This window comes from Lissotriton vulgaris, chromosome 11 (genome assembly GCF_964263255.1).
Source record: "Lissotriton vulgaris chromosome 11, aLisVul1.2, whole genome shotgun sequence".
NCBI lineage: Eukaryota > Metazoa > Chordata > Amphibia > Caudata > Salamandridae > Lissotriton > Lissotriton vulgaris.
Genome location: NC_141699.1, coordinates 1,088,776,023 through 1,089,064,380, shown reverse-complemented (window position 1 = coordinate 1,089,064,380; position 288,358 = coordinate 1,088,776,023). Strand labels below are relative to the sequence as shown.

At 43.5% G+C, this 288,358-nt stretch overlaps 1 protein-coding gene across 1 annotated transcript; it reads right to left on the bottom strand.

Annotated features, from left to right (window-relative positions):
• Positions 1-80,873: 80,873 nt before the first annotated feature.
• LOC147684197 (uncharacterized) lies at positions 80,874-246,860 on the bottom strand. Its single transcript, XM_086942609.1, has 15 exons — positions 246,830-246,860; positions 240,707-240,961; positions 226,431-226,685; positions 223,548-223,802; positions 220,661-220,915; positions 181,061-181,171; positions 152,657-152,830; positions 152,459-152,535; positions 132,629-132,699; positions 121,409-121,587; positions 107,618-107,774; positions 96,414-96,605; positions 86,018-86,055; positions 82,907-83,010; positions 80,874-80,936 (listed from the first exon to the last, which is right to left on the bottom strand). The coding sequence occupies exons 1-15, from the start codon at positions 246,858-246,860 to the stop codon at positions 80,874-80,876; spliced, it is 2,217 nt and encodes a 738-aa protein (XP_086798735.1).
• Between the last annotated feature and the right edge of the window lie 41,498 nt (positions 246,861-288,358).

Here is a 288,358-nt window from a genome sequence, read left to right as displayed (position 1 = left end):
CTGAAACCACTTCCTTCTGTGGGCTCTGGTGAAGTCAAATAATGGGTTGCAGTTGTTTCAGTGAGTCTTGTTGTTTTAAACCCTGATGAAAAAGTATAGCATTGAAAATGCCTTAGAATTAACCATTTTTGATAGACACTTTGAGGTTTCAATCAAGCTTTTTATATACATATTAGGAATGTCTAATATATCAAGAATCACTTGGAAGTTTAACACATTTTCACATTTAAAAACAAACACTTTTGCCCCTTTTAAGGCTGCACAGTAAAACTAAGTAATTTCTGTGTTTTTTAAAGTAACCAGTGGGTACCTGTTGTGGTTGTTGGAGCAGTTGTTGTAAAGTCAGTTTCACCTGAGCCACTTCCACTAAAGCCACTTCCTTCTGTGGGTTCCGGTGAAGTATAATAATGGGTTGCAGTTGTGTCAGTGAGTCTTGTTGTTTTAAACCCTGATGAAAAAGTATAGCATTGAAAATGCCTCAGAATTAACAATTTTTGATAGACACTTTAAAGGTTTCAATCAAGCTTTTTATATACATAATAGGAATGTCTAATATGTCAAGAATCACTTGGAAGGTTAACACATTTTCACATTTAAAAACAAAAATTTTTGAACCTTCTAAGGATGCACAGTAAAACTAAGTATTTTCTGAGTTTTTTAAATTAACCACTGGGTACCTGTTGTGGTTGTTGGAGTAGTTGTTGTAAAGTCAGTTTCACCTGAGCCACTTCCACTGAAGCCACTTCCTTCTGTGGGCTCTGGTGAAGTCAAATAATGGGTTGCAGTTGTTTCAGTGAGTCTTGTCGTTTTAAACCCTGATGGAAAGGTATAGCATAGAAAATGCCTTAGAATTAGCCAATTTTGAAAGACACCTTAAAGGTTTAATTCAAGCTTTCTATATACATAATAGGTACCTCAGATATATCAAGAATTGCTTTCAACTTAACACATTTTAAAATTTACAAACAAACACTTTTGCGCCTTTTAAGAAAGCACGTACAACTAAGTATTTTTTGAGTTTTTTAAATTAGGCACTGGATACCTCTTGTAGTTGTTGGAGTTGTTGTAAAGTCAGTTTCGCCTGAGCCACTTCCACTAAAGCCACTTCCTTCTGTGGGTTCCGGTGAAGTCAAATAATGGGTTTCAGTTGTGTTAGTGAGTCTTGTTGTTTCAAACCCTGATGGAAAGGTATAGCATCGAAAATGCCTTAGAATTTGCCATTTTTGAAAGTCAAATTAAAGGTTTCACTCAAGCTTTTTATGACATATGTCTGATATCTTCTGATATCTCAGGAATCGCTTGGCATCTTAACACATTTTCAAATTTAAAAACAAACACTTTTGCACCTTTTAAGAAGGGCACAGTAAAACTAAGTAATTTTTGAGTTCTTTTAATTAATCACTAAATACCTGTTGTGGTTGTTGAAGCAGTTGTTGTAAAGTCAGTTTCACCTGAGCCACTTCCACTAAAACCACTTCCTTCTGTGGGCTCTGGTGAAGTCAAATAATGGGTTGCAGTTGTTTCAGTGAGTCTTGTCGTTGTAAACCCTGATGGAAAGGTATAGCATAGAAAATGCCTTAGAATTTGCCATTTTTGAAAGTCAAAATAAAGGTTTCACTCAAGTTTTTATGACATATGTCTGATATATCAAGTAATACGTGGCAGCTTATCACATTTTCAAATTTAAAAACAAACAATTTTGTGCCTTTTAAGGAAGCACAGTAAAACTAAGTAATTTTTGAGTTTTTTTAATTAAGCACTAAATACCTGTTGTGGTTGTTGGAGCAGTTGTTGTAAAGTCAGTTTCTCCTGAGCCACTTCCACTGAAACCACTTCCTTCAGTGGGCTCTGGTGAAGTCAAATAATGGGTTGCAGTTATTTCAGTGAGTCTTGTTGTTTTAAACCCTGATGAAAAAGTATAGCATTGAAAATGCCTTAGAATTAACCATTTTTGATAGACACTTTAAGGTTTCAATCAAGCTTTTTATATACATATTAGGAATGTCTAATATATCAAGAATCACTTGGAAGTTTAACACATTTTCACATTTAAAAACAAACACTTTTGCACGTTTTAAGGATGCACAGTAAAACTAAGTAATTTCTGAGTTTTTTAAAGTAACCAGGGGGTACCTGTTGTGGTTGTTGGAGCAGTTGTTGTAAAGTCAGTTTCACCTGAGCCACTTCTACTAAAGCCACTTCCTTCTGTGGGTTCCGGTGAAGTATAATAATGGGTTGCAGTTGTGTCAGTGAGTCTTGTTGTTTTAAACCCTGATGGAAAGATATAGCATCGAAAATGCCTTACAATTTGACATTTTTGAAAATCACATTAAAGGATTCAATCAAGATTTTCATAATACATGTTAGGAACATCTGAAATATCAAGAATCACTTTGAAGCATAACACATTTTCACACTTAAAAACAAACACTTTTGCACCTTCTAAGGAAGCACATGAAAAACTATTTGCTGAAATTTTTAAATTAACCACTGGATACCTGTTGTGGTTGTTGGAGTAGGTGTTGTAAAGTCAGTTTCGCCCAAGCCACTTCCACTGAAGCCACTTCCTTCTGTGGGTTCTGGTGAAGTCACATAATGGGTTGCAGTTGTTTCAGTGAATCTTGTTGTTTTAAACCCTGATGGAAAGTTATAGCATAGAAAATGCCTTAGAGATAGCCATTTTTTAAAGTCACATTAAAGGTTTCAATCAAGCTTTTTATGACATACTAGCAGCCCGTCCCGACGTTGTCCGGGGATGAAAAGTAAAGTGTGTAATGATGTTACAGATGAAGTATTTCATTATTGTAAGATTTTGCGGTAAACTACATTTTCTGTTTCATTTGAATGAGGATGTAGAATAAATTGATTTTGCACATTCCCGGTGCGAGAGAGGGCAACATATAACTGGCCATGAGTGAAGCACTCTTCTCGTAAGTCGATGCCTATAACTTTATATGTTTGACCTTGCGATTTGTTAATGGTACAAGCAAAGGCAATGTTAATGGGGAATTGCAAACGTTTAAATTGAAATGGTAGATCTGTAGGTATCATGGGTATGCGTGGAATGTGAGCTAACTGGCCAGCAGCAGGGCCAGATAGAATAGTTGCTTTAATGACAAAAGGTAAAGGACTTTTAACTGGTAGTCGGGTTTCATTGCATAGATTTGGCGGATGTAGGTTTCGCAATAAGATGATTGGAATGCCAACTTTTATTTCGAGTACATGAGGTGGAAGTCCTGAAGGGTTAAGTGAGTTTAGGAATTCTTGAGGATAATGTACTGCGTCTTCAGTATGTAATACTGTGTCAATGGATTTATATACTTTTGTTTCCCCTGGGATTTGAAATAGTATGTCTTCATTGATGTGGTTGACACTTGTGTTTCTGGGTGCAACTATAGCTCTTTGACAAATCCATTGGTAGTCTTTGTTAAATATATTGTGAACGTCTGGGTATACATGTTGTATGAGTTCCTGTAAGTTTGAGACAGCCGTCCCTAAATTTTCAATATTAATTGTATTATTTGTGTTGTGTAAATCTCCATTACCAACTTGTAGTAGAAGATCAGCAAAGAGATTATCTCCACCTCCTAAATGTGTTCTCATGTTAGTGCGTAAGGTAAGAGTTTGTACGGAGTCCCATAGGTGTGATGCTTTTAAGCATGCTTTTAGTATATCAGCACGTGTTCCTCTTGGGACAACAGGAAGAGTCTGACGGAAGTCACCTGCAAAGACAAAAGTGACCCCACCCATGATTGTAGGACAATTTCTAATGTCTTGTAGAGTTCTGTGTACGGCGTCTATATGTGCGCGGTGTGTCATAGTACATTCGTCCCACATGATAAGAGACACTTTTTGAAGCAGGGTGCCTAAGGGTCCGTTTTTGCTACTGAGCAAGTGGATTCATTTTAAATGGAAACAGTTAAAGGTAGTTTAAACTTGGAGTGTGCTGTTTTACCTCCAGTTAGCAAAGTGGCAGCTATTCCAGAAGATGCAACTGCCAGAGCCAATAGTCCTAATGAGCGTATTTTTGCAAGTATTAGGTTGATTAAGTACGTTTTCCCAGTCCCTCCTGGTGCGTCTAAGAAGAATATTTTTCAATCTTTTATTTCCACACTTTCAACAATGGTGTTGTATGCTATTGTTTGATCAGGCACTAAGTTTGGCAAATTTTGTGCAACATATTGCAGTAGGTTCTCTGTAGAGTTGTCAAAATCAGTATGGTTGTACGCTGTATGTATCGTTCTATTTGTTTGTGGCAGTTTGAAATCTTTTAAAGTTTTTCACTTAGTACATACAGCGAGTCTTCAATTAATATGAGACCCTGGTTAAATATGTCATTACTCATTGGTATTGATTCATCATTTGTTTCTTGACGCCTATTGTGTAGTATATCTTCACACAAATCTTCTTTGTATTGGTCCCATAAAGTAAGAGGATCAGATGGGTTACAAAACAGCAGAATAGTAACAAATAATTCACGTAACTTAGATGGGGAATGTGAAAGTGCAGCATCACCTAAGGTATGTTTCCAATGTTGGTCGTCTTCAATGAGTCCAAGTTCTTTACACGCTGTTTGATAGGTAGGCATTAGTTGTCCGTTAACCGTTAAAAGAGTTTCAAAGCCTGTAGGTCCGCGAACATGTTGTAAAAGAATGCGTAAGTGGAAACACTCCGATTGGTTTGGGTGAATAGTGTACATTCTACCAAGAGCTGAGTCTTTTTTTACACCACGGTGTCCTAATACTTGCTGTCCACGTTTTCGCCGTTTAAAACTTGAATTTGACCATGTATAGTATTGTGGTACTTCTTGGTATAGCAATGTTTTTGCAAAATTGTCTGTGGCACACAATTGGAAGAAGGCAGTAAGCGTTGTGTGCGTTGGGTTCTGTGCTACATGTAGAATGTTCTTGTCATTGAAATAGACTCTTTGACCATTTTCAAGATGCACAGCTAGATGTGTGACAGTGGGATGGCGTTCATGAATGTGAAACTCTAGAATGCGCCACACTGCTTAGGAAGTGCTAATATACCGTCCATTTAGATATGTGTCTATTTCATTGTGTTTGTTTTCAATAGCAGCAGTTGCTTGATCCGAGCCTTTGTTAATATATTTGCAAATATATTTGATAGCTTTAACAGATTGGCAGTATTCAATATTAATGTGAGCATTGAAAGTGCGACAGAGTATTGGGGAATATGGAACAACCCACTGATTATTGACAGTGACTTCCTGTCCTCTGACTGTCATTGTGAGAGTATGTCCACCATGTTCAGTGTTCCTTCTACGATAAATGGGGTAGCCGTTAACCCCAGTTTCGGTCTCATTAATGAGAGGGCATGGGTATTTTTTGGTGCAAATCCCATTTTTCATACATGGTGAAAGAATGTTGTGTTCACCACAAGGACCGTGTATCATGTTTTTTTTGACAATAAGAAATAGTTTTGGATCGTTAATAGGATCAGGCAGCTCTGCGGAGATAATGAGATCAACGTCATCTGCATTAATTTTTGGTTCAAGCCATAATAGTATGTGTACATGAGGTAGTCCTCTCTTTTGCCATTCAATAGTAAATACGTAAGCTTTAGCAGATCCAAAGATACTCTGTTGTGTTAATAGTTTCATTAGTGCTTTAACTTTTAAATTGAATACCCGTGCAACTATGTCATGTCTATCGCATGGTTTTTGTTTTGGGAAGAGTTGATCTTTAATTTCTTGCCAGTCTGGATTGCATGTGAAAGTAATGAATAAGTCTGGTCTGCCGTAGTGCCTGACGTATGTCATAGCATCTTGTGTTTTTTCGTGCATGTACCTTGGTGATCCAGTGAAGGTAGCTGGTAAAATAACGTGCTGTCCAATGTCTTGAGCTTGTACGTTGTGATCTTGATTCACAGCATCTTTTAAATTGATGTAGTTGTCTGCACGTAGTTGTTTTTGATTGTGCCTGATAAAGTGTAGTCTTTCTGTGATCATTTTGGCCATCATATCTACAATGTATTGATTGAAGAGATTGCGGAACCAATGCAAGGTATTGAAAGTTGTATTTCTAACCATAAGAGTATAGGCATAATACTGCATGCATGTAACAGTTTTGTTTGTTGCAGAGTTTCTTTGTGGTATATTTAGACAATAACCATCTTCACCTTTAGGGAATAGGATGGGGTATTGTAAAGGATTATAGGATCTGTGTAATTCAGATACTTTGCGTAATACTCCCTCTCGGGTATGTAATACAATGTTGCGTGGTCCCTTGTCCTCGTTGACTAAAAGAACTGCAACTTCATCGGTAGTTGGTGCATTATATCTTCCTGCATGTGTATTTGTTGGCCGTTTATCAGCGTGTATAATAATGCACAAATCTTCCTCTTGTGAATTCATTTCATAGTTGTACTTTAGTGAACGAATGTATGTGTTATGATGGTGCAATGTGTCTTGTAGTACTTGTATAAGGTCTGTGTTCAAATTTGGCACCATGTGTGAGCGTGTGTCTATTTGCAGCATACTTCCAATCAAGTGGTATAACTGGCCCTGTATTTTAAATGTCGGCATGAAATTTCCTTCCCGAACTTCATTTGCACCAAAGGATGTCATTTGGAATAGAGTATTATAATGGCGTGTGTTTGTTAAGAAATGATTAGAAAGTGTGTGAGTGCCATCCAGTAGTTGTCTAATGAGTGGTGGTGGATCTTCAATGTTGTTTAGAATTACTTTTCCTGATGAGCAGCAAAGGCCTTTAGGCTCTGCCTTCCATTTAAGTGCGTTGCAGTGAGTACAGATAATGTTCATGAGTCCAATTTGTACATGTGGATTGTTGCTGTAGTCATGAAGTGGGTTGTAGTTGAATGCAGATCTGAGAGTGTGTGGGTGTTGTACTGTATGTTCTTCTTGCTGTGATTGCATAGTTTGAGTTGTGAAACTTTGTTGTTTTTGTATGTTGTGTGTCTGCAGTGTTTGATTGGGAATGAAAGTGTCAGTGTTGTCTTTCTCGGTGTTGTTATTGTTGTTAGTGTGTGTGGTCTTAGAGGTCGTTGGCTGTGGAGTACTGTTATGATGCTGTTGTGAATGTGTTGTATTTGTTGTTAGTGAAAGATATGAGGTTGATGGTGCATCAATCTTTTGTAATGTTTCCTCATTATTTGTTTGTGTAAGTCGTATGCGCTTGTTTGTGTTTGCACGTTTTTTGTATGTAGTCCGTGAAAGATGTGTTTTCCTCTTCACCATATTGAAATGTATGTGTTTTAAATTTTTGCAAAAGAGAGAGTAATGTAGTTACGTTGATGTTCACTGTTGCTTTCCCTAAATGTTTTCGCGTAGTAATGTCACAATTGTCACTTTTCCCTCATGTATGTTAACGTCTGCTTTAGTAATCTGTTCACGTGTAATGTGCTCCTTATGTTTATTGAAACCTGCACACTTGTTACGGTTTACTCCTGGCAATTTTTGCTACCTAATGTTTTTTTTCTGGTCACAATTGTCACTTTTCCCTCATGTATCGTAAGGTGTGGTTTTGTAATATGTTCACGTGTAATGTGCTCCTTATGTTTATTGTAACTTGCACACTTTTCACAGTTTACTCCTGGCAGTTTTTGCTACCTAATGTTTTTTTTCTGGTCACAATTGTCACTTTTCCCTCATGTATGGTACGGTGTGCTTTTGTAATCTGTTGACGTGTAATGTGCTCCTTATGTTTATTGTAACCTGCACACTTGTCACGGTTTACTCCTGGCACTTTTTGCTACCTCATGTATTTTTTTTGGTCACAATTGTCAGTTTTCCCTCATGTATGTTAACGTCTGCTTTTGTAATCTATTCACGTGTAATGTGGTCCTTATGTTTTTTGTAACCTGCACAATTGTCACGGTTTACTCCTGGCAGTTTTTGCTACCTTATGTATTTTTTGTGGTCACAATTGTCACTTTTCCCTCACGTATGTTAACATCTGCTTTTGTAATGTGTTCACGTGTAATGTGCTCCTTATGCTTATTGTAACCTGCACACTTGTCACGGTTTACTCCTGACAGTTTTTGCTACCTCATGTATATTTTTTGTTCACAATTGCCACTTTTCCCTCATGTATCTTAACGTCTGCTTTTGTAATCTGTTCACGTGTAATGTGCTCCTTGAGTTTATTGTAACTTCCACACTTTTCACAGTTTACTCCTGGCAGTTTTTGCTACCTAATATATTTTTTGGGGTCACAATTGTCACTTTTCCCTCATGTATCGTAAGGTGTGGTTTTGTAATCTGTTCATGTGTAATGTGCTCCTTATGTGTATTGTAACCTACACACTTGTCACGGTTTACTCCTGGCAGTTTTTGCTACCTAATGTATTTTTTGTGGTCACAATTGTCAGTTTTGCCTCATGTATGTTAACGTCTGCCTTTGTAATCTGTTCACGTGTAATGGGTTCCTTATGTTTCTTGTAACCTGCACACTTGTCACGGTTTACTCCTGGCACTTTTTGCTACCTAATGTATTTTTTGTGGTCACAATTGTCACTTTTCCCTCATGTATGTTAACGTCTGCTTTTGTAATCTGTTCACGTGTAATGTGCTCCTTATGTTTATTGTAACCTGCACACTTGTCACGGTTTACTCCTGGCAGCTTTTGCTACCTCATGTATATTTTTTGATCACAATTGTCACTTTTCCCTTATGTATTTTAACGTCTGCTTTTGTAATCTGTTCACGTGTAATGTGCTCCTTATGTTTATTGTAACCTGCACACTTGTCACGGTTTACTCCTGGCAATTTTTGCTACCTAATGTATTTTTTCTGGTCACAATTGTCACTTTTCCCTCATGTATCGTAAGGTGTGGTTTTGTAATGTGTTCACGTGTAATGTGCTCCGTATGTTTATTGTAACTTGCACACTTTTCACAGTTTACTCCTGGCAGTTTTTGCTACCTAATGTATTTTTTTGGGTCACAATTGTCACTTTTCCCTCATGTATCGTAAGGTGTGGTTTTGTAATCTGTTCACGTGTAATGTGCTCCTTATGTGTATTGTAACCTGCACACTTGTCACGGTTTACTCATGGCACGTTTTGGTACCTTGTGTATTTTTTTTGGTCACAATTGTCAGTTTTCCCTCATGTATCGTACGGTGTGCTTTTGTAATGTGTTCACATGTAATGTGCCTGCTATGTTAGAATTATCCTTGTACTTGTGTTTAGTACATGTTTGTAAATTGCACACACCACTTTCCCCTTGTAACACAGTATGCTACCACTCACATTTTTTTTGCTGTGTGCTATATTGCAGTATTGTACCTCTAATTGTACCTTAATGTGTGCTTTTGACGTGTAATGTGCTCCTTATGTTACTTGCACATACCACTTTTCCCTTGTAACACAGTATGCTACCACTCAATTTTTTTTGCTGTGTGCTATATTGCTGTATTGTACCTCTAATTGTACCTTAATGTGTGCTTTTGACGTGTAATGTGCTCCTTATGTTACTTGCACATACCACTTTTCCCTTGTAACACAGTATGCTACCACTCAATTTTTTTTGCTGTGTGCTATATTGCTGTATTGTACCTCTAATTGTACCTTAATGTGTGCTTTTGACGTGTAATGTGCTCCTTATGTTACTTGCACATACCACTTTTCCCTTGTAACACAATGCTACCACTCACATTTTGTTTTCTGTGTGCTATATTGCAGTATTGTACCTCTAATTGTACCTTACTGTGTGCCTTTGACGTGTAATGTGCTCCTTATGTTATTTGCACATACCACTTTTCTCTTGTAACACAATGCTACCACTCACATTTTGTTTTCTGTGTGCTATATTGCAGTATTGTACCTCTAAATGTACTTTGTTTGTTGTGCACACTTACTCTGACGCCTTTGTTTACGGCCGTCGCTATGTAAAGATGCCTTTGGCTAATTTGTTTGCTGTGAAACGGGTCCGTGCTACCTAACCTGCACACTTGCTCTGACGAGGCCTGCACTATGTAAATCCGCCTTCGGCTAACTTCTGCGCTACTTAGGAAGCGCTCTGCGCTATGTAAAGACGCGTTCGTGAGATTTGGGCGCTCTTTCCAATTTCAAAATGATTTCAAAATGATGCACTGATCGCGCTGTGAAACGGGTCCGTGCTACCTAACCTGCACACTTGCTCTGACGAGGCCTGCACTATCTAAATCCGACTTCGGCTAACTTCTGTGCTACTTAGGAAGGGCTCCGCGCTACGTAAAGACGCGTTCGTCAAATTTCCACGCTCTTTCCAATTTCAAAATGATGCACTGATCGCGTTAGTATTTCCGAAGAAATGCCGCCTTGTTTATTTCCTGTTTGGCCCCTTTAAAACATCATTGGCCAATGGTTACCGTATTGTGTTTTTTTGTACGTGGAAGTTGTGTGTGTGAAACAGTATATGCGTCGTGATTGGTTAGCAATGTTATTCAGCCTGCCCCCCTGTGTGACGTCATGTTCGTGTTTTCCTGTACGGAAGGCATGTCCGCTTTTGATTCGAATGGGACTAAGGCATCAAGGGTAACACAAGGAATGTGTTTGTATCACAATATTTGTTATAGCGTGCTCATCCTGCGCTGTATAGAAAGATTTTCCTGTTTATGGTTTTGTCTTAATTTAACATCGTGTGAAAAGCGCATTTCGGTCTGGGTGTGTATATAATAGCTGGGTCTGCATAATGCGTTGTAAATTTAGTGAAAGTGCATAATTTGTGCATTTGTGGTGTATGTGTGTAATGTAAGCTGTTATTGGGTTTTAAAAATCAGTGAAAGCACATAATTCTGCATGTGTGCTGTATGTGTGCAATGTAAGGTGTTGTTAGCAGTTGGCATGTCCCTGTAAACGGCCACACACAACCACGCCCCCAAGGGACTACTTTTACATTTTTTGCGTTTTTCTTTCTTAATGTATATGGTGTACATATGTATAGCCTATGTCCTTCTGCTATATCTCCCCTTTCATATGGTGTATTGTGTGTAGTGATTGGTGCATTACTTTTCTAGTTTACCTGGCTCAAATGTTTGTGTTCTCTCTTTATAATAGTAGTATAGATAAGTAGCTCTCAATACAGAAAAGGTTGGAGACTCCTGCTCTACTCCTTATCCCACCGAAAGCTCGCAGACAAAAATCTGCATCTCGATCCTTCGCAGGAAATGCGCAGAAAATATGGAACGCCCTTCCAGTCCATATCAGGATTAACCCCTCCTACTTAAAATTCAAAAAGCAGCTCAAGGACCTCCTCCTCACTCGATCTCGCCCAAATGGATAGATACAAACCATAGAAGCATATGGACACTCTGTCATCAATGAACTCTACCTCACCCCCACCTCACCGGTCGAACCCCTCCAGGAGTCACTAAATCCTAAACGACCACTGAAGCGAGGTGGCATTTGTTCCCAGTACATTCTTCTGTGATAATGGTCATATACTCCTGTACATTGTACTGGAATAACTTACTTTACGTGTAACATTTTGCACTCCACGTCGATTTTTGTGATGCTTCTTGGAACTTTGTATATACCAATTGGCTTAATGTATGTTACGAGTGAATCATGCTGTAAAGCGCACCGATACCTTCGGGTCTGGCTAGCGCTATATAAAACTCATAAATAAATAATAATTGCTGTAACCATCACTTCTCATGAGCATATGTAGCCTGAAAAATTAGCTCCTGCACTTCTAAATTTCCATTTAAAACACTGACTATATTTCAAAAGAAGGGCTATCTTATGTTTTTGCTTTTATTTGACCCTTTAGTTTGGCCTAGACTGCTATTTAGGTTCTGAGACTAGTGCAAATAATATCCCATTAAGAAGCATATAGGCAGCAGTTCACAAGTAGATCCACCAGGGGGCGATATGTCCACACATATCCTGTTGTGTAGGCAATGCGCATCAATGTTATTTCATCATAAGAAGGTCTGTCATAGTATCATCACACCCTCTTTTAGGTGAGGTACAAACCTAGGAATGTGCTGTACAAATACATGTAATTATATGATTTACACACCACACTTGCATATGTAAGCGAAATGCTCAAAGAGGTTTATGATCCTGTTTTATTTTTATTGAGCCACAGAAGAGGCCCCTTGACTATTAAAGCACTATGAACAATAAAGTGGATATTAATGATCCCAAATGGAAAGGTGAAAAGGGTATTTCTTATTTTACAAGCGTAAACACACCTGCATATTTCCACATATTGAGGAGCTGAAGTTATGAATCAATCAATGTGACATTTGAAGACACGTGTTACACTTGTTCAGAGCATTTAAAGAGGGCAGTTTCTTTTTAACAAGTAAAGAAACTGTTCTCTCCTTAATGTTCTGCTTCTCTGCTAAAGGTATGAGAACTGAGAGATGGCTTTGAAATGCAGCCTTACATGTATGTTTGTGAGACCTCACCTCTGTCTCCTTTAGAAATGCTATACTTAGTGCACACCTTGGGGCATTTACTGAAACCCCTAGCGCCATGGGAACAACACTTTTGTTGACGTTCCCGTGGCGATGGGGCCAGAGCCCTATTCTCAAGACAGTGTTAATGCATTTCACGTGGCTTAAAACCACGTTAAGTGGCTTAACACTGCCTTGAGAATAGGGCTCCTTTAACGCTAAACTTAGCGTGAAAGGGGCGTACAGTGGGTGTTGCGATGAGCGTACCACCGCAACACCCATTGTGTTTTACGCTACCACCTATTATCAAGGGCACCAATAATAGGTGGTATCACCAAACTTAAGACCTAGAAAAATCAGGTATGAATGTGGCTAAACTAGGAGAAAACCTTTATTTCTCCTCGTTTTTGCTTTTTCCGTGTGTTGCTGCATGTAGCAGCACCCACGGAAAAAAGCAAACTGGCATTTTCGGTTTGTTAGTGTATGTACAGGCAGGGACACCTGCCTATGCATTAACAAACCTCCCTGCTCGCAGACACCCTTGCGCTCTCGTGCAAGAATGCCTGCTCTGGCGTTAAGTTGTGAGATTTAGCGCCGTCGATGGGGGAAACGCCAGGCTGCACCACATTCTTGAGAATAGGTTGCAGCCTGGCATTTCCGAAGTGACAGTCAGAGGCGTTAGGCCAAGGAGGCTAATGCGTCTCACTGCCACTTCTTTGTGAATATCCCCCCTTGTCTTTCTGAAAAGATGGCACCCATGATTCACGAAACTCCTACATATTCATTCAGTAAACAATGTGAAAGATTCTGTTCCAACCCTTGGTAAATTAATATGAATTATTGCTGGGGCGAAACTCTAAAAGACCCTATAACCTGGGGCCTATCCTTCCAGCTCCCCAATTTTGGGGATACTGCAGCGCCTTCTCAACAGTGGCAATCATTTACCCCTGCCCTTGTCCGAAGTAAATCACCGACCAATTCAGGATAGAAAAGGAACATGGGGGCATATTATCAAGACATGCGATAAAATTATCGACGATTTAGCGGCAGGAAACTGCAGCTAAAGCGGCGATAATGGTCTTGATAATATGCCCTTGTGAATTCCCATAGCAGCCAAGGTTAACATCAGAACCTGGGCTTCTATGGGAATTCACAAGGACATATTATCAAGGCCATTATCGCCACTTTAGCAGCAGTTTGCTGCTGCTAAAGCAGCAATAATTTTATCGCCTATTTTGATAATATGCCCCATACTGCTTTTATGAGTTTCCACTAACTGCACAAACATTCCAAGGCATTCCCGCCTCTGAACACCCACTTCCTGCACCTCGAAGTGGAATTATTTGTAATATTACACCATCTTGGGCTAATATTTTATTAGAATAAATAGATTTATGGCTGCAAGGTCACATTTTTTGAATACTTTGTCAGACTCACATGTACAAATGTCTCTCTGAATCAGTCCCTCCCTGTCGCAGGCTCCGAGGTGAGGTACCATGGGCCTCATTTATGAGGCCGTGCGTCACTTTTGCCCCGCTGGTGCGTCCCTTTTTTAGTGCCGCACCAGCAAAGTAAAAAATGTGCCATGGGGTGTCATATTTACAAAGTGACGCATCTGGGTAGATGCGTCACTTTGTAAACCCCTGCGCTACATTATACCTACGCCAGGTATAATGTGTGCAAGGTGGGCATTTTGACGCAAGTAAGCCTCATAGAAATGACGCAGTGAAATCTATGAGATTCCACTGCGTCACTTTCAGGCTGCAAATGCGTCATTATCTTACGCCTGCCTCACAGCAGGCGTAAGACTGACGCAGTCACATTGAAATGGGACTTGCCCTTGTTAAATGGCCCATCGCTGAAGTTGCGTCACTTTTGTGACACGCTCCAGCAATGCGGCATTTTTGCGCCCACAGATACGTCAGAAATACTGACGTATCTGTAACTCCTTGCGACATGATGCGTCATAATGTAAATATGACGCATCCACCATGTCGCAAGGATGGCGCAATGAAAAGTGATGCATCGCTGTTTTCATGCAGCGATGCGTCACTTTTCATAAAGGAGGCCCTATGGATGGGTCTTTTACATTCATCTTTCCTGACGTTCCCTACACTTTTCTACATTTACTATGGTATCCAGTGGACTTTCTGCCTCTGAATCCTGTCTGGACTCAGTTCCCTGCCTGGTATCATAAACATTGCCCAAACAAACCTTTGTTATGATTGAAGAAATGTTCAGATTTCTGAGATAACCTCTTACCCAGTAACCCCAAGGCCTCACCTGTCCACCTGCGTTGTGACACTTCCAAGAAAGGGTGCACACACGCTTTGTCACCATTTCAGGAAACAGCTGACCCAGCACAACAGTATGTTGTTTTTTTTGCGTCAGCAGGTGACAACGAATGGTGGCGACATGTGCATACCTATCGTCCCCCGCAAGCCCTCTGGTCAGTGACGTGGCAGTGAGCTATGTGAAACAATTACAATTCTCCCATTAAAAACACATTCTGTGCCTCTGTTTGACCTGGGGTGTTTCTGTCACTATCTCGTCCTTGTTTAGATGATCATAACAACAGCAGTTTATTTACTCAGTTTACCTCAACAAAAACTAACACTTGCCACCCATCAGGGGTGGTTTCTGCCTTATGGCATTGGGGCATTGCCACACTCATAATGTAACTTCCCCCGGACCCCTTTTATATGTGAATACATTTTAACTCCTTAACCGCGGCGCAAATTCCGCTGCGGGAGTTCTATTGAGTGGGCGGGGCCGCATCGGCCAACGGATGTGTGCAGCACTAATGAGGTAGTGCCCGCGAAGGCCGTTGGCAGAAGCGCGCATGCAAGGGGTTAAAATAAAACTGCTTGATTTCAACTTTCAAAATATTGTAAATTTGCTCACACGCCAGCGGCAATCACATTTCAGCCGCATTCGGTTTCTCTCCTTGGCGGCTCTGAAAGGGGTGGGCTTCAAGTTGATTGACATGGTAGCACAAGCACACTGCACTTAGGTCCACAAAGTGGCAGCGCGCATGCCAGGCTGGACAGCTGCATTTCGCTGGCCAGTCGGACATGCCCACTGGAGTCTTAACTCCACCAGCACATTAGTGAGAGCTGGGGCTGATCAAAGGCTTTCATAGCTGCAGATCCGTCTTCTAATGAGAGGCGAGTTTGCCTGCGGAAGCCAATCATGGCACTGCTCTCAAGCTGAGAGAAGTGTCTGGATTGGCTGAGAGATATTACTAGGCAAGAACGCTCTTAGATTTTTGGAGCTTTTGCTGTTCAACGTTGAGTTGCGAGTCTTGGTCAGGGGCGGATTGGCAAGGCGGGCATTCGGGAATGGGCCGAAGGGCCGGTGCCTCCGTGCCCTCTGTGGGCCGTTTTTTTTCTCCCCTGTCCCAGTCCACAGAGAGTGGACTAGGAAAGGGGAGAAAAAAAAACGGCCCACAAGAGTGCACAGAGACAGAGACACAGAAAATGAAAGCAGCCTCGCTGTGCGGCCAGACAGCGATTGTCAGCTGTGGCCTCTCCTTCACCCCTGCCCTGCCAAGCAATCAAGCTGAGGCTAGGCTGGGGAGGGGTGATTGTTTGCAATAATCGGCCTCCCTGGGGGCCAGGTGTTTCTCAGGACTTTGAGCCATTTGCACCTCGGCCCCCCTGGGGCCCATGCAGCCCAGACACGGTGTTAGTCTTAACACCTCGCCCACAGCCCTTCACATTCAGGGCATAGTGGGTGAGGAAGAATGGGTCTTGCTGTGGGGGCCTGGTGATGTTTGGAATTTTTTTGTTTTATTTATTTCTTTATGCGATTTTATATAGCGCGGACTTTACCCGAAGGTGTCAGAGCGCTTCACACTAGGAACAGCAATAATACATGAGGAGAAAATTATAAGTGGACAAATTACAAAAGCAAACGTTAAGTTACATGAATCAAAAGTGACAATAGTGAGCAACCAAAATACAAGAGGAGCAAACGATACATTACAGGAGGAACAAGTGATATGTGTGCAGGTTACAAAAGCGTACAAAATACAAGTAGAGGTATAATACTGCAATTAATGGCAGACACTCCAGCACAAGAACAAACGTTACGTAGGCAATGGTGGCACTTGTGCAAGTATCTAAAGCAAACAAAAATGAGAGGTAGCAAACAGTGTGTTACAAGAGAAAAGTGATGTGTGCAAGTTACAAAAGGGTACCATACACAGGTACAAGGGTAATACTACAGTAAATGGTAAATACTCAAACTGCCAGAAAACACTGGGAAGGCACTTCCCATGCACCAGCTTAACCTCAGCCTCCCCCCTGGCTACCTGGCTACCTTGGATGATCCAGAAAGCTGTCTTTTGTGCTCCCCTGCCAGGATATTTTCCCAAGGCCTGGAGAGTTGATTAATTTATTAATTGCAGGGGCCTTACCTCTGTTCATGTGCTCCTGAGCTGAAGGTCTGGGGAGGGTTAAGTAGGTTAGTAATAGCAGGGGCTTTGCTGCTTTTCAGGTGCTCCTGTGCTGGAGGTCTGGGGAGGGCTAAGTAGGTTAGTAATAGCAGGGGCTTTGCTGCTTTTCAGGTGCTCCTGTGCTGGAGGTCTGGGGAGGGCTAAGTAGGTTAGTAATAGCAGGGGCTTTGCTGCTTTTCAGGTGCTCCTGTGCTGGAGGGCTGGAATAATTTTGTGACAAAAAGGGGCCTTGTTATTTTTTTTAGTTGTTCAGCATGTAGGCCATTGTCACCTTGGCCCTGTGTCCTGTGCAAGAACAGTATCCTCCCACTTTCATTCCTTGTCTGTGCAAATGGTGTTTCAAGAAAGGGCACGCCCCTTGAATGTGGGCCACGCCCCTTAAATATGGGCCACGCCTCTTGAATGTGGGCCACTTTTTTCGTCAGTGCCCGGGCCGAATTGTGATCCCAATCCGACCCTGGTCTTGGTACACCACATTCACATGCCTAGCTCCTGTGGGGAGACAAGCCTGTAGGGGCTTGTGCTATTTAGATCCAAACACCCTGGGACTTGTTTCCTCTTTAGGCATCAGATTTATTATCTGTTCAAATCCAGTGCTGGTGTTAGGGGCTGCCCGATCTGAGCTGCTGAGGTGACAGATGTGATAAGATGATTGCGAAATCTGTAAGCGACTGCGGAAGGAGGATGGCGGAGAGTGTGGCTGAGACCCCCAGTACCACCAGAGAGTTCGAAAGCAAATACTTTGTACAACGGGTAAGTCTGCCCCCCCTCCCCTTCAATACGGAGGATGATGGAGGAGATTGCCGATTTTACCTCACGGGAGAGCAATACCTGGATAGTAACATATCTCAACTTTATTGCTCTATAGACAGCCCATACACATTTTAAACAGTCACTGGCTATTTACCTTTTCATCAGCTTTTTTCTATCAAATACCATTTAGTACACAGCATATCTATGAAAATATTTTAAAAAGTTAAATACTATTCCAGGCAACTCTTCTCATTCACGCATATCTACTGTAAGTAAGTAAGTACATTTTTATTGTTTGGTCAATTAAAACCTTAACAATGTGCGACATTTAAAAATATATATATTTTTTTTAAAGTGCACTTTACATCAATAAGAAGCTCATAAAATATCATCCATGGTTAAAAATTATTATTCAAAGTCTTGTCCATTTGCACTGCCAGAGACCTGTTACCAAACTTTAATTTTTTTTCATTTTCTTTATTTTTTTCAAGCGTTACCACCTTCGGTGTTGCTTTTTTAAAAATCAATTTTAAAGGCCTGGTCAAAGACTTTAAGGAATGTAATCAATTTACAGTTCAGTTGTGGTTCCGATGGATTTAGGATCGCGATTATTGCGGCTCCACAGGACCTGATGCCTCTAGCGTTAAAAAAGTGTCTGAGTAAGGTGACTTGTGCATAGTAGAGTTTGTTGCATATACAGATTAGATGGAGGAAGTCGTCTTTGTGGTAAGAGTTGACATGATTTTGGCCCTATGAGCACCCAGGTAGGATGACCCGCTGTTTATGGTAATTTTCCGAACCGTATTGTCATTAATTGTCTTTTCATAAAAATAGAGAATGTCATATAGTAACATATCCTAAATCCGGTAATCCTGCAAGTGCCTCTAATTGGTCCTTTTGCAGATTAAACAATGCTATCTGGCTCCAATCTATCCTTTTAAGGAAGGATTTGAGACTAAGGGGCATATTTTCGAGAGAAGTGGCAGAGCGTGACGTAAGCCACCTTAGCTTAACGCCACTCTCCGCCACTTCTGAAATGCAGGACTGTACCATATTTACAAGAATACGGTGCAGCCCTGCCTTTCCCCCTCTGCTGGTGCTAATTTAGCTGTCTAGCGCCAACACAGGCACCCTTGCACCACAGTGCAAGTGTGTCTGTGTTGCAGGGAACTGATTGTTTATATGCAGGGAGGTATCACTTCCTGCACATAAACAATCTTTAAATGGCGTTATGTGCCTTTTATGTGTGCTGCATCATGCAGCACATATAGAAGTTTAAGAAGTTGCAAAGCGTAATTTTTTTAAATGAATGTTTATTTGCAGGAAGGGTCACCTTCCTGCACATAAACAATCAAATTGTAAAGAACAAGGGTCCTTAGAGCAAACAACAGATGAAAAGAAACAATAAATATATACCAAATGGAAATATATTGTTAGGGGAAATGTCCAGCCGGACAGTTTTATTTCCCTGATATAAAGGTAATTATAAACCAATAGAACACTGAGTGTGATAGAAGCGGGACACCGGCCGGTGTCTGGCTAACACACTATGAAGACATACAACATACAAATTAACAGGCAATAACAGGACATCTGAGTAGAATAAAACATAAACCAGACAATCTAAAATATACACATATGCAAGAGAAAAGTAACAATTTATGCATTTAGTGTAATTTTGTCGACGACGTTTCGAACCATACTTAATAAAGGTTCATCCTCAGGACAGAGGATCATTGCCTTGAAGTTACACATTCGCAAAAATATCACAATTGTGTAGCACTCAGTTGGGAAAGGTCTTTTGTATTAATAATTTAAATTTGCTTGGAAGCAAGAAACCATAATGAATCTTTAAGAGTGCCCTCAGTAGTAAGGTCCGAAGAACGATGCTATCGGTATCCTGGTCTGGTAATACAGTATGCAAGACCTCAATGGGGATTCTTGCTGCAAGAATCCCCATTGAGGTCTTGCATACTGTATTAGAGCAAGAATCCCCATTGAGGTCTTGCATACTGTATTACCAGACCAGGATACCGATAGCATCGTTCTTCGGACCTTACTACTGAGGGCACTCTTAAAGATTCATTATGGTTTCTTGCTTCCAAGCAAATTTAAATTATTAATACAAAAGACCTTTCCCAACTGAGTGCTACACAATTGTGATATCTTTGCGAATGTGTAACTTCAAGGCAATGATCCTCTGTCCTGAGGATGAACCTTTATTAAGTATGGTTCGAAACGTCGTCGACAAAATTACACTAAATGCATAAATTGTTACTTTTCTCTTGCATATGTGTATATTTTAGATTGTCTGGTTTATGTTTTATTCTACTCAGATGTCCTGTTATTGCCTGTTAATTTGTATGTTGTATGTCTTCATAGTGTGTTAGCCAGACACCGGCCGGTGTCCCGCTTCTATCACACTCAGTGTTCTATTGGTTTATAATTACCTTTATATCAGGGAAATAAAACTGTCCGGCTGGACATTTCCCCTAACAATATATTTCCATTTGGTATATATTTATTGTTTCTTTTCATCTGTTGTTTGCTCTAAGGACCCTTGTTCTTTACAATATAGTACCTACCCATGGTCCTTAGCTTATTGCGCCTTGGGTGCCCTTGTCCCTCCTAAATAATCATAAACAATCAAAGGCCTTTTTCTATTTGTATGTGTGCTGCACAACACAGTACACATCGAAACATCAAAAACCAGGAGAAATAAAGCATTTTTCCTCGTTTTGCCTGTTTAAGACCAGGTTTTCCCTTGTCTTAATTTCGGCGCTGCCTCCTATTTACGCCACCCTTGTAAAAAGGGGGTGGAGTCAAAATCAATGGATGTTGTGGTGAAACGCTCACTGCAACACCCATTGCCCTCCCCTTTCACGTTAAGTGTAACATGAAAGGGTGCCTTATTTACGAGGCAGCGTTAAGCCATGTTAAGTTGCTTAACGCTGCCTCGTAAATGAGGCAAAGCCCCGATCGCAAGCACATCGTCTGAAAAAGTGAGTTGCGGTGGCGATAGGAGATTGTATATATACCCTCAGGTATTTACAAACATGGGTTTCAAATAGTGAAAGGCTATCTTTTCTGGTTAATGTAGGCCCTGTGCCTTAACTTAGAGGTTACAGCAAGTGACTTTGCTTTCCTTGCTTTAAGCAGCAGTGACCAGCATTGCCAAATGTAACGCATCTCGGCCCTCGGGTTACACTAATGCTTTTCCAATAAAGATCTGCATCCCCGCAGGGTCTGATATTTATCACACCAATCAAATGGGCATCTCAGCTGGTTGATGGTTTTATCCTCACTCTCTGGCTGTCAGAGGAAAGGGAGGTTCCGTTAAGACTTGCGCCTTATTGAGCCTGCATTGACATGCATGGAAAGTAATGTGGGCCTCGTTTATGAGGTTTTACCAAAGGGCAGGTATGTACCGTATCCATCAGCTACAACGCATTCCTGTCCTTTTCCCCTGCAGTGGCGCACAATGGGCTGCTGTGCGGCAACGCAGGATCCTTTGTACTTTCGCGCAAGGGTGCCTGCATTGCAGGGATGATTATGTCTTGTTCCTGCCCATCAGATGAAGCTTTTTCCTCATTCTATGTGTACTGCAGAATGCAGCACACCGTAGAATAAGGAAAACGCAGTGAAATAAAGATATTTCTCCTCCATGTGCCTATACAATAAAGGTATGCTGTTCCTCAAAAGTTGATCCCTAGTGAACAAACAGACAGACGACCAACCACTACCATCAATAATGATAGGGAAGTCGGACACTGATGTGGTAGAAGGATAGGAGGGGATCCCGCTTTGTCGGCACTAGGGTCCTCACACACCCAGCAAGCTAGCAGTCATGCTTCATCATTTGTACCTGCTCCTCATTGGGTCGGCGCTGAAATACCCAACGGGCACCCATAAAGGGGCTCTTTATAGGAGATCTTTTGTTCCTTGCCATATGATGGAGTGGGGGTATGTGGCCTGTGAAGTGAAGATACAGTGAAGTGTGTGAGTAAAACAAGTAGGATAATCCAAATATAAATTTTAATCAGGCTGGTTATCCCCTTGACTAAAAACGTGAGGAGTGGAGTTCTTTCAGAATCAGATTCTAACTTTTAAGCCAGGAGGTTTGTGGTTTACTGCCCGTGGCGTACAATGCAGTCCTTGGAGCCAGAATGCAGAGTGACGCAGTGTATTGGGAATAGGCCACAACACGCATTGCTGGAGTTCCCTCGTGCTTGCGACACAACTCCAGCAATGCGTGACTATCCCATCAACAGATGTGTCAGACTTTCTGTCGCATCTGTTAATCCTTGCGCCATGGTGCGCTATATTGTAAACACGGCGCATCCACGGTGACGCAAGTGTTTTGCATGGTGACGCAGGGAAAGTGACGCATCCCTACAGATGCATCTCTTTCTTGTAAATCTGCCCCACTATATTCAGTGCTTTATATGGGAGGGACTGTTCGGTACTGAGTACCTGTACCTCTTTAATCTGAAAGAGAGAGTATGCAAACCTTTCTCATTCAAAAAAATAAAAACATTCATCCCTACGAGTGACCTCAAACCAGCTACACAATCCCTGCTACTGTCCAGACTGGACTACGGGATTGCAACCCTCACAGGAGCAGCAAAATCCCATCTTGTTCCACTCTCTTCAACTCTGAATGCAGCAGCCAGAATGGTCACCGGAGTAAAGAAATACGATCACATCTCGTCTGCACTAAGAGAGCTAAAATGGCTTCCTGTTGAAATGTGTGCCAATTTCATAACCGCCTGCCTTACGCACAAAGTGCTGCACACAGGTAAACCCACCTACCTAGCTGCGAAACTTCAGAAGGCTGGTCAGTCAAGGACCCTAAGGAGCTCAAACACTCTACTCCTTATCCCACCGAAATCTCGCAGACAAAAATCTGCATCTCGATCCTTCGCAGGAAATGCGCCGAAAATATGGAACTCCCTTCCAGTACATATCAGGATTACCCCTCCTACTTAAAATTTAAAATTGCAGCTCAAGGACCTCCTCCTCACCCGATCTCGCCCAAATGGATAGATACAAACCATAGAAGCACATGGACACTCTGTCATCAATGAACTCTACCTCACCCCCACCTCACCGGTCGAATCCCTCCAGGAGTCACTAAATCCTAAACGACCACTGAAGCGAGGTGGCATTTGTTCCCGGTACATTCTTCTGTGATAACGGTCATATACTCCCTGTACATTGTACTGGAATAACTTACTTGACGTGTAACATTTTGCACTCCACGTTGATTTTTGTGATGCTTCTTGGAACTTCGAATATACCAATTGGCTTAATGTATGTTACGAGTGAATCATGCCGTAAAGCGCTCCGATACCATCGGGTCTGGCTAGCGCTATATAAAAATCATAAATAAATAATAAATAATAATTAATAATTGCTGTAACCATCGCTTATCATGAGCATATGTAGTCTGAAAAATTAGCTCCTGCACTTCTAAATTTCCATTTAAAACACTGACTATATTTCTAAAGAAGGGCTATCTTATGTTTTTGCTTTTATTTGACTCTTTAGTTTTGCCTAGACTGCTATTTAAGTTCTGAGACTAGTGCAAATAATACCCCATTAGGAAGCATATAGACAGTAGTTCACAAGTAAATCCACCAGGGGGCGATATGTCCACACATATCCTGTTGTGTAGGCAATGCGCATCAATGTTATTTCATCTTAAGAAGGCCTGTCAGAGTATCATCACACCCTCTTTTAGGTGAGGTACAAACCTAGGAATGTGCTGTACAAATACATGTAATTATATGATTTACACACCACACTTGCATATGTAAGCGAAATGCTCAAAGAGGTTTATGATCCTGTTTTATTTTTATTGGTCCACAGAAGAGGCCACTTGACTATTAAAGCACTATGAACAATAAAGTGGATATTAATGATCCTAAATGAAAAGGTGAAAAGGGTATTTCTTATTTTACAAGCGTAAACACACCTGCATATTTCCCACATATTGAGGAGCTGAAGTTATGAATCAATCAATGTGACATTTGAAGACAAAGGTTACTTGTTTGGTGCATTTAAAGAGGGCAGTTTTTTAACAAGTAAAGAAACTGTTCCCTCCTAAATTGTATGCTTCTCTGCTAAAGGTATTAGAACTGAGAGATGGCTTTGAAATGCAGCCTTACATGTATGTATGTGAGACCTCACCTCTGTCTCCTTTAGAAATGCTACACTTAGTGCACACCTTGGGGCATATTCTGAAACCCCTAGCGCCATGGGAACGACACTTTTGTTGACGTTCCTGTGGCGATGGGGCCAGAGCCCTATTCTCAAGACATTGTTATTGCATTTCACGTGGCTTAAAACCACGTTAAGTGGCTTAACTTTTGCCTTGAGAATAGGGCTCCTTTAACGCTAAACTTAGCGTGAAAGGGGCGTGCAGTGGGTGTTGCGGTGAGCGTACCACCGCAACACCCATTGAGTTTTACGCTACCACCTATTATCAAGGGCACCAATAATAGGTGGTATCACCAAACTTAAGACCTAGAAAAATCAGGTATGAATGTGGCTAAACTAGGAGAAAACCTTTATTTCTCCTCGTTTTTGCTTTTTCCGTGTGTTGCTGCATGTAGCAGCACACACGGAAAAAGCAAGCTGGCATTTTCGGTTTGTTAGTGTATGTACAGGCAGGGACACCTGCCTATGCATTAACAAACCTCCCTGCTCGCAGACACCCTTGCGCTCTCGTGCAAGGATGCCTGCTCTGGCGTTAAGTTGTGAGATTTAGCGCCGTCGATGGGGGAAACGCCAGGCTGCACCACATTCTTGAGAATAGGTTGCAGCCTGGCATTTCCGAAGTGACGGTCAGAGGCATTACGCCAAGGAGGCTAATGCGTCTCACCGCCACTTCTTTGTGAATATCCCCCCTTGTCTTTCTGAAAAGATGGCGCCCATGAATGCACAATACTCATACATATTCATTCAGTAAAAAATATGAAAGATTCTGTTCCAACCCTTGGTAAATTAATATGAATTATTGCTGGGGCGAAACTCTAAAAGACCCTATAACCTGGCGCCTATCCTTCCAGCTCCCCAATTTTGGGGATACTGCAGCGCCTTCCCAATAGTGGAAATGATTTACCCCTGCCCTTGTCCGAAGTAAATCACCAACCATTTCAGGATAGAAAAGGAACATGGGGGCATATTATCAAGACAGGCGATAAAATTATCGACGCTTTAGCGGCAGGAAACTGCTGCTAAAGCGGCGATAATGGGCTTGATAATATGCCCTTGTGAATTCCCATAGCAGCCCAGGTTAACACCAGAATCTGTGCTTCTATGGGAATTCACAAGGACATATTATCAAGGCCATTATCTCCGCTTTAGCTGCAGTTTCCTGCCGCTAAAGCGGCAATAATTTTATCGCCTGTCTTCATAATATGCCCTATACTGCTTTTATGAATTTCCACTAACTGTACAAACATTCCAGGGCATTCCCGCCTCTGAACACCCACTTCCTGCACCTCGAAGTGGAATTATTTGTAATATTACACCATCTTGGGCTAATATTTAATCCGAATAAATGGATTTATGGCTGCCCGATCACATTTTGTGAATACTTTGTCAGACTCACATGCATGGATGGGTCTTTTACATTCATCTTTCCTGACATTTCCTACACTTTTCTAAATTTACTATGGTATCCAGTGGACTTTCTGCCTTTGAATCCTGTCTGGACTCAGTTCCCTGCCTGCTATCATAAACATTGCCAAAACAAACTTGTTTTGTGATGGAAGACATGTTCAGCTCTCTGAGATAACCTCTTCCCTGTAACCCCAAGGCCTCACCTGTCCATCTGCGTTGTGACACTTCTAAGAAAGGGTGCACACACGCTTCGTCACCATTTCAGGAAACAGCTGACCCAGCACACAGTATGTTGGTTTTTTTGCGTCACCAGGTGACAATGAGTGGAGGCGACATGTACATACCTATCGTCCCCCACACGCCTTCTGGCCTGTGACGTGGCACTGAGCCATGTGAAACAATTACAATTCTCCCATTAAAAACACATTCTGTGCCTCTGTTTGACCTGGGGTGTTTCTGTCGCTATCTCGTCCTTGTTTAGTGGTCTGTTTAGCTGCCTGGTACCTCTAACAGAAACACTGTTAAAAAAAAAGGGCAATATGTGTAGCTAAGAGGAAATCAGCTGGGGTGGATAACATAGCCAGCTCTTTTTGACTTATTTTGCCTTTCCTCCAAGGTAAAAGAGGTTTCAAAATTCAGGGGCAGATTTATGTTAACTAGCGCATCCCCAGGGATGCGCCAGTTAACGTGCGCCACAGTGCGCCACAGCTCCGCCACCCATGGTGCAAAAACGGCACAGATGCGTGACGATCTGTGCCAGAAATGTGGCGCATTGCTGGAGTTGCGTCGCAAGCGCGACGCAGCTCCAGCAAGGCTCGGGGGTGCCCCATCTACACAATGCTGCATCAAGACCTACGCCTGCTTCAAGCAGGCGCAAGGTTTTGACACAGCATTGGCCTGAAAGTGACTGAGTGAAATCGCATAGATTTCACTCAGCCACTTTCAGGAGGCGTTCCTGCGCAGGAACGCCCCCCCCCCTGCGCAGGAACGCCTCCTTATGGCGCAGGGCTTTACAACGTGACGCATCTCCTAGATGCGTCACGTTGTAAATAGGGCGCATTGTTTGCGCCGCAATTGTGTCAAATAAAGTGACGCAATTGCGGCGCAAGGGCATCATAAATCTGCCCCTTAATGTCTAAGTTCTGGAATAATTTACTGGTAGAACATAGAATGGAAGAAACTGATCAAAACTTAAGAACAAATAAAAAAAGACATCCATTCGTTAAGGAAAGACAAACTTGCATACTTTTGGTTCTAGGCACTTTATGAACCAGTGTGAAGTTCATTTGAAATGTTTCTATTTTTGAACTGAAAAATATTCCAAACACCAGAGATTTGAAAAAGAAACGCCACAGAAATTTGAAGGAAGATTTACATTTCCTGGCGCATCCCTGCAAATCAGCAGCGATGCGCCAGGAAAGAGGCGTGACGCAAGTTTACCCTTGCGCCGCCACAGATGCGCCGCATCTACAATGCAGCGCATCATGGCGCAAGGATACACAGATGCGTGACGCATCTATCGTCGTAAGGTTGGCGCAGTGCTGTAGTTGTGTCGCGTGTGCAACGCAACTCCAGCACTGTTCCAACCCTGCCTAGCCTTAACATGGTGCGTCACGCCTTACGCCTGCTTCCAGCAGACGCAAGGGTTTGACGCAGTGAGGTCGGAAAAGGGACTGAGTGAATTCTTGTAGATTTCACCCAGGCACTTTTCCAAGGCGTTCTTGCGCCGGAACGCCCACCCTGCGCCGGTACGCCCACATGAAACCTGACGCAGGATTCATGTGGCGCAGGGCTTTACAACGTGACGCACCTCCCTATCCCCCGCAATACGGCGCTAGCTTTACGTCGCTGCTGCTGCGTCACAGAAGTGGCGCACAAGGCTTGAAAATCTGCCTCTTTGTGTTTTTGCAGATTTATTTTAGCAATAAAATTGAAACACCTTTACCAGGTAATCCCACTTATTATGAGAGAGAGATCTCAGCAAACTGTCCCTGCACAAAATGTATGTTGAATTTTGCCAAAGGTATAACTACAAAAATGTATGTTTTAATACTTTATAAAGTGCAAAGTAATGAAGCCTGACTAGTTCAATTTAAAACATTGATTACTCCAAATATGAATTTAAGGCCTTAACTCTAAATATAGTCTTTTCTCTCTGTTGTTTGGGGGAATACTTCTACAAAATAGGGTCCCTCATAACTGTGCACTTGATGAGCAAATTCCTCCCTTAATTCCGCACATGTCTCACGGGGCCACTATCACACCCGCTATTTCATTGGCTTGAAAGGCACTAAACCAGCCTACTAGATCAAACTGGTCTCTGCACTCCCCTTAATGACTCCCTCGCCTCTCTGACTTACTCGTACCCGAACTTGTTCCCACTGTTCCTAACAATACACCTCTATTATCGCTTCTGCTACCCACGAACCTTGTATAAAAATGTTTTGTTTACTTTCTCTGCTATGTTTTTGCAAACATTTTTTACACTTACTTTGCTTTGTTTTGTAAAGCGCTCTGATACCCTATTATGGGTCTTGTACCAGCTATAGAAAACTCTAAAAATAAAAAAATAAAAACTAGTTGAATCCACTCCAACACTCACTCTCTTTGGACCACTGAGTCTTTCATTGTCTCTCCCTCTGCTCCTCCCCATGTCTCCATGTCTGTGCAGCGTGTCCAGTGCCCACCAGTCGAGCCTTGACCTTGAAAACTTGGTCTTAGAGGATAAGCTTTACGTCACATGAGCCTCCCTACCCCATGCGGGGTAGCCCCCCCCCCCAAATAACATAACATGTGTTTTTGTAAGGCGCTCGTTCACCTGTAGGTATCTTGGCACTGAATAACAGATGCTTATTGTTAGCCAACTCAAGGGGGCTCATTTTATTGACCTCAGATGGATGAAAGGCTGAGTGGACCTGCCATGGTTTGAACCTGTGAACATGAGGTCGAACACAGACCCCTGCATAGTCCACGGAGCCCCCAGACCCTGGCCCCTGTTATGTACCAGGCATCATGCAGAGCAGCCTGGGAATGCCTTTCCAGCAGGAGACCTCTCTCTGCCCGCGACATTCCAAGGGACGGCTTCCTTGACCAACCAGTGTGCCCGGCCCCAATAAAGGGGACTCCTGCCTAAAATAATAAGGAACAGAAACAGTTATTGGGTAAATCGAGGAAGGGCATGAATCACTGCTGGACGTTTACCAGCCCTGTCAGGTGCACCAGGCGTCTATGGAGACTTATTGCCTGGCGTCCCCACGTGCAACCAACCCTCTCTCATGCACATTAACTCATGAGTGGTTCTTTTTTTTGAGTTTCATATAGCGTGAACTAGACCCGCGACATCGGATATCAGATCGCTTTACATCAGCACCAGTTTCGTTACAGATGGACAGACACATTCATTTTTTTGTTTCTTTTTGTTAGGCACGGGGAGATTAAGTGATTTGCCCAGAATCACAGGATGTTGAGCGTCGTTGCCGATACTCAAACCCACGGTTCCCCAGTTTCGAGGTCGACCGCTCTAGCCATAAAGCTACATCCTCTCCCTATTATGCTTCACAGATGATGTGTCAAGAGCTTCAAAACATTAACAATAGTTGCATCTATGTTTTTAAAGCATATATTTTTTTATTTTTTAAGAGTATAAATTGTCAAATGAGACTTAAAAAATAGTGACGGTGCACGATTTATGATGCAAGGATACAAAAGCATAAAGTTAAAAATATTCCAGTGTTATCATGTTTGTGGCACAGCCTTAAAAGAATGAAATATAAGTCTTTATCTGTCATTGAAAAAAGGAATGTGCTTTTTTTCAATTTGATGTCCCCTCTATGCACACTGGGACTTGAGAGATTGCTTAGAATGGTTTCTGTTCTTCTGTTTAACTATTTTCAACATTTGGCAAAGCTTTTCCATGTCCCATACAACAGACATTATATTGTCTGGGCATCAAAGTAAGCACAGATGCCAAAAAAAACCTAACATTAGATTAAATTAGGTTATTTTATAAATGAGATTATTTTCATGGCCCATTTAATATCAGTTCCATTTGGTAGGAACTCATCACTAATTGAAATAGGTCAGTGGTAGAAATTGAGTCAACTAATGGAGCATTAAAGGGACAGAAGCAGATCTGAAGTTATTTTGATGCTCAAAATGATTTAGGGAATAGTTATGAATATGTTCTAATGTATTATCTACTCTCAACATTATAGTTATGATTATCAGGCAATCATAGTATTCAAGATTCAGATTTGTTTCTTTTTTCTAGATTTTTGTAGATTTGTATAGTGCAGTTTATCAACCGTGAGGGTATCCAGGTGCTGTTCATAGGAATGGGGAGATTAAGTGATTTGCCCAGAATCACAGAATGTTGCACTGATGCCCAGACTAGAACCCGGATACCCAGCTCTTGAGTCGACAGCCCTGGCCACTCTAAGCTCTTGCAAAATGAAAGAGAATCAGAAAACAAAATAAATAAAGCCCTGGACCAGTGACACTAAACTGGAGATTATGAACCTGCAGTAAATATAAAGTGATGTGAATTGCAGTGCTTAATTTGAGCCGGTGGTATCCGGTGCTGGGCACCGGAACTTAATATTCAGCACCAGCACTTCTGACAGTCTGCCACATGGTGGCGATGTCTGCATAAATTAGAGATGATCATAACAACAGCTTTTTATTAACTCAGTATACGTTAACAATAACTAATACCTGCCACCCAACAGGGGTGGTTTCTGCTTTAGGTCGTCGGGGCATTGCCCCAATCATAGTTTGACCCCCCGGCCCCCTTTTATATGTGAATACATTTTAAAATAAAACTGCTTGATTTCAACTTTCAAAATATTTTTTTCATTTTGCTCACGCGCCAGCAGCAGTCACATTTCAGCCGCTCACGGTTTCTCTTTTTGGCGGCTCTGAAGGGGATGGGCTTCAGGTTGATTGACATGGTAGCACAAGCACACTGCACCTAGGCCCACAAAGTGGTAGTGTGCATGTCAGGCTGGGCAGCTGCCTTTCACAGGCCAGCCTAACATGCCCACTAGAGGTTTCACTCCACCTGCATATTAGTGAGAGCGGGGGCTGATCAAAGGCTTTCATAGCTGCAACCCCGTCTTCTAATGAGAGGTGAGTTTGCCTGCTGAAGCCAATCATGGCACTGCTCTCAAGCTGAGAGCAGTGTCTGGATTGGCTGAGAGATGTTACTAGGCCAGTACGCTCTTAGATTTTTGGAGCTTTTGCTGTTGAACGTTGAGTTGCGAGTCTCGTTACACCGCATTCACATGCCTAGCTCCTGTGGCGAGACAAGCCGGTAGGGGCTTGTGCTATTTAGATCCAAACACCCTGGGACTTGTTTCGTCTTTAGGCATCGTGGGCCTCATTTATGAAAGCCTTGCGCCACCGGTGCGTCACTTTTTCCCATGTTAAAAGTGACGCACCGGCGGCGCAAGTCCTTCATAAATAAGGCCCCAGATTTATTATCTGTTCAAATCCAGTGCTGATGTTAGTGGCGGCCCAATCTGAGCTGCTGAGGGGACAGATGTGATTATATGATTGCAAAGTCTGTAAGCGACTGCGGAAGGAGGATGGCGGAGAGTGAGGCTGGGACCCCCAGTACCACCAGAGAGTTCGAAAGCAAATACTTTGTACAAAGGGTAGGTCTAGCCCCCCCCCCCACCTTCTATAGGGGGGATGATGGAGGAGATTGAAGATTTTACCTCGCGGGAAAGCAATACCTGGATAGCAATATATATCACCTTTCTTGCTCTATAGACAGTCCAAACACATTTTAAACAGTCACTGGCTATTTACATTTTCATCATCTTTTTTTCTATCAAATACCATTTAGTACACAGCATATCTAAGAAAATATTTTAAAAAGGTAAATACTATTCCAGGCAGCTCTTCTCATTCACAACTATATCTACTCTAAGTAAGTAAGTACATTTTTATTGTTTGGTCAATTAAAACCTTAACAATGTAAGACATTTAAAAAAATATTTTTTTTAAAAGTGCACTTTACATCGATAAGAAGCTCATAAAAAAGCTCATAAAATATCATGCATGGTTAAAAATTATTAATCAAAGTCTTGTGGAGTTCAAGCCCTGTTAACAAACTTGATTATTTTTTTCTTTTTCTTTATTTTTTTCAGGGAATTGATTGTTTATGTGCAGGGAGGTCTCTCTTCCTGCACATAAACCATCTTTAAATGGCATTATGTAACTTGTATGTGTGCTGCTTCATGCAGCACACAAAGAAGTTGAAAAAGTTGCAAAACGTCATTTTTTTAATGATTGTTTATTTGCAGGAAGGGTCACCTTCTTATTTATTTATTTATTATTTATTTATTAGAAAGTTTTGTATAGCGCGAACAAGACCCGTGGGTATCAGAGCGCTTAACATATAGGCGTATGCGACATACATTATATATCACTCAGTTAAATGGGCAACGAGACAAATTGCATATGAGGCGTGGACAAAGACATATATATCAAACAGTTCAACAGACAACAAATATGAGGTAGAAGATAGGAGGTAGGTAATAAATATAGAACAGTGTAGGTTATATTTCACTCACGAGAAGATGTGTAAGCAACTATGAGGTAGATGATAGGAGGTAGATGATAAATAAAGTCATAGGTGGATATATATATATCATAAGTAGAGTGTGTAAACGGGTATGATATTTAGTTCAATGTCATTTTGAGACTGTTTGGATCTAGATGGTGTATTTTTTCATCAGATAGCTCTTTAGCTCTCGCTTGAATGCTTCTACATTATGGATCTTCCTGATGGTAGGAGGAATAGAGTTCCATATTCTGGGGGCAGCTCCTGAGAACGCTCTGTCATAAGTTTTTTTTTTGTGGAAAAAGGCTGGCCGTAGTAGAAATTCTTCAGTACTCCTCGCTGGCCGATTCCCTCCCGACAGCTGTAGTTTCTTCGCTAGGTATCCCGGGGTGTTGTGGTGTAGTGCTTTATGAGTGATACAAGCTATCTTCATTTGGATTCTGGCTTCATAGGGTAGCCAGCTTAAAGCTTTCAGGTGTGGCGATATGTGGTCGTATTTCCTGGATCCGGTGATAATTCTTGCTGCAGCGTTTAGGCAAGCTTTCAATGGAGCTGTGGACATTTTTGGTAAGCCCGCTAAGGTGGAGCAGCCATATTCAATCCTAGAGATAACTAAGGATTGGATGGCCAGTTTGAGATCAGCCTCTGAGATGAAAGGTTTCAGTTTTTTTAAGTAGTTCAGGTGGAATCGAGCATTCTTGGCCATTGCGTTGATGTGGGCTTTCATGTCTAAGTTCTCATCCAGAGTGATTCCTAGAGATTTCGCTGACTTGATTAGTGTTGGGGTGCAGTTTAGCGCAGTCATCACTTTCGTCCATTCCTTTATTTTCGTACAGCTCCTTGCTGGTGAGATTAGTAGGAACTCCGTTTTGGTGGCGTTAAGCTTCAGTTGGTTGGTAATTAACCATTGCATAGCCATTTTTAAAGCCTTGTTTCCTCGTTCCAAGTCTTGTAGGGACGAGATCTTTAGATAAATTTGCGTGTCATCTGCATACATGTGATACGATATCCCTGCTTTTTGGAAAATTTCTGTAAGCGGCTCAACATAAAGGTTGAACAGATCTGGGGATAACGTAGACCCTTGAGGGACTCCGATTGAGATAGGACAGGGAGGTGAGATTGACTGGTTGACCAAGAATCGTTGTGATCTGTTATGTAGAAAAGAGATGAACCACTTCAGCACCATTCCTGATAGACCCATCCTATCCCGTAGCCTGGACAATAATGCTTCATGATTTACGGTGTCGAAGGCCGACGACAAATCGAGGAGAATCAATAGGCACGCTTTGTTTTGGTCGAGTGCCTGTAGCGCATCGTCAACAATATGGAGGATCGCAGTTTCAGTGCTATGGCCTGTTCTGAATCCTGATTGGCATTCATCAAGCAATGAAAACTTGGTGATGTGTCGGCTTAGTTGGATCTGTACGCATTTTTCAATTAGTTTGGCCAATAGTGGGATGTTGGTCACTGGGCGATAATTGTTTGGGTCTGATCTATCTGCTGTAGGTTTTTTGATTAGGGGGACAACTTGACCTGTTTTTAGGCAGTCAGGGAGGATCCCTTGTGAAAGTAAAGCATTTATAATTTCGGTCCATATCGGAATCAGGACGTGATTGATTTCTTTTACACATTTTGCAGGAAGGGGATCTTGATAGTGATTGTTTGGTTTCATTTTAGAAAGCGTTTTGGCGATACTGTGCTGATCATACAATTCGAACGTGTCCCAGCTTGCCTCATTTTTTGTTCTGGTAATCTCCATTGTTGCGGCGATATCCAACGTAAGCATTGGTTCAGTGGGATTGTTTGCCACAGCGTCTTTGAGCTCAACTTCAAGAGATTTCGCCTTCTCAGTGAAAAATGTAGCAAATTCTCCGCAATTTAGGGGTGTTTTTGAGTTCTCAAGGGCAGATTTGGCTAATTTGTTTGATTGTTGCTTTAGGATTTCAAAGAGTTTTCGTGGTCTGTTTTTAGCCCTCTCCAGTTCTGACCGTATGAATTCCTGTTTTGATTTGATGATCATTTTATTATAATGGCCTCTGACTTCTCTGAGTGCTTTCAGCTCTGAGGATGATGGGTGTTGTCTCCATTTTCTTTCGGCCATTCTCAATTTACGCCTTTCTTCATTTAGTGATTCATTAAACCATGGATTTTTAGTCTTTTCCGAGATGTTTTTCAGTTTTAATGGCATGGTGTTATTTACGATAGTTTCGACCGATGTTAAATAGTGTTCGGTCAATTCGTTTACGTTCTGCAAGTTGTTATGAGTTTTTAGGTCTCTTTCACACCTTTCCACTAAAAGCTCTACGTTTGCATCTCTTGTGTCTCTTGCCCATTTTTTGGTCCTGATGGGTTGTCTTGTTGTGCCTTTTTCCATTATAGGTAACGTGAATATAATGGCCTGATGATCCGACCAATCACATGGTGTTATAGATTGTATTGCTGCATCGTTATTTCGCGCAATAATCCAGTCTAGTGTCGCTCCTTTCGAGTGTGTGGGTTGTGTGCATAGTTGAGTAAGGTTTAGTTCGGCGAGGAAATCTTTCAGCGATTTGACCAGTTTGTCGTTGTGGTCCTCCCAATGTAGGTTGAAGTCGCCAAGAAATATATTCTTTGCGCCGTCATTAGAGTTAGTCGTTATGATCTCCATTAGCTCCTCTGTAAACTTTTCGCTGTCTCCTGGTGGATGATAAAACGAGTGGAGGTTGAAACTTTGTTTGGTAGCTGTTCTGAAGTTGAGACCTAGGTATTCACTTGATTCTAGGGGTTCGGCTTGGGTTTGTTTGACCTCGATCTCGGATCTGTGAATGCAGGCTATGCCTCCTCCTAACTTTATAGGTCTATCGAGTCTCAAAATGTTGTACTGGGGAGGTACTAGGAGATCCATGATAGGTGATGAGGATTCCGTCAGCCAAGTTTCAGTAAGAACTGCTACATCAATGTCCTTGTTGATGATGAGGTCAGCTATATCCGATGCATGTTTCGATGCCGACCGACAGTTGAGCAGAAGACATGTCAACGGTTTTTCTTTGTTGCTGAGGTTTACATTCATGTTCTCTGTGGCTGTTAGCTGTACATGTTGAAGATTGTAAGGATTAGCTGTTCTAACATTCTTTCTCGATGTTCTGTTTGAGTCGAGTGGTACTGTTTCGATTCTTTCTTCTCTCTCGTGTTCCAGAGTTTCATACGATCGAGTCAAGGCCAGAGTTTCCTCCTTTGATACAGGTTTTGCCCTATTCGGTCTGTTGTCATTATGATTCAAATGCCAGATCGTTTCGTTACTCTTTCTTTGTGAACGGTGTATCACGTTTTGGATGTGCGTGACCTTGGAGTGAATGCTCGTCATCATCTCCTCGATTTTGACTATTGCTAGTGAGGTATTTAAAGTGATTTGTGCCATCTTGGTTACAGATTTCTGGAGCATTTGAACATCTTTCCTGTTCTGATATGACTTCTTAGGGTGGGCAGCTCTATTGTTCCGGGGTTTATACTTTGCTCTTCTCTTTATTGGCTCGGTTCGTAGTTCTGTATCCCTTTCATTTGAAGCCCATGTTTGATCGTTCTTTCCGTTACTGCTGGGAGTGTCATCCTTGCTCGCTCCATTAAGTGTGGTCATGGGTGCGTTTGTGGGAGAACGTCTGCATGGTGTTGGTGTTATGCTCCCGGGAGGTGTGGGGGGGCTGATAGCTTCCACATCATCCACTTCTTGGTTGTCCTGGGACATTATTCTCGCGATCGATGTATGCTCTACCAGGGAGGCTTCTTGGTTCCTAGGCGAAGACGACACTTCTCTTTGGGGCCGGTTCTGTTCATTGTTCGTTTGAATGAGAAAGCTCTCCGTTCTTTCTGTTGTGATCTCTAACTTATGCCTTGCTATTTCAGGTCTATCATCTCGTACCGAGCTTTGGGCACGGTGTCCCCTATATGTAATGATTCCACTGTTGCTATCATTAGCGGCAGGAGTGTCTCCTGATGGGATCTGGTGTAAAGGAAGTCTTGGGTCTTCTAGAGAGTCTTTCATTGTTTGGAATATCTTGGCAAATTTCTCCAGTTCTCTGTTTGCTGCTTGAATCAGCACTATACCCGATTTATAGATGGTAATACTTAGTTCTGCTCTGCATCTATATGATGGTGATGTCATCATTTTTATGCCATGAGGGATGTTTGTGGTCGTTTTTATGGCAAGTGTCCTTGTGAAGATGTCTCGCCATTTTGTTGTTTTGTTCGTGTGGAATATGAGGTCATTCATTGAAGCGCCATTGGTTATATTGAAATATAGGTCTGTAAACAGTGTGTCTTGGTTTTTTCTTAGGGTGTCGTGTTTAAACTTTTTAGCTGCATTCTTGGATAGGTTAGGTGGGTATTTTATAGTCTGCGCTATCGAGCCTACCGTCTCTAGGTGTCGCCCGCTCATACTAGCACTGTGTAACACGTCTTCAGGTGACTCTTTCCTCAGATTACTCCAAGGTAAAAGGTAGCAAGTCTTCACGTGACTCTTACCTCTGCTTGTTTCATGTAATTGTGCTGCCGATGATGCTTTTGTACCCCTTCTGTGTTTACTTTCTGTATTCAGTTATCAGTTTCTATGTGTGCTGCACAACACAGTATACATGGAAACATCAGAAACCAGGAGATATAAAGCATTTTTCCTCGTTTCGCCTGTTTAAGAACAGCTTTTCCCTTGTCTTAATTTTGGCGCTGCCTCCTATCTATGCCACCCTTGTAAATAGTCAAAATCAATGGGTGTTGTGGTGAACACCCATTGCCCTCCCCTTTCACGTTAAGTGTAGCATGAAAGGGTGCCTTATTAACGAGGCAGTGCTAAGCCACGTGGCTTAACGCTGCCTCGTAAATGAGGCAAAGCCGCTATCGCCACCGCAACGTCTGAAAAAGTAAAGTTGCGGTGGCGATAGGGAATTGTATATATACCCCCAGGTATTTACAAAATTGGGTGTCAAATAGTGAAAGGCTTTCTTTTCTGGTTGTTGTAGGCCTTGCGCCTTAACGTAGAGGTTACAGCATTGCCAAATGAAACGCATCTTGGCCCTCGGGTTACACTAATGCTTTTCCGATAAAGATCTACATCCCCACATGCTGTGATATTTATCACACCAATCAAATGGGCATCTCAGCTGATAACATGTTCTGTCAGGTTAACACCTGGTTTTATCCGCACTCTCCGGCTGTTAGAGGGAAGGGAGGTTCCATTAAGACTTACGCCTTATTGAGCCTGCATTGACATGCATGGAAAGTACTGTGGGCCTCATTTATGAGGTTTTACCATAGGGCCTTCCTGCTGCTCTGCCCTACAGTAAAAGAAAAGGGCAGGAACGTACCGTATCTATCAGCTACAACGCATTCCTGTCCTTTTCCCCTGCAGTGGCGCACAATGGGCAGCTGTGCGGCATCGCAGGATCCTTTGTACTATCGCGCAAGGGTGCCTGCATTGCAGGGAGGATTATTTCTGTGGAGGAAGGGAAACCTTCCTGCCCATCAGATGAGGCTTTTCCCTCTTTCTATGTGTGCTGCAGAGTGTTACTGGAATCTCCTGCTTATTTGATTTCCAGACTTCAGAGCATCCAGGCGGCAGCAGCAAAAATGGCACTTTCCCGAGGACGAAGATCCTCCACCACGCTTGCACTGGCAGAACTACACTGGCTGCCCCTACATCAGAGGATCCTCTTCAAATCTCTATGCACTGTCTTCAAGGCAGTGCATGGGATGGGCCCCTTACCATTACAAAATAAATTTAAATGGTATGAACCCACTCGGACCCTTCGATCCTCCTCCACTAATCTCATCAGTATACCTAGGATCAGGAAAGCCATCCATGGTGGCAGAGCCTTTAGTATAGCGGCAGCCCATCTCTGGAATAGCCTCCCTATTGCTATTAGGAAAACAGGCGAACTGATGGCATTTCGAAAAAAGGTAAAGACATGGCTCTTCCCCAAAGTTTAATTACCCCAGAAGCAAACTGATCACCCATCCTACTCGTGATGCACATCTGTTTCAGTTATACTCTCACAGCGCCAGGATGCCCGTAGGGTTGCAGAGCGCTTTATAAATACCATAAATAAATAAAGAAATAAATGCAGCACACCGTAGAATAAGGAAAACGAGGCGAATCAAAGATATTTCTCTTCCATGTGCCTCCCTTACGCCTCCCCTGGGGAGAGGTACGTTTTTGGTGCAGTTGCAGATTTACGATTTCTTGTAAATCTGGGACATCGTCAATGAGCCATGGATGTTGCTGGGAACACCCCCAGCAACACCCATTGCATTCCCCTTTAACGCAGAAAACTTCATTAAACGAAACGATATTTACGAGGCAGCATTATGCCGAAAAAAAGTGGCTTAGTGCTATCTGGTAGATATGGAGCAGTGACGTTCCGGCGGCACAAAGGTTCTCATAAACGAAGCCCTGTCTCTTTAATCATTATCGGTGCATTATTGCAGGAGCGCAACTCTCTGGACATAACCCTTAAAAGACGTCAGAATATTTAATTACCGTTTTGCCACTTGGACTCCATTCTGTGCGTGCTGGAGCGGGACTGGTGTGTTAATGTCCACCAGTCTCCTGTATAAACACTTTCTGGTCAGTAGCAGCCGGTGGTGGGAGTGCTGCGGGGCTGGAACAGGGTGGGGTGTAGTAAACTATGGAATACTGCCCAATGGAGGTAAGTAAACAAATAAATAAATAAAATGAATTTCATTGCGTGCACTGCATCGCCAAATGCAATGTGGCCGCTACTACCTGGCATGCTCCAGGATTTGAAGACACCTCGGTTCTCTTCATACTTCACCCGAGACCAGGCTGCTACCATGGAATAAGCTCCCGCAGGCAGTGGGCCTGAATGTCTGCAAAGCAAATGTGTGGAGCTCCGCAGCCGAAGTTGTGAGAGTATGCCTGGTTCCCAGTAGCAGACTGCTATGTAGGAGCAGTGGCGGTCAGTGCAGGTAACAGTGGTGAGGCTGTGTAAGGGGGGATTCCGAGGGAGGATGCTGAGGGAAAATTAAATAAATAAATAATTACCTGCACCTGTTACCTGCACGGACCGCGGCTGTGTAGGAGTGTATACTGCTGAGAAGGGTCTTAAGCAGGTAGGAGAGAAAGATAGGGACCAACCCCCACAGTCGTCACATCCTCATAATAGAGGACAGCTTATGAGCCAGCTGATGCTCAGCTTCTGAGCTATTATTTTCACAAAAAATATCCTGGCCACAAACCAGATTGAAGGAACCCACCGGTTTCATGTGGGTGTTTTTCACATTGTGCTTTCTTAGCTGGCTCTAAAAGTCTGTCAAGTTGCGGATGTTTATAATTGACTCACAATAAGGTTCAGCCTGGCATGTCTGTCAAGCGGCCACAATATGTCAAGTTCCACTGCACTCTATAAGCACTTTTATGGCACTTTTGATGAATACAGCACTTATGCCAAGTTTCATCTTATAACCAACACAATGCAAGCTGCTCTAATGCACTACTGTGACACTACACTCAATCTAGGTTTTTCTTGGCTTTCTACGACTTGTCGATCTATTTATTCCAATATAAACCCAGGATTTTAAGGGCCAGAATGCAGAAAACAACTGTATTTGTAGACCTACTCACACTCATTACATCAAAAAATGTAAGTGCTGATCAGCTCAAAGTGTTTGCTTATTTCTATAAAGCGTTATGTTTTTTTCACTTACTCTATGCAAACAACATTCCTTCAATTAAGTGGTGGGGGCAGGGGGCGCTCAGTGAGCTGAATGTGTCTGCTGCTATATACAGTGATGGAAAGTTCACTCATTCAAATCCCAGCAAGGCCAACTCAACCTTATACCCTTCCAAGGTTGCTGCAATTACATTTTGTGATAGTAACATCTTTTATTTTCAGCACTTAGAAAGGCATGAGTATGGTATGATACACTATAAAACACACAATTACATTATTATTTTATTTCTAATACTACATGGCAAAATATATATATTTTTTTACAAAAGTAATTCCATTGTCCTCCCAAACGTTGCCTACTAAACTTCTCAACTGTTAAAAGGAATGCTATGCTCCTGTCCACTTTTCAGGGCAAAAATTCTGCAGTTAAAGTTGTTCTCACTGGCACATTACTTCCAAACCTTGTGTATTCGTGGCTCTAAATTAAACATTAATGCTCCCTTTAGAAGACTTGTAGATTGTTTATTCTGTGGCCAGAAACATTCTCAGAACAATCACAGCATTATTTGGGACAAGGTTGGTGATCTAGCATAAGCAGGTAAGGATGTTTGCAGCACGTGTAAGGCTGTCTTTACACTGCTACAGTAGCAAAATATAGAAATGAGCGTAAATTGTTTTACTACGCTTTTTTCTACAGATAAAATGTGTCACTCAAAGTGACACACATAAATAATTAAAATGTCACACATAAGCACACAACAATCATGGAAATGTCCACACAAGGAAACTTGGCAGCTATGAGGGTCGTTTTATGTCCAACACGCTGTGCTCTTGAGAAGTGTGGTGTGTCACTTGACCAAAGGTGTGTTTTTAAGGCCAACTCTTGCAGGCCACAGATTACTCCAAAAAAGTGATGTGTTGTCAATCGCTGTTGCAGGCTGAACATGTATATGAGATGTAAAATGCTTGCTTAATTCACATGATAAAAGATGAGCTGGTATAAAAACAAAGGGGCATATTATCAAGGAACGGCGTTAAAATTATTGCTGCTTTAGCAGCAGGAAACTGCCCCTAAAGCTGCCATAAGGGGCTTTATAATATGCCCTTGTGAATTCCCATAGAAGTCCAGGTTCTGGTGTGAATGACATCAAACGTGGGCTTCTATGGGAATTCACAATGGCATATTATCAAACCCCTTCGCTGCTTTACGGCAGTTTTCTGCCTTTAAAGCGGCGATAATGTTATCGCCGTTCTTGATAATATGGCCTAAAATGCGGATGCGCTGGCTACGCTAATGAGTGTGCTGACCTCACAATTCGCAAGAACCGGTTTGTCAAACACTTAGCATAACTCAAAAACAATGGGTGTCAATATGTGGGTGGTAATGACAAGACGACTCAGTAGACTTGCATTTCTTACCGCCCGGGGGTGTGTAATACCTTTTTATTTGACATGGAATTCTTTGTGCTGATGATATTAGTCTGTCTCTGTACAAATCCCCAGCTAAGGTTTTTCCACTGTGGGTGATCTGAATTCAGCAGCAAGTTGTTGGGTGCTTCTCAGCTTGTGTGTTAACAGTCTCATTGTCGGTTTGCATCTGAAGGTATTGTATGTGCTCTTAGCAGGACCATGGATGATCGATCCTTCCACAGCATGTGCTGCATAATTATGTCAGGGGCGGTGTATTTATTGGGATGTGTGTCTGAGAGCGTGTGTGTGACTTTGATTTCTGTGGGAGACTGTCCCTGCTGGGTGTTCTTTCTGCAGAGTCTGACTGGTCTAAGACTACAGGTCAACCTGGAAGTGCCGGATGAGCTGGTCCGACAGGTCAGTGTGTGAGGCCTTTTTGGGCTGCATGTTGGCCTGTATTGTATGTTGCTGCTGCCTGAATTCGTGTTTATTGTTGTTTCCCTGAAACTATTACCACAAACATTGACTACAGCAAAAACACAAAAGCATGCAATCTACCATACCGTGAGATAACTATACACCTAACCATGTCTTTACAAGTTCAAATTTGCATCGACTTGCAAATGCGGGCCAGTTTTTACCTATAGTGGGCCCCTTTTATTTTGTAGCCTGTGCTGGAGTTTATTTTGTGTTCCAGTCTGTGGTTATACTGTCTAAGCAGCTACCTATGTCATTATCATATGAAATCTCTTTATTGATGTCATAACTGCACTTTCACAATTGCTTTATTAACCATCTTGCTTTCTCAAATTTGCTTGAAATGCCCCATTTGCCCCCTCTTATAAAAAAATATACTTGTGGGGAGAATTCTGCCCCCCCCCCTCCAATGCCCCCTTCTTTTAATGACATTTGGACAAACAAGCAATGCTTGTTTGCCACAGGGCGATCATCCCAAACTTTTACGCCTTACCACTTTCAAATGTCACTAGCCGCCACTGCGGCACCCAAGCCATTCTTATAGTTTGGGGGCCTGGAATAGTATGAATTATCCCCTTGTAAGAGTGTGATAGTTAATAATTGTGTTGGTCTGTAACTGGCAGCGCTGGCACGGGCAACGCGTGGTCCACGCTGCAGTGACCTCCTGACGAAGGCCCAGATACTTCTTTTTTTTACAAATTAAGCACGGGATAATTGCCATCAATTGCCACCGTGTTTGCCCGATGACCCCTCATGATAGGTACTGGCCAGTGGTAGCCTTTGCCATATGTATTAGCAGGCATTAATGAAAGTTATGCGGTATATGCATCAAATCTGAGCATTTTCGCACATTTAGAAATGCGGTGGAATGGGAAAAAAATTGTCTGGTAAATGTTTACCATTATCTGTGGATTGTAAGTAGTTTTTTTTTTAAAGTAGATTGGCACTTTCCCCCCATAAAGTTTGAGTTTCAGATTTTAATTTTTGACTGAAAGGAAGTTTTTCTTAGGATCAAACTTAATAGAGCGCCCTGAACTGAAAGCTAGTCTCACTTTTGTATACATTTTTTTTTATTTTGTCGTGCAGAAATGGAACTTCAGGGTCAAAAAAGGTGAACCTTGCAAAGGCGCAAAATAACTACTCCATTACATTTATCTTTATTGTTTTCATAATGAGGAATTAAGAAAATAGGATATGCTTCCTTCTGTATTTCATAAATATTTTTTCACTGGGACAATAAAGCCGAAGCAGCTTCTGAGGCTCATGAAGGCATTTTGGATAGTATACTCTATACAGCACATGTTTTTCTTACTAGTGTATACATGTCAACCTAAGCATTTTTTTTAAACAAAGAAAGTGCACTATTCACAATAGTGCTTAAAAAGAAAGAAGCAAAAACAAAAAGTCATTTTGCACTGTTAATGTTGCCTGGTAACAAGACAGAGAGCAAACTGATTTTGCCCCAGACTGTCATGGTTCTCTTTACTTTCGCGTAAATACAGCTGAGAGAGGCCGCTCCCTGGTGCAATTCACAAACATCATTTAAAGCGCCTAGAACTTTCATGGCGCATAACGCTGCAGTCTTACCTTTGGGATAAGTTTGCTCCGCTGTCCCCAGTAAGAGAATCCAGATAAGCAGGCTATAGCGCTCCTTAGCCATCACTGCTCAAGCGCTACATGTGCAATCCAGCACACGGGGAGTCACAGCGCCTGCTCCTGTTACAGCAAGCCGTCTTCCCTTGGACTCTTGTTGTAGGACTGTCACCGAGCAACCATTGCTCAGCCATGATCGTTTTCGCTCCCTTGCCTACAACACGCCCACTTACCTGTCTTTTCCACTTACCTTGTCAATAAGTTGCAACTGTGTACCTCCCTCACACACATTTCCACTGAATTACACAATCATGACTGAAACAGCTGACCATTGCCCTGTGCGCTCTGCAGAGAGGCCAAGGATTGGATGACCATGTGGTCTGAACGCCTTTTTGTGGCCCACTGACAGGCATTGTGAGAAACGCCTAGAAGGGGCACAATTCAAGGTAGGCACTATACAAGAGTGATGTGCCTTGCGAAAAAATACAGTAACACAGCACAACACTCTAAAGGAATGCAAAAAACACGTGAAGTTTAAAACTGGAACTTGAATTTGAATTTGAATTTGAATTTGAATTTTTTTGAATTTGAATTTGAAGGGTTTTGTATAGCGCTCGTACACCTGGCGGTTTCTTGGCGCTCACTGGCAACAGCTACTCGGCGGGTCGGAGAAGGGGAGAGGAGAAGATTCAGGATGGGAAGGCTTGGGTAAAAAGGAAGGTCTTAAGGTCTCTGCGGAAGAGGGGGTATTGGGTGCAGGTTCTGAGGAGCAATGGGAGAGAATTCCAAAAAGCTGGGCCCGTGGTTGCAAATTTGGAGCCACCCCACTTCTTCCGTTTGAAGCGGGGAACCACGAGAAGGTGGTGGGAGGAGGATCGGAGGTCTCGTGAGGGAGTGTAGGTTTGAATAGCCGAGTTAATGAAGGCAGGGGCAGAACCTGTCCTGGCTTTAAAGATGGTGCAGCCGAGCTTGAATAAGACGCGCTGCCGGACAGGGAGCCAGTGGAGGGAAAAGAGGAGAGGAGTTACATGGTGTGATTTAGAAAGGTTAAAAACCAGCCGAGCGGCCTGATTTTGAACCAGCTGGAGGCGCCTCATAAGGTAATCGGGCATGCCATGATAAAGGACATTGCCATAATCTAGGCGAGATGTCACCATGGCCATAAGAATTAGTTTGAGCGCGTCTGGGGCGAAAAATCGTGAGACTCTGCGGATAGTCCTGAGTGAGAGAAAGGCTGAAGAAACCACAGCAGAGACTTGGGAGTGTAGGGAAAGTTGGTTATTTATTTTGAAACCAAGGGTTTTGACAGAGGTTACAGGAGTGGGTGGGGGACCTAATGAGGGGGGCCAGAAGGAGGAGGACCAGGGACTGGAGCAACCACCCGTCAACACCAACTCCGTTTTATCGGGGTTGAGTTTCAGGTGGTTGAAATTCATCCAGTCCTGGATGAAGGTCATGATGGACTGAACCTTTGATATAGACTCGGGGGCAGAGGAAAGGTGGAAAATAAGCTGGAGGTCGTCTGCATAGTTGTACACAGAGACCTCCAGCTGCTGTAAAGCAAAAATAAGGGGGGCGATGTAAAGATTAAATAAAAGGGGGGATAAAGAGGAACCCTGGGGGACACCGCACTGGATGGGTAAGGAATCTGCGGAAAACTCTCCCAGACGAACCGCCTGTGTCCGCCCACTCAAAAAGGAGGATAGCCATAGTAGGGCTGTTCCTCGGATTCCCGCCGCCTCGACACGTGAGAGTAAGATGGTATGGTCCACGGTGTCGAATGCGGCGGAAAGATCTAAGAGGATCAGGGCCTGTTGTTGATTGGTGTCCATTCCTTGACGGAGGTTGTCCAGGACCGATGTTATAACGGACTCAGTTGAGTGGGCAGGGCGGAAGCCGGCCTGTCTTGAGGCCAAAACACCGTGGCTTTCCACGAACTCGCTCAGAGTTTTTACCACATGTCGTTCCAATACCTTTGCCAGGAAAGGCAAGAGGGAGATTGGGCGGAAGTTGGCAGGGTCGGAAGGATGTGCTCCAGGTTTTTTTAGGATCGGTACGATCACTGCCGATTTGAGTGCAGGGGTAACGATGCCCTGAGCCAGTGAGTTGTTGAGGAGCATTAGGGGTGGTGCGGGACAGAAGGTGTAGATCTGCTTTAGGATATAGGCAGGGCAGGGGTCCAGCGGGGAGCCGGACTTGACCAGCGGAAGAATAGAGAGAAATGACTCGGTCGATAGGGGGGGAATTGAGTCCAAATGAGCAGTGGCTGGAGGACGTCGGTAGTCGGTGAAGGTCGGGGATGGAGGGGGAATTTTGATTTTAATTTTGGTGATTTTGTCTAGGAAGAAGCGATTGAGTGAGTCGCAGAGCGTTTGAGACGGTGATGGTTTGAGTGAAGCTCTATCGGAAAAGGCGAGGTCTTGGACGATAGAAAAGATTTCTCTTGGCCGGTTCTCCGCGAGTTGGATTTTGGAAGAGAAATAGTTTTTCTTTGAGTCTAATATAGCTTTCTTATACTGAGTGAGGAGTTCAGTATACCGGGTTTTGGCAATGGGGCAGTAGTTTCGTCTCCATTGTCGTTCGGCTTGACGGAGAGCGAGTTTTTGGATCTTTAGATCGTCTGAGAACCAGCGATTTGCATCTTTAGGACGTTTGGTTGCGGTGCGTTTTAAAGGGGCGACGGTATCGCACCCGGCTCGCAGCCAATTGGTAATAGCGTCTACCTGACCGGCGGAGGGTAGCGCGGTCAAATTGGGGCTGGAAGAAGAGAGGAGGGTCGATAGGGCTTCGATGTCGACACGATTCCATGAGCGCGCCCAGACATTCCTCACAGGAGTGGGCTTGGGTGGTGGAACAGGGGATAGGGAAAAAGTGATCTGTGAGTGATCCGACCATGGACATGGGGAGATGGAAAGAGAACTGACCGGGCAATCGCGTTGCCAGATTTGGTCCAGGATATGTCCCAACCTATGTGTGGGAGCATTGACGACTGATGTAAAGTTGAGCGACTGAAGAGATTCTGAGAATTCCTTGGATGTGGCGCATTCCGCCGGGTCGGAGGGCCAGAAATTAAAAACTCCCAGAACAATGATGGAAGAGTGGTTAACAACCAGAGTCGCCATTAGGTCTTGGAAGCAGGGAAGGAACGTTTGAGGGGAAGACGGGGGTCGGTACACGAGGACACAAGTCAGAGGGGGAGTAAAGGAGAGGGATCGAACCACTAAGCAGTCTGAGATTCCCATGGAGGGGGAAGCTAGAGGGTGAAAAGTAAGCTCCTTACGGGCGATCAGAGCTACCCCTCCACCAGGCCTGCCCGAGGAGCGGTCGGTTCGAATGGCATAGTAGGTCGGGGGGAGTATCGCCAGCAGGGAGGGAAGAGAACTGTCCGAGAACCAGGTCTCGGTGAGAAATAATAAGTCAGGTTTAAGGGATTCCAGTAGGGTGAAAAGATCGAGCTGGTGTTTTACAGCCGATCTTGTATTTAGATACACAGCATTAATTGCTGTGGGGGGGAGGACATCTTGGAGCGAATTAGAGGAACTGGTCTTAAGGGGCGAAGACAAGAAATTGGTGTGGACTGAATCATGTGAAGTTAGTAGTCCAAGATTAGAAATACGAACTAAGATGGCGGCAGGAAGAGTCCACTTGCCTTGATGAGCAGTGAGTTGCGAGTGGGAGTATTGAATGCGAGGAGCAGGGTGTATGGCCTCGGGCCTCGGTCGGTCGCGGACGGGCGCAGACGGGCTTTCCTTAGGCGCGCCTTCGGCGCGCAAACGTCGCGCCCGCTGCGCTCGTCCGCTGCGCTTCCTGGGGAGGCACATATTTATGGAATGGTAAATAGAGGGCGGTGGGCGTGGCCTCCGAAGGGGGCGTGGCCTATCAATCGGCCGTGGCGCTGGCAAGCGCTTTGCGCGCCGGTTACTGGTCTGCGGAGGGTCCGCTTTTGACTGCCAAAGGCTTGGGGTGATAGTAGTTTGCTTTGATTGGTAATAGCATTTTTTAACGTTCCTCGTGTAGAAATTGATCAGTTTATTTGCTAGAAGGAGAATCAATTTCAGTGTGCGTTTTTAATTACTACCGAGGCTGAACCCTGGACGGACCCGGCCCACCTAAACCCACTGGCCTGATAAGGTGACTGACTGCCCTACTGACCTTTCAGAAGCTGCAGCCTGACAGGTAACTGCCTGCTCCCCAGCCCTACTGGCACTTCATAGACACTGCCGGACAAATGCCTGACGCTGCACGTGCTCTCTGGGCTTCTCAGAGGCACCAACGTGGTGTGTGAGTGATTCTGCCTCAGGCCAACAGGACTATTGGAATCACAGACCTGACCAGGTGACTGACTCTGCCCCAGCACTTCCGGTATGAAACTGACATAGGCTCCTGGCGGTAAAACATTGCCCTCAGCACACCAGGCACTGGGCTGTTCGGTTGATGGCGGACTCGGCCAAACCCCCATGACATGAACGAACAAGCGGTTCATTAAAGGGACTGTCGCACAGGCAATGGTCAGTCTGAAACTCTAGAACGAATCCGTCCCTCCTGGGGCCGCGGTGGACACCCCTATAGGGCCTTCTGTCATGAAACCTGCTGTCAAGAGTCCCTGTACAGATCTGTAGTCGTTTGGAAGTGTGAAGCAATGGTGCTTTTGTTACTGGGGGCCGATATTACCCCCAGTAACAAACTACTTTTTGTGTCATACTAGGTGGCGCATTTTACTGCTCCATAATTACAAGGACAGGAAAAGACTCCCTGCTGGACTTTTCCTGTTCTTGTAAATACAGCCAGTTACACGTAGCACTTTGCGTGAAAGGGAAACAACCTTTACAACCCAGTCATCACATCGCACTACATTTACAACGCAGTCATTACATCGCAACATCCTTTACAACGCATGTCACTACAATGCAACCATTACATTGCATTTCACTACAACGCATGACACTACAATGCATGTCACTACAACGCAGGCATTACATTGCATGTCATTACAACGCATACCAATACAACGCATAGTACCCCTACACTATCCAACACTCACCCTATTGTTGGACCCCCTGGAGTTAGAATAGTAATTTTTACCCCTACACTACCCAACACTTACCTTAAATGCATTGTAATGGTATGCGTTGTAAGGTATAATGCGATGTGAATGGAATCCGTTGTAAATGTATTTTTTTTTAAATTTGTTGTAATGGCATGCGATGTAAATGTATGCGTTGTAACATCATACATTCGTCATGTTGCAAGGAATGATAGATACGTCAGTTTAACTGATGTATCTGTCGGTGCAAAAAGTGGGGCATTGCTGGAGTTGTGTTGGAAGCCTTACGCAACTCCAGCAATGTTCCTTTCACATGGGGCAAGCCCCGTGTGAAAGGGCCTGCGTCACCCTTACGCCTGCCATGTAAACACACAAAGGGGTGTTGCTGTGGGTGTTCCCACGCAGCACTCATGGAACCAGACACATTTTCATATTTACGAGGAATCGTAAATCTGGAGGTGCGTGTGAATGCTACGCCTCCCCAGGGGTAGCGTAGGGAGGCACAATGAGGAGAAATGTATTAGTTTCTCATCGTTTTCTTCTCCTCTTTCTATGCGTGCTGCATTCTACAGCCTCACAAGTTGTTGAGTTACCAGCTTGCCAGTTTTGGGCGACTAATGGCCCAGCAATCAATGAGCCACAAACCCACAAAGGGCCTGATTACGATCTTTGTGGATGGGTTACTCCGTCACAAAGGTGAGAAATATCCAGTCCGCCATATTTCAAGTTCCATAGGATATAATGGAATTGTAATACGGCGGACGGGATATCCGTCACGTTTGTGATGCAGTAACCCTGTCCGCCAAGATCGTAACCATGCTCTTAAGTGGAATGCAAGAATCTATTGTTTCTCTGGCTTTCCCTGGCAGCACAACATGGGCGTAGAGTAAGGAGCCGACCCAGGACCAGACATACACTTCCACAAACCTCAGCCTAGATATTAAGGGGCGTATTTATGAGCCACTGCGTCACATTTGCGCCACCGGTGCATCACTTTTTGTGACGCACTAGTTGTGTAAAAAATGTGCCATGTTCTGCCATATTTACGAAGAGACGCATCTGGGTAGATGCGTCACTTCGTCAACCTCTGCGCTACATTATACCTGCGCCAGGTATAATGAACGCAAGGTGGGCATTCCCTCGCAAGAAAGGGTCATAGGAGTGGCACAGCGAAATCTATGAGATTTTGTTGCACCACTTCTAGGACGCCAATGCGTCAAAACCTTACACCTGCCTCATGGCAGTCGTAAGGGTGACACAGGCCCTTTCACACGGGGCTTGCCCCATGTGAAAGGAACATTGCTGGAGTTGCGTAAGGCTTCCGACACAACTCCAGCAATGCCCCACTTTTTGCATCGACAGTTATACTGACGTATCTATCATTCCTTGCGACATGAAGCGTCATACTGTAAATATGACGCTTCATTGGTGTCGCAAGGAGGGCGCACTGAGAAGTGGCGCATCGCTGCTTTCACGCAGTGATGCACCACTTCTCGTAAACGAGGCCCTAAGTGCTGGGCATTACCACATCACATGATTCTAAGTACCTATATTATCCTCATATGTGTTCATGCATTGCTTATGACTTTTTTGTGAAAACGTTTTGAAATTCTATATAAACTATAGAGTTAAGAGCAATAAATAAATCAGCGATTCAAATTAACAGGAAGATGGTGCATTAGAAAATGCAAATTATCCCAATTTACTTCAGGCAATTGGATTGTCAACTCCTTTTGGCAAATACTTTTCACATCACAAAGATTGGACAGTATGTTTACTTAATAAAGTTGTAAACACCCCTGAAATTTAGAACCTAAGGGATGGCCACTGGCATATTGCCATAAGCAATTCTTATTTTACAAATTTCTTAGAAACTGAAAAATAACTGCAAAGGTGCAGATACTTAAGAAAACTAAACTGAAAGCCCAAACTCTTGGGGGCAGATTTACAAGCCCCTTGCACCACTTTTGCGTCACTTTTAGCATGGAAAAAGTGATGCAAAAGTTGCGCGAGGGGCTTGTAAATCTGCCCCTTGATGTTTGTCAGCAGTGTAAAGCCCTCTACATCAATCAGTTGACACATCCCCCAGCGCCACTTATTGCGCCGTCCAGTTTCTTCCAGAATAATTTCTTGTAGTAAAAGTAAACATGGGTTATTCAATGGGGCAAACAACCAACTTCTCCTGCACTTTAATGCACTACAGACACTTTAGTGATACTTAGAAAAAAAAAGAGTCAGTACTGTATTTTGGTTTTTATGATGAAATACAATCAGAAGCTCTTTCTGCTGATATATCTGTATACCCAATTCCGATTTGCACTTTAATGCATTATAGATACTTTAATCACTCTTAAAATGAGAATTGGTATTGTGTTCGGTCTCCTACGATCCTTAGTTCAAAGTTTCTCTGGCTTTTATTTGGATTAGTCATTCCTTTTTTTACTCTTGAACATGTTTGCTGTATTTATTGATCGGAAGTGCAATGGTCGGTATTGACACTATGATATATAGATGAATTTGAAAATTTCGATGGATCTCAAATAAAAAAACAAAAAAAAAATCTTCATCCACTGTTGGCAGCCAGTGAAGAGACCATGTAAAACTTTACATTTTACCGTGTTTTAAAAAAAAAATCTTTAATTGGAACTTTACCTATCAGTGCAAAAATAAAAGTAATCATCTATTGATTCATCAAATGTAAAAAAAATGCAAACAAAATATCTGGACACCACTTTCTCATGGTTCACAATAAACTGCACCCTCGCATTGATAGGAGCTGGAGGGTTGGTACCAACCTTTCCCAGAGTTTCAAGAATGTAATGCATGAACTCATTCTGAAATGCATAATGCCTCTCCCATTCCTTTACTCTCCATTGATGCACTGTGGGATTCCTTGCTGTTTTACATTTTTAGCAGAATTATTGACCTTGCTACTAGCATGATTATATAACAACATTTCTATGAGTATTAGTTGAACCTTCCCCCGGGCAAACTGCCCACCAAAATTAATTGTGGATCATCTGGAAACTCACGTTTATAATGGCCAAACCTTGCTCTTACCTTTCAAACATCCAATACAATACTTTATAGCATCATCTTTTTTGGGTGACTTACTCAGACGTAAAAAGTAAGGAATTGTGTATTTGTTAGGCATTGACTCCCCCCCCAAAACGATTCAAAAATGTATCTAACCTTCGATTACTACAAAATTAATAAAAAAGAATGGGTCAAACTTGCAAAGTAGCCCTCTATCACAATTGGAATTCCAAGCCCCCTTCAGTCAATGGTTTCTATGGCATGCACAAAACCAACCTGGGGGCTTTATTGAGTCCTTATTATCTAGATGGAACCATCTACCGCTGTCAGGACTGGGCATTATAGCACGAATACAGATGTCGATTTTAGCATTATTCAGTTTCTTGCACGCAGCATTGCATTGTTTCTTAAATATGACACTTTTTAAAGAGGTGGAAGGGTTATTCTCAGCATTTATCTGGACAAATAAATTTCACCTTCCTGAAGAAAAAGCAAACTAAACCATGATCCTGTGCCATTTTAATAAAATACCTGTAAATAGCAGGTTTCCTTTCTGGAAGATAAAAAAATCATGAGAAAGAAATAAAAGAGCCCAGATAATTCCATTTCTGGTAGAGTCTACCTACTATTCTCTAATGGGGCACAACATTTTTTCTAGCCACTTGTGGAGACTTTCCTCCACAAATAAAAGCAGAAATTAAACTATTAAACTATTACATTCCATGAGGAAAAGTAGTTTTAATGCGCGTGGGTGGCATTGAAATAGAAAAAAGCACTGTGACAGGGTAACCAACTCAATGAGATTCATGCAATCTACTTGTGAAAGATTGGCCTTCCACCATGCCTCAAGTTCCACTTGTATCTTCTTAAGCAACAAACTACAGTTTAGTTAGGGGTGTGGTCTTGCCAAGAAGCAAGATGGATGCTTGTTGAGAGGACTCTGCCGTGTTAATATCCAGCATTAATCCTGGTTGAAGGAGCAAAATAGGCGATAAAAGCCAATGACGGCACACATCTGACCGCAAGCGGAGCAGGCTGTAGGAATCCCAAAGTTCGAAACTTCTGGGGAACTTGGAAATGACCGGTCTGGTGGCTGGACACTGAGTGGGCTGATCTCGTAAGGAGAGAAGGCTGAGCACTAGCATGCACCTGGGGCCGCTCCCTCAGTCGCAGAGAACCTTGTTGGAGTGCCAGCGTGGATCTCGTTCCGTTTGCAGGAAGGTGCCAGCAACGAAGTCAGTCGCGTGCTGGGCACACTTGAGCTTGATGATTTGCATGGCCAACGCATCCCTGACCAGCTGCTCCCCAGATGGTTCCACCGTGAGGAATAGAGACCACTCGTACCGGCATTACGCCAATTACTAATAGAGAATCCCGATTTCCATGAACAAGGACAACCAGATACACCGCTTCATACTTAACTCACTATGCCCTGAGGAAGCCCCAGGCCGGATGGCCATGTAAAGGGGTGAAACACGTGTTGGCTGTTCTCCTATGTACTATAACAAATATTGTAACGCCTTCATTAAAACCATAAAAGGAACCATTGTGTGACTGGAATTTTTTCCATGATAAACTACAATAAACAAAGCTTGCCCTGACATACCTTTCTCAAACCTTTCTACAATAGGGGGTTAGGGGTTTCCTCTGTCAAGGGCTAGATTGATAAAAAGGAGAGACCATTGCTCAATAAATGGCGAGTAAGGGATTGGGACCTTCCCCCCTCATTTGCAGTAACGCTCCCCAGATATAAGTATGGAAATATGCCTCAACTAGACGATATGGGGAGGGTGAACGCCCAAGCAAAACCTTGGCAACTATTCTCAGACCACAGGGCACTGCATCCTATATCTCAGAGCTGCCAGAGGAGAACTTGACCCGCTGAGGGGCCCACATAAGATATTGGAACACCTGACACATTTTTATTCCATGCTATACTCCCCACTTCCCTCGACATTACTGAGGAACTAACTACCTACTTAGATTCCACTGAATTTTTGTGGTTGGTCAGAGCCCATCGCCCATACCTTGAGGAACCCTTTACCATAAACGACATACTACAGGTCATAACCGAACAACAAGGCCCCCGGGCTGGACGTTCTGACAACCTTATTCTCCAAGTGCTATGCATCAAATTCAATCCTAGCACCCCACCATGCGAGAATGGGTAATACTATCACTGCTTAAACCTGGGAAGGTCCTGAAACTCCAGGGGCCTTATTTATGAAGTACTTGCGCCACCGGTGCGTCACTTCTAACATGGGAAAAAGTGACGCATCGGCGGCGCAAGTCCTTCATAAATAAGGCCCCAGGATTCTTACCGCCCACTATCGTTTATAAATATTGACAACAAAATGTATGAAAAACTTCTTACAAAGAGGCTACAGACGCTTCTCCCCCTCATCGCCAGACCCGACCAATCAGGCTTTATACCTGGGCGATCTACTGTTCACAACCTGTGCGCACTATTTGCTGTTTTACACTTCCGGCCCCCAGACTGGCAGATGCCACTAAAGCGTTTGATTCCCTTGAATGGCCAAACCTCTCCACCATTCTGTCCAGACTGGGGTTTTATTACAATTTCTCACTTCAATTAGTTGTGACCTTTCTTTGTTTTTGAAGTTATTTATAAATATCATATATATTGACCGTCAACATTGATTTACTTTAGAAACATAAACACATATTCCTACACCAGGTACACCGAGGACATTGTACAACAAAATACAATAAGGTAAAATGACTGTGCCCAGCCTGTCTTTTTTATATAACTGGCAACATTCAAACTGTATTCCAAGTTGGCAGCAAAAGATGTGACTAACATATAGTGTGTACACAAAATGAAGTGCATTTTGTATGAAAAAAGCTTAAATAAATATGCATCAGGATTATGTCTCCCTCACGACTCCTTGCTTGTGGCAGCCTGCCTTGGTATGCTTCCTCTCAAAGCAGCAGTGTGACTCTGTACCCTTAGCTTCAGTGCATTACAATTCTATGAGCTGTGCAGTTGAGCTACTAAATAAATAAAAATATGAACTGGTATCTTTTGAGAAGGTGTGTAAAACATCATTCACTGAATCGATAAAAGCATCCATATAGTCAGGGCCATCTTAACAGCACTGTAGGACCCTGGGCAGGTAAGTACACTGGGCCCTGACTACTCAAACACTCACAGGAATACAAATGTTTAACAGAAAATGTGTGCTAAATTTCAGTCTACATGGGACCCCTATGCTTGCGGGGACCCCCGGCCACTGCCCAGCGTGCCCACGCGTTAAGACGGCACTGCATATAGTGCAAAGTTTTCAAAGTGATCTGCATCAGAGCTTCAAGTTTTGGAGACTATCAGCCATATTCATCAACATGAATTGCGCTCGCAAATGGCCAGATTCTGAGAATCTGACCGTTTGCGAGTGCGATTTTTGCATTTGGGATTCATCATCCCAAATGCAAAAATCGCTATTACCGAAATCGCATATTTGCGAGGAATTGGATTTAAGGAATCTCTAATAGAGATTCCTTAAATCCAATTCATCAACCAATTGGAAATTGCGAATTCGCAATATTTGGTCGCAATTTACCACGAAATCTGACTTCGTGGTAAATTGCGAAAAACGAGTAAAAAGCACTTTAGTGCATTTTTTTCTTTTGCCTGTTACACACACACGTCCTTTGGACATGTGTGTGCGCAACACCTGTTCAAATGTGCATTTGAGGGGTGCTACAGGGTGCCCTTCAAATCGCAATCTTATTTGCGATTAGCAAATTGCTAATCACAAATAAGGAATACTCCCCATTCATTCCTATGGGCCTTTTGGCCCATAGGAATGTTATGTTATGTTATAACAGATTTCTTAAGCGCTCTGTCACCAGAGGTTTCCTGGCGCTGATTGGATTGGGAAAGAAGGGGAGGAAGCAGGGGAACAAAGGAATTTAGTGGGGGAAGAGTGTTGTTTTTAGGGATTTCCTGAAGGAGAGGAGGGAACAAGATGACTTAAGTGCAAGAGGGAGGGAGTTCCACAGCCTAGGAGCTAAACAAGAAAAGCTGCGGCCACCTGATCTTGAGAGTTTGAAATGGGGGACAGCAAGGAGAGAGAGGTGAGTAGACCTCAGGGTGCGAGTGGGGCGATAAGGAGTGATAAGGGCCTTGAAGAAAGCAGGGGCGGGACCAGTGAGAGCTTTAAAGATCAGACAGTGAACCTTGAAAGTGATTCTTTCGTTCACTGGTAACCAATGAAGATGGCGTAGTAAAGGTTGGGCCGACTGCCATTTGGGGGTTTTAAAGACCAGCCGGGCGGCCTGGTTTTGGACGATCTGCAGCCTCGATAACAAAGATTTAGGGAGACCGTAGTAGATTGAGTTCGAGAAGTCCAGCCGGGACATCACCAGGGCTATTAGGACTTGCAACAAGGCTTCAGGTGAAAGGAGGTGAGCGACTTTCCGAATCCTGTAAAGTTGGAACATGCAGGAAGATGTTACTGCGCTCACCTGTGCCTTGAGGGTGAGCCCGGAGTCAATCAAGACTCCGAGGCTCTTGACACATCCAGCAGGAGAAGGTGGTGTTCCGAGCTCAATCGCCCAGTACTGAGGGCCCCAAAAATGGGCACTTCTCCCCGGAAGGAGGAGCTCAGTCTTGCCCGGATTGAGCTTGAGTTGGTTTTGGTTCATCCAAAGCTGGATATGTGTCATGGCAGTCTGGAAATTAGTGACAGCATCGGGGGAAGTGAGGGGAAAAATAATTTGTAAATCATCCGCGTAATTAAAATGAATGGGGAGTTTTTCCTTATTTGCGATTAGCAATTTGCTAATGGCAAATAAGGAATCAGTAGGAATTGCAATAAATTTTGCTAATCCTACATGAATCCCGTTTTGCGAGTCCTTAATAGCGAATCGCTATAATTCGCTATTAGGGCCTCGCAAAACGGGAGATTGATGAATCAGGCTGTTTGAACTCTGACTGGGGCAGTGACTGGTCTGTATAACATACAAGTAGTCTGCATCACGGACATGATGTCATCGACTTCCCTGGGATGCTGAAGCATTTGCATAGTGTGTATTTTGGTGAGTCGGTGACCCTTTCACAGCACATCTGCTGGCAGTGTCTTCCACCTGTGCGATGTGTGGCCCTGCATTCTGGCCTGCCTGTGGGTTTTTCCTGGTGAGTTGCCTTACATCCCAAGAGCAACGGGAGTTACTCACTCTAATACTGCTGGGCAGGAGGCCTGGACAGTGCACCCAATCAGAATGGTCCATAACAATAAATAAATAATAAAATAAAACCAGTACTTGTATAGCGCCTGAATCACCCCGAAGGGGTCTCTCAGCGCTGGGGGCCATAGGGTAGATTAAGCTAGCTATTGCCCAGAGACGCATGGCGCTGGAAGACCCCTGCCGCCGGAGCCAGTGATCGAACCGGGATCCCCAGCGTCCAGCGTCAGTCGCCCTGGCCGCGGCGCCACACCTCTTCCCTCATTCCATCATTTGTGCTCCCTCACCAGGCTATTGTGAGAGCAGTGGTTGATGGAGGCTAAATGGATGGTTATGGCCTCTGGCTTGCTTGTGTGCAATCTCCCATGCATGAGGGCATTCTGTCCCTCCGGAGTGTATTTTGGGCGACTGCTATGTATGTAGCATATGTTTTGGTATCTCCATGTGCTGCTACGATACTCCAGCTAGGAGACAGTCATTGCATTTCAAGCTGAAGAGTCTCCTTGCTGAGTTTGTTGGCATGATATCTTGCATGCAGGCTCCCCAATGAAGAGGGCTGGCTCTAGGGCGGTGCAACCGGTGCCGCCACACCGGGTGCTGTCTTCGCATGGGGCGCCTGTTTGCTAGTTTATATTGTGGTTAAAAGAAAACGCCAGTGATTAAATGTTCTTCCTGGCGAGGTCGGAGTTTTCTCTAGTAGAAGTTTTGACTCGTGGAAGTTTTGATTCATGTTAAGGTAGCACAGAGGGTTAATATGCCTGCTGCAAAGACCCTGTACCATGCAGATCATAAAGTGAGTAAACAGGTTAGTGGGATACTGCTTTTGTCAGAGACTTCCTTTTGTTAGCTGCAGTTTACAGTGAGCTAATAACTGTCATCAAAGAACTGTGTGCAGACTTCAAGGTATAGATGTATGACGTTTTTACCCAGATTTTCATTATTCTAATGTTGCAAAAGGGTTCATTTGGGTACAAATCAGTTCTTGTTATTAAAGAGAGCCCCCATCCTTTGTGTTAGATTTTAAATTCAGAGTGGTTGCTTCTCCAGACCAAGCACTCTTCAACTATCCTGCCTACCTGTATGGATGACATGTGAATCCACACCTTGTTGTCCTCTGTTTTATGTAACATTTCCTATACAGTGATTTACACACCTATGATCGATTGTCTCTGAGTAATGTGTGTGTCATGTAAATTGCTCTAACACCCTTCACTGTTATGAGAGACACTATAAACTTAATTAAATGCATGTGAGAGAGAGTGATTATGGAGACTGTTAATGGGTGGTAGAGAGGGAATCCATGGCAGAGGTGGTCATTGGGGGGTGCCAAAAAATATTGTCGCACTGGGCGCCACCAGTGCTAAAGCCGACCCTGCCAATGAAGCCCCAAAGCCCCCCTGGCAAAGTTTTCTGTAATTCCACACTCACATTGTGGCAGGCTAGAATCCTGCCCTAGAACAAATGGCTGTCAAACCTGGTTCAGCTGCCTGTGAATATTCTAAGTGACAGCTTACATCTGATCTGAGCATGTGACCTCTGCCAACCCTGATACTTGTCCCTGGTTCTATATCTGACCCTCCCCAGTGTCAGTACTCAGAACTGTCTAGAAATGGGAGAGATGAGACCCCGTTTATACCCAGGGGCCTAGCTATGAACTTGTTAGGCAGTGCTGCTCTGCATGACAGAGAAGCGGCAGAAGTGAGCCATATTTAAGGCAATACAGCGCGTCATTGGCTTTTCTTCTGCGCTGGCGACCTTTTGGCAGCCTAATTGCAATGTAGGCATCCTTGCAACACAGGGCCTGTGTTGCATGCAGGATTTTTTTTGTATAAGAAGGGACACTTTCCTGCACAAAAGCAATCCTGAGAGGCATATTCCTCTTTCTGGGTGTGCTGCAGGATGTAGCACAGACAGAAAGTGGAGGAAACGAGGAGAAACAAGGATATTTCTCCTCGTTTTGCCTCTTCTAGGAAGCCAAATATTTTTGGCACATCCCAGGTCTACCAGTTCTGGTAAATCTGTGAATGCGTCAAAACCATGAAAGTTGAGTGGGACCCCCCACTCAAAGCCCAGGGAACGCCCTCCCAGGGCAGGGTAAGGCAATGCAGTGATTTGCTCTGCGTTGCCTTACTCCGGATTGACGGAGCCTCTCAGTGCCATGCAAAGTCACGTTGCGTGGCATTACAAATCAAATGCATGGTTTGCTTCACACTTGCACCACGCTGCATGGTGCAAGAGTGATGTAAACTAGCTCGTAAATAGGACCCTCCGTCCAGTTGACTCTGTGGCAGCCAGCAGCAGTTGTGTAGGTGGGATGGGATTAATGCAAATTTTGGTAGGTAGATTAAAGAGTTCAAGATCTAAACAGCACAGGATCAGGATCACATAGCCATCCCAAAGGCTCCCATAGCTGAACTAGTAACTGCAGCACATGCCCAGTTGCATCATGGCACAAGAGATACATCCCAGCAGCCCTTACAATACTATTATCTGATGTCCTTCTAGAGTCCCCTGGCGTCCGAAGACAAGATACCACCCAACGTTGACCGCAATAGTTGAGGATTGCTGGACCTTGATATAAGGCCCGAAAGTTCTACTTAAATCAAGTGATCTCTAATAATTTCAAGAATCAATATTTAAATTGTGCACATCCTTTTTGAACTCAAAGTAGGGTGTTATTAATATCCAACTCAGCTTTGTGAATAAACCTAAAAAAAACTAAAGACAAAAGAATCAACAGCCCCTGGTGAAATTGGACTGGGGTCCTCATTATAAATGCTATCTTGTATGGTGGAATACCTTGTAAATGCCAATTCTGCAGTCTACGGTATACTAACAGCATTAGTGCCTCATCAAGTCAAGTCAAGTCAAGTCAAAAGATTTGTATAGCGCGCTACATACCCAGAGGGTCTCAAGGCGCTTGAAGAAGGGTGGGGAGTTACGTGTCGAATATCCATGTTTTGAGTTGCTTTCTGAATGCTAGGTGGTTCTGAGTAAGGCGAAGGTGAGTGGGAAGTGAGTTCCAAGTTTTAGCTGCTAGGTAGGAAAAGGATCTACCTCCCATGGTGGTTTTGTTTATGCGAGGTACAGTGGCAAGGGCTTGGTTGGAGGATCGAAGCTGGCGGGAGGGGGTGTAGAAGGATAGTCGTGTGTTGAGGCATTCGGGTCCGATTTCGTAGAGTGCTTTGTGTGCGTGGGTTAGGAGTCGGAAAGTGATTCTCTTATTGACGGGGAGCCAGTGGAGGTTTTTCAGGTGACCAGAGATGTGTTCTTTACGCGGGATGTCTAATATGAGCCTGGCTGAGTCGTTCTGGATGCGTTGTAGTTTTTTCTGGAGTTTTGCGGTGGTGCCGGCGTAGAGGGTTTTTCCGTAGTCCAGTCGGCTCGTGACCAGAGCGTGGGTGACTGTTTTTCTAGTTTCGGTAGGGATCCAGCGAAATGTTTTTTTGAGCATGCGAAGAATGTTAAAGCAAGATGAGGAGACGGCGTTGACTTGTCTGTTCATCGAGAGTGAGGAATCCAGGATGATGCCCAAGTTCCGTGCGTGGTCCGTCGGGATGGGTGCTTTTCCAAGGGCCTCTGGCCACCAAGAGGCGTCCCAGGCGGAGGGGGAGGTACCTAAGATGAGGACTTCTGTTTTGTCCGAGTTCAGTTTCAGACGGCTGTGCTTCATCCATTCGGCTACTTCTTTCATTCCTTCGTGTAGGTTGGTTTTGGCTGTGTTAGGGTCTCTGGTGAGTGATAGGATCAGTTGAGTGTCGTCGGCATAGGAGATGATGTTGAGGTTATGTTGACGTGCGATGGTCGCGAGGGGGCTCATGTAAACGTTGAAGAGGGTGGGACTGAGAGAGGACCCTTGGGGTACGCCGCAGATGACTTCAGTAGCCTCAGACTTGAATGGTGGAAGGCGGACTCTCTGGGTTCTTCCGGTGAGGAACGAGGTGATCCAATCCAGTGCTTTTCCTTGGATTCCGACATACACATCTTGGAATAGAGGCTAATGCAGCAAAACACTAGTTTACCTGAGATGTGAACCCGTAAATAGTGCACTTTCATCCCCACAAATTATGTTTTGTTGTATCTGGCATCCCTATCTGGGGACAAACCTCTGTTTGTGTCTAAATGAGTGTTCCTGCCAGCAACAGCATGTGACAATGTCTGTCCAAAGGTTCCAAATGGAGAGCTGCTTTGGGGACTCAAACCACTGAGCTTTCCTATCTGGATATGTAATGCAGGTCACTCTCCAACCATTCAATGTATTTCTCACCCCAAGTATAAGGGCTGGGCAGTAGTACTAGGACAGTGTTCAGAGTGGGTGTGATGTCACTTGCATGTCATCAAAAACAGGGGAGAATGAGTCACATCTCATGCCTCCCCAGGGTCTTCTGAACCTTGTCCTGGAGACCCTCATTCACAGTTAACTCAGGAAAAAATAAAATAAAATTGCCATTAGAAGGGGAGCAGCTTGGACCACAGTTTCTTTAAGGGAACACCACTATAGGAGTTATGGACAGTGCACCTACAATAGAGTTTTATAAGTTAGGATGTTGGGAGCTTTTATCTACAGGAACCTGTTTTTTTGTTTTGTATCAATTTAACATGTTGTAACATTTTTATCTGTAATGTTTGCAAGGGTTTTAACAAATCATGCAATAAAGTTTCTACAATCAAAGTGATCTGCGTTCCTCCATCTGGAGGGAGACTGACTGGTTTTAGACAGGTGTGAGCCAAAGATACCTCTGTTCCTTTGTCCAGGCTTTTATTTGACAGGGATGGGGCAATGTTAAAAATGGTGGGTGGTGCTTTGTCCAGAACAGCAAAACCACAAGATAAAAATGAAATTTAAATGCATCTTTACTGCACCTTCACCTTCTGAACTCGTCTGGACTGTAGAATGATTATTTGGCGTTGCTGCACCCTCCCCCTCACCCCTACTTCAAGTACTTATGGTTCTGAAACTGGTTAACACACAGTGGACATTAGTCAGAGAACTGAAAATTGCTAATAACAGAGCATAAGGACAATGGCAAACTATAATCTTAGTGACAAGAAAACATCCATTGTTCAGTTTGGAACGAGAAACATGAAAACACAGGTCTAAACATGTCATTTACTTTTTTGGCATGCTTTTGAATTTTTAGTGTCAGTAATTTTAAGCTTAACATAAACCTACCTTGAAGCAAGTGAGAGGGGGAAGTGAAACCCTCTAACCTATTCTGTAAAATTGTTTTCTAAAATACAAAACTTCCACATACTTATCGGGGAAGACTTACGAACAATTGTGCAATGCACTGCAGCACTCAACATTACATCTTGCTAGGGAAGAGACTTACTAAGTATGGCCTGCTGCTGCTTCTTTTTTCTGCACCACGTGGACACCCCTTTGTATGTACTGCAATGGTATGTGTGTGATATCAAGGGTAGATCTTGCACTGGAAAGATAGCTTTCCAGTACAAATCCTATGTCTAGACATCTTATAAAGAATTTCACCCCTTAGATGTGTGCTGGTCAGTGCGGTACACACACACAGTGTGAAATGTAAGCAGAGATAAAACATTTCTCCTACGCTGTGCCTGCTTCGTGGAGGATTTTTTGAGGAGTGGTTGCCCTGGAACGCCCCTTTGAGACAAAGTGGTGCAAAGCAGAGAGAGGTGACATTTGCTCTTCGAAAGCAGCACTTTTACAGTGCCAAAGCATTTCACACTGGAAACTAAATACAAGAATATACATCTATACTACTATTATAAAAAAAGAACTTTGAACCTTTGAGGCGGGTAAACTCGGGAACCACAGCGCCAATCCAAACACCCAATACATTGTTGAAATTGTCAGGGTGTGCAGATGGACATAGGCTATATAAATTAAGAAAAGATACGTTATTAAAAAAATTTACGAGAAAAAAAAAGTAGTTCCATGGAAGCAACGCCGGCCGCGACGTGCGTGCTGACATCAGTGCCACGACGTGCGTGCTGACATCAGTGCTGTGCCTCTGCGCCGTAATTATTAATGACGTGTTGTTGGTTCCTGCAGAGACCGGGAGCTCCGTTTGAATGTATGCAGTACTCATGGCGAAAGAAGAAATGTGTAGGACACGTTAATGATTTGTAGATCCAGTCATCTAACCACTCATTGCTCTTACCTGACCCAACACTACAAGAATGGGAGTAGAGCACATGAATTTTGCTTTTAGGAAAAGACGTGCTTTGCTGTTCTTTTTCCAAAACTTGGGTAAGGTTCGTAGCTAGGCCTCCCTCTGCACACCTCTTTTTGCGTTTTGGGGGGTCTGAGGAGAGTCTTCCTGTGCAAGTGCCTATAATCATGGTCACTGCACTCATGCTATTTTCATGTTGTTTGCCACATTTGCCACATTATCCATCAACTGCTGCATATTCTGAAGATTTTAACAAAAAGAATGTTTTGTTTGTTGCTCACACCGATCAACAGTGACTAAAAGTGTGGTTACAAGTTACAGTGCAATGGAAGGCCCCTCACAAACTTTGACTGGTCACCTTTCTCTTGAATATTGCTATATCAGGGTGTTAAACTTTTATTAATGAAGTAAAACTGACGCAAAGGCAGTGTTAAGAATTGTAATAACGAAGTAATACTATCACAAAATGCGATGCATTATTCTGCATAGTTTGCCTTTTCTTGCCATCAAATGAAGTCAACTCTGAGGCATGATCGTCCCCGCCACATAGTTCAATTAACCCAGATTATAAGTAACTGGTTCTGCCCTGGGCCTAATGAATTAGTACCCCCCAGGCAGCTGTGCGCATGTTTGAATGTATGAACATTTATGTCCCACTTGCTCCCCGGACATTTTGATTTCCAGCAGCAATCGGGGCGAAGAAAACATTTTCATGGTCGAAATTCACTGTCCAAGTGTACACTATAGCACTGTGTGATCTTCATAATGCCCGTCTGTAGCAGCAGAGGTGCTACCGCTCTTTCCTGTCACTTTTCTGTGTGTGGGGGTTATACGGCAAACCACAGTCTCTAACATGCAGTCACAGCTGTTGCTCGCCCCCTGCTGCAACTGAGCAGGAAGGACTAATCTCCTCAGACCACTGAGCAGTGATGGGAGATTAGCCCACAACACAATTACACTGAGAGGAAAGCCAGTGGCGTAGTGCAAAATGATTCCCCCCCTACAGAATGTGATATGGTACACCCGAGTCTCCCATATCGATATCGAGATGGTCATTAGTCTTTGGGCTGCATGGGGCCACCCATTGAATAATTTTGGGCACACTGGTAGTGACAGTCGCTCATTCCCAAAGCATTATTATATATGGCACTGAGTTGAGGGCCATTGGAGAATCTGCTCAAACCCTTACAGGAGATTGTGGGAGAGAAAATAATGCCAACTTATTTTTATTTAGCTATCCATACCACCATTTTGTCATTTTAAAGTGCTGTTTATAATGAGTTCTTCTTTTCACAGATTTGATGGTTCTCAGTTGACTGTCCTCGGAAGGATGGAAGGTTGTGTTGGCCTTGGTAGGATTCAAACTTATGGCCTGTAGTCTGGAACAGGCATTAGCAGTGATTATTTAACTAATAGAGACAAATTTCCTACTAAATGAGGTAGAAAACAGAGGAAGGGGAAGCAAGACTTCAAAGAATACTGGCGTGGAAATCTATACTACTATTATAAAGGAAGAACTTTGAACCTTTGAGGCGGGTAAACTCGGGAACCACAGCGCCAATCCACACACCCGATACATCATTGAAATTGTCAGGGTGTGCAGATGGACATCGGCTATATAAATTAAAAAAATATACGCTATTTAAAAAATGTACGAGAAAAAAAAAGTAGTCCCATGGAAGTAGCGCCGGCCGCGACGTGAGTGCTGACATCAGGAGCGCGGGAGGAGCGATGTCCAGGAGCGCGAGGAGGAGCAGCGGACATGAGCGCGGGGAGGAGCGGCGGACAGGCGGGGAGGAGCGGTGAGGAGCGGCGGACAGGCTGGGAGGAGCGGCGGACAGGTGGGGAGGAGAGGGGAGGAGCGACGAGGAGCGGCGGACCGGTGAACTCAGGAGCGCGGGGAGGTGCGGCGGATGAGGTAAGGCTCCGGGGGACCCACGGGTAATGTCGGGGCAGGCGGGAGCCCTGAGGCCAAGGTCCGGATGGGCTGCTACTCCGGGGGACCCATGGACAATGTCGGGGCGGGTGGGGGCCGGGGCGGGCTCGGGCCCTGAAGCCTGATTGCTCCCAGAAAAGGTCGGACGGGCTGCTAGTATGTTGATATTTGTAAAAGTCATGGGGGAGATTCTCCACATTAATCACAGGATGAGTTGTGGTAGGTGAAGAAAGGGAGAGTTTTTGCTTCCTTTTTGTGACTGTTGAGATTGCCCTGTGGGACAGAATAAAACCAACATTAAAAGAATAATAGCTCGCGTAGTATTCTCATACAGTACACTGAAGAATAAAATAGTTTATTCTTATTTGTCCTTATGGATGACATTGTCCTGAGAAGCAACTATGGGCCAGATGTACTTAGGATTTTAGGGTCAAACACTTTCCAATTTGGCGTTTGTGACCATTCAAATACTTTTTCTTATGGACTAATACCTTTTTAAGAATTGGAAAAGTTTTTCTGACTTCTAAAATGGAATTGCAAATGGATACTGATTTGTTATGTTGAAGGGAGTTGTAGGCGTTTCTTCCAAATACTGAATCAGTATTTAATATATCAATGTTTTGGGAGCCAAATCTGTTTGCAAAATATTGATATTTAGTCCAAGGTGGTAATTAGGGCTGGGCGTATTTCACGAAGTAGCGCTACGTGTAGCTACGCAAAGTGCACTTCGCACTACGCGAGCTACGCGTAGCACTACTCTAACTGCGTAGCAGCATGTTCGCACTGTGCAAGATGCGTTTTCAATGATTGCACAGTGGTGACAAGCATGCGGCACTGTGCAATCATTGAAAACGGCATCTTGCACAGTGCGAGGTGTAGTTTTCTGCTGATCGAGTAGATTATTACTCGAGCAGCAGCTTTCTCAATGTGGACTGCTAGTTTCTCATCGCAAGCGGCCCGAGCATACGCGACCACTCGCAATGAGAAACCTGACCTCCCCGCGTGAGAATCTCGCTGGGCAGTTTATTTACCATGCTCGCGATCTGCAACTTAATGTTGCTGATCGCAAATGAGGAAAAAGTCTTGCCAGGATGTTATTTTACTTGCTTGCGGTCGCCAACTTGACGTTGAGGACCGCGAGTAAGCAAAAAATGACCGCTGCACTACGCTACCCTAAGCTACACGTGTTTGCACTGTGCTACGTGCAGTTCACGTAGTGCAAAGTTGCGCAAACTTTGCAAACTACGCGAGCGTAGTGTAGTGCTTTGCCCAGGATTAGTAGTAATGTGTTCAAAAAAAGAATGGTGTTCTCTTCATCTCTGTTCCCTTTGTGAAGTTTAAAAAAAATGTTTGTTGAAGAGTATACAGAGATCCGCTGAACTACTGCCAACTCTGAAATAAGTGAAGTTTTCTTATGAAACAGATTCCAGTTCCTTTAAGCAAAGTGGGCTGCATTTTTTAAAAAGTTTAAAGGGCAATCACATACATGGTGGTGTGCTCGTCCCAGCAGTCCACCAACCCAGTGATGGCATGCACGCATAGTGAGACACAATTTACTGCCTACCTAATTAATTAATATGCATTAGGTAGGTTGAATTGTGACCCCCCATGCTTCACATTTTTAATACTCAAACCTGTCAGAACATAGGTCAACTATAAAATATCTTTACTACTCGGAAAAATACAGGTAGTAATTTGAGACCAGAATTGTGCAAGCAGATATTTGTACAATGGGCCATATTTCTTAAGTTTAATCAAGTAGATTTAAACTCTCACTACTGTCTGCCTGACTTCGCAATCATAAATTAAAATTTAAATTATAGAATCAGTACGAAAGTTAGTTTACATGATTAAAATGCAGAACTCAACCAGTGATACCTGATGTGTGCACTCATAATGCAGCACAGAAACCAACCTTAGTGTTTCCACCTGAAACAAATGGTAAAGCTACTGTAGCGCGTGATCATGCTTATAAAACGTGTATTCCACTGCCCTCCGGTGGTATGTTTGAGTAATGCATGGAGCAACCACCAGGTTTAGTTCTATCTAACACTACAGGTGCAGACTCGCTCTGGACAGCTGGTGGCCGCCCAAATCTGACCTGGATTTATAGCGCCCATATGTAATTAATGGTCAAGTGATGTGCCAGTGGAAACTGACAGAGGCATTTTCGAGCGCCATCCTCCCACTGGCGTAAGTAAACTTGAGGGCCCCCACAGCAAGGGATGTGATGGGGCCCCTCCGGACCCAATCACGAGCTCTCGGCCAGAGTACGGTGCTGTGGGGGAGGGGGGGGGCACTGGAGCTTGCCCCCCCCCCCCCCCCCCCGCACTGCGAGGGCCTGTATCACACCACTGCATGCTCCTTAACTTTTACCTGCAAAATATTATTTTGTCGCTTTACTGTCTGGCTAAACTTACCTGGAGGCTTTTAATATGGGATGGCATCCAGGGTTGTAATATAAAAGCTACAGTGCACGCCACCGATATATAAGAGACAGAGGGTGGATTTACGAAATTGTCACGCAGTGAATTGCAGCAAGCCACTTTGCTGAGCTGCACTACGTGATAGGAAATGGGCAAGAATGTTCCGTATTTACACTGGCTGTGCCATTTCTCTTTTGGGTTTCTGGTCTGTTGGAGGTCAAATCGGCGTTATGCGGTTACCAGTTAGAAACTAGAGCATTCATGCTGCGTCTTTTAAGTGCCCACAAAGAGAAGAGAGGAACCAGATTTTAAAGTGAAAGAGACAGTCAATCGCAAGATGAAAATATGGTTCTGCGATTCCATCACATGCCGCAGTAAAGAGAAACTGTATGAACATATATATATTTGCCATCTGTGTCCACTGGGGGACTCGGAGCGGAGGAGGTCCATGCAGTAAGTCGTGAGGGGTTGACACCATGAGTTACCCGCACCGGGTGACACCAACCGTATTGACGCCTCTGCGTTGATACAGCAGATTTCTGCCTTTTCTACTGCGCTGCCTAGAATCAATGCAGCAGGCGCGCAACACCCATTGGCCTCAAAGGGCTTCAGCACCCCCCCCCGTTGTGTGTGGCAGCCCGGGATGAGACACTTCCCGGGCCCGCTCACAGCCACACCCGAGCATTTCACAAAAGACCTTGTGCATGTTAATGAAGCTTTGTTGGTGTTTCACCCCTTTTAACCCCTTCGCTGCAGCGGCTATTCCGCCGCAGCGCTAAGGGGGCAGGGGGCGCACGGCGCGCCCATGCTGGTGACTGAACCGCTCCGTCGCCAGCCGCGGTCGCGCTGTGCTCATGACGCTTAATGGAACGCTCCATCACCAGCACCGCGGGACCGTGGCTGGTGACGGAGCGGTTCTGTCCCCCACAGGGGAGGGGTTAAGAGCCCCTGCAGCTCTACTCTGCCGATTGCCTAAAGATTCAGCCCTCCCCCGAAGTGTTTTTCTTGTCCCCACCCCCCGAAATTTGACTCAAGTTGCGCTTCTGCAATGCAGGCACCTTTGCACCATGATGCAAGGGTGCCTCCACAGCATGCTGGATTGCTTCTATGCAGGGGCACCTTCCTGCACAAAAAATTCCCCTGAAGCATATTCCACGTTTTATGTGTGGTGCAGAATGCGGCACACAGAAAGAGGAAGTAACAAGGAGAATTAAAGATATCTGTATAAAACTCTTAAATATTTCTTCTGTTACGCCTCTTCTGTGAAAGGCATATCTTTTTGGCACATTTTCAGGTTTACCACTTCTGGTAAACGGGGAATGCGTCAAACGTCATGTAAGTTGTCTGTGAACTCCTTCCCAGGGCAGAGTAAGGCTATGCAGCGATTTGCGCTGCGTGGCTTTTTGCCGCTTGTTGAAGTCACTCAGGGCCATGCAAAGTAAATCTCACTTCAGGTTTGCATCATGCATGTGCAACGTTGTGTGGTGCAAACACAATACAAACTGGGTCATAAACATACCCCAAAGTGTATTTATTTTACATGATATTTTGTATAGCAAGCACCAGTCCCAGTATGGCAGCTGAGCATGTTACAGAGGCACAGGAAGACAGCAGGGACACCAAAATATACATAAAAGGTAGAGCAGTGGTTCTCCACCTTTTGACTTCTATGGACGGCCACTTATTCATTACCGTAACTCAGGGACCCCCACTGAATCATTATTCGAAGCCAGCGGCCCCCAATGGGTCATTGCTTGAATCCAAGGGCCTCATTTATGAAAAGTGACGCATCGCTGCGTGAAAACAGCGATGCGTCACTTTTCACTGCGCCCTCCTTGGGACATTCCTGATGCCTCATATTTAATGTATGACACATCATGTTGCAAGGAGTTACAGATACGTCAGTATTTCTGACGTATCTGTAAGCGCAAAAGTGACGCATTGCTGGAGTGTGTCACAAAAGTGACGCAACTCCAGCAATGCGTCCTTTCACATGGGGAAAGCCCCATGTGAAAGGGCTTGCGTCAGTCTTACGCCTGCTGTGAGGCTGGCACAAGATTTTGACGCAACAGCATCCTAAAAGTGACGCAGTGAAATCTCATAGATTTTACTGCGTCACTATTACGAGGCTTTTTGCGGGGGAACGGCCCCTCTGCATACATTATACCTGACGCAGGTATAATGTGGCGCAGGGGTTTAAAAAGTGACGTATCTACCTAGATGCGTCACTTTTTAAATATGGCGCAACAAGGCGCATTTTTTACACCGCTTGTGCGTCACAAAAAGTGACGCACCGGCGGCGCAAAACTGATGCAAGGCCTTCATAAATAAGGCACCAGGAACTGGGGCTAAACACTTTCAATGTTTTGAACCACAAAACAAGACACACAAAAATACAGGAATAAACATTCACTAAACAAATGCATACATGAATAAATGTTTTCTGTACTTCACACATATAAAAAAAAACATACAATTTTAATTTTAATGGAAAGGTCAAAGCTTATCTAAATTCAATTGAGGCTACTCAGCGTCCATCCTATATTCTGTCTGAACACCTGCACAGCTTCCATAAATCAATCTAAGGATACAAACAAAGGGGCCGATCTACCAGGACGTTCCACAGCGGGGCAACGCAAGGTCTTTGGCTGCGCCTCGCAGTGGCACTACCAAAGCACAGGAATGTGACATATTTACAATATTATGTTGCATTCCTGTGCTCTCCCCAGCACTGGGGCACAAACCACTGCCATGCGCCGGCGCAGGCACACTTGCACTTTGGTGCAAGGATGCCTGCGTCATCGGGAAATTGTTTTTGTGCCGGAAGGGGCACCTCCCTGTACAAAACCAATCACTACAGGCATTTTCCTCTTTTAATGTGTGCTGTAGAATGCAGCATGCTTTGAAAGAGGAAAAACGAGGAAAATAAAAACATTTCTACTTGTTGCGCCTCGCTAAGTCTCCCCAGGGGAGGCGTAGAATTGACACGTATTCCCAGATTTATGGATCCCAGTAACTCTGGAAATGTGTCTCGTTCCATGGGTGTTGCGTGTAAACACGAACAGCAACGCCATGGAACACCCCTTCCACGCAAAGTGTTGCGTGTGAAGGGGCCATATTTACAAGGAGAGGAAAAGTCATGCAGGTTGGCTTTTCCTTTCCTTGTAAATATGTAGAAGTGAAATGTGCCTGCAGTACGTCAGAAAAGGTGACGCACTGGTGGCGCAGGGGGCTTGTAATTCTGCCCCTTTATATGTAGCCACCTATTAAAATTTCCTTCACACAACAGTTTAAAAATTACATTTTTCAACTTTGCTTTTTTATTTATATTCACTTCATTATTCTGCTAATAATATGTATTTTCCTAAGCAGACACTCTGAGTAGGCTTTAAGAATAACTCAGATAGAGTATTACAGTTATTATAGGGGTACGTAAAATGTATGGAATGACAATATACAGAAGAAATAGACCTCATTCAAATCCATTGAGCGTTGTATATGTTACGGGGAGACATAGAATTTACAAAGGACATACAAGGTCCAAGTTGCAATGTTCAGGGAAAGTACATGGGGGTTAGAATTGTACATACAAGGAACGACCATGGGATATGCACCTGGATACAGTTTCCAAATATGCTCTTGCTATTTAAGGACAATCACTGAGTTAGACTTGTGATAAGTCACATGTAGAAGTGGCCTGGAAAAGTAGGTGTGATTTAGAGTTCGGTGGACAGGTTACTCACTCACAAACATTAGTCATATCCTGTCTGCCTTGTTACAAGGGCCAGAGGATATAATACTCTGGTAATAAGGCAGAAGGGATAGCCATCAAGTTTGTGATGGAGTAACTATCAACTAAACTCTAAATGAGGCCCTAATCTTTTTTGTATGAAAAATAAGAAGGATTTTTCCTATTTAGTGGATGGATGGAGTTCCAGACTTTGGGTGTGCTCTTTAAAAAAGTTAGTTTAAAATGTCTTAATGTGATCGGTTGCCAGACGCAGATTGATTCATGCATTTGTATGTTCTTATATATTATTAGGCCAGCTGAAGTAAGCTTCTTGCCTCATTAGAAAGTTAATGAGAGTTATCAGGGTGGGGGAGATGTGCTCTGATCTTAAGCAGCAAGATACTAGCCAACACTGCCATGAAGTGCTGCTTTTAATGGGCAATATCTCTAGGGGGTGCCAAGAAATACTCAGGGGCATGTTACAAGAAAAGATTATCGCCGAGCTGCGGCGATTTGTATCGCAGATAAACCTTGGTATTACCAAGGTTGATCGCAAATGCGATAAAAATCGGCAATAATGCATGAATATCGCTGAAAAATCAGCGATATTCAGGCATTACCGAGCTAATGCTTTTAGCCATGTTATCCACCTCCCATTGGAGATATTCGCGCTTAGCGCAAATATCTCCAAAAGTTGGTAATAGGAGATAGCGATGTTAGCGACTGTTTCCAGTCGCTGACATCTTGGCACGCCCACTTTGCATGTCATTAGTGATACATTTTTCTGACATGCAAAGCGGGGTCCAAGATGGTCGCTATCTCCTACTAGCTATCGCTAACTGGTGTTAACGACAGCTAGGTAATAGGGAGATAATTTTATCTCCGCTTTCTTGGCTGTTAAAGCCAAAAAAGCAGAGATAAATCCCTTGATAATATGCCCCACAGTTTTCTTAAGCAAGTGCTGAAAGGAAAGTGATTGAAGACCCGTTTTGGCACCTTCTGCTAGGATAGGTGCATTTATTTCACATTGGAGTTTGATGTCAGATCTTATAAGCATTAGGTGAGTGCATGGATTGAGGTATTTGTCAAGAAAGAAGCCTGGACTCTTTGATGTTTTTCCAATGGTTATTTTGCAGCCAGGTCTGAAATGCTATGCATCAATGTATGACTGTGGGTGGGCCAACAGAAGGGCCATAGCTGCTGTGTACTCAATTTGAAATTATTATAGAATATTTGTAAAGCGCACAGCTATCTATGTACAGGCTTCCCGGTGCTAGCAGCAAACAAGTGATAGGCTGTGTAGGATTCCCTCTGCTTAAGTGAAAAGTTGTGTTTTCAACGGTTTCCCAAAGTTGAGTAAATTTGGGCTTGACATTAATTGAATAGGGGCTCAATGTCCCCGGACTCGATAATTCTCGCCTCAGCGCCTACTCTAATCATGGGTCCCATGCTGCAACTCTGGGCAATAGCTTGCTTAATCTCCACAATGGCCCCAACAACACAGGGATGCCTGGCTTCACCTTGGGGGTGCCCAGGAAGGGGCATCTCACAGGGAGAGCCAGGAAGGGTTCCACAGCATTATACAGCGCCGGGACGCCCCATTGCTGGGGCAGCTGCGCGCTTTACATGTATACTACATTTACATTTATTCCAGAGATTTGAGACGAGGTAGCCGAAGGACAGGCCCACTCCCCTAGCTTGCCTAACTCTGGGCACGGTTAGCAGAGAAAGAATATTTGATCTCAGCTATCTGGAAATAATGTAGGGTGTGACAAGATATTTGAGGTGCTCCATATATGGGGTCCTGTTTAAATGACTCCATAAAAGGCCTCTTTTCTTTAAAACAATGCAGCAAGGCAAGGCTGCATTGTGTGCATGTGAGAGAACAGGAATGTGCCATATCTACAAAGGTGTGGTATACTTCTGCTTTCTCCCTGTGTTGGTGGGCTGCCTAGCAGCAATGCAGGGATCCTTGCACCATGGGGAAAGAGTGCCTGCATAACAGGCATGATTGTTTTTGTCCTGGAAGTAATACCTTCCTGCACCATATCAATCCTTAGAGGCATACTCTGCTACCCATGTGTGCTGCAGCACACATTCAACCCATGATCCACCCATGTAATGCCTACCTGGCACAAAATAATTAAAGTCAGTCCTATGCACTAAGTTGTGTTACCTTGTATTTATGAAACCAGGCAAATCAATTTTGCATGGCTTAGTAAATGACCAAAATAAATTTGCACCGTAGCTTGCAGACAAAAGTGACACAGCCCCAAGCAAAATCTTATTAAACTTCGACCGCAGTGCACATACGCTTGCTCCCATGCGAGTTCCTAACTAGTGCAGAAGTAGGCATGTTCATTCTAGGACCCTAAGGATGCACTTCCCTTTATAAATGGGACATGCCGATGTGCCCACTACACCCGTTGCCAGACTATCACAGAGTTTGTGTGGATTCAATGAAAGTTGCACATGCACAGATCAAAATGCAACATATGCAATCTGCAAACTTTGTTAAGTACAAATTCCACCTCTACCTCATATATTTAACTTGAGCACACCTTTTACACAATATAGCCATCGTTTTCTACGTTTGGCTATTTCTATTCATCAGACTACATTGTCCTGCCCTAGCAGACAGGTAGCTCGAAATCTCTGCAGGTTTGAAATTGAATATGTGACATTTAACAATTGAAATGTTTTATATATTGACACCATTTTTCTCAATGCTACTTCCGGTCATTTCTCATTTCACGTCTCATCAATGAAGTGTATACATATAGCAGTATAATTCATATAATGGTAGATTCCTTCAATTCAGTGGCTCTGCAAAAGGTTATTCTCCAATAACCTGCAATGGCCATCATTTCAATATTAACCTCCCATTTTAACCCACCCTTGGAAATGCACTTTCAATGTCTGTGACCAAAGAGGAACCAACAGATTTGGGATTCTCAAGTCAAGGTATCCCTTAATCAATGGCCTGCTCTAAGATCGTGTTCTGTCTGGATAGGGATAAAAGAATATTATGTACCAAAGAGTTCATATTACCAAACTGGAAGCCACATTGTTCATAACCAATATCCTCCCACTGCTTCAGAGAAGGAGGTGATCCAAATACCTGGTCTAATCCCTTCATCTCCTGGAATTAACAAACTGATGATAGTAAGATGAATATGTGCCATTGGCTCTGAAATTTTTCTCCAGACTTATATCTTCCAATTTCGACCAGTTACAGACATGGATCATTTGTCTTATATGAAGAGGAAAGTAGTGAAGACTCTCAGCAACCTTGATGTGTAGTCCCAGCATCAATGAGGGTTAACACCATCACACCTAGCACACTACTACTGGGTTATAAATTGGAAAATTATGGGAGGTTGCACTAAGTTGTGGTTGGTAAGAGATCAGGCAATGATAAAGGAAGTTGCTTGAGATGCACATCTATGAAGAACCATCTAGAGCTATAGGAAGCCTTAGCGGGTAGTAAGGGCTTAAATACCTTTAAATTCCTACTGACTCCCACAGTCCTTCAAGCATTCTTCACACAGGGGTGGAAAAGGATCCTGTGATGAAACACAAATCATCTTTTGATATATTGCCCACCGCTGGGTATAGATGGTGAATTTAAAGTTGGCGGGCTGCCCCGCATCTATCAGGGTAATTGAGGACATTGGGCCAGATTCAGAAAGTGCCTCAGCACTTCAGGCTGAATCTCTGCAGTGAGCATTATCAGACAATATGCTGTAAGTAGGGTGGGTGATCTGATGTCCTTACCCTGATGGCAGTCCTTCAACTTGTCGAAGTAAGTTTTCTGAGGTAGCAGAGGCACTGCCATTGGACAGATAATGGTCTGCTTGATTCTAAATAGAGTGGAAAGACCAAGGGTTTCGAAGACAGAGTATTGAATAACCCGTCCTACAAACTCTATATTTTGCCCAAGTATTTTATTCAATACACAAGAATTCCAATGTCAGGAATACGAAAGACTGCACTATCCCTAAATACAACACAAAAGCAGATCAGCAACCACAGGAGAACTTCCATCATTAGTTTTCCTGTCCAGGGAGGTCCTGGCCTGGCAGTTCCGGCTGGACAGGTCCCATGGAGAGTAGGGTCAAGACTGATTTACATATGGGTGGGTCCAAACTGGGGTGGCATGGTGAGATAAAAAATGATGGATTTAACCCAGATCTGTGACTGGAGGTGAATGTTTGACAATGTTCAGCATTCCGTCCATCATCCTTTTGTGTGCAGACCCACTAATGGCATTTCATTTACAGACCATTGGCACATGTAGTGCACTTTACTAGGGACTATAAGTAAATTACATATGCCATTTGGGGATAGACCAATATTACTATATTTTAGGGGAGAGAACACAAGCACTGGTTAGCAGTGGTAAAGTGTAGAGTCCTAGAGTCATCAAAAGCGACGTCTGTAAAATGGGGGGCGGCAGGCAAAATGTTGGGGGTAGACCACGCAAAGGCTGTCAGTTCTAACACTGTTCATGCTCTGTGCATGCAAGGGCAGATTGCTATTGTTTACGGCCAGATCGGAATGTGTTAAATGAGTGTGAGGGAAGCTTGTTCTCTTGCCTCGTCCAGCACCTGTTTTGTGTGTGGGAATCTTACTATGCATGTGAGTCTAGCTTGCACTCATACAGCCCAGTGCTTCTCCTTACATTTGTAGCAAATCTGAAATACTGCATGTTCATTGAATCTAAGGGAGGAGTTAAATGGTGTTGCCCAGTGCTACACTGTTTTCATGTCTTTAAATGAAGCTTGCAGTGGTCCCTCAATATCACACTGGCTCCATGTCTTCGAAGGAAGCTAGCACTGACTAGACTTGATGTAACATACTTGTTCCATGTCTTCCAAAGAAACTTGCACTGGTCCTGTAGTACCACAAATGTCATGTCTTTCAGGGAAGAGTGTGATGCTCTTGACCAGTGTTGTATATGTCATGCATTCCCTGTGCTCCGACTCCCTGTGCTCTTTCTATTTCTGTGTGTTTAGGTCTACTCAAGAGAGTGTTTTAGTTGTCAAAGCAGCCTTATGTTTTCTCAAAAAATAATACATAATGTTGCCAATGTTTGGCTTTGCCTAGCAGACATCCACTGGTCTTTAGGATATCAGGTAGTCTAAGTAACAGTATTCTGCCTGCTTACTCTGAATTCATTTCCAGCCAGAGAATCTGACCTCAGGAGATATTTCCTTTAATTCATTACCCAGTAGCTCACATTCAAATGCAGACTAGTGCTAATTGAGTAATGAGCGTATCATTAGCTCTGCTGCCTACTGGACCACACATTTCTTATGCAGAGTGTCAAGTATCACTGCTACAAGTTTCAAAACCATGCCACCATCCTGAAATGGTATTCTACATGCTCTATCATTTTTTAATATTCCGAAATTTCAGATCAGTGCAAAGCTTTATGGTTTAACTTTTTTATTTGAAGCATTTGCTCTCTGCTTTTAGATGGCATATTTTTTCTTTCCTTTTCTGTATTTTAGAAAAGACTTGCCTTACAAAAACACAATACACCACCTGTTTATTTTAGAAGGTAAGTGGGACTTTTTTTTGGCCAAGACTATTCCTTGCAAAAGTCATCCGTATCACAGTCCATGGTCTGCAGTGCTGGCCCAAGTGTGGTTTATGGAAGATTAGATACCATCAGTGGACATTCAGGCTTCTATATGACTTAGTTCATTAGGTTGAATTACAGTAATGGAGAGATGTTTGAGATACTCAACCTTTCTCTCCTTTGCTAATATCTGTCCAACCTCTGCTCTTTCCTAGTCGGCTGTGTACCTCTGTGTGTGAGCTGTGGGTTCGTGTGAGTGTAGGATAGCCACCATGTTTGTAGGTATATTGTGAGGGATTTCCTTGTAAGAATAGGGAAATAACACTGTCTTTCAGGAGTGCATAATTTAGTGGCAAACAGGTTGAAAGGTCTCCCTGTGGTAGGACAGTTGCTGGCTGTGTTTCCACTTGCCAATCCCAAGAAGCACTATTAAATAGACCCCGAGTTTCACTAAGGTTTTTACCAATTATTAGAACTAATAACTGGAAAAAACTTAATGATTTGTTCTTTATTATAAACTTCAGATGATGATTTTCAACATATCAAATGTAGTTCAATCGATCTTAATCAACCTTGAGATGCCCTCTCTGACATCCTGGAGACGACCCTCAAGTTTTTCATTTCTCAGAGTTTCCTTTTCTCTAGAGAAATTTTAAGGGGTAATGTAGATTTGGGCTGGGCAAATGCTTGACTGCAGGGCTGCAGCCACACTCTGAGTGGAGAAAACTGGCTGTGTAGTGGAGCTGAGCTCAGGGATGCTCCTAGAAGTGAGGACTGCTTAGACGTTTGTTGAGCACTGGGTGTTTTCAGGGGAGGCCTGTCAAACATTAGGTAGCACAATGTGTTTATCTGTAAGGTTATATCCAGTTGCCCTCTGTTTGGCAGGACATTGTGAGACAAGTCCTTTCATTCACTTTGCCCAAAAGGGTCATGATATGAGGTAGTACATTTTAAAATAAATGAATATTTTTCTTACACATTCTTTATTCCTTTGGTCATATCTAACTTACTTGTACATGTCTTCTACATAGGGCTTAAAGCACTGCACTCCATCTGGAGCATTAATTCACACATTAACATCCGAGTGTGTTGTGACCTACATTTTTGGCTATTATGGACAAATTCATGGAAATTAGACTCCTGCAAAGCATTATGAGAATTCTTCCAAATGCCTGTATGACCATATATCAAAATTATTGGATTCTGGAACCTCAACGTTGAATGATATAAAACCGGTTGACATTACCCTCGCAAATGTGCCCCCCATAAGAAGTTAGAGGTTCAAATCCTGGCTGACTCTGATTTCCTTCAATAAAATACGTTTTGTGCTAACCAAATCTAATATTTACGGTAGTTCAAATGACAATCTACCTTTATATTTATAATTAACCATGCAGTTGTATGTAGTAAAACAAAAATGGCTATGGGCTCATTAAATCACTAATTAAAATGAAAAACTAATAGGTTCAGCAATTACTGTTGCACTTGGACAATAATAGGAAAGGTGAACAATTAAAGGAAATAATAAGTCACAAAATAAGTTATTTAAACCAGTGCTTTATTTAAAAAAAATATAAGTACCGAGTACAAGGTGTCCCACAGCCGCCACCACTGTGCCAGCATTACCCAGTAACAGTCAAGCCTAAACGTTACACTGTAGAGCGGTGTGGCTCACTGGTTAGAGGCGGCAGACCCGAAAGCAGTGAATGGGCGGGACCAGGGTTCAATTTCTGACACGGCAGGGTCGTGGACCAGGGTCAGCGGACTCGATAATTCTCGCCTCGGTGACTACTCTAACCAGGGATCACACTCGGCAACTCTGGGCATTAGCTTGCCCCATCTCTACAACGGCCCCCCACATTCGCCGGGGATGCCTGGTTTCACCTTGGAGATACCCAGTAGGGACCATCTCACAGGGAGAGCCAGGATGGGTGCCCCAGCGGTCTACAGCGCCACGACGCCTCAGGGCAGCAGTGTGCTTTACAAGACACATACATTACATTACTGTAAGGTTTTGACTGTTTCAGGTGACCTCAAGCTGTAGGAATGGCCTGGAAGTGCAAGTTTTATTATTTGTATATATTAGGAATTGATAAACACTTCTGCTGTGTTAAACCAATAGCATATAAGAGCAGTTGGCTCTGTTGGAACAAAGTTTTGTATAAACAATCACTTTACATTGTATGCATAAGGCATGAATCTCTTTTGAAAAGGAGCATAACATGGCACCAAAGCATGGGTCTTGTTTCCCATTTCTTGGTAACCTTTGAATCAGAAACACATGGAACATTACTGAAGTCTGCTTTTTAAGTGTAAAGAAAAAGGGCTAGTACAGTTTATAAAATGTAAAAGTATGCAATGATAAAAATAATACAAAAATGGCTTCACAGAATAAATAATCTAGGTTAACTTGAAACTGCTTGCGTAAGGTCATCTGATTCATGAGTTCCAACTGTACATGGTAGAAAATTGAATTGAAAAACATAGGGGCATATCATCAAGGGCCTGAGTTAAAATTGTCGCCGCTTTTGCATCCGTTTTTGGATGCCTTAGTACACATAAACTTATCGCCTCGCATCGCTAATGAGACGCGAGGTAGGCGTTCCCTAGTAAAATACAGCGATTCTCATCGCTAACAGAGGTTCTCCCTATCAGCAAGGCAATTGCTAACTGGCTTAGCAACATTGAAACTAGCGCTAACCTGCTGTATCGCAGGTTTCTTACGCCTGCTATTTTGCCGACTTGGCTATGTTCATAATGGAAGGTGGATCATTATGCTGAGTCCACATCTCCCTATCAGCAACATTTATTTCTTACTCTTTTGTTTATCGTAGGTATACCTCCGTTATAGCCCCTTATCGGATCACTGAAATAATATCGACTGACAAAATATCGACTTGCCAAAATATCGTGGACAAAATATCGACAGTCAAAATATCGAGTTTGTATCTACAAACAGGTAAGTACAAAAATATCGAGTACAAAATATCGTTAACAAAAATATAGATGTAAAAAATATCGACTTTATTAAAAACAGTGTTAAATTAAATTAATATTAAATTTTAATTACTAAAATATACTTAAAACGACTTAAATTAAATTATAATAATTAAATAATAAATGAAAATAATAAAAATAATTTTTTTAAATCTTATTTGTTGACCCTGAACCCTAAAAATACCCCTTTACCCAAAAACCCAAAACTGACCCTGAACCCTAAAAATACCCCTTTACCCAAAAACCCAAAACTGACCCTGAACCCTAAAAATACCCCTTTACCCAAAAACTGAAAACTGACCCTGAACCCTAAAAATGCCCCTTTACCCAAAAACTGAAAACTGACCCTGAACCCTAAAAATACCCCTTTACCCAAAAACTGAAAACTGACCCTGAACCCTAAAAATACCCCTTTACCCATGAACTGAAAACTGACCCTGAACCCTAAAAATACCCCTTTACCCATGAACTGAAAACTGACCCTGAACCCTAAAAATACCCCTTTACCCATGAACTGAAAACTGACCCTGAACCCTAAAAATACCCCTTTACCCATGAACTGAAAACTGACCCTGAACCCTAAAAATACCCCTTTACCCATGAACTGAAAACTGACCCTGAACCCTAAAAATACCCCTTTACCCAAAATTTATCAATATTATTTATTACAATTAATTAATTAACAATTATTTACTAATACAAAATATGTTCAAAATTATATTAATTAATTAACTAATTAATATTAATTAATTATCAATTAATTATTAATTGAAAATATTAACAAACATATATTAATTAATTATTTATTATTAAATTACTTCCCACCCTATTCCCCTATAAACCCACAACCCGCTACAGAATTACATTACGCAATTATTATAAAAACAAAATTCATTTAATAAAATATTTTATAACATTAATACACACTATTCACACATAATATTACATAAAAATACACTATAAAATATTATATATTATTAAAAAATCGATATTTTTGCTATCTATATTTTATACAGTCGATATTACTTCACTTACCTGAAAAACGATATTTTTGTAGTCGATATTATGTCCAGTCGATATTTTGTCCAGTCTATATTTAAAACTCGATATTATGTCCAGTCGATATTTTGGAGTCAATATTTTGTCTCTATACCCCCCTTATCGCCGCTATTGACTGGCTTTCTATTGGCTCGGCGATGCACGTTGCTGATAGTGCGCTCACCAGGCGATCGAATCCGGCGATAGGTGGCATTATGATTTCACATGCTACAGGCGCACAGCGAAAAATCTTCGCTGGCCGTTGATGATATGCCCCATAGTTATCACTAATCAAATACAGGTCATTGTGACATAGGGGGTTTTGCATGAGGAGCGTGCTCAGGTGTTGGGAAAGCTCATTATACCCTACCAGTGGTATGCGATCCTTCCCACAACCACCTGAGCCAACTTTTGCTTCATATTTGAATACATAGTAATAAGTACAATTGTACCAATAGTATTATGCATAACATTTCCATAGAAAATGACAAACTATTAGTAATAGGCATCTCAAACACATCTGATAAAACTACATTTGGCAACTGGATTGCAGTGAGTGGCTCAAAATAATGTAACCTCTTCTGTGAAGTTACAGTGTAGCCTCTTCATAAGTAATTAGTTGACTGTGATTCCGCATCCCAGTATGCAATGCTCTTTAACAAGCAATGCTGGAAGCCATTTTGTTTTAGTGGACCTCTTTCCGCGCTGAGCCACTAGTTTCTTGTAATTATGCATGTTCCTTTGATACTCAGCTTCCAGCAGAAGCAGAAAAAACATCACAGGAGATCTGCACGGAAGTCGTTTATCGTTCAAGATTTGTTGAGTATATAATTCCACTTTGCCTTTGTGGTTGGCCTGTATTTCCCTGGAAGGAAAAAACACAAACTGACATTTAAAATTAAGCCTAATTCATTTTTCAGGGTGAAGAGTGAAGTCATACCACAATGTAAACATTATTCAGTTCAGGACACTGTATCAATGGTTTACCAAACAGTGGCTTAGACTCAGTTCATTAATTTCATCATACAATAACATTTGAATGTGTCAAAGGACTTTTATGCATACGTGGCCTTTAAAAAGATGTTTTTACAGTGTGTTCTGACTCTTCTTGGTTGACTGAATGAAGTAGCAACAATGAATAAAAAAGTCTGGCAAGCAACATGTTGAGACACTTTGGAAGAGGATTTTCTCTGTGCTGTTTAGATGTAGGGCACTAACATGTTTCACAATATTATTTAACAGATGAGCTCTTAATTGTTACAGGTATTTGGCAAAACACACAGTCTCTATTGAGTAAGAAGACGTTTTTGGGAGATACCTGCTGGATTTCAAACAAAGGGTTGCAGTGCAGGATAAGAGTGAGGAAAAATATACAAGATTGATAAAAAAGTAAATAGATTTGGCATAGATGTGCAGTAAGGTTTGTACAGTGGGGAAGACAAAGAAGGAGTTTCAGAAATATTTCAGGGATCTATCACAGATTATCTACATAGTCTTGGCCAGGACCCACAGCCCATGTGGAGTGGAGAAAGCATTATAAATAGAATACTGTAACCACTGTATAAAACATACATAAAATGCCTCTTTATTAGTCCAGGTGTGAACCCACTGCTTATATTTGTTAGGGAAATTATATCTCTGCTCCACTGCACCAATATATTACAGGCCAGCAGTGTCTGCTTTTGTCAGAGGCTTTTGTCAGAGGCAAAACTAAAACAGTCCCTTGACCCAGGAAACAGTCACTTGAACAGGTAAATGGAAACGCTATTTTCAACTTCCTTTACTATGGGTGAAATGAAGTGAGAAACATTGTGCATCCTACCACATGTTCTGAACTACATCTGCTTTTGTATGAAACTTGCATATATTATGTAAAAACATTTATTCGCAACAAATTTAAATTTGGAATATTTGTGTGTTTATTTTCATAAAGCATTGTCATTATTTACTGTTCACTTTAGCTATCAAGTGATCTTTTTTCCACAAAGATAATATGATGAAAGCAATTCCATCAGTGAATTCTAATCAGGGCTTAAAACATTATTCAAAAGAGTTATAAAGATGTTCATGTGTAGCTACAGCTCCTTTGGCATTCCATGCCTTTGGCCTAATGTTCAACATTAGTGACTTGCAATATCCTAGTCAAATACAGTATGGGGTTATTTTCCCATATATTGACCAAGAGCTGAGTTCGAGTCTCCTACCTAATGGTAGGTTTTTGAAAATGGGCAAGTCCCTTCTGTGAATTAGAACATGCATTAGAAATTAGCTTTTTGGTAATTGTACACAACTTGTGCAAATCTGAGAATAAAATGTTTGCATAAAAGATTTAGGTGGGCATTGTTAACTAGATTCCAGTGATGAGGACTGCTCTACAGAGTACAGGGCCGGGAAATGCATCTGTGTCTCTGAGGCACAGGTATACATGTTTCTGAGCTTTAGGCATTTGTTTTGCCATCTGATTTTCTAAAACAAGGAGAAATATCAAGCAGGGCAAAGCCAGCATTAGGATGGTCTGGCATTTCACTATTCCTACATTGGAGTCACAAGTGCAGCAGCTCCAATAAAGACTTCCCTACCAGGAAGAGGGGCTCTATGAGTAGGGAAGGCAATTCTCTGTGAGGGGAACAAAGGCTATAATCTCTTCTGAAATAATGGGTGGGTGGGTGGCTTTAGGTGAACCACTCACACTGCTCTAAATTACCCCTGTGTATTATTCAGAAACTCTGCATAGCCAGAAGCTATTTGAACCAGAACTTTCTGGTTTAAATTGTAAATGTTGCTTCACTTTGTCCATAATTGACTCTAAAATTGTCCCCTATCCTTTGCACATACCTTCATGGACGTGTCCCCCATTTCTCTCTGGGCTTTCCAGTCCACAAGGACCGGGTTGTTTCTGGAGGCCGATGCCTCCTGTGACTCCTGGACATTCTTGTATCCTGCAAGAATTAAAGAAAATTCAGTGAACAGTTTAAATTCTGTCTCTGGTCATTCTCAGATACAACCATGTCGACAACCATCAGGAAATATTTCTGTTACATTTTGGCATAGATTTACTGAAGTACTATTAGGACAGCAAAGAGGTGTCTGTCTAGACATGGAACATAACTACAGGAAAGAGTTCCATCAATCACAACCGCTGTCTTTGTAGGAAGAGTGGAGTGTCTACTCCACTACAACCAGTGATTTATAGAGTTGTAGTGTTGTTGGGTTTGTAGGGTGAAAGGTCGGACGTTATTTATATTAGAAATATGTTTAATTTGTTGTTAAAATATGCTATTTTCTTTAATAATTCATTAATTGATTATTAATCATGCACATTTATAAGAGCTATATTATATTTTCAATTTAAAATATTAGTTAAACATTATTATTTAGTTGTATTATCAGTTATAGTAAGGTATATATTTTAGTAGCAGCTTATTGTGTTTGTAAGGTATGGGGAAAGTTAATTAAGTTTTACTTAAAACATTATAAATGTTTGTTAATTAGTTTGTAATTGTTAATTAAATATTTAAATGAGTACTAATTAAGGAAATAGTTTGTTTAATACTAACTTGATTAAGTTTTATTTAGTTGTAGTTGCCGCGTTTGTAGGGGAATAGGGTGGGTAGTTGAATCATATTACATGTATTTGAATTTAATGTGATTAAAAAAAAAAATTATCTGTACTTGTTTTTTAGTTATCTACATAACTTATTTTATTATTTATTGTTTAAATATTGTAATGTTTTATTTAATAAATATGTTTTTCAGGTTTTATATGTATATTTATAATTTATTTTTTAATGCTGTGTTATTTTTGTAGGCGAGTAGTTGCTTAGAAAATAAAAATAGATTACATGTTTTAAGTTATTGTATATTTATATGTAATTTATTTATTGGACATTAATTATGTATAATGCATTAAAGTGCATTATTTCCTCCAAAAATAATTCATTCAATGGCAAGTGCTTGTGAGATGATATTGTTTACTTATTTTTTTTTAAATGTATTAATTGAAATGAAATAAATAAGTGATCATTTTTTATTGTGTTATTTTCTGTAGTCAGTGAAGACTATGTCATTATATGTAATTTTATATTCTTAGTTAAAAAAATCATGAATATATATTTAGTTCTGTATAGTGTAAGTTAATAATGTTTCGTAGTAATGTTTTTACTCATTTAATAGGACATGTATTTGTGTATGTAAAACCTTTTTATGTCAAACACTTTACCTGTAGCTGCATACACTGGAGTAGGATAGTAAATCTAATCCCTCCTTCAAAGTCCAACACCTTTCCTACAGTTGCTTAGACTGCTGTGGGAATGGTAAGTGTTTTACTTTCAAATTCCAAAACGTTCCCTACTGTTGCTTAGCTTGAAGTCGGATTAGTAAATCTAACTCCTCCTAACTGCAACGTTTTCTCTACTGTTGCTCAGACTTAAGTGTGACTAGTAAATCTAACCGCTACAAAGTATATCACTTTTCTTAAGGTTGTGCTGATTGAATAGGAATAGTAAATCTAATCCCACTGAGATGCAACACTGACCCTCCTGTTGCTTGGGTTGAAGTAGGAATAGTAAATCTAACCCCTCCAAAGTTCAATATATTCCCTATTGTTGCTTAGACTGGATTGGTAATAGCAAATTTAAACCCTCCAAAGTCCAAAACCTTTCCTATTGTTGCTCTGACTGGAGAAGGAACAATAAATCTAACCCCTCCAAAGTCTAACACTTTTCATACTATTGTACTGACGGAAGTAGGAATAGTAATTCTAACCCCTCTGAAGGCTAACACTGTCCCTACTGGTGCTTAAATATATACAAAATCTATCTATTTGTTTGTTTATGGACGATATTACTGGCCACAATATAACTTTCTGATATTTTTCTACTTAGCATTGTAAGTACAGAAAAGCAATATTGTGGTAAACGATATGTTTGAGAAAATATTTTTGTCCACAATATTATTTACCACCAAATAGTGTCACTTATCCCCATCAGCATAGTGAATGTACCCTACATTAGTAACATCTGACTTCACTGAAGTAAGGAGCTTAATGCACAGGGTCACCTTAATAATGTACCTACCAGACTCTTTCAAGAAGCTGATTCTGTAATAGGATGTTGTGTACTTCATCAACTTAAACGTTCTAGAGTGTGGCTTTTATGAAATTAGCATTGCATTTTGCAAATATTATACTCCAATAGACATAATTTGATTTTAGACTGTATCGTGCAGTGTGGTGACAATTCTAAGATCTCAACCAGATGTAACTACCTGGATGATGTTTGAACTGGAGACCTGTGGATGAAACTCAGTGGTCGGGGGTGCTCTAAAAGCAATTAAATCTTCAAGCTAAATAAGATCTCAGTACTGCATATACATGGGTGTTCAGTATACACACCCTTTCTCTTTCCATCGGTAATGAGAGGGTCTTTGGCACAGACAATAGTCAGGAGATTAAATTCCATCAGGTGAATTTGTGCTTTTGTGATTACCCTGTATGTACAATGCTTCTATTTTCATCCCTAAATGTTGACATCTACAGTACTTTTATGAGGTAGCGATAGTTTTATTATGTTTTAGTTCTTGGAACCAGCTGACAGAGATATATAGAAGATACGAGGGCTCATATAATCCCCTGCTGGCTGGAGAACCTAGACAGCGTACCAGACCTTTTTTGGCCCACTTTTATTTTTCTTAGAGGTTTTTGATGCGATTGGTTTTACATGCTCGAGGGAGGATGGATTGATACTGTGGACTTTCATTTGATAATAACTTAATCCTTGATAATTGTTCTTCTGTTTTGTAATATATGTATTTTATTAGGTATTTTAACTTATTTTTATCATGTATTGTATTGTCCAGCATGTTGATCTTTTATGGTCATTCAACCGAAATAAAGTCTATTTATTGACTGATTGACACAGACAATAACATCCCTGAATATCTTCTTACCAGTCAACGTTTTTTGGTAGAAACTGGTCTGGAGGAAACTGTATGAGGAAAAATGGAGTTGGAAAATTAAAATCTGCCAATAGAATCTTTTTTAAATTAAAACATCCACATTTTTCTCACTCATTCACTATATCTGCTTTGTGTTTCCCACTGTTAATGACAAGACTGTCTCGGTTTGTCTGCTGTTTCTTTATTTACCTTCATTTAAACATTTTCCTCAACTTTTTTCACATTGCTTGCCATTTACCGCTTGTTTCCTTTGCCTATCACTTCTGTCGCTCATAAAACAACACCATAGCATTCACAAGTCAACTTAATAGCACTGTCTCTAACAGGGCACAACACAATAAACAAGAAGCTCCCACAGCATAAGACATTCCCCACATTGCTATAATGCAGCACAAAACACAGCATCACAAAAAAACAGAAAAACCAACAAAATGCCCAAGAAAATATATAGGAAAATTTTACTTTGTGTCATATATTACCACCTCCAGAAACCAGTTTTTATATTAAGCACAAAACAAAACTTTCTCTGCGGCATCAGCATTACTCTGAAAAACTTTTTTCTGGCTGACCTTAGAACAAACCACCCAACCTTATTTTAGCAGACTTCCAAAAGTGGCTGATGTGGTAACCTTCTGGTTGCAAAAAGTGATTGCATACTGCACACCATTTTGCAACCAATATTTTATTTTTTGATCTTTTGGTCAAAAGTAAAGAATTGTGAGTACAATCTGCCTAAATATTATTACTTAAGTAGGTTGTAATTTGCAGTGGTGACTGGCTTGCAACAAGGGTGATGTGGCTTTTGGGGCACAATAAAAAAAAAATCATAAAAAATACTTACCTCCCCGGGTGTTTTGTCTCCTCACTGAATTAACGGGTGCAGGAACCTGCTCTACCCAAGCCTGGCGCTGCTTTCACAGCATTAAAGCAGCACCAGTATTGGAAAGAGCAGCCTCTGCAGGCTCTCCTAAGAGCCCTGGAGGCCTGTCCTTTCTCTAACCTAGAGACAGCTAGGGTAGAGAACTTTAAAATGCGCGTGTCTGTCTGGCCATCTCAAGATGTTCGGTCAAAGAGACATGCACATTCTAAGGTGCATAGCGCTGCTGCTGTCACTCGGCAATGCTGGCCCTGCCCGTCCTGATACTTAGTTCAGGCCGGGTTGCTGATATTTGAAATGGTAATAAATTAACTTTATTGCCATCTTATTTTTAAGCTCAGGGACTTGTAAGGCGACGCTCCTCTGCTCAAATGGAGGAGCCGCCCCAGGTAATTTGCAATCCCCTGCAATTGAGTCCAATCACAAAGACATTGAATTGTCAGGAACGGCAGACCACACACCAGTCTTTGCATTCCAAATCAAGGAATTTTTTTTGAAACATCCTGAATTTCTCAAATGAACCGCAGCTACTTTAAGAAATATTGTTTTCAATTTCAAAAATTTCAGTGTGATCGAACACTTGTCCTCTGGACCACTGCCTCCTCTCCTTGAAACCTCCACTCTGATTGGGAACAAACACGTTCTCCTTTACAAATCACTCACACCCAACTTGAGAGTCAGTGGTTTACGACCATAATTTTTGTTGCAAAACTTTGAAGCCAACTCAAATTTAGGAAATAAGACCCTTATAAGCCCTTTCCAAATTGTGATTCAGAATGGGTTGGTAACCTCATTTTGTGTTTTGGAAAAGAGTTTTCTGAGTCGGAAAGTCATCGTTAATATGTACAGTTGAGTGGTCTTTAATGAATGTGTCTTACTTGTCCCATACTTAACATAACTTTGTGAGGGGGAACCTCTGTCCTCATGTACTTCTTCTGCTAAAGGGCCAACTATGTATTTTGAAATGAAGCTGCAAGAGAGATGAGCCTGGACCCACACAACTCACCCTAGATATCATGATTGAATTTACAATGCAGAGTTATTGAGTGGTTCGGGAGTTATTGCTGTATGTGGTTAAACCTCATTTAAAGGGATGCTTGCAGCAATTCTTTGAAAACAGAAGTAATCATTTTCATGCAGCCTTTGATGGATTCACGGCTTGCCCTGCTGGTTGGATATTTTGATATTTGCAAAAGCCCAGGGGGAGATTCTCATAAAAGTGATAAACAATGCAAGTGTTCTATCTAACAACTAAATAGCTTTATAATGACCCAATGAAGCTCTACCAAATAACATTGTGGGTTCCGTCATTTATCAGCACTTTAAAACATTTTTAGTATTATATCAGACAAAACAATATTTATTTGTATGCTTCTGTAATTGTCTTGGTGTGGAGTCACAATATCAATTTTGACACAGGTACATCACCAACATGAGTAGATCTGGAGTTAGACTAGTAAACTTCTCTAAAAAGATCCTAAAACTGTTGATACAGGCTATAGGAGGCAGGATGCATGGCTTGTTGATATGTTCCTGCTTTTGATCTGCAGTCGATATTGTGGAATAAAGCTATCCTTGTTCACTTAGGTTGTTTCACAAAATGTTGAGGACAAAACTGTGGTGTGGCCAAAATATAGAGGAAAAAATATTGAAGTAAAAAATATGAATATATACATATATATATGTGTGTGTGTGTATCTATCTATCTATCTATCTATCTATCTATCTATCTATCTATCTATCTATCTATCTATATATATATATACACATATGTGTAAATATCTAAATATGTATATATTCAAATATATAGAACATATATATATATATATATATATATTACCTACTGGCGATAGCCAGTAGGTATATATAGTTAGGATTTTTTCTCTATGGAACTTTTGAAAATTCTATGCCTAATAACTTTGGCGTTTGTGGACGGAATTGGCTGAAATTTTCAGGAAAATGGCACATTTTGTTTCTGAGCAGCTCCTGGAAATTTGGGGGGGGGGTTCGTCAAGGGGGGGCCGAGAAAAAAGGGGGGTCCCAAAACGCGTTTTTCACATGTTCATTTCCATAGGGCGGTTGGCCTCACTTTTAGCCCGAACGGCTGAATGGATTTCCACGAAACTTGGCAAAATTGTAGGGACTGTTAGCCCGATGTGCCTTTGCTAGGTCTCAATATATGTGCTTCAGTGGATTTTGAGAAATTAACGTTTAAAACAAGATATATATCTGTAACAGCGCTCCGGGCTGCGCTCCGGTTCGCGTACTTTTCGCGTATCGGAACTTTGCGAAGCGAAGCTGATTGGCTCTCCGGTGTCTGTCAACATTCTAAACAGTCCGGAGCGGCCGCCATCTTGTCTCTCGGTAGGATCGAGAGACAAGAGGAGGCCAAAACAAAGGGGGAAATGAAGGAAAGGGGGCAAGGTAGACCCCTTCTGACCCCCTAGGATTGATGAGGGGGATATTATAGAGCCACGCGGGGCCCCACAAAAAAAAAAAAAAATCCGATTTTTTCGCCGTAGAGACGCGTCTTGGTACGCGAACCGGGCAGCTAACCGGGCAGCTAACCGGGAAGCTAACCGGCAGTGTAACGGGAGTCTGAGGAGTAGCTGATTGGCTGTCAACATTGTAAACAGTCCGGAGCGGCCGCCATCTTGTCTCTCGGTAGGATCGAGAGACAAGAGGAGACCAAAACAAAGGGGGAAATGAAGGAAAGAGGGCGAGGTAGACCCCTTCTGACCCCATAGGATTGATGAGGGGGATATTATAAAGCCACGCGGGGCCCAAAAAAAAAAAAAAAAAATCCGATTTTTTTCGCCGTAGAGACGCGTCTTGGTACGCGAACCGGGCAGCTAACCGGGCAGCTAACCAGGAAGCTAACCGGCAGTGTAACGGGAGTCTGAGGAGTAGCTGATTGGCTGTCAACATTATAAACAGTCCGGAGCGGCCGCCATCTTGTCTCTCGGTAGGATCGAGAGACAAGAGGTGGAAAAAAAAAAGGTGTAAATGAATGAAAGGGGTAAGGCAGACCCCTCCTGAATCCCTAGGATTGATGAGGGGGCTATTAAAGTTCCCTGCGGGGCATAAGAAAAAAAAATTGCGATTTTTCGCGGTAAAGGTGCTTCCTGGTACGTTAACCGGGCAGCTAACCGGCAGCGTAACGGGAGTCCGACATATTGTGTTTTTTGAACGTTTGTGATATGTGCACGTGTGGATTTTGTCTAATTAAGGTTAAAAAAAATATATATATATCTTTAAGCGTGTTCTGGCGCGCTTACGTTTTGGGTTTGGTTTGCGCTGCAGAGACGATACGTCACGGTTATGCGATGCATCATGAGGCGTCTCACTGGCTACGTGATACGTCACTTAATAAAGAATATATTTTACAGCTATAGATATTAGCTTTTAAGAAACCAATGAAATTCACAGAAAAAAACATAGGTTATAGACCATATATAGTTAGGAATTTGCATTTACAAAACCTTGAAAATTCACTGAAAAAACCATAGGTTATAGACCATATATAGTTAGGGATTAGCATTTAAAAAACCTTATTTTATTTGCACAAAACCATTGAAATTCCATATATAGTTAGTTGCACTAACTATATATCGCGGACCCGCAATCCACTGCTAATAATGTCACATATTACATCATTCATGACATGGTCAGTGACATCACTGATGACATCACTGATGACATCTCAAATGACATCACTGATGACATCACTGATGACATCTCAAATGACATCACTGATGACATCACTGACATCTCATTTGACATTACTGATTACATCACTGATGATATCATTTATGTGATAATACATCTTCAGACTCTAATATAACCTTAGATACACTCAGTGTAAACAGGCACTCACAGACTGTCACACATCCATGGAGTTACTCACACACCTAGTCAGTCATGCAAAGAATCAATCACATCTCCATTTCCTCAACTATACAGTTATACACACCTTACTTACTCAAACATATAGTAACACATATTTACTCTCTTATACAATCCTTGATACAAGTTCACAATGATTCATACAGCCACTCACACATTCACTGGCTCTTATGTTCAGTTATTTATATATGTCAACACTCACATGGAGTGTGTTTTACATATGTACTTACTTTGACATGTAGCACTGAGATATCCATTCACTCACCAATATACTCATGCACACAGTCAACTGTCCATACAGCTGTTTCTACATGCACTTTTGAACCCATACACCTAGGGAATCAACTGCTCACACATCTATGCACAGAGTTATACACCTCCCAGCCACCCACACACATACTCAGTCTCCCATACAAATACTTGGGCAACCATTCAATAACCCATATAGTTACTGATATAGCTACTGATTTAAACATGCAGCAGTTTACAGAACAACATAAATAATGATTGCCAAATTAAGACACTTTAATCAATCACTAACCCATACACTCAGTGAGACACATTTAATCACTCACTCATACAGTCAGTCATGCACCTACTAAATCCTTCATCCAGACACTTATACATCCACTCATTCTTCAATATGTAAGACATATTTTAACTTTACAGAAACATACAGTCACTGGGTGTTGTCATCAATGATGTCATCAGTGATGTCATCAGTGATGTCATTTGAGATGTCATCAGTGATGTCATCAGTGATGTCACTGACCATGTCATGAATGATGTAATATGTGACATCATTAGCAGTGGATTGCGGGTCCTCGATATATAGTTAGTGCAACTAACTATATATGGAATTTCAATGGTTTTGTGCAAATAAAATAAGGTTTTTTAAATGCTAATCCCTAACTATATATGGTCTATAACCTATGGTTTTGTCAGTGAATTTTCAAGGTTTTGTAAATGCAAATTCCTAACTATATATGGTCTATAACCTATGGTTTTTTCTGTGAATATATATATATATATATATATATATATATATATATATATATATATATATATATATATATATATATATATATATATATATATATATACATATACATAACATATAGAAAGAGGAAAACACCTTGTAGCATTATTTTTGTGCAGGAAAATGTCCCTCTCTGCACAAAAACAATCCAGCCTGGAATGGAGGTACTTTTTGCACCATGGCGCTAGGGTGTCTGTGTTGGCTCTGAGGAAATGGCTTCAAACAGGCACAAAGGACCGGAATGCACCATAATGCTTAAATACGGTGTATTGCTGCCCTTTCACTTTGGCGTAGGGCAGCACAGCAAGGTGCCTAGCTGCGCTGCCCTACAACAAAATGCCATAGATGAGGCCCTAAGTAGTTATAGCCAAGCATGCTTTTCCATAGAAAGAGCATTTTTCAGTTTGCCAATAACTTTGTCGCAGTGTGACGATTTTTCACAAAACATTCCCAAAAATATATGCATCCAGTTCAGCTTCTTCCTGGAAAGTTTTGGTGTGGCCCGTCAAGTAGAGGTTGAGAAAAAGGAGGGTGTCCCAAAACAAAGATCCTGATGTACCCCATAGACAGGCTACAGAACAAACTGCGGAACGGAATTGCAGAAAAATTGGTAGGACGCTAGATCTTGCTCCTTAGATTGTGAATTTTGTGATTTGGTATAAACTCATTCAGTAGTTTTTGAGAAATTAAGTTTGAAAAATAATTGCATACCTTGATGGCTGGGTCCATGAGAGTCTTGAGAGACTCTTGAGAGAGCAGCAATTTATAAATAGAGAATTTTGATTGGCCCTGGAAGCTTTTCTTTCCTTGGGCCAGCTCGCTCTCAGGAGGAGTGAGCGCTTTGATTGGCTGCCAGTAACTTGAGAAAAGTTTTGCTGGCAGCCATTTCAGGACTCAAATACTTTGTTCCTGTTTTGGAGTTTAAAGATAAATAGTATAAGGGGCAGGGAAGGGATACCATGACCCCCTAGGCCCCATAGAGGCCTCACATGAACCTAAAAAAAACAAATCAACTAAAAATGATGCAATCTAGCAAGACTGTCACAGGATCGGAAGGCAAAACATAAAATGGCAGTAAGGCCAGCAATAAATAATCATAAACCCAGAGGAGCCCACCCCCAGGGGCCACAATTCCCCTCTCCCCAAGCGTTCAAAGGTAATGGAGAGCCCACCCTTGGATCAAAATTTGTTTATATGGAGAGGAGGTCCACTGTCTCCGATCCTCTAGAGGCCGCAGGGAGCCCAAACCCAGGGCCAAAATATGTTTATATGTTGCCGGGGCCAAATGGCCCCTCTCACCCATCTTCCAGAGTACTAACCAAGGGGGTCATTATGATGGCAGACGGACCTGCGTCCGTCCTTCACCCCAGAGGTGGAGGGACCGTCCGCAGGGGCAGCGGCAGTCCCTCCGTGCGAATTAGGATGTGACCGCCACCCTGGCGGTCACATCCTGTATTTTTAACATTGCAGCAGGTGCTGCTTGAAGCAGCACCTGCCGCAATGCTAAAAATACATGCAGTGCATTTGCATGCACAAAGCGGCAGGCACCGCGCGGTGCCTACCGCTATGTGCAAGCAAATGCAGGGGGGTACCATAGGTACCCCCCATGTGCACCGCCCACCCCCTGACACCCTGGGGGCCTGCAACGGGCCCCCAAACAGAAAAGACCACATGGTTTTCTAGGGCAGAAAAGCATGTTTCCCCATGCATCCTAATATGGCTGGCGGTGTCTGATAGACACCACCACCATATTAGAGCTTTTCTGCCGCGGGACCGCAGCGGAAAAGCTGCAGACGTTCTTCCCGACCCCCCTACCATCCTAATCTTCCGCCGGCCCGGAGGATGCGGATTCACCGCAATCCTAATCGGCCCCCAAGAGTTCAGGTAAAAAATGAATGTTTGCCCGCCCTTAAATATCTTAGGTTCTGATTGAGTCTGGATTTTGACTGGGCAAAGAGCATTTACTACAGTGCCACAATAAGCGGTCAACTTTGTCTTCTTCATGGCTAGAACTAAAATGTGTGTTGTCACTATACCATAGTCAAGGAGTTTGTGTAGCTTTAATTTGTATGACGAAGTTTAAGGTCAGTGGATGAATTTGCAAATAGGTGTTTGCTTTTAGACAGAATTTCTAAAGCAACTCATTTTCTGACTTTACTGGTGGCAAAAGATTTTTGATAGGCCTCTCTAAGAGTAGTATATAGAGATTTGACTGCTCATTGGAAGAAGAGACTGGGAGTGTGATAAAATTAACAAAACATTTCAAACACTCACTCGCAGTCAAGAGATCTGGGTTAAATCCATCGTTCTTTTGCTCACCACGCCACCCCAGGTTGAACCCAGCCATTTGCAAATCAGTCTTAAACCTGCTCCTCATGGGAACAGTCTAGCCCAAACAGGCCAGGTCATCCCGGGACTGGGAGCAAGCATCCCGGGACCAGAGTTGAGGTATCCCCCCCTCATCAGCCAGACTAGAACTAATCCAGTGGCATAGCGAGCAATGGGCCCACGTCAACACCCTCTGTTGGGAACATTAGTGTAAAGGTGAGATCCAAACCACTCTGTGATAGTGGGGGAGTTACCTTTTTTTATCAGGAAAAAGGATTGGGTCAACAATCATAAAAAGCAAAAACTCCTTTTCCTGAACTTTACAACCAATTTCTATTACTTTGTCCCATAAAGAGACATTCCACAGGTAGGAGAAGGTATTTCGTCTATGCGCAGGTTACCAAATTTACAAACTTTTTGAGTGTCAGACAGGGATTAACACGCATGTATTTACAAACACAAATTTAAAAAAGTTCTCATTCATTTATTAAAAATATTTTTAAAAAAACAACAATACCTTGTCTCATTTACATTATACATCTTGTTATACACAAATCAATTACAAAAAATATTATTTGAATTGGTTTAAAAACTTGAATAACTAAACTTTGCTAATCAGCATAGTTCAAAAAATCTCACTCTAGTGTTTTTTTCTTTTTTATATAAAAACAAAAAACAAACAAACTGTTTGTTTGTTCTTTGTTTTTATATAAAAAAAGAAAAAAACACTAGAGTGAGATTTTTTGAAAGTTTAGTTATTCAAGTTTTTAAACCAATTCAGCGTGTTAATCCCTGTTTGACACTCAAAAAGTTTGTAAATTTGGTAACCTGCGCATAGATGAGATCCTGTCTCTTTATGGGACAAATTAATAGAAATTGGTTGTAAAGTTCAGGAAAAGGAGTTTTTGCTTTTTATGATTGAGATCCAAACCACCCCACTTTGTTCCAGTGCTAAGCTGCATCACATACCTTACAAGAAAGTGTTCTGCAGAGTTTTCGAGACACTGATGTGAGACCGAGGACTGATGACTACATGAAAGACATGTTCTAGAGGTGAGGGGATACTACCTGAAATCTGCTCAACTTGTTGGAAAAGCTGAGGGTTTTCCAAGTGCTAAGAAATCTGCTTAGAAATGGAAGATGTGCTTAGCTCTGGAGAAGAAGAAAATGCTCATAAGGAGAAGCCCAGCCAACTATTATCAAGAGTGTTACCATTGCTCCCCACCACAAGAAAGGAACTCCCTTCACATTATGCTGCTTATGTGGTGAACTGCACAAACAAAGTTGAGACTCAAGACCGGTGTGTGAGGTGTAGCACATTTTCAGGATATTCTGGGGGGCGGGGGGGGGGGGCAGATGCTGCCGCTTCTCACTGTGTGATGTGCCAGGCGATTGCCATAATTGTTGTAGCATGGAGCCCACCCCATCCACCTGGAGATCACAACCTACTAGGATGCATCACCTGAAACCAGGCAGGCTGTTGTGTGCACCTGGAGGATGCCACCAAAGAGTAAGGCCACTGTCTGTGGTCCAGCGCCACTTTGAGGACACTTGTGAATGAGAGAGATAAGCACACTGAATGGATCAATTCAACAAATAGATGACACAGGCCTCAAAGAAAGAGACTGATATGGTATAGTGCACTGTAAAGACCTTCCCTGTTTTATGGCATTGTGTTTTCAATATAAATGCATTTAGCTCTACTTGGCACAGATTGACCTTCAGATCGACACCTCATAGGTATTGCTTAGTGAAGTTGAACCTGCACTAATGTTGCCTGGTACTGCTACCCTTTACAAAAAAACATAATCAGGGTAGAACCTAATCGTACCAGTGAATGTGGCACTAGAGGTGGTTGACAGTATAGCTGTGACAATAAACTATTTTGAGTGTTTTAAATTTCCATCTCTTTTATGTTACAGACCTGAGATATCTAACTTGTTATTTGCAGCTTTGAGTTCACATATACTGGTCATAGCCTATTTTGCCTGATAGATGATTCATGATATAGGATGGATTCAAAAATATTCCTCCTGCATGTGTGACTTTTCCTAGTTGCTATGGAAGAGGAGGGGCTCAAGTGAGGCCCAGGAAGGTCATCTGAGGCTCACCCAGAATATTTGTGAGCAAAATAACAGTCCCTTCCCACATGGCTCCAACTAAAGAAAGTTCAAGAAAGCGGGTGATACCAAGACTTACACATCACTAACTAGTAGCGCCTCAAAGATAGCACTCACCTATCATCATAGCATTCATAGACTTCGCTCATCTTCTTCTTGCGGCACCAGTAGACTATAAGGACAATGGCGATTATAAGCAGCAACAGGAATACAAGAGCCCCAAAGAGGATGCCAAAAAAGGCGTTGAGGTTCATGGCGATGGTGTCACAAGTTGGACCTGAAGTGGTATAAATTGAGAAAGGGACACACCTGCACAGGGAGAAGAGACAACAAATCTCAAATATTCATTAGATATAATTTTACATCCTTTTACACTTTTATTTTAGCATTTTGTTAATTAACCACAAATTCCCTGAGGACCAAACATACTTCCAATTAAGCAAATTCGCCAAAAACAAATGAAGGCACATAGAGGTGCCACTTATCCAGAGCGCTGCTGATCTGGAAAGCACAAGCATAGCTAGCATCGATTGTTTAAAGATAAAAAGGACATTTTGGATGGAGTAAATCCTACGCAATTTGGTTATATATCAATTTCAGCATCGACGAGCCATCCTGAGCATGCTGATTTAAGAATCAAGTGTTGTTTTAATGGGTCAATTAGACTGTTGGAGGGAGTGTTTGGGAGGTAAGACATCCCTTAACTACTGCAACAAATAATGGGCAACAGAATTATGTACGTGAATTGTGGTTTCTCAGAATAGCAGAATTGGTAATGGCTATGTATTATAACACAGTGGGTGATTCATTGAGCAATGGGGGCTGAAATAGAGTACTAAAGTGACGTGTGACATATTTCCAACCTCAGATACTGAATAAAAGTTCTGCCACACATTTGTAAACAGTTTGAGAGTCTTTACTGATAGTTCTACAGAATTGCTGCAAATAAAGTTACATAAGAAAAATACAAACATTTTTTAAATATTTCTCCATGAATTCATAAGTTGCCACCAGTTTTAGATAAAAGATCATGTGCTGCTTTCCATCACTTGGTTCTCTGAGAGACAATTGAAGCAACAAATATCATGTGGCCAGAATATTGTGTCAAAAATATCAAGGACCAGAATTTCAAGAAGACAAGTGCAAATACGGAACCATATATCTTCTACTTTTAACTCCACATCTACACACCTTGAAGATATGCACCTTCTTATGGTACATATAGGTGGAATTACGTATAGCAAAGCTTGCTTTCATATAGAAACTTACCTTCACAATATTTTTGTCCTCAATATTCTTGACACAATATTTTGTCCACAATATATTTTTAACTCAATATTTTGTCCAACCCACGCACTACTTAGCATCAAGGAGCTTGGATGCCTGTTTTTTGAAGCAAAACCCAATCTACCAATAACAGGTTGGCAGGTTTTGCATGAAAAATTTTCAGTTTTGACATTGGGTCATCAAGGAGAAATTCTTTAGTTTCGTCAATGTTTTCCAGATATGAAATTAAATGAAAATGCAATTTATAATGTGCAACTGAGACAACAGTGGCATTTGGCGCTGCCACCCCAATTAACAAAAGACCTGAACTTGAGGAATTCCTGCAAAAAGCCATTGAACAGAAAAGATACAAGTTATAAAGATTTCCTGAATAGTAATAAATCCTTGGATGATCTCAAAGGGCCCGATTCAAAGAAACTAATTTAAGACAAAATCCTAAACTTGTTACTTTTGGTATTCACAGAAGTTAGGATTTTGTCTTAAGACAAACTTAAGACAGACTTAAGACAGACTTAAGTTAGGATTTTGTCTTAAGTCTGTCTTAAGTCTGTCTTAAGTTTGTTTTAAGACAAACTTAAGACACAATCCTAACTTCTGTGAATACTAAAAGTAGTAAGTTTAGGACTTTGTCTTAAGTTAGTTCTGTGAATCAGCCCCAGTGAGAGCAGCAGGCTATTCCTGAGTTGTGCAGCTCTGACTGAAAAGGCCCAAGCCCAGTCTGGACTTTCTTAAATTTGAGGACACAGAGAGGTTAGATATCCCTTATAGGAATGCAAGTTTCTAGATGGAGAATAGTGTACGTATTTTCTTTGCAGAAATAATGGGTCTATCTTATGTACCACTCTAAAAGATATGAATAGAGCTTTCAATACAGTGGAAAGCTAATGAAGCTTTTACAAGAGTCTGTGTCGGAGATGAAAATCTGGGATGGTTTAGGGCAAGTTTAGCTGCTGCTGTTTGAATGTGCACCAATTGTTTGAGTAAGTAAGCAGGAAAGCCAAAGATGTAGCGCATTGCAATAGTCAAGTCTGCTCAAAATGATACTTTGCATCATTAATACCCGTGGTGGGATGGGAAAAAAAGTTAATATTTTCTAAAGCATTCACAGCCAGGTGAACCAGATGGAAAGGATCTTAGTAACATATGAAGTGTGAGAGAGATTACTATTACATTGCACTCATAAATTGCACACGAGTGTCGATGCTACCAGCGGATCATTGTACGTCAGGGGCCAAACAGGTAGAGCAGTGGGTTTCGTAGTGGCACATAAGAGGATTTCTGTTTTGTCCCCATTACATTTGAATTCTTTGCTATTCAACCAGGCTAAATGTCTGTTAGAAAATGATTGATTGAGTTCACAAATTGTTTCTGAAAATGATCTCAAAATAAAACCGGCAAAATATCGTCTGCATAGTTGATGAGATTGATACACTGAGATCTAATAGGTGCAGGGCGGGGATGTAAGTGCACATTGAGCAGAGTTGGGCTAAGGCCTGAACCTTGGGCTACCTAGTGCTTAACTCATTTAACAAAAAAAGGAGCAGGAGTGCATTTGAATGCCTTGTGATCTCTTCTTTTGTCCTCATATCACCAATGTCTGCAAAACTAGGCCTTCCCATACAACCTGTCCCAAACTCAGGTAAATTTCATTGTAACTCTGGCACTGCCAATCTAGTCCTACGTGTTTCCTGGTTACTGGTTCCACGCAGGTGTAATCATAGGACACTTCCTTAAGACATTGTTATACCACACCATCTTTGGAAATCATCCCATATCCTACTATGAAAGCCCCCCTTAGCTCCAGAGCCGGTGTCCATTTTGTATATACGTCTGACTGTCTGTGGCCAATCAAGCCCCTTTGGAGGGAGGGGATTCGTCCAGCGCTTACAGTCCTTTCTTCTGGCTAAAAGCATTAAATAAAACAGAAGGGCCCTCCTGAATTTAGATAGAGGCTGACTGGACGGTCTTCGACCCCCATCAATACCATTCTTAAAATCAGTGTTATATGTGCCCCAAAGAATTTGTTAACGACTTTCTCAACATCCTGCCAATAGGCCTGTAGTTCTGTGCACTTAAAAAACATGTGTTGGTCGTCAGCTCTTAGCAGACCGCATCTACCGCATCTTGGTGTCGGTTCTTGCACAAACTTAGCTACCTTCTGGGGTGTCCAGTAAAGCCTATTGATGGTGAAGACATTATTCTGTTTCAGATTGGTGGGTTTAACCACCAAGTACAACAGTTTTAAGGAAAGTTGCCAGATTGTTTGTAGTTCCGTCGTCTGAATAATTCCTTTCCATACTGAGTATGGTGCCATCAGCTTCCTGTCTTCGGGATCAAGTAGAGTCCAAAACCAGTAAACAACTTTCTTTTTTTCTGGGGCCCCATCCTGCATTTTTTAATTGAATTCCCACATCCCCACAATCTCCTGTTCATTGGCTGCCATCCAAGATCATAGCTGGAGGTACTTGAATCTAGAAATGGAGTTACCAGTCTTCGCCACTAATACTTCCCAGGGCAACATACCCTACTGTCAGGAGATCCCCCCATAATTTAATACCGGCCTCCTCAATGGGAGACTCAATCCATCTTTGAGACACTCAGGCGTACCTGGTGAATCCCAAATTAGGGAGGAATCCAAAAAATAACCCATGCCAAGAATCCTTCTTACTCCCACCCAGAGAGTAAGTGCTGCCTTTAAAATCTTCAACCTGACCTTTTTAAAGAACTTCCTTGCCCCAAACTTATACAAAAAACCTTTAGAGCCCCACTCCCATTCCATATCTTCCAACAAACCTCCCCATATAAGGGACACTTGTTTACTTAGAAGCGCTCTGCAGTTTTTAAACCGGAAAACCATACAGTATAATTTTAGATCTGGAAGAGCCAGTCTACCCTTTTCAAGCGTATGCCTTAATTTCTTCTAGGCCAGCCGAGCTCCCTTTGATGCCCAAATAAAATTGGCTATTTTTCCCTGTACCTTATCAATTATGATGTTTGGAAATGTCAAGGGGATACAATTGAAAAGGTACATCAATTAGGGAAGTATCACCATTTTAATCAAGTTCACTCTCCCATACATAGTCAAGGGCAGATTCTTCCATCTACCTAATTTTTTTTGTTGGATCTGTTTATTAAAGTTTGTACATGAATGAAAAACAATATACCATCATAGAAATTATCATAAAGAACCAGTAGGTGATTACCAGACAAAATGTGTAAACCAACATCCCATCGGTATGGAAACATCACTATTATCGGTTGCATCTTGTAACAACAAACAGCATACTTTGCCGCATCCCTCCTGCAGCATTGCTATTTAATCTAGTTGTGTTACAGTAGATCTCTACTATGCATGTACATATCAATTGCCTATATACAGCTCATATGGCTTCACTCCGCCATGACACATCAATCTGCTTATGCAATCAAATAGTCAAATGAACAAAATCTAATCTAATGTGAGAACACCATCGGGGTAGGAGGGGAAGAGGGAGCCTTATAAAGGTAGGTAAGAAAACATGGATCTCAATCGCTATGAGACAGACCTTGTAAACAATCATATAGTTGTACTTCATGACTGCTTTTTGAACACACATAACAATCTCCTGCGGAATGTCACCCCACCAGCACATCATTTTGGCTGTCCAGGAGGCATGATTCAGGGATCGGCCCGGGGGAACCCCATCCTCGTCCGTGATGGTGAGGAATGGTCTTATTGCACCCTCTCCATATAAGTGCCCCAAGGTATGATAAACCGTCCTCTCGGTGTCAGCATACCCAGTAAGGGCATAACGGGTGCGTACAGTGGGACGCGTCGGACCTGCGGAAACATATCCGCACAATCTGGACCAATAAAGCAAGCAGTTAATTTCATCTATTACACGGCTGGAATATGGAGAGGATCCTGTCCAGAGAGTAGGGGGGCCACGTTCCACTGAGTCTGAGAGATGTAGTTCCTCCACCCATGTTGCCACCCATGGTATTCTAAAAGCCAGAAAGTAGTGCTCTAAATTGGGTAAAGACAGCACTCCCCTTGACCGTGGCAGGCACAACTTCATCAGAGCTACCATGCACCACCAGTTATTCCAAATAAAATCCCTGACAATCCCCTCCAGGGAGCGAAAGAAGGACATGGGTAGGTAAAGCGGGAGATTGGAAAAAAATAAAGGAGATGCTGCAGCATAACCATTTTAATTAACTCCACTCTTCCTATAACCGAGAGGTTGAGCGTCTTCCACAACTCAATCTGGAATTTGAGTGCTGTAACCGCCCTAGTGATGTTGCCGTCTATAAGATCCAGATCGTTATGATAAATGTATATGCCCAGATATCTGACCACCACTGTTTGCCAATGCACTACTGCCCTGTCCACCTCCCAACAAGAGAGTAAATGGCTATAAGCAAGACTTACCCCCGTGCACACCCAGCCCAGACAGACACGCAAAGGATCTCAATATGTCAGGGATTACTCGTTGGACCTCTAGAATATCCTTGACATACAGCAAAATGTTGACCGCATAAAGCGGGGCCACATGTATGCCATTTCCAAGACGTATCCCCCATTCTGGCGCTGAGCTCTGCAACACCATGGCTAGTGGTTCTATCACCTGGGCAAAAATCAATGGGGAGAGGGGACACCCCTGGCGAGTCCCCCTTTATGTTACATTCTTCCATCTAACTAATGATGATTCAACCTCCTTTGCTACATTTTCCAAATTGTACTGCGATATTGCCTCTGACTTTAAAATGTATGCCTAAATACCTAAGCTCATCCTGTACTTCCCCCCAACTCGGATCATTCAAACACATTACGCCGGACTTCAGATTGTTTACCAAATATCCAGATAGTTGCCCCATATTCTTTCACCAAAACATCCCTCCTGGCAATGGTTAGAACTGGGTCCGAAGTCAATATTGTGAGATCTTCCGCATTAAATGCAACTTTATTTTTGTAAGCGCCTGAGCTAAAAGGAATGACCTGAGCATCTTGCTGCAGTAGCTGAGCAAATGGCTCAATATAAATATCAAACAACAGTGGGAAGATAGGACAGCCCTGCCGACTGCCCCTGGTGATCGAAAAACTTCTTGTAAGGGAGCCATTGAGAAGGATCTTAACTGTTGAGTGCTCATATAAAGCTTTTAATGTTGCGATTAAACAAGGGCCAACACCAATTATTGCCAGAACTTCCTACAGGTAAGCCCAGCAAACATGGTTGAACGCCTTAGCCACTTTCAATGTAACTATGGCCCAGGGAAACGAACAGGCTGTGGAAAGGTCTATACTGCAAATTAGTAGCTGGGTAAGTTCATGGATATGCCTCCCTTGGACACATTTCTTCTGATCAAGGTATATAAGCTGAGGTGCCAGTTTAGCCTGTCTCTCTGCCAAGATACTGACAAAAATCTTATCGTCTGCATTAAACAGGGAACTCAGATGATACAGATCCGCCTTCTTAGGGTCTTTAGCTGGTTTTAAAATTCAGACTATAGTAGCCTCCTTCACGACCCAGGTACCCGGATCCTCCCCTTATACACTAGATTGAACAAGGTCTTCCAGACTGGCACTATTTCCTATATTAGGAGTTTGCAGACCTCTGAGGGAATGCCATCCAGGACAGCTGCATTCCCGCTCTTGGCACTGATCACATCCTTTCTAATCTCCTCCTGGGTAAGGGAGGCTTCCATACACTCTTTTCCTTCTCCACTAAGTAAAGAAAGACGAGCCCCCCCAACCATCTTCTAAGTCTTTGGGGTTCTGGAAAAAGATAAACCATATGGTTCTGCATATCTTCCAAATTGTCTATCACCTCACCCTGGGCAACTACCAGTTACCTAATCATATGCCTAGATCTTTCTCCACTGGCATTCAAAGCAAGTAATTCCCTGGCTTTCACCCCATACTTTACTGTTTCATACTTCCAGCCTGCCGCCTTGCCTTGCACTTGGAATCCAATTTGATTTTATAATTTAGTTGCGCCTCTTCAAGCCGTTTTAACAACATCTCTGTATCTTTCCCTTGTAAAGAGGCCTCAAGAATAAAAACATCTTTTTCCATTCCTGCCAATTCAGCTCTCTCTTCTGTACCCTTAGAACAATCCAAACATTTTAGTACCCTCTGAATGCATGCTTTAAAAGCATCCTGTTCTACTCCTGGGGAGCCTGTTCCGGTATTAACCAAAAAATACGCAGATATAGCCTTTTTAAGGCAAGCAACACCTCCTCATTTAAGAGGAGAGCATGCTTTAATGTCTGCCTTACATTGGGCTTAATTCCCGGAACCTGTAATGTCATGGTGATGGCTGAATGGTCAGAAATATGAGCCGGATGGTGTATGAGCTCTTTTATATTTGCCGCTAAACCCATTTCCACACAAAAATAATCTAATCTAGAGTTGTGTACATATTTTTTACTGTGGAAAGTATACATTCTCATCTGCCCTCTGAAATGTCACCATACATCCACCAACCCTAGATCCTGCATCAACTGTTAAGGGCTTGTCTTGTCCTAAGAGTTGGAGCTCCATTTCGCCGGGTTGACTGGTCCAAAATAGGGTCCAAAAAAATATTAAAATCACCACACAAAATCTGCGGGACCATAGCCTCCTTTGTTTGATTTCAAATCTACAATATACTGTGGATCAGCCTCATTTGTATCATAAAACCCAACGCAAATACATTTAATGTCTACACATTTCATTCCAGCTAAAACCCATCTTCCGGAGATATCCGTTTTGGAAAACTTAACCTCTACACCAGAGCCCCTTCTTATTAGGATCACAACCACCCTTCATCATTGCTCTTGATCATAAACTAAAAAGCTCAGAACCCATCCATACCAATAGAATTATTCCTTTCTCTTGCCACCAAATGTGTCTCCTACAGGACCATAATATGAGCATGGCTTTCTTCCAAATATCTCATCACCACCCTCTGCCTGGCAGGAGACCTGAGACCGTTCACATTTCAGGTTAGGATGTCTATAACTTTACCTACTCAAGCCATCATCCCCCTACTCTAATCCCCACCTGCGGTTCCAGGTTCTGTTCAAGAAGACATGTCTTATGAGGTGATCCAGCGGACTTTTTATTTTATTTTTACCCCTCTGCTCCCCACTCGTGTACCATCACCACCACCCCCACCCCTCCCCTCCCCACTAACCCTACCCTGGGGAATCCCCCCTATCTTTGTAGGCATAACTTTCCCTTGCGGCCTGCCTGTTGGGGGATATTATATACAAATTCTAAATAACAATTTTTGCCGCACTATAAGACATCTAAGTCCTGTTTTCCTATCTCTCGACTCAACAATACTGTGATCATCAACTTATTATTTAATGTTTTTCTTTTTCTTTTTTATTGAGTCTATCAGTGCATCAACATCCTCAACTATCAATAGGTATACATTTGGTTGGTCCACATTATACAGAGCATTCTAGGACCTTGGCCCCCAGCTTCCACAGATCCTCCATCCTGCTACCTAAATCCCATTGCCTCTGTTCTGTTGCTTTACATATAACGGATCTCATTGTAACAGAGAACCCCTTGACTGCATAAAGCCCATCTCTTAGAGACCCACTGAGGATTGCCTCCTTAACAGTATATGGGAGGAAATTCACCAGGATCTTCCTAGGTTTAGTCCTTTGAGGATTGCGCCTAAAAGGCTCCCTGTGCGCTCTTTGGATCTCTTGTTCAAGATTAATGTCCTTACTATCATTTAGGACCAAATTTCTCAGTAAACTTATTATGAATGCCTTCATATCGTCCCTTCCTCTGCCTCTGGAATGTTTAGAAATCTTAAATAATTCCTTTGGGAATGATTCTCCACCCTCTCGAAGTCCTCCCTTAGCGTTTGGTTTTGTTTAACCAGCTTAGGAATCTCAGTGGCATTTTTTGTTGCATCTTGTCTTAAAGATCCTACTTCTTCTTCTAAAACTTTGGTGCAGGAGGCAACCTCATCCAATTTTGTGTGCTAGCTTGGAGCATGAGGCTTGTAAAACAACCTGATTGGCCTTCGATACTTCAAAGCGACTCTTAAGTTATTTTTTTAACCCAAGTAAAACACTTGTCTGTGAACCTTCTGCATTTCCCAGAGGCGGCCGTCCACTTTCCCCATTTTTTTCCGATCCTTATATGTGGACGTTCTGCTTCCTCCGGTGGTTCAGTTATTGCCAATGCTTCAAACCTGTTGGGGACTGTAAATGTGTTCATTTGAGCTCCTCCAAAGCTTATTTCATCCTCAGTTAACGGTGTTTGAACAGAAACTCCAATCATGCTACCCACAATAGCATTCATAGCCACAGTGAGTGTCTCCATTCTAGCACTCTTTGCTGAAATTACTCCTTCAGAAATCTCCCTTCTCTGCAGCCTGGGTAGATTTAAGTGAAGGTGTTATTTTGATTTGTTGAGTTATTGGCTTTTCAGCTATCTCCCCTGAGTTTTTTTAAAGGGGATTTGACAGTTTTCCTGTTTTATCAGGGCCCCACCCCCTTCACCCCCTCTGAGGTGACTCTGCTTTCACTTGCTTATGTCCTTTCCTTCCTTACAGGACCTAAAGGATTCTTAGAAGGAAAGTCAGATACCTGTCACACCTTACAAACGCCAATGTTTCTTGTGCACAATGCATATCTTGAGGGCCTATCACCGACCATACCATCCACTGAGGCACCTTTCTCCATAAGGTGGAGCTGAAGACTTCTTACCTGCTTTTGTCCTTTATCGCTTCCACTCTCCCCACCTCTGGCCCCCTATTGAGGAAGACCGGTTGCTGCTCTCTGACTATGGAGGCTATGGGTAGCTTAGTCCTGCAGCCTGACTTGTGCTGCCTCTGCCACCCGTACTCGCACCGGCCAACCTGCACCTCCGCAGCTCACTGGCCACCTCCTTCCAACGTGACCCCGACACTCAACACTTCAAGGGCAGTCCACGCCACGTCCTGGGATCCATCCGAACCCGAGGAGAGACCCATCCTGGCAACCAGAGCCCCCGCTACCTCTGCATCATACCAGTAAGTTTAGCTCATCGGGAGCTGAAAATAACCGATCTGCGGCACGATTTCCCCCAAAGGCGCCCGCAAGTGCTTCAGCACGCAGCTGCTATGTTCTCCCTGAAGAATGCCTTGTGATCTCGCCTCTGAATAAGAACACATCCAATCAAGAGATGTGCCACTCACCCCCACCTCACTTAGACAGGTAAATAAAGACCTTGTAGTTCACTGTGTCAAAAGTGGCTGATACATCCAGTAACACTAGGTCCACTGATTGACCTCTATCCAACATAATCCACAAATCTTCCAAAGAAGACTCTGGATTTCACTTCGTTTCATGAGCAGGCCTGAAGCCTGCTTGCACCTCATCCGTAGGAAATGCCTTTTGAGATGTTCCGAAAGCTTTCTACTGACACATTTTTCCAAAATCTTAACTTTGTAAGGCACCTTAGTACAAGAGGGAATGCGAGTGTCAAGCATTGGTTTCCAGTTCAAAATAATGTGCTATCTTTCAAACTTTGACTAAGTTGTATGTATCCTATACAGTGCATTCACAAAGATGGAAACGTTTAAAAGTTAGTCTAAACATAGTATTATGTACTGGAAACGTATGTTAGACACACATATACTCCTGTACTATGGCACAAGGGTGGGTGTATAGCACTGACAGCTTGCTTGTACCCCAGCATAATGGAGATAGAGGACACCGCCATATCTCTGTAGATATGGCAGTTTCCTGCTTTCTCCCTCTCATTCAAAACAGCAGGTCTGGGTGCTGCACCTCACTGTGAGACAGTTTAGCACATATACCACTAAATATATGCCTTCGAGTCTGATTAGAGGAGAGTGAAAGTCCCAACTACCCTTCTCTCCATTCCCCTCCTCATCTTACATGCTGAGGATGATACAGCTACTGCAGGCACCACTACGGGAAGACAGAATTGGTGGGCATGATGCTGTCAGAAATTGCATCTATCTAGTCATCCAAGTTATGGTGGTCAATCAAGAGAAGGTTCCTGGTGAAGGCATCAGATGAAAGATGATTTAACATACCTGCAGAGAGGGCCCTCGAAGGTCAGGGTGCAGATGCCACTGTTCTTGCAATAATTGATGCACTGGGACTCGCACATAAATGTGTCGTTGTTCAGTTTATAAGCTTCTGGTTGAAATGCACCGCAGGAAAAGTATGTCACCAGATCAGCCTGACTCGCTGCAGATGAAGGAGTAGGAGAGAGTGGCATCAGGTTAACAGTATAATAACTTTATCAAGTCTTTCTTCAAAATAAAAGCATTCATATTTTTGTTAATTATCTTTACTGTTGTGAGTCATCTGGGGGCACTTAGGGGATTATTTAATTCTTGGTGGTAAAGTTACTTTGTCTTATTGCCAGGGTGATGGTCTGCCTGCTGAACTTAGATGCGGGCGGACCGTAGGTGTAACCATGGAGAAGACTATTCTGTCTCCACCGGTGTTAGACTCTTCCTATGGCCTGATGGAGTAAGGGTTGTCAGAGGTTGACCTTGATGACTTCCCACCTAATTTAGATAAGAGGACATACTCCTCCTCCTCGTATAGAAACCTCTGGGGGAATGGGGCAGTAAATACTGTCTAATGCTACTCATGGGATATCTTTCATGGTAAGGGAGATGTTTTTTTGACTTTCAAAAAGAAAACACCATTCGGGATTGTAGGACTTGTTTAGTAAAAAGCACATCATTAGGAATTTAAATGTTTAACTAAAGAAAACTAACAATTAGGAAAATAGCACAGAAAATATTAAATAAAAGAAGCAAAGTGCACTAAAACCTTTCAGGATAGATATGCAGAAACCATATATTATGGAAAGCTTTGTTTGCATTCTTCCATGTTCTACTAACATAAGTAGACTTAGGTGAGTGCATTGCCTTTGGTGCATCAGCATTGTTGAACTAAAGGTAATTCAGAGCATGGTGTAGTGGAAAGTGCGGGCAAAAGTAATGCTGCATTTAGCACTGTATTTTATTACAACTAAGCCAAAATACCCTCACTTAATTTTTGCACTCAGATTTAACACCAACATTTAATTGATGATTAGAGTGAATGGAAAAGAACAGTGACCCATGGTTAAATTGATGATTGTGTGCCCCAGTTTTTGATCAGTCATTTGGGGGCACATTTACTATTTTTTCATGCAACGCAGTGCATCAAGGGAATTTGTTGCAAAAGGGAGAGAGCGGAAACACTCAATACATTTGAAATATGGAGCATTTCTGCTCTCTCCCTGTGCTGGCCCATAGTCAGTAAACTCTTAGCCAACTATTTGAAAGTAAAGAAGCAGAAGTCAAAAAATGTATATTTTTAAGGATCACAAGGGTAACATTCACTATAAATATTCTGAAAATGTGGATCATTTTAAGGAATATTATCAACACTTATATACACTGGAGCATTCTCCCTCTTCAATTCTATTCCAAGACGACCAAATCAACTAGTTGTCCTTTTCTACCTAAAAGTGACATATATGTAGCAGAGATGAGAGCAGCCATAGCCATATTACCCAGAGATAAAGCTCCTGACCCAGATGGTTTTTTCGGTAGGATTTTATTCACCTTTTTCATACATTTTAATCCCAAATTCATTACCATTATTTCAATATTTAGTGATGATTACGAGTATATCATGTACTGATGTTACCAAGTGTAATGTTTACTGTCACAAAAAATTTAATAAAAACACATTTGAGAAAAATCATTATTTCAATATTTCCTCCAAAGAATGAAGCCTGCGTTTCATTTTTGGAAGCAATGCTCTGCCTTATTCCGAAGAAAGACAAAGATTTAACCAAATGTATCAATTATAGGCCTATTCCTTTTCCTGTGACTGCATGATGTTTGTGAAGAGATTAGCTCTGCGCATTAATAACTTTATCCCAGACTTGATTGGTATAGAACAGTCAGGTTTTGTTAAAGACTTATTACTGATAATTCTCAGACTTTTCTTGGTATTTTTTATCTTGCTTCAAAAAGTATTTTTCCTTTTGCAGCCATAATTCTAGATGCGTAAAAGGCATTTGATCGCGTAAAGTGGAATTTTTTTTTTCACACCTTAATGTCACATTGTTTTGGCCCCTGCTTCTTGAAAGTTATTAGTTTTCCATATTCTTCCACAAGCGCATCCAGTTTTGTTAATGGTTTACATTCTTCATATTTTAATCTGCATAGGGGGACACAACATGGATGTCTTTTGTCTCCACTATCATTTATTGTATCCGTAGAACCTTTTTGTAGAAACTCTTCATAGGCCCTCTTCCTTAAGTGGTTATAAACAAGGAAAACATGGGTTACATTTACTGCATATGCAGGTGATGTTTTACTAAATGCTTTCAGAACTTCGGACTTCTATTCCAGTTTTCTTTCATTTTCTAGAGGAGTACTCCATGTTTACTGCATATGAATTTAACATTGATAAGACAGAAGTTATGCCTCTCAACAATTATTGTCTGAAGGATATCTTAATAAGCTCTGAGTTTACATGGAAACCAGTGTGCATTAAATGTTTAGGGATTATGTATTCCAATTCTATTAAAGAAACAATTCATCTGAATTTAGTAGCTGTTCAGCATACAATATCTGTTGTATCTGAGAAAAGGCCACCCTGTTTTTTTATCCTGGTAGAGTAGATTTAATATTATCAAAATATTGTTCCTCCCAAATTATTAATTTCTAGCTTTCAATATTCCCCACCAAGCTCCATCAGCAATGTTTTAAAACCCTAAATAGTTTACTCGTAACATTTTCATGGAATAGAAAAAAGGCATGTATATTGACGTAAATAATTAATTTACTCTCTTAATTTCTATGCAGGTAAGTACTTAATCAATAATAACTCAATCAGAATGAAAAAAGACAGAGTCCGTGGTGTTAGAGTTTCTAAGGGTTTTATTCCTCATGAAGGAATCAGGATATCATGTTCTGACCACCACAGGGGTGTCAGAAGGGATAGAGCGCTGAATTTTATTAACAATACATAGCTTATATACTTGATTTATACCATAAAGAATAATGTAAGAGGCGTAACAGCTGAGAGAAGACAAGATAACAATATACACGTGGTGCTAGTACATCATCAAGAGGCGTAAACTAGGCGTGAACTAGAGGTGTGTGCTAGAAACGTCACTGATAGGTGACGCAAGTGGGTGGCACCAAGGGGTGGTGCTAACAGAATGTTGCAATGTCAGCAGAAATCGGAAGCTTGTGTGCGCGCGCAGCTGCATGACGTATGATTGACGGGGTGCAGGGGACTTGACATTTACGCTGACGGAAAGAGACATAAGTCTGGCATGTCAGATCAACTTGTACTTCTATCATATCTGATATCTGATGTTTAGGAACTATACTATCTGGGCGGAAAGGTCTCTAGGGCAGAAGCTATTCTATGCTAACTGTGGATGCGTGTATAAGCGCCTGAGTGTCTACATGTGAAGCGTGGGGCACGGGGCCTTCCATGGAAGCATGGCAGCAGAGGCTATGAATTACTTGCATTAAGACAGGTCGGCCCTTTGGCTCTGCAGCTGAGGAGGATGTTTACAGGATCTAGTAGGCAGGAATGCATTCTCGAGGAGCGGAACAGATAACTCGAAGGTTATAGTCAGTCTTGGCAGAAAGCAGGCTTGAGCTGAGCGCGAGGGGCCGCGCTGAAAGTAGGACAGAGTTCACGGGTACAGAGGTAGCCTGGGCAGAATCAGGAGCCACAAAAGAGGCTCGATGGCAGAAATTCAGGGCCTGCTCTGGAGCAGGAAAAATATGAAAAGTGTACTACAAAAAGACGGTGGCATAGCATACTTAGGAACGGACTATATAATCCACTCAGGGTGGATCTGAAAGAGGACATGTCAACGTTGGACGCAAATGTATTTGCGTCTTCATAGCTGGCACAGGAGGGAAGTTACATGCACTTTAAGCTGGTACATGGAGTCGGTGGGGCACGCGCTAGGGAACACAACATGACCAAAATTTAATTTTCCTCATTCCCTCCTTGTTCCCTACGGACCCTTCATGAAATATCGATCCTCATGAATCGATCAGTCTGTTCTTGTAACATCATTTGTTCTTCTTTCTTTCGTTCACGTTTTGAGAGAAAACTGGAATGTTCAATACAAGAGGTGGCACACAGTCCACAAATCGCTGGCCCACACTGCAGGCACAGGCAGCAACTGAATACTAGGACTAGGCCAATGCCTAGGAAGGATAGGATCTTCCATCCCCAAGCTGTTAACGTTGTCCAGAACCAACCGGACCAAGTCCAGGTGCCTGGATTCTGATGTATCTGATTTGCAATTTTATGGAGACGGGTGATAGCTTGATATACAGATGGTGCATTTTGTGGAATGAAAACACAGCAACTTGATCCGATGACCTTACAGGCTCCACCTCTATCTGCCAAGATGACGTCAATTACAAGACGATTCTGAAGGACAACAACCCGCATAGTGGACTGCTCTTCTGTTAAGTTACCTAAGGCGGAAGTAGTTTCATTTACTACGGCTTCAAGTGTTCTAGTTAATCTGCGTATTAATTTACTATTCTGGACAGGTCCTAAAAAGAAAAAGAATCCTTTATTAAAATCAGTGTACTGTTCCCATGCCGTTTCTGTGTAGTCGACAAGTGGGACATCTCTTCTGGGTCTATTCTTTACTAGATTGCTATTTCTATGGTAATCAGGAGGAGCTAGAAAAACAGGTGGCAGGAGGAATGCAATGTAACAGGTACCATCCCAATCTGGAGGTAGACGAATGTATGCGGTATGACCACAAACAAAGTAAGAATGACTGATAGCTTTGAAAGATGATTTTCCATCATCACTAAATTCGACCACAGTAGTGCATTTACTATGACCTAAGTGTACTGAACCTTTCTTCTTGATACATAATTCACCAGTGACTGGCAGTACTGACATAATGGGTAGAACTGGTGTGGCTTCGGATTCGACAGTAAGGCCATAAGGCTAATTGTATAATTACCTAATCCATATACTTCATTTTCTAAATCAGTTCCTATTCTAGTGGGGAGTCCCTCCTTATCTGGGTAACAGACGTCGAGCAGGACCAAGTTCAGGTATCCCCAAACCCAACCACCATCGAAAACAGCAATATCAGGATCTAAATAATTAATTATTTTAAACCATGCTCCACAGGAGCCATTGTGAGTGAACGGGTACGGAAAGAGAGGCAGGGCTCCCTTGTAATTCTGGTAGGGAGGGAGTCGGCCACATATCCAGCAATTTGTAGCATTGTTAGTTTGATGAGAATGATGTAACATACTAATGAATGTATTGTTGCGCAGCGCAAGTCTGTAGGAAAGCTCGTGAGAAGGTAACTCACTAAAAGTGTGTTCAGCAGATACATTGTAAGCAGATTGTTCACGCTTGAAAATAGGATAATAGATAGACAATAGGATGCTAGCAATAATAATTAAAATACTGAAAATAAACATGATTATTAGTGTCACTATGCAGTGACTACGAAGTGATTTGCAATATGTACGTTTCTTTGCTTCTCTCTCTCTAACTCGATCTAGGGGATACATGTCAGAAACTATTTAACCGATTCACCTAGGGGAGGACTTAAACAATTAAACTGTCTGACTTGCTAGATCGTAATTTCATGCGATATTGTTCTTGAGGAGTCTTTTCTCGTTTAGATTCGGTAAAGTCTTTTTCAACACAGTCTTTGGTGGGGGTGGACGAGTCTGAGTCAGGTTTCAGTCCAGCAAACTTTTTTATGTGACTCGTGTGTACCCACCCCTTTCTTCCCTCGATCTTCACCGCCGTCCTTGTTGTTAGAAGAACGGTCTTCGGAGACTTCCAGCGGGGCTCCAGCGGGCTTTTCCTGTCGAAATTGCGGACGAGGACAGTATCACCGGGACGGACGTCATGTGGCTTTACATCAGTGTTGTCAGGGAAGGCTGCGGCAACCTGTGAACGACATGATTGGAGTGCAGACATCAAGGAGGCAAGGTAATCTGTCAACATGTTAGAATCAACATCAGTAATCTTTTTTGGAATGGGCGTCCCCCACATATTCGGTGGTCTGCCAAAGACCACTTCGTACGGAGATAGCCCTGATCTTGAATGGGCGACCATTCTCATATAGAATAGTGCCACTGGCAGGGCGACTATCCAGTCGACCCCTTTTTCCTGACATATTTTGGCAAGGCGGATCTTTAATGTCTGGTTATGCCTCTCAACAAGGCCTGCGGCTTCTGGATGTCGGACACAATGGAATTTCCACTGGTATCCCAGTAACAAGGAAACTTCTTTCATCAAGGCAGACGAGAATGGCTGACCGTTATCTGAGTATACGACACGAGGCAGGCCGTACCGTGGGAAGAATTCACGAACCAACTGTTTGGCAGTGGTCGGAGCAGTGTAATCTGGGACTGGGTATGCTTCGGTCCAGCGGGACAGAGCACAGACAACTACGAGAACATATTTAAATCCTCGACAACGGTCCATCTGGATATAATCCATCTGGAGGACTTCAAAAGGGTGATCGGGAGGATGAAATCCACCTTGCTCTACAGGGACGCTTTTACCTGGATTGAACTGACAACAGATCATGCAAGTACGCACTTTCTGTTTTGCTGCTGCTCGTAAGTGTTTATTGTTCCAGAGATTTTGCAAACTGTCTAGCATTGCCTTTTCTCCTAGATGTGCAGGACTATGTGCTGTATTTATCATGACTTGAACCATAGAGTCAGGGAGAAACCATGTAGATTTTCCCTTCGTCATCCAACCTTGATCTGTCTGGATCCCTCCTAGTTCGATCCATTTCTTTATTTCTTCTGGAGTAGCATGTGTCTGAATGTCAATAACATCTAGTGTGGGATCTCTGACTGTCATACAGTTTGTCGGATCTGTTGTCTTTGTCGTGTCAGTTGTCTGAGTGTGAGTCAGTGCTGTATGTTTTGCTGTCTGATCTGCCAGGTCGTTACCCTGGGAAACAGAATCTGTGACTTTAGTATGTGCTTTACACTTCATGACAGATATGGCTGAAGGCAGATGTATTGCTTCTAACAGTGCTTGAATGAGAGGACCATGTTGTATCTTTGTGCCATGAGAGGTCAGAAAACCTCGTTCCTGCCAGAGCATGCCGAAGTCGTGTACGACTCCGAACGCATAACGGGAATCAGTGTATATGTTGACATTTCTATTCTTGGCTAGAATACAGGCTCGGGTCAGAGCGATGAGCTCTGCCGCTTGAGCAGACAGTGTATCAATACGATGTGTTTCTTTAACTTCGGTTTCAGTGGTCACTGCATACGCGGCCACTAACTCTCCTGTACTTGTTCTCATACATGAACCATCCACATAAAGTGTCAGGTCTGGATTTGTCAATGGAACATCTGTTAAATCTCGTCGGGGCTTTGTTACTGCATTAATGATCTCTATACAATCATGTGGAGCTGGATCTGTCTTAACTGTGGGTAACAGTGTTGCTGGGTTCAAGATACTGCAGCGTCTGATTTCTATGTGTGGCTGGAATAATGTCAATTCGTAACCTGTCAGTCGTGCTATAGTCAAGTGCTGAGTCTGGGTTCTGTTTAACAGAACCTCTACAGAATGTGGAACTTGTACTGTTAACTGATGACCTAGAACAATTGAGTCACTTTGTCTGATTGCTAACGCTGTTGCTGCTACTGACTTTAAGCACGCAGGGAGTGCCTGGGCTACTGAATCCAATGTACTTGAAAAATAAGCGCAAGGCTTATGTGAACCTGCTTGATCTTGAGTGAGGACAGACAATGCTGTACCATCACGTTCTGTAACAAAAAGTGTAAACGGTTTGCTGTAACATGGTGTTGCTAAAACTGGTGCTTGGCATAATGCTTTCTTTAATTCCTCAAAGGCTTGTGTGTGTTCCTGAGTCCAAGGGAGGGCAATGGAAGTTGCTACCTCCTGCGTCGTTAACTGGATGAGTGGTTTAGCTAGAAATGCATATTGAGGAATCCATTGTCTGCAGTACGAGGTGAGGCCTATGAAGGCCCGCACTTCCTTTTGTGTCTGGGGTCGTGGCATATTTACAATTAATTGAATGCGATCGGGAGTGAGCTGTCTCCCCACTTTGGACAGCAAGTGACCCAAGTACACAACTTGCTGAACACAGAATTGTAGCTTTGAAGGGGACACCTTGTGTCCCTTGTCTGCCAGAAAATGCAAAACTGTCAGTGATGCTTGTTCACATTCGGGCTCACTTCGTGCGGTGATCAGTAGATCATCGACGTATTGCAGTAAAGCGGTATTAACTGGCATTTGAATACAATCTAGTTGTCTTTTCAGTGCTTGACTATAGATGCTGGGGCTTTCTGTAAATCCTTGAGGTGCGCGGGAAAATTTGAAACTTCGTCCATTTAAACTGAATCCGAAGAGATATTGGCTCTCCGGGTCAATAGGTACACTGAAGAAAGCGTTCTTGAGATCGATTACAGTAAAGAACGTTGCTTCTGAATCAATAGCAGTCAATAGGGAAGAGATATCGGGGACCACAGGATACTGTGGTACAATGCATTTGTTCAGTTCTCGAAGATCAATCACCAGCCGATATACTGGCGGTGCATTGCGGTCTGTACGTTTAAGAATTGGAATGATGGGTGAATTACAGATATTGGAGTCGGTCTCTACGACCACTCCCTGGGCAATAAGCTCTTCAATTATTTTCAGTAAAGCCACTACAGCATCGGGTGGTAACTTGTATTGTCTGATTCTGGGTAGGACAACTCCTGTCTTGAGTGTAACACGGTATGGAGTGATATGCATACAACCTACATCAGCTGGGCCTTTTGCCCATAAGTGATCTGGTACATTTTTCAATCTGACATCAAAATCACGTAAAACATAATGACCCTTGAAATCCCGTAGAAAGAGTCTGACTCCCTCCGGGGAACAGCATATTATAGCTCCTAGAGCCTTCAGTGTTTTAATTCCTAACAAATTTTCGGGACATGATTTCGTAAGTAACAAATCTGTAACTCGAGATAATGGACCCACAGCTAATGGTACTGGTTCTGATACTTCGTTTACAATAGGCTGTCCTGAAAAACCAAGGGAAACATTCTGTGAGCCTGAGAGGGGTGCCCCTGGGACTTCATTGTGACTGATAGTAGTGCGACTTGCCCCTGTGTCAATTAAAAACTTTCTGTCTTTTCCTAATACGTGACTGTGTACATAAGGACCTTCTTGATCTACAGGAATTTCAATAAGAGGCAAATCACTTTCCCTCTCTAGGCTGTTTCATGTGTATCGGGGATAATCTGGATATGCCGACTGGGCATACTGGTACATCTGTTGTAAGACTTGCCGAGTTGCGGCAATGGGCTGTGTCTGGGCATGCTGTGGCTGCGGTACTGCTACTGTCTGTACTGTATGGGACTGATCATGCATAGGCTGTGTATTCTGCATTGGCTGTTCGTTCTGTGAGGTCTGTTGATGACCCTGTTCATGTCTAGGCGGATGCGGTCTTTCTTTAGTTTTACCTGTCGCGATGTTGTGTTTCAGGACTGGACATTCATGTACGTAATGACCTGGCTGCTTGCAATAATTACATGTCCCTTTAACGGGAGCTGCAGAATGATTGGTCTGGGCCCCACCTTTTCTATGACCGTCGGCTGGGATCGTCTGAGCTACTAACATTTTCATTTTCGTGTCTTTCATACGTTTCTGTTCCTGATCTTGTTCTTCCCTAATTCTGTTCTGGTGATATTGTAACATTTGTAACATCTGGGATGGCGTATTTGCCTGCCAAGTACTTTCAACCTTGTACACTCTATTTTTAACTAATGGTAGGGCGTTCTCGACTAGTTTTGTTACAAAAAGGTGTGGATATGACTCGCTACTAGGTTTTAGACCCTTTAAGTCTGTCTTCTCTACGGAGTGCTTTGTCAGCACGCTTACGTGATTCCTTACGCCAAAATTCTATGGCGTCCTTCTGGGATTGTCTAGCTTTCTTTTTCCATAATGCTTCTTCTACCCTCATGATGCACTCGGCATCCCATGTTCCGGTGACAGGCCATCTGTGTCTTTCGTCTAGGTGCTTGGTATAATCGGCCCATAAATCTAGATATAATATGGCATCTATGCCATGTTTCTGATACATAAAATTGCCTGGAGTGTCCCTAGGGGGGATAGGAATTTCTTCCTCCAGTAACCCTTTCCTAGTTCCTATCTGTTTTAACTTGTTGAAAAACGGCATCTTGCTTACTTATTACTGAACGCTAGATCTTTATTCCTTAATACGAGTTACAGCTAGTTGATACAAGAAACACAATAATACACATTTAAACAGTCACATTCATACCACAACATTAATCACATAAAAACATTGAAGACATTGATGACTACCCCCCTATACTGGATGTACTGCTCAACAGTACGGATACACTGGTGTAACAGTGCAGAAATTCGGAATACTTGATATACTGCTAAACAATACAGATACACTGCCTAAAAACAGTGCAGACCGGACTTGCGTACCCAAACCCGTCTAGATACGACCCAGCAATGGTACTCACCGGGAAGCACGGAAAACAGAAGGCCTCGGAAAACTCGACTGGACTCGACTCGGTACTTCGGAAAACTTCGGAAAACTTCGGAAAACTTCGGAAAACTGGTGGGCCTCTTCACACCTCGGACCTTGCTTCTTTCGGCTAGGCTCTGGTCGGGATCCTCCGCACTCCTCACCGCCTCGTCTGGGCACTGATCGCAGTCTTCGTCACCTCCGTGGGTCAGAGGGAGATGCAGGAAATCCTGCCAGTACACGTGTGTTCCATCTAACTGATGGCAGGGGACATAGCTTGCAACGCACCAACCGGCGCGTGAGGTGGGGGAGGGGTCCCTATTCGGGCGCCAAAATGACGTAAATAATTAATTTACTCTCTTAATTTCTATGCAGGTAAGTACTTAATCAATAATAACTCAATCAGAATGAAAAAAGACAGAGTCCGTGGTGTTAGAGTTTCTAAGGGTTTTATTCCTCATGAAGGAATCAGGATATCATGTTCTGACCACCACAGGGGTGTCAGAAGGGATAGAGCGCTGAATTTTATTAACAATACATAGCTTATATACTTGATTTATACCATAAAGAATAATGTAAGAGGCGTAACAGCTGAGAGAAGACAAGATAACAATATACACGTGGTGCTAGTACATCATCAAGAGGCGTAAACTAGGCGTGAACTAGAGGTGTGTGCTAGAAACGTCACTGATAGGTGACGCAAGTGGGTGGCACCAAGGGGTGGTGCTAACAGAATGTTGCAATGTCAGCAGAAATCGGAAGCTTGTGTGCGCGCGCAGCTGCATGACGTATGATTGACGGGGTGCAGGGGACTTGACATTTACGCTGACGGAAAGAGACATAAGTCTGGCATGTCAGATCAACTTGTACTTCTATCATATCTGATATCTGATGTTTAGGAACTATACTATCTGGGCGGAAAGGTCTCTAGGGCAGAAGCTATTCTATGCTAACTGTGGATGCGTGTATAAGCGCCTGAGTGTCTACATGTGAAGCGTGGGGCACGGGGCCTTCCATGGAAGCATGGCAACAGAGGCTATGAATTACTTGCATTAAGACAGGTCGGCCCTTTGGCTCTGCAGCTGAGGAGGATGTTTACAGGATCTAGTAGGCAGGAATGCATTCTCGAGGAGCGGAACAGATAACTCGAAGGTTATAGTCAGTCTTGGCAGAAAGCAGGCTTGAGCTGAGCGCGAGGGGCCGCGCTGAAAGTAGGACAGAGTTCACGGGTACAGAGGTAGCCTGGGCAGAATCAGGAGCCACAAAAGAGGCTCGATGGCAGAAATTCAGGGCCTGCTCTGGAGCAGGAAAAATATGAAAAGTGTACTACAAAAAGACGGTGGCATAGCATACTTAGGAACGGACTATATAATCCACTCAGGGTGGATCTGAAAGAGGACATGTCAACGTTGGACGCAAATGTATTTGCGTCTTCATAGCTGGCACAGGAGGGAAGTTACATGCACTTTAAGCTGGTACATGGAGTCGGTGGGGCACGCGCTAGGGAACACAACATGACCAAAATTTAATTTTCCTCAATATCTCTGTCTGAATTAAGGAAGCCTAGTGATTCAGGTGGGGTGAACTTTCCCGATCTTTCCTAATATAATTCTGCCCCTGCTTTAAAACAAATTTGGCCTTTGTTATCCAAAGCAGATAATACTCTTTCCACAGTTTAGTGTCATCTGGCGGAATTGCAAATATCCCCATTCACTAATACACGATCGGTCTTTATATCACATCATCCTTAGCCCTTTTCCTCTCCTAATATTCGTAAATCTTTCAGCTTAGTGAAGTCTATTATTAGCCACCCATTATCACCTTTGCAGGCCGTTCTCAAATGTCCTATTTGGCACAATAAAAAAAATTACATTTTTAATTGACTGATTATTTGGAGTGAATGGATCACAAGGGGTATACATTCTGTACATTATTTACTCTCCTCCAAAGATAATAAATCTCCCGTTCACCAGTCTAATATATGAATTGCTAAAACAAATTATCTCCCAATACATATTTGTCCTTTTCTCATTAAGTACTCTTATTCCTAGTACTTCCCCCATTGTTTTAACGTATGTCCCCATCCATAATGCTTCTTATATTTATAAACACCAGGATAGGCTGCCTATTAATAGATCCAAATCCAAAGTGGAGACAATAAAAATTAGATTATATATGTACCTAGTCACTTCAGACCTGGAATAATATCTGTTCTAAAATCCATTGCACATCATCTTCAGCTAGCACTGCACAACCGCTATTCTATTTTTACAAATTGGTACATTTGACTCCTGCTTCTCTTCACTAATACAGTCTTACCATTGATGATAAATATTGGATATGTGAAATTGGAAAAGCAGATTTATGCATATGTTTTATATTGTTCCTCTGTTTTTGTAATTCTTGGTCACAAGTTTGGGCTGAAATTTTACATATCTGTTCTATCTTCTTCCAGTTCGATTTTTTGCACATTTTTCTTGGCTGCTCCTCACAGATATGGAATGAAATTTTTATGGTTGGCAAACTTGATGCCTTGTTACGGCCATTGTTTTACAAATAATTACATCCAGCTGGAAAGATGCCACAATAATTTATTTATTTCCTAGTTGGTTCAACATGCCCTGTTATAATCATAGAATCAATAAAGCAAGTGTAATCTCACCCCCACAATTAAAAACGACTCTCTCTGGGTATCATTCACCACATATTTTACTAGACACCACATTCCATCTTCTGATGCAAATGTTAGTTTTCAGACTCCATGAGTCTTAACCCCTTCCACACTCATGACGAGCTGGGCTCGTCATGGTGTAGCCTCCTCAAACACTCATGACGAGCCCAGCTCGTCATGAACAATGGGTACTCTGATACTTCAGCACAGGGGGGGAAAACGCATAGCAGCCATGGGGTTAATCTTACTATTAAACAACTTCCAACTGTTCTAATTATGTTTATCCTGTAATATAAATCAACTTTATATAATGATCATTTTTACTTCTTCTTCTAGGTTGGCTCTGTCTAAATCTTTATTACTTTTCTGAATTTGCTATGTTTATATCTTATAATTTTGTATATCTTTGGTATGTCTTCTGTCTATAAAAACACACAGCACTAAGCTTTAATATTGACTTGCCTTGCTACTTTTTGTAAAAGCCTATTTCATAAATTACGTATAATGTTAAATACTTAGCTCATTGATCTTATTTTCCGTGCAAACTTTCTTGATATATCGTCAAACTTTTTCCTGGAATTTTTCAATGTAGTGTTTTCAAACTAGAAAAAAAGACTGACTTACTGGTGGTGCCATCGATGACTTGAATTAAAAGAATCTTTTTTGTGACTGTCACTGCTCTGAGAATATCAATCTTATGGTTTAAGGCCAGGACCAACTGCTCGTTTAAGTACTTGATCTCAGCAGCAACCCCGCTGTAGTTGAATTGAGTTGTGACATTCATGAGGTGTGCACCACCTTGACTGAAAAAAATGTATACAAATAAATAAACATAAATAATTGCTACAGTATAAAGCATATAGACATCTGTGCTAAATTGAAATGCAAAAAACTCTCACATGCACATTACATTTATGGAAAATGTACTTTTAGTGTTTTCTCCCATTTTAGATTCTTTGGAAGAGCCATCAAGAAATAATGAGGAATGGCGTAAAATATCAGACTATTTACCCCTCTGTGTCATCACATGTTTTACAGCAATTTGCTCCTGTCTGATAATTTTGGCATCTTCTGCAGTCTTCTGTTGTTGGGCAGGTTTTGAGGGACAAAATGTAGGAATTGATGGGTACTGTTCACAATGGTGAAATCAGTCCTAATCATAACCTTACAACCTAATTTACCATTTTTACACTCACCAGAAATCCATTGAGTGAACATGTATTATACTGGTGACTTTCTTTGGCATGAGTGAGAAAACCTCTGCAGTCAGAATCTCATTCATTTTGCGGGAAGGGGGCATTCCAAAGTTTGGTTTGCCTTGAAAGTTGAGAACGCTCACAAACATGAACTTTTGTTGTCAATCTAAAAGTTCAACCCCTTCCACAATGAAAATGGCTGGAGAATTCCTCCAGCCAAGGACTATTGTAACTTTTATTTCAAGAAGTAAAGCGGAATAGATAGACATAGACATTCTCCACAGGAAAAAAAGGATTATTATAGGATGTTAGGAGAACATCAAATACTGCGGAGCTGGGGTAAGAGATGATGGTCAGGGAAAGGCAATACAATCTATCTACAGCAGCATCTATTCCCCACGTACCTGAACTCCATCCCAAAGTCTACACTTCCTCAATATCAACTGTAACCTCATCAACAACAGACTCTCATTCATCAACCGCCTCCCTCCAGAGAAGAGCAATATATAGGTCTGCAACGTACGCTCCAGGTTTCCTCCTTCTGGAGTGCCCGTTCTTTACCCCATGCTCAGAGAATAACATCAGACACTCATGTCTCCACACTAGGTTCCCTGGGGGATTTCCAGGCTATGTCCACACGTCACTTGGCCAAAGCCAGAGCCATGTCCACTAATCCTTTCCCCACCTTCTTGGGGACTGGCCTACAGAAGAGACCAATTAAACAAAAAGCAGGTGTATTACTGATTGATCTAGACAGGCTCTTATTAAGACACAACATTACCTCCCACAGAACCCTAAAAGTCCAGTAACGTGCACCTGCGTCAATTGGTAACTACTGAGGTTCCCCCAAGCAAGGTCCAAAAATGACGTTGGAGCTCCCAAATTACACAAATGATCTTACAGCTCCAGCTATTCGCTTTTACTTAATAAACCACATCTTGTTTACCCAGCAAAGCACCTTTATCTGCTGAGCAGACGTCTAGACTGCAGTTGTCCATTGCTGCTCACGTCAGTCAAGCACCTCGGTGCAGCTGCCATTTTCTAGCTCATGGTTGGAAGGTAGTCTTCAGCAGTTTAAAACGCAATCAAGAATATATTGTGCTTCTCGACTACAGAGGAGCACTCCGAGGGCTCACACCTGTCTGTTGGCTGTGGCCTGCAGGTCAGGCTGTGCCCGATATGTAGGGTGACCAGAATTTTAAAGCCAAAAATCTCAACATTTCACAAAAAAAGAAGAAGGACTACAATTTTACTTTTAGGTTTAAATCTTATTATTGGAAGACAGTGCAGTAAGGTACATTGTACATAACTATGACGTAGGTCCGGCCCACAGGCCCCTATAAGCAGATCAAGGCTTGAGAAGGCCCTGGCTATGTTGTCAAAGTCCGACCTGTCTGGGAAAGAGCAGCACTGTGCAGTATATAGTAACAAAACAGTAACAATTCGAGCCCCCCCCCCCCTTCCGAACCCCTCCACCCCCCAGCCTCCGTTCTGTGCCCGTGTCTTCCCCAGGCTGACTAACCTCACAAGCCAGAGAATTTCCGCCCGCGGGAGCTATCTCAAGGGTCCTTGGTCGCCGCCTCAGTAAGACGCAGTAATCGAAGGTAGCGGGGACATGTTATTTCTGTGAATTCCGTAAGTAACAGGGATCGGAAGGGCTGGCAGAGTTCTTCAAATTGCCAGTGTGAGGGACAGTTTCTCCATACCCAGTACGTGCCACATCCTGTGGAGCCAACCTGTGGTAGAAGGGAGTGTAGTGGTGCGCCAATGTGTGAGGATGTTTTGCATCGCTGATCCTAGTGCAATGGCTATTTGGTGTCCCCTGCGAGAGCGTAACGGGTATGTCAGTGCGTTGGGGAGGCCCAGGAGAACATAAGCCGGAAAACGTGGTATTTCAGTCATGAAATGTTTATCAGTTTCGTCTAGTATGTGCGTCCAATATGGCTGGAGATGAGGGCAGTCGCACAATATATGTACCAGATTACCTACTTGCCCACACCCTCTCCAACAGAGTCTGTCCTTGGTGTGGTCCATCTCGTACAGCCGCTCAGGGGTGTAATACCAGTATGTGGAGATTTTCGTGAGTGTCTCGGTGAGTCCCGTGTGATATGCAGAATGGCGCGCCCTATAAGCAATTCCCTCCCATTACTTGTGGCTTAGGGTCCTTCCCAACTCCCTCTCCCAACGTTCCTGACCTGGGTTGTGGATGTGTGTTGGTGGGGTCTGAATCATCTTATAGATGTCCGAGATAAGTTTAGTGTCGGAGGCGCGCGTCAGCAGCCAGCTTTCGTATGGTGTGAAACGTCTCTCCGCGGTCTCACGGACCTGTGGTTGGAGCGCCCAGTGCCTCACCTGGAGGTAGCGCATGCGTTCTGACTCGGGGAAGCCGTATTCCTGTTTGAAGAGCGGGAACGGGAGCACCCCGTCTGCGCCATAGATATGATATAGGAACCGGCAGCCTTCCTGTCTCCAATGTGCAAAGGACCCTTTCTCCATGCCCGGGTTAACGTCTGGGTTGTCTACCAGTGGTGTTAGTGGGGAGGGAAATGTGGTGAGTTCATGGGAAATATTGGTAGCGTCCAAGACCTTCAGGGGAATTCGAGTGATGTGAGAGGCGTAAAAGTTTGCTGGTTTGTGTGGCTTTGGAAGAAAGGAGATCTCCTGTAGCGGGCGCCCCGCCACTGCCTGGTCCTGAAAGAGCCAATGCTTTTCGGATTCCCAACTGCTCCACTCTACTAAATACCGTAATTGCGCCACCTGGTAGTATTTGTGCAAATCGGGGGTGCCCAGCCCTCCGGCCTCCGGGGCCATTGTGGCGATCGTCCTCTTCAGACTGGGCTTCGGGCCTTGCCAGAAGAACTGGGTTAGGTCCGCCTGTGTTTGCCGGATCCATCCGGCGGGAGGTCGAAGCGGTAGGGCCCGAAAAAGGTATAGGATTTGCGGCAGAACGGTCATTTAGGCCGCCGCTATCCATCCCAGCAAAGAGAGGGGAAGGTGTCTCCACCAATTCAGTTCCTCTCGGATCCGCGTGCCTAGGGTGGCGTAATTCGCAGTGGACATGCTGGCGAGTGTCGGGGCAAGCTGGATTCCCAAGTTGGGAACCGTGTCAGACGCCCACTGAATGTGAAGGAGGTTTTGTAAGTAGGTCCTGGTGGAAGCGAAGAGTGACAAATCTAACGCGATGCACCTATCTGTATTCATTTTAAATCTGGCTACCGCCACAAAGGCGTCGATCTCGGCCATGCACGCCGGAAGAGCGGATCGCTGGTGATCTAGGGAGCTCAATATATCATCGCATAGAGACTGATGGTATGTATGTCCCCGCCAAACTTTATGCCCGTTGCGTCCCGATTTTGCTGAATCCTTTGGCTGAGGGGTTCCATGTAGAGGGCGAAGAGAAGTGGTGACAACGGGCATCCCTGCCTCGTCCCTCTCTCAATCGTGAACCCTGTCGAGCTATATCCATTAACCCGGACTACTGCCGTGGGCAATCTGTAACAGTTGAAGACAAGGGTTCTGAATTTCCCCCCTATCCCGACCTTAGCCAGCACCAGTTCCAGGTAGGGCCAGTGTACACGGTCAAGCGCTTTCTCAGCGTCAACGGTTAGAATCATGCGCTCCCCCGGTATGCGGGAGGCTGTTTCAATTAGGTGGACTACCCTCTTGGTATTGTCTACAGTCTGTAGTTCAGGGATGAAACCCGCCTGGTCAGGGTCCACTAGGCCCGGCAATTAGGGGGCAAGACATGCCGCTAGTATGCCGGTGTACAGCTTGCGGTCGACGTTAAGGAGTGATATCGGTCGGTGCGCTCCGCATTTGGACCTATCCTTTCCAGGCTTCGGAATGACCAAAAGGGACGCACTGAGGAGATCCGGCGTGATTGCCCCGGGTTCCGCGATGGTGTTGAAGAGGCGATTGAGCAGTGGGGCCAGGGTGGCGCAGAAGATCTTGTAGAAGATGGTGGAGAAACCGTCCGGCCCCGGTGCCTTACCTACCTTAAGCCGGGCAATTGCGGCAATTACTTCCTCGATGCGGATGTCCCTCTCCAAATACTCTGTCTGTACCGGAGCGAGGGAAGGAAGCGTGACCCCTGTCCAGGTATTGCTCCGCGGAACGTACATTCGGGGGGTCGCCGGTATATAACTCGGCGTAGAAGTCGCGGAATGTCTCCGCAATCTGCGCATCGTCTGACACTTTAGACGCATCTGGGCGGGATATCTCCTTGACTCTCTGTTGTTGCCGCACCACCCTCAACCGGTTGGCCAGCATGCGACCGCACCTGTCTCCACTGGTATAGTAGGCGTGCTTAAGTCGCAGCGCGGTGTATTCCGCGCGACAATATCTATGGCTGCTAGCAGTTGCCGTATTACCTTGAGTTGTTTCCAAATTCTTGGAGCTCCCGTTCGCTGGTGCATTTGTTCTAATTCCTGTACCCGTTGGGTAAGCTCCTCCCGTTTGGCCTGCCTATCCCGGTTCTCGGCTGAGGAGAGGGCAATAAATTCCCCTCGGAGGACCGCTTTCAAAGCTGCCCATTGGGTCATGAGAGTGGTGTCGGAATTGGCGTTGTGGGTCAGGTAGTCCTGTATAGCTGTCTGGATGTGCTTTACTATGACCTTCCGTGGCAGTAGAGTTTCGCGGAGTCGCCATACCCTGGGGGGGGGGTGATGTAGGCGGTATGGCAATTGTCGTGATGACTGGCGCGTGATCGGACAGTGAAATGACCTCTATATCTGTAGACGCGGTGAGGGTACACACCGGTCCAGTTGCTACAAAGTGATCTATTCGAGCATACGTTTTGTGTGCCGCGGAGTAATAAGAGTACTCTCTTTCTTGTGGGTGGCTGATACGCCATAGATCGTGAAGGTCGAGGTCCTGCAGTCTCGCAGTGCATGCAGTAGATAGTGTCCCTGCTTGATGAGTGCGTTGACTCGACCTGTCAAGGGCTGCGTCAAAGACCATGTTCATGTCGCCTCCTAGTATAATGTGCCTGTCTGATGTCGCTGTGATGTCAGTGAGGGCTGAGTGAAGGAATTGTTGTTGGCCCTCGTTGGGGCAGTACAAGGAGCCAATCGTGAGTGCTAGGCCATTCAAGGCAAAGCAGTATGCCAAGAGTCTACCTCGCAGATCTGCAGTTTTATGCAGAACCTTTCCCTTGAAGTGGCGTGCCACCAGGATCGCCACTCTTGCGGTTTTGGTGGGCCCAGAAGAGAAATATTGTCCCGGAAATGCACGTGAGCAGAGTCTGTGGCAGTCCCGTGTCAGCAGGTGCGTCTCCTGGAGCAGGCAGATGTCCGCACGTGTGCTCTCCAAGTAGGAAAGTACCACGCATCTCTTGACCGGGTTATTAAGACCCCGTACATTTAGGGTCAATATCTTAAGATTGTTGGGCATCATGATGTGTCAAGGTGCGGGGCGCGTGTGCATTGTCGGTCAAGTGATCTCTGATGAGGAAAGAAACAAGGGTACCAAACTGACCCCCAGTGGCCTGGGCAGAAGTGTAACTCACAGACTTGAGGAAAAGCTGGAGCACTGGACTTCCCCCCCACCCCCTTCCCCAACCACCCTGACCCCTCCCCCCATCTCTCTCCTACCCCCGAACTGAGCACTGGACCCAAAAAGAGACCAACCCACGCCACCCTCCCCCCAACCCCAACCTCCCAACCTCCCCATCCCCCCAACCCCCAACCGTCCCCCACTAAGAAAACTCCTCCCCTTCCCCAACAGGCCCCTCGCCCCCAAAAGCCCCCTACCCCCACCCACCCCGTCCCAACTTCCCAACTGTGTGAAGACAAAATCCCAGTCCTGTCAGTCCAACACAGGGCTGTGGTAAATACAACTAGTGGGGCAGTGTTCAGCGGCGACCCTCGTGGCTCCCCGTCCAACCCCCTAGCCCAGCGCGTAAAAGTGCGAAGGTGGTCCCCCCTGGCAAGGAGGTCAATCAGAAGACGCTGTTTCTCTGGTCACTTCTAAGATGGCTGTGGCTCTCTCCTGGGAGATGATATGTGCCCCGGGTTTAGAGAGCAACTCCGGAGAGCGTCTGCGACCCACTGTCTGCCAGCCCCCCCTGGAAGGGCCCTGGGGGGACCACATTGGCGCTGTGTCCTCTGTTAAGTCTATGTTCAATAGCGCACAAGTGTCCTTGAGGGATCGCAGCTGGTGAAGGGCACCGGTCCATTTGAAGATCAGGCGGAACGGGTGGCCCCAGGAGTATGGAATCTCTTGTTTCCGCAGGAAATCCGTGGCTACCTTGAATGTTTTCCGCTTTTGGAGCGTGATAGCCGAAAGGTCTTGATACAGGGCGATGGGAGATCCGCGGAAGTGAAGGGGCTGGTGCCTTCGGGTCTCACGGAGAATCCTCTCTTTGAGCAGAAACTCATGGGGGAGGAACGCTAAAATGTCAGGTGGCGGGGCAGGCGAGCGCCTAGGGAGCCCCACTCTGTGGGCCCTGTCTATTCGGATGGGGAAGTTGGAGGGTTCACCCAGGATCTCCCGGAAAAGATCTTGAAGGTAGCTGGTGATGTCTGTCCCCTCGGCTTTCTGAGGGACCCCCCGGACCCGTATGTTGTTTCGACGGGACCGATTTTCTAAGTCTTCAGCATCAGCCTGGAGGTCCACCTGTTGATCCTTGAGTCGCAGTACTTCCTGTTGTAGTTGCTCGATCTCCTCGCTCCTCGCGGTGTCGGCTTCCTCAATGGTGAACATGCCCTCCCCCAGGCCTTCCACGTCTCTCCTAAGTTCTCTGACCTCCCCGGCGACCTCTTGCTGCAGGGACTTGAAGTCGTCCCTAAGAGAGTTGAACAGGGCCTCCAGGAAAGATTTAGTGATGGGCACTTGGTTATCGGGGGGCCCCGGCTGTGATTTTGTGATGTCGGGGGAGGGTGGCGCTTTGTCAGTTCTACCATTGTTTTTCACTAACATCTTCGGCAGCGTACGGTCCCCCTTTTTCCTGAGACCCGCCATGTTGTCCTCTGCGCCGTGCCGTGGGGGTGCGCTGTCTTACTGAGCTTCCTTGGGCGGAGGTATATGGGTGCGGGTCCCAGGCCCAATCGCCCCCGGCGTCGTGGCAAACAGTGGCAACACCTAACGATATGGACCTGGCGTCCCCCGATCCCGTGGCCAATGATGTGTGGATCCGGCGCGATGGCGACAGCGCCGAGGCCCGGGCACCGCGCGGCGCGGGCCCGGTTGTCTTCTTACGAGAGGGTGTCAGTGGTCAGGCAGGACCGCCATGCGGGCGTGGCCCTCCAGGCCCCGCCACTGGGATTGCTGCAGGGGGTAAATGTGCGCCCCAGGGCAGGTGACCGCTATGATAGGGGCAAAATCCTTAAGATGACACTAGGCCCTTCTTGTTCCCGCGCTGCGGGCGCACAGTGGTCCCGACCTCCTGCGCCCCCGCCGAGTAGCCTCTCGCCCCGCTGCGGGCTCTCCCTGCTCCGCCTCCCTCGTGTTGTGGGCGTGAGGCCCTGTTAGGCCCGTCGCCGGGGGCTCGAATATGCCCCCCGAGATCCTCATTCCTGCTAGCACCAAGCGCCCTCCTCACCTGTGGCCCTGTGCGATGACTATGTGTAAAGGCCGCTCCGGGCTCCGCTGCTGTCCTCTCTCAGATGTCTAGTGGGTGTCGACGGGGCCCTGCTGTACACCGGCCCCCGCGATGCCGCACTGCGGCTCCACAGCCAACTGCTCACCCACGGCGCTGCACTGCCTCTGCGCCAGCAATGTAAGGTCCTTGGGCCCTGCCAGGCCCAACGCTGGGGGCTCGTGTGGGCCCCCCAAGGCTGCTACTCCCACCAGGCCTGTGTCACTCTCCTCACCTTCGTAGGGCCCTGGAAGCCATCGGACAGTCAACCCTCCCTGGGCCCCCAGGAGCCCCGCTGGGCGCTGCCTCCGATCTTCTGATGCGCCAGGGGTTCCCGCAGTGACCTCTGTGTGGCCCCAGAGCCGGGGCCTCAATTTCTGCTCCTCCTGGTTGGCTTCACTGCACGGCGCCGGTGGTGTCGCGTTGGCTGCCGCCCTTTTTCTGCTGCTCGCGCCGGTCCCCAGGCTCAAGTCGCCAAGACGGAAGCTCGGCCAGTGCTTGCGGCAGGCGAACCCGGTCTGGTGTCGGGGCGCACGCTCCGCAGTCACTCGGCGGGCCCAGCCGCCATTTCCTCTCCAACGGGCCGGCTAAAGTCTCACAGCTCAGAGGGGAGTCCAGAAGCCACGCCAGCCGGGACACAGACACACCGGGTCCCCCCGCGATGTAGCTTAATTATGGCGTGCTTGGGGAGGTTTAACCTTTAATAAAAGGGCGTAAAGGGGGATCGGCACTGGGAGCCTCCAAAGTCCACGTCCGTTCAGGCCGCCATCTTGGCCACGCCTCCCCCTACAATTTTACTTTTAAGCGAGCGCATAGAATTACAGCGTTCCTCAGAAGAAAATTACTGAACTGGCAGTAAGAACATACATACAATGCACTTTTTAAACCCAGTAGCTGGCCAGTTAATTCAATTGCTTTCTTGAAACAAATTGAACTATCCTTGCTTTGTAAAACATAAAAAAGCAGTCGACCCTCTCTAAAAATCGGTACATGAGCAAATTTTCCTGAAATCGGCCAGGACAGCTGGTGAAAAACTGGGACCGTCCTGTCAAACCTAGGACACCTGGTCACACGACCGATATGGGATGAAGCACAGGATGCTGTAATGTCATCTTTTTAAGATACGCTAATGATGAAAGTTTGTTTTTATCACTGAGTGACATTGATGTTTTATTTTGTGATTTTATGGTCATGTTTTGACCGATGAAAAATTTAACTGACTGACTGGCTATTCCTGGTGATTGAAACCTATTCAGTTTAATTTAGCAATAGATCTACCTCATGAATATTAATGAGGTAGATCACAATTTGCAACCCATCAGGTATTGCAGCCATCACAGGGATGGTGCCCTGCTGGGATCAGCAGACCAGCATATCTGTGATTGATTTTTAATAAAGCAATCTTTTTTGATTTTATTGTTTAAGTGCAGCCTACTTTCCTTAAAGGAAATCAGGATGCATTTAAAAAATTATAATTAAACACGCTTCATTTTTTCAGAGTGGGCAGTGATCCCTAAGATCACTGCCCACTCTGAAAAAATATTTGTTTCAACATTCATGAATCGCAAATCCAAATTGCGATTCGGTAACAGGGTATCAGATAGCAATTTGGTTTCGGACATTTAAAATGCCTTTTTGGTAGTTGCAAATGGCCCGATGCTATAAATCGGCCATACAGAACCTCAAAATAGTTTTCTTTTTATACATGGTCCCAAATCGTCTGAACTGTTATTTTCTTGTTTGTCAACAGGGTCCAATATATGCATATTTCGGGGTCAACTTTTAAAATACATTTGAAAGGGGTTAACATTAATGCTAATACTAGTTAAAGCCATTTCATCAAATTTTACTCAATGTTTTACATTAAGCCATACACATGCACAGAAAAATGGGGAATTACATACACAAATGTTGTTTGTGCTTGTTTTTCATATGTCATGTATTTTCGCACTTTGCTATTTTGCACTTGCTATCATCGCTAGCACTTTACGAGCCATATATTGAACAAGGTACGCCTGTGAAAAAGTGGTTTCTGTGATTTATACATCTCTTTATCAGTTTGTGCACATGTCCTCTGTTGTGACATACACGTTAATAATATATTTGTGACATTTTATGAAGATATTCATAAGTAAGAATATTGCAAATAAACAGTGCCTTGAAATAATGAAAAATAAGCTATTAGCAATTTTCTGAGATGTGCATAACTTCATGTAATATGCACCAATTGATGAAATATGCAAACTAACAACTTTTTTGATAACATATTAAAACATAGTCGATACCTCTTACCACTAAAATGCCAAGGAGCTCATTTACAAGCCCTGTGCGCTGACAGAACGTCACTTTTTGTAACATTCCAGTGGTGCACAGGGCTTAGCCCTATGTACAAGGCCAGGTAAGGTCACCCTGCGTTGGCTTTTCAAGGCCTTGTAGACATGGAGTTTGGAAATGCAGTGCTAGTCGCTGCTTTGCCTCACACTATGATGGGGAAGCGTGTCATGGACATTATAGTGGGTATTCACCCATAATACCAATGGCATTTTAAACATCCCCAGATTTACACAATTTGTAAACTTGGGAATGCATCACAAGCCTTTGGCTCACCAGGGGAGGCACATGGGAGGTGCAACAAGAAAAAATTAAATCATTTCTCTTTGTTTTTTCCTCTTTTTATGTGTGGTGCATTCAGCAGCACTCCTAGAAAGAGGAAATCACCTAAATGCGTCCCTTCCTGCACAAAAAACAATCATCCCTACAACACAGATACCCGTGCTCCTGTGTTGGCGCGTGGCTGCCAATTGAGCACCATCACAGGAAAGAAGACAGGAATGCGCCATATCTGATAGATATGATGCATTTCTGTTCTTTTCTTTTGCCATAGGGCAGTACCGCAGGAAGGCTTGCGGCATTTCCCTACAGTAAAATATTGTAAATGAGGCCCTGAAATTCTATCTAGACACTTCTGAGGTCTCGGGTCGCTACACGTTTTTTGCTTTTTTATGTGCGTTTTTGCATGTTGTGCCCTATGCACTCCGGGGTACTGTCCTGTTCAGCTCTGTCGGTACTTACAATATAGTGCGGTGGTTGCTGTTGTTATAAAACAGCCCTCTCACTGGTAGATCTGCAAGGACTGCCTGAATCTGGAAAAAAATAAATGGAAGATGGGTCATGTACTTTAGATGGCTGCAAAGATCATATCTCACACACCCTGCCCTCCGTAAAATATATTTCACAATCCAAAGAAGTTCTGTGGACTGGCCTAGGCTAACATGGTGCAAATGACCGAGTATTGCAATGTCATTTATGGTTGGAGACCGGTGGACACAAGCCTGCAGACTCTACTGATGAAAGAAGAAAGTAAGTTAAAATGAAATATCCAGCATTACATTGTAGGACTGTGTGAGAAATCAGGACCTGTTTGCAGAGTCCCCACACTTTCTGCTCCCAATTGGACTACTAGGTGCTGGGTTTCTGACTATGACTGTGCCCTAGGCTCTGCTAACCAGACCCAGGGCCTGTGCTCTGCGTCATAAAAAGTACATGGTAATTTGGTATAAATGTAATTCACTAGTATATGATAGGGCAAGGCGGTTTAAAGGCCCAGTAGATTTCCTGCACTGGAGAGTGCACTACTGTGGTGCCTGCTGTCCTTTTAAAAGTCAGCCCTGCCTTGCATTAAATTGAAATTATATGAAACTTCGACTTTAGATTTAAAGGTACTTCCAAAGCATTAATCTACCTTATGTTTACATATTAGTCACCTCTAAGAGCGCCGCAAGGTGCCTTGTAACTATAAGCCGGGACATTATAAAAGATGTTTTATAAACCCAGTTGAGGTAAAAACTGCCAATTTTGATTCCCCCCCATTGCAGTGAATGGCTCCATAGGCCAACATTGCAATATTTTATTTAATTACAAATATTGATAGGAACCACACAAAAATAAACTTCAAGGTATCAAATTAAAAGCTAAGATAAATCCAACACTTTCTACTGATAGATTTGTAATAACTATGACAGAAAGTGAGTTATTAAACTTTGCTTTATGTGAGCCAGAATCCAACCTTTCAGCTATTCTCTCCTGAGTGGCCAGCCTCTCTCAGGATGGCCACGCTGCTCTAATGTGTTGTAAAAAGCCCTGCTGGAGGGACAATTGGTTTCCTGAGAGACGAGATGGCAGGAAGGGGGTGAGGGGTAGTCAAACTGGTCTTCAAAGGGAGAACAATACTTTAAGACAGTACAGTCTGACCGCTGCATCCTGCCATCCAAGCCTCACAGGAGCCGCTTTATTAGATCACAGAGAGGGTTGGAAGGGGAGTGAGTAGGAAACTTAGCCACACTAGTTGGTTGGCTTAGCCAGATCTAACCCCAAAGGAGAGACTTCCCCCATGTTGCATTTTGAAAGAATGGTGCTTTCTGAGACAAGAATTTGCTCCACATTGGGGAAAGTGGTAATACACCTGGGTGGCACCCTGCATCCCATTGGTCAGAAGTGCCTGAATGCTTGACACCCTAACACTGTGAATAACTATAGAGAGATGCAAAGCTCCCCAGATCTACTGCCTGGAGAAGAAGGACTGCCCAGCTGGAATCTGGGTCTGTACCCAAAGGATTGTGCTCTGATTGACTGCACCTGCTTCATAATATGGTACTACAGCTCTAAGGACCTTGCCTTGCTTCAAAAAGGATTAAGCAGCGGACTCCCTGCAAGCTACAGGTTAACAGAGCCCACCTGCATCGTCCCCATCCTAGAGTGCGTCTAGTAGACTTTTAAGGATTTGGCAAGGTGAATTGTGGTAATTGTAGTCCAGACATACCAAGGACAATCTAGAAGGTTCCAGCCCCTTGGACATGTGTTTTGGACACTGTGAACCCTAAAGAGGAACTCCAGGAAGAAGTTCCAGAAGTTTGGAGCAACTTTTGGAAAAAGCCCCATAAGGTGACTGACTCAACATCGAGAGTCAAGCTGGCTTCCTTCGACCTTGTACTGGCCTGGACTTCCAGGATTTTGTCTGGGGCCTTGCAAAAAAACGCAATCCAATGATGTTGCATCAAATCGGCCTAATTCAGGTAACATTTTGACTGAGGCCTCCAGTTTAGCATATCTGATGACGACTCCATCGCGGTTGGCCTTAAACCCTTACTTTGTCCTGATCAAACGCGACCTGATGTTTCAAAATGGCACTATACGTTTTTAAGTACTAGAAAGTGTTTATTCTTTAAAAGTTTACATTTCTTGTTCTCTTCAATGGATGTTTATTAATATTTGTTTACATTTCTTATTTAAGGATAATATTGTTTAAGAAATAAAAATACAGACCATGGGAGGACCACCCACAGTGAAAACACACACTTGTGGGTGGGAAGTTCGAAGCAGGACAGAGAGGCGAAATAAAGCCTGCGAGGCCCGTATGCAGAGGGGATGCTTTATCCCATATATAATTGGTGACTTCTGACACACCCAATCTCCTACAATAAAGCAAATGATGTTGGAATTCAGCTGTAATAAGTTAGTACGATTGGGTTCAGTGAGTTCTGACTCCACCATGCCTGCTGCTAGAGCCAGGAGTGGAGGGCCATGCAGGTCAAGTCGCAGAACATTGTTACAGAATGAAAAATAATGTGGCTTTTGTTTTTTCTCCTCTGTTTTACTAACTGTAGAGTGACATGAGGAAAGGAGATATTTATGGCAATGCTTTTTGTTTGCACTCCTTAAGTAATTATAAAAAAGTGGTCTCCTTTCTCAATGTTTCTACACATTTTGAGCTACTGTGCCTTTTTTGTAAAAAATGACTTTCGTACATGCCAATAATTTAGAAGAGCAAAGTGAGAGATATAATAAAAATAATCAGGAGAATGTATTTTCCTCATTGACTTCTATCAAACCAGAGACAATTTCAGGTGGGAGACAGCCAAAAGTAAGCCATTTTTGCCTTAACAAATCAGGATCTATTGGCATGAATGGACATGTACTAAACTTTTTCTAATATATTTTTGCAACAAATATTTATCAGCCCTTTGATGTGCTAAATCTTGCACTAGAGTTTCTGTTTTTAATCGTCATGTTTCCAAAGATGCTCTCTCTTTCATATGAAAGAGCTACACACTAGGGGGCTTAATTACGAGTCCTGCGGTACTTGGACCGCCAGACCAGTGGTGGCGCAGCAGTGTCAGATCCACCTACTGCTGCACCCACGGTCCAACAGCCGCAGTAGGACCACTGGCTCTGCAAGGGAACCACCGTTCCCTGGCATAGGAGCAGTGGTTAGGGGCCGTAATATGCTTGGTGGGACCTCCACTGTCCTGCCACGTCCCGCCAAGCATATTACAAGTTTCCTCCCAGCCGCTGTCAGATCCACTACCATGAAAAATCTGGCAGAGAGGAAACAAAGGGGGCCCTACATGACCCCCCATGTGCCTCAGACATATGTGGATGCACACAGGGTGGCATAACATGTGCCCCCAAGTGTGCATGCACATAGGTTCCTGCATGGCATGGACTTACAAGTCTTTTCCGTGCAGGAACCTTGTGAGGTGTTCCTTTGTGGTGCCTTTTTAAAAGGCACTGCAGGGGGAACAGCCATACCGCCCACGCGCCAGACTACAAATAAGTCATAACCTGGCGGGCAGCCCAAGCAGTGGCTCAAAAGTTTGAACCTCCGCGTCGCCGATCTGCCAAAATCTCATAATTTGACTCACAGAGTTTAAGTGGTTTGTGGGAAAGGTGTTAGTGTGCCCATGTATAACAAGGAATAAACAACCTCCTGCCGTACATGCTAAGGATACTGCTAGTCATCTCAGAATAACATAACCTTATCAAGAACTTGGCCTTTAACCTTGTTACTCTATATGGTCATTGAACTCCTCAGTGACTTGCAATATCCTCATAATCTATAGCAGGGGAAGTGTTATTCCATATGTTATTACAGGACAGAAGTCCTGGAGACAACACTCACCCGGATGATACTGCTCCCTGCATTCTTATTCGCTTGGTGTTTCAGGGCTGGGGATTAATGGTTCTGAAAATACAGTGCCAGTGATGCCAGACCCAGACCTCCATGCAGCTGTGCGTGGGCTGCAGGCAACAGATGTGCCTGGCCCCAGCCTGCCCTGCAAAATATGAGGCGCTGTAAATGATGCCCCCACTCACCCTCAGCTGCTGTACCCTGGTCCAAATATGTGGAAAACAGATGTGGTTTTGGGCCCATCATGTCCCACATAGTGGGGAAAAACACATGGATTTAACATAGTATTCGTAGGCCCACATGTTATGCCTCATTGTACAGAAGTAACTCACAACCCGAGGAGATTCCAGGCCCCCGGCAATCACAGTATCTTAATCTGAGGAGTTTGTAAGGAGGGCCTAAATCTTGCCCATTCTTGCTCTTCTGTTAAGGAATCAACAACTTAAGTAGCAGACCAGTTAAAAGATGAATGGCCATATTATCAAGAAAGGGTGATCCATTATCGCCGCTTTTATCGGCAGGAAACTGCCGCTAAAGCGGCGATAATGGGCCTAATATTATGCTCTTGTAAATTCCCATAGAAGCCCAGGTTCTGGTGTTAACCTGGGCTTCTATGGAGATTCACAAGTGCATATTATCAAGCCTATTATCGCCGTTTTAGCTGCAGTTTCCTGCCGATAAAAGCAGCGATAATGTATCGCCCTTTCTTGATAATATTTCCCGAAAACTTTAAAAGTCAAAGGTAGGCTTTTGTATAAATCATAACACAATTTTAACCGAAAATAGAGGCATAAAAAGTGGGCATCAAAGGACACAACAATCACACGGTAACCACTGTGATTAACCCTTTCTGTGCGGGGGTAATTTCCCCGCTGTGCTGAGGGTGGGGGGGGGCGTGCGCAGCCCATAGAGCTCAGCTCATCATGAGGCACGGCGCTCGTTTGCTCATGACGAGCTGAGCTCGTCACGGCCACGCCCTGGAAGGCTCAGCAGGGGAATTATCCCCGCGTGTGAGTGTTCCATGGCTCGTCATGAGCACCAGAGCGCCGTGCCTCATGACGATATCAGCTCGTCATGAGCATCCATGAGGTTAAAGCACACGCAGGGCTATCTGTTTCATGATTCGACATGGAAAGAAAAGAGGGGCTGCATTCTAGCTGCCTGCATCTTACTAGGCTGCTCTCACCGATTGCCAGTAGCCTGTGTTGGTTTATGTTGTAATCTTTCTTCTTGTTTATATATTCACTTGGTGCACTCCGCCTCCCCCTGTTTTTCCCTTCCCTGTTGGTATGTTCCGTGAGAGCTCGCCTTGGAATGTTGGCATCTCTCAGGCAGTCCAGGAGAGTGGGTGACGAATAAAGACACGTTCTTACCTTTTATTGCATCAAGAGTTATTACTTTACAACACTGGCGACGAGGTGAAGAACCTGGCGCAGGGGGCCTTGCTGTCACCTCCCCTTTTAGTACTCTCTCCATCCAGTGAACAGGTGCTATAGTTACTGGTGAATGGGATGCGTTACTTGAAGGAAACTACCTGCTAATCTGTAGATGATGACAGATTATTGTCCCGAGTGCCAAGTGACAAGTGATTCAGATAAGAAAAAGGAAGGATACTTCAGGAATTTCGAGATGCGAAGAAAGATGTGAAAATGATGACAGTGCCGAGTCTATTGGGTGAAAAAGTAGAGGAAGATAATACCTGGCAGAGGTGAAAGAGGCGTCTGGCGTGGTACGTGCTGTATCAGAGACTGATTTCCAGCTAATCATATCCCTGACTCCACTGGCACTACGTGGGACTTGTTCGGTGAGTGGAGTGAACCTTGAGGCCCCTGCAGTAGGGGGGCTGGTGGCTGATTCACCGCTGTGTTTCAAGCCTCATCCTGCACCGGGTCCGCCTGTGTTGTCTCACGCTGTGGGGGTGAACGAGGCTGTCATTGAGGACGGTGTTTTGAGGTGCCTTGTCCAGCTGACGTCCTCTGGTGCCTTTGCCGTGTTCTTTAGTGCTGCTGTTCGACGTTTCCACCAAGGTTTTCTCTCGGTTTGCCCTGCCTGTGGCCCTTTATCGACCGTTGCTCCATGCTGCTTCACTCGCTGACGAGCACCGAGAGTGGTTTCCCTCAGTGTGCTCCGCCAGTCATAACCTGCAGTGCGCAGAGCCACACTGGGAGAGGGCAGTCATTCCTATCAGCTAAGAGGCGCTCGTCAATCGCCTCAGAGCAACCTCGTCAATTTCATTTCGCCTGCGCTGTGTCTGAAGAGATTTCCAGTCAGCGTTGGACAGGCGCAGTCTTCAGACACTGCTCTCCTGGTATCGTTGTGATTGCTGGGTCTGCGCAGCTGCGTGGCAGGAAAATCCTGTCAGGAAGCCTTGCAAGTCAAGAGGCGGCGTTGTTCCGGCGCTCCAGCCATTTCAGGGCCGCCATACTTTTATCTTCAGTTTTCTTTCTGTTCGTGCTGTGAACCAAGTGCTGCAGCAATTTGGTGTGAGGATCGGGGAGTGTGAGAGAGGGCAGTTTTCGGCCTGCGAAGCTACTCCTGTGTAAGAAGGAAGAAGTGAGAACTACTGGTATTCAAGTAAGAAGGTTGCAAGACTGCTACTCTCACAGTCCTATTTTGTCCTTGTTCACTTTGGAGACTGCTCATTTCAAAGTAAGACTGCCAATAGACTGCCTCACTCTGGTTTTCATATAAGACTGCCTAAGACTGCTACGTCCCCCAGTCCTATCAGTCCCCGTTAGACGTTATCTTGTTGCCCTCCCCTCCTAACCTTTAGCCCTCTGCAAGACATTCCCCCAAAAAATTTGTTCCATTCTGCCTCCCAACACCCCTGCAACCTAATGTTTTGTCTTTCTTCCCCCTAAAGGAAAAAGAATAATCTATATTTCAGGAACCATGGGGCAGCATACTATATCCTGTCATGGTTTACTCCGTACCGTGTTTGATTCTTAATTACAGGTGTGACAATAATTCTTGAGCTGCGGCCTATGTTTGAGTGATTTCATAACGATAGGCCTCGGCGTTCTTTTGATCCTTGGGGTTCAGTTCTTAGTGTACCTGCCTTATTAGTGAAGTGTGACACTGTGCATTTTTACAAGTTACAGGTGATGGAAAGCAGTGATATCTGGGTATTCCAGGTTACACACTCCAAAGTACCTACCTTCAGTTTTACGGTGCAGTGTGTGACATCCCATATACAGGGTTGACAAGTACCCCAGTATTTCAGGTTCCATTTGTGTGTTGGCGGTGAAAGTTTAGTTCGACACACACCATACCACAGTCCCAAACTGTATGGTTGCTAGAGCCTATTTAACATATAGTAATCCACTATTGAACTTTGACCCTCGCCAGTGAGTCACAGCATTATTCACGGTGATTCACACACCATTTCATGTTGTATCTTATTACTACGATGGTATCAACTTTTTATACAAGATTATCCATTGGACAAATAGGCATTTAAATTTAAGTCAATTAACAGGTGTTATCTTTGCTGAAATGCTCCTGCATCCTGAGTTATTTCTCTTTCCTACCTTGTTTGTTTTACGCCTTGTATTGGGTGTTTTGGTAAAAAGGGTGTATCTTAGTTCTTTGTGCAGTAATAGTGTCAGCCTATGAAAAGCTAAATATCTTAGTTCTTTGTGCAGTGATGGTGTACAGCCTGTGAAAAGCTAATTTTGCAATCTCATGGCAACCCTAGTACTCCAGTGATACAGTACAGTGTGTTACATCTACCCACACAGTAATTACGTGGTACCCCTGTACTTCACATACAGTTTTTTTACTGTTAGTGCGCCTACAGAACATTTTGGGGCATTCTCATTTTTCAATGTCTTTGGGATCTTCAGCAATATATATACGGTCAGTTGTACTGCTAGTACCCAGGGTACTTTGGTGTGTCCACATTTAGTTAGCTTCCCCCTTTGGTAAGTGGGCTTCCTCTTTCCCCCCCATTGTCTCTAGTGGGGTTAGCATTGTAGGGACCCCTTCCACTGGGTGCTTATGTCCGCTAGCCAATTGTACTTCTGCTCCTTCCTTTAGATTTATAGGGAGTTTTTCCACCCTTCCCTCCTCCATGGCTGCCCTGTCCACATACTTCTGGGACCAGCATGCATGGTGTACCCACAATCCCTGCATTAGAGAGGAACTACGTAAGGTGAATGATCGGGATAGCTTTGCCACGCACTATGTGTCTAAAAACAAGGTATCGCCAATGAGTTATGCTGGGGAGCCCACACACCTGAGGGGCATGGTAAAGATGAAGGCCTTACCCGCACAGGGGAGTTGGGAGAGTAGTACCCTCATGTCAGGGATCTTTACTAAGATGTACCCTCCTTCCCCTCATTAAGAGAAGTTTTCAGTTTGGCCAAACTATTGGATACACTTTTAGTGTATCTTGGAGAAGTTCCACCAGTAGAACCTGTTGGTAGTGTATGTCAGGTTTAAGGTACCTTTGAGGTTAATTATACTATATCTTTTCCCGCACAATAGGAGTATATAAATGAAAAAGGTCCAGATAATGTCTCATTGTGACTTGTACATTTACATTATGCTCCCTAGCATCTTGTAGGTAAATGCTTAAGGGGTTTCTGGGTTGTGGAAATGTACATTTGTGATGGAATTGTACTTAAGTGACCTATGTTCCATACAACTTTGCTATTCATGTGGTGTCCTCCCCCCACTGTCTCCTTCCAGCTGGGAAGGCCTCCCTTCGCCCCCCCCCTCCCCTCCCCTCCTTAGTTGAAGTCTTTTCAGGTTGCAATCTGGCTCATCAACGACTTTCTGGACAGTTTTATCAACTTCAGGTTTCTCCCTTATGTATCAAAGGGAGATGTGTTGTAATCTTTCTTCTTGTTTATATATTCACTTGGTGCACTCCGCCTCCCCCTGTTTTTCCCTTCCCTGTTGGTATGTTCCGTGAGAGCTCGCCTTGGAATGTTGGCATCTCTCAGGCAGTCCAGGAGAGTGGGTGACGAATAAAGACACGTTCTTACCTTTTATTGCATCAAGAGTTATTACTTTACAACAGTTTACCTCAGTGTATTTTACTTGTGCTTTAGTTTGCCCTCATCTGCTTCTTTGTGTGTCAATATTTGGGTAGTTGCAGAGATACAGAGAGCTGGTGCGAGATGACGCGTCTAGTGAGGCTCAAGAGCTACTTACTACAGAATGTTCCACTGAGAGGCACCATATTGGGAAGGGGACCCCAAGGGCAGGGCTATCTCAAAAGTTGGACAGGGGGACATTAGAAGCAAGTCGAGTCACTATTACATGATGGTTGGAGTGGCCTGATCTCTTTCGCCAATCCTAAGGATGGGTTGGTCATAGCTGCTTGGAACTCAGTAGGAATGCACTAAGTGGGCTAGACATGTAAGTCACCATTCTGGCTGCCTACCCTGAGAGTAGTTTGTTACCCAGGTAGGCCCGAGGAAAAAAAAAATATCCATGGAAATATGGTTTAACAGAAAAAGTTGCGCAGGAACAGTGACATTGGTTCAGGCTTATACCAGATTTAGCTTGACTTCTGTGTGCAAGGTAGGGCCTAGTATTACATTTTCACATAAGAACCTGCACAAATTCATTTTGTAAATTGTTGTGACATTTTACAAAACTGTGATGGCATTTCATGACAAAATGCAACTTCACAAACCACAAAACTTGCGTCAGTGTCCTAGATTTGTTCTGGAAGGATATCACATGATCTGAGTTTTTTTGGCATAAAGTTAAATGTTTAAGAGTTAGGATTCTTGGTTAGCCCATTCCCTATGTCAGTACTCTGGGATAAGGGAAACAAGGGAATCCACAATCATTCTGTGCTCCCGGCATGCACAGGCTCTATCAGATGGCTGCTCTCTGTTTACTCTGACTGATGCTTGAAACCAACGGGATTTGTATATTATTAAACATGAGAGGAAGACAGGAAGGAGTAATAGACCCAGGAAGGTGAGTAGTGCCATGTATGCTATTGAGACATTAAAGTATTTATTCTCAAGCACAAATGGTACACAACCTATTACCCTTCTTTGGAAGATATGGGCATGATCTAGTTCTTCTAAAATGAATCCAGTTCATACTCGTTTTCTGTAACTAGTCCCCAGTGAAGCAGTATTTTGTACACTGACTTAGTGAATATGGTCAGCAGTGGATGATTCAGTTGCTGGACTAGTACAACCCCAGGTGGAGTTACATAGCTTATTATAGTTCTCTGCAAACGATTGCACATAGGTATTACACCTCTATTCAAGACCGACAGTCAATATCTTCTTTGGCATCTCACGCTGAGATAGTCTGCAAATAATCCTAGAGAAGAACAGGTGCCTATGCCTTGTCATGTATCATTACTTTCTCACTAGGGGGCAACAATGTAAAATAAACTTTGTGAGTGCAAAGTAATTATCAGTGTCGAAAGAATGTAGAATGAAGGACAACAATACGTCCACATGGTTGTGTGTGTCTAAGGGTGGAACTATTCCGAAGGTTTGTACATAAGTAGATAGAAACCTTCATAGCCACTCACATGGATGAGGTAGCAATTTTTTCAGTTTGATACAAGAGAGTCCAGGTCTGGTAGCCTTTATGATGTTGTTTGCAAGGACTTTGAGATGCAATTATTAAGAAGATCAGCAAGATTGATCAGATACTTAGATGGAAGTGATAAGAATGTGCTTAGGATGACTAAAGAGACAGGACTTTTTTTAAGTGTGATTTTGGCGAGTAGACCAATAGCACCAAGGATAATAAACTTACAGTCATTTAGCTCTACATTACCATGATGATATTGGATTAGGTTACACCCGTTTAATATATTAACCATTGTGAAAATGAAATGTGTAAATCTACGCCTGCACTAAGGAGTAATTTTACACTTTTTTGCTAATCACCATTCCTGAGTGTTAACTTACTCCTAGCTGTAGACTTAAGTGTTTGTACCACCTGGTGGGCCTTGCAGAACAGGATTTAGGAGTTTAGAGTTACTAATTGTAATTTACCACATATAGGTGGTGATCTCTGCCACCAGACACAGATATAGCCCAATGGTTAAGTACAATAAATGTATTAAAGTTTAATACGCTAAAAAGTATATATATTTTATGATAAAATATTAAAGCAACATAATTGGAAAAATGTATTTTAAATGTAGAATTATTTGAATAACATTTTGCACCATATCAAAGTAAATGTGCATTAAATAGTTAATGATAAGAGATATATTATTTAATATTAAATAATACCCCTCATAAAACAATACAAATCCCACCTACATTAACCCTTTCCGTGCTGATGACGGAACCGCTCCGTCATCAGCTGCGGGTGCGCTGTGCTGATGACGGAGTGGTTCCGTCCTGGCCCGCTCGCCGCTCCTGCGCGGCGCAAATTCCGCGCCTGCGCTGAGTGTTCTATTGAGCGGGCGGGGCCATGACGGAACCGCTCCGTCACAAGCACAGCCCAACCGCGGCTGGTGACGGTGCGGTTCCGTCACCAGCATGCGGCCCCCGTGCGGCCGCCCCGCCCTCTTAGCACTGCGGCGGAATAGCCGCCGCAATGAAGGGGTTAAAATGTTTCTTTAAATTTTATGTGCATTCCAAATTATTAAAAGTTATGTATAACATTTTTATTAAATTTTAATAATTACTTAATAACTTATTTTATGAATTATAATTTTATACTAAAATATATCTTTTATTTTTTAAATTAGATATGTAATTTTTCCACATTAAACAAACTGTATATATTTACTTCATTTTATTTGTATACATTTTTTTTAGAAGTAAAAATTCATGCATTTTTTCAACACTCTTTTTTAAAGAGTTAGTCTAAACCCCTGGCTCCATTGGCTGGAACATAGTTTGACTATTTTAGACCTTTGTGGTTGTAACAACTTTAGGATTGCCGTTTTGTGAATCGCAATGGGTTTATCTACTCTTGTGTGAGTGTATGTTTTGAATGTGCACGTCGATTCCTAAAGTCATCCTTGCCACTCCCTGAACCCTTTCCATTTAAGTGTAAGTATTTCCTATTGTACAGCCACTAATCTCTGTTCCACCCCCATGTCCTACTAAAGTGTAGAGCCATGTGTGTGGAGGAATCCCCAATTGTGGCACAAATCTCTGCATAGAAATGGTGGTGGATGCTACTACTGTGGTGCGTCTAAGCATGCTACAACCTGTAGTTTGGGACATGGTCCCATAATGAGGAGAAAACATTTTTGCTCAGCAATCAGTGTGGACTAACCTGTGGAGCATGGTCTGAAAGGGGCCTGGCCAATAAATGCACTCTCTGTTTAGTGGTGGGGGTTACACTGGATGGAAACAGCATATTATCAGTCACCATTATGTTCAGTGAATGTTTAGGTTCCTTTGCAGATTATATATCAGTGGAAAAACTCTTGGAAAGAAATACTATTACAAAAACTCATCCAAGAAGAAAATGTAGCTAAAACAACATTAATCTTTAGATCAATATAAAGAAAACAGTAATAGTAATATTTTTTTTAGTTATCATTAAAGCATAATGACATGTGGAAAATGAGATACAAGTGTTAAATAAAGTAACGTTTACAGAATGGGATGCTACCTTGGGTGGAGCATGGGAGCTACCACACATCCTCCCATGGATTTTGAGGCATCCCCAGATTTACCAAGAATGTTAAACCTGGAAATGCTTCAAAATGCAATGTCTTCCTGATAGATAAGCAACAAATAAGAAATATATTTATTTCTTCATGTTGTTTCCTCTTTCTATCTTTTGCATCCTGCAGCACACTTAGAAATAGGAAAAAGCCACTTAAGATTGTTTTTGTGCAGGGGGTGTCCCTTCCAGCACAAAAACAATACTGCCAGCAACACACGCACAATTGCAACATGGCTCAAGGATGCCTGCATTGGAGCTAGGATGCATTCAGTGTGCCAGTGCATAGAGAGAGCAGGTTGTACCGTATCTTGATAGTTATGGCACATTCCTGCCCAATCCATTTGACTCAGTGCAGGACACTGCCTTGCTGTGTTGCATTGCATCAACGTTTGATCAATCTGGTCTTGAGTCTAATTATAATGTAAGAAATAGAGTTATAGTTAGAGTTAAAGTTAGGCATCGGTTTAGGGTAGGTTTCAGGTGTTGAGTCAGAGTTAGGTTAGTGGTTCAGTTTAGTGATATTGTTAGAGCTAGAATTACAGTCAGAGTTAGAGTTAGATTAGGCTCCAGGTGTAGAATAAGAATTAGGTAAAATGTTAAGGTTAGTGATAGTGTTAGAGTTAGAGTCAGAATTACTGTGAAAGGTAGCAATAGGTTTAGGTTAGGGTTCAGGGATAGAGTTAAGCTAGTGGTTAGGACTAGTGATAGATTTTGAGTTAGAATTAGATTTAACAATAGAGTTAGTGTGAGAGTTAGGAATAGGTTTAAGTTAGGGTTCAGGTCTAGAGTCAGAGAATAGATTTAGCTTAGGGTTCAAGTTTAAAGGCATAGGGCCCGATTCACAGAACTAACTTAAGACAAAATCCTAAACTTACTACTTTTGGTATTCACAGAAGTTAGGATTTTGTCTTAAGTTTGTCTTAAGACAGACTTAAGACAGACTTAAGACAAAATCCTAACTTAAGTCTGTCTTAAGTCTGTCTTAAGACAAACTTAAGACAAAATCCTAACTTCTGTGAATACCAAAAGTAGTAAGTTTAGGATTTTGTCTTAAGTTAGTTCTGTGAATCAGCCCCATAGTTAGGCACAGGGCTACGCTTAGTAATAGAGTTACAGTTAGACTTAGAATTAGGAATAGGTTCAGGTTTAGGTTAGATTCTAAGTTCAGAGTCAGAGTTAGGTCAAGGGTTACATTTAGTGATAGCATTAATGATGAATTTAGCATTAGGATTTGGCTGAGAGATGTTGTGGAGATTTGGGGGCATTATAAATTGCATTAATAGGAGTAGTTGTAGGGTGCGGGTTAGAATTAGGCCTGGGAATAATTTTAATTATGCCATGGTAATCAGAGTCATGTTGGTAATTCTCCTCGATGTGGAATTACCAATAATTATGCGATTACGCCCACTTGTGTAATTAAGAGTTATCTGGGGGAAAAAAACGCACCTACAATAGATTGAACATGAGGGAGCGGCTGATTGAGCGGCTCTTCATGTTGTTTTGCATTTAGAGCTATTTTCTTAGCACAAAATGCATCCTTGCTTCTATTTTGTGCCAAATCTTTTTTTTTCAAAATCTGTTTATTGAATTTTATAGGTAAACAGTAGCATATACAGCCTGCATTATTTTCATGTGTCATCACTGGGGGAAGGGCTGGACCCTGTTGCCTAATACATGTATAACATTTCAACTTCAGAACCTGCTACATCAAGCACCATACAAAAGCTAGTTATCTCAGTATCAGAGAGAATTCTTCTCATGGACATCGTGACCTTCACTGGACACCTCACCCATTCCTCCACAGCAGCGCCAACCTGACCATATTTTTCCCATTTGCGTGGACACCCCCTACCCATATAGATTGTCTTTCACCAGGCCATGCCTCATACCCATCCCACCACAGTTGGAGCCTCTCCTGCACCCCACAAGTGTGCCTTGTTGCGTTTGGCCACTGCATTCCCCAAAGATAACCATATTTTTCCCTATCTCAGAGGAGGATCCTCCCCCCATATGTGCAGAAGACATGTTTTTGCTTAGGCCGCGATTTTTACCCCCATGACTTCTTCAGTATGTTTCTGCAGTGCAAATAGCACCATTTGATGGGGCAGGAGAACTGGATGGGAAAGAATGTGCCCTGCTCACCGCAGCCCCGAAGGCAAAGGTCTGTAGGGCATTGGCTCATTGCTTGGATGGCAGTGTGGGAGTAGTATGAACAGTGCAAGATGCACAATTGGATCAATCGGAATCCCACATTCTTTGGCCCCTTCTCAAAAAGCCCTGAATGCTTCCTCCCACTCCATATGCCCACACTTCTCGCGTAGCTCTTAAAGTGGCAGGATGTCAGGTGAATTGGTAATTAGTTTCTTATAGGTGAGGGAGACCATTTTTTTAGGCAGACAGGGCTTCAGATAGAACTCTGTCCTCCAACGGAGAAGACTCCGGGACCGGGGTGTGCTGAGGATGTGTGTCGTGAGTGCATGTTCAAGTTGTAGCGATCTAAATGATTCTGTGTGTGCCAAATCATATTGGGCTTGAAGATCATCCCAACCAAGCATATTGTGTCCCTTCCACATGTCACCCACTGTAGATATATCTATAAGGTTCCACTTCTTGAAGCTCTGTAGCGTTCCCTCTCCTCTGAGGAGGTCACTACACCACAGTTGGGCCATTTTCAAAGCACATGGATGCATCATATTACTAACAACATGACGTATCCCTGTGCTTTCCCATGCGCTGGTGCACAACTAGCTACCATGCACCAGCGCAGACACACTTGCTTTATTTTGCAAGGGTGCCTGTGCTGTGGGGATAAATGTTTTTGTGCAGGAAGGGACACCTTCTTGCACAAAAACAACAATTAATGGCACTTTCCTCTTTCTATGCATGCTGCTAAATACAGCAGAATTGAAAGAGGAAAATAACAAGGAGAAATGAAAGAATTGCTCCTCATTGCACCATTCCTACATCTCCCCTTGGGAGGCGTTGGCTACTGATGCACTCCCAGTTTTACAAAATGCTGTGAATCTGGGAATGTGGAACACCCACAACAACACCAGTGCAACCCTCTTTTATATGCAGAGTAATGTCTGACCATGGCCCATATTTACAAGGCCATGAAAATTCAGGCAGGGTGACATTACGTGGCCTTGTAATATGGGAAAGCTCATTGTGCCGCTGGTGCGTCAAAGAAATGGATGCACCTGCGGTGCAATGGGCTTGGTATCTGATCCTTTCTAGATTTATAGACACAATTTAAACAGCCAACTGGGAACCTATTCCTTTTATGTAAGGTATAACACCATCATGAACATCCACTCCACTCATGCCACCTAGGCCAGTCCTATGACATGTCCGTTTTGTGATGATTTTGTCCAACTGCATAGCCAAAGTCAAAGTCAAAAGCAAGCTTTATTCGTTTACTTAAAATCATAAAAGCGACAAGACAATACAAATTTAAAATAAAAATACATGTTAAAAATATGGCAGATCATCTAATTCATATGATTAAAATCATTAATGAGTCGAACCCGGTAATAATGTCTAGTGCATTCAAACAGTTAAAAATTGGTACAAAAACAGTTACACTCACACTATAATCAAAAAGGAGGATAATTAACGTAAGAACATTAATAGAGACTACAATCTAGAGAGGTCACCCCTCCTGGTACCTCGGGGATAGCTTCCTGGACTTCGTTCGCATAGCTGCGACCAGAAAGCTAGCAACCCCGAAGGCTATCCTAGAGCTCCCTAGAAGCTGTAAGTAAAATAGTGCTGGGCGTACTTGTGCAAAACCTGCTTCCCTTAAGATAGGGACCAAGAACTGCTTTCTGCTCTTCTTATAGTGATCACAGAACATTACAAAATGCATAAGGGACTGCTCTGAAAAGTTGTCACAACTGCATGGGATTGACTCGTCTGGGACCCCGCATATGGGGAAGTCACCTAAGGAGTATTGTATAATGTTGAACCTAAATCTAATAAGCAAGTGTCGATGGTATGGTCGGCTTACAAATTTTAGATATGGTTCAATTGAGGGCGTAGTCAGGAGGAGGAAGTTTGCTCTCACTCTCTGTTTAGTCAGTTCCTCACTCACCCGCGTTTGGGATGCCCTCCTCAAGAAATTATCCTTGATCCATTTCACGTCCCCCCTACAAATTGTGTTTGGGTGGCTAAAAAGGTTGGGCCTACCAAGGCTTCCCAATGCGCCTTTTACGTAAGCCAGCCACGGGATCTTTGAAGCGTTATCCAGAGCCATGCAGTCCCTAAGGATAGTATGATTAAGTGTAATGTCGTTGTTCAGCCAGGTTTTGGCCCAACATACCAGTGGTGCCAGGAGTAGCAGGTCAGTAATATAACCTTAGCCTAGCTCAGAGTGTAATGAGAAAACAGGTGTAGATTGTGGAACACTTAATAAAGATCTCAGAAACTGGTTTTCCACGGTCTGAAAATCACCAGTTGAGGAGTAGCCCCACAGCGGTGCACCGTAAGTGGCTATGGATAGGCATTTAGTTTTATAGATTTTCAGTAATGCCTCCATTGGGCGTGAGCCAAGTCGCTTTGCGAAACTCAACAAGGCTGAGGTTGATCTAGTTACAGCTAGTGACATTGCCGACACCTGTGGTTTCCACGAGCCCTTCTCCTCAAAGATCACACCCAGGTAGGTAAAGACTTGCACCCTTGAAACACCCTCTCCACAGCAGGTAAAAGTTTTTAATTTTTTCGGCCTTAAGCGCCTCCCAGCCACCATCACATGTGATTTTTTGTTATTAATTAAGAGACCTAACTTTGCCATAAAGTCGCCAAATGCGTCCAGAAGCCGTTGTAGCCCCACGCCCGTGCGGGCTAGGAGGACCGCGCCGTCCGCGTATAGCAGAACAGGCACTGCGGAACCCCCCACATACGGAATATCAGGTGTGCCCCCCTCCAAGGCTTTATCCAGGGAGTTGATGTAAAGAGTGAACAGAAGCGGGGCTAAAATACAGCCCTACCTAACGCCTCTTCTGGAGTTAAAAGGTCTGGTGGTGTTTCCCTCTCAGGTGAGTCTAATGGAGGCTGATAGATCTTCATGGAGTGCGGCCAAGAAGTCTACAAGAGGAGGAGCAAAACCAATGCCTGCCAATATAGCCCATAACTTGGCCCTGTTGACCAAGTCAAAGGCTGAAGAGAGGTCCATAAAGGCCAAATATAAGTGGCCCTCCTTCGCCATGGTGTACTTACTGATCAGCATGTGAAGATTCAAACACTGGTCAATTGTACCTCGTTTCTCACGGAAACCATACTGGAGATCAGAGAGGACCCCCTTCTCTTTAGTAATGTTGCTCAATCTACGTAAAATGACTCTGCCAAGGATCTTGATGGCAGAGTCAATTAGCCAAATCGGCCTGTAACAGGCCGGATCGCTTCTTGGGCCCTTTTTATATATTGGAACAATGGTTGAGGTGGACCAGGATTTAGGGAACCCCGCTGTGACCGTTGCATTAAAAACATTTGTGAGTATTTTAGCCCACAGGGGTAATCTTGAGCTGTATAGGTCTGCCGGGACACCGTCGGGTCCCGGGGCCTTATGTTTGGTCATCTTGTCAATGGCCCTGCTGACCTCTAATTCGGTAAAAACAAGGGGGGATGCGTCTGTCATAGGTAGTTGGGATATACCAGGTACTGGATCGTATCACTGTTATAAATTTTACTAAAGTGATCAACCCAGAGGTCTTCGGGAATTACACAGTCCATAACAGTGTTAGTTGATGCAGCGAAATAAGAATGGTTTATGACCATCCAGAATTTCGAGCTGTCCTTCAGAACATTGGCCGTTGTTAAGCTGTCCCAAGCCTCACTTTTTATTTACTTTTTACGAGTCTCGATGGCCTGTCTGTATTCTTTCCTAAGCCCTGCCACCAAAGCCCTGTTTCTAGGCTGCTGTTTCAGGGCATGAAGTAAATTATTGTGTGTCTTAGAGCACTCCCTGTCAAACCATCTTGGGGTGGAGGAGTCTACATGCTTCCTAGTACTTGTTAGATCCCTGTTGATCTTCGAGCATATGCTGCTGTAAGAACTGATAATGGCAATACCTTCAGATGTACTATCCATGCAGATTGTCAAATCGTCTCGTGAATTCAGTACGAGGTTGTCCATAAAGGTATCCGGCACAACCTTTGCCCAGTTCAGTCTGCGACCCTGCTCCTTAGCAACAAGGGTATCACCACAGCCCCCCAGACGCTCAACCTGGGTGACGATGTTGTGGCCCACGTTCAGGGACAGGACCACTGGGTTATGATCGCTAAATGGGTAGGGACTAACTTCATAGGATACCACTGTGTTGATTATCCCCGGTGAAATAAAGATATAATCAATGACAGTGCTGGCATCCCTACCAACAAAAGTTGGCGTTCTCACATCCCCCCATGACCCTTGTGCCTCGTACAGATTTTGGATGGCTAGTAGATTTTCCAGTTCCGCCCCATGTGAGGTATGCTCAAAGTGAGTACTGACAGCTCCTAAAGGTCCCAATTGCTCTTTGTCCTGGCATCCCCAACTACATGGGTGGACATTAAAATCACCCATGCATAGCATCAAGGCTGTCTTGGTCCTGAGGAAGTCTTTAGCTGAAACATGTCAACCACATTTATACATTTTATTTTGTTATTATTTTTAAGATAGAGACTAGGAGACTTCAATATTATATATTTCCGTTTAGTTTGCTGTATGATCTTGGAGTTTTAATATTTCGTGCATCGTGAAGTTTTCATAATGTTACTTAGATAGTGGGTTAATTCAGTGGATGACTTTTGTTTTATTTCATCCCTCCATCTTCATCAGTTTATTGATTTAAATTAACCAGGAACCTACACATTGCTGCTTGGTATTCCCTGTGCTCCCATCGGGGCGTAACACCGGCCCTCGGAGCCCACGTGGTGTGGGGGGGCTCCTAGCTCCAAGGGGCCCCCTCCGCACTGAACTTTGGCCGGGAGAGCTCCTGATTGAGCCCGGCGGGGGCACCCCTAAGTACAGTGCAGGGAGGCCCCCTCACTTTTCGTACGCCAGTGGCTCCCATGTCGATACTGGGGTTTTACCTTTATTGAGACACTAAAAGCAAACATACCCAAGAAAGGATAAAATCCAGGTCCAGAAAAGCTATAAATATTCCTAAAAATAGGGGTTCTCTTTTTTGAGATGCTCTATTGTATGAAAAACAGATCAGTTTGAATTAATGCAGGTGCACTAATGCGGGTTTGTATTTTCAGATGGCATTACGTCTGGTTCCCATATTTACAAAGATAACATGAACATTTAAACTGAAAGTGACTAACCTTGCACTCTGCATCTGTGCTGTTGAAAGCAAATATTGAAGACAAAACCAGAATGACAGTTCTTTTCGGGATATTAGCTGAAGAAAGTAATTTGAACATATTTAGTGACATGGATTATAAAAATGCAATGTATTTTCACAAAGCAGAGGAAGAAAGCTGACATTTAACCTTATCCTTTTTGAGCTATTGTGGACTTACCTCTACTAGCCACGGGCACAAAAAACAAGCTTTGCTTTGAACACATTTCTCCCTCGAACCCAGCGGGGCACGTGCAGATCTGATCCGCGCAGCGCGCGCCCGAGAGCAGACACGTTCCTCCGTTCAGGCAGGGGTTCGGGTCGCACTCTGAAGAGCAGCAAGAGTTCCCATTTCCTGCAAAAATGCAGCATACGTCTGCTTAGGTTTACGGTTCAAAAAATTGATAAACAAAGACATGAAAAACAAGCACTGGCAAAGCCAACCAGTCCCAGGTGTTTCTTTAAAGAAAGTTTGGGAAAGAGAAGGCAGGAGGAGAAGGGGAGCTGTCAGGAGCAAAATCAGGGTACTCGTGGTATCCCTAATTGATGTCCAATAAGTGAGTTTTCAAAAAGTCCATGAATTTAATTCTCACAAGATTTTCAAGCATGAGTGAGTAACTCACACATGGAGCTTAGAAATTTCAAAGCTCTACACTTCATTCCTGTAAAGAATACTCCTATTATCCACATCATCATTGACACTTTAGTCCCCTACTGTTTATTTATCCAGCAGCACTTTGCATTCTCAGATATTTGATTTGAATTTTATTAATTAACAATATTATTTTAAAAGTCCCAGATCTGAAGTTCTCCCTATCACAAAAGAGGCTTCTCCATGTAGTGCATTTACCATTAATGAAATGCTTAAATGCTAGCAGAATTTTGTGTTGCTTTTTAGGTGCCATGAGAAGCTTCCTGTTTTTTAAAATGTGCCCTTAAATTCAAAGTTCAAATCTATCCTAACATGCACCTGTGCCAGATATAAAGCATTGAGTGAGTCCCAAATTATAAAGCGAGAACTGGGAACCTTTGAGGCGGGTAAACTCCAGAAATACACCATCAATCATAACACCCAATACAGCGTTGGAAAGGGGACGTCCAGGAGATGGACATAGGCTATACATTTCTACAACATATACATTACGAAGGGCAAACAACATTCCGGAAAAAGTAGTTCCTTGTGGGCGTTGTTCTCAATGTGGGCGGTAACATTGGCAGAGGGGCATGTCCCATTCACTCGGTTACAGGAAACACAGCCCCTTCAAGCACTCAAGCACACACAAAACAACAGCTTCTGCAACAACACACAAGCACACAAAACACAGCAACTTCAGCAAGCAAGCGCACGTCCACTTCATGAGCATTACAGATCATAGTGGATAAGCACTGTTTTATGCACGTCGATTTCTGGAGCATTACGGATCATAGTGGTGACATAAACATCGTTTTTCAAATCAGTGCAAAGATGTCGGAAAATTCGGACTGGGCAATGGGCTTAGTACTCACTGACTCAGCAATACATTCTTCAGGGTTTCGAGACAACATAAACAAAGGGGCGCGGCTTCGGGAGGAAAAGGGGCGCGGTGGGCAAACCTGGCACACACGCATCCAATCGCAAAACACTGTTGGCCGCGCCTTCCAGCAAACAACAAATGGCGCGACACGCATTACGGCAGGGGTCTCCAACCTTTTCTGTAGTGAGAGCTACTTCTGATCAATGAAAATCGTCGTGAGCTACTAAAGCCGAAGCATCACGCACATTTTTTCGCTGAACCCCTCCGCACACCAAGTTTCATGGACTTTAAGTCTAATTTCTTTGGAGCCCATACTGTGGTGTGAACAAAATACTTAAAAAATTTTCTAGAATATACTCTCATGTTTCTAATTTTACTCTAGGGCACATTAAACGCTTAAAAAGGTCTGCTTTATTTCAATGATTTCATAGTACTCATCCCATCTCCGATTACTAACACATCACAAGTCACCCACACATTCAAGCTGTACATGCCATTATGATACTGTCTCTGAAGAGCACTCTCTAGTTGAGCTACAAACAAAGCAGAGAGTGTTGTAAGGGAAAGGAAAACACCTGAATGCTGTTATAAATGAACATAAGCTACTCCCTGACTAGACTGGGCAGCTGAGTATGGGGTTCTGATCCCTGGCAATGGGAAGATGGAGGCTGGTACTGAAGGTGTCTCAGTATTCCCACATTGAGTTTAATGTGCTCTCAAAAACAATACCTTGGAGCACAGCACTTATTCAACAGCAGGAAAAACAGGGTTTTCCATGTACCTCACATACACAGCCTCATGCATGCCTCTCCGCTTTGCACATGTACCTCTGTACCTACACCTCACATTTACTGTCATGTAAATTTGTTCCCTGCACCTCACATGCAGTGTTATATTTGCTTGTTTTTTACACCTCGCATGCACATCTTCATGTGTGCAAGCCCCTCAGGTAGAGCTTCTTGGGTGAACCCCTCCCTGTGCCCTACATTCGCAGTATCAGTATGTTCCCTACACCTCACATATCCTCATGTTTATCTGTCCCTTCACCTCACACACGTGCACACCTTCACTCAATATTTCACACACGACTCAACATGCCACACCATTGTTGAATATTTCACACATGACTCAACATGTCACACAAGTGCAGCACGCACACCCTCACTCAATATTTCACGCATGAATAAACATGTCACACAAGTGCAGCACACACAGTTACTCAATAGTTCACTTCCCTGGCGTGCCCTTACTTCTCCTGGCCCTGTCCTCTCTACCTCTGTCCTAAAGGTGTGATGGAGGGAGTGAGAGGAGCAGATGCAGTGCAGTTTACTTAAAATACTCTGCACTCCTTGTGCCCCCCTCAGTTCTACAGCATGAGCAACAAATTAGGACATTATTGAAGGGTAGAAGGGTTAAGGGCTGGACCAGGCCGAAGTTCAACCTGCGAAGTCATCAACACTCAAAAAGTTGCCTGATGCGACTTCTCTCCCAGGGATTATGTTAAGTCGACATCCATACTTACACCTTTAAGAATAAACTGTGCCGAGTATGTTTACTCTTAGTGTGTTTTTGTCCATTTAATTTTTATCTCATCCGACCTTCCACGTTCTCCTCAAATGCAGTAAGGCCCGTGTCCCGGAGGCGCCTCGAAGCTCTCCTGTGAAAAAGCGCCTTCTTGCAGCCTGTTTTCAGTCGGCCATCACCACGGGCCCTCGGGCAGCTCAACCCTCTCCTTTGAGGCCTGATTCTCGCCCACCTGGCTGCTCCTATTTTTTAGAAACAAACCCTCCAGGCTGCTGCTAGAGCCCAACTATTTGCATTTTGTGATGTGTGACCTAATCAAAAGAGGAAGCCGCTCCGTTTCACCCAGCCCACCTGTTCGCATCTAAATAAAATCACGAGTGCATTATTGATCTCTTCTTCCCCTCCTCACGGCATGCCCTCTTGACTGTCGCTCTGGGCAAGAATATTTTTGGCGCCTAGGGCTTAGAAAGACGAAGGATAGGGCAGGGGCTAACAATTACTCGACAATTAATTCAGTGGCCAGGGCTCAGCAACTAGTTCAGGTCAGGACTTACCTAGTGAAAGACTCTGAGTCGGACTGGAAAAGGCAAGTTGCGCGGGCACTGATAGAGCGGTAGGAGTTCAATACTGCCTGTTCCACGCCACTTGCACACCAACAAGCTTTTCGGGCCCTGCTGCTCTGCACCTGCAGTACACACGTCGCGCAGGATGTCAGTAAGCGCTGTGCAGGGCTCCTGAAGGCAGTAGGAGCAGCTCCATTTCAGTAGTGCACACGTTGCGCACGGTGAGAGCGTGGTGCCAGGCTCTTGATGGTAGGGGGGGGGGGGCAGAGTTGCGCACGGTGAGAGCGTGGTGCCAGGCTCTTTATGGTAGGGGGGGGGGCAGATGGGTGATGCTACGACGATGCAAATGACGTCATCCTCTTCAGCCCGCCCCGGCTAAGCTTAGGCCTATCAGAGCACCTGGTTAAGGTATGGGCGGCCAACGGCTCTTAAAAAAAGGCCCAAAAAATGATAAAGACTATGAAGGGCTAAACAATTAAAATGCGATCGCGAGCTACTCAAGGGGCCTCGGCGAGCTACAGGTAGCTCGCGATCGACCGGTTGGAGACCCCTGCATTACGGAAATAACCAATCACGCAACATTACATTAAAATAGGCAAAACCTTCACCAATCACGCAACATTACATTAAACTAACACATTCATTGAAAATAAAAATAGGCAAAACCTTCACCCATTGGTCCAACAGGCACGTGATTCAAAACGCACTGGGGTCTTGGCAGAATTTGCCAATCAGATAAGTTTCAAAGTTTATTTATTATGATACGGAACTCATTTTGAGGTCCACATAAAAACAACATATACATACAAAGCACAAATATTAAAATAGAAGGAAAGCAAAAAGATAATTTCATCATAATCACAAGAAATATCTTAATACAAGTCCAAAAAACATTTAAAAAAGTTGTACAGTCTACAAACAAACATTTCATTAGGAGGTTTAATTAAGGCTGCCTTAAATGAAGACGCTGATAGTATATTAAGTTGTAAGCAGATTGATCTTAACCATCTACGCCTGCATGGCATCAGTGTAGGGCAAACGAACATCACGTGATCTAAATCCTGATCATGTAATTGGCAAAGATCACAGCGTGCCGAACAACCATACCAGCTGGCTTGTAAAACTTTTAGTGGAAGCAAATTATGTCTTAATAAGTACACCAGGCGTCTCACGCCATGGGAGATGTTCCAGTACATATATGGTTGAGCTTTCCGCAGGGTATAAGATTCAATAACAGGCGTACAACCTTTTTTCATTAAACAAAAGTCTCTATCAAGACAAAACCCCAATTCCCAAGAGGCTGACTTCAAAACTGTTTTTAATTGATGAGAGGAGAGTGAAAATAAAGTCTCCTCATCCAGTTTCAATTGCAACACAGCAAATCTGAAATTTTTTACAATTGAAGAGAAGCCATTAAAAGATCCTAGCAATTCCTTTTTTATCAGGGCTCTCAAGGTATTGGGTTCACCTTTAGATAATGCTACTACCCAACGTATGATACTAGCAAGACCTTGAACCCTACTGCTGCGTAAACCCAATTCCTGACGCAAGGAAGCAGTCGAATTTACAGTGCCAACAGACATTAAACTCCGAAGAATTTTTCCCTCTGCCGAGTTTAGAAAACTCCATTTTTTTGGATCAACTAATTCAATGCCATATAACAGGGAGGCTGGTACTTTCGCTCTAAAAACATCTAATAAAATAGAGAAATGCCTTCTACCTGTGGCTTTATATAGGGAGACTAGGCTCTTTCCCTGGGAAATCGCCTTCCGGGAATTATTGTCTATGTGTGATTTGTCACTTAGATTGTGAGTGACAATTTTACCTAAAAAGGTATAAGATTTCACACATTCTAGTTTTTCCCCCCCTACAACCCATGGAAAGGTAAAACATTTAGGTTTCTTTCTACCAGAAAAACAAATTATCTTGCTTTTTGCCGTATTTATTGATAGAAAATGACTTTCGGCGTATTTATGAAGTGCGTGCAATCGGTCATTTAGGCCCTTTGGGGTGAGATCCAAAATTAAGATGTCATCTGCATACATCAAGCATGCAATTTGAACACCCCCCAAAGATGGGGCAATACCGGCGCATGCAGAAAGAGCGATGGGTAAATCAGCAGTGTACAATGAAAATAGCAATGGAGCCAAAAGGCAACCTTGCTTCAACCCATTAGATGTTTGGATTAATTTGGAAGCGCCGCGATCACCTCCAAGTAAGACTCTGCACCAGGTGTCAGAATATAGGGCGCGGACCAAATTAATTAGGGAAGCAGGCATACCAAGATTAACTAACTTTCTCCACAGCAGATTTCTATCTACTTTATCAAAAGCGGTGGTAAAGTCAATAAAGGCGCCATATACCTGACCACCCCGCACTTTCACATATTTTTCATTGATAACTTGCAATGCGGTCAGGTTATCTAAGGTTCCATGATTTCGTCTGAAACCTGTTTGCTCCAGAGGCAGAATATTATGTTCAGATACCCAATCGTTAATTAAAGAAAGCACACACTTTGCAAACACCTTGCCGATGGCATCAAGCAGGGCAATTTGCCGATAATTTTGTGGGAGATCTCTTGCCCCTTTTTTATATAAAGGGACAATAATGCTTCCTTTCCAGGAGGGGGGGACTGTTCCGTTAGAAAAACAGAATTTAAACACGGGAAAGAGTATTTTACTCCAGAGTTCACTCTGCTTTTTTAATACTAGTATTGGAATTTTATCAGGACCCATCGCCCCTGAGGAACGCATATTCTTAATGGCACATTCGATTTCTTTTTCTGTCGGACCGTCAAGTATAGTCGCAGCATCTTCAAATTCAACATTAATACCTTGAGACTTATTATTACTGTACAACTTTTCAATATAGTGAACCCATACCTGTTCCTCGATGGCAATGGGCGTAGGACTGACTCTAGTACCGCATCCTTTGCCAATTAAGGACCAAAAGGTCTTACTTTGATGATTAAAAGAAGCTTCCCTCAATTGAATCCAGAGGGCATCTTCCTTAGAGCGTTTTAAGCGAGCCTTGAGTCTAACTCTCCTTCTTTTCAGGGTAGATAACCTAAACTTAGCTTCTCGAGTAAAACATAAAAATTGCCCCCTTATAATTTTATTTATTTCTCTATTTATAGCCCGCAGAGGGTAAGGAGCTACAAGGGACTGTTTCCCACCTGATTTCTCTTTTGCACAAGCTGTTACAGAGTCTAAAAATTTTACAAAACAATACAACTCTTTCCCCTCCCAAAGAGGAAGATTCTCGACAGTATTACATAAGAGAGGTGCCAGGTTTTCCACCGTGCTGATGTTCCAAAAACATTTCCCTGTGCTGGAGTCAAAATTCACAGAATCTATATCCAGCCTCCATGGAACCACTTTCTGAAGACTAATAGAAACAGAAAGCGTCAATACATTATGGTCACTAAGATTCGATTCAATGACCTTCATATCTTTTAATAGGTGAAAACCGGCATAATCTATCATGATAAAATCAATAATATATTTTCCCTTATTAGATTTATGAGTAAAAGCTGCCGGAATATCAGACGGAAGCCTCCCATTTACAATTAAGCAATCCGCATTATGTAAACCATCTAAAATAAGTTTACCTCTTTTGTCAGTTTTTATATTTGGGGGAAATTGAGCTGGAGGTATATTCAGAGACTCTTCCAACGGAATATTTCTAAACAATTCCAACCCACTGTTAGATACCTTACAATTTAGATCCCCAAACATTAACACATGCGGAGTAGGTGAGGTCTCCAAAACTTTTGTTAAGAAAGTGAATAAAGTTTTTAAACCATTATTGAAACAACAATTGGGAGGAATATAAATATTTAGTACAATCAGCAATCTATTAGGGCAATCTTCAAAAACATCTTTCAAAGTTATTGCTTGAAACATTTTTCCTGGATCCAAATAGTGAGTAAAGTTCCATTGCAATCTATTAGATAATAAACATGCTAATCCTCCCTTAGCATGGCCTCTTCTAGTGCTGGTTGCGCTACAATCCAAAACAAAATAATCTTTATCCAAAATAACACTTCCATCAACCCAAGTTTCTTGCAAGCAGATTATATCTGCCTTTTGAGCATGAAGGAAACCCAATTTATCCTTATTATCTTTAAATCCGGCCGTGTTCCATGAGATAAATCTCAGCTCCCTGTTAAAAATTGGAATCCTGACTGGAGCGGGGAGCGGATTTACTCGCAAGAACTCCCGGGAGCCAACTCCATTTAAATTGATCATCCTTCACTGTTTGTTTGAGGGAAGGGTTTTTATAAGAAACCAGCCTTTCATTGCTAGCCACACAAACTTTTAGGTTCTCAGATCCGAGATTAGACCAATCTGACAATCGCGCATCAAAATTGGATTCAAAACGCACTAGGAGCATTATTGATGTCGGGCCACAAACGCGGGCAAACAACTGAGCACTACACATTGTCAGAGCCCAGGGAAAAATATTACATGGCGATTTCAACAAGCCTCTTTCACATTGTACAACGAGCCATGATGTATGGTCTTTAAAGCCGAGTTCCGTACTAGCGCAATCCCAAACCCACTTCAAAGATGTCTATTGTTCTTGCAAGGGGCTGCACAGGGGGCGGGCAGGGAAAAAAAACGCCTCATTTACCTTACAGAAGGAGGCATGATGGACATTCATTGATGCCGCAAAACAAGCGTCTAACGTTCTTGCAGGGTGAAGCAAAAAAAAGTGTTCAGAGCACTCCCTGTAATACGGACACATAGCGCTTACAATACGCTGTCACACCATTATTGCTGTCGGCTGCACGAACGCGGCCAAACAACTGAACTCTACTTTGACTAACACATTGTCAGAGGGCAGGGAACAATTAAGACGCTGAATTCCACAACCCTCTTTAACATTCCACAAGAGGCCGTATAACGCTGTTGCAAGGGCCTGTACAGGGGGCAGCCAGGGAAGATACAAAAGCCAAATTCAACAAGCCTTATTTACATTACACAAGGAGGCATGAATTCATGACGCTTTACACACGTCTAACATGATTGCAGGGGGCAGGAAAAACATTTGCTCACAGCACTCGCACTAATTGCAAAACAAACTGCCACAGACCGATTTAAACACATCAAACATGCTTGCAGAGGGAAACAAATATGCCCTGATCTGACCCCTCACTGTAACTTTACAAAAAACGCAAACACATTTCAAATACCTACAAAACAGCACAGGTTGAACAAGGGGGCAGGCACTCAACAGAAAACATGCACATTTAAATAACACTCATTAAACGTCAACATACAGGCGCACTACATTACACATTAAAACAGGGGCAGGACAGGAAAATAAAAACAGGAGGAATTCAATAAGCCTCATTCACATTACAAAAAACCCCATCATCTATACTAATTCACGCCGCTTTACGCTACTTGATGCTGCTTTCATATGTGCGAAATACCTTTACGCTACTTGATGCTGCTTTCATATGTGCAAAATATAACCACACTTACCCATGCTCACAAACAGAACTAGGGAAATTTAAAAGGACATTCTTTCATTACAACGCTAACACCACGAAACAACGTTGTTCCAAACAAAACGTTTTCCCGTTCTCTCTTTATAATCTATACTACTATAATAAAGTAAGAACTGTGAACCTTTGAGGCGGGTAAACTCGGGAACCACAGCGCCAATTCAAACACCCGATACATCTTTGTAAGTGTCAGGGTGTGCAGATGGACATAGGCTATATATTTTTTTTAAATATACGTGGTTTTAAAAATTTAACATTAAAAAAAATAGGTCCCTTGAAAGTAGCGCCGGCCGCGACGTGCGTCCTGACATCAGGAGCGCGGGGAGGAGCGGCGTACAGGCGGGGAGGAGCGGCGTACAGGCGGGGAGGAGCGGTGTGGAGCAGCGGAGGACAGGCGGTGAGGAGCAGCAGACAGGCGGTGAGAAGCAGCGGACAGGTGGTGAGGAGCGGAGGACAGGCGATGAGGAGCAGCGGACAGGCTGTGAGGAGCAGCGGACAGGAGCGGTGAGGAGCAGCGGATGACAGGCGGTGATGAGCAGCGGACAGGCGGTGATGAGCAGCGGCCGGCGGTGAGGAGCGGCGGACAGGAGGTGAGGAGCAGCAGCCAGGCAGTGAGGAGCAGCGGACGGGAGCGGTGAGGAGCAGCGGAGGACAGGCGGTGAGGAGAAGCGGACAGGCGGTGAGGAGCAGGGGACAGGCGGGGAGGAGCGGTAAGGAGCAGCAGAGGTTAGACGGTGAGGAGCAGCGGACAGGCGGTGAGAACCGGCAGACAGGCAGAGGTAAGTGAAGCAGCCGCGGGTACGCTCACGGGGCGGGCGGGGGCCCTGAAGCCTGATTGCTTCCGGACAAGGTCAGGACGGGCTGCTAGTTAGTACATATCTAAGGAAACAATCTTTGAATATTTTTAATAAACCCATTCAAAAACATCCGTAGAGGCACGCTCATTTTTGATGTGTATTTTATGAACGCATTTTTAATATTTTAACATATGCACACATATCAGTGTCACCAACTTTAAATAATTTTATTAAAATATTAGATACTCATTACTAAGTACCGGCTATGAACACATGCACCTTCACACTTGTGGATGGCCATCTTGAAATAGGTAAATAAAAAACATTTTAAGATGGATGCCTGGTGATAGCACAGCGGGCTCTGAAAAGTTAATTAAAAATGAAGTGTGAAAGCGAGGACCAAGCGAGGTGGGGCGGGGCATAGAAGAAACAGAGGAGATTGGGTGGAGTAAAATAAATAATCAGCACAGGGAGGGGTAGAGGAAAAAATGGATAAGCTGTGAAATAAACATGGAGAGCGAGTGAGGCTGGAAAGTGATGGATAAGCAGCAAACTGAGGATATAGCAAGAAAACACACAAATTAAAACGAATGGCTTAAACTCCCTTCCACCTATCCACTCTCTTCAACACATACATGATCCCCCTGGCCAACACCATCTGATCACACAGACTCAACATCATTGGCTATGCCGATGACATCCAGCTCATCATTTTGTGGTCAAATACCCCTCTGCCTCCAGGGTCAACTTCCACAGAAGTATGATGAACGTCACAACTGGATAAAAGACAACTGCCTCAAGCTAAACAAAGACAAAACAGGTGTCCTCATCCTTGGAAACCACACCTCGCCATGGAATGGCACGTGGTGGCCTGTGGTACTCGGCCCACCCCCATACCCAACAGACGCCCGCAACCTCAGCATCATCTTGGACAGCAAGCTATTCATGAAACAACAGGTAAAACTAGTCATGTCCGCCTGCTTCCACACCCTATGCATGCTCTGCAAGATCATCAGGTAGCTCTCGGGCGACACCAGAAGGACTATCACACAAGCCCTCATCACCAACAGGCTGGACTATGTGAAACACTCTATGTAGGAATCACTGCACACATCACACCCCACCCCATCTTAAGAAACTGCACTGGCTCCCTATCCAGAGGAGATGCCAAATCATGATGCTGATCCATGCATACTAAGCCCTGCACAACAAAGGATAAGCTTCCTCGCAGACACCCCCGGATCCGTCGAGCCAACAGCTGAGGATGGTTTGTCTCAAGTCTTGCAGGCACAACTTAAAACAAATTCCTCTGCACCTCAGGACTACCCCATCGCTCCAGCAATTCAGGAGAGAACTCAAGACCTAGTTGTACAAATTATTAGATCACCTCGCAGCAACAAGCAAACCCAGGACCTTGAGACTCATAGGAGTTTTCCATAGCTCTCTATGTGAGTGATTGAATGATTGAAGGGAAAAAGTAGTTCCGTGAATGCAAGCTACTTGAGCTGAGGAAGGATACAAATCAACCAATCAAAACACTGCAAATCTGAAATGATCTTGGGTAGGGCAAACACAGGAAGAGTAGGGAGAAAAGTCCTCAACTTAAGCGGAAACACATTAGATGGCTAACAAATTCATCTACTCATGAGCAAGTGTATCTTGAAAACAATAATCCTGACAGACAACTAAAGCCCAGTTTTGTAATTATCTGACTGCTATGTGGTGGCAAGGGAGTTACAAAGCAAAATGCATTGAAGACTCACTCCCAGTATGAATGAATTAAAGATGCAACAACAAAGAGAGAGGTAGGGAGATTCAAAAGACACTCTCTTAATCCCCGGTTATATATCCAACAACAAAATAAGAGAGGTCTAAACTGGTCAAGCTCACGGCTTGCCAGAGACGTGGAGCAAAAAAGATAAGCAAGATATTGATGATCACAGTCACTCTAGTTGAGTGGGATCACAGTCACTCTATTTGAGTAGGAAAGCCCTCACACACCGACCTAGTCAGTGTCATGCTTCATCATCGGGCCCCACCGAAGAGACCGAGTGAACCACTTTCACAATTTTGTGATTATTTTTTAAAACCTTTAGTCCAGTCCACACCGACTTACCTGAAGGACACCAAAAGCCTGCTACGACTGCTGACAGAAATAAACTTTCCTGAAAATTCTATTACCCTTGTAACACTAGATGTGGAAAGCCTCTATACTAGTATTCCGCAGGATGACACAATCGAGGTCCTTAAAAAGGCCCTTGACTCAACCGACTGGGAATTCCGGACCCCAAAGAAATTCATCATCGACTGTGCCACCCTAGCACTAAAAGAAAACTTTTTCTCATTTAAAAACAAACTGTACCTACAATGCTCTGGGACATCCATGGGCAGCACCTTCGCGCCGAGCGTGGCGGGGCTGTATGTGGCAGATTTTGAGGCCAAACATATCCTACCACCAACCGCCAACTTTTCTTCGTCAATGCTTTTGTGGAAACGCTACATTGACGATATCCTACTCATTTGGAATGGTAGTGATAATGGCTTGCAAGATTTTCTCTCTTGGATTGATACTCTAGACCCGAACCTGAGATTTACTAACACCACAAGCAGAAAAGAAATCGTATTCTTAGATGTGGTTATCTCAATCAGCGGTACGACACTGGCTACAAAGACCCACAATAAACCTACTGCTAAAAATAATCTACTGCAATTTAACAGCTTTCACCCGCGCCCGTTGAAGGAAAATTTACCTTACGGGCAATTTCTCAGGCTGCGGCGGAACTGCAGCACAACCACAGACTTCAAACTTCAATCAGCTGATTTGACCGAAAAACTGAAATACAGAGGCTATCCAAACTCCACACTAAACAAGGGTTTTAAAAGAGCGAAAAATCAGCCAAGGGAAGCTCTCCTTGAAGAAAGAACTAACAACTCAGATCAGATCCCACTTACCTGTGTCACGACATTCAGCAGCCTCTCTAACACCATGAAAAAGAGTATAAATAAACATTGGAGCATTATAAAAACCTTTAAAAAGGATTGGGAAAAACCACTTTTTTCCTTTAAAAAGGGACGCAGCCTAAAAGATACGCTGGTCCACACACGCCCGAAAGAGGATCCACCAAATATTACACCATCAGTAACAACATCGTGGAGACTCCCAAAAATCACCGGGCACTATCCCTGCTCGGATTGTAGTGTTTGTCATTTAACACAACCCACAAAAACCTTGACATTGGAAGAAGGAAAAGTATGGACGCAACGGGTCCATACGAACTGCAACTCATGCAATGTGGTCTATTTGATCACATGTTCTTGCAACCTTCGGTATGTCGGCATGACTACTAGAAAAGTGAAACAAAGGATATGCGAACACCGAAGTAACATAAGGTGCAAGAAAGTAACCACCAAGCTGAGCCGCCATTTCCTTGAAAAGAATCATACCACCAATGACATGACATGGACTGTCATTGAAGCAATTGATGGTACAAGGAATGTACAAAATAGACTGTTCGAAAAGGAACAGCGTTGGGTATATCGTCTGGGGACGAATGTAAATGGGCTCAACGACGATATCCCTTGGAATACAGTCCTGACATGAACTCTTTTGCTCCACCTGGCTGTCTTATTTTACACAAAACTGATCTGCTCAGGAACTTTATAAACAGTCTATTTAAAATCTGTGTGCTTCTGCATCTAAGTCCACAGTTTAATCCAGGTGCACAAAATCATAACTCTCTCTCTTTTTTAGCCAATTATGTGCTCCCACAGTGTCCTTCACGATTTTTGTTAAACCCATTGGTTGAATAAGTCCAATTAATCTCTAAAGTTACTGATTATAAACTAAAAACTTGCCAATCGAAACTGTTAATCCCTCGCTCCCTGTTCCAAGAGACAAAGCTCCCCTGGTTGCCATGACAACCTTGAGCATGCTCACACACCCCCCCTTAGGCCTAGCGCAAGGATAGGCTCCCTGCTCCAAGCCTCGATCCGATCAGCAACACGCCTTCTGTTGAGTGGGCGTGTGCGCTTCAAGCCTCGCTCTCACTAAGACACGCCCATCGCGAGAGCAGCGAGGCACGCCCAAACCCGGAATCGAGCGCGTAAACAAAGCGCTCTTATACCCACTCACCGGCCCCGCTCTCCATCGTCGGGGTCCGGTCTAGAGGGTTGCAGTAGGTTCGAAAGCGGGCTGTGAGCGCTGAGGGCGTGAGTTTACATCCACAGCGGAACGATCACCACGACTAACAAAGCTAAGTGCCTGTGTGTTGTATGGGTTATGCTGACATTTCGACTCTATACTTTTTCTTAGGATGTGCCAATCGCGCTCCAACCCCCCTCCCGAGACCCATGGTGCTAGTAGCGCCCTATTTTAAAGTGAGATGTTCTCCATCTTTTACCATCTTGTGGGGGTCACTGACCATTTGGTCATATTGATCCCTTCGCATGGAGAATTCACATCGCGTTTTTATCCCTTTCACTACAATAGTAGTTTTTAAACCACCTCTAGCACTTCACCTCTTAGCAAATACAATTATCCCCTAAGGGCTACTTGGATGGTGCTAAAGTTAGTTTTTACTGTGTGCACACAAAGGTTTGCCACCATCTTAGGAGCACTACGATAAGTCTACGCTGGCATATACTAATTGTATGTATGTCTTTATATGTTTGTTTGTATATCTTTCCCTACAGGTGCTGATACACCCCGAATTTTGGGGCTTTTTGGATTGAGCAAATTGCTCTCCCATTTTTAAGCACTTTTTTCACTTTTCCTTTTCACTTTCACGTCCCCAGGTCAGGGTGGACTATTAGAGTGTCCATACCGCCGGGGTTATAGTCCTGAAGAATGCCATGGTGAATATATACCACAAAGGCAGAAACATGTTGACTGATTTTAACAAATTTGTGGTATTTAGCTGAATTTAAATTAGATCCTAATAACCTTGGCTTTTAAATTCAGACACATATTACCACTTACACGTGTCTTAGGGATCACTTATTAAAGTTCTTTTTGATACCCTATTAGTCACTTTTAATTTGAGAACCTTCACAACACTTCCTCCCCACACAACCAGCTCCGCAGTCTTTCTGGCGTCGCAGCACACCGAAGAGACACTCGGTCTCTTCGGTGGGGCCCGATGATGAAGCATGACACTGACTAGGTCGGTGTGTGAGGGCTTTCCTACTCAAATAGAGTGACTGTGATCCCACTCAACTAGAGTGACTGTGATCATCAATATCTTGCTTATCTTTTTTGCTCCACGTCTCTGGCAAGCCGTGAGCTTGACCAGTTTAGACCTCTCTTATTTTGTTGTTGAATTAAAGATGCATCAGGTGTGTTAGTGGGCCCCTCAGACATCTGGTTCCTAGTGTCACTGCACAAGTAGTACTAAGAATAGCTATCCACTGCTATCAGGGGGAGGGCCTTTGTGCAGCCTTCAGTCCTAGCAGGCCTGAGGATCCCCAAAACAGAGCTGGCGCTCCTAAGCTTGGGACAGCTTGATTAGCTGAGGAGGAGCTCTCTGGGTTACAAAAAAAACCAGAGCACCATGGAATGCGGAACTGCCAGCAAAGAAGGCCATTTAACTTAGCGCCTCTACACTCTGAGGCTATCTGAAGGGAATAAGGGATCAGAGGTAAGGAGGCCTGTACATTCTGCTTAAAAGGAGAGGAACATGAGAGGGTTGTGGGTGCTCATCCACAGGCCTGTAACCTATGTGTGCACCAGTGCCAAGCCCCATGAAAGACACGCACCATCAGTATGTACAGCAATACAATCAGCCTTCCACACTAGTAGTGTTACTCCGCAGCAATGACATGGGTAAGATAATGATAGGGCAAAGATGAGCATGGAGGCAAGGAGAGTTAGAGCAAAATAAGATCACATCAAAAGTAGGAGGGGCAGGATACAGCAACAAGAGTGATAGGCTGCCGGGAGCTAATGTGGTAGCTGACACTTAGGGGAGAGAGAGAGGGGTACAACAACATGTAGACCAGGAGGGAATAACACAGAAGTTGGGTAATTACTCTACCTGAGTTCTAAGTCAAATGCATGAGAAACATGGGAAAGGAAAAAATTGTTATTGGTTTCAGTAGTGGACGAATGCAACTGGTTTAATCAAAATATTGCCACCAAGATGCTCCTGTGAGTGGGAAAATCACATGAATAGCAGGGAAACCCACTGAATCAGAGTCAGAATCAGGGATCTGATATTGACAAGAAAAGCATTTAAACATGAGCAAGGGGAGACACTAAGCCCCCTCTAACCATATGTGATAGTACTGGTAATAACATGTCTGCTGATATACAGCAATGCTGTCTGATAATAAAACAACACTCCAAGTACCCGGATGTATGGAAATATCCACCAACTGTGGGCCAACTAACATAACATCATGGTAACAACTAAATGGATAGAAACAATCACTGGCAAAGGTAGTCAAACTGTTTTAAATGTGTCAACATATAAAAACAAAGGCAGTCAGAGGCTATTTATACAGTGTTTTTTTGGGCAGCCCACCTCTTTCTGAGCCTCGAATATGCGACCCCCATTTTTCATTACTCAAGAATAGGGTGCCCGATGGTACATTTGGGCAGGCTAGATAATTGAAAGTAGCAGAAATGAACAAGTTACTTACCTTGAGTAACGCTTTTTCTGGTGGGTACAGTATCTGCCTGTGGATTCCTCACCTTTTGATATCCCCTGCACCAGCATTCCGCAGAAACGTTTTTCCTAGCTCTCTTCGCCAACGAGGTCGTCACATTGCCATGGCTCCGCTGGCGACTCTGCATGACGTCACCGGACATATAAGAGGGCCTCGTCGGCTTGATGACGTCAGTTCCACCCATTTTTTACCATGCCTCCGAGGCGAACGGGTGGACCGACAACAGATTCAAAATATACTCAGTACACAATACTCATACAAATACACACATTGCAAAATTAAGAAGGAAAGCCAAATAATAAAGCATTTCCTTTAAACCCACACAAAGGCAGATAGAGAGGAGACAATGCAAATCAAACATGTTAAACAATGCCACTTTTAAGGTATACAAGGGTGGATATCGGGAGGAGGGTGGGTCAGTGGAGAATCCACAGGCAGATACTGTATCCACCAGACAATTAACTTGTTCTTCTGATGGATACATCTGCCTGTGGATTCCTCACAGCAGTCCCCCTCCCGGGGGAGGGTGTTCACCCTTCTATACCAAAAAATCCTGTAGGACAGAGCGCACAGAGTGGCCGTCCCTCCTCATTTTGGAAACCAAGCAATAATGCTTTACGAAAGTGTGGAGGAAGGCCCAAGTTGCAGCCTCACAAATGTCCACTACAGAAACACCTTTGGTTGAAGCAGAATTGGATGACTTGGCTCTGGTGGAATGAGCACTAATACCTTCAGGCGGTTCCTTACCAGCCAGGGCGTAGCAGATCTTGATGCACAAGATGATCCATCTGGAAAGAGTGCGCTTGTGCACTGCCTTGCCCTTCATGCATCCAACGTAGCCCACAAAGAGCTGATTGTCCAATCACAAGCCGTTAGTCCTATCCAAATAAAAGCTAACTGCTCTTTTAGGATCCAGGCAGTGAAGTCTCTTCTCCTACTTGGAAGGGTGAGGGGGAGTGTTTGACGTGTCTCTTTTTGCAGGGTCATCCCTGAACTTTTTGCCTTCCTCCTATCCTTTTTTCTAACATGGTGTTGGTGGTTTAAGGACTTTGGGCACTTTTGCACTGTTTAGCAGTGCAAAGTGCATGAGCTCTCTGCCCTCCATAGGCTAACATTGGGACCCCCCTCCTCTTATGGGATAACTCCTAAATGGAACAAAATAAGTATGTCATGTTTGGTGTGTGTGGAATGGATTGCCTCTATGTTGTGCCCGACTGTTCTAAGGAATTGCTGTTCTGCTTAGTGTGCAGTCCCCTGGTCTGCTTACCTTGACCAGCATTGCCTCATCATCGTCGGACCCAGCACCTTGTGAGCGCTACAACTTCATTCCAGCTCTGCCTGCTTTCTAGTGTTTTCTGAGCGCTTTGTCCTTACTGCCCAGGAGTTGAGGAGCTGGCGCCTCCAGCACGAGACTGCGAGGGAATCCCCGGCATGTGGGATTCCCCCCTGCGATTGTGCCGCATTTGGGTTCCTGAAGAAGCGGGAGCCCACCCGCATGTTTGCGCTCTTCAGTGGGTGCCCACCCCGCATTTAATACTTTATTAACAAGTGGGTGCCCACCCCGCTGTTGTCTGCCTCCAGGAGCGGATGCCCACTTCGCTTTGTGTCTACATTAAAGCGCTGCCCACCCCGCATTGCCCCTCCGAGGAAGAACGGAGTCGACCGAGATCACTGCCTCCGGCCCTGCAAGGATTTCCTCTGTGACATCAGGAGAGCGCCGTGCTGGGATTGGCGCTAGCACGAGGCATTACCCAGCAACTGAGAGCTTCCCCCATGATGTATGGCCTGGAAGGACGTCAACACTGTGTCGCGAGGGACGGAGTTAGTCGCGGTCTCCCCGTGCCACGCTGGACCAGAGAAGGTTCATCTGAACCCAAGCCCTGGTACCCACAGTGACTGAGGACTCCCCCTGCAGGTAAGGCTTGTGTCAGCAGCTGAAGGCTGCGAGACGGATTGTTCCCTTGAATTTGGCTGGGTTGCGGCCCAGAGGAAGGAGGAGGGGGGATTGCAGTACCGTGACCTGCCCCGGTCTCCCAGCTGGATTGAAGCCATACCGGGGGTAGCATATAGGCTGTAGGTACAGCGGGGCATATTGGCATTGAAAGACCAACATTGGCGGCAGCTTTTCGGCTGTGAAGTGCCACCCTTGGCCTGAACCCAATTATACAGCCAGAGGGGACTTGTGCACTAGGGATATCACCAGCCCTAAAAGACCACCAATATTCAAAGCCTGCAACCTGTTCCACTGACTTTCCCCATGCCTGGGACAGGGGTCATTCCCACCATACCTGAGACTGAATTTATAATTGCATGATCGTTTGTCTAAAGAAACTGCCAGTGTATGCTTTCTCCAGCTGTGCCACAGAGGGAAGCAGCTGCAATGTGGGTGCCATTTCTCTTCTTTTGAGTCCCAGAGTGGGCTCACATTGGTCACAGCTGCACCGCTCGAGCAGGCAGCTGCAACGTTGGGCGTTTTTAACTTCAGAGTCCTGGAGTGGGGCTCCAACGTGCCAGTACTTGTTTTTACATCTGCACCACAAGAGCGTGGGCAGCTGCAACGAGGGGCATGACGTGCTTGTGATGTATAATGTGTCTATGCTAGTAGGGCCTATTGAAAAATGTGGTTCATGCTCACGTGATTACGCCCAATGTCATACTATAATGCTTAGATGATCGCTAATGCATATGTTTATGCCTAATGAGATGCCCCATATTATGTATTGATGAATGATGTATTTTACACTTAATGGGATGCATCAGGGTCATTATGCCTAAAAGGATTTATGCCTATTGTGGTTATTCCTAATGATGTTGCCTTTATGCATATGAGGTTACCTAATATCACGCTATGGTGTTTTAGGTTCATGCCTGATCTAAGTGGGAGTTATGCCTATCGTGATATAGTGCTAGGTTCATTCTTCTACCAGTAGCTTCCGTGGGTTACTACTGGTTGTTTTATACTCAATACATGTACTTTTGTGATGGTTCTGGCAGCGACCAGATGGGCGCTGCCCTGTACATAATCCCCTGTAAATAATGACCTGGTGCCTGTAGGCACAGTGTATATATTTGTGATTATGATTCAAATGTGTTTTTATAATACAAAGGCTACTGTGTGGAGTCTCTTTTGTAGCGTGTCTACTGTGTCGCCGCTGTGTGTGCGTGTTGCGCAACCGCTTTACACATTGCCTCTGGATATAGGCCTGACTGCTCATGCCAAGCTACCAAGGGGTGAGCAGGTGTTATCCTCAGGGTGTAGCTCCATTGACCTGACTAGAACGGGGGTTTCTGCCTGACTTTGGCGCATGACCTAGCCTACTGGAAATCCCCGTTTCTAACAGGGAGGATAGAATACAGAAAGAGTAATAGACTGCCCTAGACGGAAGTGAGTAGCCACCTTAGGCAGAAAAGCAGCCCTGGTCCTGAGGACCATCCTTTCAGTATGAATGATGAAAACCGGGGGTTTTGAACTTAGAGCCTGAAGCTCACTTACCCTCCTGGCTGTGGTAATAGCCACAAGAAAGACAGTTTTGAAAGACAGGAGTCTCAAAAGACAACCATGTAAAGGTTCAAAGAGAGAACCAATCAAGAAAGTCAGAACAAGATTTAAATCCGATTGAGACATAATAAAGGGAGTAGGCAGGAACCTATTGGTAAGGCCCTTAATAAATCATAAAACAATGGGAGATTTAAACAAAGACGGCTGATCTGGCAAACAAAGAAACGCTGATAAGGCCGACAAAAAGTCCTTAACAGTGGCCACAGCACAACCCTGCTGTGCCAAGAACAGTGAAAACTGAAGAATGGCTGACAAGCGGGCCTTCAATGGATCCATGGACTTCTCTCCACACCATTTGACAAATCTAGATCACCTGGAGGAGTAAATAGACTTAGTGGAGTGTTGCCTGGACGATAAAATAACATACACCACATCCGGGGGGAGAGAGAAAGAATTCAGGTTGCCCCATTCAATCTCCGGGCTTGAAGGTGCATGCTCTGGAGGTGGGGGTTTAAAACCTTCCCCTGTGACTGTGAGAGAAGGTCTAACCTCAGAGGGAGACGGAGCCGAGGGTGCAATGAGAGGTGAAGTAGATCTGTGTATCACACCCTTCTTGGCCAATCTGGGGCGATCAATATAAGTTGGGCCCGGTCTTGGTGAATCTTCTTCAGAACTTGAGGAATCAAGGGTATGGAAGAAAACGCGTACAGAAGCCCTGAGCCCCAATCTAATTGAAAAGCGTCCCCCATTGCTCCCTGCATCAGAAACTGGAGACTGCAGAATGACAGGCAATGCGCGTTCTGGAGAGTGGCAAACATGTCCACCCGAGGTGTTCCCCACATCAGGAAGATGTGATGGACAACCTCCCAATGAAGCCTCCACTCGTGATCCGCCAAGACTGGCTGACTAAGAGAATCCACACGCACGTTCAGCACCCCTGCCAGATGATTTACTATCACACAAATCTGGTAGACCTGTTCCCAGGACCAGAGCTGTAGAGCCTCTCTGCAGGGACAATATGACCCTACCCCTACCCCTACCTGCTTGTTGCAGTAAAAGCATCTTTTGGTAGAAACAGGTGGAAAACGGTGAAGCAGGTGGGACAGTGAGGAATCTACAGGCAGATACTGTATCCACCAGAAAAAGCGTTAACGAAGGTAAGTAACTTGTTCTTCTGATGGATACTTCTACCTGTGGATTCCTCACCTTTTGAATAGAATCCACAAGCCGTACCTCTCCCGGAGGCGAGTGTCCACCTGACTAGACCAAAAAATCTTGCAAAACAAATCGAGCAAAATGGCCATCCCTTCTAACCTTCGAATCCAAGCAGTAATGCTTTGCAAAAGTATGGAGGGAGGCCCAAGTTGCTGCTTTACGAATATCAATAACAGGAACACCTCTAACCAAAGCAGAAGAAGAAGTATTTGCTATAGTGGAATGAGCACTGATACTTCAGGAGGGTCCTTCTTGGCCAAGGCATAGCAAATCTTGATGCACAAGATGATCCACCTGAAGAGAGTCCGCTTGTGCACAGCCTTGCCTTTCATCTTCCCAACGTAGCCCACAAAGAGCTGATCATACAGTCTCAGATCTCTTGTTCTGTCCAAATAAAGGCTTACAGCCATCTTAGGGTCCAAACGATGAAGTCTCTCCTCCTCCTTGGAAGGGTGAAAGGGAGGATAGAAGGTATGTAAGGTAATGGACTGTCCAATATGAAAAGGAGTAACCACCTTAGGAAGGAAAGCAGCCCTGGTACTAACAACCAACTTATCTGCATGAATGGTTAAGAAAGGAGGTTTTTAACTAAGAGCCTGAAGTTCACTTACCCTCCTAGCCGAGGTAATGGCAATCAAGAAAACTGTCTTGAAAGAGAGAAGCCTCAATGGGCAACTATGAAGAGGCTTAAAAGGAGCACCCATTAAAAAGGTAAGAACAAGATTTAAATCCCACTGAGGCATAATGAAAGGAGTGGGAGGAAACCTATTAGTAAGGCCCTTCATGAACCTCATAACATTCAGGGACTTGAATAAAGACGGCTGATCCGGCAAACATAGAAAAGCCGACAAATACCCCTTTACTGTAGCCACAGCACAACCTTGCTGGACCAAAGAGAAAACCTTGGAATATTAGACAAACGGTCTTTCAAGGGATCAATGGACCTCTCTCCATACCATTTAACAAATCTGGACCATCTGGAGGAGTAAATAGACTTACTGGAGTGTCTCCTGGATGATAAAATAACATCCACCACATCCGGTGGGAGAGAGAAGGAACTCAGATTGCCCCATTCAATCTCCAGGCATGAAGGTGCATGCTCTGGAGGTGGGGGTGTAGAACCTGCCCCTGTAATTGCGAGAGGAGGTCTGCCCTGAAAAGGAGATGGAGTGGAGGGTGCGATGAGAGGTGAAGAACATCTATGTACCACACCCTTCTTGGCCAATCCGGGGCGATGAATAAGACTTGGGCCCAGACTTGGCGAATCTTCCTCAGAACCTGAGGAATCAAGGGTATGGGGGAAACGCATAAAGGAGCTACAAACTCAAATCCAACTGAAATGCGTCCCCCAAAGCCCCCTGCATCGGATACTGGAGACTGCAGAACAACAGGCAGTGTGCATTTTCATGAGTGGCAAACAGGTCCAACCGAGGAGACCCCCACATCCCGAAGATGTGACAGACCACCTCTGGATGAAGCCGCCACTCGTGATCGGGCGAGTAATGCCAACTGAGACTGTCCACATGAGCATTCAGCAATGCCTCTCGACAGAGACGATACGACCCTACACTTCCCTGTTTGTTGATGTACCACATTGCGGTAGTGTTGTCTGTCAGGACCTGAACGGACTGACCACGAAGGGAAGGAAGGAAAGCCTTTTGTGCCAAACGTATCACCTGCAATTCCAGAAGGTTGATGTGAAGCAACCTTTCCTCTGGAGACCAAAGACCCTCGACCTCCAGATCCCCCAAATGAGCACCCCACTCTAGAGTGGAGGCCCCAGTGATCACTGTGGCCACCGGCGGAGGAGGCTGAAAGGGCTTTCCTGAGACAGGTTGCCCTGCACACTCCACCAAGTCAGCTGCCCTGCAGCGTCTCTGGAGATTCTGACCTTCTCGCCAAGATCTCCCTTGTGGTGATACCACTGCCTGCAGAGGCCCCACTGGAGTGCCCTCATATGCCAGCGTGCATGACTTGACCAACAGTATGCAGGAAGTGAACAGACTGAGCAGACATAGAACCTTCAGGACTGGAACAACTGCTTCATCATGGAATAAAGGAATCATCTCATGAATGTCATGAATCCTCTGCGGAAGCGGAAATGCCAGACACTCAGAAGTGTCCAGTATTGCCCCTATATGAACAGGCTGTGCTGGGAAGGCACCAGGTGAGATTTGGGTACATTTATCGAGAAACCCAAGTTAAACAACAGTTGCACTGTCACTTGCAAGTGGCGCAACACCATCTCCGGAGACTTGGCTTTCAACAGCCAGTCGTCCAGATAGGGGAAAACAGGAACCCCTGACCTTCTGAGATGAGCCACTACCACCACCATCACCTTTGTAAAGATCTGAGGTGCGGAAGTCAACCCAAATGGAAGAACTGCAAAGTGGTAGTGTTGCGACCCCCCGTGAACCGGAGATACCTCCGATGCGACTTCAGGATTGGAAGATGAAAATACGCATCCTGCAGATCAATCAACACCATCCAGTATTCCTGTTGCAGTGCAAGAAAAGACTGACCCTCCCAAGGTCAACATTTTGAACTTTTCCTGCCTGAGGTAAAGATTCAAAATCCTGAGGTCCAAGATCGGCCTCAATTGACCGTTCTTCTGGGAGATCAGGAAATATCAGGAGTAGCACCTCTGACCCCTATCCTGCTCTGGAGACACCTCTATCGCACCATTCCGCGACAGGGTAAGAACCTCCTGCTGCATAACCAGTAGGTGGTCCTCTGAACACCAACCTTGGCGAGGAGGGCAAGGAGGAGGAAACTCTAAAAAAGGGAGGGCGTACCCATTCTCTACAAAATTTTAAACACAACCGTCTAAAGTAACCAATTTTCAATCTTGTAGAAAGTGGGATACCCGCTACAGGAACAACATGTTCTAAAAGGGGGGACCCAGAACTGCTTTACTGAGGCACCAACGGTGGTGGGGGAGAGAAGAGGAGGAGGAAGACTGCTGCACGGCGGCTCCCCTAAGACGTCCTCTATTTTTACTCCTGTACGATTTGTACAAAGGATTCTGCTGTTGGCTCTGTTGAGACTGTTGGCAGCCACGAAAGGAAGTAGCCCTTCCAAATCCACGATACCGCTTGTAGCCCTATACTCTAGACTACGATTGAAGTCCCAGAGTTCTTTGCATTTGCTCTGCTATCCTTAAAGCATTGCAAGGCAGAGTCAGCTTTAGTGCCAAACAGTCTCAACCCATCAAAGAGAATATCCAGCAGAGTTGCCTAGAAATCAGGAGAAAAACAGTATGACCTGAGCCAAGCTTGTCTTCTTGTTGTTACAGAAGACCCCATTACACGATCCACAGAGTCAGGAGTGTCCAGCCCCGATTGTATCACTTGCCGCACTGCAGCCTGTGAATCAGAAAGGGCCTCCAGGAAATTATTCCGGTCATCTTTAGGCAACTTTGGAGCTAACTGCTTGACTGGGTCCACCAGAGCATGGATATACCTCCCAAGAAGACATGTAACATTAGTGGACTTTAGAGCCATACTCACAGAAGAAAATACCTTCTTTGCTGCTTGCTCCATTTTTTTTGGATCCCTATTACTTGGTATATTAGGAAATAACCCAGACGTTTGCTTCGAACAAGAAGCCTGGACCACCAAGCTTTCAGGTAATGGATGTGAAGACAGAAACGCCGGATTCCCAGGAGCAGGTCTGTACCTTCTAGCAATGGACAAGGAAACTGCAGGAGCAGTCAAGGGCTTTTGTCAGACTTCTAAAATAGGCTCTGTTAAGCATCATGGAAGGGTAGAAGAGGTTCAGAAAGATGTATTAAGCACCTCAGCCAGGATGTTAGACTTTACCTCAGCTGTAGGTAACTGCAGATGAAGCAACTCAGCTGCCTTCCTTATTACGACATGATAAGGAGCAACATCCTGCAATACCCCAGCCTTTGGAGGTGAAAGTTCATACTCAGGAGGAGTATCCAATCCACTGGCCTCCTGTAAGCCTTCAAACTCGTACACAGATTCAACAATCTCTCCTTTCTCCTGTTCCTGTCTATATTCCTCCTCTTCAATGAGCCACTGCGCATCACTTGTAGAGCGCTGCTTGAGAATCGGCATCGGCGGGGCCAAACGTGGTGCCGGTGACGAAGGCATTGGTGTCGATGGAGGACCTTCAGCTTCAAATCTCGGCATCGATCAAATCCGAGGCGGCGCCGACTTGACAGCCGAAGGCGTCCGACGAACCAAAGTGGAGGACCTCGGCACCGAAAAATGCCAAGCCGGAGTCATTAGCAAGAATGGCACGAAGGGTGCCCGGCATACTGGTGAGGTTTACCCAAATTAAATGCCAAAGGACCCACGGGGGCCAAAAGTGCACCAGATGGTTGAGAAGCCCTGGCAAACATGCCAAACATCACATTTAAAAAATGTGTAGGGTCTGTTCCAGGAGCAGGATAAGGAGGATATGGATCTGTACCTTCCTGAATCACCTGAGGCTGATCTGGAACCTGCTGAGCTGGAGAAGATGGTGCCTGCACAGTTGAAGCCACACATACTGGAGATGACTCCCTGGGCGTCGGAGACTTACTGGGAGCCAGAGAACCTTCAGGCGCCGGCGACCTCGGAACCGGAGATTGAACCGACATCGCCCGTGGAGATGGAGATAAAAAGTCTTGCCTTCAAAGCCGCTTAGCTGGAGAAGGCGACCTCGAAGCCCTGTTCTTTGACAAACGGCACCGAGAACCATGTCTCTTCTTAGACTTCTTGTGTTTTCTCGACTTCAAAGTGTGAGAAGACGATGACTTTGCATGCTTCCGACCCCTCTTCCCCTTTTTGGCTTTGGCCATAAAAATTTTAGCCTCACGTTCTTTAAGGGCCTTAGGATACATTTTCCTGCAGATTTGACACTCATCGACGTCATGATCAGAAGACAAGCACCAAAGGCAATCTTTAATGGCCTTAGGATTAATTTTCCTGCAGATTCAACACTCATCGACGTCGTAATAGGAAGACAAGCACCAAAGGCAATCTTCATAGGGATCAGTAATCGACATGTGACCGCCACACTCCCTGCAGGGCTTAAATCCGGACTTCCTAGAAGTAGCCATTAGAAATCTTCAAGGAAACAAAGTAATAACCACAAAAAATGGAGAGTCCCTAGAAAAACTGTTACGCGTTGACGGCGTGGAAAGAAGGGAACTGACGTCTGCACGCCGATTAAGTCTTCTTATGGCTCCGATGACATCATTGGGAGTCGCGAGCAGATGCGTGCTATTATGACGTCCTCGTCATCGTGGGAGAGCTAGGAAAGAATTTCCGCAGAATGCTGCTGCAGGGGGTATTCAAAAGGTGAGGAATCCACAGGTAGAAGTATCCATCAGAAACATGTATACAATCCATCATTGTGCAAACTCGAGAATATACCTGGCTGTTGATATCCATTTAATCCTCCCCCCTCTCCAGGATAAGTAGACCATCCTCCTGCACTCTCCTCCAGGGTGCACCTGGATGCTTGTATACAATTCCTTATCTCTGCCTTCAACAGGAACCTACAGTATTATTCATATTCCAATATTCTCTAAAGTATTACTGGATACTGTTACATGATTATTCATTCTTCTATCATTAGGGCATGCTTTGATGCTTTTAAATTCTATCATTCTGAAAACTACAGGTGTGTTTTAGTACTAAAGTAGGATGCATGCTCTCCATCTTTTTTGTTAATACAAATTTAGCATCCTGAAATCTCCAGAATTTGCCCTAATACAGCAGCAGAGTCTAATTTGCTTTATGAATTGCAAACAATCTTACATTTATACAAAAGTGTAAGTTTAACTTATCATGTCCTATGATTCTGTAGTGCTAATGAGGGTATGAAAATCAAACATGGATATAATAATACAACTGCATGTTCACTGTCCAGCCACAATGCTTACTTAAGCAGATGATAGGCACATTGTAAGCACATTGAATAACATCTTTAAAAATATTGAGATGGTGAAGGACCACTTTCTAATTGCTTAAATCTCTGGAACAGCATCTTGGTCAGAGTGTTCCTTGTGCTGGAATTTGTTCTGCAGGTGTTGATTAAGTCCACCTCCTGAGAAACTCTACAGTGGCCAAACCTCTACCAATGAGTGCTCTGAAGGCATGATTAGAGGACACTCCCATTAAAGATTCTTCCTATTCAGGCCAGGTCTGTTGAACATTTAGCTCTACTACTAACAGTTTGCTTTAAATACTTTTACTGCACAAAATGCAATGGAGAGGTATAAACACCCATAAATCTTAGAGAACCGAGAAATCTGAAAAAATATTTCATGGTTGTCTGTGAAATACGGATTTCATCATCCAAATAAATCTGAAGAGTTAAATTATCTAGCAAAAATGCTACTTATGGGTAACAACCTTTATAACGCAGTCATTAAATCGCACTACCTTTACATAGCATGTCATTACAACGCAGCCATTACATTGCATGTCACTACAATGCAGGCATTACATCGCAAGGTATTACAATGCATACCATTACAATGCATAGTACCCTTACACTATCCAACACGTACCCTACTGTTGCACTCACTGGAGTGAGAATAGTAATTTTTACCCCAGTACTATCCAACACTTACCTTAAATACGATGTAATGGTATGCATTGTAATGATATGTGTTGTAAAGGTATGATGCGATGTAATGGAATGCGTTGTTAAGGTAGTTTCTGAAAATGTGATGTAATGACATGCAATGTAAAAGAATGCATTGTAAAGGATGTTGCGATGTAAAAACTGCTTTGTAAAGGCATGCATTGTAAATGTGTGCATTGTAACGTCATGTATTCGCTAATTATGGGACAAATTCTCTGGCAGTATTATTTTAATCCATGTCTTCCAAAAATACATTTTTGGGTGTAAACCGCAAATTTTGTAAATAAAGTAGGCCATTTTGTCAGAAATATAGTAAAATCTTGGTTATGTGGTAAATATTACTGCCACAAAAGCACCGACCCTCACCTTTGCCCGTGGTTTTATCAAAAAGGTATTCAAGAAAGATAAAAAAAATCTAAACATTTTAACTCAGTCTGTTTTTAAAGGCACTTTAAAGAAAAACATGTGTTTAAGCCAACCACCCTAATATAAACATGTAACATAAAAACCATCCAATGGATAACATTTGTAATGCAATCCAATATTGCCATCTTGGGGTTCTGGTGAACCGCAATGACAATATTGGATCGTATTACACAGTTACCTGTTTTACATCGTCTCTCTCTCTTTCTCTCTCTTTTGCACAGTCACAAACCTCATGCCACCCATCATGCCTCTAGAGTTACCTTTGTATCCAGAGTTGCAGGTGCAGGTGTAACTTCCAAACGTGTTAGTACAGGTCGCGTTTTGATGGCATGGGCTGTTCGAGCATTCATTTACTTCTCTGCAAAGTAGATCTAAAGAGCAGGAGGACAGCATGGGTGGAAAACAAGGAGATCAAATAAAAACATATCCAGGAGGCAAAAACGAGCACAAACACATGATCGTGTATGTGGATGTAGCAATCGTCCAATGTCACACTGAGGACTTGCATGTATTCAGGGAACAAGGACGTATGTCATGAGAGATCACTGCTTCTGAACACAGACACATGCTATTCAAAGGTATAGCAAAGGAGATTGAGGTCTAAAATGCCAGGCAGTATTATTTTCTGTTATTCCTATCAATAATAAATTCCTTTATCTCCATGACTGAACAGGCAACACATTTATTTTCATTGGCAAAATAAACTCAATAATATTTAATTACTAGGCATGAGTGGAGCAGAAATATGAAGCAGAATTTTATCTATCCCAGTATAAAATAAACACTGGCACAAAGGTTGGGCGCATTACAAAAAAGGAACATTTATTGGTTTTGCCAAGGCCTATTTACCTGAGGCATGCAAACACTAGTGGCATTGCACAGGTACACGTATGACCAGCAATCTTCCAATGTATTTTCTGATGAAGATAACCCATATCAAGATGGCAGCAGATGTGAACGCTTGTATCACGAATCATGCCCAGGTGTGCGTCATGACACGTGCGTCCTGACAGATGCGTGCATGCGTCATGATGCATGGCAGACATTTTGTTTGTTATTTTTTAACATTGCAGCCTTATTGGAATGCTAAATTAACATTTTAAAACAGTGAAAGACAAGTGTGGGTGAAGTACTGAAAAAAGGTGAGCTAGCTGGCAGCACATTGCAGCTGCTGAGCTCTTGTAGGAAGCAGAAAAATAATTAGGGAAGGTGGATTGGAGCATTGGTAGGTAGGAGGGAATGAGAAAAGATTGCATGGGGCAGGTAGAGGAAAAAGCTGGAAAGAGGGTTAGAAAACACAAATATTCTAATGGAGTACTGAACAAAAAATAATAAAATTGTCCCCCCCCCCATCCAATTAAAATACCCCTGTGTATGACAAACAGAAATATGGCAGAATACCATTGAATCGAAAGCAGACAAATTAGATAGATAAAAATCCATCCAATCATGAGCCAGGGGCTGATCCAAAATCAACTCAAAGAATCGGAAAAAATAGATCTGACTTCTGGCAGCTAAACATGTGTGTAGCTGCGATCTATAAATGAGTGTAAATAATTGTGAAATAACACTGAACTATATGCAACTAACATGTAGAAGTAAATGCACATGGAACAGCTAGTGTTTTTATACCTACCAAATATGATGGAGAGCTCTGCAGAGGGTAAGGGTGCAAAGTCACAATGTATGGCATCTGGTGGAGTTACCAATTCATTGATTATGGAAAGCCAATTCATCTAAACCCAGGGATTTAACTAGTATAAGTCACACTGAGGGATTAGTGCTTAATTTGTAAAATCATAAGTGCAGGGGCAAAACTTTTGCTCAGATGCTGAGGTAGGTGTCATTGAGGGTCTGGGTGCCATATTTCAAGGCTGCACAGTCGCGATTTCACTTCATACCGATTTAATTAACCACTAGACACTCCCTGCCTCTTAATCTTACTCTTACAGGCTTGTTTTCAATACCTGCCTACCCCCTTTGTCAGTTTATCCATCTATCTCTTCCTCCTTCTTTATTCCTTTTGTGATTTTTTCTCTCTTGCTCTAGATCAAAATTCGTTAAGGAAAAATAAGTGCTGGACCCGAAACGTAAGTGCCTGTGGGCTCAGCCTGCAACCACCGGCTCAGTTAAGGCACTGCGGAAGAACTATACATTTTTAAGAGGAAGAACAAGCAGGGCGGATAATAGTCAGCCTGCAAGTATCTTCCAAAGGTTAGCTCTCAAGTCTAGCTACAATGTGGATGTAAAAATCCTTAAATTAGGCAATATGTAGGCACTTTACTTACATATTATGTTATGTAATTGGAGGACACTATCACCAAAGATCCCTAAGTCCTTTGTTGAGGGAAGAATCCATGTGTAGAAACAGAGTACAAATTAATAGTATGCCACAGAGGCCCCAGAAAAGAGCCATGTTTTCAAAAGCTTAGAAACTTAGGTCCCGATTAGGATTGCGGTGAATCCGCATCCTCCAGGCCGGCGGAAGCCACCGCCGGCCCGGAGGATGCGGATTCACCACTGCGGTGTGTGTGAAGACCCCCCGTCAGATTAGGATGGCTGGGGGGTCATCTACGGACGGTCTCAAGACTGCGGCGGAAAAGCTCTAATATGGTTGGTGTCTATCAGACACCGCCAGCCACATTAGGATTTGCCCTGGGACATGCCTTTCCGCTGCGGCAATGCCGCCACGAAAAGGCATACGGTTTTTCTTTGGTGGCCCGCTGCGGGCCCCCAGGGTGAAGGGGGGTGGGGGTGCACATGGGGGGTACCTATGGTACCCCCCTGCATTTGCATCCACGAAGCAGCAGGCACCGCGCGGTGCCTGCTGCTTTGTGCATACAAATGCACTGCTTGCTGTTTTAACATTGCGGCGGGTGCTGCTTCAAGAAGCACCAGCCGCAATGTTAAAAATACAGGATGTTACCGCCAGGGTGGCGGTCACATCCTAATTCGCACAGAGGGACCGCCGCTGCCCCTGCGAACAGTCCCTCCACCTCTGGAGTGGTGGACGGACGCAGGTCCGTCCGCCATCCTAATAGGCCCCTAAGTAAAGATTTTGAGGATGTAAGTTGTCTGGAGAGGAGTTACATACCTTTGCAGTGCAAGCTGAAGGCAGGCAGAACCTAGGGATAATCAATACATTCACTGACAAGGGTCAAAGAAGCATTTTAGGATCCTAGGACTTACTGCACTATGGCTAAAATCTTAAATTTTTTTTTTTTCATCGGACCCCAGTCCAATTTCTGCAAGCTTGGACCTGGAGAAAGCAAAACAAGCTGCTGTGTTCTGGACCACTTGCAAAATATAGAGCAATTTAAATCAAGGAAAAGGATGTAAGTGATGGTCTGCCCAAATGTGTGATTATGCTAACTGGAGGGAAAGCTCCTTGGTGGACCTCTTCTCTAATTATGTTTATTTAATTTAATTAAAGAAGAGATTAAGCTGATCACAAAGGTCTTGTGAAGGCTCAATCCTAAAATGCACATTAGTTGCATCAGAAAGATCATCATTAGATGAAATTCAGTTTTAGGATTGTTTTCAAAAGTCACAATTTTGTTGGAATGTTACATCTGCTTATTTGTAAAACGTTATTGTTTATAAGTTATCATTTTTGCTTTATATATGTTTGTAATATAAATGGAATGGGCTAATCCATGACGTGATTCTAAATGACAGAGTTTGGTTTTAGCTTCTCTGAGCTAAGAAGACAACCATAAAGCTGGTTTTACAAGAGCTCCACAGGATCTTACATGATGGCAGCATATCTGGATTATGTAAACACCTTTTATTTGGGTGTTCCTGAGAAATGGACACAAATGTACCTCATTTTGGGCATTTACAGACAGGAATCCATTACCGGACCTTTGTGTGAATTGCACTCGCTCTTGATTATGTAGAGGGTCCTGTCCGAGGCACTTGTCTTTATACATTGGGTCTTCACAAATTGGGCCCACAGTACTTGCTTATTAGGATCCAACATTAACATCCCCACACACCCTCCACTGTACGTTGGTGCTCCGAGTTAGGGTGTCATACTTCTGGAATGTTAGGTGCAGAGGTAACTAATTTTTTAAGCTTGTAAGGAAGAAATGTGTAGCGTCCTCCCCAGCCTAGGTACCCATCAATGACTATATCACACACAGTGCTTAGTATTAAACATCTTTATTCATCTGCGTGTTACTTCAAACTCAACAATATAAAACACACTTTCATTGCGTTCCACCCGGACACCAACGTTACAACTTGACGGAGTCTTTTAGGAGCCAAAAGGGTTTCGTCATAAAAATCAAAATCACAAGATACTGCACTCACCGCTCTGTTAAATATATATATTTTTTGTACAAATCAGTATATCAAAAAATCAGGCGTTTGTTAAGCGCGACTACTCACCTGTAAGGGTCTTAAGGTGGTGAGGGGGTGCAGGATCCAGTCCATCAAGGAGGGGGTCTGTCAAAGAGCCAGGTTTTGAAGTTTCTTGCGAAGATGGGGAGCAATGTAGTCTGTCTACGTTGGAGCGGAAGGGCGTTCCAGACTCTGGCTTAGAGGAAGAAGAAGGAGCAGCCTCCCGATCTGGTCTTTCTGGTGCGGTGGTATATATACATATATATTTACAATTACATCTCTTCAATCAACCTTCTTGCCGCTTTAATTATTCAACCTGATTGAATCTGCCTTCAATGTTATATCTCCATATAATCTGCAACTTTATCTTGAGTGGTCTTTCTGGTGTGGTGGTATATATATATATTAAGCATGGGCGGAAAATCCATTCCGCTCGCAGATTTTGCGGATTTTCGTAAAATTCACAATCCGCGAACGCTCGCGAATTTACCGAAAATCCGCAAATTCGCATGCAGCGGATTTTTTTTCTTGGTGATACAATTTTGCGGCGTGCGGCGTAAGTTCGCAATTGCGAACATGTAGGTGCGGCGGGCAGCAACAATCTCGCACTCGCAAAATTACAAAATTTGCAATTCTGCACAAGAAATCCACAAGCAAGCAGCATAGACCTTCTGAAAATGATGATTTTTATCAGAATAACTCCTCAGGTTCACATTTGCCTGCACTTTTTGGGATTTGATGCCTTTTGACTTTCTTTGGATCACTTTTGGATTAGAAATCAACTTTCACAAGTAAGTTTTTTGGGGCATTACAGTTGCTGTTCTGCAGAAAAACGAGTTTTGCTAAACTGAAAGCACTCAGCAGGTGCAAAAGTTCAAATTCATCATTAGTAACCATTCCCTGTAGTGCTTCCTGACTGGGGCCCCTCCAGAGTTCAGTTGCTAGTTGCAACAATTGTATGACCCTGCTCTGACCCTCACAGCCGGATCATAGAATAGCTACAAGTAGGCCACAAAGGTCCTGGAAAAAAAAATTGCACTGCAACAGAAAGCAAATTACAGATAAGGAAGTAGGTGCCAGACTGGAATTTTAAAACAGTGACACATTAATAAATCAACCCCAAATTAATTCATGTCAGTTGAAGCAGGGCAGGTGTGCTTGCTTTTCCCCCCATAATCTACAGTGATGATGATGAACCAGAGGGTGGCATTGATGTACTAGAGGGTGGCATGGGTGAAACAGAGGGTGGCAGTGTTGAAACAGAGGGTGCTGTGAACCTGTGATGATGAACCAGACGTAGAAACAACATAAACGCGACCGTTGCGTGCCGACAAGTAAGTTTGCAATTGCGAACTGGTACAAAATCCTCGCGAACTGGCAGAAATCCTTGCGAACACTATAAAAACAAAAAAATCCGCAAATTCGCGAGAATTCACGGATTTTGCGGATTGCGAGTTCGCAAATACGCAAATTCGCGAACGCCAGATTCGCAAAATTCGCCCATGCTTCATATATATATATATATATTTGCAATTACATCTCTTCAATCAACCTTCTTGCCGCTTTAATTATTCAACCTGATTGAATCTGTCTTCAGTGTTATATCTCCATATAATCTGCAACTTTATCTTGAGTGGCAGCACAGCACCTTTATATATGGCCTGACCAGCAGGATCTCTGCCATCGACATGTAGATTCTTTACAATGCATTTGTTGTCTTCAACTGCTTTACAGCGGTTGGAGCTGCGCTTTGACCCCAATATGCATGAAGCATCAATTCCGTACTTCGATAGCGACACATGCGGCATGGACAAGCATTTTGTTAGGTCCATGGCAAACTCTCTGGGAGAATATGCCATTCTACTGGTTATATATTCCTTATCTCGTCACCAGTTATAGCATCTTTCCCAGCCAGGGTACTCCACTCTATGGCCTCCTGCGACACTCTACTCAACTCCATGCCACTTGACGACGCTTGATGACACTCAATACCACAACACTATCTATCTATAGATAGATGGAATGATGGATGGGTGGGTGATGAGACAGAATATCGAGTTAACATTTTTTACTTTTCATACTATTGAGTGAAAAATATAATAGAATGGAAATATTGAGTGCACGAATATCGTAGTCAAGAATATCGATTTTAAGGTAAGTAATATACATTTTTTAAATATGTCATTAATATCGTTTGGAGAAATATAGTTGTTTACAATTTTACCTTTAAATTATTATGTTCTTTAGTACATATTTTAAATATATATGACATAACATTTCTGTTTAATTATTATCTATGTGTTTTACTATATTAGTGAAACTTTTAATAGTTATGAAAGTTAATTAAATTTAATTTGTGCTTTTTAGTTCTGTAGCGGGTTGTGGGTGTATAGGGGTATAGAGTGCGAAGTAATTTATTTAAAATACATTAATTATTATTTATTTAATATTATTTATTTGATTGATATTTAATTTGGTTAATTGTGTTATTTTTTTATGTAAATGTTTTTTGCAGGTTGTGGCATTTACAGGGGTAAAGGTTGGAAAGTAATTTATTAATTGGTTATAAATTAGTATTGATTAATTAATTGATAATTAGTTATGTAAATTGTGTAATATTTAGGTGCTGGTTGTGGGGTTATACGGGTAAAGGCTAGGAAGTAATGTATTTTTAAAGTTTACTAATTAGTTGTTAATTAATAGTAATCAATTAATTGATAATTAATTATGTTAATTGTGTAATTAAGTTTTTCAGGTGTGGGTTGTGGGGTTGGGGTAAGGAGTGGCAAGTAATATATTTTTTAATATTTTTTTTTAATTAATATTACTTAATTGCTAATTCATTTTGTTAGTTGTTTAATGTAATGTTTTTTAGGTTTGGGTTGTGAGGTTTATAGGGTAAAAGAGTGGGGAGTCAATTATTTTATTTTGTGTTTTAATTACATGTGAAATACTAATAGTAATTTAATTGTAAGTTAATTAATTAATTTAATTGTGTTATTCATTTTTATTTTATTTTAGATGGGGTTTGGGGGATTTATAAGGGTAAAGGTGGGATGTTAATTAATATTTATGAGTTTATGTTTGGTTTTTCATAAACAATTTGTTTCATTGATACATAATTATGTTAATTGTGCAAGTAATTTTTTTTGTTGTGATTTGTAGGTTTTGTAGGGTTATGGGGTGGGGAGAAAATTAATTTTACAATATATTTGCATTTTCTATACAACATATATTTTAATTTATTTACTTTTTAAATAATTTCAATTTTGTCTAAGATATTGTATTTGTTTTTAATGTTGCACTGACTGAAGTAGGAGTGGTACATTTTACCTCTCCACAATCCAAAACTTTCCCTACTATTGCACTCACTGGAGTGGGAATAGTAAATTTTACTCCTCCATAATCCAACACATTCCCTACTGTTGCACTGAAGTGGTGGGGGAATATTACATTTTTAACCTCCGCAATCCAAAACTTTCCCTAAAGTTGCACTGACTGGAGTGGGAAAATTGAATTTTAATCCTTCACAAACCACAGACTTTCCCTTCTGTTGCACTGACTGGAGTGGGAATAGTAAATGTTACCCTTTCGCAATCATCACTTTCCCTACTGTTGTACTGACTGGAGTGGGAATATTAATTTTCTTTTGTTAATTATTATATTTACTATTGAGTTAATTGTACTTGGAATAGTATACAAATGTTTTGATAACATTATATTATTTACAATGTTTTAATTATATTATTATCTAAAATAGTACTATATATAATTTTTTGTATATCTACGTATATCTATACTACTATTATAAAGAGAGAACTGTGGGGCATATTATCAAGCCTGTGCGCTAAAATTATCGCTGCTTTATCGGCCGAAAACGGCCGATAAAGCGGCGATAATGGGCTTGATAATATGCTCTGCGGAATTCCAATCGAAGCACATGTTAGATGTGAAGACATCTAACATGGGCTTCGATTGGAATTCCACAGAGCATATTATCAAGCCCATTATCGCCGCTTTATCGGCCGTTTTCGGCCGATAAAGCGGCAATAATTTTAGCGCACAGGCTTGATAATATGCCCCTGTGTCCTTTGAGCCAGGTAAACTCGAAAAGTACACCTCAAATCGCAACACCCAATACAGCGTTGGAAAGGGGGGGTCCTGTAGATTGACATAGGCTATAAAAAAATAAAAATAAACGTTATTTAAAAAATAAACAATAAAAAAAAGTAGTCCCTAAGAAGTAGCGCCGGCCGTGTGCGCTCACAACGTGGACGTGCGTGCTGACATCATCTAGTGCGGGGAGGAGCGGCAGACAGCAGCGCTGAAGTCAGGCTCAGATACATGAAGCGCGGGGAGGAGCGGAACGTGTGCGGCTCAGATGCAATGGGAGGAGGCGGAACGAGGAGCGGTGAAGTCGGGCTGATGTGAGGAGGCGGAACGAGGAGCGGTGAAATCGGGCAGAGGTAGGTGAAGCGCGGGAGCGCTGGGAGGAGGCGTAACGTGTGCGGCTCAGTGAAGTGCTGGGAGGAGGCGGAACGTGTGCGGCTGAGTGAAGCGCGGGGAGGAGTGAAATTATCGTGGCGGGCAGGGGCTGGGGCAGGAGTGCAAGCAAGCCTGAAATGCTGCCCCCAGCCCCCTTCTGCCCCGGGCAACACTGGGGCGGGCTGCTAGTATATATATATATATATATATATATATATATATATATATATATATATATATATATATATATATATATATATATATATATATATATATATATATATATATATATATATATATATATATATATATATATATATATATATATATATATATATACATATATTCGATACGATTCCAAACCACTTCCAGAAGAGCCCCTGGCGAAGAAGGAAACTCATGCCTCTGCAGCAAAGTTTTTCAGGCAAGAAATACTTTATTTATCACCCCTCATGACGACGCGTTTCGGGCTATGCAGCCCTTGATCACATTCAGCAAAAACTGCGCCATTATTTTCTTTATATACATGTAGTGAAAGTGCACACCTGGGTTGCATTACAATAGCATTCACAAGGTTGAATGGCAGTGTAAAAAGACTATATTAACATGATGTGCCTAGTATTTCTTCTATACCTGACATCAATACTTGCTGTAATCGCTATTAAAATATTTATAAAATTTGTTTTCTAAATGCTTGCATGTTGCGCACACATTATTAATTTCATAAATTATAGCGTTTTTTACAAAACTGGTTCGTTGGATACAAAATATTTCTATCTGGATAAATCCATATTGTATCGATGTTACAATGTAACATTACATTGCTGCGCTGCCCTTGTGCATAATTAGTATAACCGGATATATCCAGGCAACCAAGTACTGAGTGAAAGTGCATGGTGCAAAGAATTCCTATTATAAGGACTAATAAGACAGTACAAAAAACAGTAGTGTGCAAATAAGCATAAAGAAGTGCAGTGCAATATTAAATATAATAAAACCTTGATTAATATTATAAAATACAATATACAGATTTTATAGCAAGCATGTATTACAATTCATCAATAATAGAATACTCCGTCCGGGTAAAATATTAAAATTGATAAAATTATTCAAAATTTGCCTCATTGCTAAAAACCAGCATATTATAAAAATATAATCAAGATGAGGGAAGGAAAAAGTACTGACTCACTGTGTGGAAATGCCAATATATAAATGATGTTATTAGAGAATACGGCAGTACAACTGTTCAATAACCAAAGTTACTTTTAATATAGTGGGCAAAATATTTTGACCTTACAGAAAAGTATGCATATCCTCTGTGTTGTTCAATCCCTGAGGCCACTTACTGTCAAACTCTAGTATAAATTTAGTTTCAAGTTGTCTAAGTTGACGCTCTCTATTGCCACCCCTCTTAGATTTTGGAATGGCACTGACAACATAATATGATAGACAATTAATGTCCTTGTTATGACAGTTCGCAAAGTGCCTGGCTACAGGGTATGAATGGGTAAAGTTGCCTCCAAAGGAGTTTGTTAAAGAACCTGAGTTGATAATTTATAGCTATTGTGTCAGGTAACTCAATTAGCCTGAATGAAGTTAATTCGTTGGCAATTCAGTATACAAGTATGAAATCAGGACTAACTAGACAGGACAAGACAAAACAAATGGAATAAAACAATTTCAAACAAAGACTATTAAGCATGTGTATAAGCAAAAAATAGATTTTATCAAAATTTTGGTAATCAAGGGAAATTACAATACAGAGGTAATGTGTAAAACAGGAATACAGGAAGAGAAATCAGAGATAAATCAAAAATCACTGTGATGCCTGTAGAACACCTATCCAAACAGATGTAGATAATTTTGCTTTGGATAAGGTTGGGGGTCGACGTTTCGGTCTTTATGGGTGACTCGTTAAGACCATCATCAGGACAAGGGTAAATTAATATTGTAGCTCCCTTAAAGCGACACGATTCTTTTCTTATGTAGAGAGGTTATAGTGCAATCAATCCAAAGAGATGATTATCTCTGTTGCCTCTAGGGCAACAAACAGAAAACGAAATATGTTGATGTCCCACTTCCAGGTAAGGGATGCTTTGACGTCTTTGTGAGTTGAAGATCTGAAAAAATAAAAATAGTCAAAGCGGCATCTAGTTGGTTTAGCTCCCCGCTTAGTTCCGTGAGAGTCTGTTTATATCCCAGAGGGTCGCTAAACACGGGGAAAGTCGGCGTGTACCGGAGTAGCCTCTTGAATTACGTAGGCGAAGAACAATCTGTATGAATCTTGAAGGTTCCCGAACGCGTGGAATCTCAGCCGTCACTGCGCAAGGCTACAGGGTAGGCAGGGTCATTATGCAGTATTGCCCTGATGTGCTGCAATATTCTGACGTGCACTGGCTGCTTAGTATATATATATATATATATATATATATATATATATATATATATATATATATATATATATATATATATATATATATATATTATATATATATATATATCTGTATATGTGTTTACATTTTTAAAAGTACGTTTATTTGTTATATTCCTTAAAATATACATTTAAATATATTTTATTTGATTTAAATTAATGTTAGTATTTAATATAAGTTTATTTTAATATTTTAAATTCTATATATTTAAAAATCAATATTAAATACAACTATATGTTTGTAAACAAAACAAAATTCCGAAACCTTTTTAAGTATAGGCAGTCAATATTTTTTGTATCCTATATTTTTTCCTCAATAATTTTTACATCTACATTTTTGAGGTCGATATTCTGTCAGTGACCAGGATGGATTGATGGATGGATGGATGGATGGATGGGCGAGCGGATACAGTTTCACAATGGCGGTCAGAGTTTCCATAGGAACAATATTTTACAGTGATTTGACAAATCTTCACAAAACTTTCCAAAACAAAATGATTCTTCAACTCAGCTCCTTCCTGGAAATTTTCAGGATGATTGATCAAACAGGCACCATGAAAAAGTGTGGATCCCAAAACGCAAATACCATAAGGAATTTTAGATAGTGCTGCAGCAAAATGGCTGATCAGAATTTTGCCAAATTTTTCAGAAAGCTGTTAAGGTTACAAATATATAGATAAAGCAGCACTTGGACTTGAATTAAAAATTTCAAGATTCTGATTGGGTGAAGAGCATTTTTGGAGCAAGCACTCCAAGTGGCTTGCTATTAAAAGAAATTGAGTTTTTGGCCACCATTACAGGGCACAAAGACTCAGTCCCCTCTCCTGAAAATAGATTACAAATGCAGTACAAAGTAGCATGGTAAGGACCCCCTAGCCCTTGTAAGGGGGATGATCCCTGAAGGACCTCCCAGAGGCTTTTTTGTGTCATGGCCCTAGAGGAGTACCCAGGACCATTGGAATTCTTTTTTAAAAATGGGATGGAACTGTATTTCATTAAATTTACCCCAGCAGTGGACCAGAGCTCAACGGTTTGTAAAATTGTTATTTTTAATTAGCCCACAGCCTTATGCAAGTCACTATTTTTTAAATCTACTGCGGAGTCTCTGTGCCATTTTTTGGCCTCAGACGCAAAGTAGTGCAATTTAAGTTATGTGTCCTGGTGACCCCAGCACACCAAGGGAGCCTCTTTATCCCGGCCCGCAAAAGTGCAGGCAGGGGGCACTGGATTTTTTCCACTGATTTGATTAAAACTTAAGACTAAGAGTGAAATGCCACCTAACAATAACGTCCGTGAATTGCTATGGATTTTTTACATAAGTTAATTTATATATAGGTCTGCTTTTTCCGTAGCAAAAGCGATTTGGTTTAATAATAAATTTGGCCCCATTTGATTGATCTTCCACTAAAGATTTTTTTAAAGTTCATCCACCTCAGCTCTTTCTCGGGAAGTTTTGTGGAAATCCATCAAGTTGGGGTCAATAAAAAAGGGGGTCCCAAAATCCAAAGAGACAGTGCATTTTTCATAGACTTCTTTGGGGACAGCTACACCAAAAACTGCCAAACAGATGTTAGAACTGGTGTTTCTGGTTGGCAGAGAAAGGCACCCTGTCCAAGCAGTAAACACCACTCTAGTCAGGGTAAGTTGAATACACACTAAATATAACATGTGCTCCCCCTCTGGTTGCTTGGCACAGAGCAGGCAGGCTTATCGTAAGAGGCAATGAATGAAGTATTTATACATCACACACAGTAACACAATGAAAACACCGCAAAAAGACTCCACGCAGGTTTAGCACAAACAGAGAATATTTATCTGAGTAAAACAAGGCCCCAATGACCATAATCCATCAAGTAGAACCGAAGTTATGAATTTTTAAAGAAGAAACCTAAACGTTTGTATAAAAACATTGTTTTTTCTAAGAACATCTAAAACTTCTAAAAATGTCTGAACAATCTTTAAAAAGAAAATGTTAAAAAAGTGTCCTTTACGCCATAGCTTGAAAGTGTTCGAAGGTGTAGTCCGAACCACTAGAAGCATAGGAAAGCCATGTATGCCCAAAAAATGAATGGAATGTCAGTTTTGTTTTGGGTTCCAAATTTTGCTTTGTTTAAAAAGTGTGATTTTCTCCCAGCACATGATGGGCCAAATGAGTCAATTGTTTCTATGTCCTGGTTGGTGGATGCAACATTATTGTTCCTTGCTTCCGCAGTCGACGGTCCCTGTAATACCTCGCAGATTATGTCAATGGAGCCGACGACACCCAGCTGATCCTCTCCCTGACCAACGACCCCGCCGCCGCCAGAGCCAACCTGCACGAAGGGATGAAAGAGGTAGCCGAGTGGATGACGACCAGCCGCCTGAAACTGAACTCGGACAAGACAGAGGTCCTCATCCTGGGCTCCTCACCCTCCGCCTGGGACGACTCCTGGTGGCCCCCCGCCCTGGGCACCGCACCCAAACCGACTGACCATGCACGAAACCTGGGCGTCATCCTGGACTCCTCCCTCTCCATGACCAGGCAAGTCAACAACATCTCCTCGGCGTGCTTCAACATCCTACGCATGCTACGGAAGATCTTCTGGTGGATCCCCACCGAGACCAGGAAGACCGTCACCCAGGCCCTCGTCACCAGCCGACTGGACTACGGCAACGCCCTCTACACCGGTACCACCGCCAAGCTCCAGAAGAGACTCCAGCGGATCCAGAACGCCTCAGCCAGACTCATCCTCGACATCCCACGAACCAGTCACATCTCCGGACATCTGAAAGACCTTCACTGGCTCCCCGTCAACAAAAGAATCACCTTCCGCCTCCTCACCCACGCACACAAAGCCCTACACGACCAAGGCCCGAGCTACCTCAACAGCCGAGTCAACTTCTACGCTCCCAAACGCCACCTCCGATCAGCCAACCACGCCCTCGCCGCCGTCCCCCGCATCCGAAGAGCGACAACAGGAGGAAGGTCCTTCTCCTACCTGGCCGCCAAGACCTGGAACTCCCTCCCGACCGACCTGCGCCTGACCCAAGACCACCTCTCCTTCAGGAAGAAGCTGAAGACCTGGCTGTTCGAGCAGTAGCGGCACCCCCCCCCCCCCCCAGCGCCTTGAGACCCTACGGGTATGTAGCGCGCTTTATAAGTGTCAATGATTGATTGATTGATTGATGATCTTTTGTAGTAGCCACAGCCGATCCTAGGGCTGCCAGTGCATCATCCAGAGCCTGGGTGTCTGCCTGGGTGTCGGAGGGAGAGCTGGTGTCCAGACCAACAGGTGTTGTTATTACCTGAGGTGGCTGTAGCAATGCCACCATCAACATGGGGATACGCTGAGGACACTGCAGAACATGAGCCGTTATGGGGTCCAGCAAAGCATTTACGTCCGGCTGTGCACATGATGGGAGTGTCAAACAAAGGTCCAACACGCATTCCTCTCCGCAGTACAGGCACCTTAGGACAGGTAAGATGCAGTCCATCCAGACTGGTCGAAATGACAAGAACCAAGATGCACTTAGTTCTCTTAAGCGAGATGTGCCAAGATGTTGTACCATGCGTTCACGGTATTTAAGCTCCAGGAGAGTTTTTTCCATCTCCTTGGTGACGGGCCGTCCATTGCGTAGCAGAAGGACGACAATCAGGATACCTGCTAATAGAAACAGGATCAGCGGAAGTCTTCAAAAGATGCTACCGAATGCTGAATGAATGAAGTTTGGTATAACTCCGAATACCGTCCGAAAGACACTTAGAAGTCCAGAACCTATGGTCTTAAATTGGTGGACGATGCCTGTCGTATCAGACATGGTAAATATATGATTAACCTTTTCTATGAAATGGAAGGGGCAGTTTGTACGTATAAGTGCCTGTATCTCTGCCGAAGAGCTTGCTATTTGTAGATCAAATGTCTCACGAGTGGATGTTAAGGGCAAGGACTTTAGTAGAAGCATGGTTTTCATTCTTCTTAGAGTATCAAACTGTATTAAAGAAACATTCAGTGAAGGCCATAACAGTGCCTCCCTGACTGTAGTTGTTTGAGGAAACAATACTTGCATACAGCAAGTAAGCATGGAACTCACGGTGACTAGATATGCAATGCCCGGGAGCATCCCACAGCAGCCTCGATCGTTCAGCATCAACTAACTTCCATTTGAAAGTAGCCTGAATACAGGAGTGATCACTGCAGCTGGGGCACCCCTCATGTGACAGGACAAGTTTGCCACTGAACCATTACAAGCCCTGTGTAGCATTATATCTGGAAACATGAGCGATTCACTTAAAGTGTTTTCACATTTAGTTCCACTTAGGAAGACTTCATGATCCCCACTCTGCGTTGAAATCTGTAAGGTAATTTCAGTATTCCTTGATGTACTCCCTACCCATTTCTTAGTATCTGCCTGCCTGCTTTTGTTCAAGGCAATACTTAAACTGAAAAAATAGTGACTGGTAGAGTTATGTGGCCATGGATTAGCCATTCTGTGGATGGTGCTTCTGCCACTGTAAATGGTAATCTATTTAGGTTTTCAATATGCAGAATTGTATATTTTGCTCACCTTTGTGCCATTTCTATCTGTTTATCTGTTTGATTATAGGTGGAATGCAGTGATGTTCTGTTGATAAAACATCAAGGCACAAAACCTGTATGCAAAGATTGCAGCGTCCAGCTTTATATCATAATAGAACGCAATTGTGATTGCCCCTGTTGTAATATGGACAAATCTTGTTCTAGTATGTCTATCGCCAAAGATATAATGTCTAAGGAATATACCCTGAAGGTCAATGTAGTTAACAAATTGTCTACCACTGCTAGAGATTTTTCTAGATTATTGCGGTCTATTTTGCTTAATCTCCCTGCGACCTCTTGTTGGGATATTTTCCAGATTTCATTGTAGACTGCATAGTTGAAACATTTTTGACATGGCTTTCTGGGACCTAGTAAAACATCCCCGAGATCCACATCCTTTGTAATTAAGGATAAGAGTTGTTTCACCTCTGTAAGTGTTGAGGTTTTTAGCCAATCAAGCCACAACTTCCCAACACTATTGGATGTCACTACCCCGAGATGTTCTTGTTGTACTCCACGTTGATCTTACCTATGTATTGTAAACACTTCGGTTCTCTCCACAAATCTTTCCTGACAATTGTTTGTGTCTATGAGCCAAATAAAGCATTTCTGCCAATCGGGGCTGATCTGTTTAAATGTATAATGTAATTTACTACAATCTGTTCCTGTGATGATATATTACCCTCGAGGTGTGACGGTGTAGGTACCCGAGGTGTGTTCATGTCCTTGCTTTTGGCTAGTCCAAAGCAGCATGTCTGTTGCCCAGTTTCATTCGAAAACCCTGATTTGCTAAGGAATGAGGCATGCTCTAAATAGTGCTTCTGTTCCCTGTACATGCCATTCTCTTGTACCCCAGACTGATTTTAAGTCTATGGTGTCCTTCCATAAGTCGAAACCTTGTTCAGACAACTGGGCAATGAAGGAAGCAGAGTAAATCTGTTTGTTGTTCGTTAACATATATTTCTGTACTGGTGTTGGGGCAACCTTATAATAATATGAGGCTGGGTCAGATAAGTTAAACTCTGGAAGATATGGAAATGTTTTTGAACTGCTTTTCGGTGGTATTGGGCACTACTCCCACTGTTGATAATTGAATATATTTCTAGGATTAGCAGATTTATGCAAAAAATTATGACCATAATGTTGATAACAATACATACTCTCGAAATCTGATGTGCTTTCCAATGTTTCACTATTAGAAAATCCAGCAGATTTCTCGAAATAAGTTGGCATGTTATTCACAGTTTCAAAATCCCAATCACCAGAAAATGTACTTAAGGTAATGATATCAGTCAATTAAATTTTAAATAAATGAGGAATTTTTAAGAGTTCAGTTGGACCAAATATATAAAAATCAACCTTGCCCCACACTATACCATCAGGTATAGGAACTGCTGTAATGTTCACTGATGACAAGTCTCTTTTCTCTCAATGAGATGACAGATGTGGTTTAAGAATTAAATTCACCTTTTCGGCTGCAGAGCTTTGTTGAAGGTATCTTCCATTAACAAGCATACTACAAGTTATAACTAAACCTAGCTAGAAAAGAAAGAAAAGTATCCTGGTAATTACCCAGAATTCTACCCAAGGTGATACCAGGTAAGTTTTGTTGAGAAAGTTCAGGAAGTCTTTGACTTGCTGCTTGAGTGATTGTTGTGCTGAAGTCGTTCCGGTTCGCTTGGATCCAAAGAAAACGTGGAAACCGTAGCTTCCTCTTCTTGAGGCATGTTGATGTAGATATCAATGCTTGGTCGATTTGAAATTTGTTTTCCATTTTGATTTTGAAATATTATTTCTCGTTCAAGAGGAACTAGTTCTATAGTATTGTTGCTTAGTCCTTTATTCCTTTGAGAGAACTTTTCAAACGTGATGAGGCTTTCTGTTTGAACGTCTTGGATTATAGCTAGAGGAGGGCGTCTGCTACATCAGAGTCCATGAGGCCTACTATTCAGTATTGGACACATAATGTGGTTTGATTAAGTTGATTGAGACAAATTGTTTCTCCTTTTTCCCGGCAAGAGGTGGCAGAAGTACAATTTTTGTTCCTTGAATTGCTTGGACCCGTACAGGCTTTCTGTAGGATGGTCCAAATTCTTTATTTTCCGCTATTTTCTCTCTGACTTTTAGGATCCAGACAGGTCTTGCTGTGACTGACTTGACTTCCCCAGTGGCAGTTCTTTTCACCTGCACATTGCTGTGCAAGGCATCTTGCTTCATTTAGTTCCTGCAAGATAGCCAAACGATGATGGATGTCAAAAGGTTTTTCATCCACCATTGTGTCTTCCAAATCAAGATCAGGTACCCACATTCTTGTCCGAAATAGGATCTCGTATGGAGTGACATCCCCTAGAGAACGTATTGGCTGATGGTTAAGAGCCCGCTGTACCCCATATAAATGATTGACCCAACTACCACCCTTGTCTAATACCCGAGCTGTTAAAGATTGCTTAATGTCCCAGTTTTTCCTTTCCACAACCAAATTTCAATCAGGATGGTTCGGAGAGGAGTACTGCAATGCTACACCCATACTTTCCATGGTCTCTTTGTAAGCATGAGAGCTAAACGCCGGGCCACGGTCTGAATGTAACGTGCCAACTGCGTATGTCCCTATAAAGACTGGCAAATCCTTGATAACAGTTTGGGCGTCAGCCAAGTGCTGAGGCCATACCCGTAGGAATCTTGAGCATTAATCCACTGCAACCATGATATACTTGTGGGCCTCATCAGATTGTAAGGGGTCGCAGGGGTCCAGGTATACACAAGCAAGATGTTTGCCTGATTTTAATAACAGTGTCTGCATCTGGCGTATTATGGTGGAGCCTTTCATCTGTTGCCAGATGTCGCATTTCAAGACATAGGGGTCCATTACGATGTTGGGCCGATCGCCACCGCCATGGTGGCGGTGGCGATCTGCCCGTCATTAATGCCCGCCCGCCACCCATTTCCCCAGCCATATTATTATGGCGGGTGGACCGCGGCGGACTTAAACACTGTCCGCTGCTTTTCTGCCCCAGTCGCCTTGCGGCCGAGGCGGAAAATGTTTAATATGGAGGCGGTGTCTATTAGACACATCCAGCCATATTAGGATGGGTTTGCAGACATGCCTTTCTGTGGCGGCAATGCCGCCACGGAAAGGCATGCGGAGACTCCCTGTGGGGGCCCGTTGCGGGCCCCATGGAACTCCGGGGGGTGGGGGGTGCACATGGGGGGTACCTATGGTACCCCACACATTTCAAAGTGCAACATGGCAGGCACCACGCTGTGCCTGTCATGTTGTGCTTTGAAATGCACAACGTGCATTTTTACCATTGCGGCGGGCGGCGCTTTCAGCTTCGCTCGCCACAATGGTAAAACTACAGGATGCGCCCGCCAGTGTGGCGGGCGCATCCTAATTGCCAAGGCATGACCGCCGCTCCTATGGTGGGCGGTCCCCTTTTGCACGCCCGCCATCCTAATGGGGGCCATAGTCTTTAGTCTGCTTTGCTAAACCTGGCCACCAATAACCCTGCTTCAATAAACAAATAGTTGCTGTAACCCTTGTATGTGCAGATCCCAAACCCTTGTGTGCTGCAACAATCAAACCTTGTCTACAATCAATTTTTGGCATTACTCTATCCCCTACTCAAGGAATCTGAGCAAATGGAATAATATTTGCTTCTAACATGTAGGAGTACTTGAGTGGAATTTTTTTTGGTACTGCTAAGCTGTCTTTGCGTGAAACAATGATAGCAACCATATTCTCACAGTCTATTTTTGTTTTAGAACAAGTAATTGCAGCTATGGAAGCCGTGCCTACAGCCCCCTTTGTGGCATCGTCAGCCAATGAATTCCGTTCAATGTGAACGCCATCACATTGATGACTCAGTGTGTGTATCAAGTGAGCCTGCGGTAGTTAGTTTCTCAACTCAACTACTTGTTCCCATAGCATCTTGTGCTTAATTGTGCCACCTTTTGCGTCTTTGAACCAATTTTGTTCCCAGTGATGTAAATATTCATTGTATGATTGCGCACAGTAAAAGGAATTGCACATTATTAGTGTGGGGAATTTGTGATCCGTATTCACCAGTGCCAGTATTGAGTTTCTGTGCAACTTGGTTGGAACTTTCCATCCCGCATGCGACCTTAAATGATTGTGCATGCAGCGCTGTATTGCTGCTTACTCCCAATGGGAGTGCAGATCCATTCGCCGGTGAGAGGATATTCTTGTTTGTATTGCAGAAATCTGTATTCAACATCCGCTGCAGTAAGAGAATTAGCCCATTGCGTCCATCTCGGATGTAAGGATTTTGCATTAAAAATGCTAGCCTTCGTAACAGCCTCTAAGGTCGGTATTGGGGTCAGACAATTATGTATTTCCCCTGAGCCAGTGCTCTTTCTCTTGCTACAGTGGTCTGAACTGCTGTCAGAAATGTTTCTGTTGATGTGAAACGCATATCTGCGTTTGTGTACAGGTGTGATTTGTAAGCTATTGGTACAGTTTCACCTTTATTGAAGGTAAAGTAAGTGTACCCGCACTGACCCGCTATAACACGGGTTACTAAATTGCATACGTTTTGAAGCTATCATGCCTTCTTGGAGTGAATGTAGGATATGTGTGTGCTCCTGTGTCCATTGTCTAACTGAAAAGTCAGGTTTTATTAAGTAGTAGAAAGGTTTTACTCTTCCTGCATTATCCAAACTGTGAGTCCTGCCAAAACTTCGGAATCCCAGTATTGATTGTAGATTTTTTAATGATTTTAGAGGTTGGAGCAGAGCACACTTTTTAAAAAAAAAGTTAGCTGCCAGGCTTTTTCTATCATTTAAAAGCTCGTATCCTAAAAACAGGACATGGAGGTGGCCAATTTTTAGATTTTTTCAAATTAAATTTGTAGCCCTAACAGGTGAAACCCATAATTATGGTGCTTAGCCTGGTCAAGTGCCTTTTTAAGTCATTGTCCATCAGATAAATATCATTCGCATAGGACAATGCTTCCTCATCAAAATTTTGGGGTAACTCAGTTACTCTTGCTGGAAATAACTCCAGGCTGTTCTCATACCCCTGGGGGAGACGACAAAATTGCTGCTGGGACCCCAACTCAGAGAATGCAGTCAAATACCTGCTTTCAGGGGCTATATTTTGGCAGACAAATCCATTTGAGATATCTAGTGTTGTTTTGTATTTCTTCAGAACAATGTTATTCATTAATGCGGCATTATGTACATTTTGGACAGAAAATGTCTTTGTGCATGTGTTTAAATGTCTGTAATCTAAAACTAGACATTATGAGTTATCAGGTTTCATTACTAAAAACAAAGGATTGTTTTTTGGAGAGGTACATGTTTTAATGACCTCTGGTTATTCAAGTTGATCTAGGATCTCCCTGTCTTGTTTTTTAGTTTCTTGCGTTATTGAATTTTGCCTCAGTGCATTTGAGAAACTTTTAACAGAATCACAAGGTGGGTTGAATCTTCATCCCATCCGGCATAATTTTTGGACAATGCTTTAGCTAGGGCTACTGCCCACTCCCATGCATATGTGTGTTTAAAGTGCATGGGAACGAGGTCAGAGAAGGCTGGATAAATTACTGTTTCTTCCCTATGGCACTCCATAATGAATGCTGGTGGCCAATCTTGTTCAGCTAATAGCAGTGGCGACTCCTCCATTTGACCATGGGGGCGTCACCCCACTGCTTTCTCGCAGTGCAAGAAGGCAGAAACATAAAATGGTAAAGCTACCATTTTATGTTTCTGCTTCTCAAACAGCAAGAAAGCAGAAGTGCATGGAGTGCCTGGTTGGGGGCGGGTGGGTGGGCAGTCCTGCTAGCCGGCAGGGGGAGTGGCTTACCCACTGTTGTGGGTACCCAGTGATGCGCACTCTCCCTTTTTCTCTATGTAGTCTGCTGCATGCAGCCTACGTAGAGAAAATGGCCCGGCTGGGGCGCAACCGATGCGCCTCACCGATCACAACGCTGCCATTGCAGCGTTGTGAGTGGCTTAGGGGATGAAGGAGGCTGCCTAAAATGCACCAGGACTCGGAGCTGCAAGAGCTAAAGCGGCGATGCGGTAGAGGGTCATGGAGGTAGATAATTTATTTTATTTTATATAGATTACCCCCGCGTGAACCCATCCACTGTTTTCTGGGCCGTGACTTAAAGGCACCTAAGGGGGTGCCACAGACAGAGCTGCAGGTTTGGAAAATGTAACAAGGTTGGAGCCTCAACGTCGGCTCAACACACTATGATTCTGGGCATGTCACAATCTCCCCGTGTCTAAAAATAACATGAATGTGTCCTTGTGCAATATAACTGGCGTTCATGTAAAGCGCTCTAATACCTTCGGGTTGAGTTGCGCTAGATGAAACTTGGAAAAAAGTGGTTTATGGGACACTTGTGACTGCTTGGATCCAAGACCCGTAACGCTTAGCACAGCACCTACAAATGGCTAGAACTCTACAGCAATATCTATGTTAGTGTTGCACACCCATCCCTCCCACCATTAGCACGCCAGTTTGCCAGAACCATCACCCATCTCTCCTCACTTGTTCTGCCCTCATTGCCAATGCTTTGAATGTGTTGCCCCCTGACATCCCGTCTAAGGCCTAAACCTGGACTCTGATTAGCTGTCCATCTCACCACACTGAGGTGGAAGTGCTAATTCACACGCTTACAGCCTGTCCTTTGTTGCAGGTTTCTGCACACGTGCAAAACTTCACACTGTGAAGAATAGACCTGTGATGTCAGGCCGGCAGTTGGACGGAAAGCCGATGGCCAGACTTTACCTGTTCCTCCCTGGCCAGAAGTGCGGCTGCCAGGGGATTTGAGAGCTGTAATTTTAGCAGTGATTCAGAGGCAGGCAGCTAAACAGAAGGCTGCCTTTGCAAGCCATTCCTGCTAGACCATCAGTAGTGCAAGCGAAAAGTGACCAAACACACCGGGTGAAGGACGTGCTGCCCTTACTATGCAATTCACACCAGCTTGAGCCCATAACACCATCCAGAGAGGCCTCCTCTCAAAGCTAAAGCTCTCTGAGCTCTTCCCCCTGCCTACCTCAAAACTGCCCACCTCCCCGTCCTGACACCCTTGCCCTAGAACTGACTGCATGCCTGCACCGGAAGGCCATATCTGGCATGCCCCCACTGACACTAATTGCAAGGCAGACATACTTTATATTGGATATAGTGCCCACCACTCCCATAGGAAAGGCCTCAAAGCACTTGACAAAACATTGGACCAGTAAATAGGGAGTTAATGTAATCTGGGTGGAAGGGCCAAGATCTTGATATGTAATTTGGGCATTAGTTGTACCCGACAAAGATTAAAAAAGTCTACATTTGGCTTACAAGAGCTAGAAGTGATAAATGTACCAAGAAGTTGGAGATACTGTTTGAAAAGATTGCGAGAAGGAGCAGGTTTTGTGTGCGGTGGGAGAGAGTTCCAAATTTAGGGGTCATTGCGAGTGACTGAGCTCTTGAATGTCACTCTTTCTGAAACATGCAGTTTCCATAATTGGAAGACATTTACTCTTCATTTCAGTCAATCCAGCTATGTGTACATGCACCACCATTTGCTGCTGACAGATGGTCCATCAGCATAATTGAATTAGAACACTGCAATTCAGATTGATGCCCAGGTGTCACATGTGTGCCCTCTTTTGCTATTTTTGGGCAACAGTTTATAAATCACAAGCCTTGATTTAAGGTATGCTGGTCTTCGTTTGTGCATTGAATGAATAGAAGTGTATAACAGAAGTACTAAGGCCTTAGGATTTAGACTTGTATTAATGTTGGTGTTTTAGCTCGCAGGAACTGTATGTGCTAAAATTCTCATGTGTTTGTGCGACTCATGTTGAGAAGCCAGAGATAATATTATTTTGTTGTCTACAGTACTTCACAATAACATAGACATTTCCAAGCAGGATTGACCTCGGTCCACGCAACACCCTTGTTAGTAGGGAGGGCAAAAGTAGGGTTGGTGCTGTTAATTTCAGTTAAATATGAGGCTATAAAAAAAAATCACTGCTGCTGCTACATGTGCCTGGTTCCAATTAATCATGATCTCTGACATGTTACAGGTAAAGCTACTAGTGGTGAACTGGTACTATGATATTTTTAATCAATATACCTGCCAGGTTATTGAGGTTTTACAGGCGTAAATCAATACCATCTCTAAGAAATGGCAACCAATATGTACTCTTTGGGTGGGTGATTTTAATTGCTCTTCTTGTCCCCATAGCTCTAGTCAAGTCTGTGGGATATTAAATATAGAGGGGAAGCCCCTGCCACACTTTATCCACACCCCTCAGGGTGAGGCCCTAAATGTTATTATTATGGAAAATGATTTGGGCCTCATTAATGACTTAGTCAAAAATTCGCGAATACAGTGCCCTACTTATGTGGGAGGAGGTATTGAAAGTTGCATTGATTTTATGTTCATTTCACAGATGCTTTTGACACTTATTAAAGATTTTGAAGTGGAGCCAAATAATGCTATTGACCATAATCCCCTCATAGCATCCCTGAAGATAATAGCTCAGGCAGGGAAAGTAGATGGCTATTTAGTTAATTTTAATCCCAACAAAGTGGTAAGACTCAACTGGAATAAAGTAACCCCCTCTGACTTTGAGGCAGAAACTGTCACAGCCAATTACAACTCTTTTATGAGGTGTTTACGCCATGACTTGCCCCAGCTGAGATCATTCAGGAATGTCAACTGATTTGCTCTGATGTAGCTAAATATTTGACTAAATCAATTAAGGTCAGGGATCTACTGGAGATAAGGGGGTTTGATGCAGAATGCTCAAGAGCACATAAGATTTTAAAGTTGCCACTCCACGCAAACCCTCGAGACAGGGCTCAAATCAAATACGCTAGGAAGACTTAAAAAAGTATTATTAAGCAGAGGAGAGATGAACTGAGGTACTTAGCTTGGGACGATTTGGAGAGCTAGTTCTCTTAAGGACCCAAAAAGCTTTTGGGATATTATAAATTGTCCACTGTTTTCTGAAGAGGAGACCAAGATGGATTCCCTAATTCTGGAGGTTGTCTGGGAACCTCAATTTTTCTGCTAATTTTAACCCCAAAAGGTCGCATGTTTGAGTTACCCAGTGAGGATTTTCCCCTAGACCTAACCTCAGTCTTTCATTTAAGTGTATCAAACACAGTAGCCAAGGTTGAGTAAGCCATAGCTAAAGGAATTAGCATGAATGCTCCTGGTACGGATGGAGTGCCATTAGATCTTTTTAAAAGTAATCCTAAGCTGTGGTTCCCATTAATGACCAAAGTTTTTAAAGCTGTGTTAACCAGCCCTATTCCAGCAACTTGGAAGGAGGCCATAGTGGTTCCTGTGTTTAAAAAAGGTAATAGAAGGGACCCTGCTGGTTACAGGCCAATCTTCCTTATTGATGCTACAATGAAGCTGTTGGGAAGGGTTGTCCTTGCCCGACTTGAAACCTGGATGAAGGACACAGGGGTGATAGCAAGAACCCAGTATGGCGTTAGGAGGGGGATGGGCACCACTGAACAGTGCCTCAACTTGTCCCTGATTATGGGCAAGTACATGAAGTCCAGGAAGGGTTCTATCCACCTGGCCTTCATTGTCAAGTTCTTTTGACACCGTAAATCAGGATAAGCTGTGGGCACTTATGGGGAAAATGGGAGTTGAGGAAGCTTGGCTTTCTCTCCTTTGCAGGCTCCATGCCTCTGTTACTATAAGATAAGGCCCACATGGGGGAAAAACAGACCTATTGCCTCTACAGAAGGTGTTCGGCAGGGAAGTATTTTAGCTCCTTTTCTTTTTTTAATTTACACTAATGGCCTAGAGATTGTTTTATCTGACAAAGAAATTGACTGTCCACGCATTGGGGGTACATGTGTCCCGCTACTTTCTTATGCGGATGACACCGCGTTAATGGCCCTGACAGCAAATTCCCTCCAAAAATTACTTCATGCATTCACTGATTTTATGCTGGCACTTGATTTAAAGGTCAATTTCATTAAGTTGTATGTTAAGGTGTCTGGCCCCAAAACTACCAAAATCAGAAAATGTTAAGAGAATTGACAAATTGGATAATTGTAATTATTTAGGGAATATTTTTAACAACAGGATGGACTGGGAATCGCATGTTACTGCAAGGGTGCAACACGCGGGCAGGGTAGTGGAAGGGCTTTTTCGCTTTGCCTGTAAGCTGGGCCATAAACCATTGACTGAGCTGGTTGAACTTTACAAAGCCATATGCGTGCTTGTGGCAACATATGGAGCAGGAGTATGGGGTTATCATAACAGCCGCCAGTTACAGATTATGGAAAACAAATTCATAAAAAGGCTACTGATGATTCCAAATAGTGCCCCAACAATTTTTTGTCACCATGAGTTGGGGCTTGACTTTGTAGCGGATCACATAGATATTGCCCCTCTACTTTTATGGGTTAAAATGTGGCTTTTAGCGGAGTCTGTGTTTTCCAGAGAGGTTATAAAAGACTGTATCAACCTTGATGTAGCACTAACTATTCCTTGGCTCTCATTTGTCAGGCATAACCTTTACAAGCTAGGTTTGGGGCATTACTTTTATTGCCCAGCCGGCATTCATGAGAATGCAAAAAATATAATAAAAGAGGTGCATTCTACAGGGGCAAATATAAGCCGCTCTCAACCTGAGGTAGTAGGCCCCCTTTGTTTATTCCCTGCCCCGGAGCAATTTTATTTGACATTTACTATAAATGCACAGACACGATTTTATCTAACAGGAATTTATTTACTTACCTTGCATTTTTTAGTGGCGTTCCTGAAACAAACAGGGTGGGCAGACAAATTGGCGCCTTGCCCCTGTGATTTTCGGGCAGTCCAGAGCACATTGCACTTTATGCTATTTTGCACCCTCTACGTAGAGACAAGAGGACATTTTATAGTCCTGGTTTCGAAATAATTAAGGCCATTTTCTTATATCGAATTGCTTACACTCTCTGGCTGCACACAATATATGTATTAGGGTTTCCAATTACATAAAAGTAGCAATGGCTACTAGGAAACAGTATTAGTGATTGTAGTTGAACTCAAACTGTCCAATTTATAATATACAATTTAAGCTCCGATGTATTTCTATGGGGAAGGGCTATATATTGTTGTGGTATTAAGTGCCCCAGAAAGTAAATGGCATGCTCATCAAAAGATTGAATTTTAAGGATTGTATTTTTTGTATTTTTTTATTTCATTCAAATAACTGAATTCCAGGAATGTTCGCTCACGCTGCTCCGTAAAGTCATTGGAATCATAATTTGTAATGTTGATTTTATGAACTTTTATGTTTTGTTCCTGAACCCGAATAAAGTTATTTTGACTTGACTTGATTCTTGTGTTCTACTGCAGACTTCCAGAGAGTTCTAAAGACTGAAGCACTACCAGTCTTACAACTGAAGGGTAAACAGTCAAAATATCGACTACAAAATATCGACTGGACATAATATCGAGTTTTAAATATAGAATGGACAAAATATCGACTGGACAGAATATAGACATCAAAAATATCGTTTTTAAGGTAAGTAATGTAATATTGAATGTTTAAAATATAGACAGTTAAAATATCGAAGTATATATTATAGGTTATTAAAATTATTGAATTTTTAATAATATCGAATTTTTATAGTGTTTTTTATGTTATTATATGTGTGAAAAGTGTGTATTTATGTCATAAATTATTTTAATCAATTAAATATTTTTTTTAAAATTTTTGTGTAATTTAATTCTGTAGCGGGTTGTGGGTTTATAGGGGAATAGGGTGGGAAGTAATTTAATTTTAATTAATTAAATATGTAAATTAATTTATTGCTATTCATTTTTAATTATTTGTTAATTAATTTATATTTGGTAATTAATTAAATTTTAATTTGCAATTAATTTAAATTAATTGATTAATTGCTAATTATGTTAATTTTACTAATTTATTTTTTGTAGCGGGTTGTGGGTTTATAGGGGAATTGGGTGGGAAGTAATTTATTTACAATTAATTAAATATGTTAACATATTTATTGTTATTGTTTTAGAATTAATTTTAATTATTTTTTATGGGTAATTAATTAAATAAGAATAGCTAATTAATTGTTTTTAATTGATTAATTGCTAGTTATATGATAATTTAATAATTTATTTTCTGTAGTGGGTTGTGGGTTTATAGGGGAATAGGATTGGAAGTAATTTATTTATAATTAATTAAATAAATCAATTTATTTAATTGTATTTAATTTGAATTATTTGTAAATTAATTTTTAAATGTTAAATTATTAATTGTTAATTTGTAATTAATTAGTATTAATAGGTAAATAATTGTAATAATTAAATTTAATTTGTAATTTTAATTGATTTATTTTATATTATCTTAAATTTGTAATTACTTTTAATTAATTTTTTATAGATATTAATTGATATTTATAATATATGAAGTATTTATTTTCCCTACTGTTGCACTCTCTGGAGTGGGAATAGTCATTTTTACCTCTACGCTATCCAACGGTTTCCCTACTGTTGCACTCACTGGAGTTGGAATAGTAATTTTTACCCCTACTCTATCCAACGCTTTCCCTACTGTTGCACTCTTTGGAGTGGGAATAGTAATTTTTACCCCTACGCTATCCAACACTTTCCCTACTGTTGCACCCACTGGAGTGGGAATAGTAATTTTTTCCCCTACGCTATCCAACACTTTCCCTACTGTTGCACTCACTGGAGTGGGAATTGTAATGTTTACCCCTACGCTATCGAACGCTTTACCTACTGTTGCACTCTTTGGAGTGGGAATAGTAATTTTAACCCCTACGCTATCCAACGCTTTCCCTACTGCTGCACTATTTGGAGTGGGAATAGTAATTTTTACCCCTACGCTATCCAACAATTTCCCTACTGTTGCACTCACTGGAGTGGGAATTGTAATTTTTACCCCTACGCTATCCAACGCTTTCCCTACTGTTGCACTATTTGGAGTGGGAATAGTAATTTTTACCCCTACGCTATCCAACACTTTCCCTACTGTTGCACTCACTGGAGTGGGAATAGTAATTTTAACCCCTACGCTATCCAACACTTTCCCTACTGTTGCACTATTTGGAGTGGGAATAGTAATTTTTACCCCTACGCTATCCAACACTTTCCCTACTGTTGCACTCACTGGAGTGGGAATAGTAATTTTTACCCCTACGCTATCCAACGCTTTCCCTACTGTTGCCCCCACTGGAGTGGGAATAGTAATTTTTTCCCCTACGCTATCCAACACTTTCCCTACTGTTGCACTCACTGGAGTGGGAATTGAAATTTTTACCCCTACGCTATCCAACGCTTTCCCTACAGTTTCACTCTCTGGAGTGGGAATAGTAGTTTTTTACACTTCTGCTATTGTACGGTAATAATATTGGATAATATTTAATTACATTATGTAATATATATATATATATATATATATATATATATATATATATATATATATATATATATATATGTTTTAACAAATATGATTGTAAAAAAATATTTTATAACTTTCATTGATTATTTAATTATTATAAGTTAATTTAAGTATTTTTAAGTATATTTTAGTAATAATTTTTAATTTTAATTTAATTTAACACTGTTTTTAATAAAGTTGATATTTTTTTGAACTATATTTTTGTAAACAATATTTTGTACTCGATATTTTTGTACTTACCTGTTTGTAGATACAAACTCGATATTTTGTCTGTAGATATTTTTTCCTCGATATTTTTGCTAGTCGATATTCTGACCCTCGATATTATGTCAGTGATCCCAACTAAAGACATCTTGATTGAATGAAATTGGTAAAACTTAAAACTTTTTATTCCGATAGGAACAGCATGAGGGGGCTCATTTTTGTCATCCAAATTATAGTGGTGCTGTAGAAATGAGTTTTCAAATATCTTATTCTTATATTTCATTAAAACATTCTGACATGCAGACTGAATCATGTACTTTCACCACCAGCAGCAGACTACCAGTTAACTCCCAGGTGATCAGCAGCTTTACCACAGTATTCTAACCTCCTCTTTAATTGGCTGATGAGCCCATAACTAGGGCAAAGATGATCCTGGGTTGCTTGTTCAGGAAGTAACCGGTTTGGCAGTTTGGGCTGGACAGTTCTATTGGAGCAGTGTCAAGACTGATTTGAAGTAGCTATGTCCAAACTGAGGTGGCATGATGTGCAATACAGTGATGGATTAGGATGTACCAGAGTGATTACCTGTGGCTGAGAATAATTCAAGCATTGCATGCATCAATGTTTTCACCCTAAATTGGACGGGTAATCCCAGATCTGGTTCTATTGCACACTGTGTCCCTGGAACCAAGTTGGGCCCATCTCAAGAGCCCATAACTAGGGTGAAACTGGTCTTGAGTTGCTGGCATTCCAATTCAGGGAGGACCAGGCTTGGCAGTTTGGGCTGAAGTGTTTGTATTGGAGCTGGGTCAAGACTGATTTGCATATAGCTGGGTCCAAAAGGAGGTGGCAGGGTATGCAAAAACTGGATTGATTTGATTGGGAGAAACCTACTTGCCTGGGGTCACTGTCGCACAGCGCTTTGCCTCCTACGAGGTCCACGAGGCTCACGACGAGCGCAGCTTGCCCCTGCCGCCGCAACTTGGACTACATTTCCCAGCGTCCCCTGCTTGACGGGGACGCCGCCTGGCACCTGTCACTTCCGCCCAGAGGCGCATAAACATCAGCCCTTCCTCCGGTGGAGTGGGAGAGAAACCTACTTGCCTGGGGTCACTGTCGCACAGCGCTTTGCCTCCTATGAGGCCCACGAGGCTCACGACCAGCGCAGCTTGCCCCTACCGCCGCAACTTGGACTACATTTCCCAGCGTCCCCTGCTTGATGGGGACGCCGCCTGGCACCTGTTTCTTCCGACGGGAGGCGCATAAACATCAGCCCTTTCTCCGGTGGAGCGGGGGAGAAACCTACTTGCCTGGGGTCACTGTCGCACAGCGCTTTGCCTCCTACGAGGTCCACGAGGCTCACGACCAGCGCAGCTTGCCCCTGCCGCCGCAACTTGGACTACATTTCCCAGCGTCCCCTGCTTGACGGGGACGCCGCCTGGCACCTTTCACTTCCGCCCGGAGGCGCATAAACATCAGCCCTTCCTCCGGTGGAGCGAGGGAGAAACCTACTTGCATGGGGTCACTGTCGCACAGCGCTTTGCCTCCTACGACGTCCACGAGGCTCACGAACAGCGCAGCTTGCCCCTGCCGCCGAAACTTGGACTACATTTCCCAGCATCCCCTGCTTGACGGGGTCGCCGCCTGGCACCTGTCACTTCTGCCCGGAGGCGCATAAACATCAGCCCTTCCTCCGGTGGAGCGGGGGAGAAACCTACTTGCCTGGGGTCACTGTCGCACAGCGCTTTGCCTCCTACGAGGTCCATGAGGCTCACGAACAGCGCAGCTTGCCCCTGCCACCGAAACTTGGACTACATTTCCCAGCGTCCCCTGCTTGATGGGGACGCCGCCTGGCACCTGTTTCTTCCGACGGGAGGCGCATAAACATCAGCCCTTTCTCCGGTGGAGCGGGGGAGAAACCTAATTGCCTGGGGTCACTGTCGCACAGCGCTTTGCCTACTACGAGGTCCACGAGGCTCACGACCAGCGCAGCTTGCCCCTGCCGCCGCAACTTGGACTACATTTCCCAGCGTCCCCTGCTTGATGGGGACGCCGCCTGGCACCTTTCACTTCCGCCCGGAGGCGCATAAACATCAGCCCTTCCTCCGGTGGAGCGAGGGAGAAACCTACTTGCATGGGGTCACTGTCGCACAGCGCTTTGCCTCCTACGACGTCCACGAGGCTCACGAACAGCGCAGCTTGCCCCTGGCACCGAAACTTGGACTACATTTCCCAGCGTCCCCTGCTTGATGGGGACGCCGCCTGGCACCTGTTTCTTCCGACCGGAGGCGCATAAACATCAGCCCTTTCTCCGGTGGAGCGGGGGAGAAACCTACTTGCCTGGGGTCACTTTCGCACATCGCTTTGCCTCCTACGAGGTCCACGAGGCTCACGACCAGCGCAGCTTGCCCCTGCCGCCACAACTTGGACTACATTTCCCAGCGTCCCCTGCTTGATGGGGACGCCACCTGGCACCAGTTACTTCCACCCAGAGGCGCATAAACATCAGCCCTTCGTCCGGTGGAGCGGGGGAGAAACCTACTTGCCTGGGGTCACTGCCGCACAGCGCTTTGCCTCCTACGAGGTCCACGAGGCTCACGACCAGCGCAGCTTGCCCCTGCCGCCGCAACTTGGACTACATTTACCAGCGTCCCCTGCTTGACGGGGACGCCACCTGGCACCTGTCACTTCCGCCCGGAGGCGCATAAACATCAGCCCTTCCTCCGGTGGAGCGGGGGAGAAACCTACTTGCCTGGGGTCACTGTCGCACAGCGCTTTGCCTCCTACGAGGTCCACGAGGCTCACGACCAGCGCAGCTTGCCCCTGCCGCCGCAACTTGGACTACATTTCCCAGCGTCCCCTGCTTGACGGGGACGTCGCCTGGCACCTGTCACTTCCGCACGGAGGCGCATAAACATCTGCCCTTCCTCCGGTGGAGCGGGGGAGAAACCTACTTGCCTGGGGTCACTGTCGCAAAGCGCTTTGCCTCCTATTAGGTCCACGAGGCTCACGACCAGCGCAGCTTGCCCCTGCCGCCGCAACTTGGACTACATTTCCCAGCGTCCCCTGCTTGACGGGGACGCCGCCTGGCACCTGTCACTTCCGCCCAGAGGCGCATAAACATCAGCCCTTCCTCCGGTGGAGCGGGGTAGAAACCTACTTGCATGGGGTCACTGTCGCACAGCGCTTTGCCTCCTACGACGTCCACGAGGCTCACGAACAGCGCAGCTTGCCCCTGCCGCCGAAACTTGGACTACATTTCCCAGCGTCCCCTGCTTGATGGGGACGCCGCCTGGCACCAGTTACTTCCGCCCAGAGGCGCATAAACATCAGCCCTTCGTCCGGTGGAGCGGGGGAGAAACCTACTTGCCTGGGGTCACTGTCGCACAGCGCTTTGCCTCCTATGAGGTCCAGAAGGCTCAGGACCAGCGCAGCTTGCCCCTGCCACCGCAACTTGGACTACATTTCCCAGCGTCCCCTGCTTGACGGGGACGCCACCTGGCACCTGTCACTTCCGCCCGGAGGCGCATAAACATCAGCCCTTCCTCCGGTGGAGCCGGGGAGAAACCTACTTGCCTGGGGTCACTGTCGCACAGCGCTTTGCCTCCTACGAGGTCCACGAGGCTCACGACCAGCGCAGCTTGCCCCTGCCGCCGCAACTTGGACTACATTTCCCTGCGTCCCCTGCTTGACGGGGACGCCGCCTGGCACCTATCACTTCCGCACGGAGGCGCATAAACATCTGCCCTTCCTCCGGTGGAGCGGGGGAGAAACCTACTTGCCTGGGGTCACTGTCGCAAAGCGCTTTGCCTCCTACGAGGTCCACGAGGCTCACGACCAGCGCAGCTTGCCCCTGCCGCCGCAACTTGGACTACATTTCCCAGCATCCCCTGCTTGACCGGGACGTCGCCTGGCACCTGTCACTTCCACCCGGAGGCGCATAAACATCAGCCCTTCCTCCGGTGGAGCGGGGGAGAAACCTACTTGCCTGGGGTCCCTGTCGCACAGCGCCTTGCCTCCTATGAGGTCCAGCAGGCTCACGAACAGCGCAGCTTGCCCCTGCCGTCGAAACTTGGACTACATTTCCCAGCATCCCCTGCTTGATGGGGACGCCGCCTGGCACCTGTTTCTTCCAACCCGAGGCGCATAAACATCAGCCCTTTCTCCGGTGGAGCGGGGGAGAAACCTACTTGCCTGGGGTCACTGTCGCACAGCGCTTTGCCTCCTACGAGGTCCACGAGGCTCACGACCAGCGCAGCTTGCCCCTGCCGCCGCAACTTGGACTGCATTTCCCAGTGTCCCCTGCTTAACGGGGAAGCCGCCTGGCACCTGTTACTTCCGCCCGGAGGCGCATAAACATCAGCCCTTCGTCCGGTGGAGCGGGGGAGAAACCTACTTGCCTGGGGTCACTGTTGCACAGTGCTTTGCCTCCTACGAGGTCCACGAGGCTCACGACCAGCGCAGCTTGCCCCTGCCGCAGCAACTTGGACTACATTTCCAAGCGTCCCCTGCTTGACGGGGACGCCGCTTGGCACCTGTCACTTCCGCCCGGAGGCGCATAAACATCAGCCCTTCCTCCGGTGGAGCGGGGGAGAAACCTACTTGCCTGGGGTCACTGTCGCACAGCGCTTTGCCTCCGACAAGGTCCACGAGGCGTACGACCAGCGCAGCTTGCCCCTGCCCCCGCAACTTGGACTACATTTCCCAGCGTCCCCTGCTTGACGGGGACGTCGCCTGGCACCTGTCACTTCCGCACGGAGGCGCATAAACATCAGCCCTTCCTCCGGTGGAGCGGAGGAGAAACCGACACCAACCAAAATTAACAGTGAGTCCAAGAACAGACAATGTACCCAAAAATATAGCAACAACAGGGAGTAGTTTAATTATAAACAAGTTCCCATCAGTCCACCATCGAGACCGCCCTTCATCATCTGGGATCTTTTACGTTTATAAATAACACATAGAGGGTAAAAAAACCTGTGCTGGCAGATGACTAAGCCATGCACAGGAAAAACCACAGTGTTATTATAGATGTGCGAAAAAGGCGTGTATACTCGGGGAACTGAAAAGCAGTGCAAAGAAAAGGTGTGTGTGAAAAGAAAGAGAAAAGCTCTAAAAGTAGGTCGTGATCGGGAAAACAATTTTAATAGACACCCTCACACTCCTAAATCAATAAAAACAGTGCAAAATAAGTGGTGTAACAAATGACCACTAAAAGAGATGTAAGGTTGACATGTTTCTGCAGACAGATGGAGTCTAGTGATCTCCTGCTGCTTCTTCAGGACCATTAGTGCTACTGCTAAGTTAAAATAACAAAAACCATATCACCTGATGGTGTATGTATGTTCATCTTCTCATCCCACGTGATGGGAAGGAACAGCCCCACCTCACCTGGCACGAGCTCAGGTAGTGGATGCACCGCACTCTCCGTCGGTGCACCGGTCGTCCCTCTAAGCTCTCTCGTAAACTTACCCCTAGGACCTTCCTTGTGTCTAGCGGAGGAGAAACCTACTTCCCTGGGGTCACTGTCACACAGCGCTTTGCCTCCTACGAGGTCCACGAGGCTCACGACCAGCGCAGCTTGCCCCTGCCGCCGCAACTTGGACTACATTTCCCAGCGTCCCCTGCTTGACGGGGATGCCGCCTGGCACCTGTCACTTCCGCCCAGAGGCGCATAAACATCAGCCCTTCCTCCGGTGGAGCGGGGGAGAAACCCACTTTCCCGGGGTCACTGTCGCACAGCGCTTTGCCTCCTACGAGGTCCACGAGGCTCACGACCAGCGCAGCTTGCCCCTGCCGCCGCAACTTGGACTACATTTCCCAGCGTCCCCTGCTTGACGGGGACGCCGCCTGGCACCTGTCACTTCTGCCCGGAGGCGCATAAACATCAGCCCGGGCAGAAGGCGGGCCGTCTGTGGCAGGGTCGGGTCGGGCCACCCCCCTGAGGAAGAGCAAGAAGGACAATGGGTAAGCGTAAACTACAAACCTCAACTACAGGTGGGGAAGTTAAAGCAAAAGTCCCACGACACTCCGCTACTATAATATCCTATTTAACCTCTGCTGTGGGGGAATTAACAACTCAAATTGCCAACACCGAACGCGAACTGGGTTTGGAAGACATCGACATTCAGACACAGGGGTTGTTGTCGGTTGTTAGTCCCCATATCCCTTTGGAGCCAAAGATTGTAATTGACGCTACTAAGAATTTTGTAACATCAGACATTAACACCTCACTTTGCCCCGAGCAGGGCCCATCTGTTAAATGTAAATGTATTTGAGCTTGTAGAGCGCACTGCTACCCGTAGGTTTCCTGGTGCTGTATAATGCTGGGGAACCCATCCTGGCTTTCCCTGTGGGATGGTCCCTGCTGGGAGTCCCCAAGGTGGAGCCAGGCATCCCCGGCGTTGATTAGGCAAGCTAATGCCCAGAGATGCCGAGTGGGACCACTGAGTAGAGTAGGGACCCTGGAGCGAGTATTATCGAGTCCGCTGACCCAGGTCCACGACCCTGCCGCGTTGGGAATTGAACCCTGGTCCCGGGTCGACTTCTGCTCCCGGGTCTGCCGCCTCTAACCAGTGAGCCACACTACTCCACTGTTAATACTTCGATCGTGAATGAGCCTGCTGCGGGAAGTCCAAACGCTGCAAAGTTAAGAGGAAAGAGGCAGTATAATAAGTTTAAGACTCCTCAAACAACCAGATAAAGAAAGGAACATTACTATCTAACCACTTAGAAAACTCCATTAGGGACATGGTGGAGAACTTTTTCACAGACAAACTGGAATCTACTCTGATACGAATATTCAAAGACATTATTGATACCTTGAATGATTGTGTGGCAGGGATCAAGAAAAAATGTGAGCGTTTAAACATCTCCTCTGTAACACAGGTTCATTCCTTTAGTCAGCCAGCAGCTATCATTCCACCCACTACGCAGGCCCCCAAACCTCAGATTCCCGGGAGAAAGGAAGAGAGTGCACCACTATCCCCCGCTAGGTCCCAAGAGATAGAAATGCTCTCTGTCAACACAGCACTACCCCAGATCGGAATTGGATCCAAGGGCCCGTTGCTGGGCATAGGCCCTAAAAACAATCCGATTCCAAAAAGGGCCCTGTCAGAGAGGAGGGATTGTATAGGGGATAGACCATAACCGACTATCAATCTCCCCCCCGAAGCCACGCCTTTCGTTGCTATTCTTGTAAATGTCCCTCCATTGAAAACAGGCGAGGATGAATCCCCTGATGTCCTGATGAGTAATATAAAGAAGTGGTGCAATGAAAATTGCACCAGGGCAAAAAACATCTCTTCTAGCATGAATATGGCAGACGAGTTAGTTGGTTGGGGCATACTAAAAAACATCTGAAGGGGATTGCCTCATTGTAAATTTCAACAACTCTGATGGGGCAACACAACTGCTTTGGGATGCCTCTAATCTAGATCTGGAGGATGGAGGTATTCGGGCCATGCCATTGGGTTTATTTTACCCGCAGCCAAACATGCATTACAGGGGAGAGAGGAAACTGGCTTGGAGCCCCAGTAAACATAGTAGGCTTACCCCAAATATTCCTACACATCACCCCACTTGGGTAACACAAAAGTCAGGGTTGTTGCCCAAGCCCAATAGTGCACTTAGACAGGAATCCAGGTTGGGTCTGATTTTATCAAATCGATTCTCCCCCTTATCCCATTTAGGGGAGATTGATTGACTAACGGGTCCTGTTAACAAGATTCCTAACATCCAACCTAAGAGCGCTAGTATCACTGAGGGTGTGGGGGATAAGGTTAAAATGTTTAGCTGGAATGTAGCAGGGCTGCGGTCCAAAAGGGATGATAATGTCTGGCTAAACTTTGTGAAACAGTTCGATATCGTCGTATTTCAAGAGACATGGGACAGGGACTGTGAATTCTGGATAAACGGTTTAACATCTTACTATGTACCTGCCTTGAGTTCGCCAGCAGGGAGAGATAGAGGGGGACTCATGTTTTTGGTTTCAGTAAACATAGCAGGTAGAGTTAAAAAGGTCGACTGCTTTTCCCCTAACTATTTAATACTGGAAGTTAGTTTGGCAAATAACATCAAGCTAATTCTCATTAACTGTTATAATTCATTGCAAGGGGAGTCCCCAAATGAGCATCTCCATTCGTTGTCGAATTTTTAAAAAATATATAAGGAAAATCAAACCACTTTTGTTCATTATAACACGCCAGGAAACCTCCGGTGTCAGTGCACTTTATAAATTCAGCTTAACATTAACATTAACAGTATATTCTGATGGGTGATTTTAATGTACACCTATTCAACCTAAACTGCCAATACAGAGATAGCGATGGCCCTGATTTCACAACTCCTCAACATTTTGAACACAGCTCTAAGGGTGAAGCATTGGAGGCACTTTTGTCCATTAATGATTTGTTTGAGGTGGGATTTCCTGATGGGAGTAATCTTGTCCCTACGTATAGAGCAAGGGACAGTGAATCTATAATAGATTACATATTCTTATCCCCAGGACTTTTAAGTCATGTAATTTTTAATAATGCCATTCCCTCTTCCTTCAGTGACCACAACCCAGTAGTAATTGAACTGGACAATGGTCTTTCTCTCCTGAACAAAACAGCTATGTCACCAGCAGCAGTAAATGTAAAAGTAAAAGACCAAGGGAGGAGATTAAAATGGAGTAAGGTCACCCCCGAAGGTTGTATCTTGGCCCCTATGTTATTTACACTATACTAAAACGCCCTGGAAGAAAACCGGTAACACTAGATATTCCGCGATTGGGAGGTACGCCCATTCCTGTAGTGATTAACTGATTTTTACTATGAAATATTTTTTTTATGTTTTTAAGGTAATCTTATGAATTTTGATACTATTTTTAGGGGAAACAAATAATTATGTATAGTATACTTTTATGATTTTTATTAATCGAATAAAGTGGTTTCTGACTCTGATTCTGATTGTTATTATTTCTGATCACTTGTTCTGAAATCACCTTTTGCCAGTTTTTGAAAAATTGTAAATATTTAAATTTACAGCAGCTTAACAGTGACTGATGTTCCTTCTTAAGTTGAAATTATTTGAATGTTCATTTTCATTCATTTCTCTGATGACAGTTTGCAACAAGTATTTTCATTTAACAAGAAGTGAGAAAATACTCCAACTGCGCAAATAAAAACATTGAAAATGAATTGCAGCATTTAAAATACGTTTCACAGAAATGTTTTGTCATATGTCTTAATTACCAGAATACAAGCTCTAATTTCCAGCAGTATCCTGGGTGAATCTGTATAAATAATGATGAAACCAGTAAACAGTATTTTTCCATTTAATTATGAATATACATCAAACTAATACAATGTCTGTTTAGATCCGATTATCCGCATGTACAGAGATTTAAATTGCATCTCAACTTTGTGTTCGCCAATTGTAAAGCTGCAAAGGTATTCACAAGAGGATGATAATAGCAAACTGATTTTCTAAAAAGGAAACTAATTACTAAAAAAAATCTGTCCAACTCAACACAGCTGGGCAAAAAAAGCATTTAAAAGTAAATACTCCAAAACTGGGGAGGATTACATTCTGGTAAATGTGGCTTGTAAATGTGGTATATCTGGCTGTGTGCAAATATGCTCGCAAGGAAAGTGTGTGTGTATCCAGCAATATATTCCTGCTTCTCAGACATTTGTGGTCATTCCGTTGACTAGGTAGATCAATCCATACCTCAGGAAGGCATGAAAATTAACTCCTGATGTGATCTGGATCCCTTTAGTTTCCACGAAAGCATATATAGCATATGTCTGTGTAGAAGTGAATTATACATAATATTTTAAAAAATAAAAAATATCTTTTTTTTATTTTGCATTTATTCAAATTTCTTCATGTAAAACTCTCAGTATATTGAACATAGCTCGTGCTTAATCATTATTCTTTTAGGTATTTCTTAAAATGTATTGCTAATGTATATTAATGAGGCCCACAAAAAGGGCTATTTAGGAATACCTGAGAACTCAGTAACTTTCTCAAACACACAAGATATTTCTTGTTAAATGATATCTCATAGCTTAAATTCAAAGCCTAAACAGAACATTGATAAAAATAATTACAGTTTGTTGTGGCCTGGAAACCTCGCTTGTATAGAATCTGAACTGCAAATTTCCCTGTCGATTGACTTTCAAACTTGAGAACCTCAAACAAGCAGACACATAGCACATTTTTATTCTCCAGTTTTGATAAGGAGAGATGGCATTGTGACTGCTTGTTGAAGTAGGATTATCACCATCAATTACAGGTATGCAGGCAGCTAGAACATGCATTTTATAAGCTTGAATAAAGTGTTAATACATAATAATAATGACAATACTGTTATTACATAAATAATGGTACATCTATCAAAATTATATCTATTTTACATATTAAATGCTCACCTGTGGATTCAGATAATGAGCTGCTTTTTCCCAGTAAACCATTTCCACCCACAGCATAGACTTTGAAGGTGTACAGGTTGCCAGGTGTTAAATTTGTGATGGACACATTTTCATACAAAGTTGTCACATTTGATTCTGGATTTCCTAAAACTTGCACTAAATAGGAGCTTTTATTCCCAGTTGGTGGTAGCCAGCTCAAAGAAATTGAATCAATGGTCTTATCCGTCACACTTAGATTGTTAATTATACTGGGCACTGAAATGAGAAGATGGAATTTTAAATACCATTCATAAAATTTTTCACATAATTGTCAGAAGTAACGAATTCGTTAAACGGTATCTATCATCTGCCACAATATACAGCATGCCAGATCTCAAAGTAGAGTGAGATACTTCCTAAAATCACTCTTTGATTACGGAATTCAAAAAATAGATTTTTCTAAACAATATACATTTCCAAAAGAGCAATAAAAAAAGTTTCCAATGAAATCCCTTTAGTTATGATAACTTATTCTCAACCACCAGCTGTGAACAACTGTAGCTTAATACCATTATTTCCAGAAAAATGTTTCCTAAAATGTATCACTGAACAGTGGTTGAGTAGATTTATAATATACTCTTCAACGACTTGTGGTAAATAAGACATTATCTTATTTTCTAATGTAAAATAAGTGCACATATATTTTGACTTCATGTATGATGTAATATACTGATGTGCTGTAATTTTGCAAATCAGGCCAGGTAGATCCCTCCAACTGATCATAATATTTTCTTAATTTGTATTCATTTCAAATCTTGTATAGCTGCCAGGTAACACTTTGTATGACCTTCTATCTGATGAACTGAAATCTCGGAATAATAAGTTAATCGCTTTTATCTATTTTCACTAGAAGACTGATATATTAATTTTGCTATCCAAACTAGATTAATTAGATTTTAGATATTTCTGATCACTTGTTCTGAAAACACCTTTTGATGGTTTATCAAAAAATTATAAATGTGCTACTATTATAGCAGATTTACGGTGATTGATGTTATTTCTTATGTTGGAATTAAATGAATGTTCATGTTCATTCATTTACCTGAAGACAGTTTATAGTATGTATTTTCATTCTATTACAAGTGAGAAATTACTACAGGTGTGCAAATATTTTGTCACATGTTGTAATTGCAAGAATGCATGCTCCCTTTTCCAGCAGTTTCCCGGGCTGATCTTTACATATAACAACTTAACCAGTACCAGTAAGCAGTGTTTTTCCATTGAATTTGAAATGTGCACTAAACTAATGGGGATTCAAATTGCATCCATGACTTTGTGTTCAGCAATTTCAAAGCTAAAAAGGTATTAATATGAGGATGATGATAACAAACTCATTTTATAACCTCTCTACTGAGGAAAATTACTTACTAAAATTAAGCCTCTTTAACTCAACAAAGTTGGACAAAAAAATTATTGAAAAGTAAATACTCCAAAATTGGTGAGGAGTTCATTTAGGTAAATGGGGCTTCTAAATGCGGATTATCTCACTGTGTGCAAATATGCTAATAGGGATGGTGTGTACACATTCATGTGTTTTGAAATCCAGTAAAATAAACCTGCCACTTGGACATTTGTTGCCATTCACTTAGCTTCGTAGATAGACTCACAGCTTGAGAAGGCATGAAAATGGACTCCTGAAATGATTGGGATCCCTTTAGTTTACAGGAAAGTATCGTATATAAAATGTCTCCATGTATAAATAAATGGTATGTAACAATTTGAAAAACATAAAAGATGCTATTTAATTTAGCTTTATTCACATGTGTCCATGTAAAACTCTTAATAAATTTAACATTGCTCATGCTTAAACTTTAATCTTCTGATTACTCCTGAAACTCTATTGCAGATTAATCAGGAGCCCTACAGGACAATCTAAAAATACCTGAAAATCACAAACTTTCTTGTGAAATGACATCTATTAGGTTAAATTCAGAGCCTAAACAGAACCTTGCTAAAAAGTCCAGGCCTCATTTGCAAACCAATTGCACCACAGATGGGTCACTTTTTTATGCACTGGCAGCGCAACAGGCTTGTCCATATTTACACAACAATGTAAAGTCATCCTGCATGACTTTTCATAGCCTTGTAAATATGGGCCCCTTTCTTGCATTACTTTGCATGGAAAGGGCTTTCCATGAGAGCTGCTATGGGTGTTCCCATGCAACATCCATGGAACCTGACAAATTCCTAGTTTTTCAATGTTTTGTAGAACTGGCAATGAGTCAGAATCCTATTCCTCCCCAGGGGGGTAGGAGTGGCGCAACGAAGCAAAGTACTTTTATTTTTCCTCTTTCTATACATGCTGTATTCTGAAGCACGCATAGAATGAAAAAAATGCCATCAATTATTGTTTTTGTGAAGGAAGTTGTACTTTCCTGCACAAAAATAATCATCCCGGAAATGCTGACACCCGTGCAACATGACGCAAGGGTGTCTGCGTTGTTGCACGGCTGCTGTTTGCGCACCGGCACAGTGAAGAAGGACAGGAATGCGCCTTATCTTGTAGATACAGCATATTCCAGCATTTTTATTCTGGCACAAGGCAGCGCAGCTGGAAGTCTTGCTTTGTGGCCATTGTCAAAAACTAGTAAATGAGGCCCCAAGTTTGGTATGTCCTGGAAATCTCTGTTGTGTAGACTCTGAACTGGAAGTGTCCCTGTGGATCAAATTGAAGACTTGAAAACCTCAAACAAGCAGACAAATACATTTTTATTATCAGGTTTCAATAAGGAGAGAGGTAATTGTCTTTGCTTGTTAAAGTTAAAGTATCCCCAGCAGGTATGTGGTATTACATGCAATAATAGCACATCTATCAAAATTATACCTATTTTATTTTGAAAAAGTATACCTGTGAATTCCGATAATATACTGTTTTTTCCCAGTACACCATTTCCACCCACAGCAGAGACTTTGAATGTGTAGAAGTTTCCAGGTATCAAATTTGTGATAGACACATTTTCATACAACCATGTCACATTTGAGGCTGGATTTCCTAAAACTTGCACTGAATAGGAGCTTTTGTTTCCAGTTGGTGGTAGCCAGCTCAAAGAAATTGAATCAATGGTGATATCAGTCACACTTAGATTGTTAATTACACTGGGCACTGAAATGAGAAGATGGAATATTGAGTACCATTCATAGAATATTTCACATAATTGTCAGACGTAACAAATTCTTTAAACGGTATCTATCATCTGCAACAATATACAGCATGCCAGATCTCACAGTAGATTGAGATACTTCCTAACATCACTCTTTGATTACGGAATTGAAAATAGAGATTTTTACTAAACAATATACATTTCCAAAAGAGCAATAAAAAATATTTCCAATGAAATCTCTTTAGTTACAATAACTTATTCTCAACACTCAGAAATGAGCAACGATACCTTAATACCCTTATTTCCAGAATTTTTTTTTCTAAAATGTATCATTGAACAGTGGTTGAGTACAGTTGAAATATACTCTTCAACGACTTGTGGTAAATTAGACATCTTATTTTCTATTGTAAAATGAAAGCGCATATAGTTTGATTTCATTTATGATGTAATATACTGATGTGCTGTAATTTTGCAAATCAGGCCAGGTAGATCCCTACAACTGCTCTTAATATTTTCTTAATGTGTATTCATTTAAAAACCTATATAGCTGCCAGGTGACATTTTGTATGACCTTCTATCTAATCAACTGAAGTCTCGGAATAGTGAGTTAATAGCTTTTATCTATTTTCACTAGAAGAATGATATGTTAATTTTGCTATCCAAACTAGATTCATTGGATTTTAGATATTTCTGATCCCTTGTTCTGAAAACACCTTTTGATGGTTTTTCAAAAAATTATAATTGTGCTACCTTATAGCAGATTTACGGTGATTGATGTTATTTCTTATGTTGGAATTAAATGAATGTTCATGTGTATTAATTTACCTGAAGACAGTTTACAGTATGTATTTTCATTCTACTAGAAGTGAGAAATTACTAAAATTGTGCAAATATTTTGTCACATGCCATAATTGCAAGAATACATGCTCCGATTTCCAGCAGTTATCTGGTTTGATATTTACATATAACAACTAAACCAGTACCAGTAAGCAGTGTTTTTCCATTGAATTTGAAAGTGCACTAAACTAATGGGGATTCAAATTGTATCCATGACTTTGTGTTCAGCAATTTCAAAGCTAAAAAGGTATTAATATGAGGATGATGATAACAAACTCATTTTATAACCTCTCTACTGAGGAAAATTACTTACTAAAATTAAGCCTCTTTAACTCAACAAAGTTGGACAAAAAAATTATTGAAAAGTAAATACTCCAAAATTGGTGAGGAGTTCATTTAGGTAAATGGGGCTTCTAAATGCGGATTATCTCACTGTGTGCAAATATGCTAATAGGAATGGTGTGTACACATTCATGTGTTTTGAAATCCAGTAAAATAAACCTGCCACTTGGACATTTGTTGCCATTCACTTAGCTTCGTAGATAGACTCACAGCTTGAGAAGGCATGAAAATGGACTCCTGAAATGATTGGGATCCCTTTAGTTTACAGGAAAGTATCGTATATAAAATGTCTCCGTGTATAAATCAATGGTATGTAACATTTTGAAAAACATAAAAGATGCTTGTTAATTTAGCTTTATTCACATATGTTCATGTAAAACTCTTAATAAATTTAACATTGCTCATGCTTAAACTTTAATATTCTGATTACTCCTGAAACTCTATTGCAGATTAATCAGGAGCCCTACAGGACAATCTAAAAATACCTGAAAATCACAAACTTTCTTGTGAAATGACATCTATTAGGTTAAATTCAGAGCCTAAACAGAACCTTGCTAAAAAGTCCAGGCCTCATTTGCAAACCAATTGCACCACAGATGGGTCACTTTTTTATGCACTGGCAGCGCAACAGGCTTGTCCATATTTACACAACAATGTAAAGTCATCCTGCATGACTTTTCATAGCCTTGTAAATATGGGCCCCTTTCTTGCATTACTTTGCATGGAAAGGGCTTTCCATGAGAGCTGCTATGGGTGTTCCCATGCAACATCCATGGAACCTGACAAATTCCTAGTTTTACAATGTTTTGTAGAACTGGCAATGAGTCAGAATCCTATTCCTCCCCAGGGGGGTAGGAGTGGCGCAACGAAGCAAAGTACTTTTATTTTTCCTCTTTCTATACATGCTGTATTCTGAAGCACGCATAGAATGAAAAAAATGCCATCGATTATTGTTTTTGTGAAGGAAGTTGTACTTTCCTGCACAAAAATAATCATCCCGGAAATGCTGACACCCGTGCAACATGACGCAAGGGTGTCTGCGTTGGTGCACGGCTGCTGCTTGCGCACCGGCACAGTGAAGAAGGACAGGAATGCGCCTTATCTTGTAGATACAGCATATTCCTGCCTTTTTATTCTGGCACAAGGCAGCGCAGCTGGAAGTCTTGCTTTGTGGCCATTGTCAAAAACTAGTAAATGAGGCCCCAAGTTTGGTGTGTCCTGGAAATCTCTGTTGTGTAGACTCTGAATTGGAAGTGTCCCTGTGGATCAAATTGAAGACTTGAAAACCTCAAACAAGCAGACAAATACATTGTTATTATCAGGTTTCAATAAGGAGAGAGGTAATTGTCTCTGCTTGTTAAAGTTAAAGTATCCCCAGCAGGTATGTGGTATTACATGCAATAATAGCACATCTATCAAAATTATACCTATTTTATTTTGAAAAAGTATACCTGTGAATTCCGATACTATACTGTTTTTTCCCAGTACACCATTTCCACCCACAGCAGAGACTTTGAATGTGTAGAGGTTTCCAGGTATCAAATTTGTGATAGACACATTTTCATACAACCATGTCACATTTGAGGCTGGATTTCCTAAAACTTGCACTGAATAGGAGCTTTTGTTTCCAGTTGGTGGTAGCCAGCTCAAAGAAATTGAATCAATGGTGATATCAGTCACACTTAGATTGTTAATTACACTGGTCACTGAAATGAGAAGATGGAATATTAAGTACCATTCATAGAATATTTCACATAATTGTCAGACGTAACAAATTCTTTAAACGGTATCTATCATCTGCAACAATATACAGCATGCCAGATCTCACAGTAGATTGAGATACTTCCTAACATCACTCTTTGATTACGGAATTGAAAATAGAGATTTTTACTAAACAATATACATTTCCAAAAGAGCAATAAAAAATATTTCCAATGAAATCTCTTTAGTTACGATAACTTATTCTCAACACTCAGAAATAAGCAACGGTACCTTAATACCCTTATTTCCAGATTTTTTTTTTCTAAAATGTATCATTGAACAGTGGTTGAGTACAGTTGAAATATACTCTTCAACGACTTGTGGTAAATTAGACATCTTATTTTCTATTGTAAAATGAAAGCGCATATAGTTTGATTTCATTTATGATGTAATATACTGATGTGCTGTAATTTTGCAAATCAGGCCAGGTAGATCCCTCCAACTGCTCTTAATATTTTCTTAATGTGTATTCATTTAAAAACCTATATAGCTGCCAGGTGACATTTTGTATGACCTTCTATCTAATCAACTGAAGTCTCGGAATAGTGAGTTAATAGCTTTTATCTATTTTCACTAGAAGAATGAAATGTTAATTTTGCTATCCAAACTAGATTCATTGGATTTTAGATATTTCTGATCCTTTGTTCTGAAAACACCTTTTGATGGTTTTTCAAAAAATTATAATTGTGCTACCTTATAGCAGATTTACGGTGATTGATGTTATTTCTTATGTTGGAATTAAATGAATGTTCATGTGTATTAATTTACCTGAAGACAGTTTACAGTGTGTATTTACATTCTACTAGAAGTGAGAAATTACTAAAATTGTGCAAATATTTTGTCACATGTCATAATTGCAAGAATACATGCTCCGATTTCCAGCAGTTATCTGGTTTGATATTTACATATAACAACTAAATCAGTACCAGTAAGCAGTGTTTTTCCATCAAATTTGAAATGTGCGCTAAACTAATAGGAATATGGCTGAGATACCCGCCACCCCCTCTCAACACAATCCCCAAAAGGAGGGAAACCGGAAACTGTTCTTAAAGTTTTTGGATGTGGGATGGAGTGACCATCCCGGCCGTATTTATTAAAACAAAAAATTAAAACATTAAACATTTTCATGTTATGTACAATTTCATTATCACATTACGAGTTTGGCTAACCTTAACATAATCTCTAATACAGAGGTTCTCCTAGCCGAACTAGCATCCTACAAAACATTCTCTAAGAACACTGAAATTGTACATCCTAACGTTTAAGGGCCAACGGCAAGGTCATAACCGGTGTCAAGATCCCTAACCAGACTTACCCCTCCCACTTGGGAGGGGCGACAGCACAGAGGCTTACCTCAAGTGCTACTACTAACAATTTCCCTTGACTTGACGGGGCACTTAAGACTCGACGCCATTTAAAGGTCGTTCGAACACTTGTGTGTGGTATCTAGAAGGTATCGTTGACCTCTCCCCACCCCACACAACTTACCGCATCTGCCGTCGCAGATGACACTGGCCCCGGGAAATTCCCCAGGAGGGGGCTGTAACCCCTCCTACAAAGGAAGGGGCCTTGACCGCCTTTCCTTTACTTCCGGCGTCCCGCCCTTAGACGGGACCGCCTCCCCACTGAGGGGCCAATGGCCACCTCTCCCGAGCGCTCCCATCCGTGTTGGGTGACGCCCACTCATAGGGATCTACCAATTAGTGCTCACCGATCATGACCTTACCGCCTACCAAAAATAAATACGACAATTCTTACTCAAACCTATGAAAACCTTGGTCGCTACGACCGAAAGAACATGCTAGAAATGCAACACTACATCAAATCATTTTAATCGTAACAACCTAGACGATATTCACCATACTTTATTATGATTAACCACAAACTGATACTGTCACAGCCTGTAAACGAAATGGAAAAACAAACTTATAAATTCACTTTATTACACAACAACTTGCTGTCCTCAGGGGCTGGTGGGTGGGTCAAAATTGGCTCTTCGTTCCGTCCCGAGCTCACGTGTAGCGAGGAGGTGCAGCTTCGGAGCACAAGAACAAGAGGACGTCTTCTGGTCTTGCGCCTTCTTTTATCCGTCTTCAGGGCGGGCGAAAACCCGCCCCTGCCTGCCCCGAGGGCGTGGCTGGCTGCGTCGGTGTCTAGGCCAGCCCACTCTAGGGCGGGAAAAAGCGCGCCCCGGCTACGCCGCTTCGGGCATACCAGCCGAGACGCGCCTCCCGCCCAAAAATGGCTTCCCGGGGGGATCGAGGCACTGAGCCATACGTTCGGGGGGACCGAGTGGTCGCCCCTTTCCATATGGCTGAGATACCCGCCACCCCCTCTCAACACAATCCCCAAAAGGAGGGAAACCGGAAACAGTTCTTAAAGTTTTTGGATGTGGGATGGAGTGACCATCCCGGCCGTATTTATTAAAACAAAAAATTAAAACATTAAACATTTTCATGTTATGTACAATTTCATTATCACATTACGAGTTTGGCTAACCTTAACATAATCTCTAATACAGAGGTTCTCCTAGCCGAACTAGCATCCTACAAAACATTCTCTAAGAACACTGAAATTGTACATCCTAACGTTTAAGGGCCAACGGCAAGGTCATAACCGGTGTCAAGATCCCTAACCAGACTTACCCCTCCCACTTGGGAGGGGCGACAGCACAGAGGCTTACCTCAAGTGCTACTACTAACAATTTCCCTTGACTTGACGGGGCACTTAAGACTCGACGCCATTTAAAGGTCGTTCGAACACTTGTGTTTGTGGTAATGTAGAAGGTATCGTTGACCTCTCCCCACCCCACACAACTTACCGCATCTGCCGTCGCAGATGACACTGGCCCCGGGAAATTCCCCAGGAGGGGGCTGTAACCCCTCCTACAAAGGAAGGGGCCTTGACCGCCTTTCCTTTACTTCCGGCGTCCCGCCCTTAGACGGGACCGCCTCCCCACTGAGGGGCCAATGGCCACCTCTCCCGAGCGCTCCCATCCGTGTTGGGTGACGCCCACTCATAGGGATCTACCAATTAGTGCTCACCGATCATGACCTTACCGCCACAGGTCCGGATAGTTGACCGGCTATCCGGACCCCCCACAAAACTCCTACCTAAAGGTCATGTTTTAAAGATTTTAACCAGGCTAGGAAGTCTCCTATGAGTAACTCATTCCCCGCCCTCGACAAATGCACACCATCCCCCAGATACATACTGTCATCATTAATACAATTATGCGAGATCGAATGCAATGTCTTGGAACGGAACAACCTACTCACTTTGTTATTCAATTTTCTAACAGAATGATTCAAGGCAGGGATCGAGATAGCCCCCCGCCACACTTTTCGTGGGATCATATGAGACCACGCAATTAGGCACCCCGGAACTCTCCTCGCTAACCAACTTACCGTGGAAAGCATAGCCTCCAGGAGAAGTCGTCTACCAGTGGTGACCAAATCATTGCCCCCCAAATGCACTATGACTATGGACGGCGGTGACCTCATCCGCTCTAACAAGCCCTCAAAAAATTCCTGAAACTGGTCAATACAGAGACCGCCCCTTCCGTAGAAGGACACTCTGTACCCGTATTCCCCAGGTACGTGAATCATGTCACCTGCTTTGAATACGTCTGCGGCCCGTCTCACGTATGAGTGGCCCACGACCCACACCTCCTTCCTCACAGCCGGTGACGTGCGACCGCTGGCCTGGTGTTGGGTTGACTGCTCAGTCTGCCCTGCTGCGTGGGCTTGTGCAACTGCAAACAAACAAAAGACAAGAGGCGTGAGTACATGATTACAGCTTCACAACATGTGCAATCGCACGTACCTCTTATAACAATTGGAGGACCAGCGCCCCACACGTTTCACCTGTTCCACATTAAGACCCCTGGCTGTAGCTTCAGTGGCAGCCCCTATACGAAAGGAGTGGGTCCCAAATTCGCCCGGGTCCAAGCCCGCTGCGGCAATGGCCATTGCAAGCACCCGTTGAAACTGAAACCTCGTCAGCGGGGTGGCGTCTGCATGCCTCAACAATGTCCCTCCCCATGATGCCACTCTCTGTGCTAGGTAATCTTCTAAGCACTGTACCGGACACATGGATGACTCGGGGTTCCTGCGAATGATCGTGCAGTCCCCTCTCCCAACTTGGTCAGTCTTAGACCTGAGGAAGGAGACAATCATCGCATCCCCCCTGATCTGAACATGTTCCCTGCACAAGCCCCCCGTCACATCCTGTTTGTTCCTTGCAACCAGCTCACTAACTCTCATAGCCCCGTGAAACGCCAGCGTAAATGCAGTCCGGAACAAACAGGTCTCAAAAGGGGACGAGCATGTGTTCGGGAGTGTGGCCAGTAACTGGGACAACCTGTCTAGACCTATCGGTCGTCTCACGTCTACTCTGCGACCCTCTAGGCGTTGCCACCCACGCAGCGCTTTCTGTACTGTGAAAGACGCTGTTGGGTCCCGGATGCCATGGGCCCTGGCAACAAAGGAAATGGCGGCACGATGCCTTTGGGCCGTAGCCACCGATTTCCCAGCCCTGTGTAAAGACATAAGAAAGAGTACTACCCACTCTTCCTGACCCCAAAGACCCCCTCTCTCTGCCCCCAAAAAGGCTAAATAGGCATGGAACGCCCCTTCATATGCCTTCCTTGTCCTGGGTGCTAGACTCTCTCCCACGAGGTGACGAAGTTCGGGGCACCGAGAGACCAGAGAGCTTCGGGGAAGGGTGCCGGCTCCGGGTCCGCTGAAGGAAGGAAACCCGAGAAAGCCTGCATATGAAAACGAGACAATGCGTCAGCAGCCTGATTCATCACCCCTGGGACATGTTTTGCTCTGAATACCACGTTCAGTTGCATACATAATAGGACGATTTCTTTAAGCAGCCTCAAAATCAATTTACAATGGGCTGACTGACTATTGATGCATTCTACCACGGTCATATTGTCGGACCAAAAAATGACAGAATGATCTCTGAAACCTTCTGGCCAGGTTCTCAGGGCCACGAGAATGGGAAATAATTCAAGGAAAGCAATATTACTCGTTAGCCCCTTCTCGTGCCACCATAAGGGCCATCTTTGAGCAGACCAGTTCGTGCCGAAGATGGCGCCAAAACCTATATGGCTGAGATACCCGCCACCCCCTCTCAACACAATCCCCAAAAGGAAGGGAAACCGGAAACTGTTCTTAAAGTTTTTGGATGTGGGATGGAGTGACCATCCCGGCCGTATTTATTAAAACAAAAAATTAAAACATTAAACGTTTTCATGTTATGTACAATTTCATTATCACATTACGATGTTTGGCTAACCTTAACATAATCTCTAATACAGAGGTTCTCCTAGCCGAACTAGCATCCTACAAAACATTCTCTAAGAACACTGAAATTGTACATCCTAACGTTTAAGGGCCAACGGCAAGGTCATAACCGGTGTCAAGATCCCTAACCAGACTTACCCCTCCCACTTAGGAGGGGCGATGGCACCGGGGCTTACCACAAGTGCAACTACTAACAATTTCCCTTGACTTGACGGGGGCACTTAAGACTCGACGCCATTTAAAGGTCGTTCGAACACTTGTGTGTGGTATCTAGAAGGTATCGTTGACCTCTCCCCACCCCACACAACTTACCGCATCTGCCGTCGCAGATGACACTAGCCCCGGGAAATTCCCCAGGAGGGGGCTGTAACCCCTCCTACAAAGGAAGGGGCCTTGACCGCCTTTCCTTTACTTCCGGCGACCCGCCCTTAGACGGGACCGCCTCCCCACTGAGGGGCCAATGGCCACCTCTCCCGAGCGCTCCCATCCGTGTTGGGTGACGCCCACTCATAGGGATCTACCAATTAGTGCTCACCGATCATGACCTTACCGCCTACCAAAAATAAATACGACAGTTCTTCAACCTATCAAAACATTGGTCGCTACGACCGAAGGAACATGCTAAAAATGCAACATCACATCAAATCACTTTAATCGTAACAACCTAAACGATATTCACCATCTTTATTAACCACGAACTGATACTGTTATAGCCTGTAAACGAAACGGAAAAACAAACTTATCAATCCACTTTATTGCACAACAACTTTGCTGTCCTCAGGGGCTGGTGGGTGGGTCAAAATTGGCTCTTCGTTCCGTCCCGAGCTCACGTGTAGCGAGGAGGTGCAGCTTCGGAGCACAAGAACAAGAGGACGTCTTCTGGTCTTGCGCCTTCTTTTATCCGTCTTCAGGGCGGGCGAAAACCCGCCCCTGCCCGCCCCGGGGGCGTGGCTGGCTGCGTCGGTGTCTAGGCCAGCCCACTCTAGGGCGGGAAAAGGCGCGCCCTGGCTACGCCGCTTCGGGCATACCAGCCGAGACGCGCCTCCCGCCCAAAAAATGGCTTCCCGGGGGGATCGAGGCACTCATCCATACGTTCGGGGGGACCGAGTGGTCGCCCCTTTCCATATGGCTGAGATACCCGCCACCCCCTCTCAACACAATCCCCAAAAGGAAGGGAAACCGGAAACTGTTCTTAAAGTTTTTGGATGTGGGATGGAGTGACCATCCCGGCCGTATTTATTAAAACAAAAAATTAAAACATTAAACGTTTTCATGTTATGTACAATTTCATTATCACATTACGATGTTTGGCTAACCTTAACATAATCTCTAATACAGAGGTTCTCCTAGCCGAACTAGCATCCTACAAAACATTCTCTAAGAACACTGAAATTGTACATCCTAACGTTTAAGGGCCAACGGCAAGGTCATAACCGGTGTCAAGATCCCTAACCAGACTTACCCCTCCCACTTAGGAGGGGCGATGGCACCGGGGCTTACCACAAGTGCAACTACTAACAATTTCCCTTGACTTGACGGGGGCACTTAAGACTCGACGCCATTTAAAGGTCGTTCGAACACTTGTGTGTGGTATCTAGAAGGTATCGTTGACCTCTCCCCACCCCACACAACTTACCGCATCTGCCGTCGCAGATGACACTAGCCCCGGGAAATTCCCCAGGAGGGGGCTGTAACCCCTCCTACAAAGGAAGGGGCCTTGACCGCCTTTCCTTTACTTCCGGCGACCCGCCCTTAGACGGGACCGCCTCCCCACTGAGGGGCCAATGGCCACCTCTCCCGAGCGCTCCCATCCGTGTTGGGTGACGCCCACTCATAGGGATCTACCAATTAGTGCTCACCGATCATGACCTTACCGCCACAGGTCCGGATAGTTGACCGGCTATCCGGACCCCCCACAAAACTCCTACCTATAGGTCATGCTTTAAAGATTTTAACCAGGCTAGGAAGTCTCCTATGAGTAACTCGTTCCCCGCCCTTGACAGATGCACACCATCCCCCAGATACATACTATCATCATGAATACAATTATGCGAGATTGAATGCAATGTCTTGGACCGGAACAACCTACTTACTTTGTTATTCAACTTTTTAACAGAATGATTCAAAGCAGGGATCGAGATAGCCCCCCGCCACACTTTTCGTGGAATCATATGAGACCACGCAATTAGGCACCCCGGAACTCTCCTCGCTAACCAACTTACCGTGGAAAGCATAGCCTCCAGGAGCAGTCGTCTACCGGTGGTGACCAAATCATTGCCCCCCAAATGTACTATGACTATGGACGGCGGTGACCTCATCCGCCCTAACAGGCCCTCAAAAAAAAAAAAAAAATTCCTGAAACTGGTCAATACAGAGACCGCCCCTTCCGTAGAAGGACACTCTGTACCCGTATTCCCCAGCTATGTGAATCATGTCACCTGCTTTGAATACGTCTGCGGCCCGTCTCACGTATGAGTGGCCCACGACCCACACCTCCTTCTTCACAGCCGGTGACGTGCGACCGCTGGCCTGGTGTTGGGTCGACTGCTCAGTTTGCCCTGCCGCGTAAGCTTGCACAACTGAAAATAAACAAAAGACAAGAGGCGTGAGTACATGAATACAGCTTCACAACATGTGCAATCGCACGTACCTCTTATAACAATTGGAGGACCAACGCCCCACACGTTTCACTTGTTCTACATTAAGACCCCTGGCTGTAGCTTCAGTGGCAGCCCCTATACGAAAGGAGTGGGTCCCGAATTCGCCCGGGTCCAAGCCCGCTGCGGCAATGGCCATTGCAAGCACCCGTTGAAACTGAAACCTCGTCAGCGGGGTGGCGTCTGCATGCCTCAACAATGTCCCCCCCCATGCTGCCACTCTCCGTGCTAGGTAATCTTCTAAGCACTGTACCGGACACATGGATGACTCGGGGTTCCTGCGAATGATCGTACAGTCCCCTCTCCCATCTTTGCTTCCTGCTGAATCTGTCCATAGCCCAAGCTCTTCCGAGGACACGGCTGGCTTGTTCCAGACGACTCGGCCATTGAAGTCCGCCAAGAATGCTAACCATATCCGCATGTCCTGGCGGACCTCAGCCGATAACCTCGTGCGATGATGACCCTCCTTTAGGCCAACCATCGCTTGGGCAATGGAGCGGGAAAAGGGGCGAGCCATTGGGATTACTCTCAAGGCAAAGTTCAACTTCCCCACTAATTGTTGCAACTGATGCAGTGTAACCTTGGGTGTATTCAAACATACTCGGAGGGCTGTCCTGAATTTCAACACTTTGCTAGCTGGTAAACGGAAACACCCCTCCCCTGAGTCCAACTCGATCCCCAAAAACTCGAGGCAAGTCGTGGGACCCATAGTTTTACCCGGTGCCAACGGCACGCCAAAATGACCCATCAACACACAGAACTCATCTAAGGCCTGGGCACATTCGGGATTTCCGGCGGGACCAAGGAACAAAAAGTCGTCAAGGTAGTGCATCACATTTCGAAAACCCGTTTTCTTAGTGAACACCCATTGCAGGAAAGTACTGAATTGCTCAAAATAAGCACATGATATAGAGCATCCCATTGGCATACACCTATCCATGTAAAATGATCCCTGGAACCCGAATCCCAAAAGACGCTGATCGTCTGGGTGTACCGGGAGCAACCGGAACGCTGACTCGATATCTGATTTCGCCATCAACGTCCCGGGCCCCAGGCGATTCAAGATGGCTACTGCCTCATCAAACGATGCGTATCGCACCGAACAAACTCCTGGATCAATTGCGTCGTTCACTGAAAGACCATGTGGAGCAGACAGATTATGAATCAAACGAAACTCACCTGGGTCCTTCTTGGGGACCACCCCTAACGGAGAACAAACGAAATCCGGTACCGGGGGTACACTAAACGGGCCGGCGACCCGTCCCCGGCTAACCTCTTTCTGAATTTTCTCTTGCACTACGGATGTATGTTGTAAAACGGAAAGTTGATTTTTGCACATCCCTACACCCTGAAAGTCCCCTACCGGGATGCGGAAACCATGTGTAAAACCGTTCCGCAGCACCCCGGCAGAAGTCCGATCCGGGTATTCGCTGAGCCAGGGAATCATTGCCAAGGTATCAATCGGAGTCGGTAAAGGCGCCCCTCGGCCTAGCTTAGACCTGTTTGGCGCCTCCCTTACCCCCATTCTCACCTGTTCTGGCTCTGCACGATGACTCAGGATGGGATGACCCACACGTACTACATTCGTGTCTAAATTTACACGATCCCGGAGGTCTGGTACATTTCCCTCTGTTGAAGTTATAACAGAAACCCTTTTTCCCTGTATTGCCTGCGGGCCTCGACTGGTCGTCGGTGCTCGTACTTGGTCGAAAGGGCGACCCCACATTTTGGCGGGAGTAATCAACAACATTGCTCCCGACCAATGGCGTTCTTAACATTCCCGATTCTTTCATTTTATCCCATGTTAAAGAATCGTAACAATCCCAAGTCAAACTCTTGTTATGTTCCTTTTCTTTCCTGAACAGATTATCATAACAAAACCAATGGTTACCTTGATACGCTGTCGAGTAACCCATAATTCGTGATTGGTAAACGGGAAACTCAGGAAGCAACTCGGGCCTACGTTCCCCCAAAATCGATGTAAAAATACCCCACGCATTGCCCCAGTTGCCAATGTTCTCATTTACCTTAAAGGCGGCCATTTTTGCGCGCCAAACACTCGGATGCATTAGGTCTTTCTGACTTTTTACATGCTCCACATCATAATGATCAACAAGCAAGGAAAATATATTCACGTATTCCCCTGCCCAGATCTTTTCCTTTATAGCTAAAGGCACATGTTGTCCCAATCTCTCTCTACGAGAGGGTGCTGACTCGTCCCGTGCAATCGGCAATGGCCGCTTACCTGAACCGGACGCAGCTTCTGCCGCTTGCGGCTTGTCTATCCCCGCCAACGGTGCAGCCACTCTAGCTGCCTCTTTCTTCTCACGAAGCCCTTTTATCAGCGCCTGTGCCTCGGCAGCCGTGGCGCCATCACTACTATCCCCCAACCATGCTGCTAGCTGTGCTGCCAGCTCGGGGGGCATGTCTTCCTTGGATGTCGGGGTGACGACAACGGGGATTGGATTCCCCTCCATCGGTACTGGGGTCGGCGCCTCGAGCGGGGCAGAGGGAACCGGGGCGTCTCCACCGGCTGGAACCCTTCTCGGCCTCTTAGGTCTCCCTCCAGCCGGCGCAGGGCCCGAACCCTCCTCCCCATCTCGCTCCGCCAACCGTTTCTTTATGTCGGACACCTCTTTGCAAAGGGCCCGCACCATCTGGTCGGTCGTCATTCTTTTTGCGCCTTTCTTGGGCATTTCTCCGAGGAAGTATCTGTAAGACAAAGAAAAAGATCAAAACGCTCAAAATTGGCTCTTCGTTCCGTCCCGAGCTCACGTGTAGCGAGGAGGTGCAGCTTCGGAGCACAAGAACAAGAGGACGTCTTCTGGTCTTGCGCCTTCTTTTATCCGTCTTCAGGGCGGGCGAAAACCCGCCCCTGCCTGCCCCGAGGGCGTGGCTGGCTGCGTCGGTGTCTAGGCCAGCCCACTCTAGGGCGGGAAAAAGCGCGCCCCGGCTACGCCGCTTCGGGCATACCAGCCGAGACGCGCCTCCCGCCCAAAAATGGCTTCCCGGGGGGATCGAGGCACTCAGCCATACGTTCGGGGGGACCGAGTGGTCGCCCCTTTCCATTCGAACTGCATCCATGACTTGATGTTTTCAACAATGTTAAAGCTAAAAAGGTATTCATTTGAGGATGATGATAACGAACTAGTTTTATAACCTCTCTGCTGAGAAAAATAACTTAATAAAATAAGCCTCTTTAACCCAACACAGTTGGACAAAAAAATTATTTAAAAGTAAAAACTCCAAAATTGGTGAGGAGTTCATTTAGGTAAATGGAGATTGTAAATGTGGATTATCTCACTGTGTGCAAATATGCTAATAGTTAAGGTGTGTACACATTCATGTGTTATGATATCCAGCAAAATAAACCTGCCACTTAGACATTTGTTGTCATTCACTTAGCTAGGTAGATAGACTCACAGCTTGGGAAGGCATGAAAATGGACTCTTGAAATGATCGTGATCCCTTTAGTTTACAGGAAAGTAGCCTATATAAAATGTCACTGTGTATAATAAATTTGTATGTTACATTTTGAAAAACATAAAAAGATGCTTGTTAATTTAACTTTGTTCACATGTGTTCATGTAAAACTCTTAATAAATTTAACATTGCTCATGCTTAAACATTACTCTTTGGTTTACTCCTGATACTCTGGGCCGTATTTACAGAACTAACTTAAGGCAAATTCCTAAACGTACTACCGTTTTCTCATTTTGGTATTCACAGAAGGCACTTACTCATTTTGGTATTCACAGAAGGCACTTACTCATTGTAAGTGCCTTCTGTGAATACCAAAATCTTAGTAAGTTTAGGATTTTGTCTTAAGTTAGTTCTGTGAATCGGGCCCTCTATTGCTAATGTAGATTAAACAGGAGCACTACAAGGACTATTTAAAAATTACCTTAAAATCACTAACTTTCTTATATTCTTGTGAAATGATATCTATTAGCTTGAATTCAGAGCCTAAACAGAACCTTGCTAAAAAGTCCAGGGCCATGGGCGAATTTTGCGGATCTCGCGTTCGCTGATTTTGCGGATTTGCGAACTCGCAATCCGCAAAATCCGCGAATTCTCGCAAATTTGCGGATTTTTTTTTTATGTTCGCACGGGTTTCTGCAAGTTCGCGAGGGTTTTGTACAATTTCGCAAATTGCGAAATTGTACAAAACGCGTGCGAACTTGCAGCAACCCGTGCGAACACAATAATATGAAGAGAAAGAAGCTCCTGGTCACAGGAACAGCACGGGGATTGCGCTCATGAAAGTCAAGGATGCAAAGGCCTCTACCCAGCATCACAGCTGACTTTCCACGGTAGATTTGGGAAGAGGCACACCTGTCCAGCCTCGAAGACGCTCATGATTGTTTTTGGGCTAATGAATGAGTCACTGAATTTGAGCATCAACTAGTTCGAGCGACCATGTGTGTGTTACTATGCAATCGCCCCGAAGGGCGCAGGGGTCCCTTGAGTGAGCTGTCCATCATAGTGGGTGAATGGCGGGAAGACGGTGCAAACCGCGAGTGTGTGCGCGGGGCCAAACGTGCGGGGCTTCCATGCGAGTTCACATGCCTCTTGTGTGCATAAAAGGTCAGAGAAAGATCAGTTCAGCAGATGAAGAGAAAAAGCTCCTGGTCACAGGAACAGCACGGGTATTGCGCTAGTGAAAGTCAAGGATGCAAAAGCCTCTATCCAGCACCACAGCTGATTTTCCACGGTAGATTTGGGAAGAAGGCACACCTGCCTCGACGACGAATGAGTCACAGGAAGGGTCACAGGAAGGGCATGTTGTAAATATTTTAGGATGGCGCCGGCAAGCTGCCAGCGCCATCCTAAAATACTTACTAAATTAGCTTCAACAGGAAGCTCTAATAGATAAAATAAAGCAGGTGCTCGCACCTGCTTTATTTTATCTATTAGAGCTTCCTGTTGAAGCTAACTTAGTAACTATTTTAGGATGGCGCTGGCAGCTTGCCGGCGCCATCCTAAAATAGTTACAACAGGCCAGGCTTGAACTTTTGCCCCCGGAAAATTCCGCCGCTCGCGGATTTGCGGATTTTCGGTAAATTCGCGGGAGTTCGCGGATTGCGAATTTACCGAAAATCCGCAAAATCCGCGAGCGGAACGGATTTTCCGCCCATGCTTATTGCAAACCAATTGCGCCACTGATGCGTCACTTTTTTATGCACTGGCAGCACAATGGGCTTGTCCATATTTACAAGGCCATGTAAAGTCATCCTGAATGACTTTTCATGGCCTTGTAAATATGGGCCCCTTTCATGCATTACTCTGCGTGAAAGGGGCTTTCCATGGGTACTGGCATGGGTGTTCCCATGCAACATCCATGGAACGTGACACATTCCCAGTTTTGTAATGTTTTGTAAAGCTGGAAATGCATCAGAATCCTATGCCTACCCAGTAGCAGTGGCGTAACGAGGAGAAATACTTTAATTTTTTCTCTTTTTATGGATGCTGCATTCGGAAGCACGCATAGAAAGAAGAAAATGCAATCAATGATTGTTTTTATACGGGAAGTTGTCCCTTCCTGCACAAAAAAAAATTCATCCAGGAAATGCAGACCCCATGCGTTGGGGCACAGCTGCTGTTTGTGTGCCGGCACAGGGAAGACGGACAGGAATGGGCCTCATCTTGTAGATACAGCATATTCCTGCCCTTTTATTTTGGCAAAAGGCAGTGCAGCAGGAAGGCTTGCTGTGTGGCCATTGTCAAAATCTAGTAAATTAGTCCCCCAGTTTGGTGTGTCCTGGAAATCTCTATTGTGTAGACTCTGAACTGGAAATGTCCCTGTGGATCGAATTCAAGACTTGAAATTCCCAAACAAGCAGATAAATACATTTTTACTCTCAGGTTTTGATAAGGAGAGATGTCATTGTCTTTGCTTGTTAAAGTTAAAGTATCCCCAGCAGGTATGTATTATTACATGCAATAATAGCACATCTATCAAATGTATACCTATTTTATTTGGAAAACGCTTACCTGTGAATTCCGATAATATACTGTTGTTTCCCAGAGCACCTTTTCCACCCACAGCAGAGACTTTAAATATGTAGAGGTTGCCAGGTATCAAATTTGTGATAGACACATTTTCATACAACGTTGTCACATTTGAGGCTGGGTTTCCTAAAATTTGCACTAAATAGGAGCTTTTGTTTCCAGTTGGTGGTAGCCAGCTCAAAGAAATTGAATCAATGGTGACGCCTTTCACATTAAGATTGTTGGTTACATTGGGTACTGCAATAGGAAAATAGAATTTTAAGTATAACTCAGAGAACCTTTTACATAATTGTCAGAAGTATTTTTTCCTAACTACAAAAAACGGTTAATCATCAGCTACAATATAAAGCATGATAGAAGTCAAATACAGTAACATACTTCCTAACTGCACTGCCTCTTTGATTTCAAAATTGAAAATTGAGATATGTACAGAAAAAAAGAGTTCCCAAACGACCAATAAAATAGTTTTCCAATTAAATGGCTTCAATTTTGATAACTCCTTATCAACCCCAACTGTGATCAACTGTAACAAATTCCCAGTATGTCTAGAAAAGCTTTCCCAAAATGTATCACTGATACAGAGTTTAAGTACTATAGCTACGTAAAAGAGAATTAGTCAGTCTTTAAAAAATATGGCGCAACTCAGAGATTAGTTTATTATCCTATTTACATTGACTACACATGTATTTTACTTTCGTATATGATGTAATATTGGATATGCTGTTATATTACAAATCAGGGCAGGCAAATTACTCCAGTTGTTCTTATTCATTTTTTTTATCTGTATACCACTAAAAACCTATATAGTAAGTAAGTAAGTACTTTTTTATTGTTTGTTTAATTAAAACCATTGCAAACTTTTTACTGTTTATAAGAACTATGATAAAAAGAATCAAAACAAATTTTAAAATCATTCATCTATCCAATATGACACCAAAAATATATCACAGGTTTAAAATCAACTATTGACCATAAATAGACTCTGAAATCCAATGAAATACTGCCTTAACATATACTCTGTTTACTACATGGTTTGCAGGAGTAAACTGTCAATTAACAGTTGACAAGAGTTAATCGCTTCAGTACTGGCATCAAGTCATTATAGTTAGAAATAGAAGTCTCTACATCCGGGTTGATCAAATCCATTTGCAACCTGCCTGGGGTATCGTCGCCAAGATGGCTGTTCAAAAAGATCAGTTATTGCAGGCGTTAGACTTTCTGTAGGTGAACCCTCTTGTTACAGCATTGACTTTGTTGCCTGATCATGTCTGCGCAGGAACTTAACCAATTTACAGGTCATCTGAGGGTAAGATGGATCTAGCCCTTTGATAATAGTCACCCATCACGATCGTATTCCTTGTCCAAAAAAAAGCTTTTCTTAGCAAAGTGACTTGTGCTGGGTAAAGTTTCTTGCAGATTCATATCAGGTGGATAACATCTTCTTTTTGACTTCCTCATAGGCGACACATTTTTTATTCAGTATTTTTCCACTTTGGGGCATTTGCCAGTGAAGCCATTGGCTGTTTTTTTTGGTTGGCCGGAATTGTTAAATCTAAGTAAGCTGCCATTTTAAGAACCTTTTAATTGATGAGTAATGTGCAGGCGTGGGATCTATGGCTAAAAATACTTAGAGTGAAGTTTTGCAGCTTTATTAAGTGTTGACCTAAATGTTACATAGGACACATTTTTTGTTGCAGAGATCTAAAGTACAAGTGGATTTAAGTGTATTGTGCAAAGGTGTAGGTGCCAACTGGGAACTCGGGCATGCCGTAACTATGGCAGTTATGCCGGTCCCCTGGCGCATCTTCTTGGAGGGGCGGCCCGTGCTACGGCTGATGACGGAAAGGGGGGCCACTTTTTGAGGGAGGTGATGAATGGGTCGACCAATAGTTAAAAGCCCTGGGAGGCGCGCAGGGGCTCCCGAGGTTTGGGGAAACCGGATTGAATTTGATCTTGCTGGTTCTGGTTAGAACAAGTCAGGGGGACCAGCACCCCTTTAAAAGGGGCGGCAGGATGGTCTCTTTTTTTGCCACTCCGCAGTCTGCAGGCAGCTCCGTCCACGCGGCGGAGTACATATCATTCTCTTTTTTCTTTTTCTCCTTCACAGGTCGACACTGCAGGTGTTGGTCATGCAATTGTCAGAGGATTGAATGTGGAGTGTGTGGTCTTCGAAGAATTGAGGATTAGCTTGTTCTGTTGGATCACACTGCATGGACAGTTGGAAGCCACTCAGGTGTATACTACCCTTCGCTGCAGGATTGGTTTCAAGGGTGGCTCCATCTGTGAGAGATCAGTCTATGAGGTGATTCCTGGCTCTTGCTTAAGGTTTTAGCTGTTAGTGTTGCCTTGAGTACAGCAACAGGCAGTGGGCTTGGTTACTAGGGGTGTTTAGCAGCAATTGTTAACCATTTTTGCTGTTGGTAGTGCAGGTTTCGGGACCATGGCACCCAAAATGATAAGGAGGCAGTAGCCTGTGAGGATGGAGGATTTGATGGCGGCTTTGATGAAGATGATTGAGAAGATGGGTCAGTCGCTGACTGAATTGAAGTATAGGGTGGACAGTCAGAATGGACCAGAGAATAGGAGACAGAGAGGGGAAGTGCCCCCTCTGTCAGCGGGCGCACCGGCACCCAGGAGGTCAAGGTCTAAGGTGGTGCCGGGTGGTGCCGCACCAGAAGATAGGAGTGGGTCCGGGACAGTTCTGGCGATGGGCCCAGATGTTGGTAGGGCCCCATGTCAGCCTGGGGAATCTCTGGCGGTAGTGCACCAGCGCCGCCAGACCTAGTAGCCGGCTGTTTTGCCGTGGTTATCTAAATCAGGGGCGTGGACCCTAGCAGCAGGCACTGGTGAGTTAGCTGAGGATGGCGATGCCTTTGAGAGGGCGAGGAAGTTGGTGGCCAAGGTTGAAGGGGCAAAGCAGGGTGTGTGGCAGGCCCAGCAAGGTCAGTTACTTACTATGGGGACCAGTTCGGCAAACACCAAGGAGACTACATCTTCAGATGTGGAAGCCCCCAGGAAGCAGGATGTGCTACCGCGGGCTACGGGTACGGAACGACCTTTGCCAATTTTAGGCTTGGGGGAATATCTGTCAAATAGCGACTGTTTAGGGAGGCAATTGGCACAGGATACGAAATAAATGATTTGGAAAGGGGAATATGTCAATGTGTTCTTGTTGTTAGTGGATAAAGATGAGATTGAAGAGGATAAAAAGCTAAGAGCTTGGGCCCATCCGAGGGATTGGAGTAGTTGGCCCCAGAGGAAAAAGGTAGAGGAAAGCCTCATTAATTGGATCAAAGCTTTTTCCAAACTATCATGCTATTTTGGTGGAAGGCTTACCTGAAGTTAGGCGCGCAGCTGTCCTGCTAACAGAATAGGATAACGTGTGCGCATGATGAATATGGGGTTGTTGGGCAGAAGGAGTCTGACAAGGTCTTTAGGATGGCTAAGGCACCTGAGCCGGGGCACGCATGGGACCAGATAGACATGATTATGTGGTTGAGGCACGTGAAAACAGAGAGTCCTCGGGCACAGCCCTTTTGAGCAGCCACCCCCTTAGTATGGGGGTAGAGGAAAAAAGAGGACAGCGTGGGCATGTTGGGACTTCAACAGGCAGATCTGAACCGGGGGGCTCGTGTAGGTTCAGGCATGTGTGTAGTTTCTGTGGCCTCTCCTCCCATTTGGAGTCAAATGTTTCAAAAAATCGAGGGACAGAGGAGGGATGAAGCAAGAGTGAGGATCTGTTACCCAAAAAAGCCCACTCCCCGATCAAATTAAAGCCTATGATACCCTGCCTGAAAACATACCTTTGCCTAAGCACGCCCAATTGCTTTTGGAAGCCCGTACTCCGCAATCAGCTTTCAATTAGGGAAAATGTTAGTGGCGCTGGCCAAGGCCTCTAAGAAACTGAAGTTAGGTAGGTTGGCAGGCCCGTTCGATGAGGTACCAGTTGCAGATTTTGTGTGTTCTCTACCGGAAGTGGTTCCTAAGAAGGAGCCAGGCGAGTTTCGCCTGATTCATAACTTGTCCATGCCCAGAGGTAAGACCACTGCATGATGCTATTGATGGGTCCATGTGTTCAGTGAAATATGTATCTCTAGACCAGGTAATTTAAATGTTGAGGGGACTAGGCCAGGGCACCTTGCTGGAGAAATCGGACATAGAATCTGCCTTCCGCTTACTGCCAGTGCACCTGCAAGAGTTCCATCTGTTAGGTTATCAATTGGAGTGAAGGTTTTATGTGGACAAATGCATGCCAATGGGGCGCTCGGTCTCCCGCTCTTATTTCGAGAAATTTAGCTCATTTTTCGAGTGGGATTTCCAGCAGGTGACGAGGCAACGATGGGTATTGCATTACTTAGACAATGTTTTACTTGCAGGATTCTCGGCATCCCTGGACGCCTTTTGTTCATTTATGCATGATTTTGGTGTCCAGCTGGCTCCTGTGGGGCTGGCCACAAAAAATGAGTTTTCTAGGTATAGAACTTGATACGGTGGACAGATTGTACTGGCTCCCAGAGGGGAAGGTGGAGGCATTCACTTTGGCTCTTCATGAATGCCTGAGCAAGGACAAGGTCTCTCTCCACCTGCTGCAAAGACAGTAGGGCAGCTTAATTTTGCACTGAGAATAATACTTGTGGCCAGGTAGGTGGGTGGAGGCTGGCCTGACGGTAACATTGGCTTTTTGGAACTGTTTCCCATTTTGGTGGCTTTGACAATCTGGCCTCACCAGTTTCACAACCAGTCCATGGTGTTTTGCTCACATAACATTTCGGTGGTTGAATGCATTAACCAGAAATGAGATAATTGCAAAATGAGGCTTCATTTGCTAACGGAGATAGTGCTCCAGTTCAAGAGGTTGAACATTTTGTTTAGGGCAAAGCATGTCCCGGGGGTACCAAATCATGCTGCTAATGATCTGGCACATTTCAAGATGAATGTTTTCAGGTCATACTATCCAGGAGCAGCAGAGGGTTCCATGCCTTTCCCAGAGCACATATCGCAACTTGGTGCCCGACCTACCGGACCTTGTAGCAGCCAGCCTAGCACCCCAAACCAGGCGGGCTTATGAGGGAGCTTTAAGACCCTATTGTGATTTTCTTGAGGATAGCTGGGAAGGGACATAGCATGAATCAGCTACTGTCATAGAGTTTGTTAAGGAGTTGAAAGCTGGTGGGCATTCCATAGCATGCACCAGGCACCACAAGGCGGCTATCGCCTCTTTTGCAAAAATGCGGGGGCACAGGGATCGAATAAGCTCTTTTATAGTGCAAAGGGCACTGAAGGGGTGGCAGAAGGGGAGCTCGCCATCGCGCAACTATCATTGGAGCCTTGCCAAGCTCGGGTTCCCGCCAGAGGGCATGGCAAAAGAGAAGTGTTACATTCTGTATATAGTTATGGTCATTACATGTTATGTCTCTTTAAATGCATTGCATCTTTCAGTGTTCTCACCACTATTCTTAGAACCTGTACTGCTGCTAGGCACCAGGTCAGTTGCCACTGTTCCTGCCTGCCAGCCAGATGCTGAGTTGCTGTGCTGCATTATCAGAAATAAATACTTCAAGATTTACCTGCTTTTGCCTGATTTCTAACAAAATTTGGCGACGAGGGTCAACAAGGAAACAAATCCTACTCCATCAACTTTGAAGCAGCACAGGTGTGGAGTAAAATATCTTTTGTATACTTTCAAGCAACTTTGAACCAAGAAGAACGACTTTAGAAGACGCTTTCTGCTACTGCACTGAAAATCCGGTAATCCCTTTGTTTTGCATCTTGAAGAAATACATTTATTTATACTTTTAAGACTGGTGTTTCGTTTTGAACGTAAGCACATTGAAGCGCGAGCTTGTTCACCTGTTCTCGACGTGCTTTCCGCAGAGCGAGCCTCTCTGCCTTCGTGGGACTCGAGGACAACAAGACGTTTTCCTTCGCGTCATCTCCTCGACTCGCGTGAGTAAACAAATCTGTTACAAGGCGCATGCGCGCATTCACGAGAGGACGTCGTGATACAAGGAAAACGGAACGTCCCACGTCATTTCTAAAACAACGTGCGGCCATTTTGTATTTCCGTTACCACGGCAACGAGTTTCCGACTCAATCAGCGCTAACTTGTATTTTCTTTTTGACTCGATTTCCGCATTTTCGAGTCTTTTGCTGCATCGACGCACTCTCTGGATTAACTTCAAGTAAGTGGTGAAGTGGTGCCGCCTACCCTATTTTCAGGATTTCTTCGTGAATGTTTACTATTTTTGAAGCTTGCATTTAACTACAATACTATAAGACTTTGCATTTACTATTTTTTCATTATTACTTTGTTTTTCTGTTGCCATTCATTTATTCAACGCTGAACCTCTTTAGTATTATATTAAGCTACACATCCTGTAAGTCATGGCCATGCAATTCGATCCACCAGACAAATTTTTACAAAATAAAGGGGATCCTCCTTTACCTTGGACACGTTGGAAGGAAGAGTTCATTAATTATATGAAGGCAATCGACGGAGAACGCATGGGAGCTGAAAGGAAGAAGAGCATTTTATTACACTGTTTGGGATCAGAGGGACAAATGGTTTTTAGGGCTCTCCCACAAATTCCACCTGCTGAAGGTGAGGGTGAAGGTACTAATGTGTACAAGGAAGCTTTATTGAGACTAGAGAAAAGGTTTAAACCTGTTACAAATATAGCCTTAAATAGATATAAGTTCTATACTAGAGCACAACATGATTCTGAATCGTTTGATGACTTTATTACTGCTCTCAGGTCTTTATCCATTCATTGCAATTTTGGCACTATGTGTGATGAGATGTTACGTGATCAAATTATTGTTCACGTCAAAAACAAGAAAACACAAGAAAGACTTTGGGAGTTAGGAGATCCTAAATTGTCTGAAGCCATTGCCATTGCTAAATCGTTAGAACAATCTGAGAAGTGGATGACTACAGTTAAAAAACATTCTGAACATAAAACTGAGTGTGTGGATGAAGTTTGTGCACTCAAACGCACAGAGCCTCATTCAAGTGTAGGGTCTCATCCCAGTTCCAATTTTAATTCCAGCAGGACAAATTTTCATGGTACTGTAAGGAAGTTTGATAAAACCTATGTATGCTTTAGATGTGGTAGTAAAACTCATCTAGCCTCATATGGTGGTTGCCCTGCTATTAACAGGGAATGTAGGAAATGTGGTAGGATGGGACATTTTTCCAACATGTGTAAGGATATAAAAAGATCAGTTCCGAACACACAGGTAAAGATGGCATCTGTTTTGGAAGAATCTTCAAAGGCATGCAAGTGTGAATGTGCGGGTCATCATGGTGATGAAAATAAGGGTTTTGTGGTCTTTTTGAAAGAAGCTATGTCGAATGTTAATGATCCCACTGACTCTTTTGGTATAAAAAAACCTTTGTGTGAAGTTGAAGTCTTGAATATCAAACTGGAACTTATGGCTGACTCAGGTTCTCCATGGACAATTATCACCAAGGAATATTTTAATATCAAATTAAGTACGGTTCTCTGCCTGGAGAACATTTTACCACCTGATATTTGTGCTTTAAGTTTCAATGAAAGCAAAATTGATATGTTAGGTTTTTTTGATGTAGATCTCACGTTCAAAGGAAGATGTGTAAGTGTCAAGTTGTATATAGCCCTCAAAGGTATTAATGTACTGGGTTGGAGAGACCAATGGAAGTTTGGGATTACGCTCAATCCTCGTGCAGTGGATCCAGTGATGTTGGATGTGAATGCAGAAGTATGTAACATTGCTTTGGTTGAAAAGGATAAATTAGCCAATTTAACTACGTTAATCAAAACAGAGTTTAAAGATGTGTTTTCAGATAAATTGGGCATGGTCAAAGATTATTCCCACAGAATCAAACTTAAACAGGATGCGATTCCTCTCAAACAAAAATTGAGAGGCGTTCCCATTAATGTTAGAGAGGAGCTGAAGAAAATGCTTAATGATTTCGTTGCAGAGAAAATTATTGAACCTATAGAGTCTGCAGAATGGGTTTCGCCCATCGTTTTAGTTAGGAAACCGGATAAAAGTTTGAGAATGTGTGTGGACCTTCGAGCTTTGAATGCTAATATTATAGTAGACTGTCATCCATTGCCCAATATAAATGAAGTGGTATCAATGCTAGAAGGGGCGAAAGTTTTCTCCACTTTGGATTTAAGATCAGCCTATCACCAGGTTCCATTGACTGATGACTCAAAATGTTTAACAAAATTACAAATTGTCCCCGTAGGAATCCATTTACACAATATTCTTCAATCAATTGTCGTCACAACCGTGATCATGAATTTGTAAAGCAGCAAGGAAATTGAAGTTATTAAGAACTGTTATTTTATTTTGTTTTTATCAAAAAAGTTTTTTATGGCAACAAGGAATACTACACAATATATACACTTTTGGTTGTAGTATTAGACACCTTTTGTTTTTTAGCATAGGGAACGCATTACCATGCAAAACAATAGTAATTATTACAAACTTCATTCATTGTAACAAACATTCCAACAATGAAACCGATAAAATGGTGTCGTGCGTCGACGTTTCGGTCCCTCGTTGGTTACATAGAATCCATCGGACCATCATCAGGACTGGTTGCCCATATATATCAATCAACCTCCAGCCGGAGGTGATGAAGACTAGGATAAGTTTTAAGTAGTTTTAGCCAATATGGCCCACTCTCAAATGAGTCTAAGCTCAACGTTGTAAATACAGTGGTATGTTCAACAGCGACAGGGTCACTACTAACGTAAAGTACGTGATTCGATCCGAATTCCAATTCAAACAAATGCACCAGGAACGACTTCCCAACGTGATGCAGGCATCCTGTAAACACTTCGACTGCAGCGCTTGAGTCACTGGTCGAGGAGCGTAGCGTTACTGTCTATCCTTCGGTCAGTTGCAAATGCGAGTGCATTTGCAACTGACCGAAGGATAGACAGTAACGCTACGCTCCTCGACCAGTGACTCAAGCGCTGCAGTCGAAGTGTTTACAGGATGCCTGCATCACGTTGGGAAGTCGTTCCTGGTGCATTTGTTTGAATTGGAATTCGGATCGAATCACGTACTTTACGTTAGTAGTGACCCTGTCGCTGTTGAACATACCACTGTATTTACAACGTTGAGCTTAGACTCATTTGAGAGTGGGCCATATTGGCTAAAACTACTTAAAACTTATCCTAGTCTTCATCACCTCCGGCTGGAGGTTGATTGATATATATGGGCAACCAGTCCTGATGATGGTCCGATGGATTCTATGTAACCAACGAGGGACCGAAACGTCGACGCACGACACCATTTTATCGGTTTCATTGTTGGAATGTTTGTTACAATGAATGAAGTTTGTAATAATTACTATTGTTTTGCATGGTAATGCGTTCCCTATGCTAAAAAACAAAAGGTGTCTAATACTACAACCAAAAGTGTATATATTGTGTAGTATTCCTTGTTGCCATAAAAAACTTTTTTGATAAAAACAAAATAAAATAACAGTTCTTAATAACTTCAATTTCCTTGCTGCTTTACAAATTCATGATCACGGTTGTGACGACAATTGATTGAAGAATATTGTGTAAATGGATTCCTACGGGGACAATTTGTAATTTTGTTATTGATTATACCCAGTCCTTGTGGGATTATTGGGTGGCTCTGTCTTATGATATCAAAATGTTTAACAGCATTTATTACTCCTCAAGGTCTATTCCAGTACACCAGAATGCCGTTCGGTCTAGCTTCAGCGGCTTCAGTATTTCAGAGGGTGATGTTTAATTTGTTCAGAGATTTTGATAACTTTGTAAAGTGTTTTCAGGACGACATTTTAATTTTTTCAACCACACACGATGAGCACTTACAACATCTACGTAGTGTGTGTCGGAAGTTGGAGGAGAATGGTCTTACATTAAAGGCTAGCAAGTGTAAAATGTTCCAACATTCTGTGGAATATCTGGGACATACATTGTCTGGGGATGGGGTAGTTCCGAAAAAATCGAATGTTGATGGTATTACTAATGCACCTCCTCCTGAGAATAAGGAACAATTACTTTCATTTGCAGGAATGTGCGAGTATTACAGCAAATTTGTATATAACTTTGCATCTAAGATGGAACCTCTAAGACGACTTCTCAGAAATAATGCTGTATTTGCTTGGGGACAAGAACAACAAACTGCCTTTGAGCTTATCAAGTCTGATATCTTACAGGCCCCCACTCTTAGACCTTTTTGTATAAACAAAATCTGCATAATCACGGTGGATGCAAGTATGTATGGGTTAGGAGCTGTCTTATCTCAAATTGCTGGGAAGGAGGAGTGGAATGTGTGTTTTGCTTCTCGCACACTCAATGAAACGGAACGGCGTTATGCTGTAATTGAGAAAGAATTGTTGGCATGTGTTTGGGCCATAGAACATTTTCGCAATTATATTTGGGGCAGTAAATTCCTGTTGAGGACTGACCATAAGCCGTTGGTTAATATTCTGTCTACCGGGGGTGGATGGAGTTCTACTGCTCGCATAGCCAGACTGACTTCTAGATTGCAGGAATACTGTTTTACTCCAGAGTTTGTTCCTGGTAAGAAAAACGTCATTGCGGACTTTATGTCTCGCATGCCTTGCAAGAGTGGCTGTGTAGGGATAGTTGAGGATGCTGACATTGTCATGGTTTTAGAAGATGTTTTGTCAGGTTCTTTCAATGACATTTCTGAACAGTCTTGGAAACTTGCTTGTGAACAGGATGCTACCTTACAGAGTATAAAGAAGTTTATTTTGGAAGGTTGGCCTGACAAAAGGAATTTGTCAGATAGTGTTTTACCTATGTTTTCTGTCATGGATGAGTTAGAATTGGAAAATGATTTGATCTTCAAGTCTGGCAAATGTGTCCCTCCTGTGGGTTTACAGAAGGTGATTTTGGATTTAGCACACAATATGCACCCAGGAATGTCGGCTATGAAGCGTCTCATAAGGAATTACTTTTGGTGGCCTGGTATCGATAGAATGGCAGATCGCAGGGTAAGAGAATGTGAGGTTTGCATGGGAAGTGAAAAAATGTTAAAAGTTAATGTTCCCCCCTTGAAGTGTTCCACCTGGCCAAGTGAACCTTGGAAGAAAATTTCTTTCGATATTTCTGGTCCATTTATGTGTCTTCCAGTTGATTCCCGCTACGCCTTGGTTCTGGTGGACTACCACTCTAAATGGCCTGAGGTCAGGTTTGTGTCTTCTGTCTCCACTAATGTTGTGATAGATTTCTTCAAGGAGATATTTTCCAGGGAAGGCACTCCGTCAGTGCTTGTTACTGATAATGGTGTGCAACTTACTTCTGTAGAGATGGAAAATTTTCTTAAACAACTCAACATTAAACATTCTTTGGTTTCTGTTTATGAACCACATGAAAATGGTTTGGTTGAACGTTTCAACAGAGTATTGAAAGGTTTTGTATCTGATGTCATTAAAGTTGGGTCCAGTTGGAAGAATCTGCTAAGAGAAAAATTATGGTTATATAGAATAACTCCCCATTCTACAACTGAAGTCAGTCCTTTCCGTTTGTTAAAAGGGCGAGATCCAGCTTCCTCAATTTGTCCATGGTGGTTAAAAGACAAATGTTCAAATGTTTCTTTTTCAGATAATTTGTTAAAAGATGTTGCACAAAAAGTTGAATGTAAACAGCGTAAGGTTAAAGAATGGTATGACAACAGATGGAAGACCAAAGAACCCAATTTTGCCATTGGTGATTGGGTCAGGATTAAAAAACCTGGTTTCATCGCCAAGTGTTCAAACAAGTTTGGTAAGCCTATGAAGATTGTCAAGGTCTTTACCAACAGTGTTATCACTCAGGATGGTAAATTGTGGAACATAAAACGTGTTGCCAAATGTCCTTCATATCTAAATAATTCTGAGCCTTCTGTACAATTGCATTCCAATGATGACATATCTTCAAGAGTTAAAATTTCATCTCGCTCTAGATGTCCTCCTTCTAGGTTTGCTGATTATGTGTCTTAGGCTTTATCTTATTGTATCTTCATTTTATGGAAGGGAGATGTGTTACATTCTGTATATAGTTATGGTCATTACATGTTATGTCTCTTTAAATGCATTGCATCTTTCAGTGTTCTCACCACTATTCTTAGAACCTGTACTGCTGCTAGGCACCAGGTCAGTTGCCACTGTTCCTGCCTGCCAGCCAGATGCTGAGTTGCTGTGCTGCATTATCAGAAATAAATACTTCAAGATTTACCTGCTTTTGCCTGATTTCTAACAAGAAGCATGGGTTGTTGGTCATTCATATGTTAACCGATTGTTTTTCACAGGTAGCTATGTGGATAGAGCTCACATGGCAGGCTTTAATGTGTCGCTGCATGGTCAAGGAGGGTCGTGTCTTGGGCACCTGCGGAATTTCTTAGGGCCCTTGTTAGGTAGGGGTCCCATTCCCCCAGCTGTTGTAGTGGTACACTTGGGGGGCAATGACCTGGTTCAACTTGGAAGAAATGGAGTATTTGAGGCCCTGATCACTGATATGTGCTGGTTGGCTAAGGAGTGCCAAAGGCAGTGCTGGTGTGGTCACACATGATTCCGAGAAACCAATGGCAAAGGGGGTGACTAAGTATGGGCTCTTAATCACTCTGTTAAAAGAGTTAATAGTAGAATCGACAGTTGCTTCTGTCACCAAAACTCCAAACCTTTGCCCATGGGTGCATCCGTGGTGAGCGTTTCTTTCTGCCAGATGGGTTTCACCTCTCAAAGTTGGGTAATGAGATGTTCCTGGAGAACCTGCTGGCTTGGGTAGGGGGGCCAGCAGCTAGGGTATGACCTTTGTGAGCTCTGTTCTTGAGGTTTGAGGGGAGGCCAGATAGTCGGTCAACTTTCCTGGCCTTTGGCGGTAAGATCATGATTGGTCAGGCATTTATACCATCTGGTTGGTGGCATCATCATTATGAATGACCTTCTGGGGGGGACAGTGGTCCCCAAGGAACTCCAGGGGACATTGCAGCTGGTATGCCGTGAGGGTGTGGGGGTAAGAAGTACTACTTCCGGAAGCCTGGGGCCAACCCCCACACAGGTGCATGGGCACCAAGTTGGCTTAAACCTGCCCCTTGAAGGTAGTGTTGTAAGGGCATATGGGGGTGCCCGAGGAAAGGAATCTGAAGGGCAAACAGCCTCCTCTGCAGGGCCACCCTGGGAAGGGGGATGACCCAGCAAGCTTTAAAGGCATATGGGGGTGCCTGAGGAAAAGGAAACTGAAGGGCAACCGACCCTCCTGCGCAAGGTCACCCTGGTCCGAGCAATCTTATTGTGGAAGCAGTCATGACCTTGTACGTAGGGTCATTGGGATACGCCGAAAACATGTTTGGACATATTCCAGTCATAGGTTAGGTATGGCTATGTATTAGAGACGTGTTAAGGTTAGCCATCAAAACAAATGCAAATATTTTGTATATGAAGTTGGTTCAATGTGGATATGTATGTGTTTTCTACATTTTTTAAATATTGCATGTTAAATATGAATTATGTTTTAATTTCTATAAAATACAGCCAGGGTTTCCGACCCCTGATCCTAAAAAGTTTGTCTGTCGATTTTATGCATTCCTCGGGGGAGAAGAGTTATGGTTACCTGGGGTCAATTGGCAGGGGTAGGGGAAGGGGACTTGGCAATACCAGGCCATATAGTGCATATATGACATATTATGTCCTTTCTCTAGTTTTAACCACAAAGCCTCGTTCAGGCTTGAGTCCACCGAATTTTGCTTTATGCGATACCACACTTTAATGTTTTAGTATAGCCTGCCAACTATCTCCTTCATTAAGCCAAATTCCAGACACAGTTGTGTGGTGGATGCCATTTGAGGTAGCTGAAATAAACTTTTTGAAGATGCTGGTTGTTAGGTTATTAATTAAAGTTGCATCTTTTCCTTGGGCAACAATGTTGGCATATGTTAAAGTTGGTATTGTTTTTGGAGCTGTTACCGTGATCAGTGGTTTAAGTGAAGAACCCTCCAATTTTAATGACAGTGTCTTATAGCCAAAGGTTAATGCACTTGCCTGTTGAGCCATGTAGTTTTTCTGTTCTCCCTGATTTACTTTATTATCAACGTAGAATCCCCGGTATTTGTAGCTAGACACGTTCTCCTAGGCTTTGCGTTCAAGCCAGATATAATACGGATGGGCTAGCCTGTTGATAATAAGCATTGTATTTGTTTTTGCTATATTAATTTCCTGCTCGTTTACTGTTAGGAATTCTACAAGACCCATTATTAGCCTTGTGAGACCAGTCTTGGTTAAACTGAGTAGAACTATGTCATCGGCGTAGGCGAAGTGGGAAAGGGTCAGCGATGCCAGATGCGAGGAATGAGGGTTGATTGTATTGAGTTTTTCCAATAGGTCGCTAAAAATAAGTTACAAAAATGGGGAGCCGGCATGCAACCCTGCTTCAGACCCTTATTTGTGTTCCATTTTCTTGAGGCTCTTGATCCGTCTCAAAGTTTTACTCTAACCCATGTGTCCGTGTAAAATAGCAATAAACCTTTTAAAATTCTTTTTGGAATGTTCCATAATCTTAGTTTCGTCCATTATGATTTCAGATGCACGCTGTCAAAATCGGCTTTTAAATCGATAAAGCAAAGATGCAAGCTCTGTTTGTTTATTTTGTATTTTTCTGCTATTAGGGTGAATAGATATAATGTTGGAGACTGTACCAATCCCTTTTCTAAAGCCCATCTGGTTTATAGGGATCAGATTTGGGTCTTTGGACCATTCAACCAAGTCTTCTAGGATCAAGGGGGCTAGGTATTTCGCTTCGACATCCAGCAATGCAATCATTCTATAATTCAATGGATTTGATCTATCACCCCCTTTATATATTGGTGTCATAATTGAGCCATGCCAGCTGTCTGAGATTTGATTTAAAAGTGCAACTTTAGCAAACAGATTATTTTGCTGGGAGCTCCTAGAAAACGAGATCATGTTTAAAAATGGCTTAGGGGACACCATGGGTGTGGAATTTATTAAATATCTACTTGTGCATGGGGCAGGTTGCTTCTCAAATCTACTTGTTCTGTAACAAAATCCACTTGTCCCTTTTGTGCCCTACTAATGCAGCAACAAGTTATGGCAGCAATCTCATAATATTAGATTTCTGATATAGCCTCTCTGAATATGCCAGACTCATACCATAGTAGGGTTTGAATACTAGCCATTCCGTTACGCTGCAACGTTTCCGCAGATCTACATACTGGGGCTGTAGTAGTGATAAGCAATAGTTCCAGGGTTGTCATGCCCTTTTGAGTCCGTGCAAACCTATTAATGTGCATGTTTTAAGGAGTGTCACCAACTCTTCTCTAATGTTTTCCCATACTAAGAAAGGTTGAAACTCAACTCCTGATCATGGCAGATGTGAAACCTCTTCCAGGGTTGTAAAAAAAGTGGTTGGAGGGAAAGTGAACTTTCAAACACTCAGATTTTTGGATGAACAAATCTACATATGCATATTTGCTCATGCTAAAATGCAGTTCACAAATATTTTCTAGGAGTACTATTTCTTGGCCTACTTCTGTAACTTTTTGTGAATTAATAATTAAACCCTTAATTAGGTTTGGTGTTAACCATGACCGTTTGCGTTTATTAAAATACAGTCTCTCTCTCTCTCTCTGTCTTTCAGCTGGCATCACTTTGAGTGACAGCATTCTGCTCTTTCACAAGAAGCATATCCACATGCAAAGTAGTTTTATTCAGTGACAGGAACTACTGAGGCAAAGTGTGCTTTTGGGGCCAAAAAACATTTTTGCTTTTTCCAATGTTTTTTATACTGGTGATGGCCCAGCAGCTCCCACACCAATCTGGTTTTACAAAAACCATGGCAAACCAAGACAGATATTGTCAAAACCAAAATGCTGACCATCAATTTTAGACCTGCTGGCTTTGCCAATGCATGTTTATTTTTATGTTTCCCACAATCCTATTGAAAATGGTTACACTGATTTTCCATTATAAATATCGTTGGGCTATGCTAGCATACATCAACACATTTTACTAAATGATGTTGCAAAGAAATGGTTCTTAAAATGTTACAGTAGTTTAGGCAATTTTTTATTCCTACTTGCATTTTTTTGTGAACATTTCATTTTGAAATCAAAGTCTCCTCAAGTTTGTTTTCAAGCATCTACAAATATTTGCATCTAATCAGAGAGAATTCTGAGGGCATTATACATAGCCTCATATTGCTAAACTTTGAAAACATATGGACACATTTTTGTACTGGAACCACTGTCAGTAGTGCAGTCCCAGCTTACATTTACTTAGAGCACTCACCCTAATAATAAAGGCTTTGCATTAATGAACCATAAATACAAATTTGAACATCATTAACACATGGACACAAATATTACCTTAACTGCACACATTGCTTTTCCTTGATCCATAATGTGTTACTGTAAACTGGCAGCCAAAGAATTTTTGCTGTAAGGGGTTAGGCCTACTTGTCCTAATCCACTTTACATCACATGCGTTTACAACGGGATCGCTACAACAACCTAATTGTTACATCACCGTACATCACAATTAAGCATGGGCGAATTTTGCGAATCTGGCGTTCGCGAATTTGCGTATTTGCGAACTCGCAATCCGCAAAATCAGCGAATTCTCGTGAATTTGCAGATTTTTTTGTTTTTATTGTGTTCGCAAGGATTTCTGCCAGTTCGCGAGGATTTTGTACCAGTTCGCAATTGCGAACTTACTTGTCGGCACGCAACAGTCGCAACTATGTTGTTTCTACGTCTGGTTCATCATCACAGGTTCACAACACCCTCTGTTTCAACACTGCCACCCTCTGTTTCACCCATGCCACCCTCTGGTACATCAATGCCACCCTCTGGGTCATCATCATCACTGTAGATTATGGGGGGAAAAAGCAAGCACACCTGCCCTGCTTCAACTGACATGAATTAATTTGGGGTTGATTTATTAATGTGTCACTGTTTTAAAATTCCAGTCTGGCACCTGCTTCCTTATCTGTAATTTGCTTTCTGTTGCAGTGCAATTTTTTTTTCCAGGACCTTTGTGGCCTACTTGTAGCTATTCTGTGATCCGGCTGTGAGGGTCAGAGCAGGGTCATACAATTGTTGCAACTAGCAACTGAACTTTGGAGGGGCCCAAGTCAGAAAGCACTACAGGGAATGGTTACTAATGATGAATTTGAACTTTTGCACCTGCTGAGTGCTTTCAGTTTAGCAAAACTCGTTTTTCTGCAGAACAGCAACTGTAATGCCCCAAAAAAACTTACTTGTGAAAGTTGATTTCTAATCCAAAAGCTATCCAAAGAAAGTCAAAAGGCCTCAAATCCAGAAAAGTGCAGGCAAATTTCAACCTGAGGAGTTATTCAGAAGGTCTATGCTGCTTGCTAGTGGATTTCTTGTGCAGAATTGCAAATTTTGTAATTTTGCGAGTGCGAGATTGTTGCTGCCCGCCGCACCTACATGTTCGCAATTGCGAGCTTACGCCGCACGCCGCAAAATTGTATCACCAAAAAAAAAAAATCCGCTGCGTGCGAATTTGCGGATTTTCGGTAAATTTGCGAGCGTTCGCTGATCGCGAATTTACCTAAAATCCGCAAAATCCGCGAGCGGAACGGATTTTCTGCCCATGCTTAATCACAATGCAAGTCGTTACATTGACTTGCTCCAGGGGATGTGCTACCATTAGTAATAGTATAATTTACTATTCCAACTCCACTGTGAGCAACAGTAGGGAAAGTGTTGAAATAGTAAATTATAGTATTCCTTATGTTAGCCCACCCCCTAGAGCAAGTCGATGTAACGACTTCCGTTGTTATGTACTGTGATGTAACAACGCAGCTGTTGTAGCGACCCCTTTGGAATTGCATGTGTTGTAGTGCATGCGATGTAATGGTGGTTCCCCCCCAAGGACAAAATACACATTAAAACCTGTTGCCCGTGTCTCAAAACAATATGTCCTGGGCATTGGGCTATAAGAATTCCACATCCCTGGGGCCTAGGAGCACCATATCTTTTACTTGTTTAAATTAAACTTTTCATAGCATCTGCTATGTAAGGAGAATTGTTGGAGCTTGGAACCTTTAGAAAATCACGGTTGTCAATCATTAACTCAGGTGAATTGGTCACTAGCCCCTTGTTTTTGAGAATGGCTTGATAGGTCAGGAGTGTGATGCTGTGTATTAAATTTCAGGGCTATAGAGTTGGCCCAATCCTGTTCCTGCAAGTTTGATTCTAGGATGTGCCTTGGCCGATTCAGCTGGTTTATCGTTAGACAGAATTTATTTGAGTTGGATTGTCTCGCGTTGTATATTAATTTTACCCGGAAAGTGTACGCACTTGATCTTTTATTCTACCATAGCTTCTTTTTGTAAAGTTTTCTCTGTTGCTGGAATGTTTCCCATGAGGCATTGGTGCTGTTGTTTTTATGTAATTTCCTAGCTGTTCTTTTTAGGTCCCCTCATAAGATTTTTAACCTCGCTTGTTAGTCTGGTGTGTGGGTTGGAGGATACTACCTTGTGGTGTTACCCTAGCAGTTGAAAGACCTGCGAGAAAATAAGACCATGCTTTTACTCACTTGGTGATCCCTTATACCAACTCAGCAAGAAGCTCTTTCATTGTAACAAATTAGTGCTGATTTGTTCCGTTTGGCCAGTTAAGAAGTTTTCAGTTTGTTGTATTCAAATTACCTTCCTGTACTGTCGAAGCTTGCAATCTTGGCAGAGTCAGAATAAAAAAATATGTTGGATTGAGTGATCACCTAATGCAGTGTACTCTATATGAAAGTGAAAAAGGAGCGGCATTAATGGGAGCGTTATGATTGTATTGTCAAGAGTCGATTGAGACCTTTGGCCGTGATACTTGGATTTTGGTTGGCTGTCTTCTTCACATCTTCCATTCATCACCGCATTCCCTTATATTCTAAGGCTGTTACTAGCTGTTGACGGGTGAGATCAGTACGAGTCTTCTTATTTGAAGACTGTCAAGAGTTTGAAGTAGGTTTGCATTTAATTCACCAGACAGAACAATATTCCATGCTAGTTCAGCACAATGGAAATCCAAAAATTGTTTTAATTAGAAGAGCATTGGCCCACATGCATCAAAGCGAAAAATGGTCGCAAACTGGCAGATTCTCAGAATCTGCCCCTTTGCTACCTGTATTTTTGCATTTGGGATGCATCATCCAAATGCAAAAATTGCAATTTAAGTAATCTTAAATTGCGATTGTATTTAAGGAATCTCAAATTGAGATTCCTTAAATGCAATGCATTAAAGTAAAACAGTTAAAGAAATAGTGATTTCGCTAATAGGGGGAGCAAATTACCATGAATTTGAACTTCATGGTAATTTGCAAAAACTAAAGTGCATTTTTCTAAATTCCATTTTACACACACACATGCATGTGTGCAAGATGTACTCATATGCAGATTTCAGGGGTGCACCAGGGTGTCCTTTTGACACCCTGGCACCCTTGAAATTGCATTCTCAATTTGCGAATCTCTAATTGTGAATTGCAAATTGAGAATTTCTTCCCATTCATTCCTATGGGCCTCTAGGCCCATAGGAAGGAATGGGGAGGTATTCCTTAATTGCTACTCACAATTTGTGAGTCGCAATTAAGGAGTGTTTAGAAATCGCTATTTATTAAGCGATTTCTACATGCATAGCCATTTGCTATTCCTTATTAGCGAATCCTTATTTTTCACTAATAAGGAATCGCAAAAGGCATTGCTGATGCATGTGCCAGATTATTCCTACCTTTTTTTTTGGACCATTGGTTGTGTATTGAAATTATTCAGAATTACTGTGGGGTATTTATTTGATAGTAGTACGAAAGCTTGATAAGTTGGGTGCTGGGATATGGAGAGATCAGCTGCTCCAATGTGATTTTTAGAGCTATTACAATGCAAACTTCCAGGCCGCCCTTTACTCGTCCATGGAGATTACGTCTTTTAGCAGCCACAGAGTAGTGAAAGAAACCAGCTATCGGAATTTCTTCCAGCGCCCATATATCTTGCAAGGTAATTATGTCACAGTTGTCCCACTCGTGGATGGGAAGACCTTCTTCAAGAACCTTTTTTGCACCGGCTATATTCCAGGATTGAATGTGGATCACTTTTCATGAGTATTACAAATGTTATCTATTCTTTGTCAGACTGTCATCATGTTGGCAAGGATGCCTGGAAGCCATTTCCATTGGTAGAAGCTTGAATTACTTACTGTTTTCCGGTCTGTAACTGATCTGTCCTGGGTCACATCTACCCTGCTGCTACCCTTGGCATTCTGTAATATTGATCAAAATTGTTTATTTACCAGTAGTCTATTAGAGTCTTGTTTTGCTAGATGGGGTTGGAGTTCCGACAGTGGTGAGGGGTATCGAGGTATTGATGGTGTGGATCATTTTATACCCCAAGCAGCAAATATTAACTGTGCTGTCTCGGGAGACTGCCATGTGGTTGGCCTTTGTTCTTTGGCATCTTTGTGTCCTGAGCAAGAAATTGAACTGTCAACAGGTTGGCTATGCATATCTGTGTTAAATCAGGTATTTCTGCCATGAGTCTTAGTATGTTGCTTCTGTTTAGGAGGTTGTGTCTTCCTTGCAATTAGTATTCCGGGGTCCAAATTAACTGGTGCTTTGTGCAGTTGGACTTTGATGCACCTCTTAGGTGTTCCCTTTGCCGTAGTGTCCCTTGGAACGGAGTTGGTCTGATTAATAATATGGAATCCTAATTGGGGTTGCATTAGCTGGTCCTTATCACCTGCCTTCTGGAGGGCAGTGTTTATTATGAATGCCTTTGGAAGTCCCGAGCAGTTACTCTCTTTTTTTCATGCTGCTGAGAGCCCGGAGTGTGGTCTGGGATAGATAGATATTCCGTTATTGCTGCTGGTGGTTTTACACTATTTGATGTAGTACATTCTGTTAGACTGGTCAACGTTTTTTGAACTAGAAGCAATGGTTGCCGAGTTGGTGAGTAATGTGAGTGTGAAGGCACCTGGGTGGGCCATTTCTTATTTCCTTCCGTGCCTGTATGTGTTTTGATGTCTAATGTAAGCAAACTCTCTCTATTTTCTTACTTATGTGTTTCCATTTCAGCTTGGGGGATGTCACGGACCATAGTGTTGGTGTCCCTGGCGAGTTTCGTTGGAAGTCTTGGTGCTCTGTGTTCGTTCCTAATTACTCCTTGCTTAAGTCAGTTTGGAAGGCAAGCGGAGGGGTCGGTGTTAGAGAAATTTTTTTTTTTTTTGTGCATGTCGTGTCGTGCAGCGTGGTGAAAATCAGATATCTTTTGGTTGTATTTTCTGTCTTGAGCTCCCTAGTTTTATTTCTTACTTTTTTTTTCTCTCTTTTTCTGTCTTCTAGATTGCAACAATGGTTTTGGTTGGCTCAAAATGACCTTCGGTTGCATAATTTGCTCGGCATCTGTATGATCGACCATTTCTGTAAAGGATGTCTGGCTGGAATTGTATTTTTCGACGCAGTGGTTGGTGTTGCTGTTGGAAGCTGCTCTTTTATGGATGGACCGCTATGGTTTTGTCTGTGTGCTAACTGACCCAGCATTTATTAAGGCAAAGAATCTGTTCCAGCAAGTTTGGTAAAAGGCTTAATTTGTCTAATATTGGCCTGCATGCGCATGCAGATAACTCTGGAGAATATGTGGATTTGCTCTTGTTATCAGATTAGGTAAATTATCAATTTTCGAGTTTATCCCGGCAATGTAGGATGCCATGACATTCATTAGGTCAATTTGAATGCCTAATTTGTCTGACTGCAAAATCAAAGTATCTGTTGATGCGTGAAGCACTTGCAGCATGGGCAATGAGTTCCGTCCGGGTCAGTGTCCTTTCGCTTTCCCTGTTAGCTGTTGGACCGGAGGGCCTCTCCTTTTCCTTAGCTTTGGATAAAGCCTTTTTGCTAGCCCCATTCCTTGGTGGACTAGCAAGCCTGCACTTTTCCTTTTCCATACGTTTGATAGTGGACAAGTGGACCTGTCTTTTTACTTAGTTTTCGGTGAAGCAGTTGTTTCAAGAAAAAAAATGTAATCGGTCCCTGGATGAGGGTAAGGTTATTAGTTACATTTTTGGTGCGGCGTTGTTTTTATGCATTTCAGTATATTTTTATTTTGGTTAAGGTGAGGGTCTTCCTTGTTGTCCCTTGGAGATTCTGCCAAGTTTACTTTAGAATTTCTGGCGATTAGATCTTGCTTTTCTGTTTGTTGTTGCAGTACGTTTAACCATGAAAGGTCAAAGTCTTCATTGCTTCGGTGGGAGATTGGTCAGTTAGATGTATATCCTTGGCCTAAGCTTAGTCCTGAGGCCTGTAAGATTATACCGGGTGTCTTGTCTTGGGCTACGCTCTCTTGATTTGTTCCCAGAGTGGCTGAGATACTTCCACTATCAATTGTGGTTTGGCTGAGTGGCTGCGTGCGGATTCATTTTTCAACATTTTCAGAGCACACAGTATGTACAAGAGCTGTTGTTATTAAGGTGTGCTAAAGGGTCGCGCCCCTGTCCGTTTTCCCCTACTTTGATCTGGTAGTTGATGCCTTGTTGCGCATAGGACAAGATCTTTTGCAGATGTAAGTAGGTTAATTGATCCTGTGACATTATTGTTGTGATTCTCCAACATTTGTGTAACTTGTCGGGAAGCAGACTTAACAGGGGGCCAAGGGAGTCATGTTTATGTTTGTTTATGTTTATGCAATTTGTAACACGCACAGCTACTCAAAGAGTGTCCCGGCGCAACCAATGTGGGGAAGGTGGAAAGGACTACTAGATAAAAAGAAAAGTCTTTAGTCTCTTCCTGAGGAGCTTGCAGTCCTGAGTCCTGAGGAGGTCCAAGGGAAGCAAGTTCTAGGCTGAGGCCGCCCTAAAAGAAAGAGAGTTCCCTCCAATTCTCTTAAGGGGAAATCGGGGATGTGTGCAAGAAGCTGCGTTGCTGAACGCAGCAGTCTGGAAGGAACATAAAACAAGAAGCGCTTTCTCAGATAGACAGAACCATGTTCATACAGAGCTGAGTGTGCCAGGATAAGGGATTTAAACTTAACTCTTTCTGTCACAGGTAGCCAGTGGAGATCTTGCAAGTGTTGCCTCCCGCTGTACTTTATAGGGATACTAGCAGCCCGTCCCGACGTTGTCCGGGAGCAATCATGGCTCAGGGCCCCGCCCGCCCTGACATTGTGTAACCTGCCCATGTCACTGCTCACATCACTTTTTCCTGCTGTAATGCCCCATTTGGTACCTGCCCACGTCACTGGCCACGTCACTTTTTCGTCCTGTAATGGCACGTTTGCTACCCGCTCCACTTTGTACACTTTTGTCACCTGCACACGTTTCTTTTTCCTCCGGGTAACCTGCCCACGTCACTTTTTCCTCCCTGTAATGCCCCGTTTCACTTTTTCGTCCTGTAATGGCCCCTTTGCTCCCCGCTCCACTTTGTACGCTTTTGTCACCTGCACACGTTTCTTTTTCCTCCTGTTAACCTGCCCACGTCAGTGTCCACGTCACTTTTTCCTCCCTGTAATGCCCCGTTTCACTTTTTCATCCTGTAATGGCCCGTTTGCTCCCCGCTCCACTTTGTACGCTTTTGTCACCTGCACACGTTTATTTTCCCTCGTGTTAACCTGCCCACGTTACTTTTTCCTGCACACGTTTGTTTTTCCTCCGGTACCTGTGGCTCGCTCACCGCTCCTCCCCGCTGCCGCTCCTCCCTCACGTTTGCTTTGCTGACTGGTAACTTGGCGCCCTACCTTATCCGCCGCTGACCGCTCCTCCCCGCCGCCGCTCCTCTCTGTCTGCCCGCCGATCCTCACCGCCTGTCTGCCGGTCATGTCCGCTGCTCCCCTGATCTCCGCCGCTCTTCGTCACTGCTCCTCCCCGCGCTGATCTCCGCCGCTCCTCCCCGCGCTGTTCTCCGCCGCTCCTGTACGCCGCTCCTCGCGTGTACGCCGCTCCTGATGTCAGCATGCACATCGCGGCCGGCGCTACTTTGAAGGGACTACTTTTTTTTGTAACTTATATTTTTTAATATAGATTTCTGATCTTTGATGCCCTCCTTCAGCTGGTCACTGGACAGTGCACTACCATACTTGTCCAAATTCCTAATGTATTTACATCTAATATTTAAGGACATTGACGTGTGTAACCAAATGGTGTTTCATGAAAGGGCACGCCCCTTGAATGTGGGCCACGTCCCTTAATTGTGGGCCACGCCCCTTGAATGTGGGCCACTTTTTTCGTCAGTGCCCGGGCCAAATTGTGATCCCAATCCGACCCTGCCCTTCACCACTAAAGGGTGCGTCAGCCTGACACAGCTCTCAGCGCACGACCACGTCTCGTGACTTCTAAACTCTGATGTATTCATGTTCTTTATATTAAGTGGTGACAATACTGGCAGATATAGAATGAGGCTGCGCGGCACACCCTCTGCGCCCCACTCTGACCCTCTGCACATCAACGTGAACTACGTTGTGTCTTGAGTCCGGGCTCCCTACCGGTGCCCCTGAAAACAACCTCAAAGAAGGGGTATGTTAGCGCAGTGGGTAAGGCGGTTTAGCTAGAAATGATGCAAGCGCTTACTTTTGAAATATTTAAAATACAGATGTTTCGCATCATTTAGTGCAGATGCATCTTTCACTGCTCTTTAAAGGACCAGATGTTTCTTTCTGTTGAGGTACAAAGAGGTAGGGTTTCTACAGAGTGAACCACAAAACAGCAAAGTGGTCTGTGCGTGGAAGGAAACTGGTAATAATAATAATGTTTTTATTTTGCACCACCCCTTCTAGGGGAGAACAACTTCGGTTAGGGGCGGGGGGAGGGGGGGGCAGTCTTAAAACCTGGTCTTTGGTTGATTCATGGTGGTAAAGCCGCCCCAGGCTTTCACAGAAAGAATCCATCCTTCACTCTGATGCAATACGACATCCTGCCAGAAGACAGCAAGGGCTGATCCGACCTTAATCCAACTGAGGAAATGCTCTGCCTTAGAAGGACACAATATTCAATGACTTGCTCTTTCCGACCCCTGTGAAGCAAACATAATTTCACTTGCAGCCCTTATTTATTTACTTACTGACTAAAGTTTTTATTTATCACGGGCATTATCTAAGGAAATGTTAGAACGCTTTACAGACAAATGAGGAGGAAGCCAGTCTTACATGGCACATGTCACAGGATAATTACATGCCTGGCTAACATAGCACAGGTAGGTTAACTTGGCCATGCCTGGTCTGCGTTTAACACCCCCCCTTATTCCTTCCGACCGAACACCTTTTAAGAAGCTCTTATGCTGTCCTCCTTCCCTAATGTCATCCACCTTTTCTGCAATTCATCGCCCACGCCTCTGCAGTGTCTTCCCGAAATCCAGCGTTTGGAAAGAGAATGTAAACGCACGGATGGTTGGCGCTATAAAAACTGAACAAAATAGCATGCAGAAAGCCGGCGGCCCGCGGGCAGGAAGTCCTTCCAGGTGAGAGCCATCAAGTGTGTGGTGCGGGGGTACCGTAGCCCATAGGTGTGGGGTCCTACCCCCTGCCTAGCCAGAGAAGGGGAGCTTGAGTGCCTTGGTGCCCAATATTGCAGACTTAAGAAGGAGCACGTGGCCCTATGAACAGAGCTGGCGGGTCAGAGCCACTTACCTGCTGCAGCTGGAGAAACCCGTGAGGTTTGTTGCGGACCCTCTCCAAGACACCCCGAGACTAACCTCTTTCTCTCAAATCTCCATCGAAACGTTCCTCAACGTCTTACAGAAAGTCAAAAGTGGCTCCCCATCAGACCCAGCCCCAATTAGTAAATTGAAGCTAGTTGCCTCCACTATTGCTCCCCTATTTACCAAATTGATCAATGTTTCCTTTGAAAATGGTATAGTTCCGGAGAACTGGAAAAAAGCCACGGTCAAGGCCCTCATAAAGAAACCACACTTGGATCCCTCAGACCCCTCCAATTTTAGACCAATCTCGTTGCTTCCAGCTATGAGTAAAATAGCCGAACGAGTAGCAAATCGGCAACTCTCGGATTTTCTAGAGTCCAACAATCTTCTTCGCATGTCCCAGACAGGCTTTAGACCAGGACAGGGGACTGACACCGCTTTGTTAGCCGTTGTCGAGGAAGCCAGAGGCATACTGGACGCAGGAGGATCAGTGGCAGTGATCCTCCTCGACCTGAGTGCCGCCTTCGACACGGTGGACCATGCAACCCTTGTCCATCGCCTTGGTCTAATGGGAGTGGCCGACTCCGCCCTGGCCTGGTTATCATCCTTCCTCAAAAACAGGTCCTTCCAAGTAGCGGACGGGTACTCCATCTCCTCTGCTCAGCCTCTCGGGTGTGGTGTGCCGCAGGGATCTTCCCTGAGCCCCACACTCTTCAACGCTTACATGGCTCCCCTCGAGGATGTTGTAAAGCCGTATGGCATTAAATCAATAATGTATGCTGATGACACCCAGCTGATCGTCTCCCTTAATCAGGAGGACAATGCCCTGTCCAACCTGAGCAACTGTCTAGAGGCGGTGCATCAATGGATGTGCGAATCAAGGCTAAAATTAAATGGGGAAAAATCAGAAATTCTCCTTTTAGGGACCTCCAACAAAATCCCCACTTCCCTTCCTTGGCCTCCGTGCATGGGAATACCTCCCATCCCCAAATCCGAAGTCAAGAGCTTAGGGATCTGGCTTGATCAGGATCTAAGCTTCAAAACTCAGGCGAGAAAAACGGCGGGAACTTGCTTCGGCCTGATAAAGATGGCTCGGAAGATCTTACATTTGTTGCCATTCCAGTCCAGGAAACTCTTGCTGCAAGGGCTCGTGAACTCCAGACTGGACTACGGAAACGTCCTGTATCTGGGAGCCCCAGCTTCGGTGACCCACAGACTTCAATGCGCTCAGAACGCAGCGGCGAGAATCCTCACAGGTACTTCAACGAGGAACTCAGCTAAACCAGCTCTCAGAAGTCTGCACTGGCTGCCAGTGAAGGAGAGGGTCAATTTTAAGACCCTGTGCATCACCCACAGAATTCTGCACAATGAAGGCCCTCCCATACTCAGGACATTGGTGACTCAACAACAGTCGAGTCGCCATCTTAGGTCCAACTCCCTCTCCCTCGCCAATGTCCCCAGAATCAGGAAGGCCAGATCAGGCGGTCGCCTGTTCTCCTATAATGCTCCTAGATTGTGGAACGCCCTCCCCCTTTCCCTGAGGCAAGAACACAACTACCTCAGGTTTAGGAAACGTCTTAAAACTCTACTGTTCCCTTGAGTTCACCTCCTGACCCTTCCTTCCCTCAGCTCCGTAGTCTCCTCCAGCGCCGGGATGCCCCAGGGTAGCTGCGCGCTTAAGAAAACATAAAATCAAATCAAATCAAATCACCCGGGGCGGAGAGCGTGTGCTTGTCTCCGTTTATGTGCGGTCTGTGTACTGCAGGGAAGGAAAGCACCTCGCACAGATGAAAGTGAAAGCGTTGCTCGCTGTTCTACGCCGCTCCTGATGTCAGCACGCACATCGCGGCTGGTGCTACTTTGAAGGGACTACTTTTTTTTATAACTTATATTTTTTAATAATGTATTTATTTTTCATTTATATAGCCTATGTCCATCTGCAAACCCTGAGGATTACAAAGATGTATCGGGTGTGTGGATTGGTGCTGTGGTTCCTGAGTTTACCTTGCCAAAAGGTTTGTGTTCTCTCTTTATAATAGTAGTATAGATTAAGAGGAGTCATGGCAGCAGCCTTCTGGACTACCTGCAGTCTGGTCAAGAGATAGCCCAGCAGGCCCACATACAGGGCATAAGCATAATCAATGTGTGATAATATCAAAGCACGGGTAACCGTTTCCCTTGCTGACCTAGGTAGGAAGGGTAGAAACGGTCTAAGGGATATAACTATACCGAAGCACTGACCGGCAAGCGTCTTGATCTGAGCAGACCATATCCCTAGGTTTTTGGTGAGTTGGCCCTCGGAGATTGTCTTGGGATATTCATCTGGCAAGAGCGATTTACGGAACTGAGAGGGGAAGCTCCCAAACAGAAGGATCTCAGTTTGCTCCTCATTGCACTTTAACTGTGCTGAGGAGAGCCATTGGAAGACGGCGGTCAAGCAGGTTTTTGCTAGAGCTGTAAAGGAAAGATTTTTCTTTCAGTAAAGAGGAGCTAGGTGTCATCAGCATGTCCGATGATCTTGGCTCCAAGCTCCTCAGCCATCTGTATCATAGGAATGACATGTCTCTTAAAATGAAGGGGGTTAAGAGTAGACTCCTGAGGCACTCCCGTGGTCACGTTCTGGGGAGAGGAAGAAAAAGGGGGAAGCCAAACTCATTGCGCTCTGCCCTCCAGAAAGAACTTAAACCATTTCCAGGCATACTACGAGATTCTAATTTCCAAAAGGCGATCCAAAAGCAAGAAATGTGGCCGAGTGTTGAATGCCTCTGAGAGGTCCAACAGGGTAAAAACTGCCCAACTCCAGTGTTTCCCAAATGGCTTCCATAACTTCGACAAGGGCCGTCATCAAACTGGGAGTATCTCCTATTACTGCAAAAATTACAGACCCTGGGTCTTTCAGAAATTGAAATTTGGAGCTTGGAGTACCCTGAGTGTGCTTGGTTGATTTTCCAAACATAGACACTATTGGGGAGATTAATGGGCTCCTTAGTGTGGAGCTAACTCCATTTGTGCATACAGTTTCCTTTGAATTCTGCTTTAGGTTGGTTCCTTTTTGTGGGCAGCTGTTTTATCGCCCAGTGTCTTCCTGACTTTGCCAGAATGCATGATTACTTAGGGGTGAATGGGGAATTGCGCTCTTTGAGTTCTTTTAGCTCTGCCCCACCTCAAGGCCACACTGCACTTGCTCTTATCTGTGACCTCTATCCAGAGGCCCTCTCCGTACTTGGTGACACCTCCTGAGGGCCTACTGACGAGCATAGACAGCACAGTGACTTGCAGGCTGCACCCGAACCTAGTCGGGCCACCTCTCCAAGTCACCGGGTCACACCCTTAGGGGCTACCTACTGTTGGTGACTGCACTTGTCTGACCCCCGTTTGTGTTGCAACTTCAACAAGTTTGAGAGGGCTCAGGTACACAGCAGGGCTGAGATCAATCACCAGGTGATGACGCTTAGATGAAACAAGACCTACCAAAGCAGCAGGGGCGGCAGGAGTGGGACCCAGCTGTACAGATGGGGGAATGGGGGACTCAGGCAGGAGTCTAGAGCCGGGCCAGAGGCGGGTGGAAGCAGGGCCGGCCGGGAGCCTCCACCCGGGAGCCTGCAACACCCCCCTGTCTTCCAATGCTCATGCTCGTTCTCAGTGCTTCCCAGTCCACCTCACCTCATCTCTACTGACCTCGTTGTCTACACCACCAATGTCAATATCTCCCACTGGCCTCCCGAGTCTCCTCTCTGTCTTCTGCTCTCCGACATGGGTGCAACCTCCGACACAGCCGTCTGGCGCAACCTCAGCCAGAAACGCTACTCGATTGACCTGGAACCTGCAGGGTATGCATTCTTTTCCTATATAATCTATATAGCTGGGGCGTGGCTTACGCGCCGGCGAGTGATGGCGCTTCCTCCTTGAGCTCCGAGGCGACGCGGGATTCCTCAAAGTTTTCCTGGTGCTTTTCCCGGCTCCGGAGACCAGCTGCACACATCCTCGCACGGCAGAATATGGTCCCCGTGTATTGCGAGATGCAGCGGTTCTTTCAAATGCCGCCTTTGTGACTTTTTGCCGATTTGTCTTCCTTGGCAGTTGCGGGATGCGAGCGGCCGCCATTTTGTGCCGCTGAGCTCGCGTCCCGTCTTTCACACGTCTCTGCCTCCTCAGCAACCAGTGCTCCTCCTGCTTCACCGTATGGGCTCATATGTACGAGGTATTTTGTAGAGTAACCACAACATACTACTATGCTTTACATTCATGACTTTTTGCGCCACAAATCCCTTCCGTGTTTCTGATTGCGTCATCACTTCATAACGGTGGCCATTTTGTGGTGCTTTTACTGCGCAATGCTCAACATCTCTCTCATATTTGCCTACAACCCTCTGTGGATTACCAATTGACCCTCTGGATCTCATATCTCATGGACGCTTTGCTGTTTCTCTATTACCCTATTACTGGATGTTCCTTTGCCTGCGTATTGAGCTAATTTTCACTCAAGTTTGACGCCTGTCCTGTGGGTTTGAGGTATTGCTTCTCCATTGCTTTTCCTTACCTCATATGCACTCTCTTTCTTCGACTGCATCTCCGACTTCTGCTTATAGGGTCTCAATCTTTTGGCCATTGTGGTTTGAGTTCCATTCCTGCGTCCCTACTAGTGTGCCCCTCTGTTGGCATAATGTCTCAGGACGTGGGCCATACGAGATCTTCCGCCACTCGTACCAAACAGAAACGCCCTAAGAATGACCCTCCATCTCCAATTCGCACCTCCCCGAACCCTGTGTTGGATTCCATCCTAGAAGAGGTTCGTAGCTTACAACCTTTTATGTCTGCAACCAACGAGAAGCTCAAGCAGATAGAAGATAGATGGGTCGTCATGGAGGGCAAGGTTTTGGAACTAGAACAGCGCATCAGTGACGTCCAGGATGTGTCTACTAAAATTCCTATTCTTGAAAAGGAGATTCAGCAGTTGAAATTACACACAGAGGACCTTGAAAATCGTAACAGGAGGAATAACCTACGTATTTATGGTGTTCCGGAGTCCCTTGAGGGGGCTGACATGGTGTCCTTCATCCGCAAATTCCTTTATGAACTTTTGGAACTTCAACCAGAATCTACTCCTCTAAACATCCAGCGTGCTCACCGTCTGGGCCGTCTCACGTCCAACCCGACCAAACCTAGAGGTATTATCCTGCTATTTCTTGAGTTCACAGAATTGATGACTGTTCTTAAAGCTGCAAGACTAAAACGTCGCCTCATTTGGTCGGGCCATACCATCTTTATTGCCCAAGACTTATCAAACGCTACGAATGCACGTCGCAAGGAGTTCCTCAATCTACGACCACATATGAGGGACTTGAACATTCAATATGGAATCCTACATCCTTGTCTCTGCAAAATAACTCACAACGGTCGTTCCCGTACATTTGATGATCCTCTGAAGCTTCGGGCGTATCTCCAAACTGTCACTGCTTCCACTATGGACACTAATGACTGAACATAATTCTTTTCTATTCCCTGCATTCACTTATCTTATGTCTTGACGACTGTTGTGGCCTTGTCCTGGTCTCTTCTATGTAATTCTTTACTACGACTTCTCTTATATTTTTATCTCCTATCTCTATTCCTGCGTTTCCCTCGCTCGGTGGGGTTGGCGCCTTCGCTGGCGTCTCCATGCTCCTAATGTCTTGGTATTCTCTTTTCTCTCAGATCTGGCTTCTTTGCCCTGATCTGTTTGTTTTTTCTCTCCTTCTCTATCTTTCTTCTCTTCTCCTTCTTTTCACAGGCCTTACATGTTTTGCCCTTGTTCATTTATGTTTCGTTCTCTTTCTTGTGTACCTCTCTTCCTTGCTTATTGTTTCTTCCCGTACTTTTCATTGCTCCCCTTCTCTTCTCCTTATGTTCGAGTTGCTCACTCGTTTACTGTTTCTCTCTATTTACCCGATTTTCCTTGCCTTTGTTCATATTTTGTATTTGGTTCTCATTTGTAATATGTTTGTCTCCATTGTCTTTCCTTGTAGTTGTTTACCTGCAGTGTATTGGACCCAGATATTACCCTCCTCTCTTGCCTTCCATCATGTGTAATTTTGTAACGTGGAATGTTCGTGGTCTTGGCAACCCTGTGAAACGTCAAAAGGTACTGTCCCATTTATCCAAGTTAAATGCTCAGATTGCTTTTCTTCAAGAGACTCATTGTACAGATGTTGAATCGTTGAAACTTAAGAGGGCTTGGGTGGGTCAAGTTGTATTTTCTCCAGCTGTTGATAAAAAAGGTGGTGTTGCTATACTATTTCGTAAAGGTTTGAATGTTCAAATTCTCTCTTCTCAAGCTGATGATGGGGGTCGCTGGGTTATGTCTAAGGTGATCATACAAAACAAAACTATGGTGCTCCTGAATATTTATGGCCCTGTCCGACCTGACCCTAAATTTTGGTCTGACATCTAAATCCTCATCTCCTCCATTGACTGCCCTAACATTATCATAGCTGGTGACCTTAACCAATGGTTAGATCCCTTTTCAGACAGATTATCTTCCTCCAAATTTCAGCCTGATAAGACACACAAATCCTTTCAATCAGCCATTGCCTCACGTCCCCTTTTCGATGTGTGGAAAACATGCAATCCGAACTCACTGGAATATACCTTTTACTCGAATGTTCACCACACCCGGTCCAGAATCGACTATATTCTAGTCAGCAAATCCCTTCTCCCTGCGATTCAGAAGTCCGAAATTGGTTCTATTTTTCTTTCGGACCATGCACCTGTCTATGCCACTTTTGACCTAACCCAAACCTCCTCATCTTTTAACCGATGGAAATTTAACACTTTCCTCCTCTCTGATTCTGTTTTTATGTCTCAAGTTAAGGATTTTATCTCTGAATACTTTTCCCTCAACTTACCTCATGACACATCAGTTTCGAATAATTGGGATGCCTTTAAAGCCGCCCTACGCGGCTTCACAATTTCTTATGTATCTAAAAAAAAGAAACTCAACCGTGCTAAATATAACGCCCAACTCTCCAACATCAAGACCCTGGAACACTCTTACTTTTCTTCCAAGAATCCTGACGCTTTCCTCCAACTTATCAAAGCCAAATCTGACCTCAATCAAATTGCCACAGTTGAAGCCTGTAACACCCTTTTGAAGATTAAATCTAAATTTCACGGGGGTCAGAATAAAGCTGGCAAAATGCTAGCAAATTAAAAAATTAAATCTGAACGAAAATCAATTGGCCCTATTCTCAATGACGCATCCAACACACTAGTTTCTTCTGACGAGGATATTGCAGAAGTCTTCCATAACTACTATAAACTCCTATATACTGATGATACTCATCCTGATGATGATGACCTCTCCCGTTTTTTCAAAGATCTCCCCCCTCCCCATCTCTCCCTACCGAATTTCACCAATTAGAGACTGAAATTACACCTCAGGAAATTCTCAAGGCAATTACTTCCCTAAAAAAATCGAAAGCCCCTGGCCCAGATGGTCTCCCTATTGAATTTTACTCCACCATGCATTCTATTTTTGTCCCCCATCTTTTACAACTTTTCAACTCCTTTATTGCAAATGCCAAGGCCTCTGGCTCCTTTTTGGATGCCCTGATAATCATAATCCCCAAGCCTGACAAAGACCATTCTCTTTGTAAAAACTTTCGCCCCATCTCCCTGATTAATTACGATTGTAAGATATTTGCCAAAATTTTAGCTGCTCGTCTCGAATCCCTTATCCATCTGTTAATCAGCACAGATCAAGTCGGTTTTGTGAAAGGTAGACTTGCTGCTGACAATGCCCGTGTTTTTGCCAATATTATTTCACACAGTAAACGATTTAAAGCCCCCCTAGCTGCCCTATCCTTGGATGCTGAGAAAGCTTTTGATCGTATTAATTGGAATTTTATGTTTAAATCATTACAATGGTTTGGTTTTGGCCCCTCTTTTATCTCTTTAGTCAAACTCCTCTACTCAGCTCCTCGTGCCAGCGTTTTTGTCAATAATCAATTCTCAAAATGTTTCCCTTTATCAAGAGGAACGAGACAAGGATGCCCTCTTTCCCCTTTATTATTTATTCTTTGCCTTGAACCCTTCTTAATTAAAATCCGCTCAAACCCCCTAATTAATGGGTTCAAATTGTTGTCGATTGAGACGAAAATTTCGGCCTATGCCGATGACGTCCTGGTTTACATGGCTAATCCTGTTTCTTCCCTTCCTCCTTTTTTTGAAGAAGTCCGCTTATACTCCTCTGTCTCTGGCTATAAGCTTAATCTCTCCAAAACTGAGGTTCTACCCCTAAGTTCAACTTGTTACCAATATATGTTTGCATCAACTGATTTTGCCTGGTGTCCTTCCAAGATCAAATACTTGGGTATTTGGTTCTCCTCTTCCTTAGGTGAAACCCTTAAATTGACCTTTACCTCTCTTACTCAAAAAATTCAATCACTTCTTCAATCCTGGTCTCCCCTTTTCCTTTCATGGTGGGGTCGATTAGACACCATTAAAATGGTGATTTCCCCACATATTTTGTACACTGTTTCCATGCTTCCCATGAAAATTCCTAAATTATATTTTAATCGACTGAACTCCATCTGCTCCAAATTTTTGTGGAATAATAAAATACCCCGTATTGCTTTACATAAGCTTATACGCCCGAAATCTGAAGGTGGAGTTCGCTTTCCTGATTTTCAATCATACCATTCTGCCTTTTTAATAAAGCAAGCTTTCTCACTAGCTTTCAATTTCATTGATACCCCTCTGCCCAGATGGATTGACATTGAACGGTCCTTGTTAAAAGATTTTACTTTCCAACAATCTCTTTTTATGTCAAATTTTTCATTTCTGTCTAACCACCCTGTACTGAAATACTCACATACTCTGCTGCACACTGTATTCTCGAAAGATTCATCCCCATTACAATGTTTTCTCTCATCTAGTGTGTGGTACAACAAATATCTTAAGTATAAGGGTAAATCTTTTTATTTCAAGTATTGGAAAGAAAAGGATATTATGTTTGTATACCAATTTTTCTCTGATTCATCCATTTTGTCATTTTCTATAATGCAAACCATGTTTGATTTACCTGTCCATTTTCGCAAAGAATATGACATTATTACTTCTGCCATTTTATCTCATTTATCTACCCTTCCTACTTTTGATTCCCTTCCTTCCCTTACTCCTTCCACTCCTCTATATCCTCTGTTTACCCAACAAATCCCCAAAGCTGCTCTAATTTATAAACTGTTGTTAGATAATATTGTTCTTAGACCTAAAACCATTACTGAAAATGTTTGGGAAACTGATCTTTCTTTCTCGTTATCTGTTGATGTTTGGGATCACTTATGGTGTAAATTGTTTAAGACATCGATTTCAGCTCGACTTACTCAATCACTTTTTTTTATATACCATAGAGCTCTTATCACCCCTGTTAGCATAACAAAATTCTCCTCCTCTTCCTCCCCCCTTTGTTGGTCCTGTTCCTCTCACCCCGGCACACTCAAACACCTCTTGTTTGATTGCCCCTCTGTTCTTGCTTTTTGGAGCTCAGTTTGGGATTTTTGCATGCGTATTTTTCATTTTTCTGTACCATTCTCATCGCTGCACGTTTTTTTAGGTTCCCTATCTGATGTTTTAGACTTACATTCATATAATGCTAAATTATTTGATCTTTTCATTGCAACTGCTTTCAAAGTAATTTTGTCCTGTTGGAAGGATAATACTAAACTGTCTGTGCATACATGGTGGAATTTCATATGTGATGAGCATAGAATTGCAATTGCTTCTTCTTCTTCTGTCACTTTAAAAATTAAATCCGATCTTACCTGGCTGCCTTTCTCTAACTTCTTATCATCTCCACCCCCTCCCTAACCTTTCCTTCTTTTCTCTCTCTCCCCCTCTCTTTTCTTTTTTTTTCTCCTCTTACTTTCTTCTTCCATTTTCTTCCTTTTCACACTTTATCTGAACCATTTCTCCTCTTCATCTCTTTCTCATTGTTCTTTCATATTGGTTCTGATTTTTTGTATACTGTTATATTATGCTGTACTCTTTCTTAAACAAAATAAAACTTTACTAAACTGAAAAAAAAAAATCTATATAGCTTCCAGGTCACACACTGTGTATGGTCTTCTATTGGATCATCTGAAATCCCAGAACAGTGAGTTGGTAGCTTATATAAATTTTTAGAATTTGACTGCTATATTAATGTTCTTATCCAAACTGGATTGATTTGATTAAGAACTTCCTGACCACTTTTTCTGAAAGCTCCTTTTGCTAGTTTTTGAAATAATTGTAAATTAGTTACTTTGTAGCAGATTAACAGTTCTTTCTTAAAATTGAATTATATGAATGTTCATGTTCATGGATTTCTCAGAAGACAGTTTGCAACACGTATTTTCATTCAACAAGAAGTGAAAAATTACTACATCTTTGCAAATACAAATATTGCAAATTCATTGCCACATTTACAAATCAGTTTTAGTATGCCATAATTACAAAAATACATGCTCACATTTCCATCAGTATCCCAGATTAATTTTCACACATAATGATGAAGCGCGTAAATAGTGTTTTTCCATTGAATTTGAAGTGTGCACTAATCTAAAACTGTGTGCGTTCAGATTCAATAAACCGCTTGTACAGAGATTCAAACTGTATCCACAATATTTTGTTCAGCAATTTAAAAGCTAAAGAGGTATTCTCGTGAGAATGATAACAACTAACTCTTTTTAGAATTTTTCTGCAGAGGAAACTGACTTATTATAATGAAATCTGTCTGATTCAACAAAGCTGCAGAAAAAAACAATTTAAAAGTAAAAACTCCAAAATTGGTGAGGAGTACATTTAGGTAAATGAGGCTTGAAAATCCAGATTTTTTGACTTTTTGCAAATATGCTATCAGGTAGAGTGTTTATGCATGCATGTGCTTGAAATCCATCACCATATTTCTCCTTCTCAGACATTTGTGTTCATTCACTTAGCTAGGTATATAGAATTACACATTGGGAAGGCATGAAAATACAGTCCTGATATGATTAGGATACCTTTAGTTTCCAGGAAAGAAGCATAGATAAACTATCTCTGCATATAATTGAATGATAAATAATGTTTTCAAAAACATAAAAGATGATTTTTAATTTAACATGTATTTCTTCATGTAAATCTCTAAATATATTACACATTGCTCATACTTAAACATTATACTTTTGATTACTCTTGAAAATCTATTGCTAATGTAGATGAATCAGGCATACTACAAGATCTAATTAAGAATACCGGGGAAATCAGTATGTTTCTCAAACACCCAGATATTTTCTTGTGAAATGATGTCTAATTGCTTAAATTCAAAGCCTAAACAGAATCTTGCTAATAAAAACCTGTTTTTGTACAGTGACCTCTGAGCACACCCACAGTTCATTCATATAATTCAAACGTAAATATGGCAAGCAACTCCAATCCTCAGGAGTCGGATTAATGAATATAGTTTCCAAGGTCAATGCACAAAAGAAATGTCCACTTTCTGTATATGAAGTCCTTGTAATTTATTTCAAAAGTTGATTACACCAGCCAACACGTGTTTCGTCGTGCATTAAATAATACCTCGACTTCTTCAGGGCTCTGTATCTTTCAGTATTCTCTCATTCTAATATGGTCCTCACAGCGTACACAAACTAATCAATCTTCATATTCTCCTCACAATTCATCCAGCAATATGCCAACAATGTCTATCTCTCCATTCACCTATAATTTCCACCAGTAAATATCATCTGCTGTGTTCTTATTATGTAATCTCTAGAACTTCACTTGTCCTCTGCATTCGACGGTAAGTATTCAAATGTATTGTACACAGGGTCGTCGTCTTCTATTGGTTCAGTATACGGCTATCACTTGTCGATTTCTTCAAATATCTCGACTACCTGTGTTCAGCTTATTCGCAGCCTCTCTTCTATCGTCCGACCTGTCCAAGCATTGTGTACAATACATTTGAATACTTACCGTCGAATACAGAGGACAAGTGAAGTTCTAGAGATTACGTAATAAGAACACACCAGATGATATTTACTGGTGGAAATTATAGGTGAATGGAGAGATAGACATTGTTGGCATATTGCTGGATGAATTGTGAGGAGAATATGAAGATTGATTAGTTTGTGTACGCTGTGAGGACCATATTAGAATGAGAGAATACTGAAAGATACAGAGCCCTGAAGAAGTCGAGGTATTATTTAATGCACGACGAAACACGTGTTGGCTGGTGTAATCAACTTTTGAAATAAATTACAAGGACTTCATATGCAGGAAGTGGACATTTCTTTTGTGCATTGACCTTGGAAACTATATTCATTGATCCGACTCCTGAGGATTGGAGTTGCTTGCCATATTTACGTTTGAATTATATGAATGAACTGTGGGTGTGCTCAGAGGTCACTGTACATATTGTTGCTTCACATGAAGCCATTGATGTAGGATACGCATCATTCCTCTAGAAGCACCTCTTGAATATTGTCAATAATTACTATTTGTACCCTGAAGTTAAGGTAGTGCGCCCGCAATAGGTTGGTATCCCCCACTAGACAAAAACCTGTTTTTATTTGCCTGGAAATTTCCCTTGCATAGAATTTTTACTGGAAATGACTGTTGATTAGCTCCAAGGCTTGAAAATCTCAAACAAGCAAACTAACAGAAATTTGTTATTCTCCATTTTCGAGAAGGAGAGATGGCATGGTATCTGCTTGAGACAGCGACCCTTGACCCTTGGGTAGGTCGCTCCCCCACCGCTGTAGCTCCGCCTGCCCTGACCGCTCTTCCAGCTCTGCCTCCTTCCTGAGTTAGGCGCAGATTCACCTACGTCATCGCCGCCAGCCCCCTTGACTGCCTGTGCCCCTTGCCTTCTGTGTCCCCGTGTGCCTGCCCTCACCCCTTCTTTTTTGTACCTCGTGTGAATGTTGACTGGTTTTTCTACTTTGTTTCCACTTTTGCTCATTTGCCGTCGCGAGCATCTCCAAGCTCGTTTTTCCCGCCGCTGCCTCCCGTGCGGCCCCGCCCCCCAGATCCCATTGGCTGTCCTCACCTCCCGCCTCCCAGCTGACCCCTTCTCCCCTCCTACCCTTATATGGCAGCCACTGCGCGGCCACGCAGTGGGCGCACCACTGGCGCGCCGAAGGCACGCCAAAGGTAAGCCCGTATGCGCCCGTCCGCGTCTGGACCACGCCCAGTGCCAGAACCCCTGGCCCTCAACGACACCAGACCACCCATCTGAACTACGACACCGCAACCCTCCATGCACTCAACGCCGGCCGGAACCCCGCCTGCCACCGAGCCACCCCGAAACGCACCCACGGACCCTTCACCTGCCAAGCCTGCAAGTTCACCTTCCTTCCGGACCAGCACCGTACCCGCCAGGCCAGGCACCAGCAACAACCACCTCAAGTGCATCCTGCTCAACACACGCTCCGTCCACAGCCATGATGTCGAACTCTGGAACCTCCTCGACACAACATCACCAGACGTCGCCTTCCTCACAGAAACCTGGATGAACGCCTCCTCAGCCCCCGACATCGCCATAGCCATCCCGGATGGCTACAAGATCACCCGGAGGGACCGCATCAACCAAACCGGAGGAGGCATCGCCATCATCCACAGAAACACCATCCGCATCACGACCAAATCCGAAGACACCCTCACCGCTGCCGAGCACCTTCACTTCCGGATACACACCGACCCCAAGACCACCCTCAGAGGCACTCTCATCTACAGACCCCCGGGGCCACGCACACAATTCAGCGAAGCCATCGCAGACTTCGTCAGCCCGCACGCCCTCAACTCCTCAGCATACATCCTCCTTGGGGACCTCAACTTCCACCTGGGGAGCAACAATGACAACAACACCACCACCCTGCTGGACAACCTCGCGAACCTCGGACTCAAGCAACTGGTGAACACCCCCACCCACTACGCCGGCTACATGCTTGACCCCGTCTTCTCCAGCAAGCAAATCTCCTTCAGCCACTCCACCGGACTACACTGGACAGATCACAGCTGCGTCCACTTCAACTTCAGGAGAACCACGACCCACCACCACCCGCAACAGGTTCCCCATGGAAGCTGGAGCAAGATCACCGCCGACCAGCTCACCACCTCCCTTAGCCAGAACCCTCCCTTCAACACGACGGACCCCAACGAAGCAGCCCGGAACCTCACACAGTGGCTCACCAACTGCGCCAATGACCTTGCACCGCTGAAGAATCCTCCCAGCAGACCCGGCAGCAAGAAAGCCTCGTGGTTCACCAACGACCTCAAAGACTCCAAGAAAAACTGCCGCACCCTCGAGAAAGCCTGGCGCCATGACCAGTCAACAGAAAACATGACAGTCCTCAAGAACGCCGTCCGCGAACACCACCAGCTTATCCGAACCACCAAAAGGACAACATTCAGAGAACGACTAGACAACAACACCCACAACAGCAAGGAACTCTTCAGCATCGTTAAAGAGCTCTCCAACCCCAGCGCCAACAACGACATCACACCCTCGCAAGACCTCTGCGACTCACTCACCACGTTCTTCCACCGCAAGATCGCCGACATACACAACAGCTTCAGCGCGCAGACCACGCACCCAACCACTGAACCAGCGCCCCCCACCACCACCCTCTGCACCTGGACCTCGGTCAGCACTGAAGACACCACCCGCATGATGAACACCATCCACTCCGGCTCTCCAATCGACCCCTGTCCACACCACATCTTTAACAAAGCCGACTCCATCATCGCACCCCAACTCCGGGACATCATCAACAGCTCCTTCGCATCCGCCACCTTCCCGGAGAGCTGGAAACATGCCGAGCTCAGCACCCTCCTGAGGAAACCCACCGCGGACCCCACAGATCTCAAGAACTTCAGCCCCATCTCGCTCCTCCCTTTCCCTGCCAAAGTCATCGAGAAGACAGACAACTCTCTGCCTTCCTCGAGACAAACGGATACCTCGACCCCTCGCAGTCTGGTTTCCGAGCAAACCACAGCATCGAGACCACCTTCATCGCAGTTACCGACGACATCAGGTCCCTGCTTGACAACGGGGAAACAGCTGCCCTCATCCTCCTGGACCTCTCAGCAGCCTTCAACACCATATGCCACTGCACACTAATACAGCGCCTCAGCAACACCGGAATCCAAGGGACGGCCTTGGAGTGGTTTATCTCGTTCCTCGCCAGAAGAACCCAGAGAGTCCGCCTCCCCCCTTCCGATCCGTAGCCACCAAAGTCATCTGCAGCGTTCCTCAAGGATCCTCGCTCAACCCCACCCTCTTCAACATCTACATGAGCCCCCTCGCAGCCATCGCACGCCAACACTACCTTAACATCATCTCCTACGCTGATGACACCCAGCTGATCCTCTCCCTCACCAACGACCCCGCCACCGCCAGAGCCAGCCTACAGGAAGGAAGGAAAGACATCGCGGAATGGATGAAGCTCAGCTGTCTGAAACTGAACTCAGACAAGATGGAAGTCCTCATCCTGGGTCCATCCCCTCTGCCTGGGACAACTCCTGGTGGCCCCCTGCACTGGGCACCGCCCCCAAGCCCACAGACCATGCACGCAACCTGGGCTTCATCCTGGACTCCTCCCTCACGATGACCAAGCAAGTCAACGCCGTCTCGTGATCCTGTTTCAACACCCTGCGCATGCTCCGAAAGATCTTCCGGTAAATCCCCACAGAAACCAGGAAGACGGTCACCCAGGCCCTCGTCACCAGCCGACTGGACTACGGGAACACCCTCTACGCTGGAACCACAGCCAAACTCCCGAAAAGACTCCAGCGCATACAGAACGCTTCTGCACGACTCATCATGAACATCCCCCATCACAGCCACATCTCTGCCCATCTGAGAGACCTGCACTGGCTACCCGTCAGCAAGAGGATCACGTTCAGACTCCTCACCCACGCACACAAGGCTCTCCACGACATGGACCCCAAATACCTCAACAGCCGTCTCACATTCTACACACCCACCCGCCAGCTCCAATCCGCCAGCCTCGCCCTCGCCACCATCCCACGAATTCGCAGAGCCACCGCCGGAGGAAGATCCTTCTCCTACCTGGCGGCCAAGACATGGAACTCCCTCCCCACCCACCTACGGCTGACACAGGACCATCTCTCCTTCAGGAAACAACTCAAGACCTGGCTGTTCGAGCAATAGCGGCTCCCCCTCCTCCCAGCGCCTTGAGACCCTAACGGGTGAGTAGCGCGCTCTACAAATTTGTTGATTGATTGTTAAAGATGCAATCACCTCAGCCACTACAGGTATGCATGCAACTAACAAGTGTATTTTGTAATCTTGAAAAAAGTGTTATTACATGCAATAATGGCACATCTGTCAAAATTATACCTATTTTATAAAGAAAACGCTCACCTGTGAATTCCGATAATGACAATTTTTTTAATGGTACACCTTTTCCACCCACAGCAGAGACTTTAAATGTATACAGGTTTCCAGGTATTAAATTTGTGACAGACACATTTTCATATAACGTTGTCAGATTTGAGGCTGGTTTTCCCAAAACTTGCACTAAATAAGAGCTTTTGTTGCCAGTTGGTGGTAGCCAGCTCAAAGAAATTGAATCAATGGTGATGTCTGTCACAGTTAGATTTTTGATTCCATTGGCTACTGAAATAAGAAAATAGAATTAGAAGTACCACTCACAGAACATTTTACATAATTGTCAGAAGTACTTTTCCTACTAAACTACAGAAAAAGGTTTAACAGCTACCTGTCATCAGCAACAATATACAGTATGATACATTTCTAATACAGTGAGAGATTTCCTAACACTATTGCCTCTTTGATTTCAGAATTGAAAATTGAGACTTTACTGAAGAGTATGAATTCCCAAAAGAACATTAAAATAGTTTTCCAATTAAAAGCCTTTGTTTATTATAACTTATTCTCAACCCCTAACTGTGATCGCTGTGCAACTTATTTACATTATTTCTAGAAAAGTGTTTCCCAAAATTGATCCTTCATACAGTGTTTAAGTACAGTTGAAACATCCACTTAACAGAGAATAAGCCTGTCTTGTAAAATATTTGGTAATACGGAGGTTAGCTTATGCTCTTACTTACAATGATTACACATATATTTTTATTTCATGTATGATGTAATATTCTGATATGCTGGGAATTTACAAATCAGGTCAACTGGTCTTATTTATTTTCATAAATGGTTTACTACTAAAAACCTAAATAGCTTCCAGGTCACACACTTTGTATGGCCTTCGATTGGATCATCTGAAGTCTCAGAATAGTGAGTTAGTAGCTTTTGCCTATATTTTGTATTTGACCGAGATATACATTTTGTCATCCAAAATGGATACATTTGATTTTTGATATTTCTGATCACTTTTTCTGAAAGCACCTTTTGCTAGTTTTTGAAAACAATTATAAATGGGTTACTTTATAGCAGATTAACAGTTATTGACATTCTTTCCTAAAATGGAATTATATGAATGTTCATTTTCCTTAATTTCTCTGAAGACAGTTTGCGAGAAGTATTTTCAGTCAACAAGAAGTGAGAAAAGATTACAACTGTGCAAATATAAAAATTGCAAATGTATTGCTGTTACAACAGTTTCATAGAAATATGTTGTCATGTGTTGTAATAACAAGAATACATGCTAAAATTTCCATCAGTATCCTGGGTAGATCTTCACATAAAATCATGAAACTAGAAAACAGTGTTTTCTCAGTGAATTTGAATTGCGCACCAAGCTAATGCTATGTGTGTTTAGATTCAAATTTTCGCTTGTACAGAGATTCAAATTGCATTCCCAACTTTGTGCTCAGGAATTTTAAAAATAAAGAGGTGTTCTTATTAGGATAATAATAACAAACTCGTTTTAGAACTTTTATGAAGAGAAAACGAAAATAAATCTATCTATTTCAACACAGTTGGAGAAAAAAATACCTTAAAAGTAAAAATTTCAAAATTGGTGAGCAGTCTATTTATGTAAATAGGGCTTGCAAATGTGGATTATCTGACTGTGTGCAAATATGCTGGAAGAGAAGTTATTTTTACATTCATGTGTTTGAAATCATGCAATTAATTCCTTCTTTTCAGACATGTGTGGTCATTCACTTAGCTAGGTAGATTCACACATTAGGAAGGCATTAAAATGAAGTCATGATATGATTGGGTTTCCAGGAAAGAAGCATCCATAACATGCCTCTGCATATATTTGAATGACGCATAAGATTTTCAAAAACACTACAAATGCTTTTTAATTTAACATTTGTTTACATTTCTTCATGTAAAATTGCTCATACTTAAACATTATTCTTTTCATTACTCCTGAAAATCTATTGCTAATGTAAACTAATTGGGCACACTCTAAGGACTAATTAGGAATACCTGAGAAATCAGTAACTTCCTCACCACACAAGGGGGCATATTATCAAGGGGGTTTAGCTCCGCTTTTTTGGCTTTAAAAGCCACGAAAGCGGAGATAAAATTATCTCCCTATTACCTAGCTGTCGCAAACACCAGTTAGCGACAGCTAGTAGGAGATAGCGACCATCTTGGGCCCCGCTTTGCATGTCAGTGAAATGTATCACTAATAACATGCAAAGTGGGCGTGTCAAGATGTTAGCGACTGGAAACAGGCCGGTGGTATTCCACTTCGCCAATTTAACTTTCCCCCATAAGCTGTCAGTATCCTAGCGGCGTATTCCTAATATAGTGAGTCAATGGTGGCGTAGAGATAGGTAGGTACTACTAATTTACATCTCAATACACATGTATGTTATGCATATGTTAATATGCACAAGTAGGTACTGTGTACTGGACATTGATTTTACATATAGCATTGTACACCAACAATGTGCACACCCCATTGAATGAACACGCTAACTCCCCACAAAAGCCTAACTTAGATTCTGGAGACAACGGGGTGGTGATGCATCATGGTCAAGTTGCAGCAGCACAGCAAGCACCAGGACAATGGAGTTGAAGATCAAAATAAGGTGAGTTTTCACACTTTTTCTTTGTTTCCTTCTGCCAGACCTTGGAGGTTTCTCTGCACAGTTACCTCTATGGAAAGGCATTTTGTGACCTGGACTGGGGGAATCTTGGCGGAACTCACTCCAACAGCCGCTCCAGGCTCTGAGACTGTCGACACGGGAGATAGATCCTGCGAGAACATGGCGGCCTTCTCTCCAGTGCCCAGTAAACATCTAAATTGGGTGAACATGGTGAGTGGGCAGACAGTGTGAAAAGCAATGACAGGACCAGTCCCGCCAAGATTTACGTCATGTCCTGAGGCTTTTACTGAAAATTATATATACCCAAAAGAGCAATAAAAAAGTTTCCAATTAAATCCCTTCAATTATGATAACTGTGAGAAGTTAGCCTGGCATATGATGTCCACTAGTTCTAGTGGGCACCTTGCACCAGTCTAATTGACCCTTATTGATGGTGGTTGTAAAGTAAACCTTATAGAAAGCTCTCCTAGTGGTAGTGTGGAACAGCAATCATCAGGCTAAGACTTCAGTAGGCGATGTTAAGCAAGTTGTTTTACCAATTATAATCCCTTGAGTACCAAATGAAAGCACACCACACAAGGTATATATCAAATATATATGTATTTATTCTAAACACAACCCCTCTGCACTTTTTATGAGGTCAGAGGTAAAAGTACAATACAAGTCACTTAATTAGCATACAATAAGTTGCACAGTATACGTTTTGCCCTAGGGGCCTCAAAAACCATATACTAAAATAGTGGTACAAGAACCACATGAGAAATAGAAAGTAGGCCTAGGGCCTAGGGAATCGCTAGGGCTACACTAAACAACCAAAGGTTAGGAAGTAGGAGGCCCACGGAAGACGCGTGCAGTGTCTAAACACAGTCGCCAGTTACCGTTGACTTTCTATGGGAACGAAGAAGTTACAAAGTTACTGTTTAAGGACTCTTCCGGATGGACTACCATGAAACCCTTTAGACTAGGACACTTTGAGAGTCAAGACCCACGGGAGCACCGGAGTACTCGTGTTACCTCACCCAGGGAAGCCGGGTGCATAGGTGCCTTTTGATTTCGGGTTTCGTCGTCGTTTTCAATGGAGATCTGCGAAGAAGTGCTGCAGGCGACCAGAGGAAAAGTGTCCGGGTGGATCCAAGGGTGGATCGGAGAACTGAAGAACCTGAAAGCAGAAGGGACAGAGTCTGGGTCACTTGCCAGTGACCAGGAAGGAACCAGGCAATGTCGAGTGATTTTAGGTGAAGAGGTGAAGCTTGTATCTGCAGCCACGAGGTCCAGAAGGTGTTGACGACAACCAGGAGCTGGATTCAAGCTGACCCACAAAGGATCTAGTTGACTGTGGTGTCGGTATCCAAATTGGACCCAACAAGCCTTGGCAAATGCAATCCATGCAGTAGATGAAGATTGACTTTGTTACAGACCAGCAAGGTCTGTGGTGCTTCTCCTTTGTAGAGAATCTGGAACAAGTCTGGAGCAACCAGGAAACAAGTTAGATTTAAAAGGAAGCCTTCAGGGGGCTCAGTAGTCAATGGACTGGGAACCAGAAAGACACATCAAGCTAAAATGCAAGAACGGGCCCAACTGGACACTCGTGGAGTGTGGAGGCCTGAGCTTTGGTGCAAATGGTGTTTGGGTCTGGGGCTTCTCGTGGCTCAATGCACAACTGTGAGATATCTCTGGAGTCGATGCAGTTAGCAAAATGCAGGATGTCCAGGAGTTCCAGTCCCACGTCTCTCGTGTCCGCCACGGGTCTCAGCTTTGCTGGGATCGTCGAGCAGCTTTAGAGATGTCTGGAAGTCTATGTCCTGTGTCGCAGATTTTGGCGGAGCCTTGAAAATGCAGACCAGCAAAGTTGCTGATGGTGCCTGTGTGAACAGGGTGGTCACTCCTTGACAACAAGGGAGATGTCTTCCATCTGCCAGTAGAAATGGATTGTCGAAGGTCCCGGATTTATGTTTCAGAGTTTCGTCCATGGTAATCTAAAGTCCTAGGGACTGGGGCTGGACTATGGCTAAGGTCCCTCCTATGGGTGGACCTGGGGAGGGACTGGTTACACCCCTTTCCCTTTGTCCAGTTTCGCGCCAGAGCTGGGGCTGAGTGCCCCAGCAACCGGTTTGAACTAGGCTATGCATGGAGCACCTTGTGTGCCCCATGCAATGTCTGGAAAGCATTCACTGAATGCATCCCTTCCTGCCCCAATACACTAATGTCCTGTCTGGGGAGGTGCCAGCACCTCCTTGGACAGGAAACCTATTGTTCAGACCTCCCCTGCCGGAGTTTCATCCAGCAGCAGGAGGTCAGACTTGTGTCTGTGGCAGCAGCATCCATTTTGTGATGCTGAGGCTCTGTTTAACTTTAACCAGGTTTACCAGTAACTACATGTCTTCTCCCTCTAGAAGGGTGGAATGCTACCCCCGCCACCAGGACTGGCGGGGGGGTAGTATTCCAAAGTGTTTGGCACCTTACACGACATGTTTTGATAAAGCCAAACCAAAGTTAGAATTAACCGCGAGGATTATAATGCACTTAAGACTATATGGTATGGCTATATCATAGAAAAGCTATAAGGAGATGGTTCCAAAAGCTGCAGAGGGGCTCAGCTCCTGCTAGGGCACCCACTCACATAAAACCAATCACTCTGCCTCCAGGATTGTCGAGGCCTGCCATAGGAGTGACTGATAGGTGTATATGTGTTTATATATATAGGTATACTATATCTAAGTAAGAGGGAATTACACCACCTTGCCCAGGCTGTGTGAACAGACCTGTGGTGTCAGTTTGGAGGGCCAGCCAGGGGTGGCATAATACATGCTGCAGCCCCTGGTAGGCCTTGGATGCACTTATGCCCTGGGTACCTATGGTACACCATACAGGGACTCACAAAGGTGACCCAATACCCAATCTGGTATGTACCTAAAGTACATGGTATCAATTTAGAGAGAGAACAGCTAGACTGTGGTCCTGATTAGCAGTGTTAAATATTGGACGGATTTGTTAGC

Excerpts from the sequence above, each read along its gene's own strand:
- LOC147684197 (XM_086942609.1), bottom strand. The coding sequence starts at position 246,860 with ATGCGGAAATCGAGTCAAAAAGAAAATACAA. Across the intron at positions 220,916-223,547 it reads TATATTATCGGAATTCACAG|TGCCCAGTATAATTAACAAT; the intron begins GTATACTTTTTC and ends TTCTCATTTCAG. Across the intron at positions 181,172-220,660 it reads CTCATTATCTGAATCCACAG|ATCTACTTTGCAGAGAAGTA; the intron begins GTGAGCATTTAA and ends CCTGCTCTTTAG.